The sequence below is a fragment of the Bufo gargarizans genome, chromosome 2 (genome assembly GCF_014858855.1).
Source record: "Bufo gargarizans isolate SCDJY-AF-19 chromosome 2, ASM1485885v1, whole genome shotgun sequence".
In the NCBI taxonomy this organism is placed as follows: domain Eukaryota; kingdom Metazoa; phylum Chordata; class Amphibia; order Anura; family Bufonidae; genus Bufo; species Bufo gargarizans.
The window spans coordinates 558,668,435-558,956,792 of NC_058081.1; the positions used below are offsets into that span (position 1 = coordinate 558,668,435).

The 288,358-nt window shown below is 45.9% G+C and overlaps 4 protein-coding genes, 1 long non-coding RNA gene and 3 other non-coding genes across 9 annotated transcripts in view; 6 read left to right on the forward strand and 2 right to left on the reverse strand.

The window, feature by feature from the left end:
- The first annotated feature begins 26,988 nt into the window (after nucleotides 1-26,988).
- LOC122926144 (protein ANTAGONIST OF LIKE HETEROCHROMATIN PROTEIN 1-like) lies at nucleotides 26,989-29,545 on the forward strand. Its single transcript, XM_044277522.1, has 3 exons — nucleotides 26,989-27,025; nucleotides 28,033-28,362; nucleotides 28,666-29,545. Exons 2-3 carry the CDS (start codon nucleotides 28,247-28,249, stop codon nucleotides 29,543-29,545), a joined length of 996 nt encoding a protein of 331 aa, XP_044133457.1. The 5' UTR covers nucleotides 26,989-27,025; nucleotides 28,033-28,246.
- A 1,073-nt stretch (nucleotides 29,546-30,618) lies between these two features.
- Nucleotides 30,619-32,013, reverse strand: LOC122926145 (formin-like protein 7). Its single transcript, XM_044277523.1, has 3 exons — nucleotides 31,943-32,013; nucleotides 31,589-31,748; nucleotides 30,619-31,498 (listed from the first exon to the last, which is right to left on the reverse strand). The coding sequence occupies exons 1-3, from the start codon at nucleotides 32,007-32,009 to the stop codon at nucleotides 30,619-30,621; spliced, it is 1,107 nt and encodes a 368-aa protein (XP_044133458.1). The 5' UTR covers nucleotides 32,010-32,013.
- A 12,971-nt stretch (nucleotides 32,014-44,984) lies between these two features.
- Nucleotides 44,985-49,336, forward strand: LOC122928615. The gene is made up of 5 exons (XR_006387904.1): nucleotides 44,985-45,166; nucleotides 46,777-46,856; nucleotides 47,246-47,301; nucleotides 48,585-48,624; nucleotides 49,262-49,336. It is a non-coding gene; the product is annotated as an uncharacterized LOC122928615 (long non-coding RNA).
- LOC122929873 lies at nucleotides 46,970-47,058 on the forward strand. Its single transcript, XR_006388087.1, has one exon. It is a non-coding gene; the product is annotated as a small nucleolar RNA SNORD88 (small nucleolar RNA).
- Nucleotides 47,977-48,066, forward strand: LOC122929874. Its single transcript, XR_006388088.1, has one exon. It is a non-coding gene; the product is annotated as a small nucleolar RNA SNORD88 (small nucleolar RNA).
- LOC122929875 lies at nucleotides 48,662-48,751 on the forward strand. The gene has a single exon (XR_006388089.1). It is a non-coding gene; the product is annotated as a small nucleolar RNA SNORD88 (small nucleolar RNA).
- A 138-nt stretch (nucleotides 49,337-49,474) lies between the features above and the next one.
- LOC122928614 (testicular acid phosphatase homolog) lies at nucleotides 49,475-205,678 on the reverse strand. The gene is made up of 11 exons (XM_044281622.1): nucleotides 205,546-205,678; nucleotides 141,706-141,801; nucleotides 135,714-135,800; nucleotides 81,775-81,927; nucleotides 78,962-79,060; nucleotides 77,641-77,727; nucleotides 75,894-76,026; nucleotides 72,341-72,423; nucleotides 69,708-69,814; nucleotides 66,044-66,216; nucleotides 49,475-50,031 (listed from the first exon to the last, which is right to left on the reverse strand). Exons 1-11 carry the CDS (start codon nucleotides 205,648-205,650, stop codon nucleotides 49,937-49,939), a joined length of 1,218 nt encoding a protein of 405 aa, XP_044137557.1. The 5' UTR covers nucleotides 205,651-205,678; the 3' UTR covers nucleotides 49,475-49,936.
- A 36,380-nt stretch (nucleotides 205,679-242,058) lies between these two features.
- Nucleotides 242,059-288,358, forward strand: part of LOC122928616 (oxysterols receptor LXR-beta-like) — an 85,263-nt gene continuing 38,963 nt past the window's right edge. For both annotated transcript variants that reach the window (XR_006387905.1, XM_044281623.1), the window contains exons 1-2: nucleotides 242,059-242,157; nucleotides 286,431-286,523. The gene's annotated coding sequence lies outside the window, so the exon portion shown is untranslated. The remainder of the gene's footprint in view (nucleotides 242,158-286,430; nucleotides 286,524-288,358) is intronic.

The window sequence follows — 288,358 nt, forward strand, 5'->3', positions numbered from 1 at the left end:
TCCAGCAGTATACAGAATATCACCTCTGCAGCAAAAACATTACATCACAGCTGCAGCCCGGATGAGACAACGAAGTGGCAGCGTTAGATCAGAGGGGTCTCCAGAAGGTGAATTAAAGGGGGTGTCTCAACTTAGACATGGGTGACATATCGCTAGAATATATCACCAGTGTCAGAAAGGTGCGGGTCCCACCTATGGGACCCACACCTATTTCTAGAACGGATTCCCGAACTGAGTGAAGAGACGCCATGCATTCATTTCTATGCCGAAAATTGCAGAACGAGCTCACTCGGCTATTATGAGAACTCAAATAGAAATTACTTTTAAGGTCCATTCTGGAGACGTGTGCAGGTCTCGGTAAGTAATATACCATCAAAGTCTGAGAGGGCACAACCCCTTTAATTTTTTTTTATTATTTTAACTGACTCCTTGCAGTTTGTAAAAAAAAAATGCAAATCAGACAACCCCTTTAAACAGGTTGTCCCACAAAAAATATTCTACAGTTTTTCACCCAGCACCTGTATCTGAAGATTTTTGTAATTGCATGTAATTAAAAAAAATGGTATAGCCACTGAGTTATTCAAGTAAATCTATCTGTATAGTGCAACCTGCTGTTTGTTATTTTTCTAATTTCTGTATCCACCTGACTGAGGTGGATGCACATGCTCAGTTCCATCCTTCAACAGCTACAGCAGAACCCCCCCCCCCCCCCCCCCCAAAAAAAACACACACACACACACAGAAAGTGCATGCCCCCTTAAGATGACAGCTTGAAATAAATCTCAGCAATGAATGTGGAGATCTCTGGATCCATTTGAGGTACAGGGCTGGTTCTAGCTGTGTTAGAATGAGGTTGTCATGTATTGTATCATTTTTATTTTTTACATTATCATATGATGTAAGGATCAGCATACCTTTACTAGCTACAACTGGCTATACACTGTACCATTTTCACTTGATTCAACCAGAGTTCTGATATTTTTCACTATTGGGATTAGGGATGAGCTAATGGACCTCAGATTAAATATCCGAAGTCGATTCGCATAACACTTCGGCGCATCCAGCGTCAGTTCTAAATGTAAGACAGCGTCTGAGATGTCTTACATTTAGACCTTTTCCTACACCTAAAACAGGCCACGCTTACAATTTTAGAACTGGCGTGAGGGTTGAAAAGTCGCAAATAGCCATTGCGCAGCTATCTCCGCCTGAAACTCTGTACAGTATTAGAATGTATTGGCTCTGATGAGTTATTGCTTTGTGAAGTCTTGCGAGACTTCGGGAAATTACTTCATAAATTAATTTGTACTGTAAAAAACCCTTTCCCAAACTTGGGTTCGGTTCCAAGTGGTAATGCTCCGTACAGTATTAGAACAAAGTTTATTGCGAATCGACTTCGGACGCTCATCCCTAATTGGGATGTTAAAAAGACACTATTGAAATTGCCCTAAAGAACACAATCCAGCTGGACATCCCCCACTCAAAGCACCTTTCAGGCTAAAAGAGGTGTGTAAGAGGTGGGTAATTATGAGTTCCCCTTTAAAGAAATTATCACAGACCCTAATAATTGAACATAAGTTCTTACTTTATCATGCAACAGTGATGTAACAACTCTTGACAGTTGCAGTATTTTTAATAAGTCACAGCTGGGCACATTTTTATAAGACTGGCGGTTTAGACGCCAGTCTTAATAAATCCCTAAGCTGGCGGTAGTTCCGCAGAAGTTATGAAGAGGCGCTGGCCTCAATATAACTTCGGCGCATCCAGCGTCAGTTCTAAATGTAAGACAGCGTCTGAGATGTCTTACATTTAGACCTTTTCCTACACCTAAAACAGGCCACACTTACAATTTTAGAACTGGCGTGAGGGTTGAAAAGTCGCAAATAGCCATTGCGCAGCTATCTCCGCCTGAAACTCTGTACAGTATTAGAATGTATTGGCTCTGATGATAAGACAGTGTCTGAGATGTCTTACATTTAGACCTTTTCCTACACCTAAAACAGGCCACGCTTACAATTTTAGAACTGGCGTGAGGGTTGAAAAGTCGCAAATAGCCATTGCGCAGCTATCTCCGCCTGAAATACGCCTAATTTAGGCGTATTTCAGCATAGTAAATGACCCCCGATATGTGTATTAGATGCAGTTCACACTAGGTGATGCTATCCAATTGAATGTTACTAGACTATACTAGAACACTAATATACTAAAACTAGTATACTAGAATATTGCTAGTACAGAATAGAACTCTCACTCTTTGCAGATCAGTGTTATCTCCACTGAGATAGTGTTAACTTCACAGCACTCTCCAGAACCCACTCACAACAATCTTTCACTCACTATACCGGCAAGGCCCATGTTCGGCTAGTTTCACACCAGCGTCTCCAGAGATCCGGCAGGCTGGCAGGGAACATCCTGCTGGTGCTCTCTGAATCTGGCATTGCTGGAGGCTGCCTGCATGCCCACCAGCCCCATTAACTATAATAGGGACTGGCGGAGATCCAACTGCACCCTGGAAAATATGCAGAGAATCGGCCGGATGCTTCCACAAAGGTTGTTTTTCATTTACCCAGAGTCAAATCTTGAACTGTTTGACAGAAAAAGCTGCAGAAATATTCTATGTGGAATGAATGGGGAATTATTGAGCCTACTGCATTCAATTTGAACAGGATGAATGGTGATAAAACAGTATGTATACAGAGATGCAGACATTTTCTAGATTCGCCCCCAGAGAGTAGAGTGGTATGGAGATGATATGTTGTGTTCCAGTTGTAGGAGCTTTCTGCACATGATGACTAAGCAGGACACCGGTGGATACTGTGTAACAGCGACATCTAGTGCACATTTGGCATGTATCATGCCACCCTGTATATACTGTACTTGTGTTAAGTACTTTTTAGGTAGATGAGATGGATCCAAGATTTTGGGAAAAAAAGAGGCATTTGGGGCATTGGCTACCTATTTCTTTGTCTATTGAAATACTAAACTGGATCTTTTGCCTAGTGCCCCATCATGACCGCGGAAGCACATTCTACTGTTTTCTCAAAATGGCGTTACACTTGAATATTGAATACTGTGGCAAAGCAAAAGAGCCAACGGCTCCCTGTCCATCCGTTCACTCAAAAATACAGGAGGCCATTGTAGCCTCACTATATGATGTCACAATCACTGTGGCTCGAACAAAAATCAAGGTTTGGAAGAAACTGCTCAGTCCAGGAGATGAAGGTAAGAAGATCCAGGAAGGATCAAGGATACTTCAAAATGAACACTGGAAGCTTCTAATACTTGTTGGGCCACCAGAGCGCTTCATTATTATTATATATTTTTAAGCATCATTAATTCTAAAGACTGTACATATCAAAAGGGGTTTATAATATAAAACTATATCTTATACTATATACTACATCCAATCTACAAAGGAAACGGGAAGGAGACAGTGGGTGAGGGTAGAAGCTACTCATCTTGCTCTGTAGTGGTAGCAGGGTTACTGTAGGTGGTAGGCTTTCCAGAAGAGGTGAGTTTTTAGGTTGCTTTTGAAGGTTTGAATTTTTGAGTCTGATGTCCTGTGATGGTGGGTTCCAGGGTATGGGGGATGCACGGGAGAAATTTTGTAGATGATTGTGTGAGAACTAGGCAGGAAAACAAAGAAGATCTTATGAGGATCACAGATTACATGTAGGAATGTGTCAGGAGAGTAGGGCAGTCATATAAGGAGGGACAGATTGCTGAAAGCCTTGTATGTTATTGTTAGTATTTTAAACTGTATTTTCCTGGGCAATGCGGAGCCAGTGAGAGGACTGGGAGAGGAAAACGGAGGGGAGAGATGGATTAACCAGTAGCAAAGTTAAGGATGGATAAGAGGGGAGTGAGAGTGCTGGAAGGGAGGCCACAAAGGAAGATGTAGTACTCCAGGCAGAAGATGATGATGATGGTATGCACTAGCAATTTAGTTGACTAATTTGAACAAAGAGCGAATATGAGAAATGTTTTTGAGTTAGAGGCAGCAGGAGGTGGTAAGGGCTTAGATGTGTGGCTTGAAGGACAGGGAGGAATCAAATGTTATTTCAATGCAGTGGACTTGCAAGAATAATGTTAGAATAATATATTGTTATTGGAGTAATAATAAGAAAAATAAGAATAATATTAGTAGGTAGGTTTAATCCAGGGTTCTATGACTATTATCCGTAGTCAAGAAGGAATATTTCCCCTGTAGCACAAATTATCCAAAGGTGTCCAGTTTTTTTTTTTTTGCCTTCTTCTGGATAAACAGGTTTAAAGAATAGAGACAGAATATATAATAATAGTAAAATATAATTAGAAATAGTACTAATAAAATAATATTAAAAATAGATACTGATAATATATTCAGAATAGCAATAGTATAATTGGTAATAGTAATCATTTTAATAGTATGATAATTATGTTGGTGTAGGGACCCACTTGAAAGAGGTCGCTGTGAAGAGGCAAGTGGGTTTATACATTTGGATGAAAATGTATACTGAGAACCTGTTGTTTATGTTAGTACGGTAAGTTTAGCTTAGCAGCAGTAAATAAATGTATATTATGTGGATATGTGTTTTTTTTCATCTAGTTCTTCAACTAGATTTGTAGGGTAAAACTGATCCCAATTATAGGCTTTAGAAATAAATGAGAAATGAGAACTACAACTTGTGTTATCTAATTTTTTTGGAAGACATTTTTATTTCAACCAATTTCAACCCCGAAGGGTTTTTTTGCTTTTCATTTTCACTCCCTGCCTTTCTGGGGTGATAACTTTTTTTTATTTCCATTTACATAGCCATATGAAGGCTTGCTTTTTGCAGGACAAGTTGCACTTTCTAATTCCACCATTTAACAATGCATATGATGTAGTGGGGAGCTGGAAAATAAAATCCAAATTGGGTGAAATTGGGAATAAAAAAAATTCCACTACTGTCAGTTCAATAATGGCTCAATCCTACCTACCTTATGTGTCACCCCCAATTCCTCATAGGTTGTAAGCTCTTGCGAGCAGGGCCCTGACTCCTAGGCCCATTTTACACAGGCGAGATTTCCACTCATGTGCGATGCGTGAGTTGAACACATTGCACCCGCACTGAATCCGGACCCATTCATTTCTATGGGGTTGTGCACATGAGCGGTGATTTTCACGCATCACTTGTGCGTTGCGTGAAAATCGCAGCATGCTCCTCTTAGTGCGTTTTTCACGTTACGCAGGCCCCATAGAAATGAATGGGGTTGCGTGAAAATCACAAGCATCCGCAAGCAAGTGCGGATGCGGTGCGATTTTCACGCACGGTTGCTAGGAGACGGGATGGGGACCCGATCTTTATTATTTTCCCTTGTTAGCGGTGAGAGAAATATCTCAGCAAAAGACAACTTTTCCCATTTTTTTATACAAAGTTGGCATTTGACCGAGATATTTATCTCACCCAGCATGGGTATATGTAAAATGACACCCCAAAACACAGTCCCCAACTTCTCCTGAGTACGGCGAAAGCAGATGTGTGACACTTTTTTGCAGCCAAGGTGGGCAAAGGGGCACACATTCCAAAGAGCACCTTTAAGATTTCACAGGGCATTTTTTACACATTTTGATTTCAAACTACTTCTCACGCATTAGGGCCCCTAATAAGTCAGGGCTGTATAACTACCCCACAAGTGACCCCATTTTGGAAAGAAGACACCCCAAGGTATTTCGTGATGGGCATAGTGAGTTCATGGAAGTTTTTATTTTTTGTCACAAGTTAGTGGAATATGAGACTTTATAAGGAAAAAAAGAAAAAGAAAAAAATCATCATTTTCCGCTAACTTGTGACAAAAAAAAAAAGTTATATGAACTCACTATGCCCATCAGCGAATACCTTAGGGTGTCTACTTTCCGAAATTGGGTCATTTGTGGGGTTTTCTACTGTCTGGGCATTGTAGAACCTCAGGAAACATGACAGGTGCTCAGAAAGTCAGAGCTGCTTCAAAAAGCGGAAATTCACATTTTTGTACCATAGTTTGTAAACGCTATAACTTTTACCCATCCATTTTTTTTTTTGCCCAAACATTTTTTTTATCAAAGACATGTAGAACAATAAATTTTGAGAAAAAATTTATATATAGACGTCGTTTTTAAAATAAAAAAATAAAACTGAAAAATGTAATTTTTTTGCAAAGATCTCGTTAAATTTTGATTAATAGCAAAAAAAGTAAAAATTCCAGCAGCAATGAAATACCATCAAATGAAAGCTCTATTAGTGAGAAGAAAAGGAGGTAAAATTCATTTGGGTGGTAAGTTGTATGACCGAGCAATAAACGGTGAAAGTAGTGTAGTGCCGAAGTGTAAAAAGTGGTCTGGTCATTAAGGGTGTTTAAGCTAGGGGGGCTGAGGTGGTTAAAATAAAATAAAAAACAAATAACCCTAGTGATAACATAAAGAAAAGAATGAATGAAAAAAATATTGATTTAAATGAGTCAATCCTTTGCACTTAGGGACACGGATAGGCAAAGTGGTATAATACCTACTATAAATGAGTCAATGGAAGCTCTTACCACTTTTATTTAGAATGATCCCCATTTCTTAGCTCTATTGTTTGTATGTATAATGGTGTGCTGCCATTTTCTTTTTTATAATCATGTTTGCTTCATGGATATGCACCTGTGATTCTGAAGGTTCTAGTCTAAATTTTCTTGTAGTAAAAAAATGTCACTACCACGATTAGTAGCTCAATATACTCTCCCAAAAAAAAAAAATAATAATAATATATATATATATATATATATATATATATATATATATATATATATACACAGTACAGACCAAACGTTTGGACACACCTTCTCATTCAAAGAGTTTTCTTTATTTTCATGACTATGAAAATTGTAGATTCACACTGAAGGCATCAAAACTATGAATTAACACATGTGGAATTATATACATAACAAAAAAGTGTGAAACAACTGAAAATATGTCATATTCTAGGTTCTTCAAAGTAGCCACCTTTTGCTTTGATTACTGCTTTGCACACTCTTGGCATTCTCTTGATGAGCTTCAAGAGGTAGTCACCTGAAAAGGTCTTCCAACAGTCTTGAAGGAGTTGCCAGAGATGCTTAGCACTTGTTGGCCCTTTTGCCTTCACTCTGCGGTCCAGCTCACCCCAAACCATCTCGATTGGGTTCAGGTCCGGTGACTGTGGAGGCCAGGTCATCTGGCGCAGCACCCCATCACTCTCCTTCATGGTCAAATAGCCCTTACACAGCCTGGAGGTGTGTTTGGGGCCATTGTCCTGTTGAAAAATAAATGATGGTCCAACTAAATGCAAACCGGATGGAATAGCATGCCGCTGCAAGATGCTGTGGTAGCCATGCTGGTTCAGTATGCCTTCAATTTTGAATAAATCCCCAACAGTGTCACCAGCAAAGCACCCCCACACCATCACACCTCCTCTTCCATGCTTCACGGTGGGAACCAGGCATGTAGAGTCCATCCATTCACCTTTTCTGCGTCGCACAAAGACACGGTGGTTGGAACCAAAGATCTCAAATTTTGACTCATCAGACCAAAGCACAGATTTCCACTGGTCTAATGTCCATTCCTTGTGTTCTTTAGCCCAAACAAGTCTCTTCTGCTTGTTGCCTGTCCTTAGCAGTGGTTTCCTAGCAGATATTCTACCATGAAGGCCTGATTCACACAGTCTCCTCTTAACAGTTGTTCTAGAGATGTGTCTGCTGCTAGAACTCTGTGTGGCATTGACCTGGTCTCTAATCTGAGCTGCTGTTAACCTGTGATTTCTGAGGCTGGTGACTCGGATGAACTTATCCTCCGCAGCAGAGGTGACTCTTGGTCTTCCTTTCCTGGGGCGGTCCGCATGTGAGGCAGTTTCTTTGTAGCACTTGATGGTTTTTGTGACTGCACTTGGGGACACTTTCAAAGTTTTCCCATTTTTTCGGACTGACTGACCTTCATTTATTAAAGTAATCATGGCCACTCGTTTTTCTTTACTTCGCTGCTTTTTTCTTGCCATAATACAAATTCTAACAGTCTATTCAGTAGGACTATCAGCTGTGTATCCACCTGACTTCTCCACAACACAACTGATGGTCCCAACCCCATTTATAAGGCAAGAAATCCCACTTATTAAACCTGACAGGGCACACCTGTGAAGTGAAAACCATTTCAGGTGACTACCTCTTGAAGCTCATCAAGAGAATGCCAAGAGTGTGCAAAGTAGTAATCAAAGCAAAAGGTGGCTACTTTGAAGAACCTAGAATATGACATATTTTCAGTTGTTTCACACTTTTTTGTTATGTATATAATTTCACATGTGTTAATTCATAGTTTTGATGCCTTCAGTGTGAATCTACAATTCTCATAGTCATGAAAATAAAGAAAACTCTTTGAATGAGAAGGTGTGTCCAAACTTTTGGTCTGTACTGTATATATACGGTACACAGAAAACAATGCATTGATGAAATAAATAAAAGAGTCAAAGTTTGTATATCGCTACCGTAAACTGACCCTGATTATAGATAGCTGTAAAATTTTTATTATAGCAAAAACATGCCGTGTTCGTTTATCACGTCATCACCCGGACGCGTTTCACCCATACATAGTTAGGCTCATCAGGGGACCCGTTGGGTAGTATTAACCTACACAAAGGCTGTTCTGTCAACTAGACAGCTACAATTTCCACTTGTACAACATCCAGAATAGACCAAAACAAACAAGTGGAAATAATGTATCAAAATATCATTTATTAATAAAATACAACATATGGGGAGACAACAGGATGGTATACAGTATACGGAGAAGCACAGGGCCAATGACACCAAAGAACTACCAGAGTGTAACGCACCAAGTTGATTAGTTAGGATCTCAACTGCAGAGTCAATGGACATCAACTGTTTACCACACTGCCTAAGTGCTGGCTGTGTGTTTTGCGGCTGCTCAATTTGAACCCCAGGCGGCTCTCTCAGTCTTAGGCGGAGAGGTTGGGGTTACCAAAATCATGTACCGCAATACACATAAACAGATTAATTAATGGGGAGGAAGATCTCCTCTTAGTTGCAAAGGTCAGGAGGTATTTTTATAGCAATTCCTCAGGAATATATATAACTGCAATATCAACTCTCACCACTGTGTGGCAGCAATTCTTCAGATTAGTATGTAACTGCAATATCAACTCTCACCACTGTGTGGCAGCAATTCTTCAGATTAGTATGTGACTGCAATATCAACTCTCACCACTGTGTGGCAGCAATTCTTCAGATTAGTATGTAACTGCAATATCAACTCTCACCACTGTGTGGCAGCAATTCTTCAGATTAGTATGTAACTTCCACATAACCAGCGGAGCCTGTTAGCAGGCATGTACTTGCGATTTAGGAGTCCTCCAAGAGGAAGGCAGCAGTGTGGAAGTCCGTAGCAGATGGTGGTGAATCCTCCAAGAGGAAGGCAGCAGTGTGGAAGTCCGTAGCAGATGGTGGTGAGTCCTCCCTGAGCTGCAGGGTTCCAGACCCGCATCAACGATTCTGTCCTCTTGTGCAAATGGAGCTGACAGGGTGCGCACTCCATTAGTGGAACACCCTGTACAGCCCCTGACTCCTATTTATTGGCCAGAGCGTGAGTGGGTGGCACCATTAGACAGCCCAGCGGCAGGTGTGTTCCATCACAGTACCCCCCCCCCCTAAGGGGACCCCTCTGGGGTACCCCAATAGGGGAGGGTCGGTCGGGGAACCTCCGGTGGAACAACTTTTGGAGCCTGAACGTCTTGTCTTGCACATCTTCCCAAGAGTCATCCTGGAAGCCATACCCCTTCCATCTAACGAGGTACTGGATCCTCCCCCGTCTTCTCCTGGAATCGAGGAGCTGTTCGACTTCAAATTCCTCTTCACCAGTGGCGTAGCTACAGGGGTCGCAGCGGTCGCAATTGCGACCGGGCCCCTGAGCCAGGGGGGCCCACGGCCCACCCACCGCCTCCTATTCAAAATGTTATCTTATAGTACTGCCGGCCGGGGCCCGGGGCAGTGCGCACGGCGCAGCGCAGGCTCTAGTAGGCAGGCACTAGGGCCGGCAGCTCAGCTCACCACGTGAGTCAGAGGGGGCGGCGCCGGCCGCGGAAGCAGTGTGAAGTCTGAGTGACTGGGAGCTGGAGGCGTGGTTTCCGCGCATCTCCGGCTCCCAGTCAGATACTGTCTGTCAGGTTTCAGGAGAAGCAGCAGGCGGCAGTGGCAGTGACGAGTGACTGTGCGGCGCGACTCGCGAGGTGAGTTTTTTCTTGACTAGCCTCGGCTCGGCTCTACTCTCTCTGACTCGGCTCTACTCTCACTAGTCACAGTGACAGGCGGCGGCAGCGCAGTGAGAAGAGGCGCTAGCTAGCCCAGCTTGATGAGAATGGAATGGTATAAATATCTTATTGTCTGTTATATATTATTGATAGCTTGCATTTTTAAAAATTTCTTTCTAAGGTACATGATAAATACAATTCTAGTTGTCACACGACTATGTGCAGTTGCTCTATTATATGAGCAACCTGAGCAGCTACACAGGGGTCCTGCTGGTTCCTCTTAGATTCCAAGTTTTAAAGGGTTAAGTGCCTTCATATCCATGTCTCACAATTCATGGTGGATTTTTCTGGAGAGTGAGATGATCAGCGGGAAGTACTCCAATTTATAACCTAATTAGTAAATCAAGGAGCCCATCTACTGTTCTTGCACATGGGTCCTCTGCTGTTAATGTTGGCCCTGCTTAAGATATTACAAGATTGTGATATTACATTTCTGTTTCAGTCAGGTAAGGTTCTGTAACATCACACGTAGGTTTCCATGAAGTATATTGCCATTAAAATTGAGGTCCATGTCAAAATTGACATCCTAAGTAATTTTCCATCAGGTAAAGGTAGGTTCACAGTAGCATTATGAAATCTGCCAGGCTGTTCCGCTTTACGACATAAATGGTGGCATTCAACCGCAGCCAGTATGTATGCTTGAACAGACTGCCTGATTTCTTAGCGCTAATGTGAACCTAGTGTAAGCTGCTGTGATATCACATGAGCTTCAGGTTCAGCTAGGTAAGTTACAGTGACATCAGGTAAGCACAGAGTTAGACCTACTATGTATACCATCAAACTATAAGTTGGAAATCAAGGTGGCACATGGACATCACAATACGCGACAAATTTATTAGGAGTTGTGCTCCAGCACCAAAACTCAGTTGTGGACATTAGTAAGAGATTTATCTTGATGATCACTGTGCATTAATAATGGTTATTAATGTGAACATAACAACCCCTTTATGCTTTGTTCTCTGACCGCAGTCAGCCCTATTATGCAAACCTGATAATTATGGTATGACAACAGGCATCAACAGCTCCAATCAACAATGTTGGAGTAGGTGGCTACTTACAAGGGTCAAATTTGCCCTCACCCTAAGGGACCCAAGTGAGGATGTCTTAAAGAGTTTGTGTCACTTCAGCAAGTGGCATTTATCATGTAGAGAAAGTTATGGTAATACAAGGCACTTACTAATGTATTGTTATTATCCATATAGCCTCCTTTCCTGGCTTGATTCATTTTTCCATCACATTATACACTGCTCATTTCCAGGGGTTACAACCACCCTGCAATCCAGCAGCGGTGGCCGTGCTTGCACACTTTAGAAAAAAGTACCACCCTATGTGAGCTCAGAGAGGCTGGCACTTTTTCCTATAGTGTGCAAGCAGGACCACCACTACTGGATCGCAGGGTGGTCATAACCATAGAAACGAGCAGTGTATAATGTGATGGAAAAATGAATCCATGCAGCAAAGGAAGCAATATGAACAATAACAATACATTAATACGTTTCTTGTATAAACTTTCTCTACATGATAAATGCCAGTTGCTGAAGTGACAAAACCCAGGGGCATAGCTATAGGGGGTGCAGAGGTAGCAGTCACTACCGGGCCCAGGAGCCTAAAGGGCCCCAAAGACCCTTGTGCCACATAAGAAAACACCAATATTATAGAAAGTGCATGGTGTTCAAGTTACACCTCTGGCTGGAGGGAAAGGGGTAATTTCAAGAATTTGTACGGGGGGGTGCCGTTTCAATGTTTGTCTTAGGCAGCACGAAGGCAATGTGCTTCCCTGCCCCTGGCCATAAAGCACTGAAGGAAGAGGGGCCCAAGCTGAACTCTTGCACCAGGGCCCATGATCCTTTAGCTACGCCCCTGCTCTTCACCTTGGACGTCTATCGGGGGCGAGGGTCGAGGATCCCGTGATGGGAACGGGCTAGGTCTAAACGGCTTCAACAGTGACACATGGAATGTGGGATGTACCTATAGTCGAGGGGGAAGGGTGAGTCTCACCGTGTTGGGGTTGATAACCCTTTCAATCGGAAAGGGACCCAAGAATTGTTTTCCCAATTTCTTGGAAGGTACCCCCAACCGAAGGTTTCTCGTCGATAGCCATACCGAGTCCCCGACCTGGTAGGAAGGATTTCCTCTTCTGCGGCGGTCGTAGTAGGTCTTTTGTCTTTCCTTTGCCCGTTGGAGGTTGTCTTTCAGCGTCTTGAGGGTAGTTTGCAGAGTAGTTAGATAATCGTCTGTGGCTGGAACATTTGTGGGAAGACTGGTTTGAGGAAAAGACCTGGGGTGGAATCCATAATTAGCAAAAAATGGACTATGTAAAGTGGAGGAATTCATGGAATTGTTATAGGCGAATTCGGCGAGGGGAAGTAGGCCTTCCCAGTCATCTTGGAGAAATGAGCAGTGACATCTGAGGAACTGTTCCAGGCACTGATTCACCCTTTCTGTCTGCCCGTTCGTTTGGGGGGTGATAGGCGCTAGACATCCTGTGGTCAATTTGGAGTCTGGAACAGAGCGCTCTCCAGAATTTGGATATAAATTGCGAACCCCTGTCTGATATGACCTGGCAAGGAACTCCATGTAACTTTATGATATTGGACAGGAAGGCCTCGGCTGTTTCCCTGGAGGAGGGTAACTTTTTGAGGGCCACGAAGTGTGCCATCTTAGTCAGCATATCTACTACCACCATGATGGTGTTGTTTCCTCTGGAAAGGGGGAGTTCTACGATGAAGTCCATCGAAACCCATTCCCAGGGTCTGTTGGCGATGGGAAGACTCATTAGTAGACCATATGGTCGATTCCTGTCACTTTTGCATGAGGCACAGGTCTCGCAGGTGGAAACGTATACCTCAATCTCTTTGGACATTTTTGGCCACCAGAAGTTCCTGCGTATCAAGTTTATGGTTTTGGCTATGCCAGGGTGCCCCGCGAGGGGTGAGTCATGGCAGAGTTTGATCACCTGGGTGGTGAGGGAGGGTGGTATGTACAGTTGGTTATCCTTGTAGAGGAAACCTTGTTGGTTCTGTAGAAGACCTGGGGGTGTGTTGGCATGGTCCATATTCAAAGCATCCTTAAGCTGGGTTTCCAACCCGACAGTGGCGAGGACGAGTTTCTTAGGTGGTATGATCCATGTGGGGGCTGTGTCCGCAGCGCAAAATTCAGCTAGGCGTGATAGGGCGTCGGCCTTTCCATTTTTTGAGCCTGGTCGGTATGTAATTTGAAAATTGAATCTGTCAAAAAAAAAACTCCACCGTACTTGACAGCTTGACAGTGTTTTACTGGTTTTCAGATACTGTAAGTTACGGTGATCCGTGTATATTGTGATGGGGTGTGTTGAACCTTCAAGTAAATGCCTTCAGTTTTCCAGAGAACATTTTATGGCGAGGAGTTCCTTTTCCCCTATGGGGTAGTTAAGTTCGGCGTTATTTAGCGTCCGGGAGTAGAACCCGATAGGATGTAACGGGGATGAGAAGGAGCTTCGCTGGGACAGGACCGCTCCTATGGCTGCCTGGGAAGCGTCTACTTCCAGCACGTAATGATGGTTCGGATTCGGAAGGGTCAGTATCGGTGCCGTAGTAAATCTGTTCTTTAGTAAATCAAACGCTGATTGTGCCTCGATGGACCAAACAAATTTAGTGTTGACACTAGTTAACCGGGTTAGCGGTTTAGTGGTAGCGGAGAAATCCTTGATAAATTTCCTATAGAAGTTTGAGAACCCCAGGAATCGCTGAAGGGCTTTCCTGGAGGTCGGGATCGGCCAGTTTTGAATGCAAGTGATCTTTGAGTGATCCATCTGGATACCCTGAGGAGAGATTATGTATCCGAGGAACGGAAGGGAAGTAGTCTCAAATATGCATTTTTCCGGTTTGACGTATAAGCGATGAGCGCTTAATCGTGCAAGTACCCAACGGACATGTCTCCGGTGGTCGTATAAGGTGTCGGAGTACACTAGTATATCATCTAGATAGATGATTACGCATACGTCCAGTAGGTCCCTAAAGATGTCATTTATAAAGTTTTGGAATGTGGCAGGAGCGTTGCACAATCCGAAGGGCATCACAGTATACTCGAAGAGTCCGTACCGGGTGCGGAAGGCTGTCTTCCATTCGTCGCCCTTCCTGATCCTAATCAAATTGTATGCACCTCTTAGGTCCAACTTGGTGTAGATTGTGGATGTTTGAAGTCTTTCTATGAGTTCGGATATTAGCGGCAGGGGGTACCGATTTTTGATTGTTACTTTGTTCAACGCTCTGTAATCGATGATGGGCCTTAGGCTTGAATCTTTGTTTCTTACGAAGAACATCCCTGCGGCTGCCGGGGAGGTTGAAGGCCGAATGAAACCCTTCCGTAAGTTTTCTTCCAGGTACTGTTTAAGGTGAACAAGTTCTGGTTGTGCCAAGGGGTAGATTCTTCCTGTGGGTATCTCACTGCCCGGCAACAAGTCAATGGGGCAATCGTAAGATCTATGGGGCGGAAGGGATTCCGCCTTCTTTGCACAAAATACCTCTGCAAACTCTGCGTATTGGGTGGGGACCTGATTCACTCCCACATGCATGAGGGTCTTGAGAGGGAAGCAGGTCTCCACGCAATAGGGCGAGGTAAACCCAACTCTCCCCTGTTCCCACAGGATGGCCGGCTGATGTAACCGCAGCCATGGCAACCCTAAAATCACGGGGAACAAAGGAGAGTGTATGATATCAAAGGATAAGAATTCTGTGTGGTTATTTTCGCATGTCACCAGGAGGGGTTGAGTCTGACTGTGGACAAGTCTAGAAGTGGTACCGTCAATGAAACTCACGGATATCGGAACGTTTTTTCTCGTGTGGGGAATTTTATTTCGCTCTATCAGATGCATATCGATAAAATTCCCACAAGCTCCCGTGTCCACCATGGCTTCAACGATAATTCGGTTTTGGTCCCACTGTAAGGTGAGAGACGTGTAGATGTAAGCACCTGTGCTATTATTCCTATTGCCTAAGGTACAAGACGTCAACCTCTTACCTTCGTGTTTCTTTCGTATGAGGGGACATCCATCAACTGTATGGTCGGCAGACGCACAGTATAAACAGAGGTTGAGGTTACGTCTCCTGGCTTTCTCCCTCTCAGTCAGAGGACCCCGAATCGCCCCGATCTCCATCATCTCTGCTGCAGGACCCGGACTGGACTGTCTCGGGGTGGGTATGAACCCTGAGAGTCTCTCGGCCCTGCGTTCCCTCAAACGTCTGTCAATGGTGGTAGCCTTACGCATCAAGGCGTCAAGAGTATGTGGTAACTCTCCTCGGGCTAATTCGTCCTTCAGGGCCTCAGAGAGACCGAGACGAAACTGATTCCTAAGAGTGAGATCATTCCATTCAGTCTCTCGGGCCCAACGAGTGTATTCCGCAATGAAGTCTTCTACGGGTCGTCTTCCTTGCTTTAGACTGCGGATGGCGGTCTCTGCGGTCAGCTGTTTGCTATGGTCCTCGTAGAGGAGGGCCATTGTTTCAAGGAACAGGGGAAAGGAATCCAGGACTGGGTCTTCTTTTTCTAAATATGTATTGGCCCATGCTCTGGGCTCCCCCCTGAGGTACGAGATCATTGTAAGTACTTTTGTTCTGTCTGTTGGATAGGTCCGGGGCCGTAATTCAAACATTAGTTTGCACGCATTTAGGAAATCACGGAACTGCTTCCGGTCTCCCGAGAATATTTCAGGTGGGCTGACCTTGGGTTCTGGTCCATCTCGGGGGTGACCCGTGCCGTGAGTGACGAGTTCCCGTAGAGTCTGATTTTCCAACTGGAGGGTTTGTACGGTCTCATTGAGGGTCCCCACTCTCTCTGTGAGGGCGACCAGGTGTCCAGCGAGCTCTGCTGGATCCATTAGGGTTCCACTAATATGTAACGCACCAAGTTGATTAGTTAGGATCTCAACTGCAGAGTCAATGGACATCAACTGTTTACCACACTGCCTAAGTGCTGGCTGTGTGTTTTGCGGCTGCTCAATTTGAACCCCAGGCGGCTCTCTCAGTCTTAGGCGGAGAGGTTGGGGTTACCAAAATCATGTACCGCAATACACATAAACAGATTAATTAATGGGGAGGAAGATCTCCTCTTAGTTGCAAAGGTCAGGAGGTATTTTTATAGCAATTCCTCAGGAATATATATAACTGCAATATCAACTCTCACCACTGTGTGGCAGCAATTCTTCAGATTAGTATGTAACTGCAATATCAACTCTCACCACTGTGTGGCAGCAATTCTTCAGATTAGTATGTAACTGCAATATCAACTCTCACCACTGTGTGGCAGCAATTCTTCAGATTAGTATGTAACTTCCACATAACCAGCGGAGCCTGTTAGCAGGCATGTACTTGCGATTTAGGAGTCCTCCAAGAGGAAGGCAGCAGTGTGGAAGTCCGTAGCAGATGGTGGTGAATCCTCCAAGAGGAAGGCAGCAGTGTGGAAGTCCGTAGCAGATGGTGGTGAGTCCTCCCTGAGCTGCAGGGTTCCAGACCCGCATCAACGATTCTGTCCTCTTGTGCAAATGGAGCTGACAGGGTGCGCACTCCATTAGTGGAACACCCTGTACAGCCCCTGACTCCTATTTATTGGCCAGAGCGTGAGTGGGCGGCACCATTAGACAGCCCAGCGGCAGGTGTGTTCCATCACACAGAGTATCTGTGCAGTGTAAAGCACAGGTTAGTACAACCAATGAATCAAGGCGTGAAGCTCAAGGATAGCCAGGACAGTATGACACGAGAGGGTCGCCCTGATAGGGCTATGTACACGAGGTACAAAAGACCATGCCTGGTAACCCGTGAGCCATCACCCACATGCCAAAATACATAGGCACCGAGACTGACAAATATAATACTCAATCCAAGGTAGGAATCAATGTCTAAATCACAAAGATAACATGCGCCTAGATCCGAGGGACCCACTATGGATATATACAGGGGTACCCTATAGGGAATGTGGGGCTGTACTAACAACAGGACGTACCTGAAGACATGGTAGTAAAGTGGATGTCAGACCCTGAGCGCGAGACCTCGACGCGCGTTTCACCTCAGCGGCTTCGTCAGGAGGTACTAAATGGTAAGTCAGCAGGGTATATATAGGCTAGAATAGGGGTGGGATGATGGAGAAGTATTACCAGGATACAACTCACCTGCGGTCCACACAATCGGGCGCGGAGAACACCATGATCCACGGCGCCATCTTTCGGCACGTCCACGTCTGCGCACCGCGCATGTGCGGCGCTTACAGACGTCACGGAGCGCGTCGAGGTGGCGTCGTGCAGCGCATGCGCACCCCGCGACCCAGTGGAACGCAGGTGACCCGCACCTCACAGCGATGGATGGGGAACTAAGGATGGACCTGCTCAATACTACGGAAAAACACACTCTCTATCTCCACATTGGGTCCCATGTAGTCCAGGGCGCATAGTATCAGCGGAAAAGATGAAATAAAAAAGTGAAAATGTGAATGTGAAAAGTTATATGTGTATATGAAATTAATCCATTTATATAGCTGTATATAAAATGGGACTAAGGCCCGCCCACATAGTGGGACATCAACTAAAAGGAAAGTGATATATAAAGAAACCATAGTGAATGAAATCAAAATACTAGACATGAATCGTGAAAATATATATATATATAAATGGTGCAAAAAGAAGAATAAATAATAAACATCATATACGGATGGTGTGGATGATAATAAATATATGTACCATCTGTGATATGCATATAATCGATGAAATCCATGATCAAAGGGACATAATTAGAATGTTCATGATTGACGATATAATGTATACTAAAGGACAATTTTAACACATGATTAAAACGCAATCCATATCGATCTATAATGGATAAAATGCTACCATCTGTAATGGATATACAATCGATACAGTGATGTCCGCATAGTCAAACATAATAGATGGATCAATGATTAAACATACGTATAACAATGGGGACAAACATAATAATATAGCTATTCATCCAAACATGGTCTCTATAGTTTCAGAACCAAATCATGTGTTCATGATGGAAGAAAAGCATATCATATGGACATAAAAAGTGATAAATAAACTGACAATTCATAAAATGTAGGAAAATTCTTCCTAATACATAAGTGAAAACAATTTCACTGTGCTCATAAAAGTCGCATGGTAAATGCCCCAAGAAATGATTTAAATGACAACGTCAATAATAATAAGGATATGGGATGGGAGTGACAGGGCGGCAACGGGGCGGCAAAGGCACCCCCAACCTAACAGAGAGAGAACAAAATATTTCAATAACAACATCCATAATGAAGGGAATATGGGGTGGGAGTCGTAGGGGCGGCACCACGGGCGGTAAAGGCTGCCCGCGGGGTCGACCAAGGCACCCCCAACCCAGCAAGGAGAGATAAAATCTGAATGACCCGACCTATAGAACACAAGGTCCATCAATGGATCCCCACAAATGTAAGACATCATGGTATCAGGACGAGAGATCATCCTGACTCCGTTAGGCCAGAGAGATCACTAGCATTTGTGTACCCAACATATCTGAACAGTCAAATGTATTCTCTCAAATGCATGTCCACATGTTGCTAGAAGATACCTGACCAGGATCAGGTCAAGACTTAGATCTGAAAACAAAAAGTAAACCAGTAGGCCATTTCCAGTTTATAGAAAAAAAATTGAATGGTAAATATAGCAGATGTCAATACAGCTCACTAATATGGTATATTCTCCCAATGACAGGGAACTATTCAAAATGAAAATAAACCAATCGGCTACTTACGTGTCCACTAGGTAAAGATCAGATGATACTGTTGTACAGGTGCCATGCCCCATGTCACGAGGTCGACAGAAGTAGACGAAAATCACAGTCACCTATACATGAATTAGGTGCGGTATACAGTGGTATACGGGAGAGCTGGTGGAGTTAACTTGCAAAGCAGCAAAGCACAGATAACGCTTTGCTGCATGAGCCCAGTGTAAAAATCCACAATCATAGATGTGTGACATAGTTCCCTTTAAGTGTATGAGGCACTGCATATAGTGGTCCTGTGTCACAATGGCAGAGGGTCTCTTGGCGTCCCACAGAAAACCTAGTGACTGTGTTCCCATGAGTCCGCCAAACTAAACGCTCTGGGGGGCCCCATACATGGTGACACAAGTCACATAATACTCTAAATAAATAAGAGAACACCGACACTTATATATTGGATAAACAAGGCCATATTGCTTTATTTTGGGGTTACCCATAAAATTGCACCAATAAATATTTAATAAATATGTATTTTATCCGAGTACTCACAATTCAATATTACCCTTGCCGTGGCTTCAGTGTATAGTAACTTGACCCAATCTATAAAGTTGTCTCCAAACCCCATTCTCCTCAGTGTAGCAAATAGAAATAGTCATTCTATAGTATCAAAAGCTTTGGATGCTTCTATAGTAAAATCATGCGTTATCTGCAGTTTGTTGGTCTCAGCTGGGTGCCCATGAAGTATCTCATTATATTATAAGTTTTAGTTTTACCTGACATAAAACCCGACTGATTCTCGTTAATAATCCTGGGAACTACGCTCCTGAGTCTATTTGCTAAGACCCTTGCTAATATTTTATTATCCGCGTTTATTAATGAAATAGGGTGGTATGAATCAGGTAGTACTGAGTCTTTCCCTGGTTTTAGAATGAGTGTTATCAGGGCTTCTCTTACCGAGTCTGGAAGTTTTCCTAATTCCCGCGATGCGGTCCACATTGTCAGGAGTTTCGGAATTAATAGCTCTTTATATTGTGCATAGATTTCAAATGGGATCCCGTCTATTCCTGGGATCTTATTCTTCGTTATCCTTGACAGTATTGCCTCTACTTCCACCAAATCTATAGGTGCCTCTAAGCTTTCTCTTTGGTCAGCAGTTAACATGGTAACAGTAATTTTACCTAAAAACTGTTGTAATTCCACCTCGCTCTTATTTATCTTACCGCTATACATGTCTTCGAAGTATTCCTTAAGGAGAGCTATTTTGTCCGATTGTTCCATAATTTTATGGCCCGCTTTATCTATCAGACAATGAATGTATTTATTATAATTTTTTCCATACGTTGCCACCAAAGTGGCCAACTTTTTACCGGGTATATGTGCTTATATAAAATTATCCCTTACATAGTTCTCTTTCTGTTGTTCCGCCACTAGGAACAAATCCATTTCCAATTTGGCCAGTTTGTCTGTCCACTCTTTATAATTTTGATCTATAGGGTCATCGATATACTTTTTTTCTGATTTTTCCACCTCACTTTCTAAGTCAATCATTTTTTTTCTTGTATTCTTCCTATATATTATAGTGTATTTAGTGATAATCTCTCTTATAAAGGCCTTTGCGGCATCCCATACCATATTATTTTCCATGAACCCCTCGTTTATCTCAAAATATTCCCTAATCTCTTTTATTATCTTATTGTGAATCCCCATTATATTAATTCATCCTATACTTATATTAATCCTTCTATTTTTTTTTGTGTTTTTATATTTATAATAATTGAATTGTGATCCGAAATCCCACGTTTACCATACTTAACCCGTTCAATATCTTGTGCACCTTTATTGTCGGTAAAAACTAAATCAATCCGTGATAGACTCCTATGTGTTTTGGAAAAACAAGAGTATTTTTTTAACTTGGGGTACATTGCCCTCCATATATCGATCCAACCCAGTTCTGTTACAATATCTCTTAGTTTTGACCCGGTATTAATTAATTGAGGATAATTTAATCTACATCTGTCCATTTGACCATCCATTACATTATTAAAGTCTCCCATAACGAGGAGTGGCTTATAACCCACTTTAAGCACAAACTCATTTATTTTTAATATAACATCTGATCTAAAAGGGGGGGTATATATACATTAGCTATTATCCATGGTCTGCCTTCCAATATACAGTCTATAAAAACATATCGACCTTCCTCATCTACAGCTGTATTTACTATTTTAATGTCTATATTTCGATGGATCAATATACTCACTCCTCTCGCATATGATGAAAAAACCAAGTGAAAAGCACATTGTATCCATGGCCTATCTAGCGCCGTTAATGTCTCACTTGTCAAGTGTGTTTCTTGTAAACAAACTATAGCGGGAAGAGTCCTATGTATTCAGTCAAAAACCGCAGATCTCTTGATTCCCCTGCTGAGTCCCCTAATATTCCATGAGATTAGGCTCATCCAATCTCATTTGGCTGTTGTCTATTCCATCTATCAATATGAACCCGTGGGGGGGGGGGGGGGGGGGGACACCAGGGGAAGCAGAGGAGGGAGGAAGTGGAGATGTAAAGAACAACCAAAACACAAAAAAAAAAAAAATCCCTTTCCCTTTCCCATTTTACCTCCTACCCAGGAGTGGATGCCGCAACAGGTTACCAACCCCTCCCTAACCCACCCTCCCTGAATGGCCCAGGATATCATCCGAACCTGGCCCTCTCTCTTGCATTACTCCCTCCCATCTAGGCCCCAGCCCATATCCTCAAGTATGTATTATTAATTATTTATGTACACTGAATTGTTCTCTCTCGTCCTTTACTAAATGCACTAATTGGTTGATTGTACTAGAAGAGGGGGAGGGAAAAAAGGGGAAAGGGAAAGGGAAGGAAAGATAAAAAAGGAAGGGAAAAGAGGGAAAAGGGGAAAAAAAAAGTTGAGATGTCTAGACAGGGGACAGGAAAGAAGTGAGAACCCAACTAGAATTAAATACTTCAATTTCTCCCATGTTCAAGAGAGCAGAAAGAATGAAACAGCAATCACTGATAAATACAAGTGGACAGATCAGCCCACCTAGGAGAAAGAAGGACGACAGACTCCAGATTTCCGTTGGAGCCCACTAGTTTATGAATTCCAGTCTGGAGGGAGTGGTAACACACAGTTAAAAGAGGTGAAGAGAATTAGAAAACTGTACGAAGGTTGGTTTTGGTACGTTTAACTATACTGTAGAAAAGGTAACTCACTGAGGAGAAAAATGCCTTTGAGAAATATCTAAAGCTCAAAACATCTCTTTTAAAAGAGATGAGACACAAAAGTATTGTAAGCTTGTAGAATAATAATTTTATTAGGAGAAGATCGTTATCTTCTCATGAGTTAATTAAATCTAAAATTGTCATGACGTCCCAAGCAGATTGGAATTTAGGTAAAGGGGGTCTCCTATATTTAATACCTTTCATAAGTTTACAAATACAAACTAAAGGATGTTTCCTTAATGGTAAAGCATGAACCAGTGCATGGTAAAAGGATATGGCTGAAGGATACACATTATTGGTACGATAAGCCTTACCTGCGTCAAAGGAATCGGAGAGGAAATTAATGAATTGGGTTATAGATGCATGTACGGGATCCAAATCCCGTTGTATGCACCAATCAGACCAAATTTTCCAGGCTGATCCGTAAGCTGATCTGGTACCTGGAGCCCATGAATCTGAGAGGATATCTCGAGCTGATTGTGAAAGTTTACTATTAGGTTCTGTTGACCTGAGATGAACCAAGCTACTAGAGATAGTATGCCTGATAAGACAAGGGGATGATGATTCCCTGATGGATCCACTAGAATCAAATTATGAGTTGGAAGGATGCGTGGAAAATCTATGGACATCTCTAGAATTTGAGGGAACCAAGACTGAGTCGGCCAGAGTGGGGTTATCAGGACCATTGTCGATTTCTGTGATCTGGTCAAGAGAAGAATTCTTGGAATTGAGGCAAATGGTGGAAATGCATAAAGGGTTTTCATTGGTCAAATTTGAAGTAATGCATCCGTGCCCAGAGATTTCGGATCGTGAGGCCAACTGAAGAACCGAGGAAGTTGATGGTTCAGATGGGATGCGAAAAAGTCCAGATGGAGGGGGCCCCAAAGAGAGTCAATCTCATTGAAAACCAGAGGATCTCATTTCCAATCGCTGTTGTCGATCAGTATTACGGAATTGGACAATCTGGGAGATATTCTACCTTCAATATGATATTTTGATTTAGGTAAAAATGGCAGAAATCTTTTGCGATATTGGCTAACATTTTTGGTACCTCCTAGTCGATTAACATATTGTACTGCTGGGATGTTGTCCATCAGCAATAGAATACAGCAATGAGACTTGTCTTTGGCAAAACTCTTGAGGGCAAAAGAACCCGCCAAAAGTTCCAAGCAATTGATATGAAGAAGCGTTTCTTTTTCTGACCATTTCCCTCCTGTGGAAAGGGGACTGCAGTCTGCTCCGAGCACCATAACAGAGACGACTGGCATCCGATTCTTTGATCAGATCTGGAAAGGAACTGAAACTAGTTTTTCCATTCCATGATTGAATATGATGAAGCCACCATAGAAGTTCTTCTTTGGTGTCCGAGGTAAGGGATATGTAATTCGAGTAACCCAAGCCATCTCTCAAGTATTGGGCTTTGAGGCGTTGAAGTGCCCTGTTGAGGTGTGGGAAATATTGCTTGAATGGAAGCAGAAAGTAATCCCACATCACGAGCGATGGCTCGTAGGGATACTAATTGTTTGTTCAAGAAAGAGCAAATTTCCCTCCAAATTATTTTCAGTTTCCTGGCAGGAAGACTCAATATGGCTGATTGAGTGTTGAATAGGAAACCTAAAAATTATACTTCCTTTGAAGGGGTGAGAATTGACTTCTCGGAGTTGATTAAAAATCCGAGATTGGAGAGTAATGTTAGGGTCGAATGAGGTGAATGAGATCTAACGAATCGGCCATAATGAGGATATCGTCCAGGTAAATTATAAGACAAACTCCTCAAGCCCTCAGAATAGCTATTATTGGTTTCAGTAATTTAGTGAAGCATCAAGGGGCTGAAGATAGACCGAATGGCAAACTGGTAAATTGCCATTTTTGACCTTCCCATAAAAATTGGAGGTATGGTTGAGATATAGGGTGCATAGGCACCGTAAGATTGGCGTCTTTGAGGTCTATCTTGACCAACCAATCGTTCTGTAACAATAGATCTTTCAAGAGATGTATGCCCTCCATTTTGAAATTATGATAAAGTACAAAATTGTTGAGGGTTTTCAAATTTATGACAGGTCTGTGACCTCCGGCTTTCTTTTTTTACTAAAAATAGATAGCTCAGGAAACCTGGTGCATTGATAGGGACTTGAACAATTGTGCCTTCGGAACATAGTTCCTTGATTTCTTGATGAATGAGATTGCAGTCTGAATTGGCAAAGACTAACGGATGAGGTTCCTGTATTTGAACTGGTGGGCATATAAATTCTATTTGATAACCTTGAACTGTGTTTAGGATCCATGCATCTGAGGTTATCATAGACCAGATGTGGAAAAAATATGTTATCCTCCCTTCTAGGGGAATGTGAGAAAAATACGGTAGAAGAACTTTTACCTGTAAAGGGTCTTGAGCGTGGGAAACCTCTATGGCCTCTAGCCCCCCATGGGCGTCCTCTGATAGGAAAGAAGGGTGATGCTTGATATGAGGTTTGTGGCAGTGAAAAATTATCTGGTCTGGGTGGTGGAAGGCCTCTGTATGATTGTCTTTCTTGATGATGTTGTCAAGAAGAGGCCAGTTTCCCAGCCGTTCCAAAAACACGTCTCTGAGAAACTCTATTCAGAGAAGACAGGGCTTTGTCCAGGGATGAGAACAAGCCTACATATTTATTGATTTCTTTGATATATGATTCCCCATAAAGGTAATTCTCAGCTGATGGGGTAAAATCGGTAGATGCCAAGTAAACGAGTTGTGGATCCAATTTCATTAAAATAGACCTTTTTCGTTCTATACATAAGGAGGCACTTGCATTGCCAAATAAACATAGGGTTCGTTGTGCCCATCCTCAGAGTAGGCAAGTCTATGGGATCTCCAGACATGGTTGCCTCCTTCGTTAAATCCAGAATTCTGGTTAAGGGTCCTAGTAGGTCTAGGAATTTGTCTTGGACCGATCTGAATGAACGGTCCATGCCCTTTTTGTGGTTCTTACCAGGCTTGGCCAGATATTTGACCAATGTTGGGTCCAAATCCGGAGAAGTGGCTAACTTATAGGGAAGGGTAGGCCTGGGGCACTCAGATTTTAATTTACTTCTCGCATTTTTGTCTAGGGATTTTTTTCACCCATGGGCTAACAAATTTAGAAATTTGGGGATGAGGAATCCACTTCCCTGATCGCGGATGTTTGATCTGGCCTAGATCAAAGTATGGATTCCCCGCGCTATCCAGAATAATATGTTTAGAGGGTTTATCACATAACATATCATCTCCTTCTTCAGATATATCCTCATATTCGGATTTGTCATCAGGATCTGAAATATCACCCTTAATAGAGGAGGAGTGACTTGGTGATATAGGGAAGGAGTTTGGTTTTCTGTTAGAAGAGGCCTAAGGGTACTTTCACACTAGCGTTTTTCTTTTCCGGCATAGAGTTCCGTCACAGGGGCTCTATACCGGAAAAGAACTGATCAGTTTTATCCCCATGCATTCTGAATGGAGAGTAATCCGTTCAGTTTGCATCAGGATGTCTTCAGTTCAGTCGTTTTGACTGATCAGGCAAAAGAGAAAACCGTAGCATGCTACGGTTTTTTCTCAGGCGAAAAAAACTGAAGACATGCCTGAACGCCGGATCCGGCTTTTTTTCCCATAGGAATGTATTAGCGCCGGATCCGGCATTCAGAATACCGGAATGCCGGATCCGTCGTTCCGGCATGCGCATGTGCAGATCGGTAAAAATGCGAAAAATGTACAAGACGGATCCGTCGGTCCGCATGACAAGCGGAGAGACGGATCCGTCCTTGCAATGCATTTGTGAGACGGATCCGCATCCGGATCCGTCTCACAAATGCTTTCAGGCAGCAGCAGATCGGCGGATCCGGCGGCCAGTTCCGACGACGGAACTGCCCGCCGGATCACACTGCCGCAAGTGTGAAAGTAGCCTTATTCGCACAATTTTAGTATGCTTCCTCAGAGGCCAAGGGTTTCTGAGGTAACAGAGACCTCTTGACTAGTGCTTTTTTATAAAGCTTCCAAATGAACCTGATCATCTGATTGTGACTCCATTCTTTGGTGTTTGGTTACAAGAGGACCAGTAATTAAATGCCGTCTTTTTTGGCTAGCTTTGCCTTGTTTTAAACCTCCCGCCATATGCGAGGTTGAGTCTTCTGCAGACCAAAATAAATATGAGGGTGTGGATGGACCCAAAGTTGATTCAATGGAGGTAGAGCGGTTCATTGCTGATGTAACTGATTTTCCAATTACTTCATGAATGGAAGACATTGCTGAGCGAACCGCAGTCTTCACAGATTTAGAGACAGTTTGGTCTACCATGTATTGCAGTAGATTTTTACCAATAAGTTCAAAATTTAGTTTAGTTTCAGACATTATAGTAACTTCTTTGTTCTCCATTTATGAGAGAAGTATATATAAAAATGTATATATAGGAAAATAAAGATATGTATATGAAAATATTTATTTATTATTAATTTATCTAATAATATGTATCAATTAATTGTTATTACCATAGGGATTAATGAAATTGATATGGAGGCAAGGAGAGAGGATAACCAATGGAAGATTAATAAAGGATACTGTAGCAGGACAGTTAGCATTACTAGCTGAAGGTGGCGCCAGTGCACCACAGATAAATCTGATGCCGGAGAGTTAGCTGAGTCACCGCTGAGGAAAATGTCTGCTGACAGGAGCAGAATGATGCGATGCAGAGACAGGGCTGAGCGTCTGAGGTGAGGTGAAAGTGCGAAACAGCTGAGCACCATCTGGGGGGGGGACAGAGACACAGTGCAAGCTAAAAATTCGAAACAAACGCAAGTATAAGGCTACTTTCACACTTGTGGCAGTGTGATCCGGCGGGCAGTTCCGTCACCGGATCCGGCCGATCTGCCGCTGACTGAAAGCATTTGTGAGACGGATCCGGATGCATTGCAAGGACGGATCCGTCTCTCCGCTTGTCATGCGGACAGACGGATCCATCTTGTAAATTTTTTCAAATTTTTACCGCTCTGCGCATGCGCAGGCTGGAAGGACGGATCCGGCATTCCGGTATTCTGAATGCCGGATCCGGCACTAATACATTCCTATGGGAAAAAATGCCGGATCCGGCATTCAGGCAAGTCTCCAGTTTTATTTGCCGGAGATAAAACCGTAGCATGCTGCGGTTTTCTCTTTTGCCTGATCAGTCAAAACGACTGAACTGAAGACATCCTGATGCAAACTGAACGGATTACTCTCCATTCAGAATGCATGGGGATAAAACTGATCAGTTCTTTTCCCGTATAGAGCCCCTAGGACGGAACTCTAATTTTACAACTAAGGGCTCTTTCACACTTGCGTTGGCCGGATCCGTCGTGTAGTCCATTTGCCGGAATTACACGCCGGATCCGGAAAAACGCGTGAGAACGCATCATTTTTTCATTCCGGATGCGTCTTTCCGGTTTTTTTCCGGAGATACGGATCCGGAAATCCTGAAGGCAACGCTTGCGTTTTTTGTCCGGATCCGCCGTACGGATCCGGTATGTAGACGGATCCGTCGTACGGATCCGTTGAAACAGCGGATCCGTCGTGTATTTTAGAGCGGATCCGGTATGCAAAATAATTTCTAATCAGAAACTAATCCTATCACTAAAAATTTATCAGAAACTAATCTTATCACTGTTGTACAACTAATAAAATATGCAAATATTTTGGTCTATAAAAAGTAAACCTTTAAGGGACTAGCTCAGATTCTGCTTAGGATTGTCGCCAGGATGATGCCTGAACAAGAATTTGCTTTCAAAGCGCTGATCTTGGTTTCAAGATAGAGGAAACAACAGCGAGATAGACGTCGGCGTTGTCTTCGTCGTTATTGGGTTCATCCAATTTCGTCTGCACGGATTACCGAAGGAGCATTTGAAGTCCTGTACCCGGAATTGCGTCATTATCCCGAAAAATTTAATAATTTTTTTCGCATGAACATGGCTAGCTTTGATGAGCTCCTAGACCGAGTATCACCAAGACTGGCCAGGATGGATACGTATTTCCGCAGGAGTGTGTCACCTACAGAACGACTCATGTTGACCATCCGGTAAGATAATGACATATATATATATTAATTTTTATTATTTATATGTGTTGTCTAGTATTTATATTTCATTAACAATTTCTTTAGAAGATTTTCATAGCAGCTATACTAATCTGTATGTATTTAATATAAATATTACAGGCAGTAAATATATATTGATGCTTTCAAGTATAGTAAAATTTTACTCATAACGATATTTATGATAATTATAGTGATTCAGGCCATATCAAATTAGACAAATCCATAATCTAAAATGTTTAAGTTATTCAAATTACTAATCTATTATTTTCTTTATTTTTTGTTCAGCTTTCTGGCTACAGGTGACAGTTTTACGTCGCTACACTACCATTTCCGGCTTGGGATTTCAACGATTTCAACTATTGTAAAAGAAACGTGCCAAGTTTTATGGGAGGAACTGCATGAGGAGTTCATACCTACTCCCAATCAGCAGAGATGGCTTCAAATTGAAAAAAAAATTTATGAGGTCTGTCAATTTCCGCATTGTGTCGGCGCAGTGGACGGAAAACATATCCGTATTATAAAGCCACCAGGTACCGGATCAGAATTTTATAATTATAAAAAGTATTTTTTAATTGTTTTAATGGCCATCGCTGATGCTGAGTACCGGTTTGTGGCAGTTCATATTGGTGCATATGGCCGCACCAATGATTCAATGATTTTCAAAAACTCTTTCATGGGACGGAGCGTGTACAATCGGCGCTTTGACTTTCCACCTCCTGAACCTATGCCTGGAACCGACAGTCCACCACTGCCATACGTCTTGGTGGGGGATGAAGCTTTCCAAATGTCTGGAAACCTGATTAAACCCTACTCCAGCCGTGGATTGGATGCCACAAAACGGATTTTCAATTATCGCTTAACAAGGGCACGAAGAATGGTCGAGTGCACCTTTGGGATCCTTGTCTCTAAATGGAGAGTTTTTGCTAAACCGATTCAATTGAAGATTGAAACAGTAGACGAAGTAGTAAAGTGTGGGGTAGTTCTTCACAATTTCATACGGACTAAAGAACCCGCGATTGAGCGAATAATCGAGGACAGCGAAATGTGTAGTATTGAAACTTTTGGGCCACGTGGTACTGTTGCTGTGTCCGCCATGCGAGATTCATTTGCTGCCTACTTCAGCTCAGATGCTGGACGTTTACAGTGGCAGGACCAGAATGTTTAAAATTCAAATTTTGTACTGTTGCTGTTTTTTTTTCCCAAAAAAATATTCAATAATAAAGTTTAATAACTTTTTCAAATATAGTAGTATGGTGTTTCTTTTTAAATAAAATTTATATTATTTTTACTAAAAATCTTATCACCGCATGAGTAGCCACTATCATTGGCTGGCTCCCCAAGCGGTGTGAGAGCATGTCAGGCCTTTATCCACCACACCCTCTCCCACCGCCTGTAGAGTGACAGTTCCTGTGTCGCTCCACAAGCGGTGTGAGAGCGTGTCAGGCCTTTATCCACCACACCCTCTCCCACCGCCTGTAGAGCGACAGTTCCAGTGTCGCTCCACAAGCGGTGTGAGAGCGTGTCAGGCCTTTATCCACCACACCCTCTCCCACCGCCTGTAGCGCGACAGTTCCAGTGTCGCTCCACAAGCGGTGTGAGAGCGTGTCAGGCCTTTATCCACCACACCCTCTCCCACCGCCTGTAGAGCGACAGTTCCAGTGTCGCTCCACAAGCGGTGTGAGAGCGTGTCAGGCCTTTATCCACCACACCCTCTCCCACCGCCTGTAGAGCGACAGTTCCAGTGTCGCTCCACAAGCGGTGTGAGAGCGTGTCAGGCCTTTATCCACCACACCCTCTCCCACCGCCTGTAGAGCGACAGTTCCTGTGTCGCTCCACAAGCGGTGTGAGAGCGTGTCAGGCCTTTATCCACCACACCCTCTCCCTCCGCCTGTAGAGCGACAGTTCCTGTGTCGCTCCACAAGCGGTGTGAGAGCGTGTCAGGCCTTTATCCACAACACCCTCTCCCACCGCCTGTAGAGCGACAGTTCCTGTGTCGCTCCACAAGCGGTGTGAGAGCGTGTCAGGCCTTTATCCACAACACCCTCTCCCCCCGCCTGTAGAGCGACAGTTCCTGTGTCGCTCCACAAGCGGTGGAAGAGCATGTTGGGCCTTTATTTTTAGATAAGTAAAAAAAACACAAGGACACATAAAAACTTTGAACTGAATTTTACTGAATTTTATAAAATAAAAATACATATAAATAAAACAATATTAATATAAAATTTGAAATAACAAAAATTACAAATCCTGGTATTGAGGAATTGTAGGAGGAGGTTGGGGGGTGGAAGGCAGTGCACGGCTTGATCCCTCTCCACCTTCGTATGTTCTGGTGGAGACTGAAATGTGTGATGTGGGAGGAGAGACAGAGGGAGTATGCAAACGGGATGGGGGATTGGGTGAAGGAGTTGTCCGAGCCAGCGAAGAAGGAGTGGTGAAAGTTGCTTGTTGGAAGTAGTTTTGAGGAGAGAAAGAAGAGTGGTGAAAAGGCTCGGGGGTTGTAGAATGGGGAGGTGGTTGAGGTGGACGGGTTGGAGTTTGCGGAGGTTGGAAGGGGTGAGGAGGTTGGAAGGGGTGAGGAGGTTGTGGTGGGGGATAGGAATGGGAGGGGGGATAGGAATGGGAGGGGGGATAGGTTGGTGGTTGGGGAACAGGAGTTGTGTGGTGTCTCAAATCCCACACCGCATCCTCCACCCTACGTCTGAACTCCAACACCTGGTCGGGCGTGAAGTCTGCCACCAGCTGAATAATTGACGGCCAATAGGTTTGTAGCGGGCCCGGCTGAGAAAACTGCGCCACACACTCCCGCAGACTTCTCAGCTCGGCCTCGATGGCTACAATCCTATTGCTGTAACCACACAAGGTCTCATACAAGAGCCTTGTGAGGTCTTCATAATCAGCTTGGCGGCTTCTACCGGCCCTCTGGCGACGCATCAACGCCTCAAAAAGTGGCGCCATAACGGCCATTGTTGCGTCACCAGAGGGCACCAGTAGAGGACGATTTGGGTCCTGACCAGGTGCTGGACGAGGTGGAGAGGGATCCGCGGGTGGCAGCTCAGCAGGGACCGCCTCTTGTTGACTTTCAGAAGGAGGTTCTGGCGCCCGAGTACTGCTAGTTGTTCTGTAAAAAAAAACAAAAAAAGAAAAATTAGCATTTTTTTAAAATAGTTTTCACCATTTGACCAATTTTTTTAGGGATTTTTGTACTTACCTTCGCAGCTCTAGGGTTCTACGTAGGAACCCTAGGGCAGCCGCATAGCGGTACGGCTGCCGGCGGGTTCCGCCAGACCCACTCGGGCGATTGACCTCCTCATTATAGTCTTTCTTATAGCGGTCCCTTATTGAGCGCCATCGCACCATAACTGCCGTCTCTGAAAAATATGAAAATAAACATTACTCTCAAATTACTGGCATTACCAAACTGCAGCCCTACAGCTGTTGCAAAACTACTACTCCCAACATGCCTGGATAGGGCATGCTGGAAGTTGTAGTTTTGCAACAGCTGGAGGCCGCAGGTTGGACATGACACATCACTAATCAATTAAAAAAAATTAAGGATACTTACTGCAATCTTCCTGTTTGCCTTCACTGAGGTCGTCCCAATCCGTCAGCATTTTGCCGCAAATCTCCATCCACAGACTCCGGGTCAGGTGATGGTCTGCATGGCGGCGGTCGGTATGGTCCCAGAGTGGGACGCGTTCCTCTACCAGATGGATGAGGAGTTCGTTGTCTATATAGAAACCAGATAATTCCTCCTCATCCGTTATGGCAGAGGCCCTTGAACCCTAAAAAAAATGAGAAAATAATTTATTAATTTTAAAAAATAATGTAATAATTTGCACATATGAGATAACAAGAATCAATACTGAGATATACTCACACGTCCCCGACCGCCGCGTGCTCCCCGGCGCCTTGTGGATGGTTGCTGACGACCTCTTGATGCAACAGTAGGATTAGACTAAAATAAAAGAATATCAAACTTAATAACCTTAAATTTTAATAATTTTAGAAAAAACACACTGCATTTTTTATTTTTTATTAAATTACCGATTCATGGTGTCCACCCCCGACTTCCTCCTCTCCCGCTGTAGGAACAGGGCCGGAATACCTCTCCTCCGTTGACGAATGCTGTAAAATAAATATAAAATTAATATTTTGGACATGAATGGGATAATAAAATAAAAAGTTAAAACATGACATACCGTGTCCAAGCGAACTCGTCGCCTTGGAGGAGAGTTGCCGGACTCACTTGAATAGCCTATTGAAAAAATTAAAAATAATTAAACAATTGTTTTTCAATCATTGAAAAAAAAAACCTCAAAAATGATACTTACTGGACATTTTTTTTTCAAAGATGAAGATAAGGTCTGTCTCCCAAAAAATATAACCTAAGAAAAATGAGAACAAAAAGATGAAAATTAACACATTAATATTAAACAACAGTACTACCTTAACCAGGGGACTACTACCCCCAACATCAACCATGCAGTCACCCCAGCCAGCTGCAGTCCCAAAGAAAAAGCACTTTGGACTGAAGCTGGGGTGACTGCACGGTGGGTGCGGGGGGCTGCATTCCCCTCGGGACTACTACCCCCAACATCAACCATGCAGTCACCCCAGCCAGCTGCAGTCCCAAAGAAAAAGCACTTTGGACTGAAGCTGGGGTGACTGCACGGTGGGTGCGGGGGGCTGCATTCCCCACGGGACTACTACCCCCAACATCAACCATGCAGTCACCCCAGCCAGCTGCAGTCCCAAAGAAAAAGCACTTTGGACTGCAGCTGGGGTGACTGCACGGTGGGTGCTGGGGGCAGTATTCCCCAGGGGACTACTACCCCCAACATCAACCATGCAGTCACCCCAGCCAGCTGCAGTCCCAAAGAAAAAGCACTTTGGACTGCAGCTGGGGTGACTGCACGGTGGGTGCTGGGGGCAGTATTCCCCAGGGGACTACTACCCCCAACATCAACCATGCAGTCACCCCAGCCAGCTGCAGTCCCAAAGAAAAAGCACTTTGGACTGAAGCTGGGGTGACTGCACGGTGGGTGCGGGGGGCTGCATTCCCCAGGGGACTACTACCCCCAACATCAACCATGCAGTCACCCCAGCCAGCTGCAGTCCCAAAGAAAAAGCACTTTGGACTGAAGCTGGGGTGACTGCACGGTGGGTGCGGGGGGCTGCATTCCCCAGGGGACTACTACCCCCAACATCAACCATGCAGTCACCCCAGCCAGCTGCAGTCCCAAAGAAAAAGCACTTTGGACTGAAGCTGGGGTGACTGCACGGTGGGTGCGGGGGGCTGCATTCCCCACGGGACTACTACCCCCAACATCAACCATGCAGTCACCCCAGCCAGCTGCAGTCCCAAAGAAAAAGCACTTTGGACTGCAGCTGGGGTGACTGCACGGTGGGTGCTGGGGGCAGTATTCCCCAGGGGACTACTACCCCCAGCATTCATTTGCTGCCTCCTACATGCATCTACTATGTCTAGGACATAGTAGATGCATGTAGTTAATGTATATTTCCAGACAAAACACACACTGAAAACTCACCTCCAGGAGCTGAAGACACGACCTGTCCTCTCCCGCGCGGGTTGTCTGCCGAAGTTGGCGCCAGCCAAGCCCTTCCTACTTCCTGGCGCAGGCGCAGACGCAACTTCCGGATCCGTCGTTGCGTCGTAAGAACTGAAGATGTTAGGACGGATCCGGAATAATACATTCCAATGGGCTATTATTCCGGATCCGTCGTTGCGGCAAGTGTTCCGGATTTTTGGCCGGAGCAAAAAGCGCAGCATGCTGCGCTATTTGCTGCGGCCAAAAAACGTTCCGTTCCGGAACTGAAGACATCCTGATGCATCCTGAACGGATTTCACTCCATTCAGAATGCATGGGGATAAAACTGATCAGTATTCTTCCGGCATAGAGCCCCGACGACGGAACTCTATGCCGGAAGACTATAACGCAAGTGTGAAAGAGCCCTAAGGCTACTTTCACACTTGCGCTTGATTGGATCCGTTCTGAACGGATCCGATCATATTAATGCAGACGGAGGCTCCGTTCAGTACGGATCCGTCTGCATTAATAACTTAGAAAAATTTCTAAGTGCGCAAGATGCCTGAGCGGATCCGTTCAGACTTTCAATGTAAAGTCAATGGGGGACGGATCCGCTTGAAGATTGAGCCATATGGTGTCATCTTCAAGCGGATCCGTTCCCATTGACTTACATTGTAAGTCTGAACGGATCCGCTCGCCTCCGCACGGCCAGGCGGACAGCTGAACGCTGCAAGCAGCGTTCAGCTGTCCGCCTGGCCGTGCGGAGGCGAGCGGAGCGGAGGCTGAACGCCGCCAGACTGATGCAGTCTGAGCGGATCCGCTCCATTCAGACTGCATCAGGGCTGGACGGAGGCGTTCGGGTCCGCTCGTGAGCTCCTTCAAACGGAGCTCACGAGCGGACCGACGAACGCTAGTGTGAAAGTAGCCTAAATCACTTTTTGAAGAGAGGGAGTTGACTGCAAATACCTCTCCCTTATTATCTGACAGTAACAGAATTCTCCTGTTCATAAAGCAAGATCCCCAGATAACCAAAGCAACTAATAACGGAAATAATTCTAATAGCACAATATTTTTTGTGACGCCATTTGCACCCAAGCTACAGGCCACTTGCTGACCATTTATTATTATAAAATGCTCCAAAACCAAAACCACCTGCAGCGTCCGTAAATAATAATAGGCTATCACAAAATACATACTGCCAACACGTATGACCATTTTACATACTCAAAAATTCAAGCCAAACACCTAAATCTTCTTTCAATTCCTTTGTCAAACTGATGTGAGAAAAAAGTTATTTTAAACTACTTGTTGGAAAATAGTCTTTTAGAAATCACCCTACAAGCAAAATTCAACTGCCCAAGCAGTGACTGCATCTTTCTCTAACTTTCGCCAACATAACCGCTAACAATGTACGTAACTTATTCTAATTATCTTCAGGCAGTCTAAACTCCATCTTATCAGAATCAATCATTATACCCAAAAATTCCAAACAATCGCAAGGTAAAACTATCTTTTCTAAAGCTATTAGAATACCAAACAAACTGGAAAACTCTTCAAACTTAACTAACAATTTAAATACACATATCTGACCCTGAACTACCTACAAACAAAAAATCATCCAAATGTAAAATCCCTCCTTCTGACGACTCAAAATCAATAACCCAATGCAAGAAACTAGCAAATGAATCAAAATAACTGCAAGATTTTCAGACACCCACAGGCAAACAGCAGTCAAAATAAAACTTACCTTCAAATTGAAAACCTAAAGAGTTAAAACCATTAGGATTCACTGGCAACCATCTGAAAGCTGATTTAATATCCGCCTTGGCCAATAAAGCACCCTGTCCGAACTGACATAATAAAACCGATGCCTGATCAAACGAAGCGTATTCAACCGAAGCTTCAGATTTGTCCACCTCGTCATTAAGGGAACTCTTATCCGGGTAAGACAGATGATGGATCAACCTGAAATCTCCGGAATCCTTTTTGGGAACAATGCCCAATGAAGATAAACGAAAATTGACAAAAGGAGGGCAATCAAAAGGGCCAGCAATCCTACCAGCATCTAACTCTTTTTAGATTTTTTGCACAACTACATCCTTAGGCCTCATGCACACGACCATTTTTTTTTACGGTCCGCAAAAACATGGTCTGTAGGTCCGTGATCCGTGATCGTTCTTTCGTCCGTGGGTCTTCCTTGATTTTTGGAGGATCCACGGACATGAAAAAAAAGTCGTTTTGGTGTCCGCCTGGCCGTGCGGAGCCAAACGGATCCGTCCTGAATTACAATGCAAGCCAATGGGGATGGATCCGTTTGACGTTGACACAATATGGTGCAATTGTAAACGGATTCGTCCCCATTGACTTTCAATGTAAAGTCTGGAGTCTCTTTTATACCATCGGATCTGAGTTTTCTCCAATCCGATAGTATATTTTAACTTGAAGCGTCCCCATCACCATGGAAACGCCTCTATGTTAGAATATACTGTCGGATATGAGTTACATCATGAAAACTCATATCCAACAGGTCTGCCCCCTGCTGCCTGGCAGCACCCGATCTCTTACAGGGGGCCGTGATTAGCACAATTAACCCCTCAGGTGCTGCACCTGAAGGGGTTAATTGTGCGTATCATAGCCCCCTGTAAGAGATCCGGGGCTGCCAGGCAGCAGGGGGCAGACCCCCCTCCCTCCCCAGTTTAAATTTCATTGGTGGCCAGTGCGGCCCCCCTCCCTCCCTCTATTGTAATAATAACATTGGTGGCACACTGTGCGCCCCCCCTCCCTCCCTCTATTGCATTAATAACATTGGTGGCAGTGTGCGGCCTCCCCCGGCCCCCCCTCCCTGCCTCTATTGCATTGATAACATTGGTGGCAGTGTGTGGCCTCCCTTCTTACCACCAACCCCCCCCCCCCCGATCATTGGTGGCAGCGGAGTTCCGATCGGAGTCCCAGTTTAATCGCTGGGGCTCCGATCGATAACCATGGTAACCAGGATGCTACTGCAGTCCTGGTTACCATGGTTACTTAGCAATAGTAGAAGCATCATACTTACCTGCTGGCTGCTGCGATGTCTGTGTCCGGCCGGGAGCTCCTCCTACTGGTAAGTGACAGCAATGTGCCGCACAGACCTGTCACTTACCAGTAGGAGGAGCTCCCGGCCGGACACAGACATCGCAGCAGCCAGCAGGTAAGTATGATGCTTCTACTATTGCTAAGTAACCATGGCAACCAGGACTGCAGTAGCGTCCTGGTTGCCATGGTTACCAATCGGAGCCCCAGCGATTAAACTGGGACTCCGATCGGAACTCCGCTGCCACCAATGATCGGGGGGGGGGGGAGAAGGGAGGCCACACACTGCCACCAATGTTATTAATGCAATAGAGGGAGGGAGGGGGGGCCGGGGGAGGCTGCACACTACCACCAATGTTATTAATGCAATAGAGGGAGGGAGGGGGGGCTGGGGGAGGCCGCACACTGCCACCAATGTTATTAATGCAATAGAGGGAGGGAGGGGGGGGGCCGGAGGAGGCCGCACACTGCCACCAATGTTATTAATGCAATAGAGGGAGGGCGGGGGGGCCGGGGGAGGCCGCACACTGTGCCACCAATGTTATTATTACAATAGAGGGAGGGAGGGGGGCCGCACTGGCCACCAATGAAATTTAAACTGGGGAGGGAGGGGGGTCTGCCCCCTGCTGCCTGGCAGCCCTGGATCTCTTACAGGGGGCTATGATATGCACAATTAACCCCTTCAGGTGCAGCACCTGAGGGGTTAATTGTACGGATCACAGCCCCCTTGTCGGGTATATAAAGCAAATGCTTTATATAAATATAAAAAAAAAATATCGGGTCAAAAGAAAAATTATGCAAACTATATTGACCCGTTAGATGGACATAAACATCTCAAAGAGTTCAATCAAGAACCTGATTATTTTGTGCAATCAGTAAAACAGGGTACAAGCGTCTATGCAAAAATATAAATGGTTTATTATACAATAGGTTAAAATACAAACGAAAATGAATCAACATAAATTTCAATAATATACAATGATATGCAGTACCCAGAATTCACCACTATATGATACCAACAAAACACTACTCAACCAACACAAGAATATTATGCAATACAGCTTTAAATTTTGTGAGAAATATACAATCAATGGATTATGCGGAAAACTCAATCAAGAAGATGACAGATACGAGCCCTTGCTCCGCCCAAAAATGATGACCAATCTTTCAGATAATGGTAGTATTGCAACAAAACGTATAAATTATTGGCTTGATATCAAACTAGGGAATTCAAAGATTCCCAACAAAGAGTTTCTCCAATATTATCCCCTTGTTTCAGTTATATGCATCGTAACTGAAATCAGAGAAAATACGGAAGTAGCAACTAACGTAACGCGTCTGCAAATGAGCGGGTATCTGGCTAAGTATCAAGCCAATTAATTTAGATCAATACTACATAAGAACAAAATATACATTACCCAAGGGTCAAGTAATGTGCAGAGTCTTGGGGCAGCCAGCTCTCAAGAGTTTTTCCTGATAATCCAAATGATTCTCCAGAGATCTATAATCCAAATGTTTGTTTCTCTTTTTTTTTCTTTTCTCCTTCCTTTTTTTCTCTTTCTGGTAACTGGTTTCTTAACCCAAAACTTATCAGATGAACACGCCCTCCGAGTTTGGAACTTTCCAATCATTGTTGGAGGGGTGTGTGCATTGATAAGGAGCATGACGTCATAATACTACCCAGAATGCAATTTTGCTACTGATGTAGTATTAACCGCTTATATCTAGATGGCACTGTTGTATTAGCAACAAGCATCATACCATTAAGGGTTAACTCATACATGCCTAATATTTTCAACACTTCACACCTCTGACATCTGGGGCCTTGTCTCAGGGCTTAGGGACAAACTTTGATACATGAATATATACTTTGAGGAACATCTAGACCAGTGGTGGCGAACCTATGGCACGGGTGCCAGAGGCGGCACTCAGAGCCCTCTCTGTGGGCACCCGCACCCTGGAAAACGTCTATGTTGTACCAATATGCCTTAGACTTCTGTCACTCATTAGCGCAGGGTGCACCATGAACAGCACAGGCAGCGCACTGAATGTAGGCAGGCTATTGTAGATAAATGATAAAGTACATGGAAGATATTCTATATTAGATTGTAATATTCAAGGTAAATTGCTGTGTTGGAACTTTGCGATAAATAAGTGGTTTTATGTTGCAGTTTGGGCACTCGGTCTGTAAAAGGTTCGCCATCACTGATCTAGACCATTCTCACACTTTGGAATTCATGTTCAGATAGGAAAAACAATAAAGCCTCAGAATCTGCAGGTGCGGTGTATCTTCTAACTTTCTAAATGTATAATATATTGTTACAATAACACTAGTTTTTGAACAGTACAGTAATCTTCTCATGGACTTACTTTGGCCTACATGAAACTGCATACAAAACAGTGAATATAAATCAACATTGCTCTTAAAGGCAATGAATACCCATTATAACTAAAATAAGTAGATATAACTGTTTACACTTATGAAAAAGCACAACACCCTGTAAGAGATCCAGGGCTGCCAGGCAGCAGGGGGCAGTCATGTACACAGTTCGTTGTATATTCTAACTAGAAGCGTCCCCATCACTATGGGAACGCCTCTGTGTTAGAATATACTGTCGGATCTGAGTTTTCACGAAGTGAAAACTCAGCTCTGAAAAAGCTTTTATGCAGACGGATCTTCGGATCCGTCTGTATGAAAGTAACCTACGGCCACGGATCACGGACACGGATGCCAATCTTGTGTGCATCCGTGTTCTTTCACGGACCCATTGACTTGAATGGGTCCGTGAACCGTTGTCCGTCCAAAAAATAGGACAGGTTTACACGGATCACGGTCTCGGCTGCAAAATTTCCGATTTTTCCACTGACCCATTGAAAGTCCATAGGCAGGGTCCTCATAGGAACATAGCTGTGGCAGCCTTGGATTATTCAGGAGGATTGACATTGCTGCACACACAATCCGGTTCCCCTGATCCTTGCTAGGGGAGCACGTGCTCCCAGATGCCATGGTCACATTTGACCACAGCATCTGAGGGGTTAAATGTGTACAATCGATGTTATTGTCATCAGTCTGGGTGCCTGTCGTTTAAAACACCAGGCACAGGCGCCATCTCTAAATACCAAACGGCCGACGTACTGTATATTTACGTTGGGTGGCCGGGAAGGGGTTAAAGCACTGTACAATGCAGGAGGCCCCTTGTAGCAGGCGGTTTAGTGTGGAGGTCTGTGGGGTTATTGTAGAAGTCTGTGCCGATCTGTATCCACAGCTACAAGCTCCGAGCAGACAGAAGAACACCAGTGGATAGTGGAAAAAAGAAAAAAAATTGATAAATCTAATAGTTTTTATTGAAGACAATAACACCGGCAGATTTCTCCTCTACATGTACAGTAGATATCAGACAGGGAGACATGATAGCTAGTATTGTATGGGATTGGCATTGTATTCTGAGGGTGGAGGGCGGCTGCAAGACATTGTATGGAGGGGGGGCTGCTGTGTGAGATTGTATGGAGAGGAGCTGCTGTGTGAGATTGTATGGAGGGGGGGCTGCTGTGTGAGATTGTATGGAGGGGGGGCTGCTGTGTGAGATTGTATGGAGGGGGGGCTGCTGTGTGAGATTGTATGGAGGGGGGCTGCTGTGTGAGATTGTATGGAGGGGGGGCTGTTGTGTAAGATTATATGCTTAGGGGGTGGGAGGGGGCTGCCGTGTGGGATTGTATAGAGGGGGAGCTGCCGTGTGGGATTGTATGGAGGGGGGCCTGCTGCTGTGTGGGATTGTATAGAGGAGGGGCTGCATGGAGGGGGGGGGGGCTGCCGTGTGAGATTGTATGGAGGGGGATGCTGCTGCTGTGTGGGATTGCATGGAGGGGAGGCTGCATGGAGGGGAGGCTGCTGTGTGGGATTGCATGGAGGGGGGGCTGCTGTGTAAGATTGTATGGAGGGGGGCTGCTGTGTGAGATTGTATGGAGGGGGGCTGCTGTGTGAGATTGTATGGAGGGGGGCTGCTGTGTGAGATTGTATGGAGGGGGGGCTGCTGTGTGAGATTGTATGGAGGGGGGCTGCTGTGTGAGATTGTATGGAGAGGAGCTGCTGTGTGAGATTGTATGGAGGGGGTGCTGCTGTGTGAGATTGTATGGAGGGGGGGGCTGCTGTGTGAGATTGTATGGAGGGGGGCTGCTGTGTGAGATTGTATGGAGGGGGGGCTGTTGTGTAAGATTATATGCTTAGGGGGTGGGAGGGGGCTGCCGTGTGGGATTGTATAGAGGGGGAGCTGCCGTGTGGGATTGTATGGAGGGGGGCCTGCTGCTGTGTGGGATTGTATAGAGGAGGGGCTGCATGGAGGGGGGGGGGGGGCTGCCGTGTGAGATTGTATGGAGGGGGATGCTGCTGCTGTGTGGGATTGCATGGAGGGGAGGCTGCATGGAGGGGGGGCTGCTGTGTGGGATTGCATGGAGGGGGGGCTGCTGTGTAAGATTGTATGGAGGGGGGCTGCTGTGTGAGATTGTATGGAGGGGGGCTGCTGTGTGAGATTGTATGGAGAGGGGCTGCTGTGTGAGATTGTATGGAGGGGGGCTGCTGTGTGAGATTGTATGGCGGGGGGGCTGTTGTGTAAGATTATATGCTTAGGGGGTGGGAGGGGGCTGCCGTGTGAGATTGTATGGAGGGGGGCCTGCTGCTGTGTGGGATTGTATAGAGGGGGAGCTGCATGGAGGGGGAGGGGGCTGCCGTGTGAGATTGTATGGAGGGGGAGGCTGCTGCTGTGTGGGATTGCATGGAGGGGAGGCTGCATGGAGGGGGGGCTGCTGTGTGGGATTGCATGGAGGGGAGGCTGCTGCTGTGTGGGATTGCATGGAGGGGAGGCTGCTGCTGTGTGGAATTGTATGGAGGGGGGCCTGCTGCTGTGTGGGATTGTATAGAGGGGGGCTGCATGGAGGGGGGGGGCTGCCGTGTGAGATTGTATGGAGGGGGAGGCTGCTGCTGTGTGGGATTGCATGGAGGGGAGGCTGCATGGAGGGGGGGCTGCCGTGTGAGATTGTATGGAGGGGGAGGCTGCTGCTGTGTGGGATTGCATGGAGGGGAGGCTGCTGCTGTGTGGGATTGTATGGAGGGGGGCTGCTGCTGTGTGGGATTGCATGGAGGGGAGGCTGCTGCTGTGTGGGATAGCATGGAGGGGAGGCTGCTGCTGTGTGGGATAGCATGGAGGGGGGCTGCTGCTGTGTGGGATAGCATGGACGGGAGGCTGCTGCTGTGTGGGATAGCATGGAGGGGAGGCTGCTGCTGTGTGGGATAGCATGGAGGGGGGCTGCTGCTGTGTGGGATTGTATGGAGGGGAGGCTGCCGTGTGGGATTGTATGGAGGGGGGGGGGCTGCTGCTGTGTGGGATTGCATGGAGGGGAGGCTGCTGCTGTGTGGGATTGTATAGAGGGGGGGCTGCATGGAGGGGGGGGGGGGCTGCCGTGTGAGATTGTATAGAGGGGGGGGGGGGCTGCCGTGTGAGATTGTATAGAGGGGGGGGGCTGCCGTGTGAGATTGTATAGAGGGGGGGGGCTGCCGTGTGAGATTGTATGGAGGGGGCTGCTGCTGTGTGAGATTGTATATTATCTCGCACAGTAGCCCCCTCCCCCTTGTATATTATCTCGCACATCAGCCCCCTCCCCAGTATATTATCTCGCACAGCAGCCCCCTCCTAGTATATAATCTTGCACATCAGCCCCCTCCCCCCTGTATATTATCTCGCACATCAGCCCCCTCCCCCTTGTATATTATCTCGCACAGCAGCCCCCTCCCCAGTATATTATCTCGCACAGCAGCCCCCTCCCCCAGTATATTATCTCGCACATCAGCCCCCTCCCCAGTATATTATCTCGCACATCAGCCCCCTCCCCAGTATATTATCTCGCACATCAGCCCCCTCCACCTTGTATATTATCTCGCACATCAGCCCCCTCCCCCTTGTATATTATCTCGCACATCAGCCCCCTCCCCAGTATATTATCTTGCACAGCAGCCCCCTCCCCCTTGTATATTATCTCGCACAGTAGCCCCCTCCCCCTTGTATATTATCTCGCACATCAGCCACCTCCCCAGTATATAATCTCGCACAGCAGCCCCCTCCCCAGTATATTATCTTGCACATCAGTCCCCTCCCCCTTGTATATTATCTCGCACAGCAGCCCCCTCCACCTTGTATATTATCTCGCACAGCAGCCCCCTACCCCCTGTATATTAACTTGCACATCAGTCCCCTCCCCCTTGTATATTATCTCGCACAGCAGCCCCCTCCACCTTGTATATTATCTCGCACAGCAGCCCCCTTTACCTTGTATATTATCTCGCACAGCAGCCCCCTCCCCAGTATATTATCTCGCACAGCAGCCCCCTCCCCCTTGTATATTATCTCGCACAGCAGCCCCCTCCCCCTTGTATATTATCTCGCACATCAGCCCCCTCCCAGTATATTATCTCGCACAGCAGCCCCCTCCCCCTTGTATATTATCTCGCACAGTAGCCCCCTCCCCCTTGTATATTATCTCGCACGTCAGCCCCCTCCCCAGTATATTATCTCGCACAGCAGCCCCCTCCCCAGTATATTATCTCGCACAGCAGCCCCCTCCCCAGTATATTATCTCGCACAGCAGCCCCCTCCCCCCAGTATAAAATCCCACACAGAATCCCCCGCTGCACAGAATTATCAGCCCCTCCTCAGTATTCACATCCACCTCTCTAGTACTGTCAGACTCTCTCCCCTCTCATGCTGGGTTCAGACCTGAGCGTTCGCGATGGAGCGCTCTGCATGCGCGATTGTACGGGCGTTTGCAATCGCGCATACAGAGACAAGCGAACTCCCATTGTCGCGCGTTCCCGGAAGTCTATGTACGGGAACGTGCGACAAGACGCCCCAAAGAAGCTCATGTACTTCTTGGGGCGTCAGGCGTTTTACAGCGCGATCGTACGCGCTGTAAAACGCCCAGGTGAGAACCATTCCCAAAGGGAAGCATTGGTTTCTCCTTGTTGAGCATTTTACAGCGCGTAGGAACGCGCTGTAAAACGCTCAGGTGTGAACCCAGCCTCAGTGCTACAGACGCTGCTGAGCAGCCATCCCTAACCGTCCTACTCTGACTGCAAACAGTAGTTCCTGTTAAAGGGTTTCTACCACCAGATTTGGTCCTATTTAGCTGACTTACACTAGCGATGTGCTAGTGTCAGCAGTCCATAACAGTGTTCTTACTTATCATCTGTCTGCTGCTGTTCACCTTAAAAACGTACTTTTATAGATATGCTAATGAGCCCCTAGGTGCTATGTGGGTGTCGTTAGTACCTAGAGGGCACCGTCCACTAACCATTTCAGCTGCCCATCGCATCCCTCTAGCCCGCCCCGCTCCTGTTGATTGAAGTGAAACTTCTCAGTATCTCGTACCAATTCCCGCGGCTGCGCCGTGCGCTTCTGTATTCTCGGCGCAGGCGCGGGAATTGGTACGAGATACTGAGAAGTTTCACGTCAATCAACAGGAGCGGGGCAGGCTAGAGGGATGCGATGGGCGGCTGAAATGGTTAGTGGACGGAGCCCTCTAGGTACTAACGACACCCACATAGCACCTAGGGGCTCATTAGCATATCTATAAAAGTACGTTTTTAAGGTGAACGGCAGCAGACAGATGATAAGAACACTGTTATGGACTGCTGACACTAGCACATCGCTAGTGTAAGTCAGCTAAATAGGACCAAATCTGGTGGTAGAAACCCTTTTTTAAAGCAGAGCAGCTGCCGACCGACGTGACCTAGGGATGTCACGTGATATTGTGACGTCAGGAGGTCCTTACGAGTATAGTATTTACCCTTTTGCTGCTACTGGCAGCATTGAGGACAGCCTGCGGGGGCCTCACATCGCCATTTATAAAATACTTTTACATACCTTAACTTCGGGCAGCATTGAGGACAGCCTGCGGGGGCCTGATGCCTTCATATATAAAAGCCTGAGAAGCCATGTGAGTTCCTTTTTGTATCAGGTCGGGAACGACGAGGTGCTGTGGAGGCTGCGGGCTGCGGGCTGCAATGGGGGCGCTGGCCTCTCCGTGTTGTATTAATATGGAGCTTGGGTGAAGCCTACCTGTTTGTTAATAGACTTGCTATGTAGAGGACGAGGCGTGCGGGGGCGCTGCAGAGCGCGCAGGTAAAGGCTGTTTCTTATAAGCTGTTGTGCTGCTGAGGAATTAGATTTGCCCCGTTGTAGCTTCCCTGTAAGTAGATGCTGTGCAGGTGTGTGAAGCCATGTCCTTGTGTGGCTGCAGGCTGGGCCGTCTCCAGACCAGCAGGGGCGCTCTGTCTTATGACGTGGTGCTGGTATGGTTTTGATTACTCGTCTGTCCCCTGCTGATCAGAATGGGGGTCTTGTGCCCTCTCTGAATAGATCAGCGGCTGTGGTTCACTGCTACTCTGTCCAACGTCTATAGTACATGCACATAGCTTGGTGCTGTCCTGTAAGTCCCATAGACTTTGGCGTAATCGCATGTGTGATGGCTTGCCATTTCATTTCAAGGGGTTTATAGTCACCTGTATCTGATTAGTGGTGGTCTGACACCTGGATCCCCTGCCGATCAGCTGGTTTGAGGCCACAAGAACAGCACTGCCATTGTATAGAGGACGTGCTTGGTATGGCAGTGCAAACCCATTCACTTGAATAGGAGTGAGCTGCGACTAGGCTGTGAAACATGAAAGTGATGTCAGTGGCCAAGGGTAAACTGGTTGTTGGCTATGGTCCTCAATCAGCTGATCAGTAGGGGTCCTTGAAGTCAGACTCCACTGATCAGATATTGATGACCTTTCATGGATAGGTCAAATGTATCTGGTAGGTGGGGGGGTCTGATGCCTGGACCCTTAGTCATCTATTTGAGAAAGCATCGGTGCTTGTAGTAGTGCCAAAGCTTTCTCCAGCTTTTCCTAGGCCAGTGATGACACGTTCATGGGGCTGTGTGCTATACCAAGCACAGCTGTTATACAATGTACAGCACTGTGCTTGGTTAGTTTAGAAAAGCCCATGGGGTTTGCAGGAGCACTGGCTAGGTCTCAAACAGCTGATCAGCAGTGGGCCTGAGTTGGCCTCCTACCGATCGGATACTGATGACCTATCCAAAAGATGCTGAACAGGTGCAGACCCATTCATTTTCAATGGGGCTGGAATGTGCTGTCCGGATCCGCACTTCCATTCCACAAGAAAAGAACATGTCCTATTGCAGACAAGAAAAGGCATTTTCTGTGAGTGCTGGCGATGTACGGTCTGCAAAATGTGGAACGCACATTGCTGATTGTTTTGCAGATCTGCAAAACACCTATGGACTTGTGAATGGACCCTTAGGCTCCATTCACACATCTGTAATAATGGGCCAGCATACGTTCTGCAAATTGCGGAACAGGTGCAGACCCATTCATTCCCTATGGGGACGGAATGGATGCGGTGAGCAGTGTGCTCTCCGAATCCGCATTTCCGTAGTGCGTGATCTTCTCGTCCGTGGCTCCCCAAAAATAGAACAAGTTCTATTCTTGTCCGCAATTGCGGACAAGAATAAGCATTTCTATGGGGGTGCCGGCCGGGTGTATTGCGCATCCACAATGCACTACGGATGCATGAATGGACCCTTAGACGGGTTACTACCAAACACCACTCTTCCTGGAAGCTAAAAAATGTTAAATCCTGCACCCCATCCCGCTTTTCTCTAGTGCCACTGTTCCAAATGTTGTGTTTAGCTTGTTTAAAAAGGATGTAACTAATCTTGTCTGCTCTAGGACCATTTGGACTACGCCAGGGCAGCCTATGGACCTTTGATCTCCTGTGGAGGTGTAAAGCATCGCCTTTAATGTACAATGTAAGTTTCCGTTTAGCCTGGTGTGCCAGCTTGTCAGAATCTGTGTGCCAGCTTCCCTAATTCAGGTGTAGAACTTGATAAGTGGGAGGAGTTGCCATCTGATACGGTGCAGTCTGTCCCTGTGATGCTAGCACTGGGCTCTGAATCAATGTGAACGATACGGTGCCCCTCTGTCCTGACATGCAGAGGGCCTGAGGGACAGAACTGCCTGAAAACAAAGGCCTCATAGCTGCTGTGCCGTCTCAATTACTCGTCTATGGAATTCGTGGCTTCTAACACAAGCTGTCTGAATGCTAGGAGTTGTTGTTCTGACACTTTGTGCATGTCCATCCATGAAATGTTGGCAGCCAAATATACAGTTTTTGAGTTATAAAACTTTCTCTTCCCAGGTGACCAGTGAATGGGTCAGAAGATGAACATGTACTTGTCGAAGTCTATATTTCAGGTATACAATCATCCAATTCTTATAGAGCCTTTCCAGGAATTAAAAGGTTTCTCACTTCAGCAAATGACATTTATCATGCAGCAGAGGAAGTTAATAGAAGCCACTTACTAATGTATTGTGATTGTCCATATTGCCTCCTTTGCTGGCTGGATTCATTTTTCCAGCACATTTTACATTACTCACAGGGGTTTACGACCACCCTGCTATCTATCAGTGGTGGTGGTTGTCGTGCATGCACACAATAGGAAAAAGTACCCTGCTCTCTGGTTGTGTGACCACCAATAGGTACACATGCGCTGCTGCTGTCCTGGCCACCTTGTATCTGCGCTTCAGCAGTGGCCATAACCCCTGATATGAGCAATGTATAATGTGGTAAAATGAATCAAGCCAACGAAGGAAGCAATATGGACAATCATGACACATTAGTAAGTGGCTTGTATTAACTTTCGCTACATGATAAATTTCATTTGCTGAAGTGAGACAACCCCTTAACTCTTTACTTCTGGCCCCTAGCGTGGATCACCTAATGTACCTGCTTGCCTGGTCCTGTTCCCAAGCTTGTTTACTCCCAGCAGTGACTGCTGCCTGGGGACACGTCACAGATGAACGTGGCAATGTCCATGCACAGCCTGTAGTAAAGAAGCTGGGGAATGTTGGGCTCTTGGCGTATGAATCATGTCCCAATGATGGCAGCACTGGGCTCTGAAACTAATGAAAGAAACTGTGCCCTGCTGTGACTTGACATACAGTGGGTCTGAGGGACATGCAGTGGTATTGGACAGTTGGTATAACGTGGTTACTGTGTAGGGGTATTCTGAAAATGGTGTATACAAAAAGCAGTACTCTCCTCACTGCTCCCATACATGGGCTTCCAGGTCAGACTATTGCTCTGCTTCCTGGTCCAGAAATGGGGGGGGGGGGGGGGGGGGGGCGCGGCGGAGGCATGTGAGCACCTCAGCAGGGGCCTGCTACAGTTGGAGCTGGTCTGGTACATCTATTCCTGCCCCTCTGTCTGCCTCAGAAGCAGGGAGCGATGTTGGTACAGTCAGGGTATTTTTAATTGACATTTTTTTTTTCTGACCAGCACAGCTTGTTACCTAATGGAATACCCCTTTGAGACTGCCTCTAAATGGCAATAACTTTATCACCTAATCGCAAGTTTGCAATGTACCAATGACTTAATTATGTAACTTACATGTACCATAGAAGTCAGGAAAATTGTGACCTAACTGAATATTACAAAATGTTTTAGACCTCATTCTAATGGGATTTTCTCTTTTCAGGTGACTGGCGCGGAGGATCTTGTGAATGTCTCCATATCAGGTATACAAGCCCTCTAACTCTTAGGAATAAGTGTAACCTGTCCCGATGATGGCAGCACTGGGCTCTGAAACTGGTGAAAGAAACTGTGCCCCGCTGTGACTTGACATGCAGTGGGTCTGAGGGACACAGATACTGGTTTGTGGCATAACCTGCAGCATTAAAGGAATGGGGCAGATGGCACATAAATGGGCATCCCAGTCATTCTATCTACAGGATGGGGCATCTGATCTGTGGGTAGTCTGACTTCTGACTCTCCAATCACTAATGGGGGTTTTGCACCCCACTTTCTCAGTGTCGTGGTTAAGCAAGTGTTGCCACTTCTCTCAGAGCTATGGGACTGCTAGAGACAGCGGACTAACGTTCTATCTTTGGCAGTGACATAATGGAAGTAGAGCAACCGAGCATAGTGGACTGCCATGCAGTTCAACAGGGCATGGGACCCACTTTCTACTGATTGGTATGTCCCACTATACAAAGGCCTAAGTTATCTCCTATCCAGTGCATAAAGGAGAACTTGTAGCTGCAAGTAAACTGACCATTTATGATTGCCTCTGCACTAAATTAGACAGACTCTGTAGTAGTAGTACAGTGCTGCCACTTGTCCGCACATCTGATTTTCTTGATTTTTCTGTTGCAGGTTCGTCTTTGAAGTGAGTAACGCTTGGCTACTGTAAATCTGAATGTCTGATTCAATAAAATATTTGAATTGAAAGGCTTGTTTCTTGGTATGAAGTTTGGTTTCACTGCACTGATGTAAAATCTATCACACCAGATCTGTAAGTGGCAAGTATGAGCCTTCACATGAGATTCCTTGGTCAGGTAGACCGCACATGTGGTGCAGTGATTTAACAGCAGCAATAATCTGTAATGGATGCCCTTTAATAAAAAAATGCATAACTATCTTTGTTCTTGGATGAATACAATGCTGCCAGAGGAGTTGGGCAGCAAATTTCTGCAGAGTGCCAAGAAAGCATGTGCATGAGCTGGATGACTATGGCTGATAGGCCAGCTACATCCATTAGACCAGTGTGCCTCCAGCTGTTACAAAACTACAACTCCCAGCATGCCCACACAGCCAAATGTTGTCTGGGCATGCTGGGAGTTGTATCTTTGCAACAGCTGGAGGTACACTGGTTGGGAAACACTGCATTAAACGACAAACTTGTCAGTTGTGTAGGAAAACATCAAAGTTGTGGCTGTATGGTGTGTAGTTGGATAACCACTAAGCAAGAGCCCACCGAAACATACAGAAGGGGGCGGCGATGGTGGTCGTGGGCTGGCGTCGCTCTGATGTAATGAGGGGCCATGAGTATTATTCTGGTCGTGACTTCAAAGCCCAAAACAGGATGAACAGAAGTGAAACAGAGAGGATTCCCACTACAATGGATAACACTAAAATGGTTCTGTCTGTAAAGAAAATAACAAATTTAAGATTAAAATGCCACAGCTATGAGGTGTAATATGGTTATTAAAGATTACACTGCAGGGTGAAGTACAAGGCATGTCTGTGTTCCCAGATAATGGGCCCTCAAGGGATTGTCCAATCATGAAACCCCACTACAGTGACTTTTCAGAGGGACACTTCTGTATTGTGGAGCAGCTTTTCTTAGGACCTATGTTGTACCTCGGTGTTGCTGCAGCAGTGGCCCAGATTTACCAATCCTGTAGATGGAATGTGTAGACTGGTTGTCTAGACCTGCACCAGATTTCAGTGGGTCAGGATGGATGTGGTGCAGTGATGCACTTTTCTTCGACCCTATGCTGGATATTGGTTGGCTTATTTAGAGACAGAATTTTGGTGCACAATGGGTCCAAAAAAAAGCCACACCAGCTAGTGACATTCTGTTTTTGGCTTGTAAAAAAAAAAAAACTGGTAAACCTCATTCACGTCTGTCCATGTTTTAATCCATGAAAAGGTTGTCAGTGTTGGGTCTGTCTGGTTTTTGCTGCCTGTGTTTCACTGACACTGCCCCGCTGAAGAATTTTTATTTTCCCCTGGGGTCTCCACAATGGCACTTATAGAAGGGTGCCCCTGTTCACAGGACAGGAAACAACGCAGGAGCCCATGATTTAAAAGGCCTCCTCCCCTTACCTATCGAGTTGTTTCCTGTTCTGGTGGTGCGTGGGTGCCAGGAATGTGTTCATTTCGCCCAGCCTTGCTTCTTCCCCCGACATTAGGTGGGAGGGCTGGTGCAGGGAACGGGTACCCTGGGGACATACTGCCTTCCCTTAGGGTACTTTCACAGTAGTGTTTTTCCCATATCATCACCATGACGGCCACAAGGAGATTGACCCATGACCTCTGTGGGGGCAGGAAACAGAAGAGGTTAAATTGCCCCCTCCCACCACCGCACCTCAGTGTTCCTGTCCCCACTGTGGCCAGGGTCAGAGAAGAGTCTCCCTGCGGCGGCAGGGAGATGAAGATAGGATTTTGTTTTGTTGTTTTTCGTTGTCTCCAGGGGCCTCCTGGTTACCTGAGGCTCGTCGGAGCTCCCCCAGTCCACCGGCGGCCGCGTGCTCATGCTGGGCTGGGGGTATCGGGAGGACTCGCTCCGGCTGGTCTGGAGCCTGCTCCCGGGCCGCAATCCTCCTCCTCCCCTGTGGGTCGGGCAGGTAGCGGCCGGCGTGTGCGCACGCCGACGTCGGTGACGTCACTTCCGGGTTCGGCCGCAACCCGGAAGTTAAGCGCAGGAGCAGAGCGGTTTGAATAAAAGGCGGGAGCTGCCATAGGACGCTGATCTGAGGTCTGTGAGTACTGCAGCTGCATTTTACCTTACAGAAATGTCAGGTCCTGAGGTTCAAACTGTTATGGAGCTGGATGCTCCCCCTCTGCCTCCTGTAAGTATCCCTATGGGATCCGCTTATTTTATGGCACGATATTCTTTTTTGCCAAAGCCTTATTTTCTGATACCGCTATTTCCATATCTGTTTCAGGCTAAAGAGGTGCAAAAAAAGTTTAAAAAACCTCCTCGCTGCATCTCTTGTGCAAGGAAACTGCCTGACGAATATGGAAAGAAGCTTTGTAAAGCATGTATTTCTGATGTAATCCAGCAGGAACAGTCGTCCCTTATGGAAAATATCAGATCAGTGGTTCAGGAAGAAATTCGGGCCGCTAGAGTTGCTCCGTCTGATCCCCAGGACGAGCCTTCTCGCAAGCGTCCGCGTTCCAGGATTATTTCCTCCGGATCCGAGGATGCAGGCGATAAAGCTTCTACTTCCACGCAGTGGGAGGATGATCCATCTCTCTCTGAGGGGGAGATATACGAAAATAATAGGAAGTTTTATTTTTCCTCGGAGGAGATGAATGACTTGCTAAAGGCAGTCAGAGCAACAATGGGGATTGAAGAGACCCCTAGGTCCGTTTCTATTCAGGACGAAATGTTTGGGGGACTCAAGGTGAAAAAATCCAGGGTCTTCCCCATAAACGAGCACATTAGACAAATGATTCTGGAGGAATGGTCAGAACCTGAGAAACGATTGGGGATTTCCAAAGAGTTTAAAAATCGTTTATTATTCGACCCCTCTCAGTCTAAGCTGTTTGACGGGACCCCTAAAGTTGACGTGCAGGTGGCAAAGGTTAACAAAAAAACTGCCCTGCCGTTTGAGGATGCTGCCCAATTGAAGGACGCCATGGAGCGGAAGGCAGATGCCCTTTTAAGGAAAGCTTGGGAGGCCTCCATGTTTAACATCAAGACCAACATTGCGGCAACGTCGGTAGCCAGGTCTATGTACCTGTGGTTAGGGGAACTTGAGAACCACCTAAGCAGGAAGACCTCCAGGGAAGAAATCCTGCAGTCCATACCGCTACTCAAATCAGCTACAGGGTTCTTGGCAGATGCATCTGCTGAGTCTATCAGATTCTGTGCTAGGGAGGCAGGGCTTTCCAATGCGGCTCGTCGGACTTTGTGGATGAAGTCCTGGTCGGGCGACAATATCTAAGCTAAAGTTGATATCCATCCCCTTTTCAGGAGAGTATGTATTCGGGCCGGTCCTAGACGAGATACTTGAGAAGGCGGCCGACAAGAAAAAGGGATTCCCAGAGGAAAAGTCCTTTAGGAAGAACCAGTCCTTTCGGTCCTACGGCGGACAGAACAAGTCTGTTAGAGGGAAAGGCAAGTCAGGCTGCTGGTCTTATCCCAAAGGGGGTAGAGGAAAGGGCTTCCTTCTCAAGCCCCAATCCAAATCCGAGGACAAACAATGACGCCGTTGTAGGGGGGAGACTGAAGGATTTCCTGGGTCCATGGTCATTAACATCAAGGAATCCCTGGGCCCTGGACATCATTCAGCAAGGTTACAGGATCGAGTTCACCTCTCTCCCCCCTGCAAGATTCGTCATCACGAGGTTGCCTACCAGACTTTCCAACCTAAATATCTTTCAAGGAGTCCAGGACTTGGTGAAGAAGGGTGCTGTAATCCCGGTCCCCGCATCTCAGAGGGGTCAAGGGTACTATTCAACCCTATTCTTAGTAAGGAAAAAGGAAGGAGACTTCCGGACCATCATAAACTTAAAACAACTGAACAAGTTTATTCTTTACAGGAAGTTCAAGATGGAGTCTCTCAAATCCTTAGTACCGTTGATAAAGCTAGGGGCATTTATGTGCTCGATCGACCTGAAAGACGCCTATCTGCACGTCCCCATTCACCCAGATCACCAGAGGTTTCTAAGATTTGCTATCTTAGACCCTTCCAATCGGATTCGTCATTTCCAGTTTATAGCACTGCCCTTCGGGATTTCAGCCGCTCCAAGGCTCTTCACCAAACTTGTGATAGAGATGATAGCCCCTCTCAGACAGGAGGGATTAAATATAGTGCCATATCTGGACGATTTCCTAGTCATAGCGGACTCAAAAGATCTCCTGCTGTCGGACCTGGAAGTATTTCTGTCCCGCCTATCTCAACTAGGTTGGATAGTGAACGAACCCAAGTCAATGTTGGTTCCATCCCAGAAGGTGAGATTTCTGGGAGTTACTCTAGACTCCGTAACCCAGTCAACCTTTCTTTCGCAGAGCAAAATCCAGTCCCTGATAAACAAGGTGAGGCACTTCCAACGCGGGAAAAAATGCTCAGTGAGGGAAGCAATGAGCCTAATCGGCCTCCTAACCTCCTGTATACCCTCTGTCGAGTGGGCACAGGCTCACTGCCGTGTGATTCAGACCTGGCTATTGTCCCTCTGGAACAAGAAGAAGGGTTCTCTGGACTCCAAGCTCCCAATCCCAGGATTAGTAAAGAGGTCCCTCTCATGGTGGACGAAGGAGAGGAATCTGTCCCAGGGAGTCCCATGGATCAGATCACCGTCAATTACCGTCTTCACGGACGCCAGCCAATCCGGTTGGGGAGCAAAAATCGACAGAGCCTATTTCCAAGGAACGTGGAAGCGTCTGATATCTGCTCAGTCTTCAAATTTCAGGGAGCTGTATGCAGTAAGAGAAGCCCTTCTCGCCGCCAAGCAATTGATACGAAGTCAGCACGTGAAAGTCCTATCGGACAACGTGACTGTGGTCTCCTACCTAAAACACCAAGGGGGTACTCGATCAAGGAGACTCCAGAGTATCTCAGAGGAGATCTTCTCCTTTGCAGAAAAGGAACTAAAGTCCATCTCAGCAATGCACCTGAAGGGATCCCTGAATCTAGAAGCGGACTTTTTGAGCAGACAGGTAGTAGATCATACAGAGTGGGCACTGAACCCAGAGGTCTTCAATATGCTAACCCAAAGATGGGGGCTTCCTACAATAGACCTGTTCGCATCAAGGAGAAATACGAAGGTGCAAACATTTTGCTCCCTAAATGCCGGGGACCATCCCTGGAGAGTAGACGCCTTCTCCCTAAAATGGTGCTGGGATCTAGGGTACGCATTCCCTCCATTGCCGCTCATCCCGAGGGTTATTCAGAAGATTCAGGAGGGGAGAACCACGGTAATATTGATCGCTCTGTTCTGGCCCAAGAGGAGTTGGTTCGCCCCTCTATTAAAGCTAGCAATAGATGAACCAGTGAGATCCCCACTCAGGGGGGACATCCTATACCAGGGTCCTTTGCTACATCCTCACCCGGAGTTCCTGAAGCTCACGGCTTGGATCCTGAGGTCTCCCTCTTAAGGTCTCAGGGCCTGTCAGACCAGGTTATAGCCACCCTGAGATGTTCTAGGAAAAAAGTCACTTCCGCGATATACCTGAAGATCTGGAAGAGATTCTGCTCATGGTCGGGCGAAGAGAATCCAAATTCTGTGGGGCCCAGTATCCAGAAAATTCTGGAATTTCTACAAAGGGGCCTGGACATGGGCCTTTCTCCATCCACCTTAAAGGTTCAAATTTCGGCATTGAGCGCCTTCTTTGATTCCGACCTGGCAGACCATAGATGGATCAAACGATTCATTAGAGCTGCACGTAGACTGAGACCCACGCTTAGGTCCCGCAGCCCAACCTGGGACTTAAATTTAGTTCTCAACAATCTTATGTGTTCCCCATTTGAGCCGTTGGAGGATTGTTCAATTAAGTTGCTTTCATTCAAGACTGCCTTTCTTATAGCAATTACCTCTGCCAAGAGACTGGGAGAGATTCAGGCTCTCTCCATTAGGGAACCATACCTTACCATCACTGAGGATAAGATTGTGCTTAAACTAGACCCAGGTTTCCTGCCAAAGGTGGCCTCAGACCGCAACAGGGGCCAGGAGATCCTACTTCCATCCTTCTTCAACAATCCCAAGGATCAGGAAGAAGAGAAATTTCATTTCCTTGACGTTAGGCGTACAGTCATTAGATACTTGGAAGCCACTAGGGACTTCAGGAAGTCTGACAGTCTGCTTGTCAAATTTGCTGGAAGGAATAAGGGATCCAGGGCCTCAAAATCCTCCATTGCAAGATGGATTAAGGACACTATTACCTTATGTTATAAGAACCAGAATCTGGATCCTCCTTCCAATATTAGAGCTCACTCTACCAGAGCTGTATCTACTACCTTTGCTGAAAGAGCAGGGGCCTCCCTGGATGATATATGCAGGGCCGCCTCCTGGTCTAGTATTCACACATTTGTGAAACATTACCGTTTGGACTTGTCTAGAACCTCTGGCCTCTCCTTTGGTCAGAAGGTTCTCCAGGCGGTTGCCCCCACCCATAAAAAATAATTTTATAACTCTCCTTGTGGCCGTCATGGTGATGATATGGGAAAACCGGAATTAGACTTACCGGTAATTCAGTTTCCATGAAATCACCATGACGGCCCATACATTCCCTCCCCTTCTTTTGTTGAAATTTTGTTTCTCACCGGTATTTTTCTGGTATGGTGTAATACTGGGAAATACTAGGACACTTCTGGCACTTGATATCTTTGGAACACTGAGGTGCGGTGGTGGGAGGGGGCAATTTAACCTCTTCTCTGTTTCCTGCCCCCACAGAGGTCATGGGTCAATCTCCTTGTGGCCGTCATGGTGATTTCATGGAAACTGAATTACCGGTAAGTCTAATTCCGTTTTTTTCTTTTCCAGCATAGAGTTCCATCCTAGGGGCTCAATACCAGAAAAGAACTGATCAGTTTTATCCGCATGCATTCTGAATGGAGAGCAATCTGTTCAGGATGTCTTCAGTTCAGTCTTTGTGACTGATCAGGACAGATAAAACTGCAGCATGCTACAGCTTTATCTCTGGCCAAAAAAAAGAACACTTGCCTGAAAGCTGGATCCAGCATTTTTTCCATAGGAATGTAGTAGTGCCAGATCCATCCTTACGTTCCATGCATGCACATACCAAAAATAAATAAATGGCAGTTCCGTTTTTCCTGATGACACCGGAAAGACTGAGCCAGTATTTCAATGCATTTGTAAGGCCTCTTTCACACTTGCGTTGTCCGGATCCGGCGTGTACTCCACTTGCCGGAACTGAAAGCATTTGGAGACGGATCAGTCTTCAAAATGCGTTCAGTGTTACTATGGCAGCCAGGACGCTATTAAAGTCCTGGTTGCCATAGTAGGGGGGAGCAGTATACTTACCATCCGTGCGGCTCCCGGGGCGCTTCAGAGCGTCCCATGCACATGGATGACGTGCCATGCAATCACGTCATCCATGCGCGTGGGGCGCCCTGACGTCACTCTGAAGTGCCCGGGAGCCGCACAGATGGTAAGTATACTGCTCCCCACTACACTTTACCATGGCTGCCAGGACTTTAGGGTCCCGGCAGCCATGGTAACCATTCAGAAAAAGCTAAACGTTGGATCCGGCAATGCGCCGAAACGACATTTAGCTTAAGTCCGGATCAATGCCTTTCAATGGGCATTAATTCCGGATCCGGCCTTGTGGCAAGTGTTCAGGATTTTTGGCCGGGGCAAAAAGTGCAGCATGCTGCGGTATTTTCTCCGGTACATTCTGGTCCTGAACTGAAGACATCCTGAACGGATTTCACTTCATTCAGAATGCATTAGGATAAAACTGATCAGGATTCTTCCGGCATAGAGCCCCGACGACGGAACTCTATGCCGGAAGAAAAGAACTTGGGTGTGAAAGAGCCCCAAGACTGATCAGCATCCTGATCAGTCTTAAATGCCATCAGTTGGCATATGGTTTGCCGGATCTGGCAAGCAGTTCCGCAAGTGTAAAAGTAGCCTTACCCGTTGGAGTAAGCCCTGCGTGCATCATGTCTGTGCTCGCAATATTTCCAGGTAAGGGGAAATCGCACTGGATCCCAACCCATGACAGTCACCAGGCGAGAGTATGCTTGGGCAAGAGAATCTTGCGTTAATGTGGCAGCTTCTGGGGATGTTAAGAACATGACTGCAGAATCATTCAAATGTGGTAAGCCTGTGCTCATGCAGTCATGCTTGCCCCTGTGGATACTGGTGCTGCAAGAAAGCCAGGACATCCCTCAGCCCAGTAAGCCCCCCATTACTCCCCCTACAGGGGACTTATTTCTTCTATCCTTTCTGTCTGTTATTCTGCAGAGCTCCCTGGGTAGTATTGGTGGCAGTGAAATTCCACCCTGGTGAAGGTGGTGGCCTTTTAAATACTCATGGCCCTATACTTTTTTTCTAAAATACATGGCACCTAACCCAGCCAGTGGAGATTCAGGATGCAGGAAGTCCTTTTCCTCTAAGGCAAGCCTTGTCAGAAGTTCACCGAAAAAGTAGTTAGAGGAGTCGCCTTCCTTGATTCTATGCGAGCTATGATTAAGGAGAAGTTAATGTGGCAGTGGACTTAAGAACTGCACCACAATCCCCACGTCTCAGAGATCCCATACTTGAGGTGGCATTTGATCTGGATGAGGGGGAATTATCTGATCCAGACTGCTTCCTCAGATGACGGCTCGGGTAGACCTTTGTTTCTCCTGGAAGAGATGGTCTTCTAAAGACCATTGGAGCAACTATGGATATTGAAGATGTAAAGGAAGCCCACTCCATTCAGGAGCAGATGTTCCAGGGTCTGAGAGAAGGGTTTTCCCCATCCGTAATAACACTAAGGGCCAGATTTATCATTAGCTCAGGTCAGAATAATGTAGTGAAAAAGTCCCAAATGTTAATTTGCGACTTTTTTCTGCTCTGCACTATGCTCGCCAGTTTTCTGAAAGTGGGCGTGTTTTCTTATGTAAATGAACCTCTAGACAGATTTACTATTGGGACTATTTAAAAAGTTGCAATTTCACTCCAGTGAGGACCATGCTTATCTTATGAGACTTTTTAATAGAACATGCGACTTTTTCATAAAAACTTGCAACTTTTTCGTAAAGATGTGCGACTTTTGTAAAGCTGCTTACTGACTGATAAACTGCTACCGTCAAACCACATTTATTACAGTCTTAAAGGGCCGATCATAAATCTGACTTGGCTAAAACTGACTTTAGACATATGTGAAAGTGGAGTGAGCTGTCAGAGTCATGATAAATCTGGCCCTAAGTCTCTGATATCCAAAGAGTGGAGAGATCCTTAAAGGAGGACAGCTGTAACAAACTCCTTCAAAAGAAAATATCCTTTTGCAGAGACTGAGTCTAATCTGTGGAACAAGGTGCCAAAGTTTGATGACCCAGTTGCCTGCATTTCAAAAAAAAAAAAAAAAAACTCTCCCATTTGAAGATATGGGGCTCTTATGAGATCAATCACTGAATAAAGTGGCCTAAATGGGAGAAAATGCTAAACCCCAAACACTGTAGTGTGTTTATAATCGGGGGGAACAATTTCTCCGCAAGTGATCCGTTGCTAACGTCAATCCTCAGCAAAAATGCATAATATGGAGGATGCCGGAAGCGGACAACATTTTCTCCCATTTAGGCCACTTTATTCAGTGATGTTTCCTTACATGTATTGAATGTGCTAATGCTCATAATTGGTAACATTATGGTGCATCTGGTAGCCTGTGTCACATGGCCTGTTATAGGTGGGGCTCGCAGCCTCCTCCCCCCTCCCTCACATTGTATTAGTTATCTTACTATGGAGGTATGTAGGAGCTTGGCTGTGATTTGGTCCTTAGCACCTATCAGACTGTGTTCACACATGATAGGTAGTTTAGCGGTAGAATCCATGCCACACTGAGTTACCTTGACAGGGTGCGCAGGCGATATGTTCCTGACTGGAATATATTGGCTAAAGTCTCAGCTTTTGGGTCCAGCCAGTATGGTAAGTCGCATAATATTGTGGTGCACCTTTTTTCAGTGATTTATGTGCTCTTACAAGATCCAATGGACAAGAAAATCAGACAGTTTATAAAAAAAAAAAGCCTGGGAGACAAATATGGCTATGCTGTGCCCTAGTATTGCTTCTACCTATACAGCCAAAAAAACTGTCGGTCTGGCTTGATCAGTTAAGAGGACCACATAGCTGGGGGTACCCCAAGGGAAGAAACCTTAGCCTCCTTGTCTATGTTAAAAAAAAGCTTAACAGTTTTTAGCCGACGCGTCTGCTGACTTAGTAAAATTTTCCGCCAGGTCAGCCGCTCTGTCTAATGCGGCTCGTAGAGCGATCTGGCTTCGGTCATGGTCAGGTGACGCGAGTTCAAAAAGCCATCTGTGCTCAATCCTCTGTGAGGGAAATAGATTGTTGGCTCAGGGTTAGATGATATCCTAGAGAAGGCCTCTGATGAGAAAAAAGGATTCCCTTTGGAAAGCCGTTATTTTCATCAGAGGCCGTCCTTTCAGAACCAGAAAAGAACAAGACTGGATCAAAAGAAGAATCAAGGAAGTGGCAGCCTACTAGGGGCAGAGGAAGAGGATTCCTATTTAATCCTGAGAGCTCCTCCCGTCCCACCCAATGACGCCACAGGTCAGGTAGGATGCAGGTTAACAGGCTTCACCTCAGCCTGGGAACAAATAGGAGCCTCCCCATGGGTATTAACTACCCTAAAAGAAGGTTTAAGACTGGAGGTTTTTATCCCCTCCAACAGATCGATTTATAATAAACAAAAAACTGTCTAAAAAACGACAGTCATGCTTAGAATCAGAAATATCTACCCTGGTAGAAAAAAAGAGTTCTCCTTACAGTCCCAGAAGATCAGTTCGGCAAGGGTTTCTATTCTCCGATATTTCTGGTACAAAAGCCAAATGGATCCTTCTGTTTAATAATAAATTTAAAATCCCTGAACAAATCCATAGTCTACAAGAAGTTCAAGATAGAGACTATAAAATCAACCATCAACTTGCTCCGTCAAAATTGTTACATGGTAATGATGGATCTCCAGGATGCTTTCTATCATATTCTGATATAGCCACCTCATCAGAAATATTTGAGGATCACTGTTTTCATAGGAGAACATCTAAGCCATTTCCAGACCTCTTCTATTCGGTCTCTCAACCCCAAGGATATTTTCAAAGGTAATGTCAGAGGTCACAAAATATTTACATCTGAAAGAGATTCTAATTGTACCTTATCTGGACCACTTCCTGATCGCGTCGCCCTCAGAAGAGATCCTGCAATCCCACCTCTCTCTGGTTCAGAAATGCTTTACCACGCTGGGGTGGACCATAAACTTCAAGAAGTCAGACCTGTCCTCAGACAGAAGAAAGACCTTCCTGGGAGTACTCTTAGGCCTCTTTCACATGGGCGTCATGTTTTTGGCCCGGATAAGATGCTGGTGCGTCGCGGGAAAATGCGATTTTTCTGCGCGAGTGTAAAACATTTTAATGCGTTTTGCACGCGCGTGAGAAAAATCGGCATGTTTGGTACCCAAACTCGAACCTCTTCACAGAAGTTCGGGTTTGGGTAAGGTGTTGTGTAGATTGTATTGTTTTCCCTTATAACATGGTTATAAGGGAAAATAATAGCATTCTTAATACAGAATGCATAGTACAATAGGGCTGGAGGGGTTAAAAAAAAAAATAATAATAATTTAACTCACCTTAATCCACTTGTTCGCGCAGCCCGGCTTCTCTTCTGCCTTCATCTGTGAGGAAAAGGACCTGTGATGACACTGCGCTCATCACATGGTCCATCACATGATCCAGCACCATGGTGATGGATCATGTGATGAGCACAGGGACGTCACCACAGGTCCTTTTCCTCACAGATGAAGACAGAAGAGAAGCCGGGCAGTGCGAACAAGTGGATTATGGTGAGTTAAATTATTTATTTTTAACCCCTCTAGACCTATTATACTATGCATTCTGTATTAAGAATGCTATTATTTTCCCTTATAACCATGTTATAAGGGAAAAAAATAATGATCGGGTCCCCAGCCCGATCGTCTCCTAGCAACTGTGCGTGAAAAACGCACAAAATAGAGCTTGCTGCGATTTTCACGCAACGCACAAGCGATGCATGAAAATCACCGCTCGTGTGCACATCCCCATAGAAATGAATGGGTCAGGATTCAGTGCGGGTGCAATGCATTCACCTCACGCATTGCACCTGCGTGGAAAACTCGCCCGTGTGAAAGGGGCCTTAGACTCTCGTCTACTAATGTCCTTTTTACCTATAGAGGTAAGAAACAATCTACTTCAAAAAGTCTCTCGCTTCTGCAACCAAAGGACTACCTCCATCAGGAATATCATGACTGTCTTAGGCCTTCTGACGGCTGCAATCCCGTCGGTCAGATGGGCTCAAAGTCATAGAAGGGTTCTTCAGGCCTTCCTCTTATCCTCCTGGGACGGAAAAAATTCTGCTCTAGAAAAGTGTATTTACATTTCCAATGCCGTAAAGAAGTCCCTGATGTGGTGGAGAATGGGGAGAAACTTGCAGTGGGGGTTCATGCCAAGGGAAAGATAGTCCAGGGCAGATGGGGAGCAGACATGTTATAGGCTTCTTCTAATTTAAAAGAACTTACTTCCATCTACAAGGTCATTACTTCCCTTCACACTCTCTCATCTCCAAAACACATAAAGGTGTTATCAGACAACACCACAGCGGTTGCTTATCTGAACAGGCAGGAGGGACAAGAAGGCAATCTCTGGGGTCAATGTCTCGCAACATTTTTCTTTGGGCAGAAAAAAATCTAATATCTTTAACTGCAGTCCATGTTAAGGGAGAAGACAATATAGTAGCCGACTTACTCAGCCACAGAACTTTGAAGGAAGGAGAATGGTCCCTAAATTCAAATATTCCAGATGATCTGCGAAAAATGGGGAATACCAGACCTAGATCTATTCGCCACAAGGGTCAACAGACAGACTAGGAGTGTCACTACCAGAGCTTTGAGACGTTCTCACAGCTCTGTTTCTCCACCCCTGTGATGATGTCACTATTAGAGCTTGGAGGAGTTCCCTCTGCCCTGTTTCTCCGCCCCTGTGATGAGGTCTTTACTTTCGGTTTCCTTCCTCCCAGCTGTCTCTCCTGTGTTTGATTTTGCTGCCTTTAAATCACCCCTCCTCCTTTGTAGAGGTGCGGATTATACTTTTCATTTGAGCTGTATCTCTCGCTTGAGTAACTTCACTTGTGTGATATCTTTTCACTGGATCTGTGTTCTGCTGAAGCAAGTACTTCGGATATTGTCTGCTGACTTCGGATCTGTTTTCACTGCAGCCGCAGATCCTTCAGATAAGTGTTCAGACATTGTGTGTTTCTGTTTCTTTGCTGACTGGATCCGAGGCGACCCCGGTTCCGTCCATATACTGAGCAGGGCACCGGTGGCCATGCCCCTTCCACTATTTTAGGGGTTTCAGTGGTCATCAGCCTGAGGTACGCGGGCATGTCTCGATCCACCATATGGATCTGGACATGTGCATAGCAGCTTAGGGAGAGCTTTAAGGGTCTGACAGGGGTCACCCTTTATCCTCCCTAGTTTGGGTCCGGTCAGTTGCTATTTACTGTGTGTTGCTCACTTACAGCCGTGACAAGGAGATTTTGCTCCCTCTCCCGTCAGGATCAGCCTTTATGGATAGATGCTCTATCCCAGCCATAGCCGAAGATGCTCCTTTATGCATTCCCTCTCTTCAGTTTGATTCCAAGAGCTCTGATGAAGTTAGAGGAGGAAGGGGCTCAAGTAGTTTTCATTGCTTCATTTTGGTCAAGAAGGTCTTGGTTCCCCCTGCTGCTCCGGCTGTCTGCGGGAATATTCTGGACCTTGCCTTCGATCCCGGATCCTCTCCATCAAGGTCTGGTATTTCATCCAAAGATAACCCAGCTCAACCTGACGGCCTGGCGACTGAACGCCTCGCCTTGAAGAAGAAAGGGTTGTCGGATGATGTCATTGCCACTTTAATGTTGAGTCACAAGCCTATTACATCCAAAATATTTTTAAGAACTTGGAACGCTTTTTTATCCTTCTCAAATAGTAGCCTTTATCCAGACATCCCTCAGATTCTTGGTTTCCTACAGGCAGGATTGGATAAAGGTCTTAGGTCCGCTACATTCAAAGTACAGATATCGGCTTTAAGTGCTTTTCTAGATAGAAAGTTGGCAGACTCCTTATTTAATGTTTTTTAAAGGGGGCTACGAGAAGGTTGCCTACTATCCGTTCATTTATTCCACCCTGGGACCTAAACTTGGTCCTCTCAGCCTTGATGGAACCTCCATTTAAACCAGTTCGATCGGATTCCTTTTAAACTACTCGCCTACAAAACAGTTTTTCTAGTAGCAATAACAACTGCAAGAAGGATTGGAGAAATCCAGGCATTTTCCTGCAAGCCTCCATATCTTACGGTCCTGGATGATCGTATAATTCTCAGGCATTGTCCTTCTTTCCCAAGGTTGTCTCCAGGTTTCATTGTGAACAGCAAGTATCATTGCCTTCCTTTTGTCCATTTCCAACTACTGAAAGAGATACAAAATTCCACAACCTGGATGTTAGAAGAAGCGTGTTATTTTACCTGGATGCCACAAACAGTTTCAGACAATCGGATCAACTCTTCCTCCAATACCAAGGTCCTAACAAGGGAAAGGTGGCCAGCAAGTCATCTATAGCAAGATGAATCAGGAATGTTATTTCCTTAGCCTGTGTCCAGAAGAATCTCCATCCCCTGCTGGAATAAGAGCTCACTCAACTAGGACTGTGTCATCCTCCTGGGCAGAGTCTGCTTCAGTTTCTCTAGACCAGATCTGTAGAGCAGCTACGTGGGCAAGCCCTATGACTTTTTTTTCAATCATTACAAACTAGATATTCTTAAGAACCAGGACTTGTCTTTTGGTCGTAGAATCCTTTCTGCTGTTGTCCCTCCCTAGAGTTGATTACTCTGTTAATCTTCCTCTAAGTGCCGTTGTGGAGGCGCCTGGGAAAAGGGTTAATTACTCTTACCGGTAATTGGTTTTTCCAATAGCCTCCACAATGGCACTGGGTTTTTCCCTCCCTTTTTTTCTATTTCCGTTTTTTGTCAAATGATGTAATTTGTTTTTTAATACATTTTTTGTTCTTGCCTCACTTTCGTGTCCTCTCTTACTGACTGAATAGGTAAGGGGGAGGAGGCCTTTTAAATCATGTGCTCCTGCATTGTTTCCTGTCCTGGGCACGGGGACACCCTCCTTTAAGTGCCGTTGTGGAGGCTATTGGAAAAACCAATTGCCCGAAAGAGTAATTAACCCTTTAAAGTGTCTCTCCCTAATGTTCCATGAAACATGGATGGTATCCGTGGTTTTCACAGACCCATAGTCTATAATGGGTGTGATGAATCCATGAACATGGACAAAATAGAGCATACATAGATGCTAAAAAAAACAACATGGACTGTGTGGATCACGGTGTGAATGAGGCTTAATTCTGGTGTTCATTACAAAAATAACAAAATGTTAATTTTTTTAGCTGCACAATTTATTTGTATTTTATCTATAAAGAGGTCAATGTGGCAAAATCAGCAGAAAAAAATATGCTAGCGCATACTGTGATTTCAAAAGAAACTGCATTGACCTAAAAATGCACCTCAAGGTTGAAAAATGCCACTAAAAAAGACTTTTATCCAGGGTTAATTTCCCACAGCCTTCCATGCAGCAACTGGGGCTGGTGTTTTTGCCTAAATGCTTCAGCAAAAGCCAGCCTCCAAGAACGGCACACCCCTAAATATGCCAGAAAAAGTATCACTAGCCTTAGGCTGCTTCTGCATAAACATTTTTGCTGGTGGTTTTCTGTGATTTTGAGGCAAATATGCCAGATGCAGCTGAAGGTCTATGGGAAATATAAGTCTTCTCAAAAACTCAGCATGCTCGTGGTGTTTTTCACATCTCTATAGGGGAAAAACTACAAGAAAATGCTAATGGTTAGTCAGACAAAATTCATCTGTGTGAACACCCTTGAGGTAGAGCTTATATATTTCAGTGAAAACTATGTGGGGTGATAATCCGTCATATTTCTGGAACAGATGGGGCATGCTGTGAAAATCTGTAGGGGATTTTTCTTAAAACCCTGTTCACTTATATTGTACGGTGCTTTGTGAGGTTTCACTGTGGGGTCTGCAACTTATATCTAGAATTAAATACTAACCTTTATTCCTTCTGGAAATTTGTGGATTTGCAGCAGGTGTCACTATTTTCCTGTCACCAAGGCATGTGTGTTGACAATCTTAGGGCTCGTGCACATGACCGTGTGCCGGCACAGGCACTGACCGTGGGGCTGCTGCATGCGGGTCGTGAACCAATACACTTAAAAGGGGTCCGCACTGCAAAAAAGTAATGCATGCACTACTTTTTTGCGGTGCGAAGGCACAGACAGAAACTCATGGAAGCACTCCGCAGTGCTTCCGTGGGCTACTGATCCGTGCCTCCATTCTGCACTGCATCTCCCGGATTGCGGACCCTTTCAAGTGAAGGTCCGCATCCGTGATGCGGAGTGTACACGGCCAGTGCCCGTGTATTGCGGACCTGCTGTTTGCGGGCCACAATGCGGCCAGGCAACGGCCATGTGCATGACCCCTTATGTTGTCTAATCTGTGGTGACAGCGTTGGGGACATCATTACAGATTACTTCATGGGGCCCTATCAGCTATACTAAAACAGATCTAGCAATTCTGAAATAGTTTGAAGGAGATATTTTGTGTCGTCCTCTGTTATTCCTCCTGGAAATTTATAAGTATCTGTTCAGCTTCAGTCAATTACCTGATTTTTGTTCCTTCTGGATTTGGCACTCCTTCCTCCAGTCCTGTGGGATAACTGGTGCCATAAGCTGAGAGAAGTTCTGCAATGGGCAAGGAGATGTACATCCTGGCAACACTAACTCGTATGGATCTGTGTTTGACTCGTTCCGATAGTACATTCCAACACTGTAAGTGCTAGGAGAAAATACAGTAGGTTACTTTTTTTTCTTAATTCACATCACAGTGAATACATTCAACTCATACCCACCCTTTATCAGTAGACCATGCTAAAGCCAGCCATAAGTGTACAGCCTGTAGTGCCTTTGTGATAAAAGGAACCTGACGTTTATGGTTAACCCTTTAGATGTCTAAATGTTGAAAACCTGGAAGCATGCAATCGGGGAAGCTGTTCCTTCGCTCTGATGTGCTGGGTCTCTCTGAAGAGACCCAGCGTATCAGAGCTGTAGTTCCTATGGAGACCTGTGAGGTTCCATAGGATAATGGCAAATGGAGCTTACATTGTTGTTCTATTGAACGATAATGTAAGCTAAAAGCGATCTGACAATAGCATACTCTGGCTCCATAGGAGGGCATCAAGTTTAAAAAATATATAAAAATTTAAACCACTCTCCCTTTCCTCAGAATTAAAATAAATAAAAAACAAATATAGGCATTGCTGTGTACCAAAATGCCTCAACTAGTAAAATAATTACTACATATGGTGAAAAAAAAGAAAAGGAAAGGAAGATTTGCCATTTTTTCATGACCTATCAAAATAATAATAATAATAATTTGAATAAAATGTGATCAAAAAGTCACACGCTCCAAAATCAATAAAAACTACAGATCACCCTGCAAGAAATGTGTCCCCAAACAGCTCTGTAGACATACCTATAAAAAAAAAATTATGAGGGAGGGGGTCAGAATATGTATTTAAAAACACAAGAAAAAACACAAGACAAATAGGAAGGCAGAGAGAAAAAAAAAATGTAAAAATGAAAAATCCTCTGGGACTCAAGGGGTTAAGGGGTCTGTAGCGCAACAACAAAAGCTGACCTGAAGAAAGGTGGGTATGTGTGGGAGGAAGAGTACATTTTGCAATTATTCCCTTGGGCGCCCAAATTAGTTAAATGCCCCCTTTAAACTACTTTGTGTTGTAGACATTAACGCTGGGTTCAGACCTGAGCGTTCCGAAAGGAGCGCTCTGTATGCGCGCTTGTACGGGCGTTTACAAGCGCGCATACAGAGACAGGCGTGCACACATTGTCGCGCGTTCCCGAAAGTCTATTGTACGGGAACGCGCGACAAACGCTCAAAAAAAGGGTCAGGTACTTGTTTGAGCGTCGGGCGTTTTACAGCGCGATCGTACGCGCTGTAAAACGCCCAGGTGAGAACCACGCTGATAGGGAAGCATTGGTTTCTCCTTGTTGTGCGTTTTACAGCGCGTAGGAACGCGCTGTAAAACGCTCAAGTGTGAACCCAGGGTTACAGCGATATCATTATGTCAGTACTGTGACATCACTGTGTGCTCTCTGCTTTTACTATAATATTACTTTCTGCATTATCTTTCTATTGTGACATCACAATGTGTATTATTTCTATGCTGTTACAGAAAGGAGTGTATTGTTTTTAAAATTGGACATTGATGTTACTATATCTTTGTTCTACAGCATCACTGTGTACATTATTCCTATATTGTGACATTGTGATCATTATTCCCGTAGCTCTGAAATGACTGTTATCCCTGTACTGTGACATGACAGTGTACATTATCCCACTACTGTGTCGTCAAGGTGTTCATTAAAGGGGTTGTGTCACTTCAGCAAATGGCATTTATTATGTAGAGGAAGTTAATATAAGCCACTTACTAATGTATTGTGATTCTCCATATTAACTCCTTTGCTGGCTGGATTCATTTTTCCATCACTTTACACACTGCTCGTTTCCATTGTTATGACCACCCTGCAATCCATCAGTGGTGGTCGTGCTTGCACAGTATAGATTAAAGCCTATGTGCGCTCCCACAGCCCCGGCCACCAGAGAGGCCGACTCTTTTTTCTATAGTATGCAAGCATGACCACCGCTGATGGATTTCAGGGTGGTCATAACCATGGAAACGAACAGTGTATAATGTGGTATAAAAATCAATCCAGCCAGCAATATGGATAGTCGCAATGCATTAGTAAGTGCCTTGTATTAACTTTCTCTATATTTGCTGAAGTGAGACAACCCCTTTAAGCTTCTACAGTGATATCACAGTGTGTAATAATCCTGTATAGTGACATCATTGTGAGGATTATCTCTGTACTGTGACATCATTTTGTGAAGTATCTCTTGTTTGAACAAAAGAAGAAAGTACTTCATAGCCAAGATTGTCCAGGTAGCAGTAACACAAGGACTAGACTAGTAAACAAGGGTTTGATGTTTTGATTTTTTGGGGGGGCAGAGAGTGATCCTTTTCCGAAGAAGTTTATGGGAAAGATTTATTAAACTGGAGTAAAGTAGAACTGGCTTAGTTACCCATAGCAACCAATCAGATTCCACCTTTCATTTTCCTAAGGAGCTGTGAAAAATGATAGGTGGAATCTGATTGGTTGCTATGGCAACTAAACCAGTTGTACTTGTAACGGCACCGTTTCAGCAGACAAGGGGTTAAAATCCGTTTAGGCGATATGCCCCTTTCCGAGAGACAGGCACAGCTACTGCAGAACACCAACCTCCCGAACTGGATACAAAATAGCACTCCAAACTGGAACCTCACAAATAGCCGTCAGCAGACGAACAGGAAAAGGATCCAATCAGCTTACACTCCTGGCAATCAGTCTCTAACAGCATACAGGGAATCCCCCCAATAACGAGACAAGGCTCTGTCTTGAGGGTCAGCAGTGATCTGACTGTACTTCAAGTACAGCCTCTTTTATTGATAAAAACCAAACATAGTACTGCCCACAGGGTTTTGAAATCCAACCAATCAGTAATTCACAACACACACAATGTAAATACAGCAACCAATCGTTCCCGCCCCCTAGAGGACCAGAAGGGAGACTGCGACACAGGACAGATACAACATATCCCCACAATGCATCATGGTTTCCTCCTCTCTACCTGGGAGACGACCGAAGACAATCCAATTATCTCTCAGGACAAAGGGGAGATCACCAATACACATGTGGAGACAACAGGACAGATACACCATTTAAACACACAATGGGACAATAGAACCACACCCAGCATATTCCTCCCAAGCTGACAAGTTACACTTATTATAAGTTGTTACAACTTTGTGAGGTTACATTGTCCATACATATAACTTACATCAATTTAAACAGTATAACTTGGGGGACAAACCTATCCAAAATTCCCTGGAATAGGTTCAGGGGTTTAAAAGTTACTATGGGCCATAATCCTGAGGCAAGAGGCTAGCAACCAGCCCCCTCCAAAACACCGTGGCGAGGTTGGTTTCGTCACAGTACTTTACACCAGTTTGATAAATTTCCCCCATGCTTGTACTTCATTTAGTACCAGGGTCACTATGAAAAGCAAATAGTAGGAGACAGCACCTGTATTGTAGATGTTTCTATTGCTGCAGTTGCTTCTTTACCCAGATGACCGTACCCTGCATGTTGGCCGAGTTGAAATGTACTAATTGCCGTTTTCTTCAAAATATGATGCATTTTGCGACTTACCCATCACTTTCCTTGTAGAATTCAAATATGTGACAAGAAGCATATGGTGGATGGATTCCAGTATAAACGCCCAGTGCCACTTGTAGAGCTATGATGGTGGTGTCATGCTTAAAATAAAAGTCCTTGTATTAGTATTCCAGAACTAAGCAGTATCAACAGGTTTTTTCTTTCAGGGCTTTAACACATTGGGAACTTGTGTTAAATGCCTTGCTTGGAAGGGTGTTCGATAAAGCGCCATCCGTGATGCATTAATTGACTACGTTGGCCGAGTGCTATCTTCTAATGGATGAAACATGACCGCAGAAGGCAACAATTAAAAAAGTGACTGTGGTCAAATAAATGACATTTCATCACGCACCCATCCAAACCGAAAACTTGTATTTGTTTAGTACTGGGTCTATACCCAAGCTTATAATACAGAAAACCCCTTTAATATCATATTTTATTTTTGATCAAAAGAAAGTTAGGCTGGGTTCACACCTGAGCGTTTTACAGCGCGTTCAAACGCGCTGTAAAACGCTCAACACATGAAAACCAATGCTTCCCTATGGCCCTGGTTCACACTTGAGCGTTTTACAGCGCGTTTGAACGCGCTGAAAAACGCCCTACGCTCAAAAAAGTTCTTGAGCTTCTTTAGGGCGTTTTGTCACGTGTTCCCGTACATAGACTTTCGGGAACACGCAACAATGGGCGTTCGCCTGTCTCTGTATGCGCGATTGTAAACGCCCGTACAATCGCGCATACAGAGCGCTCCTTTCAGAACGCTCAGGTGTGAACCCAGCCTCAATGTCCCGTCCCCCCTTCATCTGATTAAGGTTGAAAATATTCCTACCGCACCAACGCCTCCCCACTGTAATTAGATTGCGGGCACTTCTTGGATAACATGCTGTACAATCAGCACATGATTCTAGCCTGGTTCCAACCCACGATTTATGCGGGTTGCGCCTGCGCAGTTAGGATTGGGCACTGATTGTTCACAGCACCTGAAGCTGCCAGGCGCAGGTTGTCACCGGCCTAGGATCATGTACGGCACGTGATCCAGCAAGTTCCCACAACGTAATTAGACCAGGTAGCTGAGCATTGGCCTAGTAGGAATATTTTCAATCTTAATCACATGAAGAGGGAGTCATTAAAAAATTGCTGGAACCCCCCTTAAAACCTAAAGAGAAAGACCACATGGCTGCTCTAGGGCCCTTAGTTAACCTCCACCACCAGCTGTGGTGAAACTACGACTCCCAGCATGCTGCATTCATTTCTATGGAGTAATGAGAACTGCCAAGCAAGTGTGCATCTTGGGAGTCATAGTTTTACCGCAGCTGGAGTGTCGGAGGTTAGCCAATACAGCCTTAGAGAGGGGGCCAATACATGGTTGGTTCAATCCCTCCTGCCAAAGGTGGTGGGAACTGGTACAGGACTGCATTGATGGCAAACAAGGGCTAGGGAAATTGGCTCAAGGGTCATTTCACGGACCAAAGTAATGTATTTCACTGTGATTTTATTTTTTTCACCCACCCACGGTCAGTAAAAAAAATACTATGTGAACAGACACATTAAAATCTATGGGTGCACATGTGCTGTCCATACAACAAACGTCAGTGAAAAACAAAAAGGTGAATATGGCCTTAGGAAATTTTTTGCAACAAAATCTGCTGTTTGTGAAGCCCTGTGGGGGGCGGTCCTCCCCGGGTGCCATCTCTCAGGGGGGTGCCAGAAGCAATGAGCGCTTCCATCAATACAGATGGAAGCACTTATTGCTGGAGCGCCCGGAGCTGCAGTCCTGTCACTCACTGCTCAGCTCCCAGCGCTTCTCCCCTCCTTCAGGCCGGCCGTGCTCTGAATGGTGAAGCAGGAAGACTTCTCCCCGCTACACTATTCAGCCTGCAGACACAGATCGCGCTGCTGGCCTGTGTGGGCGGAGCCTGCCGCCAGGTAATCTGCGTAAGCTCTGCCCACACCGTGCTGCAGAGCGATCTGTGTCTGCAGGGAATAGAGGTATGTGGGCTTCAGTAACAGGACAAGGTGAGTAGTTACTGTGGTTTTTTTTGTTAGTTTTTTTTTAATACAGAGGGGACACAGGGGACTTTATTACTATGGAGAGGGCACAGAGGGCATTACTAATGTGAAGGGGCACAGTAGGCATTATTACTGTGAAGGGGGCACAATGGGGATTTCTACTATGGAGGGGGCACAGAGGGCATTACTACTATAAGGGGGCACAATAGGCATTATTACTGTGAAGGGGCACAGAGGGCATTACTACTTTTAAGGGGGCACAATAGGCATTATTACTGTGAAGGGGGCACAATAGGCATTATTACTGTGAAGGGGGCACAATGGGGATTATCATTGTGAAGGGGCACAAAGAGGGCATTACATCTGAAAGGGGCACAGAGAAGGCATAACTACTGTGAGAGGGCACACATCTGTACAAAACTACTGTGAAGGTTGTACAATGAGGGCAATACTACTGTGAGGGGTACAATTTTTTTAAAGTATTGGGAAAGGGGGGAAGCCAAAGAAAGGACCCGCCCCGGGTGCCCTAGGCATGCCACTGGCTGTATGTCCAGTGCAGGGACATTATAAGTATGATGTTATTTAGAGACATCTGTAGTGTACATTCTGCTATGACTTACCGCTGAGTACATCACCATTTTTTGTGGTGGAGATGTCTTAATGGCTTCTGTGAAATTCTGAAGCACAGCATCCACAAGAATCCCTTAAGAAAATGAATAATGACAATTTGTGAAATCAAAGATCAATTTCTGTAATAAGGAATAAAGGGGTTGTCTGTCTGTGTTTATTTTAAAGGATCAGAATGGCATAAAAACCCACCCTACAGCTCCCATTCCAATGCTTCCTGCCTCCCCCCTGGTTTCTACTTCCTGGTCCTCCTGGCACAGGACATCACCACAGCGATCACCCGCCATAACCTAAGGGTCCATTCACACGTCCGTAGAATGTGTCCGCACCCGTTCTGCAATTATCCGTAACGGGTGCAGACCCATTCATTCTCTATGGGGCTGGAACTTCATTCTCCATGACCCCGAACTTCCGGTCCGCGGCTCCAGATAAAAATAGAACATGTCCTATCCCTGTCCGCAATTGCGGACAAGAATAGGCAGTTCTATGGGGGTCCCGGCCAGGTGTATTGTGGATCCGCAATACACTACGGACGTGCGAATGGACCCTAAGATTGGCTGAGCAGTCATTGGGGAAGATTTATCAAACTGGTGTAAAGTAGAACTGGCCTAGTTGCCCATAGCAACCAATCAGATTCCACCTTTCATTTTTTACAGCTCCTTTGGAAAATTAAAGTTGGAATCTGATTGGTTGCTATGGGCAGTTCTACTTTATACCAGTTTGACAAAAAAATCTCCTCCATTGTTCTGTGTGTTGAGAGGGTCTAGGGCAGTGATGGCGAACCTTTTAGAGACTGAGTGCCCAAACTGCAACCCAAAACCCACTTATTTATCACAAGGTGCCAACACGGCAATTTAACCTGAATACTATAGTTCAATATAGTATATATTTCATGTGCTTTATCACTTAGCTATAAAAGCTACATTCAGTGCGCTGCCTGTGCTGTTCATAGTGCGCCCTGCGCTGATGAATGGCAGGAAGAGTCTAAGGCATATTAGACTTTTTCCAGGGCGTGGGTGCCCACAGGGAGGGCTCTGAGTGCCACCTCTGGCACCCGTGCCATAGGTTCACTACCACTGGTCTAGGGAGTTGAATGCGTCAGAGTGGTGAGGAGAGTATGACTTCTATTATTTTATTATGCCATTTTGATCCTTTAAAAAGAATCATAGGCCTTGGCAACCCCTTTAAACCTCCCATCATGCCGGGCCAGATAAATATCCAAATATTTCCTAGCAGGACTTATCATCACTTCAAGCAATAACCAAGCTTAATATAAGCATTACAGTAATCTTCTGTTTATCCCTTGTAATTTAGTTGATTATGTAGCAGCCACTGTGAACAATCAGGCTAGGGCTACATGGCGACATGTGTCGCACACAACTACATTGTGATGTGTTGTACGACATTCATGTTGCAGAAAAGTCGCACAACATTTTTCATAATGATAGTCAATGGTGTCATGTCGCACTGTGATATACTGCGACTCGACAGTTGCACAAAAATCCACCTTGGATGGATTTTGTGTAACTGTCCCGTTGCAGTCGTAGCATGCTGCAGTGTAACACCATTGGTCATCATAAAAAATGTTGCGCGAGTTTTCTGCGATGCATGTCGCCATATAGCCCTAGCCTAGGGTGGCCACTGGCTTCACCCAAGAAAGCCGGACTTCACCGGCCACGCCCCAAGCCACGCCTACCTCGATGAAGCCACACACTCGCATCCGTGAAGCCACGCCCCCATCGCCGCCCGTGGAAAAAAAAAACGGGGGAGGAGAGGTTAGAAGGGAGGTGATCTGGGTGCAGCAGGGTGCTTCTCTCCCCCTCAGTCAGCCACAGGGTGCCATGTCTGCGGCTCTAGTAACTGCCTGGGGGTGAGAGAAGCCTCAGTCAGTTGCTGCAGCTCACGCTCAGACAGCGCAGTGCTGCTGTCTGAGCGTGAGCTACTGAAAGGGTGAACATCCCTGTGTCCGTCCAGGCCCTGCGCCGGATGGAGGACAGGGAGCCAGAAAACCAGACTGTCCAGCCTAAAACCGGAAGTCTGGCCATCCTACAATAGCCTCAGAGCAGCATTGTTAAGTAGGGAGAATGAAAAGGGAGCAGCTATGAAACTGCAGTTACAGACAAGTTCTCTAGTGGACTAAAGCTAAGTAGTAGTTAAACAGCCAGCACTGGAGAGGATAACTGTCAAGAATACAGGGAGTTGTAGTATGATAACTAGGGATTAGCGAAACAAGTTTCGGATCCAACCTGTCTCTGTACAGCATTAGGGTCCATTCACACGTCTGCAAATGGGTCTGCATCCGTTCCGCAATATCGGGAATAGGTGCGGACCGATTAATTCTCAATGGGGCAGGAATCGATGCGGAGAGCACACTATGTGCTCTCCGCATCCCCAATTCCGAAGCGCGGCCCCGAACTTCCGGGCCGCAGCGCCGCAAAAAAAAAATAGAACATGTGCTATTCTTGTCCGCAATTGCGGACAAGAATAGGCAGTTCTATGGGGGGTGCCGGCCGGGTGTATTGCGGATCCGCAATACACCACGGATGTGTGAATGGACCCTTTAAATGTATGTGCTTCTCAAAGGCAAAATTCAGTTTAAAAACGGAATCTGAAGTCTGCTTTGGTACCGGCTGGTACCTCAGTACCGAAGCCGACTTCAGATCCCAATTTTAAAATGTTTTTCAAGCTGTAGAATCGAAGGCCGAAGTTATTCACTGAAGTCTCTCATGACTTCGGATTAAAATTTTCTCTCGAAGAAGAAGAAGAAGAAGAAGCACATACATACAGGTCACCGTACAGCATTAAATCAAAGTTGGGGAATGAATGGATCTTTCTGAAGCTCGAATCGCTCCCCCCTAGTCCTAAGAGCTGTGGGTTGCAGAACACTGCTCTGCCTTCTACTCTGCTGCTTTTTGATCCTTGAGATGAAAAAAACTGAGTAAGGCCTCATGCACACGAACGTTGTTTTGGTTCGCATACGAGCCGCAGTTTTTGCGGCTCGCATGCGAACCCATTCACTTCAATGGGGCCGCAAAAGATGCCGGCATCACTCGGTGTGCTGTCCGGATCTGTTGCTCCGTTCTGTGGTCCGCTAAAAAAAAATATAACCTGTTCTATTCTTGTCCATTTTGCAGACAAGAATAGACGGTTATATTAATGGCTGTCCGTGCTGTTCCGCAAATTGCGTAACGCACACGGACCCCATCCTTATTTTGTGGACCACAAAACACACAACGGTTGTGTGCATGAGGCCTAAGGCTACATTCATATGTCCGTTTAGGAGATCCAGTTCCCTGATCCGGCACAAATGTCAGCCGGACAAAAAAACCTTTGCATGCAATGGGGGTCTGGTGGTGAAGTAGGGGATCCAGCAAAGCCAAATCCTGTGAGATGCCCTAACGGAGATGGGAATGAGGCCTAAAAAGTGTATAATTAAGAGGTCAGCTATAGATTCGCCTGTGTATGAGACATGATTATAGGCACTACTCGTAAGATGAATATACTAGATAACCACTAGGTGTCAGTAAGATACTAAAGGGCACCTACCTCCAGTGAGGCGAGACTTCTCTTTAGATTTGTGGAGTGTTGTGTGTGATTTAATTTCAAAAGCGGTGATCTCTTCCAATGTTTTCAACACATCTGGTGTGGCCCAGGCTGGTAGACTGAAGTTGTGAGACTTCTGCAACCCAGACATTTATATATAACATAGAACTTTATAGCAAGAGACTAAGGGGGTCATCTATTACCCTGGTGTAAAGTAGAACTGGCTTAGTTGCCCATAGAAACCAATCAGATTCCACCTTTCATTTTCGACAGCTCCTTTGGAAAAATGAAATGTGAAATCTGATTGGTTGCCGTGGGCAGCTAAGCCAGTTCTACTTTACACCAGTTTGATAAATGACCCCCTAAGGGTGCATTTACCCCCAACAGATTATCTGACCAAATTTCTGTCCAATCAGACCAATAGTTGTAATCTGTTGGTGTAAATGCACCCTAACTAATGGTCGGGAAGCATTCCTTCCCGACAATCTGCTGATCGCAAACTGAGGAGACTGCAGCATTTAAGACTTTAGAAAGATCTCACGGTAAGATAGTATCATATACACAATGGTGTTACAGGTAGAGTTGGGACCCTTCATTGTGGTGGTCATACATAATCTATATGATTGTACAGCTGAGGGTACTTTCACACTAGCGTTAATATTTTCCGGTATTAAGATCCGTCATAGGTTCTCAATACCAGAAAAAAAATGCTTCAGTTTTGTCCCCATTCATTGTCAATGCGAACAAAACGTAACTGCATAGAACAGAGTGCTCCAAAATGCAGCCTGTTCCGTTCTCATACCGGAGAGCAAACCGCAGCATGCTGCGATTTGCTTTCTGTCCTGGGATGCGGAGCAAGACGGATCCGTCATGACCCCCAATGCAAGTCAATAGGGGAGGAGCCGTTTTCTCTGACACAATAGAACGTATCCGCCCCCCCCCCCATTGACTTTCAATGGAGTTCATGACGGATCCGTCTTGGCTATGTTACAGATAATACAACCGGATTCATTCATACCGTATGCAGATGGTTGTATTATCAGTAACGGAAGCGTTTTTGCGTTTTTGCTGAGCCCTGCCGGATTCAGTAAAAACGCTACTGTGAAAGTAGCATGCAAGCTGTTCTTCCCATACACGTATACACTTGGCCAAGAGGGGTATGAGCCCCACCACTCCCCATACCTACTCTGGGAAGAAAGTCATGTTAGACGCACTCCGTACACATCAAGACTGATTGCACCTTCGCGGAAAGAACTGAACCACTGAACGCAATCGCAGACAAAAATGCCCCTTTCTAGTGAAGTGACCCTCCCCCGTGCCCTTTTCGAGCAAGTAGGAAAAAAGTGTATACATCTTATCTGCGACAAATTCTAGGTGCAGGCAATTTTTTAAATCTGGGCCAGTATTGTCATGAGATTATAAGCGGGCATGGGTTTTGAAGGGCTAATAAGGTTAGGCTCACAGCTGAGAAACTTGCAACTCGGTATATTTGAGGCTCCTGACTCACGGCAAGTCGTTAATGTGGGGAACTAGTTATGGACTAGTCTTGGATTAGTTGTAGTTACTCTTCCTTTCGCTAAGGGCAAAGATAGATATCCTGTCTTGTTGGTACCCCCCCAACAGTCAATACCGGGGGCACATGACAGTGCTGTGTAGAACATGCATAGAAAATCCTCAAAACTTAGTGAACAAGAGTAACTTTTGCTTCTGGCATGCAGTCTGAATCCAACACACGAAATTCAGTTCCTACCTGACAGAAGAGCGTGTCATATACTCGATGAGGGACTGCTTCCTCCACACTATAACCAGTGTAGCTTGCAATGCTTGCAATAAAATCCTAAATAAAGAACATTATGTGATATCACTAGAAAAACAATACAGGTGTCCCACCTCATTGGTAAGTTCCAGGGACATACACAGAAATCATAGGGCCCCATAGCAAAACTTAGAATGGGCCCACCCACCACTGAGAGCTGCGGCAAATGTACTTTTCTCTATGTTAACGCCTGCCGTCATTTTGGTACAAAACATGAGATAGGTTACAGCTCTTAATCCTCTGCTTTCCTTCACACATTAAATGATAAAATCTTGTCTTCCTGCAAACACCACTAGAGGGAGCTCAGTGCATACAGATGTATACAAATACTACTGAGCTGATTTCCTGAGAGTTTATGTTAGGCTTGTGCTTGGAGTTAACTTAAAGGGACACTGACATGCCCAATAACCATAATTAGCTGTACATATCCATGCACAGGTCTTCTAATGTGCATTAAAAACATATAAGTATCCCCCCTGTCCACATTAAGAATCCAGTAAACTCATGTTTTATAACCTGAAGTAATCGCTTTTCTTTCTGCCCAAGGGGCGGGGTTTCAGCTCCACTTGCGCCCAGCCAGCATCAGCCCAACCGCCGTTTTGAAGCGCCGCCCAACTCATCAATAGTCACTTCGCTGGGCGGCTTCTGCTGTCCCCGACCTTCCGAGATCCGGCGCATGCCCAATAGAAAGCTATGGGTGCCGGGCGCATGCGCAGAAGCTGAAAGCGAGTCCGATGCCCATAGCTTTCTATTGGGCATGCGCCGGATCTCGGAAGGTCGGGGACAGCAGAAGCCGCCCAGCGAAGTGACTATTGATGAGTTGGGCGGCGCTTCAAAACGGCGGTTGGGCTGATGCTGGCTGGGCGCAAGTGGAGCTGAAACCCCGCCCCTTGGGCAGAAAGAAAAGCGATTACTTCAGGTTATAAAACATGAGTTTACTGGATTCTTAATGTGGACAGGGGGGATACTTATATGTTTTTAATGCACATTAGAAGACCTGTGCATGGATATGTACAGCTAATTATGGTTATTGGGCCTGTCAGTGTCCCTTTAAAGTATGGAGTGGGAAAAGAACAAGAGGTTGACCTGTGATGAGAGGTGAGGTATGTTTTAGCCCCCGTTAGAAAATACAGCTAAGCCATGGTAACAGGAAGGACTATGATAAGGGAACACATGTACGCCATTCAGTATTTTTGTCACTCTAGTACTGCGCCCACACGACGCACTACTAGCACTAGGTTTTAGTAAATCTTACCTTCCATGCATTCATCCTGTTCTTATAATCCGGCAGCTGAGTGGTCTCCTTCAATAGTTCATAGAATCGGGGACAATCTTTGAAAGGAAATTTTAGTAGCTATGGAGCAAAGGATACAATCATGACTTGTTATGTAGCACAAGATTTTCTACATTACAACTCTACTGACTAGATGTGTCTGGTCTAGGAAATTCTTGCATTCCCCATGTAATAATAGTAATAAGGTATCTTTTCTTTGAACTTTCTGTTGTGTTGTCTGCATACATTTTAAAACTGGGCGCTACCACTCCTCTTGTAAATGAGACATGTTCTTACACCGTCCTATCAGTGCTGACAACATCAGACTGTGTTGGGGCACACCATATTGACGAGGGGAATGGTAATGACCAGTTGTTAATTTATTCATATGTTTCCATGAGGAATAACAGAGGAAAAACATAATGCAAAAGGAATTATTATTTATTAGGGAATATGTGAATTTGACTCAAAATCACTGATCAAACACTGACTCCAATTATTCAGCATGTAATGATCTGCATGTGACACATGTCAGATTAGCAGGAATATACCTGATAGTCTTGTATGTGACATCCTTAGCAGCTCAATGGAGGGTCTGCTCCGCTGTGGGTGCTCATTGTGTAACACCAAGCAAATATCCCTGCATCCCTGCCAGACAGGATATTGGTGGCACCAGACATGCAGGATTAACAGTAGTTTCCACCATTAAAGGGTATCTGTCAGCAGGTTTATGGTGCCCATTCTGAGGACAATACGAACTGATGACAGAGCCTCTGATTCAAATGAAGGGTCATTTATTTTTTTTTGTTAGGCTACTTTCACACTAGCGTTCGGGCGGATCCGTTCTGAACGGATCCGCTCATAATAATGCAGACGGAGGCTCCGTTCAGAACGGATCCGTCTGCATTATATTAGCAAAAAAAAGCTAAGTGTGAAAATAGCCTGGGACGGATCCGTCCAGACTTTCAATGTAAAGTCAATGGGGGACGGATCCGCTTGAAGATTGAGCCACATTGTGGCATCTTCAAACGGATCCGTCCCCATTGACTTACATTGAAAGTCTGGACGGATCCGCAAGCAGCGTTCAGCTGTCCGCCTGTCCGTGCGGAGGCGAGCGGAGCGGAGGCTGAACGCCGCCAGACTGATGCAGTCTGAGCGGATCCGCCTCCATTCAGACTGCATCAGGGCTGGACGGCTGCGTTCGGGTCCGCTCGTGAGCTCCTTCAAACGGAGCTCACGAACGGAAACCCGAACGCTAGTGTGAAAGTAGCCTTAAGTTGTTTCCTAAAAGGGGTTATCAGGGAATTGGATATTGATAGCCTATCCTCAGGATAGGTCATTAAGGTACAGTAACTGATTTGTCATTGAAGTAAGTTCTGCTTGAGGCCTACAGGCACTGAAACAAAAAATGTGCTTATCTGAGGAACGCAAGGTCACCCATGCTTGCAGGGGTTGTTGACAGTACAAGATCATATCTCATAGTATTTTCAGCAATCCATACAGCTAGTAATGTCAAGAGCCACACTTATCAGTTTATCATGGGTGTGTATTTTTTTATGATACATCAATGGAGCAGGTACACTGTCCGGTACTACGTGGCACAAACAGGATTTAAAGAATAGTTTTTTTTTTTTAATACAGTATATTGGATATTTGAACATTTGCGGCAGGAATCAAGGGCCTGGAAACACTAATTACAGTGTGTTGATGGAAAGAAGTAGGGAGCCCTCGTATGACTTGTGAAAGCAGCTGTGTAACTAAGAATAAATAACTAATACAATTGGAGTCATTTATCAAACTGATGTAAAGTAGAACTGGCTTATTTGCCCGTAGCAACCAATCAGATTCCACCTTTCATTTTCCACTGGAGTTGTGAAAAATAAGAGGAGGAACCTGATTGGTTGCTATGGTCAACTAAGACAGTATTCCTTTACACCAGTTTGATAAATGACCCCAAATGTATATATATAAAAAAAAAAAGAGACTCAAAATCTTATAAAGTTTATATATTAATTAAATCAGCATTCAACTACTGATTGGTTGGGGTCTAACCGCTACCGATCCCAAGAATGGAAGTCTTGTCTCCTGTCCTAAGGGTCCACTCACATGACCATATTTTTGATCTGCATCCGATCTGCATTTTTTGAGGATTGGATACAGAGCCATTCATTTCTATTGGGCCCAAAAATATGCAGACAGCACACCTTGTGCTGTCCACAGCCGTATGTCTGTTCCATGGCCCTGCAAAAAAAGGAAAAAAAAAGTTCTATACTTGTCTATTTTGCAGACAATATTATGCATGTGTTACACAGTGCGGGACCTGCGGAAGGAGACAATGCGGGAAACATCCGAAGTCGATTCGCATAAAACTTTGTTCTAATACTGTACGGAGCAGGAGCTCTGTACAGTACTAGAGTGTATTGGCTCCGATGAGCCGAAGTTATTGCTTTGCAAAGTCTCGCAAGACTTTGCACAATAACTTTATAAATTTATTTGTACTGTAAAAAACCATTGCTACCTTGGAACCGAACCAGAGTTTGGGAAATACATTCTAATACTGTACAGAGCCCCTGCTCCGTACAGTATAAGAACAAAGTTTTATGTGAATCGACTTCAGATGTTTCATCCGAAGTCGATTCGCTTATCCCTAGTATTATCATTATCAGCTACCAGGATGTGCCAAGTAATTGCTCAGCATGTCATTCCATAATGGCTTCAGAAGTGAAACAGAAAGTCCTCCAGGTATCAATGATGAAATAAAAACATATATTCATGCACACATGTACTATTCTTACTCTTTCCTGGGATAGCGGCACTGTATGCACTGGTATTGGCTGCCATGGGATATCTGGGTGCCACCGCTGGGTTTTGTCTGGAGGATACAATCCTGCCAGGATGGCCTGAGCACTCATCAAGGTCCTGTCATAGTCTGTACTACGCACGTAGATCTGAATGTGAAAAGCACAGGTTAACCGAATTATTCACAGCATTGATTTCTACTATTCACCCCACAATGAATGTCTTACATTTAGGCCTCATGCACACGACCGTTGTTCTGGTCCGCATCCGAGCCGCAGTTTTTGCGGCTCAGGTGCAGACCCATTCACTTCAATGGGGCCGCAAAAGATGCGGGCAGCACTCCGTGTGCTGTTCGCATCCGTTGCTCCTAGCCCCGCCCCAAAAAAATACCATGTCCTATGCTTGTTGGTTTTTTCGGACAAGAATAGGCATTTCTACAATGGGCTGCCTGTTCCGTTCCGCAAATTGCGGAAGGCACACGAGCAGCTTCTGTGTTTTGAGGATCCACAAAAAACGGAACGGTCATATGCATGAGACCTTATAGTTACACGTCTATTTTTTTTTAATGTTCTCCAGGGGAACTTGTGGTGGTGGGCTTAAAGAGGCAGCCTCACTTCAGCAAATGGCGTTTATCATGTAGACAAAGTTAATACAAGGCACTTACTAATGCATTGTTATTGTCCATATTGCTTCATTGTTGGCTTGATCCATTTTATCATCACATTATGCACTGCCCGCTTCTAGGGAATATAACCACCCTGTAGTCCAGCAGCAGTGGCTGTGCTTGCACATTTTAGGCTGGGTTCACACCTGAGCTTTTTACAGCGCGTTCCTACTCGCTGTAAAACGCTCAACAAGGAGAAACCAATGCTTCCCTATCAGCATGGTTCTCACCATACGATCGCGCTGTAAAACGCCCGACGCCCCAAGAAATACCATGAGCTTCTTTGGGGCGTCTTGTTGCGCGTTCCCCTACATAGACTTTCAGGAACGCGCGACAATGGGCGTTCGCTTGTCTCTGTATGCGCGATTGCAAACGCCGGTACAATCGCGCATACAGAGCGCTCTATCGCGAACGCTCAGGTGTGAATCCAGAGTTAGGGAAAAGCACTGACTTCTCTGGTGGCCAGGACTGTGGGAGCGTTCATAGGCCAGAACTTTTTCCTATAATGTGCAAGCATGGCCACACCTGCGGGATTAGTGTGTTCATAATCCCTGGAAATGTGCAGTGTATAATGTGATGATAAAATTAATGTAGCCAGCAAAGGAGGCAATATAGATAATACAATACATTAGTAGGTGCCTTGTATTAACGTTCTGTACATGATGAATGCCATTTGCTGAAGTGAGACAACCCCTTTAACGTTATACACAGCAGGCAATCTGAACTAGCAGATCTGCAGTGCGAAACATAAGGGGTATGGTACAGCAGCAATTAATAAGGATGACACAAGGATGATACATGGACCAAACACAGATCCTTTATGGACATCTACACAGATGAAACACAGGTGGATTTTCCACAGACATCAAACGGACCTGGAAATGTGAATGAGACATGGAAGTCATGGCACATTTATTAAGACTGGCGATTTAGATGCTGCCACCCTCGTCCATGCCCACGCCACTCCCTCTTTGCTCGGCACTTTAGAAAAGTGGCATGAGCGGCAAAAAGTTGCATATTTTTCCACAAATAACCATTGTGCCCATATCTGCAACATTAGTACTCAAAAAAGTGGCATACAATTCATAATATATGACCCCCTTAGTTTGCATCAGCAAGTTGGGGATCACAGGACCCCTGTTCGCTTCATTGGTGAGGATCCAGGTGTATGGCATGCAACGGTGGGAATACCCCTTTACTTATTGGGAATAGCAGAATACTAAGGCTTCATGCACAAGGGTATCGGCTGTGTGCATTCTACATTTTGCAGAACGGTACATCCTGCCTTCTGTAAGAACTGCTTAGTCTTGTCTGCAAAACGGACAAGAATAGGACATTTTATATTTTTGCAGGGACGCAGAACAAACACACAGAAATGAATGGGGCTACATCCAATCTGTGTGAACTCCGTGCTGCTGTGGACTTGAATGTGTCTGCGATCTGCAACATACGCAAAAGATAGGACATGTCCTATCTTTTGCAGTGCAGAGGCACAGACCCCAAAGCCCATGGAAGGGCTTCCTAGCTGTTTCCATTTGCTTCCAATCCGTGCTTCCGCACCGCAAAAGATAGGACATGTCCCATCTTTTGCCCTATGGGTCAATGGGTCCACACCGCAGCACAGAGCACACGGCAGGTGCCTGTGTATTGCAGGCTCCTTGGCCATTCGGTTGTGTGAATGAGCTCTGAATGAAGTCATGGTAATAGGGGGTCCTACAGATGAAATGTGTCGTACAGTTATAACCCTTTCTGTGGCTATCACACAAGCAGGTTTTTAAGGCCTTGTTTACGTGTCCAAAAAAATGGTCAGTGTTTTGTCCATTGAAAGTTCCATTGTTTGTGTGTCTGTTTTTTGCCCTCCACCTGACAACTGTTCTAGAGCATATCCAACCAATGGTCAGTGAAAACCACTGACACAACAAAGATGTCATCCATGTTCTTTCAGTGTTTTTTAGGGACCCATAGATGAATGGGTCATGGATGTAAGCAGTGCATGTCTCTGTTCTTCTGCTCACCCACGGTCAGTGGAAAAACAAGGATGTGTGGATAAACACATTAGGATCAGTGGATGCGTGTGAAGAACACAGCACACGTCTGTGAGTCACTGACCTGTGAGTAACAATCAAACCGCAGGCAATGGCAGCATCTCCAGAGGATTCCTTTATTCTTCGTACTCACAGAATAGTGTACAAAAAGCAGCAAATGCAACGTTTTGGCTATGAAATAGCCTTTATCAAGCATATCAACAAGTGATAAATCACAAACATATATAGCGCATGTGGCACCTCCCAATACTTCTAGGAGGCCAATCAGACAAATGACACAACGCCCCAACATTAAAAGCCACCAATCCTACAGTGATCCTAATCAAAGACTCATTATTTGCAGTAGTGTTTAATTAAAAGGACGGAAGCCAAGGGAGCGCATCCACCAAATACCTCGATTCACCATCGGCGTGCCTCTGATGCTATTGCGCATGTCTGAGGCTTCATCACAGGGTGCCACATATATCTCCAAGCGCCCAACCACATATATCTCCAAGCGCCCAAATCACGTGACCATCCCCTGACTATCACGTTATCCAAATCACGCCTCTTAAAACACATCAACAAAGAAGCCGGTCTACATCACCATGGAGACTCTGCCCTATCATAGATGTAAAACATAATATATTCATGCCTTCACAGATATTGCTACTCACTATTTAACATGTCAGTATACTATATCTATGAATGGCAATGATCCCCCCAAAAAATTTTAAGAATAAAAGCCACCCCGATGGTATGTCAATGGTGAAAACAGGAATCCGGACCACTTCAACTGTGAAAAATAGAAATACTGTACATAAAAATGATTAAAAACATGATAAAGCAATGCTCAATACTGCTGAGGACAATAAAAATAAAAAGTCTACACCGCTCACATTGAACTCAATATTGAGTCCATATGGTTGTAGTGCCCTCAAGGTAAAGATCCATTTAAGTTCTTTCTTCCTCAGTATTTTCTCTGTCACCACCTCTTCTCAAAATACCAATCACAATGAGTCAATCACACGGAATCTCAAATGTTTCACAGAGTGACCACATTGCACAAAATGTTTAGCCACCGGTTTGTCCAACATTTTCTTCCTGATTGTACTTTTGTGTATGTTTATTCTCTCTCTGATTTCCATAGTTGTCTCACCCATCCGCCCTCCATGAGGTAATATACTTCCTTTTAATTAAACACTACTGCAAATAATGAGTCTTTGATTAGGATCACTGTAGGATTGGTGGTTTGTAATGTTGGGGCGTTGTGTAATTTGTCTGATTGGCCTCCTAGAAGTATTGGGAGGTGCCACATGCGCTATACGGTATATGTTTGTGATTTATCACTTGTTGATATGCTTGATAAAGGCTATTTCATAGCCGAAACGTTGCATTTGCTCCTGTTTTTGTACACTATTCTGTGAGTACGAAGAATAAAGGAATCATCTGGAGATGCTGCCATTGCCTGCTGTTTGATTGTTAATCTGTGGACTGCTGTGGATCTGCGGTCGTGGCCTGGCTGTTGCATTCTGGATAGGTCATTAGGCCCGTGGGTGCTGCTTATTATCATATTTCTTGACCTGTCCTTACGATGCTTTCTAGGTGCTTTCACCAGTCCTAGTTTTTTGGCATCTGCTCCTGCATATTTCCTGTTGCATGTTACCCAGAATAATCATGTGATTCCTCAGATTTCCTATTCAGAAAATGTCTTTTGTGAAATTATACATTATTCATCTGTAGACTGAACCTGACCAAACCAGTTTACTGAGGCTAAATGTAAGTGCGGTTTCAGATTTTCAGAACCATTTCTTCCACTTGTCGATGGTTGTCAGGTGAGTGAGTTCTCTGACGTCTGTTTCTGAGTATTCGACAGGTCAGCGAGTGCACTGTGACACAGTCCCAGATGAGGCTTAGAGACACTAATGAATCATCATCAAATGTCCTCCTTCACTATACATTTATCTGTTGCGCAACTGGCCATCGAATGAAGCCATGCCTCCTAAAAGCAGCATCCCCAAGCATGCAGTCATGCTTATCTTAACCTTTCCCTACTCTGCACCCACTGGCCCCATCTACCCATGGAAACTAATTGGACATCTTGTCTACATCACGTTTGAAACAGTGGTCCCTCAAGTTACAATATTAATTGGTTCTGGGACGACCACTGTAGGTTGAAACAATTGAAACTTCAGTCCATCAATCTATGGAAAACTAGTAATTGGTTCCAAAGCTTAAAAATGCTATCCAAGAATAAGAGAACGTGAGGAAAAAAAGCAGATAACCAAGACATAAAGCAAGTCCTTATGTAAAAAAGACAGGAATAGATCCTGGAAGCTGTGAATCACTTTCTATGGTGAGGGCAGGAGCTTCTTCAGGGTCTTACATAGTACACACATGTACCAGAAAAATAAAATGGAGTCGCCGGAACAGACAGGGGGCAGTACATAACGTTTAGTAGGACGTGCAGAAGAGCTACTAGACAACCAGTAAAGGTGTTTTACCAGTGCAATGGCCATGTTCATTGGTTGGATCTAGAGTCTGTGGCATTGTATGATGAGCAGGGGCAGACTAGGAGCTTAAAGTTGCCCCATTTTGTAGGCAGGTCCAAATTAACAGAAGGTGGGGCAACACAAGTAGGCGTGGTCAACAATACCATAGTGCAAAAATACCTTCCCAACAGAACCAAATAATACAGTGTAACACAATCTACTGCTCCAAAGGCTGTCCCTCTGTGGTGGCCATACATAGCTACCATCTTCTCTCCGCCTCCTCCAGTTGTCTATGGAGCAGGGGGCTTTGGAAGTAAGGTGCAGACCACAGCAGTTGAATTCAGGAGGGCATGTGTGGTTGATGGCTGGCTGATTCTCGCAGCGTTAATTACTGTTGAGAGGTTATTATGTACCTGGTACCTGGACTTGGGTGGTCCCCTGTGGGCATCGGCCCACCAGAAAATTTCCCTGTAGGATCTATGGCCAATCCACGCCTGATGATGAGTCTGGTTTTAACTTACGAAGGCCCAGAAAAGGCCATTGTATGTTTAAAATATTGTACCCCAAGGCCATTGTATCTTGAGGGATGACTGTATGTTATTACTTCAAAGCACCTAATAGAAAATGAAGTAACTTTGAAAATATTCTTGGTCTCTTACTATTTTCTTTATCCAGCTCCTATGCAGATGTATGTGTCTCCAATGTTACAACCTACAACTATGTCTGTAATCTGATTCTGCCTACACATTGCATTAGGTGTACATAGTTGCTATATGAGCCAGGAAAGCTCCCAGTACATGTGCTGAACATAGCCATATTCTACTGTCTGTGGTTTAGAAAGAAGTCCGAAAAGCTGCTCATGTTCTCCTTCAATGGGGATTGTTGGCGACAACATTCTCTGTGAGAACCCCCAGGGTACATTTCTCAGCCCAGTATACTTCTGTCTTTATTTATACCACTAGTAAACATTCCATATCCTCTAAAACCACTTAGCGTATATGTTTATGACCTACCCAAGATCTACCTATGGACCATAAGATGACTATAACATGATTTAACTGCAGGGCCGTATCAAGGTTTGTGGAGACCCCTGGACTTAAGTTGAGGTCAATGACAATTTAATGTGTATGACGACAGCCAGTGTCTGTTTGAGAAGAATGTTGAGGCTGAGTACCAGATGGCCATACAAGCTGCATTGGGCTTAAATGAACTAATTAGGACCACATTGTTTGGTTGGTCTTCAATGGTAATGGCCATTGGTGCTGCACAGTCATCAACAATGTAGACTGACTAAACAATGTGCTCCTAATTAGAGCCCGCTGCAGCTCATATGGGCACACAGTAGTTGGCCTATACTGATTCTGCACAGAGACATTAAGGAGCCTGCAAAACGCCCACAATGTCCGCTAGCCAGGCATTATCATACAGGACCAGGTCACGAGCAAGATGCTCTAGCAAGTCCTAAATAAAAGAAATCGCTGCTCTCGCCTGTGCAGAAGCTGAAGCAACAAAAGTAAGGTCTTCCTTTGCTGCACAAGAGATACAACTAAAGAAAGAGACAGCATGCCTGCAAGCGTCACTGGAAAAACTCACCACAGAGAAAGAAGCGGCAGTCGCATTAGCCAAAGCAGAGTTCCGAGAAGCCATGGAGTTCCCCGGATCCTAGAAACACAGCAAAGTACTTGGGCCAGACCTACATCAACAAGATCCAGCACAGCGCATCTCAGAATATATCCATCAGCATCCCAAGACAGATGACAACTACGAGACAGTATATAAGCCAGCTTATACAGAGTGCCAAAGATCCTACCTTGAATCGCAATACCTCAAGCAGGACAGTATGCGACAAATCGATGCCAGCCACAACTACCGCCCTACAGAACGAAAGCTACAACCTTCGCTTCGATTTAAAGGGACAACCTTCGTGTCAGAATGGTATTATACAGACTTTCCTAAGCCAGAAACCCCTAAAAGGTATGGTGATACACCACACACACGCAGCATAACAATCGCACACCGGCTAGTATACAGCTTATATGATCCTCAGGGATTCGTAGCGCATGTTACCATCATAAAATGATATTAAGAAACTTCACCACAGAAGTCTGATTGGGATGATCCGCTTCCTATGAAGAAAAAGGACCTGTGGACAGGTGGGAGGAAGTCTCTCGAAGCTTTGACCAGCCTTCACGTGGCACGACCCAATGCTTTCGTGCCATCAACTGAAGTCAAGATGCAAAGACTGTATATCTTCTGTGATGCTTCAGTGCTTCAGTCAAGGCAATTGCTGCCATAGCATACCTAAAGACTATGGACGTCAAAGAACGATGCCATATAGGATTTGTCATGAGTCGGACCAAACTGGCGCCACTCCGCGAACACACGATTCCGAGACTGGAGCTCTGCACTGCTGTGCATGCAATGGAGTTGGCTGAACTTATAACAACAGGAATGAACCTGGAAATCAAAGAAGTCGAGTGTTATATGGACAGCAAGGTAGTCCTAGGATATATTTGCAACGAAACCAGACGCTTTTACATCTATGTTAGCAATCGGGTGCTAAAGATCAGGAGATCTACTTGTCCTAAACAGTGGCATTACATGCCCACGCACCATAAACCTGCAGACCACACGACTAAATCCGTCGCACCAAGCCACCTTAAAGACACAACATGGTTTACGGGTCCTGCATTCCTTTACCGTTCAACGCCTTGCAGCATCGGATCCGACACATTCGAATTGGTAGACCCAGATGCAGATGAAGAAATCCGACCTGAAGTATCTGTTCTACGTACGGTGACTTCGGATCACCAACTCAAATCCCATCATTTCGACAGGTTCTCCACCTGGATGTTGCTTGTTTGTGCTATAGCCTGTTTAGTTCATATAGTTCAGTTTTACAAATCAACATTACCTGTGAGCCAGAAGCCCTGCAAAGGTTGGCATTACTGCAAACACACCTTTACCGCTGCTAATCTGAGAAAGTCCAAAAACATAATAATTCACACTTTACAACATGAATGGTATGCTAAGGAAATAGACTACCTCTGCAAAGGTCAAACAGTCTCCAAGGATAGCGCTTTGAAGAAGCTTGATCCCACCATTGACCAAAATGGGTTGCTAAGAATGAAGGATCTAGTAGTGGTATCTGTTGACACCAGACGGGGAGTGTTCTGCCCAGCTGAGTTAGAGAATTATTACAGATAACGTCTGCCTCAGTCTTTCTATTTCTCAAGTGTTTAGTGTGGTTATAGCACCATCTAGCGGTGTTAAGTTGTATTACACTTTGTTTTTCCTGTTACAATACTACTGCATTGTGGGTGGTGCACTGCATTGTGGGAGTGCAAAGCATCCTGGGAGAGAGAAGCCTCCAGTCTCCAGGACACATCAGCAAAGCTGTCTTTTTGCATAACTCCTCCTCAAACTCCACTATCCTTGTAAAAGCATATCTGGTGAGAGATCTACCTTTGTTTCAGGGATATTATGTAATGCAGCGCTGTTTAGCTAGTTGTAATTGTTACTCAGGGAGTTGTTACTACTGTTAGCTAGACATGTAATCTTATGTACAGACAGCTATTTTACCATGTGCTTCAGTGTTATGCAAATGTTACAGTACATGCTATTCAATACATTATACTTATGCATGTAATTTGTATTCTTGTAGTTGTACCGCACACTTGTACAATCTGTCACTCATGCGCATCTTGCAGAAAGCACAACCTGTTGACCAATAAACAAGTTAGACTACAAAGAACAGTCCTCTTATTTGGAAGACAGGAATGGTTTATGCTAAATGTCAGACTGCACACTGTGTTAACGTGTATGAAGACAGAACATCAGGAATGAGCGTTCCTATGGACACTTGTTCCCAGTAATTGGCCAAATATGGTACAGTGTAATAGGGGCGTAAAGGGATTAACAAGTGCCCGCAGCATGGTCCTGAAACAGTAGATAAATACCTACTCCTCGTCGGTCCGGTCCTCCGCACTGCCCCCACTGTCTCCATCTTTTGGTCCCAGCTTTGTCTGTGGGTATAGTCACATGCACTGCTCCAGCCAATGACTGCTTCAGCAGTGATGTAGCCACAAGCAGCTTGCCACCACCGAAGCTAGTCATCAGCTGGAGTGGTGTATGTGACCATGCCCACAGCCAGCCGAGTCCAAACCGGCATCAGAAGATAGAGACAGTGGGGAGGCATGGAGCAGGTAAGTATGAACTTTCTGTTTCAGAGGCCATCATGCAAGAACTTGTTAAAAAAAAGTTTTTTACCTGGAAGCCCCTTTAAAATAGCAACATTTCCTTCCATCCTGCCTCCTATTCATTAATTATTATTTTTTTTGGGGGGAAAACATTTAAAAAAAGTATAGTTCCTTATTCTTTAAATATGCAAATAGACACCAAAATAAATATGAAAAATCCCTAGTTTGTGTTGGTCGTTTTGTTATATGTATGTTATATGTATTGTTTCATGTGAATGGGGTGATAGTGGCAATGGTTTTGGTTGGCGTGGGTGTATATATAAGGTCATAAAAAGACCTTTCAGAGGAGAAACATCCAAACGGCGCAAGGAACCAGCGATTTGGTCCAGAAATATTGTAGAAATATCTTCAATATTTATTAGCAGATAATACAATGTGTTTCGAGGAGAAAAACTCCCCTTCTTCAGGTACAAACTGCTTATACACACATAGTACACATGTACAGACATATAAACACTAAAAGAAACACCAAAAACAGGGGTCAGGGGACAAAGTGGGTGGTGCTAACACATATCCGGGTGTCATCCTGGTGTAGAATAATGTTATTAATTGCTATTAAATGTTAATAATTAAAAATACACATTTATAGAGTATGTTTAAAAATGTAAATTCATTGGTGGTTCTAATGGTAATGTGTTGAAACTTATTAAATATATAAATACTAGGGGGTGTTACTATGGGGAACCAGACGCTGACTGCACGGGCGAACACTAGAGTGTATAGCCCTACCAGAGGGGTAGCAGGCTAGAGAGAAACAATGCGGCAGAACAGCAAAGCAAGCTGCCAGACAGGCAGTGGGGCAGTATTTACAATCATAGCAGTGGGGGATAAGCTCAGATGACCCCCTATAGACCTATTGGTCAAATAAAAGACTTATTTTGCTAAAGGGGATAAAAAATGAGGAAATAATTAAAGAGGATAAAAGACGGCGCCAGTATGTGTAATCTCATAAAAATTCTGCAGAAATATATAAATACAAATAAATATATAAATATAAAGTTGAAATATACATAAATATGATTATATATAGAAAGAAAAAATTAAAATAAAATTAAAATATTGTAAAATGTACATAAACAGAATATCTATGTAAATATTGCGTAAACTGAACATACAGTTAGAGGTTAATTTCAAACGCTTCATTAAGGCCATTTGGATTCAGGCAATTCAATTTATAAATCCAGAACATTTTGCGTCTTCTCAGGGTCTGTATAATATTGGATTTTTCTGTTCAATGGGTATAATAGAAAAGCCAAAAAGGAGCCTTGGTGGTGTACAGTGGCAAGTCTAAAGACACTATGCTGAAGGAATTTATTTTTTACATTAGATCTATGCTTATTGAATCTGTTGCGGAGGGTTTGAATAGTGTGTCATATATACTGAAGGCCGCATGGACACTCCAGGAGATAAATAATATTAGTAGATCTACAGCTAAGGTGTCTCTTGATCGGAAAAGACTCCCCATTGGAACTACAGAAGGAGCCGGTGAAACGTATAGATCTGCAACAGAGACACAGTTGATTGCACTTGAAACTCCCTGGTACAGGGGTGCTGGTTCTGTTGTCAGGTCTGGTCCCTTTCTCTAAATGTGGTCTTAATTTGCTCGGTGCCAGGATGTTTTTCAAAGTTTGAGCTCTCCTAAACGTAAGTGGATTTTATTTAAAAAGGGGTCCCTGTTTAAAATATACCAATGTTTAGAGAGAACATCCCTAATGAGGTCCTCTGAGGTCCTTCAGCCTCCACATACAGTTTTACTTCAGGTTTCCATAACAACCCAGCCAGTTATATTCACTGCTGTAGGAGAGCTTTAAAGGAAATCTGTCACCAGGATAATCGCTATTGAAGTAAGGCCATGGCCTAATAGCACTCAGTACCTTATTTCTAGATGTGCCTTTGTTCCAGCAATAGATGTTTTTATCCTCCGAAAATCCAGTTTGATATGCAAATGAGCCAGTAAGGTGCCCAGAGGGGTGTCACTCTTGCAGGAAGGAGCCCAGACACGCCCCCTGCCACAATGTGTCCACCCTCAAAAGACTTAAAACCCCACCCCCATGTCCCATTAAGTCACGCCCCTGATCCGGTTAGGCCACACCCCCTCCCACTTCTGAGCCGACTGGGATTGAAAAAATGAAGGTAAAAATCAACTTCTATCAGCTGCAGGGGTGGGAGGGAGAGTGACTTTCTCCCTGCAACTCACACTCACTTAGAATCCATTCAGACGTCCGTAGTGCATTGCGGATCCGCAATACACCCAGCCGGCACCCCCATAGAAATGCCTATTCTTGTCCGCAATTGCGAACAATAGGACATGCTCTATTTTTTTCCGGAGCTGCAGACCGGAAGATCAGGGATGCGCTCTGGAAATGCGGATGTGGACAGCACACTGTGTGCTGTCCGCATCTCTTCCGGCCCCAAAGAGAATGAATGGGTCCGCACCTGTTCCGCATAATTGCGGAATGGATGCGAACCCATTCTATGGAACTTGTGAATGGACCCTTAGAGTGAGCTGTTTAAAAGGACACGCCCCCGATCTGGTTAGGCCACGCCCCTCCCACTCCTCAGCCGACTGAGATTGAAAACATTTAGTTAAAAATCAACTTCTACGTCCCGCTAAGCCACGCCCATATATGGTTAGGCCACGCCCCCTCCACACCTTAGCCAACAGGGATTTAAAAAATGAAGGTTAAAATCTACTTCTGTCAGCTGCAGAGGTGGGAGGGATGGTGACTTTCTCCCTGTAGCTCACACTCAGACAGCACAGTGCTGCTGTCTTAGAGTGAGCTGTTCAAAATGACACGGTCCCGATCCAGTAGACACTGTTAAGGGGGCGGGCCCCTGTGGAGGTCACTGTCAAGGCGGTGGTATGATGTGAAAGTCACTGTTAAAGGGGAAGACTGCTGTAAAGGTCAAAGTTAAGGGCGTGGGCTGCTGTGGAGGTCCAATTTTAAGGGACGGGGCACTGTGGGGGGGGTCAGTGTTAAGGGGTGGGGGGTTGTGGAGGTCACTGTTTTGGGGGTGGGGTGCTGTAGATGTCACTGCTATAGTGGATAGTGTTGATATCTTTTAACGACACACACAAACATTAAATGAGATAGATTAAATATACGCGAGCGAAGCAGGGTCCTGGTTTGCCCCCAGCTATGCCAATCTATTTATGGCACAGCGGGAGGCAGTCCATATCACTCCCCAGCTGGGGGCAGACCTTGTCCTCTGGAATCGTTTTATAGATGATATTCTGTTTGTTTGGCAAGGTGGTAGGGGGAAATTTCAGATGTTTCTGGAAGAACTCAATATAAATACATACAATTTAAAATTCAAAGTAAACATCAGTCAATCTCAAGTAGAATTCTTAGGCTTACAAATTACAGTAGATCATGATAGACTCATGTGCAATACATATCAAAAACCAGTGGGCAAAAATGGATATATATTATATTCCAGTTGCCATCTACCAAGGTGTACTTCTAACGAACAGTTTGAGAAAGAGGCCCAGACAATGAAAGGGCAATTTGTAATGAAAGAGTATCCGGAGAATGCAATAGAAAAATCCTCATCTAAGGTGAGCCAACTGGACAGACAAATACCCCCACTGAGGTAGAAAAAAGCAGGGAGGAGGAAACCATTCGCATCATTTTACCATTCAACTCACAGTACAAGATAGTTGAACAAATTATTAAACAACATTGGCACTTTATTTTGAAGGATAAACACATAGGCCCTAGAATAACAGCTTGCCCACAGATAACATATACTAAGACCCCAAACCTCGGACTTAAAATAGCACCATCGGTCAAGTGCAATAAAAAGAACACACAATCCATAAACAAATGGTTGGACATGAAAGGATTGAAAGAAGTGTGAGAAGTGCAATAATTGCAGAATCTCGTCATCCCCAAAGAAAACAAACAACATAAGGTCCACACAAAATGGATTCACACATGAAATCAAAGAATTCCTACCATGCAATTCTACGAATGTGATATACATCGTAGAATGTCCATGTGGGAAACAATACATAGGGCGAACTAAAAGAACACTGAAGAAAAGAATTGCAGAACACATATCAAATATAAGAAAGGGTTATAAGAAACATTCATTATCAGAACACTTTAGACAATATCATAATCAGGACCCCAAGGGACTCACCTTCGCAGCACTTGAAAAGGTATATAAACATTGGATAGGAGGGGATCAAGGATGTCGAGATTAGAATCTAGAAGAATTTTTTAATTTAACACACTCCTGCCAGGAGGTCTTAACTCTGAATTGGAATTGTTCGGTTTCCTATAGAATTGGGCGGTTGCCCCCCGCCGACGGGAGATCGACGTCTCGCTGTTCTATCAGCACTCCAATCCTCCAATCTCTCCTTATATCTTATCTTAATTTGATCTCACATCTTATGTCAAGAAAAAATGCATTTATGCGACATTGTGGAACTATCTATTCTGCATCATTGCAAGTGACAATGGGTGTAAAGAGGACCAACTATGCCATTCTTGGTCATCTATCATCATTATCACTACTATGTTCACTCCCTATGATGCTGTCTTTTCAGAAACGAAGCTTTATAAATATATACGTTTTTTAATAACACAATAGCCCAAATGTTTATACTGTACAGAATATGTCATCAAATGAAGAAGCTATTTATTTATTTATTTTCACAACCAAAGGATAATTTGCAGCCCAAAGGGTCCACCTTAATGTGAAAAATTACCTGGACCATTGAATATGAAATGAGCCAACTTGGATATGAAGCCAGATGCCCAAATATAAGAAAACGCATCAGAAACGCAGTAAAACCGCAAATGCGTTTTTCTGCGCGAGGCTGCAATATACTATGGAGAGTACATTCTATAGAATAGTTTTGACTAATATGACTGATTCGGGCATGATAGACAGTTATGTAGCATGTAAGGAATGGAGTGTGATCCAGTACGGACTTTCGAGTAAGTCCAAGAAGTCCAGATGATCCTTCAGCTGACTATAAAAGTGGGTATGGTATGGTGACACAGGTAACCACTGAAGAAGGGGTGAGTCAACACTCCAAAACGTGTATGGTTGGAAGTTATATACCTATGCACCCCAAGACCATCTTTTGATATCCATGTATATACGTTAAAGGAGCGCAGGAGAATTTTCTCATTTAATCACCATCTGTACCTCCTCCCCTTACTGAGGTCAAGACTGCACCACCAGAGAGTGGTGCATTGAACACGTGGGACGCTGAACCTTAACCACGTGGGACACCAACTACTGCCCTTGGAGAACTACATTTAGCTCAGCTACATTGGTCGGAGTGGTCTTCAGGAAGGTGGTAATAGAAAACCAGATACCGGCTGCTGCGTGGGACGCCACGCAGTAGCGGCATCATATGATAATATCACCCACTTTTATAAAGTGACTTTGCATACAGTGGGATGCGAAAGTTTGGGCAACCTTGTTATTCGTCATGATTTTCCTGTATAAATTGTTGGTTGTTACGATAAAAAATGTCAGTTAAATATATCATATAGGAGACACACACAGTGATATTTGAGAAGTGAAATTAAGTTTATTGGATTTACAGAACGTGTGCTATAATTGTTTAAACAAAATTAGGCAGGTGCATAAATTTGGGCACTGTTGTCATTTTATTGATTCCAAAACCTTTAGAACTAATTATTGGAACTCAAATTGGCTTGGTAAGCTCAGTGACCCCTGACCTACATACACAGGTGAATCCAATTATGAGAAAGAGTATTTAAGGGGGTCAATTGTAAGTTTCCCTCCTCTTCTAATTTTCTCTGAAGAGTAGCAACATGGGGGGGGGGTCTCAAAACAACTCTCAAATGATCTGAAGACAAAGATTGTTCACCATCATGGTTTAGGGGAAGGATACAGAAAGCTGTCTCAGAGATTTCAGCTGTCTGTTTCCACAGTTAGGAACATATTGAGGAAATGGAAGACCACAGGCTCAGTTCAAGTTAAGGCTTGAAGTGGCAGACCAAGAAAAATCTCGGATAGACAGAAGCGACAAATGGTGAGAACAGTCATAGTCAACCCACAGACCAGCACCAAAGACCTTCAACATCATCTTGCTGCAGATGGAGTCACTGTGCATCATTCAACCATTCTGCGCACTTTACACAAGGAGCTGCTGTATGCGAGAGTGATGCAGAGGAAGCCTTTTCTCCGCCCACAGCACAAAAAGTGCCGCTTGAGGTGGGCTAAAGCACATTTGGACAAGCCAGCTTCATTTTGGAATAAGGTGCTGTGGACTGATGAAACTAAAATTGAGTTATTTGACCATAACAAGGGGCGTTATGCATGGAGGAAAAAGAACACAGCATTCCAAGAAAAACACCTGCTACCTACAGTAAAATATGGTGGTGGTTCCATCATGCTGAGGGGCTGTGTGGCCAGTGCAGGGACTGGGAATCTTGTCAAAGTTGAGGGACGCATGGATTCCACTCAGTATCAGCAGATTCTGGAGACGAATGTCCAGGAATCTGTGACAAAGCTGAAGCTGCGCCGGGGCTGGATCTTTCAACAAGACAACGACCCTAAACACTGCTCAAAATCCACTAAGGCCTTTATGCAGAGGAACAAGTACAACGTTCTGGAATGGCCATCTCAGTCCCCAGACCTGAATATAATTGAAAATCTGTGGTGTGACTTAAAGAGAGTTGTCCATGCTCGGAAGCTATCAAACCTGAATGAACTAAAGATGTTTTGTAAAGAAGAATGGTCCAAAATACCTTCAACCAGAATCCAGACTCTCATTGGAACCTACAGGAAACGTTTAGAGGCTGTAATTTCTGCAAAAGGAGGATCTACTAAATATTGATTTCATTTCTTTTTTGTGGTGCCCAAATTTACGCACCTGCCTAATTTTGTTTAAACAATTATAGCACACTTTCTATGAATCCAATAAACTTCATTTCACTTCTCAAATATCACTGTGTGTGTCTCCTATATGATATATATAACTGAAATTTTTTTATCGTAACAACCAACGATTTATACAGGAAAATCATGACGATTAACAAGGTTGCCCAAACTTTCGCATCCCACTGTATGCTTAACGTTCAATGACTCTATGGACACAGTGCTGTAATTAAATGGACACATATGCTGCTAGCGGTTTAAAATAGGGTCATATAGACTGTTCCGTGGATTTTTACAGCCATCACCCTGGATGTACTACTCACCCCGGAGAATGCATTGATACAATCACAACCTCTGTGACATCTTAAAGGGACATCATCATCCCAATAGCAACCACCTATAAAGGGGCAGCCATCTGTATAAACTCTTTGAGACATACGGCTGTATTCTTTTGCTCCCAATTTTTAGGTTGCAGGAATTATTCTCAGGTGGACTGCACCTTATTGGCCTGAACAATTGCTATCACTATATGTACCTAAATTTTAACTCATTGTTTTAACATCGTTTATTTTATAGTTTTTATAGTTTTCACAGTGTCAACAATTTTTATATATTCTCCTTGTGTGGTTTCAGATGTTAAGTGCCTGTCGCTCTGATTCAATTGTTTACATTTACTTGGGTGTGTCAAATACGACAAGAGCACCAATCTCTACCTGTACGTGGGTGAGCCTCTATAACTACTATTTTCAATATTTTTTGACCAATAGCTAGAGTTGTAGATAAAGGTGTTTTTAAATACCCCTATAAAAAGAGTCGCAAAACTGTGTGTGAATCTCGTGCCCATTGTGGTCCCTTCGGTCTGCAAATATAGGGAGTCTGCAAATATAAAAATACCTTTGGGGGACACTGACTTTTTTTATTTTGCAATTTTTACTTTTTCTTTTATATTTTATACATTTTTTATGTAAATTTTATTTTACATTTTTTAATTACTTATTGTTTTTAAATATATGTTTACTACATAACTTTTTTATTTTACACTTATTTCTTTTTTACTTTTACTTTTATTATATTTACATTTTTATTTTTTTGCTACTGACTTTCTTTTTTTTTTTTGCACATTGTCCTTTTTATTATTTGCATTTGATATTTTTATAAAATTATTTATTATAATTTGATATAAATTTTTTGATTATTTGATTATCTTTTTTTTTTTACTTCTTCTTTTTTTCATATATATATTTTTGCCCAAAAAAATTATCCCCCAAAAGGTCACTGAAAGACCTTTGAGGGACTTTTTATTTTAACTTCTACTGTTACTGTGGCAATCCAAAGGAGCCCCAGTTACAGAGGAAACCAGCCTTCTGTGGGGGCTTTGTACAATGCAGAGCTAATTTGGGTCTACTAAGATCCTGCAGCTTTGCTCATTTTTGCCCCTGAGACACCCGTCAGTCACATGATTGCTGGGTCCAATAGAGGAAGCGGCATAGCTGCATCTTCTGTTCACTCATATTTGGGATTTTCTTTACAAAATCCTATTTCCTTTGACTGGGTGAGTCAAATCAGCAGATAAGCACCTCTACCATTCAATTGAACAGTTGAGCTGCCTTACAATATTTATTATCTTCTATTCACTGCATAGCATTTATTGAGCGCTATGCACCTACAGTTGTGTTCAAAATTATTCAACCCCCAATGCTGTAAAGGGTTTTAGGGAATTTAGTGTACATTTGTAATTTCAGGACTGTGACTGTGACGAGGGGACATCCTCTGTGTCTGGAGGAAAGAAGGTTTGTACACAAACACAGAAGAGGATTCTTTACGGTAAGAGCAGTGAGACTATGGAACTCTCTGCCTGAGGAGGTGGTGATGGTGAGTACAATAAAGGAATTCAAGAGGGGCCTGGATGTATTTCTAGAGTGTAATAATATTACAGGATATAGCTACTAGAGAGAGATCGTTGATCCAGGGAGTTATTCTGATTGCCTGATTGGAGTCGGGAAGGAATTTTTTATTCCCCTAAAGTGAGGAAAATTGGCTTCTACCTCACAGTTTTTTTTTGCCTTCCTCTGGATCAACTTGCAGGATGACAGGCCGAACTGGATGGACAAATGTCTTTTTTAAGCCTTATGTACTATGTTACTATGTTACTAATTGTGTTCAGAATGAAATCTTACAATGACTTTTTAAAGAACCAAATGCAACTAAAATGACATCAATTGTTTTTGTAATACAGTATTAAATGTTTTTTTTTTTGTGATTTCTTCATTGACACAATTATTCAACCCCTTAAAGACTACCACTCTTAAGAACAGAGGTTCATTCAAATGTTTTCGATCAGGTATTGAAAACACCTGTGGATGTCAAGGAGCAGCAATTAGGCAGATTTAAAAGGACTGTGATACTCAGCTCCTTCTAGACATTTACTGGTGTGTTTACAAACATGGTGAAGTCAAGAGAATGGTCCAGGAAGACAAGAGAAGAGGTGATTTCTCTTCACAGGAAGGGCAATGGCTATAAAAAGATTGCAAAGATGTTAAACATACCAAGAGACACCATAGGAAGCATCATTCGCAAATTCAAGGCAAAGGGCACTGTTGAAACGCTACCTGGTCGTGGCAGAAAGAAGATGCTGACTTCGACTGCTGTGCGCTACCTGAAGCACAAAGTGGAGAAAAGTCCCTGTGTGACTGCTGAGGAACTGAAAAAAGATTTGTCAGATGTGGGTACTAAAGTTTCACACTACTAAAGGCGCACACTGCGTAATGAAGGCCTCCATGCCAGAACTCCCAGGCACACCCCCTTGCTGTCTCCAAAGAATAAGAAGAGTCGACTGCAGTATGTCAAAAGTCATGTGGACAAACCACAAAAGTTTTGGGATACTGTTCTGTGGACTGATGAAACAAAATTAGAACTGTTTGGGCCCATGGATCAACACTATGTTTGGAGGAGGAAGAACAAGGCCTATGAAGAAAAGAACACCTTGCCTACTGTGAAGCATGGCGGGGGGTCAATCATGCTTTGGGGCTGTTTTGCTTCTACAGGTACAGGGAAGCTTCAGCGTGTGCAAGGTACCATGAATTCTCTTCAGTACCAAGAGATATTAGATGAAAATGTGATGCAGTCCGTCACAAACCTGAGGCTTGGGAGATGTTGGACCTTTCAACAGGACAATGATCCCAAGCAGACCTCCAAGTCCACTAGAGCATGGTTGCAGATTAAAAGGTTGGAACATTTTTAAGTGGCCATCGCAGTCACCAGACTTAAATCCGATTGAGAATCTCTGGTGGGACTTAAAGAAAGCAGTTGCAGCGCGCAAGCTTAAGAATGAAGAATGCCAATGAAGAATGGGCGAAGATACCTGTAGATCGCTGCAAGACACTTGTGTCAAGCTATGCTTCACGTTTAAAAGCTGTTATAACTGGAAAAGGATGTTGTACTAAGTACTAAGATTGAATGTCACTTGGGGGTTGAATAAAACTGATAATGATGTGAGCACAGATAAGACATTTGTGGTTATTTCATTATAAATGTTATGTTATATTTGTCTGACTTACAAGTGCCTCTTTGATTTAATTGTAAACAAGATGACAGAAATGATCAAAATCAATGTCAATCTGGCCAAAACACTCAATTTTAATGGGGGTTGAATAATTTTGAACACAACTGTATCTGAGGGTAAGGCAGAAGCGGTAATGAACTGCTTCTGTCTTCTCTTAGGCTCCCCTGCTGTCACTAAGAGCCGGGGAACCGACCTGCTCCTGCTACAAGAGAAGGAACTGTAATGCCTAAGGGCGGATTTGCATTGGCATTATTGACTTCCATTATAGGTTCTGCTATAACAGAGTTATAACGGAATTCTATGGACGGAATGCAAAACGGAAGCCTATAAGAGGCATTAAATTTTGCTCCATCCTAATACATGTCTATGGGGACAAATAACGGTTCAGTTTGGTTCGGCTATACCTGACAGAAAAAAATAGTCCTGTTGACAGGACAGTATATTCTAACACAGAGGCGTTCCCATAGTGATGGGGATGCTTCTAGTTAGAATATACTACGAACTGTGTACATGACTGCCCCCTGCTTCCTGGCAGCACCCGATCTCTTACAGGGGGCTGTGATCCGTACAATTAACCCCTCAGGTGCCGCACCTGAGGGGTTAATTGTGCATATCATAGCTCCTTATAAGAGATCAGGGGCTGCCAGACAGCAGGAGGCAGACTCCCCCGGCCCCCCCTCCCTCCCTCTATTGTATTCTTTTCATTGGTGGCACAGTGTGCGGCTTCTCCCCCGGCCCCCCCCCCCCTCCCTCTATTGTATTATTTTCATTGGTGGCACAGTGTGTGCGGCCTCCCCTCTCCCCCCATTCATTTGTGGCAGCGGAGAGTTCTGATTGGAGTCCCAGTTTAATCGCTGGGGCTCCGATCGGTAACCATGGCAACCAGGACGCTACTGCAGTCCTGGTTGCCATGGTCACTTAGCAATATTAGAAGCATCATACTTACCTGCTGCGCTGTCTGTGACCGGCCGGGAGCTCCTCCTACTGGTAAGTGACAGATCATTAAGCAATGCGCCACACAGACCTGTCACTTACCAGTAGGAGGAGCTCCCGGCCAGTCACAGACAGCGCAGCAGGTAAGTATGATGCTTCTAATATTGCTAAGTAACCATGGCAACCAGGACTGCAGTAGCGTCCTGGTTGCCATGGTTACCGATCGGAGCCCCAGCGATTAAACTGGGACTCCGATCAGAACTCTCCGCTGCCACCAATGAATGGGGGGGAGAGGGGAGGCCGCACACTGTGCCACCAATGAAAATAATACAATAGAGCGAGGTAGGGGGGCCGCACACTGTGCCACCAATGAAATGAATACAATAGAGGGAGGGAGGGAGGGTCCGCACAGAATGCCACCAATGAAAAGAATACAATAGAGGGAGGGAGGGGGGTCCGGGGGGCCGCACACTGTGCCACCAATGAAATGAATACAATAGAGGGAGGGAGGGGGCCGCACAGAATGCCACCAATGAAAAGAATACAATAGAGGGATGGAGGGGGGCCCGGGGGGGCCACACACTGTGCCACCAATAAAACTAATACAATAGAGGGAGGGGGGGGCGGGGGGGCCGCACACTGTGCCACCAATGAAAATAATACAATAGAGGGAGGGGGGCCGCACTGGCGACCAATGAAATTAAAACTGGGGAAGGAGGGGGTGTGGCCCCTGCTGCCTGGCAGCCCCTGATCTCTTACAGGGGGCTATGATACACACAATTAACCCCTTCAGGTGTGGCACCTGAGGGGTTAATTGTGCTGATCACAGCCCCCTGTAAGAGATCAGGTGCTGCCAGGCAGCAGGGGGCAGTCATGTACACAGTTCTTAGTATATTCTAACTTGAAGCATCCCCATCACCATGAGAACGCCTCTGTGTTAGAATATACTGTCGGATCTGAGTTTCACGATCTAACTCATATCCGACAGTATATTCTAACATAGAGGCGTTTCCATGGTGATGGGGACGCTTCAAGTTAAAATATACCATCGGATTGGAGAAAACTCCGATCCGATGGTATAATAGGGACTCCTGACTTTACACTGAAAGTCAATGGGGGACGGATCCGTTTGCAATTGCACCATATTGTGTCAACGTCAAACAGATCCGTCCCCATAGACTTGCATTGTAAGTCAGGACGGATCCGTTTGGGTCCGCACGGCCAGGCGGACACCAAAATGATTTTTTCTTCATGTCCGTGGATCCTCCAAAAATCAAGGAAGACCCACGGAAGAAAAAACGGACACGGATCACGGACCTACGGAACCCCGTTTTTGCGGACCTTAAAAAAAATGGTCGTGTGCATGAGGCCTTATTCACACGTCAGTGTTTTGGTCAGTGATTATGAGTGAAAACCAGGATTGGAGCCTCCACAGACATAAGGTATAAGGGAAAGATCTGCACCTGTTTTAGAGCCGCACCTGGTTTTGCCTCAAAATCACTGATGGAAATCACTGACTGAACACTGATGTGTGAATGAGGCATAAGGCATAATCCTGTGTCGTGAGGCACTCCTTGCAGAAACACTGCAGAAGCACGAGCTGTGTTTCTGCCCAGCAGAATGGGGGCTGCAAACCTTGGCTCTGCGGGCAGCAGGTTGTGCACCCCTGATATAAAGGTTCTGAGAAAAGAAAAATGAAAGCAAACATCTTGTAATATAAGCACAATAGAACAAGGTAAAGTACAATAGCTTAATATTAACAGGGGACTACAGCGCCCATCTGGACTAGCCTATTAGGACATATAGGCATCATAGACAGGGGTCAAAAAGAGGCATCTGTACTGGTAGACCAGTGGTATCTAAGTATCTTTTCATTTGCAAAAAGGCTTGTAATATTATATTTGCCTTGCCCAAGGCACAGGCTTCAGAGATGACATTCCCACCCTTCTTTGCTGGCTAAATATTCACTTAGGTGATTTGCTACGATGAGGACAAAATCTACAACATACAGCATTTTAAGACATATAGGGAGGGTATGCCGCGAAAAATCTGCAAAATGTTCTAAAATCCATGCACATTTTCTACCCTGTGTGAAGGCCTTGTTCATTTACATTGTACTGTCATTAGACATCTGAAAATAGCCATCAGTGCCAGACAGGAGCAGGTCTCAGAGGTGAGACTCACATCTATCTCCAGGATGGGGCCGCCAAAGTGAAGGAGAGCACACAGCGCATGTGAAGCATGTCCTCCATTCACTTCTATGGTGGTTTCAAAAATATTAGTGCAAGCATGTCCCATAGTGGTGAACAGAGAGCATCTGTAGATGCACGGCCACCTCTCCATTTACCACTATGGGACTGCTGGAGCAGTGGCAGATCCAGAGCCTGGTCTCGGGAGGGGCACTTCCCCGGGCAATAGGAGATTATGGGGCCCCTGTGTCCCCGCCCACCCTCAAGCCACACCCACACACAGCCCCACCCATATATCGGGTCCATACCTATTACATCCAGTCACATCTGCTTTGATGTTCTCTTTCTTCATCTTCTCCAGTCAGACCAGACCACCATGATGATTTCTTTCAGCCATCTCTCATCTCTGCAGAGTTTGACAGACATCTTAGTTTCCTACTTTTCCTCCCACCTTCTTAACATCCCATTATGCACCCCCAATACTGAGACGCTGTGCCCCCCAAAACTATACTGTAGAAACAGATAAACCCCCTGAAAATACTAGTTACACACAGATAGCGCCCCCTTCAATACTTATTGAAACACAATGCCCTAAAAAATAACTGCACCCAGCAAATAATGCCCCTGACACTAATAGTGTAACCATAATGTCCCCCAAAAATTACTGTGCTAAGCTGATACTGTGCCAGGGTGCCCCCACAGTAATAGTGCTCCCCAAAATCCCAACAATAGTAATATTTCTGTGCCAGAGTGAACTTAGTAGTAATAGTGCTCCTACAGTGCCCTTAACAGTAATTGTGTCCCAGAAGTAATAATGTTCCCATAGTCCCCCAGTTGTAATAAAGCCCCCTTATAATGTGCGCCAGTACAAAAAATGCTCAGTTGTGTGGCAGTAAAAAAAAAAAACCTCCTCTTAGTGCCTCCAGTAGAGTCAATGTCCCCAGAGTGCCCTTATGTGATCCAATGACCCGTACTGTGTGCCACTACAAAAAACACTTAGTGCCCCCAGTTGAGCTAAGGTGCCCATGGTGCCCCTATAATTTGTGCCAGTATAAAATACTCCTATATACTGCCCCCAGAAGATGCCCCTATAGTGCTCCTCCCTGTTCTATAGAGGGCCCCCATAGTGCTCCTTCCCCATCCCCATTATGCCCTTCATAATGTGGCAGTATAAAATGCCCCTATAGACTGCCCCACATAGATGCCCCTATAATGCTTCTCTACCCCCTTCCCCATAGTGGCACCAAAATGGATGCCAGTATTAAATGTCCCTATATAATGCCCCCATAGTGCTGTTTTCCCCCTTCTCCATAGTGCCCCCCCCATAATGTGCCAGTATATAGGGCTCCCATTAGATGCCCCCATAGTGCTTCTTCCCCCCCCTCTCCATAGTGCTCCCCACCCATAATGTGCCAGTATATAGGGCCCCACCCCCCTTCTTGCCATACTGTACTAAAAATAATTAAAACAATAAACAGTTATACTTACCTCTATGACACTGCGATGCGATGCAGGCCTCTTCCGGCCTGTTTCCCGCTCTGTACGGCTCAGGTGGCGCAATGATGTAATCGCGCCGCCTGCACCGGCCTCTGATAGGCTACAGGCACTAGGCCTGCAGCCTATCAGAGGAACGAGCAAGGGAGACGCCTCTCCCCTGCTCCTCCGCACCATTCATCTGTATCGCTGTCCTGAGGAAGCGCTCATCTCTCATCTGTCCCTGCCGCTGCCACCGCCCTGGGCCCGGAATGTTTAACTACATTGCCCCCCCCCCCCCTCCAAAATCCTCCAATGTGCTAGAGATAACCATGCCAGCACTCAACTATGTTCAGGACTCCCACAGCAGTGAATGGAGATGGGAGAGGGTTCTAGAGGTGGGACCTGCACCTAACTGACTCTGATGGCATATCCTAACAATATGCACTAATTTCCGAGCCTTCAATACAGGCTGAATAATACAATGTGATTAGAAAGTTTCTCGGCTTCTTAGATTACGTCTGTATATAAACTGTATAGTGATGTTGAGAAATAGCTGTGTGTAGTCCGGGGGTAGGGATGAGCGAACTCGAACTGTATAGTTCGGGTTCGTACCGAATTTTGGGGTGTCCGTGACACGGACCCGAACCCGGACATTTTCGTAAAAGTCCGGGTTCGGGTTCGGTGTTCGTCGCTTTCTTCGCGCTTTTGTGACGCTTTCTTGGCGCTTTTTGAAAGGCTGCAAAGCAGCCAATCAACAAGCGTCATACTACTTGCCCCAAGAGGCCATCACAGCCATGCCTACTATTGGCATGGCTGTGATTGGCCAGAGCACCATGTGACCCAGCCTCTATTTAAGCTGGAGTCACATAGCGCCGCCCGTCACTCTGCTCTGATTAGCGTAGGGAGAGGTTGCGGCTGCGACAGTAGGGCGAGATTAGGCAGATTAACTCCTCCAAAGGACTTGATTAACTGATCGATCTGCAGCTGTGGATCATTGAGCTGCTGATCCTCAATTGCTCACTGTTTTTAGGCTGCACAGACCGTTTGTCAGTCTCATTTTTCTGGGGTGATCGGCGGCCATTTTGTGTCTTGTGGTGCGCCAGCACAAGCTGCGACCAAGTGCATTTAACCCTCAATGGTGTGGTTGTTTTTTGGCTAAAGCCTACATCAGGGTGAAGCTGTCACACCAAGTGCATTTAACCAGCAATAGTCTGTTCATTTTTTGGCCATATACAAAATCAGGGGCAAGCTGCGCCTGTCACCAAGTGCATTTAACCCTCAATGGTGTGGTTGTTTTTTGGCTAAAGCCTACATCAGGGTGAAGCTGTCACACCAAGTGCATTTAACCAGCAATAGTCTGTTCATTTTTTGGCCATATACAAAATCAGGGGCAAGCTGCGCCTGTCACCAAGTGCATTTAACCCTCAATGGTGTGGTTGTTTTTTGGCTAAAGCCTACATCAGGGTGAAGCTGTCACACCAAGTGCATTTAACCAGCAATAGTCTGTTCATTTTTTGGCCATATACAAAATCAGGGGCAAGCTGCGCCTGTCACCAAGTGCATTTAACCCTCAATGGTGTGGTTGTTTTTTGGCTAAAGCCTACATCAGGGTGAAGCTGTCACACCAAGTGCATTTAACCAGCAATAGTCTGTTCATTTTTTGGCCATATCCCAGTCTAATTCTGTCACTAAATCCATACCGGTCACCCAGCGCCTAAATACTAGGCCTCAAATTTATATCCAGCTAAATCTGTCCCTAGTGCTGTAGCTGGGCGAGTTATTTAGTGTCCGTTCAAGCACATTTCTTGTTCTGGGTTGAAATACAATTCCCAATTTAGCAATTTCATAATTTAGTGGTTCCTGCTATATCAGAGCTCTTTGAAATCTATCCCAAAAAGGGTATATAATATTGAAGGTGCACATAGGGTCATTCAGAGTAACTTCACACACACCCGCTACTGTGTATTTCCAAGTCTAATTCTGTCACTAAATCCATACCGGTGACCCAGCGCCTAAATACTAGGCCTCAAATTTAATTCCCTCTAAATCTCTCGTTACCCACCGCTGTACTGTTGTTGCTGGGCAAGATATTTAGTGTCCGTCAAAGCACATTTTTTGTTCTGGGTTGAAGTACAATTCCCAATTTAGCAATTTCATAATTTAGTGGTTTCTGCTATATCAGAGCTATTTGAAATCTATCCCAAAAAGGGTATATAATATTGAAGGTGCACATAGGGTCATTCAGAATAACTTCACACACACCCGCTACTGTGTATTTCCAAGTCTAATTCTGTCACTAAACCCATACCTGTCACCCAGCGCCTAAATACTAGGCCTCAAATTTAAATCCCTCTAAATCTCTCGTTACCGTTGTCCTGTTGTAGCTGGGAAAGTTATTTAGTGCCCGTCAAAGCACATTTTTTGTTCTGGGTTGAAGTACAATTCCCAATTTAGCAATTTCATAATTTAGTGGTTCCTGCTATATCAGAGCTATTTGAAATCTATCCCAAAAAGGGTATATAATATTGAAGGTGCACATAGGGTCATTCAGAATAACTTCACACACACCCGCTACTGTGTATTTCCAAGTCTAATTCTGTCACTAAATCCATACCGGTGACCCAGCGCCTAAATACTAGGCCTCAAATTTAATTCCCTCTAAATCTCTCGTTACCCACCGCTGTACTGTTGTTGCTGGGCAAGATATTTAGTGTCCGTCAAAGCACATTTTTTGTTCTGGGTTGAAGTACAATTCCCAATTTAGCAATTTCATAATTTAGTGGTTTCTGCTATATCAGAGCTATTTGAAATCTATCCCTAAAAGGGTATATAATATTGAAGGTGCACATAGGGTCATTCAGAATAACTTCACACACACCCGCTACTGTGTATTTCCAAGTCTAATTCTGTCACTAAACCCATACCTGTCACCCAGCGCCTAAATACTAGGCCTCAAATTTATATCCAGCTAAATCTGTCCCTAGTGCTGTAGCTGGGCGAGTTATTTAGTGTCCGTTCAAGCACATTTCTTGTTCTGGGTTGAAATACAATTCCCAATTTAGCAATTTCATAATTTAGTGGTTCCTGCTATATCAGAGCTCTTTGAAATCTATCCCAAAAAGGGTATATAATATTGAAGGTGCACATAGGGTCATTCAGAGTAACTTCACACACACCCGCTACTGTGTATTTCCAAGTCTAATTCTGTCACTAAATCCATACCGGTGACCCAGCGCCTAAATACTAGGCCTCAAATTTAATTCCCTCTAAATCTCTCGTTACCCACCGCTGTACTGTTGTTGCTGGGCAAGATATTTAGTGTCCGTCAAAGCACATTTTTTGTTCTGGGTTGAAGTACAATTCCCAATTTAGCAATTTCATAATTTAGTGGTTTCTGCTATATCAGAGCTATTTGAAATCTATCCCAAAAAGGGTATATAATATTGAAGGTGCACATAGGGTCATTCAGAATAACTTCACACACACCCGCTACTGTGTATTTCCAAGTCTAATTCTGTCACTAAACCCATACCTGTCACCCAGCGCCTAAATACTAGGCCTCAAATTTAAATCCCTCTAAATCTCTCGTTACCGTTGTCCTGTTGTAGCTGGGAAAGTTATTTAGTGCCCGTCAAAGCACATTTTTTGTTCTGGGTTGAAGTACAATTCCCAATTTAGCAATTTCATAATTTAGTGGTTCCTGCTATATCAGAGCTATTTGAAATCTATCCCAAAAAGGGTATATAATATTGAAGGTGCACATAGGGTCATTCAGAATAACTTCACACACACCCGCTACTGTGTATTTCCAAGTCTAATTCTGTCACTAAATCCATACCGGTGACCCAGCGCCTAAATACTAGGCCTCAAATTTAATTCCCTCTAAATCTCTCGTTACCCACCGCTGTACTGTTGTTGCTGGGCAAGATATTTAGTGTCCGTCAAAGCACATTTTTTGTTCTGGGTTGAAGTACAATTCCCAATTTAGCAATTTCATAATTTAGTGGTTTCTGCTATATCAGAGCTATTTGAAATCTATCCCTAAAAGGGTATATAATATTCAAGGTGCACATTGGGTCATTCAGAATAACTTCACACACACACGCTTCTGTGCATTTCCAAGTCTAATTCTGTCACTAAATCCATACCGGTCACCCAGCGCCTAAATACTAGGCCTCAAATTTATATCCCGCTGAATTTGAATACAATACATTGGGCCAAATAATATATTTGTTGTTGTGGTGAACCATAACAATGAGAAAAACATCTAGTAAGGGACGCGGACGTGGACATGGTCGTGGTGGTGTTAGTGGACCCTCTGGTGCTGGGAGAGGACGTGGCCGTTCTGCCACATCCACACGTCCTAGTGTACCAACTACCTCAGGTCCCAGTAGCCGCCAGAATTTACAGCGATATATGGTGGGGCCCAATGCCGTTCTAAGGATGGTAAGGCCTGAGCAGGTACAGGCATTAGTCAATTGGGTGGCCGACAGTGGATCCAGCACGTTCACATTATCTCCCACCCAGTCTTCTGCAGAAAGCGCACAGATGGCGCCTGAAAACCAACCCCATCAGTCTGTCACATCACCCCCATGCATACCAGGGAAACTGTCTCAGCCTCAAGTTATGCAGCAGTCTCTTATGCTGTTTGAAGACTCCGCTGGCAGGGTTTCCCAAGGGCATCCACCTAGCCCTTCCCCAGCGGTGAAAGACATAGAATGCACTGACGCACAACCACTTATGTTTCCTGATGATGAGGACATGGGAATACCACCTCAGCATGTCTCTGATGATGACGAAACACAGGTGCCAACTGCTGCGTCTTTCTGCAGTGTGCAGACTGAACAGGAGGTCAGGGATCAAGACTGGGTGGAAGACGATGCAGGGGACGATGAGGTCCTAGACCCCACATGGAATGAAGGTCGTGCCACTGACTTTCACAGTTCGGAGGAAGAGGCAGTGGTGAGACCGAGCCAACAGCGTAGCAAAAGAGGGAGCAGTGGGCAAAAGCAGAACACCCGCCGCCAAGAGACTCCGCCTGCTACTGACCGCCGCCATCTGGGACCGAGCACCCCAAAGGCAGCTTCAAGGAGTTCCCTGGCATGGCACTTCTTCAAACAATGTGCTGACGACAAGACCCGAGTGGTTTGCACGCTGTGCCATCAGAGCCTGAAGCGAGGCATTAACGTTCTGAACCTGAGCACAACCTGCATGACCAGGCACCTGCATGCAAAGCATGAACTGCAGTGGAGTAAACACCTTAAAACCAAGGAAGTCACTCAGGCTCCCCCTGCTACCTCTTCTGCTGCTGCCGCCTCGGCCTATTCTGCTGCTGCCGCCTCGGCCTCTTCCTCCGCCTCTGGAGGAACGTTGGCACCTGCCGCCCAGCAAACAGGGGATGTACCACCAACACCACCACCACCACCACCTCCGTCACCAAGCGTCTCAACCATGTCACACGCCAGCGTTCAGCTCTCCATCTCACAAACATTTGATAGAAAGCGTAAATTCCCACCTAGCCACCCTCGATCCCTGGCCCTGAATGCCAGCATTTCTAAACTACTGGCCTATGAAATGCTGTCATTTAGGCTGGTGGACACAGACAGCTTCAAACAGCTCATGTCGCTTGCTGTCCCACAGTATGTTGTTCCCAGCCGGCACTACTTCTCCAAGAGAGCCGTGCCTTCCCTGCACAACCAAGTATCCCATAAAATCAAGTGTGCACTGCGCAACGCCATCTGTAGCAAGGTCCACCTAACCACAGATACGTGGACCAGTAAGCACGGCCAGGGACGCTATATCTCCCTAACTGCACACTGGGTAAATGTAGTGGCAGCTGGGCCCCAGGCGGAGAGCTGTTTGGCGCACGTCCTTCCGCCGCCAAGGATCGCAGGGCAACATTCTTTGCCTCCTGTTGCCACCTCCTCCTTCTCGGCTTCCTCCTCCTCTTCTTCCACCTGCTCATCCAGTCAGCCACACACCTTCACCACCAACTTCAGCACAGCCCGGGGTAAACGTCAGCAGGCCATTCTGAAACTCATATGTTTGGGGGACAGGCCCCACACCGCACAGGAGTTGTGGCGGGGTATAGAACAACAGACCGACGAGTGGTTGCTGCCGGTGAGCCTCAAGCCCGGCCTGGTGGTGTGTGATAATGGGCGAAATCTCGTTGCAGCTCTGGGACTAGCCAATTTGACGCACATCCCTTGCTTGGCGCATGTGCTGAATTTGGTGGTGCAGAAGTTCATTCACAACTACCCCGACATGTCAGAGCTGCTGCATAAAGTGCGGGCCGTCTGTTCGCGCTTCCGGCGTTCACATCCTGCTGCTGCTCGCCTGTCTGCGCTACAGCGTAACTTCGGCCTTCCCGCTCACCGCCTCATATGCGACGTGCCCACCAGGTGGAACTCCACCTTGCACATGCTGGACAGACTGTGCGAGCAGCAGCAGGCCATAGTGGAGTTTCAGCTGCAGCACGCACGGGTCAGTCGCACTACAGAACAGCACCACTTCACCACCAATGACTGGGCCTCCATGCGAGACCTGTGTGCCCTGTTGCGCTGTTTCGAGTACTCCACCAACATGGCCAGTGGCGATGACACCGTTATCAGCGTTACAATACCACTTCTATGTCTCCTTGAGAAAACACTTAGGGCGATGATGGAAGAGGAGGTGGCCCAGGAGGAGGAGGAGGAGGAGGAGGAAGAGGGGTCATTTTTAGCACTTTCAGGCCAGTCTCTTCGAAGTGACTCAGAGGGAGGTTTTTGGCAACAGCAGAGGCCAGGTACAAATGTGGCCAGCCAGGGCCCACTACTGGAGGACGAGGAGGACGAGGATGAGGAGGAGGTGGAGGAGGATGAGGATGAAGCATGGTCACAGCGGGGTGGCACCCAACGCAGCTCGGGTCCATCACTGGTGCGTGGCTGGGGGGAAAGGCAGGACGATGACGATACGCCTCCCACAGAGGACAGCTTGTCCTTATCCCTGGGCAGCCTGGCACACATGAGCGACTACATGCTGCAGTGCCTGCGCAACGACAGCAGAGTTGCCCACATTTTAACCTGTGCGGACTACTGGGTTGCCACCCTGCTGGATCCACGCTACAAAGACAATGTGCCCACCTTACTTCCTGCACTGGAGCGTGATAGGAAGATGCGCGAGTACAAGCGCACGTTGGTAGACACGCTACTGAGAGCATTCCCAAATGTCACAGGGGAACAAGTGGAAGCCCAAGGCCAAGGCAGAGGAGGAGCAAGAGGTCGCCAAGGCAGCTGTGTCACGGCCAGCTCCTCTGAGGGCAGGGTTAGCATGGCAGAGATGTGGAAAACTTTTGTCAACACGCCACAGCTAACTGCACCACCACCTGATACGCAACGTGTTAGCAGGAGGCAACATTTCACTAACATGGTGGAACAGTACGTGTGCACACCCCTCCACGTACTGACTGATGGTTCGGCCCCATTCAACTTCTGGGTCTCTAAATTGTCCACGTGGCCAGAGCTAGCCTTTTATGCCTTGGAGGTGCTGGCCTGCCCGGCGGCCAGCGTTTTGTCTGAACGTGTATTCAGCACGGCAGGGGGCGTCATTACAGACAAACGCAGCCGCCTGTCTACAGCCAATGTGGACAAGCTGACGTTCATAAAAATGAACCAGGCATGGATCCCACAGGACCTGTCCGTCCCTTGTCCAGATTAGACATTAACTACCTCCCCATAACCATATATTATTGGACTCCAGGGCACTTCCTCATTCAATCCTATTTTTATTTTCATTTTACCATTATATTGCGAGGCTACCCAAAGTTGAATGAACCTCTCCTCTGCCTGTGTGCTAGGCCTAAATATATGCCAATGGACTGTTGCAGTGGTGGGTGACGTGAAGCCTCATTCTCTGCTATGACATGCAGACTGATTCTCTGCTGACATGAAGCCAGATCCTCTGTTACGGGAGCTCTCTCCTCTGCCTGGGTGCTGGGCCTAAATTTATGACAATTGACTGTTGCAGTGGTGGGTGACGTGAAGCCTGATTCTCTGCTATGATATGAAGACTGATTCTCTGCTGACATGAAGCCAGATTGTCTGTTACGGGACCTTTCTCCTCTGCCTGGGTTCTGGGCCTAAATTTATGAAAATTGACTGTTGCAGTGGTGGGTGACGTGAAGCCTGATTCTCTGCTATGATATGAAGACTGATTCTCTGCTGACATGAAGCCAGATTGTCTGTTACGGGACCTTTCTCCTCTGCCTGGGTTCTGGGCCTAAATTTATGAAAATTGACTCTTACAGTGGTGGGTGACGTGAAGCCTGATTCTCTGCTATGATATGAAGACTGATTCTCTGCTGACATGAAGCCAGATTGTCTGTTACGGGACCTCTCTCCTCTGCCTGGGTGCTGGGCCTAAATTTATGACAATGGACTGTTGCAGTGGTGGCTGACGTGAAGCCTGATTCTCTGCTATGACATGCAGACTGATTCTCTGCTGTCATGAAGCCAGATTGTCTGTTACGGGACCTCTCTGCTCTGCCTGTGTGCTAGGCCTAAATATATGCCAATGGACTGTTGCAGTGGTGGCTGACGTGAAGCCTCATTCTCTGCTATGACATGCAGACTAATTCTCTGCTGACATGAAGCCAGATTGTCTGTTACGGGACCTCTCTCCTCTGCCTGGGTGCTGGGCCTAAATTTATGACAATGGACTGTTGCAGTGGTGGCTGACGTGAAGCCTGATTCTCTGCTATGACATGCAGACTAATTCTCTGCTGACATGAAGACAGATTCTCTGTTACGGGACCTCTCTCCTCTGCCTGGGTGCTGGGCCTAAATATATGCCAATGGACTGTTGCAGTGGTGGCTGACGTGAAGCCTCATTCTCTGCTATGACATGCAGACTAATTCTCTGCTGTCATGAAGCCAGATTGTCTGTTACGGGACCTCTCTGCTCTGCCTGTGTGCTAGGCCTAAATATATGCCAATGGACTGTTGCAGTGGTGGGTGACGTGAAGCCTCATTCTCTGCTATGACATGCAGACTGATTCTCTGCTGACATGAAGCCAGATTGTCTGTTACGGGACCTCTCTGCTCTGCCTGTGTGCTAGGCCTAAATATATGCCAATGGACTGTTGCAGTGGTGGGTGACGTGAAGCCTCATTCTCTGCTATGACATGCAGACTGATTCTCTGCTGACATGAAGCCAGATCCTCTGTTACGGGAGCTCTCTCCTCTGCCTGGGTGCTGGGCCTAAATTTATGACAATTGACTGTTGCAGTGGTGGGTGACGTGAAGCCTGATTCTCTGCTATGATATGAAGACTGATTCTCTGCTGACATGAAGCCAGATTGTCTGTTACGGGACCTTTCTCCTCTGCCTGGGTTCTGGGCCTAAATTTATGAAAATTGACTCTTACAGTGGTGGGTGACGTGAAGCCTGATTCTCTGCTATGATATGAAGACTGATTCTCTGCTGACATGAAGCCAGATTCTCTGTTACGGGACCTCTCTCCTCTGCCTGGGTGCTGGGTAGTGTTGAGCGCGAATATTCGAAAAGCAAATTTTTTTCGCGAATATCGCAACTTCGCGATTTCGCGAATATTTCGAATATAGTGCTATATATTCGTAAAAACGAATATTCGTTTTTTGTTTCCCCCCCCCCCCCCACAAAATTACAGTACACATATAATTGATTGTTTCCCAAAGGTCCAACAGCTCAGATCTTACTCACATTGCCTAGAAAGTGATTGAGGCGCGAATCTTCGTAAGGCGATTTTATTAGCGCACATGCGAATATCGGCACGTCCCAGAACAGAGGCAAAGGGCTTTGCATTCATACATTAGTGAATTGAGTTGCGAATCTTCGTAAGGCGATTTTATTAGCGCACATGCGAATATCTACACTTGTCCCAGAACAGAGGCAAAGGGCTTTGCATTCATACATTAGTGATTGAATTGAGCTGCGAATCTTCGTAAGGCGATTTTATTAACGCAAATGCAAATATCTACACTTGTCCCCAGAACAGAGAGGCAAAGGCCTGTGCATTCATATAGTATAGCACCATATTCGCGAATACGTAGAACTTCGTAAAATTCGATTTACGAATATTCGTATTTTTTATTTTACTTTCCACCTTACAGATTACATTGATCTGTACTCTGTCAACTACTGTCATCACCCCCCACTGTATCTCGATTGATTCCCAAAAGTCTCACATTCCCTAGAAAGTGATTGAGGTGCGAATCTTCGTAAGGCGATTTTATTAGCGCACATGCGAATATCTACACTTGTCCCAGAACAGAGGCAAAGGGCATTGCATTCATACATTAGTGATTGAATTGAGTTGCGAATCTTCGTAAGGCGATTTCATTAGCGCACATGTGAATTTTGCATAGCATATGTATTATGCGATAATTCGAATTATCGCATATGCGAAATAATAACGAATTTGAATAATCGCGAATATTTTACGAATATTCTTTCGAATATTCACAAAATTTCGCGAATTCGAATATGGGACATGCCGCTCAACACTAGTGCTGGGCCTAAATTTATGACAATGGACTGTTGCAGTGGTGGGTGACGTGAAGCCTGATTCTCTGCTATGACATGCAGACTGATTCTCTGCTGACATGAAGCCAGATTGTCTGTTACGGGACCTCTCTCCTCTGCCTGGGTGCTGGGCCTAAATATATGCCAATGGACTGTTGCAGTGGTGGCTGACGTGAAGCCTCATTCTCTGCTATGACATGCAGACTAATTCTCTGCTGACATGAAGACAGATTCTCTGTTACGGGACCTCTCTCCTCTGCCTGGGTGCCGGGGCCTAAATATCTGAGAATGGACTGTTCCAGTGGTGGCTGACGTGAAGCCTCATTCTCTGCTATGACATGCAGACTAATTCTCTGCTGACATGAAGACAGATTCTCTGTTACGGGACCTCCCTCCTCTGCCTGGGTGCTGGGCCTAAATATATGCCAATGGACTGTTGCAGTGGTGGCTGACGTGAAGCCTCATTCTCTGCTATGACATGCAGACTAATTCTCTGCTGACATGAAGACAGATTCTCTGTTACGGGACCTCCCTCCTCTGCCTGGGTGCTGGGCCTAAATATATGCCAATGGACTGTTGCAGTGGTGGCTGACGTGAAGCCTCATTCTCTGCTATGACATGCAGACTGATTCTCTGCTGACATGAAGCCAGATTCTCTGTTACGGGACCTCTCTCCTCTGCCTGTGTGTGTGCTGGGCCTAAATATATGCCAATGGACTGTTGCAGTGGTGGCTGACGTGAAGCCTCATTCTCTGCTATGACATGCAGACTGATTCTCTGCTGACATGAAGCCAGATTCTCTGTTACGGGACCTCTCTCCTCTGCCTGTGTGTGTGCTGGGCCTAAATATATGCCAATGGACTGTTGCAGTGGTGGCTGACGTGAAGCCTCATTCTCTGCTATGACATGCAGACTAATTCTCTGCTGACATGAAGACAGATTCTCTGTTACGGGACCTCCCTCCTCTGCCTGGGTGCTGGGCCTAAATATATGCCAATGGACTGTTGCAGTGGTGGCTGACGTGAAGCCTCATTCTCTGCTATGACATGCAGACTGATTCTCTGCTGACATGAAGCCAGATTCTCTGTTACGGGACCTCTCTCCTCTGCCTGTGTGTGTGCTGGGCCTAAATATATGCCAATGGACTGTTGCAGTGGTGGCTGACGTGAAGCCTCATTCTCTGCTATGACATGCAGACTGATTCTCTGCTGACATGAAGCCAGATTCTCTGTTACGGGACCTCTCTCCTCTGCCTGTGTGTGTGCTGGGCCTAAATATATGCCAATGGACTGTTGCAGTGGTGGCTGACGTGAAGCCTGATTCTCTGCTATGACATGCAGACTAATTCTCTGCTGACATGAAGACAGATTCTCTGTTACGGGACCTCCCTCCTCTGCCTGGGTGCTGGGCCTAAATATATGCCAATGGACTGTTGCAGTGGTGGCTGACGTGAAGCCTCATTCTCTGCTATGACATGCAGACTAATTCTCTGCTGACATGAAGACAGATTCTCTGTTACGGGACCTCTCTCCTCTGCCTGGGTGCCGGGGCCTAAATATCTGAGAATGGACTGTTCCAGTGGTGGGTGACGGGAAGCCAGATTCTCTGCTATGGAACCTCTCTCCAATTGATTTTGGTTAATTTTTATTTATTTAATTTTTATTTTAATTCATTTCCCTATCCACATTTGTTTGCAGGGGATTTACCTACATGTTGCTGCCTTTTGCAGCCCTCTAGCTCTTTCCTGGGCTGTTTTACAGCCTTTTTAGTGCCGAAAAGTTCGGGTCCCCATTGACTTCAATGGGGTTCGGGTTCGGGACGAAGTTCGGATCGGGTTCGGATCCCGAACCCGAACATTTCCGGGATGTTCGGCCGAACTTCTCGAACCCGAACATCCAGGTGTTCGCTCAACTCTATCCGGGGGCAGACACACATGTATTGTGTAATATATTGCATGTAAGTAATGGCTCACGATTACTGGGGTATTGTGATTTACCGGAGAACTGCCACACTAATGACAGAAACGTTGGGGAGCAGCTCCATGACACCATGGGCCTACTTCTGTCTATGTCTGGTGCCAGAGTATGTTCATGGCCCAGAACCACAGCATTAAAACAAAGAAGTGTAACCTAAAGTAAAATTATTTTTGTAAATGCTATATGCAGGGGCACCCGAACTCAGAAGGCCCCCCCCAGGAGAAGGACTAAAAGATCTCATTGTCATAGCCCTTTCAGCAGTATTATACAATGACATGATATACAGTGACACTGTAGGAAACGGACGGATGGCTGCCGAGACTCATTTGAGAGAGCGATCTTGACTAGCCTCAGGAGTGGGAGTTGCACGTGAATTGGGGGCCGCGAAGAAGTCGAAGGGGTGGGGAGCCCAAAAATCTGCTGTGGGGCCCAGTCAGTTCTAGCTACACAACTGGCTATACGGCCTCGTGAGTAAAAGGGATACTGGTGCATGCAACAAGTGTAGCATTTGTCCCTGCCAACCAGGATTTAGCTGTTGTTTTTCTTATTTAGGTTTAAAAATGTTATAGCAATGTGGACAAGTTTTCTACCTCTTATGCACACTTTTTATTTTGAAGGGATTGTGTCACAAAACATATTTTACATTTTTCAAACCAGCACCTGGATCTGAATACTTTTGTAAATGCACGTAATTAAAAATTTTGTATAGCCAGTGAGCTATTCAAGAAAAAAAAAAATTTTTTACTTATTTTTGTTCGTCTCACTGAGCGGGTCAAAATGCTCAGTTTAAAGGGGTTGTGTCACTTCAGCATATGACATTTATTATGTAGATAAAGTTAATACAAGGCACTTACTAATGTATTGTGATTGTCCATATTGCTTCCGATGCTGTCTGGATTCGTTTTTCCATCATATTATACACTGCTCATTTCCATGGTTACAACCACCCTGTAATTCATCCGTGGTGGTCATGCTTGCACACTGTAGGAAAAAATGCCGGCCTCTCTGGTAGCTGGGACCCTGGGACCTCACATAGGCTGGTGTTTTTTTCTATAGCGTGTAAGCTGGATTGCAGAGTGGTTGTAACCATGGAAACCAGCAGTGTATAATGTAATGGAAAAATGAATCCAGCCAGCAAAGGAAGCAATATGGATAATAACAATACATTAGTAAGTGTCTGGTATTAACCTTCTCTACATGATGAATGTCATTTGCTGAAGTGAAATCCCTTTAATGGGAACTGCTTACATGAACAAACGTGTAAAAAAGGTTGTTACGTTTCGGCTAACACATAGCCTTTATCAAACACCAAGTGCTATCTAAACAGAGGGGGGCCAGTTCCTCAGTCAGGTGGACCATGAGGCAGTGTTCACTAAATAAAACACAGTGAACATAAGTGCATATAAAATTAGTGACAAAAACAGTTATCAATTAAAAAACACTCTACAGGTTACAGATTCATATTAACGTCACTAGGGTCACCTATATGTTCCCCACACAGAACTCCAGATTCATCCCAAAAGGTTGGAGTGCCCTCAATTCGAAGATCCACTTCAGCTCCTTTTTACGTAGGATACGATCCCTATCACCCTCACGTCTCATTTTACCAACTGAATCGATGATTCGGAACCGAAGCTGGTTGACCGAATATCCAAAATGTTTTGCCACAGGCTTATCCAGTTGGGCCCTTCTAATATTGCTCTTATGGGAATTGATCCGTTCTCGGGCTTCCATCGTGGTCTCACCTATGTAGATGAGACCACATGGGCACATGATCATATACACTAGATCACAGGATCTACATGTGAAAAATTCCTTGATTTTGTAAGTTTTACCACTATAGGTATGGGCAAAGGTATCTCCCTTTACCATGTTGCCACAATTGCAACAACCAAGGCAGGGATAGCATCCAAGCTTCTTTGGCGCCAGAGACCAACTAAAAGTCTTGGGACGTGGGTTTTCCTTCTGTCCTGGACAGGAGAGAAACTGGTTTGAGTTAGAACTTGATCTACATCGTTTCTACCGATTACTAAGACTTAAAGGAAACCTGTCACCATGATTTTGCGCATAGAGCTGGGGACATGGGCTGCTAGATGGCAGCTAGCACATCTGCAGTACCCAGGTCCCATAGCTCTCTGCACTTTTATTGTGTTAAAAAACTGTTTTGATTGATATGCAAATTACCTGATATGAGTCCTGTATCCGGAGATGAGTCAAGCAGAAAGGAGCCCAGCACCGGCCCGCGTCCTCCGAATTTCCTCCTTGCTGGGTGACGTCACAGAGCTGGAGCGCCGAAATCTCGCGATGCGCGAGCTAGCGCATGCGCAGTGTCGGCATCATGTTCATTCCCTGTGCTGGCATCACACAGGGAACGAACTACGCATGTGCTAGCTCGCGCATCGCGAGATTTCGGCGCTCCAGCTCTGTGACGTCATGGTGACAGGTTTCCTTTAAAGCCTTTTTTTCCAATAAGGAGGAGAAGGCGGTGACACCGGTATCTGATATGGGAGGTGGTGCTGATTTTGTATTAAAAGCATTGCAATTAAACATCAAGACACCGCCCCGCAATAATCATGTCATGGAGGCGTATATAGATATAGTGTCACAACAAATTGACCGACTTAGAGAGAGTGGGGAGATGGGGGCCTCTGTGAACCTGACGAGGGGAGAAAGGTAGGCACTTAAACAATTTGCACAGAATAAGACCTTGACCATCAAACCGGCTGATAAGGGAGGGGCAGTGGTGGTGATGGACACGATTGGTTATGATTGGGAGGTGCATAGGCAGTTGAGTGACCGAGAGGTGTATATTGAGCTACAGAATGATCCCAAGTGGGATATCAAGCGTATCTTTGAAAACATCATCGGGGATACCCTAGTGGAGGGTAATCATCGATAAGGATTGTGTCGGGCAGGGGATCGATTTTCAGCAACACAGCTGTAATTCTCGACAGGGTGTTGCGTGTCCATGCCACCAGCGCCCCTTCCTACATTAGAGATACCAGCCATTTTCTGTTGAAGCTAAAGGACTTGAGTTTACCCTCCCACCCTCTTCTCGTCAGCTTCGATGTGGTCTCACTCTACACCTCCATTGAGCATGCATTTGGACTAGATGTAGTCGATGTGGCCCTGGACGGCACCGGGCTCTCCTCTGGTGGCCGTGGGTTTGTCCTCCAGCTCCTTGAGGTGGTCTTGAGGCGGAATTACTTCCGCTTTGGGAGCACCTTTTACCAACAACAACGTGGTGTGGCCATGGGGTCTAACGTGGCACCCACGTATGCCAACATGTTCATGGCAGAGGTGGAGGACAAACTCATTTATAGGTCCATGTTTGGGGGGGCTCGGTGTTGGTGGCGCTACATCGACGATATGTTTGTGATCTGGGGTGGCTCTCGAGATGAGCTGCAATTATTCTTTCAGCACCTCAATAATATGGTACCAGGTTTAGAATTCACCATGACAGTCTCTCCAGTTGAATTACAATTCCTGGATGTGATGGTACACCTCAGGGATGGGGTAATTACGACAGACATTTTCCATAAACCCACAGACAGGAATAATTTATTGAAATTTGACAGTAACCACCCACGACGGATGGTGGAGTCACTTCCCTGGAGCCAACTACTGAGGGTGAGACGGGTGGTGTCTGGAGAGGAGAGATTTGATATAAGAGTCGAAGAGATGGGGAGGAAATTCCTAGACAGGGGTTATCCACGTAAACTAGTGGAGAGGATGACACATAAGGTGGGGCTGTTGACCGTGAGTCCACGTTCCAAGGGAAGAAGAGAGACAGGGAGCAGAAATGGATCCCCTTTGTATCCACTTATGGGGCCCTCAGTGGATACATAGCACGCATCATACGCAAGGAGTGGCATATTCTACAGAAAGGGTTACTTGCGATTGTTGAGTTTAGGCGTTTCCCCATGATGGCGTACAAAAGAGGTGCCAACCTACGTGATAAGTTAGTAAAGACAGAAGTTGGGGATGCCCTGGGTGATGGACAAAGGTATCTGGCGCCAAAGAAGCTTGGATGCTATCCCTGCCTTGGTTTTTGCAACTGTGGCAACATGCCCATCCCTATAGTGGTGAAAATTACAAAATCAAGGAATTTTTCACACGTAGATCCCGTGATCTAGTGTATATGATCACGTGCCCATGTGGTCTCATCTACATAGGTGAGACCACGATGGAAGCCAGAGAACGGATCAATTCCCATAAGAGCAATATTAGAAGGGTCCAACTGGATAAGCCTGTGGCAAAACATTTTTTGGAAAGTGGATATTCGGTCAACCAGCTTCGGTTCCGAATCACCAATTCAGTTGGTAAAATGAGAGGTGGGGGTGACAGGGATCGTATCCTACGTAAAAAGGAGCTGAAGTGGATCTTCGAATTGAGGGCACTCCAAACTTTTGGGATGAATCTGGAGTTCTATGTGGGGAACATATAGGTGACCCTAGTGATGTTAATATGAATCTGTAACCTGTAGAGTGTTTTTTAATTGATAACTGTTTTTGTCACAAATTTTATATGCACTTTTGTCACAAATTTTATATGCACTTATGTTCACTGTGTTTTATTTAGTGAACACTGCCTCATGGTCCACCTGACTGAGGAACTGGCCCCCCTCTGTTATGACTGCTGGCGCTTTTGAATAGGACATCGGTACAGGCGGCAGGGACGAGGGCGGGCGGCTCCCTGCGCGTCCTTGGCAATGATGCGCTGACTGGGTGGGGATTGGGAGGAGACCCGGTGTTACTGGTGATCACTTGGGCATGTCAGCCGGCGATCATGTGACGGACACGTGAGTGAATGGCCCCTCCTCCCCGGACATGCGCTCTGGCTGCCAAGGGTCGCGCTGGAAGCGTGCACCATAGAGGTATGTGCTTGACTAGATCTTATGCTCTGTATGGGTGAACACTATTGTACAGACAATGCGTATGTATATGCACACCTTTGAGACACTATAAGTAATTAAGTTAATTCATAATTGGCCACATCGGTATATGTGGGTGTGTCTTATACTTTTTAAACAGGATCTTTTAGATAGCACTTGGTGTTTGATAAAGGCTATGTGTTAGCCGAAACGTAACAACCCTTTTTACACGTTTGTTCATGTAAGCAGTTCCCATTAAAGGGATTTTTTTCACCAGACATGCTACCTCCATTATCATTGATTGGACTATATATACAGGAGCCTTTATGGATCTAGGGCTCCAGGCAGGCTGCTGCATTCCAGATGACCGCAAGATCTGGTGAGTGCGACTCTACATCACTATTTTTATATTTGCTGAAGTGAGAAAACACCTTTAATGATGACATGGTTTTGCGGGTTACAACACGGCCATTAACAATGAAGAGTGAAAAAACACAGTTAGTTGAACATTACCAGGGCACGTCTCGACAGTTGCATAAAACCCCTTTAAAAACAGGAATCTTACCGGCAAGGAATTGTGATAAAAATCCAAAAGAAGGTCTAGAGTTAAACTAGTGTCCTAAAGAAACAGGGCAGAATGCAGACATTTTGGAGTTGAGCCTAGAAATACCCAACTCCGCACCATAGATTCCAGTTCACTTCAGGTCATATAAAGATAACGTGTAAGGCTACTTTCACACTGGCTTTTCTGGGTCCGCTTCTGAGATCCTTTTTTAGGGCTCTCAAAAGCGGCCCAAAACGAATCAGTTTAGCCCCAATGCATTCTGAATGGATAAGGATCCGTTCAGAATGCATCAGTTTGCCTCCGTTCAGCCTCCATTCCGCTCTGGAGGCAGACACCAAAACGCTGCTTGCAGCATTTTGATGTCCGCCTGACGATGCGGAGCCAAACGGATCCGTCCTGACTTGCAATGTAAGTCAATGGGGATGGATCCGTCTTCACGGACACAATATGGTGCAATTGAAAACGGATCCGCCCCCCATTGACTTGTCCACACCCTTCCACTACATGTTTGTCTTTTGCCAGAGGTGATCGCAGATGAGGCCTGCTGCTGGAATCAAGGAGGGATAAAGCAACCCTCTGTGTATGACTTGGGGTGAGAAAGGCTGAGGAAGCCTGAGAGGCTCTGTGTGATCTCAGCAAGGAGGGCTGAGGGGCCACGAGGCTTTGTAAAGCCTGAAGTTTGGGGGGCCCAGTGACGCCTACGGAAAGAGGGTTGCCCGGTCAGTCGGGAGGACTTCTGGACCATCTCCCTCCAAGGGTGCTGGTGTGGTCAGAGCCTGGAGGCTGCTGGGCCGTATATGGCTGAGGAAGCGCAACTCTTGTCTACTGGCTGTGTCTGGTATTGCAGCCTATTCAAGTGAATGTCACCAAACAGCCCATAGGAAAGTGCTGCTGTAGAAAAAGCAACGCAAGAAAGAAAGCAATCCATATGTTCAGTCAAAAAGTAATAATTTAATAGGATTATCCCAGCAAAATATTGTTTTTTAGCACGGATGCTATTAGAATAATAAAAAAAAAAAAAAGCATGCTCTCTAAACCAGGGGTGCACAACGTTTCCTGGTTGGGGGCCACATTGCCAGACTGAAGCAATGACGAGGGCCGCAATTAAAATTTAAAGGTGTATTAACAACTGAAATATTGTACTTATGGCATATTGAACACACATTATATACCATTAATGTCTAATTATACCTCCAGGACTCCCATCTAATGGGAGAAATACATGAAAAATGCATGTGAGCAGCCATAAGACATAGGCATACATGTCTGTTACCAGATGGTTGGGGGCCGCACAGAATGGTATCAAGGGCCGCATGTGGCCCCCGGGCCGCAGGTTGTGCACCCCTGCTCTAAACCAACGTTGCCACTGCATGTAACTGCTCCAGCCATTGACTGGCCTCAGCGGTATATGGTACGATATAGTAATTGGTAAATATGTGTGTGTGTGCAGTGGCGCACTTACGGGGGGGGGGGGGGGTCCAGCGGGTCTGGACCCCCCTCGAACAACCAACGAATACATATATATATATATATATATATATATATATTTTTTTTTTTATCCCTCAGTGCCGCACTGCCGATTACCAAATACAAATGACTGTGCTGCGGCTGGGCAGGGGAGGGAGCGGCGTCTCCCTTCCCTGTTCTTCTGATAGGCCGCAGGCACTAATGCCTGCAGCCTATCAGAGGCCGGCTCAGGCGGCACGATGTCGTCATTATTATCGTGCTGCCTGAGCCGGGCAGCACACAGCAGGGACACAGGCCGGAAGAGGCCTGCATCACATGGCTGCTGATGAAGGTAAGTATTAGTTTATTTGTTTTTTTGAGGGGGAGCTGGCACTATGGGGGCATCTGGCATTTCTTACACTGTAGGGGAGAGGAGCACTACGAGGGCATTTACTGGGGCACTATATAGGGGTATTTTATACTGGCATACATTATGGGACATTAGCTCAACTGCAGGCACTAAGCGGGGGTATTACATGTACTGTCATATTATAAGGAGAATTATTACTACTAGGGGGTATTATAGGGAGCTTTGCTACTACTGGGGGGTTATGAGGAACATGATCACTAGTATGGGCACTATAGGGGCATTATTACTACTAAGTGTGCTCTGGCAGAGAATTATTTCTATTTTGGGGAGCACTGTTACTTTGGCGAGGTACCCTTGCACAGTATCAGCTTAGCACAATTATTTTGGGGGGACATTATCTTTATACTATTAGTGTCTGGGCACAGTTATTTTTTAGAGCACTGTGTGCCAATAATCGTTGAAGGGGGCTGTCACAACCAGACAGCTGAGAAGCTCTGACAGAGGCCTTTCAGAACCTCCTCCTTGAGTTCTCTTTGTTGTGCTGTTCAGTTCCTCATCTCGTTAGCCTCTCTCAGCTGTCATGGAGTTGGACTGATTGCTTCCCTTTAAATCCCTCCCAATGGTGCATTGCTGGGCGGCTTATACTTCCTCCTGGAGTGTGTGTGCATGCTGATCTTGTTTTCCTGTCTGCTACAAAGTTAAGTGCTGAACATTTATCTGTTATTTTCTGTTTGCTGGATCCCAGGTGACCCTGACTCCCTCCGTGTCTGGAGTAGGGAGCCGGTGGTCGTGTCCCCTCACTATTGTAGGGTGTTCAGGGGTTATATAGTCGAGGTACGTGGATATGCAAACCTCCACCTTTCGGATCTTTGCATAGGCTGAGCAGCCAGGGATAGTCTCAGGACTTGTGCAGGGGTCTCCCTTTTGGTTCCTTAGCTTTGGATCCACTCAGTCATATATGCATGTTGCTTTATCTTGTTTCCTGTACACCGTCCGTGACATTATAAGCCGCCAAAACCGTCTCAAGCATGGATCCGGTTTCACTTTTGGCTGAACGCTTCCAGGGTCTTTTTATTGGAGGTAGCTGATCTCCGTAAGACTTTTTCTCAGCTTCAAGTGACCGGTTCAGCTTGCGTTCATGGAGTTTGTTCTGAGCCTAAGATCTCGCTCCCGGATACGTTCTCCGGGGGTAGTGAGAATTTTGTGCGTTTTAGAGAGGCTTGCAAACTCCATTTTTGCCTTCTTCCCCATTCCTCTGGTGATGAGGAACGGAGGGTGGGGATCATTATATCGCTGCTCAGAGGTAACTCTCAGTCCTGGGCCTTTTCGCTGCCAGAGGGGGCACGGCCTCTCCGTTCAGTGGATGAATTCTTTTTAGCCCTGAGTCAGATATATGATGATCCGGATCGTATTGCTCTGGCTGAGTCTAGACTACGTCTATTATGCCAGGGTAAACAATCCGCAGAAATATACTGCTCAGAATTTCGGAGATGGGCAGTTGATACTGGTTGGAATGATGCTGCACTCCGAAGTCAATTTTGCCATGGTCTTTCAGAGGGATTGAAAGATGCATTTGCCTTTCATGAGAGGCCTATTTCTTTGGACTCTGCTATGTCTCAGGCCGTTCGTATTGACAGGCGTCTTAGAGAGAGAGGAGAGATCTCTCCTTCCTGTCATACTCATTCCCAGGACAGTGCAGCGGTCCCATTCTGTGCGCAGGGGTCTCAGTCGCTGTCAGCCCCTTCTGAGCAGGAGCCCATGCAGCTGGGGTTGATTGCTTCTGACAATAGAAGATTCAGCTCGCATGGGAGGGTTTGTTTTTGTTGTGGAGGTATAAATCATTTGGCAAATATTTGTCCCTCTAGAAGATTCAGGCAGTTTTCTGGGAGTAATAAAGAAACAAACAGGAAAAAATCTTTTAAAAATGTTCCGTCTGTTACTATTGGCAGGGTTGAGGCGGAAATTGAAGGTTTTCCGTTTGTTTGTAGTTCCCGTTTTGTCCTGCCGGCTAGGGTGGCGCTAGAGAGCAAGAACATTTTTTGTGAGATTTTTGTGGATAGTGGAGCAGCTGTCAATCTCATTGATAATCAATTTGCGATAACTCATGGTTTCCAGGTGCGCACTTTGGGAAACGATATTCCTGTTTTTGCTATTGATTCCGCTCCACTTTCTCAGAAATCATTAAAGGGCATAGTTCACAATATCCGTTTAATTGTGAGTGATGCTCATGTTGAGGATGTGTCATGTTTCGTCCTTAGCGGATTACCTACCCCTCTAGTGTTGGGGCTACCCTGGATCACTAAACATAACCCCACCATTGATTGGCAAGCGAGGCAAATAAATGGTTGGAGTGACTTTTGCAGAGAGAATTGCCTCACGACATCTGTTTCTGAGGTTGCTACTAAGACTGTACCATCTTTTCTCTCTGAATTTTCGGATTTCTTCTCTGAGAGTGGAGTTCAGGATTTGCCCCCGCACAGGGAGTACGATTGCCCTATTAATCTCATCCCAGGCGCCAAACTGCCTAAATCTCGTTTATACAATCTTTCCCAACCTGAGAGGATCGCTATGCGTGCTTATATCTCTGAGAGTCTGAGAAAAGGACACATATGACCCTCGAAGTCACCTGTTGCCGCTGGTTTTTTCTTTGTTAAGAAAAAAGATGGTTCTTTAAGACCTTGTCTGGATTTCAGGGAGCTGAACAGTATCACTATTCGTGGCCCTTATCCGCTTCCTCTGATCCCGGACCTGTTTAACCAGGTTGTTGGGGCTAAAGTCTTTTCCAAATTAGATCTAAGAGGGGCATACAACCTGGTCAGGGTCAGAGAAGGAGACGAATGGAAGACGGCCTTCAATACTCCTGAGGGCCATTTTGAGAATTTGGTTATGCCTTTTGGTTTGATGAATGCCCCAGCCGTTTTTCAGCATTTCGTGAACAGCATTTTTTATCATTTGATGGGAAAATTTGTATTAGTGTATTTGGATGACATTTTGATTTTTTCTCCTGATTTCAAAACTCATAAGGAACATTTACGTCAGGTCTTGCTCATCCTGCGGGAGAATAAATTATATGCGAAACTGGAAAAATGTGTGTTTGCGGTTCCAGAAATTCAATTTCTGGGGTTTCTTCTCTCCGCTTCTGGTTTTCGCATGGACCCCGAGAAGGTCCGCGCTGTGCTTGAGTGGGAGCTTCCTGAGAATCAGAAGGCGCTGATGCGTTTTTTGGGCTTTGCCAATTATTACAGGAAGTTTATTTTGAATTATTCCTCTATTGTTAAACCCCTCACTGATATGACCAGAAAGGGGGTAGATTTTTATTTTTGGTCAGTAGAGGCGCGTAAGGCTTTTTCTAATATCAAGGAGAGTTTTGCTTCTGCTCCCATCTTGGTGCAACCTGATATTTCTTTACCCTTCATAGTTGAGGTTGATGCTTCTGAGGTGGGTGTGGGGGCGGTCTTGTCTCAGGGTTCCTCTCCTGCCAAATGGCGACCGTGTGCCTTTTTCTCGAAAAAACTCTCCTCCGCAGAGAGAAATTACGATGTGGGAGATAGGGAATTGTTGGCCATCAAGTTGGCTTTTGAGGAATGGCGCCATTGGCTAGAGGGAGCCAGACACCCTATTACCGTATTTACTGACCATAAAAATCTGGCCTACTTGGAGTCAGCCAAGCGTCTGAACCCGAGACAGGCCAGATGGTCTTTGTTCTTTTCTAGGTTTAATTTTGTGGTCACGTTCCGCCCTGGAGTTAAGAATGTGAAGGCAGATGCCCTGTCACGTTGTTTTCCGGGAGGCGGAAATTTTTGAAGACCCGGGTCCCATTTTGGCTGAAGGTGTGGTGGTCTCTGCTCTTTTTTCTGAATTGGAGGCAGAGGTGCAGGCAGCCCAGTCAAAGGCTCCTGATCTTTGTCCTCCTGGGAGGTTGTTTGTGCCTCTCACTTTAAGACACAAGATTTTTAAGGAACACCACGATACGGTCCTTGCTGGGCACCCGGGGGCAAGAGCCACACTGGATCTCATCGCTCGGAGATTCTGGTGGCCTGCGCTTCGTAAGTCGGTTGAGGGTTTTGTGGCAGCCTGCGAGACTTGCACTCGTGCCAAAGTCCCTCATTCACGGCCATCAGGTCCTCTCCTTCCCTTACCCATTCCTTCCCGTCCTTGGACACATCTGTCCATGGACTTTATCACGGACCTGCCTCGTTCCTCGGGGAAGACTGTGATTCTGGTGGTGGTGGACCGTTTTAGCAAAATGGTGCATTTCATCCCTTTTCCTGGTTTGCCCAACGCTAAGACGCTGGCGCAGGCATTTATTGATCACATTGTCAAATTGCACGGTATTCCTTCAGACATAGTCTCTGATAGGGGCACGCAGTTTGTTTCCAGATTCTGGAAGGCTTTCTGTTCTCGCTTGGGGGTTCGGTTGTCATTCTCTTTTGCTTTCCACCCGCAGTCGAATGGCCAGACAGAGCGCGTCAATCAGAATCTGGAGACATATCTGCGCTGTTTTGTGGCGGAGAATCAAGAGGATTGGTGTTCTTTTTTGTCCCTTGCTGAGTTTGCTTTAAATAACCGTCGTCAGGAGTCCTCTGATAAGTCACCATTTTTTGGTGCATATGGGTTTCATCCGCAGTTTGGGACTTTCTCGGGAGAGGGGTCTTCTGGTTTACCTGATAAGGACAGATTCTCCTCGTCTTTGTCATCTATTTGGCAAAAGATTCAGGATAATCTAAAGAGCATGAGTGAGAGATATAAGCGTGTGGCAGATAAGAGACGTGTGCTTGGTCCGGACCTGAATGTTGGTGATCTGGTGTGGTTGTCTACCAAGAATATCAAATTGAAGGTTCCCTCCTGGAAGTTGGGTCCTAGGTTTATTGGGCCTTACAAAATCCTGTCTGTCATCAATCCTGTTGCCTACCGTCTTGATCTTCCTCAGACTTGGAAGATCCATAATGTTTTTCATAAGTCCTTATTGAAACCTTATGTTCAACCCATTGTACCCTCGCCTTTGCCTCCTCCTCCGATTATGGTTGATGGGAATCTTGAATTTCAGGTCTCTAGGATTGTGGATTCTCGTCTTGTTCGCGGTTCTCTTCAGTACCTTGTTCATTGGGAGGGTTATGGTCCTGAGGAGAGGATGTGGGTCCCAGTGACGGACATTAAGGCCTCTCGTCTCATCAGGGCTTTCCATAGGTCCCATCCTGAGAAGGTGGGCTCTGAGTGTCCGGAGTCCACTCGTAGAGGGAGGGGTACTGTCACAACCAGACAGCTGAGAAGCTCTGATAGAGGCCTTTCAGAACCTCCTCCTTGAGTTCTCTTTGTTGTGCTGTTCAGTTCCTCATCTCGTTAGCCTCTCTCAGCTGTCATGGAGTTGGACTGATTGCTTCCCTTTAAATCCCTCCCCATGGTGCATTGCTGGACGGCTTATACTTCCTCCTGGAGTGTGTGCGCATGCTGATCTTGTTTTCCTGTCTGCTACAAAGTTAAGTGCTGAACATTTATCTGTTATTTTCTGTTTGCTGGATCCCAGGTGACCCTGACTCCCTCCGTGTCTGGAGTAGGGAGCCGGTGGTCATGTCCCCTCACTATTGTAGGGTGTTCAGGGGTTATATAGTCGAGGTACGTGGATATGCAAACCTCCACCTTTCGGATCTTTGCATAGGCTGAGCAGCCAGGGATAGTCTCAGGTCTTGTGCAGGGGTCTCCCTTTTGGTTCCTTAGCTTTGGATCCACTCAGTCATATATGCATGTTGCTTTGTCTTGTTTCCTGTACACCGTCCGTGACAGGGGCACTATCTGTGTGGTAGTAGTATGTCCAGGGGGACTGTTTCTGCAGTATAGTATTGGGGGCACAGCGGGCACAGTATTGGGGGCACTATCTGTGTGGTAGTAGTATTTCCAGGGGGACTGTTTCTGCAGTATAGTATTGGGGGTGGCAGGAAAGTGTGTTCAGAAGATGTGAAGATGATGGAAATGTGGGAAACTAATGTCTGTTTGTCAATCTCTGCAGAGACTGGAGATGGCTGAAAAATCATCATGCCGGTCTGGTCTGAATGAAGAAGATGAGGAAAGAGAACGTCTACAACAAAGGTGACATCACTGAATGTAAGAGGTATGTGGCACTATGTAGGAGAGGAGATGCTCCGGCTCTTCCCCCTGCCATTTGCAGAAGGAGGATTCAGAGCTGGGTGAGGACGGCCAAAGGGGGCAGCATGCCACGGGCGGATGGCAGATGGTGGGGGGAACCACAGGCCTTGAGCAGGATCGGGGGAGGGAGGAGAGTGGAGCAGCTTCCTGGCTGTGGCCTGCTGTTTATTGTATAATGTGAAGCAGGCAGTGCAGCCAGGACAGACCCTCCCCCTCTCTCCATATGGTGTGTAGAGACAGGCCGCAACTATAGAATGTCAGCGGTACAGTGTTTGTTGGGAGTGGCCTATTATATGTAGGAGGGGCTTTTAATAATGGGTGTGGCTAAACATTTCAAAATTTTTCCACTTTTCTACTTTTAGAAATGGCCAGGCAAAAGAATCAGCGCAACACGCTATGCGCCCCCGCATTTTTAAATATGAGGGGGGCTTTTAAAAATGGGTGGGCAAAAGAATTGCTACAGCGCGCTACACGTGCCACATCTTTCAGACCCCCCCCCCCCCCTAGACAAAATTCCTGGGTGCTCCCCTGTGTGTGTGTGTGTAATATATATATATATATATATATATATATAAAATTTATTTATTTTTTTATGCAGAAATTTGACCTACAACTGCATCAGCCAGATGTAGTGTCCGGCAGCCCCTGTACTCAGGAGTGGTACAGGGCTGTCACACATTAGCTCTTGTGGAGAGCCTGCCTGTGGCAATCATATACGGCAAACGTTGAAACGGGAAAAAAAAGTCTGAATAGGCGATTTGCTGTTTGGTTGCTTCACATCCCACAAAAAAATTTATAACAAATTATCAAAAAGTCATACACACCCCAACATTGTATCAATGAACAGTACAGATAGCCCCACAAAAAATAAGCCCTCACACTGCTCTATAAACATAAAAATATAAATGTTATGGGTGTAATAATTTGGTGAAAACATTTTTTACACAAGTAAAACTATGCATATGTAGTATTGTTGTAATCGTAGTGACCTGGAGAATGAAAGTAACACATAATTTTACTGCACAGGAAACGCTGTACAAACAAAACCCATAAAACTGTGGTGGAATTGTGTTATTTTTATAATTCCACCCCATTTTAAATGTTTTCCCCGCTTTCCACTACATTGTATGCAACTGTATATATTGTGCCACTAGTACAACTTGTCCTGTAAAAAAAAAAAAAAAGCCCTCATATGTCTATCTAAGTGGAAAAATATAAAAGTTATGGCTTTGGGAAGGTGGGGAGTAAAAAACTAAAAAAATAAATAAATGGAAAATTGGTAATTAAAGGGTTAAATGAGAAGCGTTATGTCTAAAAGGAAAACACTGCATTCCAGCATAAAAAACTCATATCTTATGAAACATTGTGGTGGCAGTATCATGGTTTGGGCCTATTTTGCTGCATCGGGGCCAGGACAGTTTGGAACAATGAATTGTGTAATAAATGAAGTGTTAGGACATCTATGAGCTGAATCTCAACAGAACGTGGGTCATGGAGCAAGACAGCGATCCTAAGCACACAAGTCATTCGACCAAAGAATGTCTAAAGAAGAATAAAGGTAAAGTCTTAGAAAGGCCAAGTCAAAGTCCTGACCTTAATCCAATAGATTAATAGAATAGAGCAGTTCATGGGAGCAAAAATAAGTTAAAAATGTTCCCTATCATTTTGCACTCAATACCCCATAATGAGAAAGTGAAAACAGAATGTTTGAAATCTTTGCTAATTTATTGAAAAGGGAAAACTAACATCTTGCATTTATATAAGTATTCAGACCTTTTACTCATGACTTAGTTCAAGCACCTTTGGCAGAAATTACAGCCTCCAGACTTCTTGGGTATGCTGTCACAAGGTTTGCAAACCTGGATTTGGGCATTCTCTCCCATTCTTCTCAGCAGATGCTCTCAAGCTCTGTCGGGCTCGATGGGAATCATCAGTGGATAGCCATTTTCAGGTCTCTCCAGAGATGTTCGATTCAAATCAGAGCTCTGGCTGTGCCACTGAAGGACATTCACAGAGTTGTCCGTAAGCCACTCCTGTGTTGTCTTGCCTGTGTGCTTAGGGTCATTGTTTTGTTGGAAGGTGAACCTTCAGCCCAGTCAGTGGTCCAGAGCACACTGGATCAGGTTTTCATCGAGAAAATCTCTGCTCCATTCAGCTTTCCCTCAACTCTGACCAGTCTCCCTTTCCCAGCTACTGAAAAACACTCCCACAGCATGATCCTGCCACCACCATGCTTCACTGTAGGGATGGTATTGGGTAGGTAATGAGCAGTATCTGGTTTCCTCCAGACATGACTCTTAGAAATGAGACCAAAAAGGTCAATCTTGGTTTCATCAGAGAATATTGTTTCTCAGTCTGAAAGTCCTTTCTTTTTTTTTTTTTTTTTGCAAGCTTTTATGGAGTTTTTTTTTCTAAGGAGAGGCTTCTTTCTGGCCACTTTGCCATAATGCCCAGATTGGTAGAGTGCTGTAATGATGGTACACCTTCTGGAAGTTTCTCTCATCTCCACACAAGATCTTTGGAGCTCAGCCAGGTTGACCATTGGGTTTCTGGTCACCGCTCTTACCAAGGACCTTTTCCCCCATTATAGTTTGGTGGGGTGGTCAGCTCTAGGAAGAGTCCTGCTTGTTCCAAGCTTTTTCCATTTAAGAATTATGGGGGCCACTGTGCCCTTGGGAACTTTCAGTGCAACAGAATTTTTTGTACCCTTCTTCAGATCTGTGCCTCCAAACAATCCTGTCTCTGGGCTCTACATGCAGTTCTTTCACCATGATGGCTTGGTGTTTGCTCTAATACTGCCTTGTGTGTTAGATACTATGCTATGCTGCTATTATTACCGCTGCACCGCCTCACATCTCCTGCCTTGTCCATAAGTTTCCACATCTGCACTGTACTGCTGCTGCTCCCATAAAAGGGAGAATTTTTAGATGCTTGTTCAGAAAAAGCTACTGCTTCTTCCGATATTACTGTGTGTTTTTAAATGCAGGCAGGCATTTACCCCTGTTAAGGCATCATTTTTTGACCAAGTCACTGTTTGTTTCGATACTTCTGTTTGTGTGTATAAACATGGCAAGCATGTAGACCACTTTTTGGACCACTTGTTCAGGACAAGCTATTGTTTTTTCTGTTACCATCATGTGTTTTTGCACACCGGCAGGCATCTGCTCCCATTAAGTGACAATTTTTGGAACCTTGTTTTAATTTTAAAAAGCATAAATCCAACCGCAATGTGTGTGTGTTAAACAGACATTTACCCATAGTTATATGTGTCAGTGTTACTCTGACATTATTTATGTCTTTACATTAAAAAGCTTGAAAGCAGAGCGACAAAAAGAGAAAAATTATAATAAAAAAGACAAGAGAGTAAAAATAACAGTCCTAGGAGACCTCAGAGTGTCATACACTAATTTTCAGATTGATTTGTTAGAATCGGCCCCTTAAACGAATTTTGAGAAATTCACAAACTTTCAAACATCACTGTATACATACAGCAGATAAAACTGACAACCCCTTTAAAAATAACATATCATTTAAAACAGATAAAAAGTGTCACTTACCTCCTCTTTTCTATATGATGGGCTGAGAAAATGTTTATATCTCATCCTCAGATATTGCCCCAGCTCATACTGCTGTTTGATGCCTACCTGCAGTAGAAAATATTATTCCCTTACGTCCTACCAGCAGCACAGATGGGGTTAACTGCCCCTGTGGACTGGTAGGACCGGCGGAATTTTAATGAGCCCAAGAACCAATAAACGATCTTCAGCTCCCTGAAAGGGAGGAGATCACCCCCCAGCCCACCGTGTTTTTTTCTGTCCTTTGGACAGGTTGGACTGGCGTATCGCTCCTTCTGGGAGCTGAGAGTTAGGGGCTCCTTTTCTTTCTTGTAAAGGATCGCCCCGTTTTTTTATATGGCTCTCTTTTTGCCTTTATTTCAGGCGGATTGCGGCGATTTTTTTATACCTGGGGACCGCGGGGAGCGGGGTGTCCCCCTCCCCTCTCCTTTCAGTTTATCCTGGTCTCCCGTTCCTCCCATCGCCACATGCGTGTGGCGCTATGGGCGCCGCCATCTTCCGGAAGTGACGCGCACTAGCTGCGCTACGTCACTTCCGTTTTTTTCGCAGCGCGGCTGAGGTTCTATCCTCACCCTCTTGATAAGAGTTACTTCCCTATAGACATCCTGTGATCCAGGATGACCCGGGGCAGCTATCCAAAGCATGTTTAGCTAGTTTGTTTAGCTCTCTTATATCTTAGGATACTTACGGTTTGGGACCCGCCCAGGGGGCGGGGCTTCTTCCTTTTAAGCGCCCAGAGCCTGTCATTCAGTGCTCTGGTTGCATTGCTTTGACAAGCTAGCTCCAGAGTTCCCTGTGCCTTGTGATATCCTTATATTATTGCTTGACGTGGGTTGTGTGTTCCTCTTCTGCAGCTCTATATTTCTCTAGTGCTGGTGGGCCCCTTTAAGGTCTCGTTTCTCCACCTCCAATTTTCTTTTGTAGGTGTTATGACCTGTCTTTTTTGTTTCCAATTACAGACTATGGCTTCCCCCAAGGATCTGGATCAGCGAAAAGCTGGGGCCAAGAGGAAGCATTTGGCGTGCTTTGATTGTAACATGCCCTTAGACGACGGCTGTCCCTACTCTAGGTGTGAGAGTTGTCGCACGGCGTCCACGGAACCCACGATGCAGGAGATGTTTCAGTGGACGAAGACATACGTGGATGATTCCATTAAGGGAGTGGTGCGCTTATTGAATGAGAGGTTACCAGGACCCTCTCAGACTCCCATGGATGTGGCCGCTCCAGTCGCACCAGCCGAAAGACCCACCCCCTGTTCGGTGGGGTCTTCTTCTGAGGAAGAAGAGATCACTTCTTGCTTTTTCCCTCCAGAAAAGACGCAGAAGCTACTTAAGTCCATCAGGTCGAGGGACCATGATGTTGACATTGGGGAGTCCTCCGATCCCGCCGTACGGACACAGCGTGTCTTCAGAGCGGATGAGACCCTTCTCTCTGTGATGCGCACAGAATGGCGAAAGCCTGAGAAAGGCCCAGTTCTCACTAGAAAGTTTAAACTTATGTACCCGATGGCTAAACCCTTGGTGGAATCGTGGGGTTCCATTCCCAAGGTGGACATGGCGATAGCCAAGTTGTCCCGGCGCACTCTAGTCCCTGCAGATGATGGGTCTAGTCTGCAGGACCCTCTAGATCGGAGGGCAGAGTGCACCCTCAGAAGGAGTTATGCGGCGGCCGCTGCCTCCGCATCAACTTCGATTGCGGCCACTGAAGTAGCCACCTATTTACGCTCTAGGCTCAATCAGATCCAGACAGATGTGGACCAGAGCGTATCCAGGGATGATATCTTAGCAGCTTTCAAGTCAGCCAACCTGGCTATGGATTTCTTAGTCGACTCCACCCAGATGCAGTTGAAGCTGGCCGCCAAAACTATGGCCTTAGTTTTGGCTGCCCGCAGACCACTCTGGCTGAAACCTTGGGTCACGGACAACGCGTCCAAGTTTAATCTTTGTGGGCTCCCCTTCGAACCAGACAGGCTGTTTGGGTCCGAATTGGATAAAATAATGGAGGGGCTCTCCGACAAAAAGGGGAAGAGCCTCCCCCAGCAGCCCTTTTGGGGACACCCCAGGCAGGGAAAGAAGCGCGAAGGACGTCCGGGGCAGCAATCTAGGCGCAGAGATTGGGGGGGACCGTCTCGTAAATATTCGAGGCGCTCCCGTAAACCCGCTAAGGAGGCAAAACCCTCCTGACTATGGGCCTCTTCGAGGCTCTTGGATAAGCCCTGCTGTCCCTGCAGTGTCTCCTCTAGACTTTCCCGTACCACTCCCCCAGACGCCCGTGGGGGGCCGTCTCTCCCATTTCAAAGACTCTTGGAGTCAGTTGATCGCAGACCCTTGGGTTCTGAACTTAGTCTCCGTCGGGTACCGGGTAGACTTTCTCTCTCTCCCCCCAGAGAGATTCGTCGCTACACGAAACTTCGGGCCGGCCAAACAAGTGGTCCTGGAATCTTACATCCAGGACTATATCTAGAGGAGGTGCCCTAGAGGAGGTGCCGGCAGGGGAGAGAGGCCTAGGCATTTACTCACCAGTGTTCCTGGTTCCCAAAAAGACGGGAGACCTCCGGATTATCATCGATTTGAGATTTCTCAATCGATTTATAAGGAAAACAAGGTTTCGCATGGAAACCATAAGGTCAGTCGCCCATATCCTCAACCTCGGGGATGTCATGGCTACTCTGGACCTCAAAGATGCTTATCTTCACATTCCGATCCATTCCGCCTTCCGGAAATTTCTCAGGATCGCGGTCCAGATTTCAGGGGTTCGCAGGCACTTTCAGTTCACCGCGCTCCCCTTCGGAATCTCTTCTGCCCCCCTTATCTTCACCAAGGTGGTGGTATCGGTGGTGGCAGCACTGAGACTTCAAGGGCTGACTATTATTCCTTATCTGGACGATTGGCTTTTCATAGCCTCTTCAGTTCCGATCCTTACTCACCATCTTCAGGTCGCAATCTCCTTTCTTCTCCGCCTAGGCTGGATTATCAACTGGCAGAAGTCGAATGTGAGCCCATCATCTTCAATCCATTATTTAGGATTCGTGGTCGACTCTGTGGAGATGTCCCTCCGGTTGACTCAAGAAAGGAAAGCGCGGATTCAGGACCTGGCAAAGGTCCTTCATGTCCCTCGTCGAGTCTCTATTCGGACTCTCATGAAGATGGTGGGGCTCATGTCAGCGGCTGCGGACGCAGTCCCTTGGGCGCTATGGCACCTCCGTCCTCTTCAGTCAGAGGTCTTACACTTATGGAACGGCAGCCCTTCGGGGCTAGATTCCCTGTGCTCCCTGTCCGGTCAAACCCGGAATTCCCTCAGATGGTGGTTTCGGCTGCCAGCAGGGAAGTCTATGACCCAACCAGTTTGGGTCATATTGACTACAGACGCGTCCCTTGTAGGCTGGGGCGCTCACCTGGACGGATCCCAAGTGCAGGGATCTTGGTCCCCCCTGGAGCGGCATCTTTCCTCCAATCTTCGCGAGATGCGAGCTATCCGGCTAGCCCTCCTTCACTTCGCCCCTCAGATTCGGGGCAAAGCGGTGAAAGTCCAGTCAGACAATATGACTGCGGTTCTTTATTTAAACAAGCAGGGAGGCACAAGGTCATTACCCCTTCTATCAGAGATCGGGGTGATCCTTCGGTGGGCAGAGCTGAACCTTTCCCATCTATCTGCCGTTCATATCCGAGGTTCCCTCAATATGATAGCAGACCGCTTAAGTCGAGGATTACCGACCATGGAGTGGTCTCTGCATCCGGAGGTCTTCAGGCAGCTAGTTCACAGTTGGGGTATGCCAGAGGTGGACCTCATGGCAACCAGGTTCAACGCCAAGGTGCTGAGGTTCTGTTCCCTGTACCGGGAAGACAACCCCCTGGCGATAGATGCTCTGTCGATACCGTGGAGGTTCAGGCTGGCTTATATCTTCCCTCCTTTTTCCATGATACCGAGGGTATTGATGAAAATCCGTCAGGATCAGGCCTCGGTAATAGCCATCATACCGTTTTGGCCCAAAAGATCCTGGTTTACCCAGCTCATTCAGATGAGTCGGGGACAATACTGGAGACTCCCCCCGGAGCAGACCCTGGTGTCGTGGGACACTCACCTCTGCCCAGATCTGCACAGGTTCAACCTGACAGCCTGGAGGTTGATCAGTCCCTTCCCAACATAGAAGGGCTTTCCGAGTCGGTCCTGAGAACTTTGTCGCATTCCCGAGCAGAGTCTACAAACAAGGCCTACTCCAGGATCATGAGAATCTTCGTGGCATGGTGTGATTCCAAACAGGTGGCGTCTGCAGATCCGCCCCTTCCTGCGATATTACATTTCCTTCAGGACGGATTAGATAGAGGCCTATCTCCAGCTACCTTGAAGGTACAAATTTGTGCCATCTCGGCCTGTCTCAACAGGCCATACTCTCGGGACCCACTCATCAAACGCTTCTTGAAGGGAGCGGAAAGACTAAAGCCTACTATACTGAAACCCATTCCCCAATGGGATCTTTCAGTAGTGCTCAGGGGTCTAGCATCTCCCCCCTTGGAGCCTTTGGAGGAGGTTGATTTCAAATATTTAACTCTAAAGATGGTCTTTCTTCTGGCTATAGCCTCAGCCAAAAGAGTCTCTGAATTGCAGGCTTTCTCTGCAATTCATCCATATATTATTTTCTTACAGGACAGAGTACTCCTGAAGTTTCTACCATACTTCAGACCTAAGGTGCCTACTTTTCAAAACATCAACCAGGTAATCTCCTTACCAGTTTTGTTTACAGCCTCCTCCTCTGATACTCCAGCTAGAGATCCGCTGGATATTTCTAGATGCCTCCAGATCTATGTGGATAGATCCAGAGAGTTCAGGATAGATGAGAATCTCCTTATCCTGTTTGCCGGTAAGTCTAAAGGCCGTAAAGCGTCTAAAGCCACCATTAGTCGCTGGATCAAGGAGGCCATTAAGGAAGCTTTTGTCTCCCAAACCTTAGATCCTCCCGAGTTTGTGAGAGCCCATTCTACTAGGGCGGTCTCCACCTCGGTTGCGGAAAGAAGCCTTCTCCCCTTAGAGTTGATCTGTAAGGCGGCCTCCTGGAGCTCTGAGTCATCCTTCATCTCCCATTATAGGATAGATGCTAGGATGGCAGAGTTTTCGGCTTTTGGGCAGACAGTTCTTACTTCTGCCAGGCATGAGGACCCTCCCTAGGGGTTTTATCTTGCTATCTCCCCATCTGTGCTGCTGGTAGGACGTAAGGGAATCGTTAATTTCTAACGATAATTTGTTTTCCCTTAGTCCTAACAGCAGCACACAAATATCCCTCCCTAAATACATCATACTTGTTAAAAACACGGTGGGCTGGGGGGTGATCTCCTCCCTTTCAGGGAGCTGAAGATCGTTTATTGGTTCTTGGGCTCATTAAAATTCCGCCGGTCCTACCAGTCCACAGGGGCAGTTAACCCCATCTGTGCTGCTGTTAGGACTAAGGGAAAACAAATTATCGTTAGAAATTAACGATTCTATTAATGAATCACAGTAATATATGCACTATTCTGAGGTCATATCAGGTAACTGCAAAAAGTACAATTTTACAACATTTTCTCATTTTTTTCAGAAAGAAAGAGGAAGAAAAAGTATAATGTGGAGTTAGTAAACCAAAGAACCTTTATCCAGCTTGCCCAGTCAACAGTTGGATGGATCTAAAAACTGCAACTGCTTAGTTATACAAAGTACGCTGAGTGGAAGTGAAGACACAAAGGAGTTCTCCCAAATAAACCCACCACAGCAATCAGTGGATTTCTGTGGAACACGGAGAATATATATTATTGTATAGCACACATTCAAATGCATAGGTGATCACATAATACATGGCTATTGTGGATAATAATGGGGACCTAAAGTGGAATCTCCTTCTATGATGTTTATATGGCCTTAACTGGCATAGGGAAATTGGTTGTCCTGATGGTATAACCCATTTAAATTGCAAATTAATTGCTGTAGTTACTGGAATGTACAGTACCTGCGTCAGCTGTTGCAGTCCATTTTCCCAGACTGTAACTTTGTAGGGGTCAGTGGGGTATGTATAAATTGGGGAACGGTCCCCATGTCGATAGACCTAGAATGGAAAAAAAAAAAAACATTAACTAGAACCCAGGAAAATATGCACACGCCCCATGTAAAAAAATAATGCAGTGTACTGGTCCCAGACAAAGCTGCTGGCAGAAACAGTAAGTAATTGACCAATCATGGACACCAAAGCAGCTGGTCCGGGTGGAGCAGAGAGTACGAGAGTAAGGAACTAGAGGTACAGATATAGTCAATAGGCCAACTTGTAACCAGGGGTGACAGTGCAGGACCAAGGATGAGGCAGTGGGGGAGTTGTACAAGCAATGGGTCAGGGCAGGCGGCCCAGTTACAGGTCAGGCAATCTGGGTCAGCAGCAGGAGAATCAAAATGTAGCAGGCAAGGACCGGACGTAAGCAGAATCCAGAAGACAAGAACGGGTCTGGAATGCAGGAACTCAAGCACAGACAAATGCAAACTTTGCAGGACACAAGGACCTTTGATGCTCAGGCACCTGGGAAGGGGGCTGGACCACTTATATAGGTGCAGGATGGCTGGAATTGGTCACACAGGTTACATGAATCACATGACATGACAGGTACTGGCCCTTAACGAGGTGCTACAGGGAACAGGCTGAAAGGCATGCTGTGTCCAGGGCTAGAAGGAAACCGTGGAGCATATTCTAGGAAGGACGGTGTCTGTAAGGACAGAGCCCAGGACCACAGCAGTGAATGGGAAGATACCAGCAGCTGATCACTGCAGCTACCTGCCCCGCAATGCTGCCACACGGACAATGATGGAAGCGACCAAGGAGGACAATACTCACCCTACCACGGATCCGGAGATTGAGGTGGTGAGTAAGGGAACATCGGCAGTCAGCAACCTCCGTTACAGGTTATCTTTGTACGGATGAGTGGTAATGTGATTATTAGTCTTCATACAATTTTTCATGTGTCGCCAGCACATCTCTGTTCACATGAGGCGATGTGCTTCCGACAAACATGAGTTTTAGGGATGCATGAAAGTTGCAATTACCTGTCAGATGTTTTCCCATTTGTCGTGTGATGGATGGCATATTTACACTGAGCAATGGTGGCCATCCTGAACAGGCCGACATTGTCGGTCCAGCACAGGTGACATGATTATTTCACTGCAATGTGCCACCCATGTGTGTGGGATGCCAACTATTCTCTCTGCCATTTTGTAGCTTATGAGAGGGCAATGGAATACTTAGCATCCAGCACACATGGGCACATCTCTCTGCTTCAGAAAAGGATTATGTAAGTGTGATTATTTTTCAATCACAAGTTACTGGAGAAGCATAAAAGCTGTATTCTTTCTAAGGTCTTTAAGTAGTCGTTCACTTTCGGGAGTCTTTTGGGCAGACCTCCACATGGACAGAACTATGGATGGAAGCATGCTTATCTGCTCCCTGCAACTGGGTTCTATCTCTTTCACTTCCCAGCTGCCGCTGCCCCACCCTGATCCCTGGGCATCAACATCCTGTTTGATGCAGGGACATGGCCACTGCAGCCAATGACTTGCTACTCCAGTTACGAGTCCCTCATGTGTCACGTCACTGATCCATGTGACATATGGGGTGACATGTCAGTGCTGCAGTGGCCATGGGACCTAGATCAAACAGTGGGGAGCAGGTAAATATGCTTCCCTCTGCAGGTCTGGCAATGCGGGGGTAATCTGCCTGATAGACTCCCAAAGGTGTGTAGTGGCCTGGAGCAGGGGTACTTTGAAATCTGGATGTTTGTGGACATTCTCCCCTGTTTCCATCAACTCCTTACTTTATTTCACTTTAAAGGGTTAACTTGCACTGACATATTGTTTAATACTGTGTAACTGCAATTTATATGTTTCTGTGATATATATCCTGTTCATTTGCACTGTGTTTGCATGACACGGTGGAAAGGGTTAATGAATACTGAGAGACATTTGGGACTTTCTAGCTAATAATGAGAAGCTAATGATTTTACACAGATACCACATGGGCTAAAGAGGAGTATGTTTTGGAGGGAAAGGGCCAGATTTGTTTACCACCAAATACAGACAGACTGCCCTTTTGAAAGTCTGTTTTAGCTATGTTGTAATGTCTGAAGACTTGCTTTTGTCTGTTTTGTTTTGTCATTCCCATTGAGTATTATTGAAGTTCTACTTCAAATCTATGACAGATGAAAAATGTAACAATGTATCTGTTTGGTTTGTGTTTCTCCACTCCACAGACCCAGGGTCACCAGTCCTGTGACCACGGAGCCATCCAGACTACTGAGCCACAAACCTTGGGCTACCAGCCTTTGGCCTGGGTACCCGCAAATGGCAGATTACAATAGGGGCATTCGGGTCAGCAGCCTCGAGCCCAGCATTGCTGGGGGAGCTAACACTGACCCGAATGCCCACATACTGTGGCAGGGAACGGAAGAGCATAGTTCCCTGCCCCGCCGCCAATCACCGCCATAGGCTTCAGGCCTATGCAGTAGTGAAATCCCGGCGCAGGTGGGCGTGATGATGTAATGATGTAATTGCGCGCCTGTGCCGGGACGCAGCACAGTGACGCGTGTACACCTGCCATCGCGCACCTGGACATAGGTGAGTATTTAGCTTTTATTATTATTTTTTTTTGTGCCAACTTTGGGGGACATGGGGGAGACACACAGGAGGACATATTACTGAAGATACAGTACATCAGGGGGAAATTACTATATTGTGGCTGGCTGTATGTGGGCAAATTACTAGGTGGGGGTTAATTATTATGGGGGGGTTACTGTGTGGGGGTAAATTATTATGGGAGCAATTACTATGTGGGGCAAATTACTATATGGGGCAGTGTGGTGGAAATTACTATGTGGGGACAGTGTGGAGGAAATTACTGTGTAGGGGCAGTGTGGGGGAAATCACTTTGTGGGGGCAGTGTGGTGGAAATTACTATGTGGGGGCAATGTGGGGGAAATTACTGTGTAGGGGCAGAATGGGGGAAATTGCTATGTGAGGGCAAATTACTATATGGGTGGAAATTACTGTGTGGGGGAAATTGCTATATGGGTGAGTGTGGGGGAAACTACAGTGTGGGGGCAGTGTGGTGGAAACTATTGTGGGGGGGGGCAGTGTGGTGGAAATTACTATATGGGGCAGTGTGGGGGAAATAACTGTGTGGGGGGAAACTACTGTGTGGGGGCAGTGTGGGGGAAATTACCATGTAGGGGCAGTGTGGGGGAAACTACAGTGTGGGGGAAATTACTATATGGGGGCAGTGTGGTGGATATTACTATATAGGCAGTGTAGGGGAAATTACTGTTTGGGGCAGTGTGGGGGAAACTGCTATGTGAGCGCAAATTACTATATGGGGCAGTGTGGTGGAAATTACTTTGTGGGGGCAATGTAGGGGAAATTACTGTGTGGGAAATTATTATTTGGGGGAAAATACTATATGGGGGCAATGTGGGGGAAATTACTGTGTGGGGGCAAATTACTATGGGGGATCACTATGTGGGGGCAGTGTGTGGGAAATTACTATATGGAGCAGCGTGGGGGGCGTTGCTATTGTGGAGGCACTGTAGGGGCAATTCTATTATTTTTGGGGACACTATAAGAGATTATTACCTGAAGCACAATATAGGGTGTTATTATTACTGGGGGCCCTCAAGGGGACATTATAACTGCTGTAGACACTATAGGGACATTTGGGGTAATTTATCAAACTGGTGTAAAGTAGAACTGGCTTAGTTGCCCATAGCAGCCAATCCGATTCCACCTTTTCATTTTTGACAGCTCTTTTGGAAATCCAGTTCTACTTTACACCAGTTTGATAAATTACCCCAATTATGTCTATTAGGGTCACAATTTTTTCAGCAGTATAGTACCTGGGGCATTGGGGAGGACAACAAGCACAGTATTGGGAGAGGCAGCATGATGACACTGTGAGGACACCAGGATGGGGAGGTTGATGGAAATAGTGAGAAATCTAACGTGTCTGTGTTACAAACTCTGTAGAGATGAGATGCAGCTGAAAGAATTTGTCATGGCGGTCTGGGTCAAACAGAGGAGAAGAGATGGGACATGACAGGAGATGTCCCTGGATGTCCTCCAAGTTTTTTTTAATTATAATTATTATAATATGTATTTTAAATTTGGCCACATTTTTCAGTTTAGGAGCCAAATTAGGGTAATTTGGAGTATTTTTTTTTTAGTCTAGAGATGTAAAATGGCCTAGGAACAGACTGTGGCGCTCCCGAAACACTGCAGCCTCTTCATACAAAAAAAACTAAACTAAAATGGAGGGGAGGGGTCCAAGTTGGGTAGACAGCCCCAGGCCTATCATGCACTTAATCCGCCCCTGGTGCCTTCTGAGAGAGAGGGGGATAGCTAGCTCAGGTCTTTCCTCAGCATGAACCCTTCTTCTGCCAGGGAGGAGACTGGAGAAGCCAGCCCAGTGCCATTACTGTGCGGGGCACAATCTGGCTCTGCTGTTTTCAGGAGCACAATTGAGTCATGGGTGGACAAGCATGATTGAGTCATGAGTGGAAGAAGTCACCATGGCAGATTTTTTGCCAATGCTCTGCTAGAGCAGAATTGAAGCTAAATGACAGTTTTTCCACAATTTAGCAAAAGTAATTTCTGTAATAAACCATGACAAGACAGTCTGAATATTCCTTTGACATTAAATTGAATGTGCAGATATCACAACATGGATAAGTTTTCATATGATCCCTAATAACCCCTCTTACTAATGTCACAAATAGAAAATATTCCAGTTCAGAAACCGAAACTTGAGGCAGAGGTTTATGTACAATGGGTCATATCTGTATGTCCTCTCCAAATAGAGGTCATTGAGAAACGCTCTTTATAAGATTGCACCATGACAATGACACTGCGAGATTTTTTATTTTTTTTAACTGTTTAAAGGGAATCTGTCACCTCCAAAAGTGATATAAAACTGCCAGCATTACCTTATAGCAGCCCCCAGTCTGTAACTGATCATGGGTGTGAGCCAGAAATTCATTAATCCATACTTCAGAAAAACGATTTTTTAATCTCCCTGAGCGCTCTGTTTGAAGTCAGGCGCGTGCCAGCAATAATCGGCTTCCGCGCTCACGCCGGTGAGTTATATTCACAGCGCAAACGTGATCACTGGCTTGCCTGTGAATATAACTCGCCGGCGCGCCGAATCAAGCCGGCCACCGCATGCGCAGTTACAACATTATGCCCGGCTGACTGCGGGAGCCCGAGATGGGATCGTGCAGTCACAAGCGGCGCACCGTGCAGGCGCCAGACTGGCACGATCCTAAGGAATGGTTAATATGTACATCATAGTCAGGAGGGGGCGGGGAAAAGGCGGACATTGCTTGACGTGAAGCAAGGAGGCCGCTGCCCCATTGACTTCAAGCATGACTGCAAACAGAGCGCTCAGTGAGATTAAAAAAGCATTTTTCTGAAGTATGGATTAGCGAATTTCTGGCTCACACACATGATCAGTTACAGACTAGGGGCTGCTATAAGGTAATGCTGGCAGTTTTATATCACTTTTGGAGGTGACAGGTTCCCTTTAAGTTGAACCACTGTCAAGTATTTTCCTTTTTCAAATCAAATCAGGCCAATTTTCATTAAACAAAAGTTATTTTTGGAATGTGATGGACACAAAGACATGGCCTGATTGCCTATTATCTGTGATCAGAAGATCCTATTGTGAAGTTCCCTAGTGGAACTACAAAAATTACCGATATGTTTATTTATTTTTAAAGTATTTACAATAAAGAAAAATATTTTATATGATAATATCATAAAAAGTGGTTTTATTTAGCAAAATATTTTAAAAAATACACATACACTGTATGTTATTGCCCGATATAACAAAGTTGGGGTACTTTCACACTAGAGTTTTTCTTTTCCGGCACTGAGTTCCGTCCGAGGGGCTCAATACCGGAAAAGAACTGATCAGTTTTATCCCCATGCATTTTGAATGGAGAGAAATCCGTTCAGGATGCATCAGGATGTCTTCAGTTCAGTCACTGAACGGCATTTTGGACGGAGGAAATCCGCAGCATGCTGCTGTATTATCCCTGTCCAAAATTCCGGATCAGTTGCCAGAATGCCGGATCTGGCATTAATTTATTAAAATACCGCATGCGCAGACCTTTAAAAATGTGGGAAAAAAATATAAACTGATCCGTTTGTCCATATGACAAATGGAGAGACAGATCTGTTCTTGCAATGCATTTGTGAGACGGATCCGGATCCGTCTACAAATGCTGTCCGTTTGCATGCAGATTGACGGATCTGGCAGGCAGTTCCGGCGACGGAACTGCTTGCCGGCTCACTTTGCCGCAAGTGTGAAAGTAGCCTTACATTATAGAAAAGGCTTCTTTCACACTGCCAGTAGGAGTTCTCTGGATCCATACTGCCTGCCGTCCCTATTGACTATATTGGGGTCTGGCCGAAATCCAGCCACTACCCAGAAAATATGCTGGGAATCAAATACTGCTGCAGTATGCCAGCCAAGACATTGGGTAGCGGCTGAATCTCTGCCAGACCCCATTATAGTAAATGTGGGCTGTTGGGCATTCCGGTAACATTTGGCAATGCCAGATCCGGAGAGCACTGGCAAGCTGTTCTGCCAGAATTCCAGCCAGCAGTGTGAAACAGGCCTATGAAGCTTGAATTGCTGTGTTTTTTTCCATTCGCCCTCTTTTCTAAAATCATCATAAAAGTTAATCAATAATTTAGAGACACCCTAAACTTGTAATATTAAACAAATTAAGCCCACATATGGCTACATCGATAGAAGAAAAAGTGCCAAAATAGGCTTGATCTTTAAAGAGTTAAAGTCCTTACATGCATGAATTTTGTCTAGCAGTTTTTAACTACTGTATTTTCCAGACTATAAGAGCAGACTATAACATGCACCTAGGATTTAGAAAAATATTTTTGATAGACCCCCAAATCAGACCCTCAAGCGCTATCAGCCTCAGATCAGACCCCCTCAGGATGGCGCTGCCACTCACTCACTGCTCCTTGGTCTTCTTCCGGCTCGCACTGCACTGTGACCTGATATCGCACAGCATCAGGTCATAGTGCGCACCTACGTGCGCAACATCCTGTCGCTGTATGGCGTTAGGACCTAGTGCATGGCAGAGCCCGGAAGAAGACCAGGGAGGATGAGTGCAGCCAACGCAGCGCTTCCCTCACGATCCCCATGGCTCCCGCCTGCTGATGACCGCTTCCATAATTTAAACGGTAATAAGCATTTGGACTATAAGATGCACTGCTACTTTTTCCTCACTTTTGTGGGTAAAAATATTGGATTACACTTACCATTAATCATTTTTCTTTGAGCCTAGGGTAGCTGTAGCCTATAATGCCTAAAAAAAATAATGAGGAGAACTCCAGGTAGCTTCCCTGCAAATCTGCTCAATTGAAGCTGAAGCTCTCTCTTCCCATAATGTGGAGGCAGATCTTGTAGAGTGAGCCCCAAACCCAGAGGGCGGAACTAGTCCCTTAGAAGAGTAAGCTAAGGCAATGGCCTGTCTGATCCACCTAGCAATGGTCTGAAAGGAGGCAGCAGAACCCTTCTTAGCTCCCTGAAACAAAAGCAGCAGACGAGAGGAGGCTCTCCAAGGCTGAGTAACCTTCAGATATTGTAAAATACACCTCCTAACATCTAGGCAATGGAACTCTGATTCTTTCTTAGGGGAGTCACAGAAGGAAGGTAGCACTATCTCCTGAGAGTGGTGAAAATGAGAAGAGACTTTTGGTAAAAAAGAAGGATCAGGAGAAATCGCTACCCGATCCTCCAAGATAACCAAATAGGGGGGATCAGCAGAGAGTGCACTGATCTCACTAACCCTTTTAGCCGAGGTAATGGCAAGCAGGAAAGCAAGCTTTAGGGAGAGCATCTTAGGGGAGATACTATGAATCGTCTCAAAGGGGTCAGAAGAGAGCGCAGAGAAGACCAAGTTTAAATCCCAAGGAGGGGTTTTGAGATAACCAAATAGGGGGGATCAGCAGAGAGTGCACTGATCTCACTAACCCTTTTAGCCGAGGTAATGGCAAGCAGGAAAGCAAGCTTTAGGGAGAGCATCTTAGGGGAGATACTATGAATCGTCTCAAAGGGGTCAGAAGAGAGCGCAGAGAAGACCAAGTTTAAATCCCAAGGAGGGGTTTTGACCTTAGAGACTGGTGATAACTTGGAGAGAGCTGTAACAGACCTCTTGATCCAGGGATGAACTGCTAGTCTAAACTATAACCAGGCACTTAATGCCGATATCTAGACTTTTAAAGTACTAGGCCTCTGGGCCTGAGTTTTTTCTTTCAACCTTCCTGCAAGAATTCTAGCACTAGCGAAATGTCAGGAACCTCTAGCACATCCACTGGTCTATTGGCGAATCTAAAAAACACCCTCCAAACTCTAAGGTAGATCTCAGAAGTAACCCTCTTCCGACTGGCCAACAGAGTGTTAACTACCTCTTCAGAAAGACCTCTTCCTTTTAAAATCTCCCTCTCAAGAGCCAAGCAGTCAGATAAAGATTTTTTTACTTCTGGGTGAAAGACTGGACCTTGAGACAGAAGCTCCTGAGGCTCCGGAAGCACCCACCGGGTTGCTATTGACATCCTGCTGTCATGGAACCATGAACCAGACGTACAACAAGAGATAAGTGGAAAATAAGAAGGTTTTATTGAAGAGCAAGCCGTAAGCAAAGTCCGAACGGATGGCTAAACCGAAGCAGGGTCTTGCGGAGACAGAGGTCAGGAACCAGAAGGGTAGTCAGACGAAGCCAGGAACAGGAACCAACGGGGTAGTCAGACGAAGCCGGAATCAGGAACCAACGGGGTAGTCAGACGAAGCCGGAATCAGGAACCAACGGGGTAGTCAGACGAGGCCAGGATCAGGAACCAGAAGCAGCAGCAGTCTTGGAAGCATGTGAACACAGGAGGACCAAGCAAGGAACTGAAGCCACAGACCTCCTATATATATGAGCTGGGCATCCAGCTCCTCCCAGTGGGAAGGAGGAGCCGCAGGGTGGGAGGCTACAAGAAAACCCAGAAACCAAGATGGCCGCCAGCACATGTCAAACGAAGGGAACAGCAAGGAGGTAAGACCATGACAGTACCTCCCCCTCAAGGGCCCCTCCTCCGCGGAGTAAGGAACGGTTTCTGAGGGAAGCGTGCGTGGAAGGCTCGGAGCAAAGCAGGAGCATGGACATCTGCGGAGGGAACCCAGGAACGCTCCTCTGGACCATAACCACGCCAATGGACCAAAAACTGCACCCGGCCGCGGACCAGGCGTGAGTCCAGGATATTGCTCACCTCATACTCCTCACGATTGCCCACTTGGACCGGACGAGGCCGAGGAATCGAGGAAGTGAAACGATTACACACCAGTGGCTTCAACAGGGAGACATGAAACACGTTGGAGATCCGCATGCCAGGAGGAAGCGCAAGGGCATAGGCTACCGGGTTTACCCTGCGAAGCACTCGGAAGGGACCAACAAAGCGAGGCGCCAGCTTGGGAGTGGGCACTCGAAGGTTGAGGTTGCGGGTGGACAACCATACGCGGTCTCCGACCTGGTAGGAAGGAGCGGGCGCTCGTCTGCGATCAGCCTGGAGTTTCTGGCGCTGCGCAGAGACCTCAAGGGACCTCTGGATCTGTACCCAAGAAGCACGTAGGACGGAAAGGTGATCCTCCACAGCCGGAATATCCTGGGGAGAGAATACCTCCGGTAACACGGCAGGTTGGAACCCATAATTGGCCATGAAGGGAGACGTCCCAGAGGAAGAGTTCACCGCCGTGTTTCCTGGCAAACTCAGCCCAAGGCAGGAGGTCAACCCAATTGTCTTGGTGATCGGAGACATAGCAACGAAGGAATTGCTCCAAGGCCTGATTGGATCGTTCTGCGGCCCCATTGGACTGAGGGTGGTAGGCCGAGGAGAAAGAGAGATGAATCCCCAACTGGGAGCAAAAGGCGCGCCAGAACCTGGACACAAACTGACTCCCCCGATCCGACACAATCTCCTTGGGCAAACCGTGCAACCGGAAGACCTCCCTGGCAAAAATCGAGGCCAACTCTTGTGCAGAGGGTAACTTCTTGAGAGGAACACAGTGGCACATTTTGGAAAACCGATCCACAATCATGAGAATGACCGTATGGCCTCGGGATGCAGGGAGGTCCACAATGAAATCCATCCCCAGGTGTGACCATGGACGCTCCCCGGTGGCTATGGGTTGCAAAAGGCCCAACGGAAGGTGCCGAGGGGACTTACTCTGGGCACAAACGGAGCATGCCGCTACATATGCGGCGATGTCGGAACGTAGAGAAGGCCACCAGAACAGACGTGAAACCGCCCAGGACAGCTGATTCTTTCCAGGGTGCCCCGCGGCCTTGGAGTTATGGTAGGTTCGCAACAACCGAGTGCGCAACTCCTCAGGCACAAAACATCTGCCGTTGGGTCTCCCAGAGGGAGCACCAGATTGAGCCGCCAAAATCTGCTCACCCAGAGGAGAAGTCAGGCTGGTGCGAATAGCGGCCAGGATCTGATTCGGGGGTATGACCGTAGTCGGAATCGACTCCTCCCCGGACAGCTCGGAGTACTGCCGTGATAAGGCATCCGCTCTGATGTTCTTGGAGCCGGGTAGGTAGGAGACCACGTAATTAAAACGTGACAAGAACAGAGCCCATCTGGCCTGACGTGGTGTCAATCTCTTGGCCTCAGAGAGGTAGGTCAGATTCTTGTGGTCCGTCAGGATGAGAACCGGAACCACCGAGCCCTCGAGCAAGTGCCTCCATTCTTTAAGGGCCTGCACGATGGCCAATAACTCCCTGTCACCAATCTGATAGTTGCACTCCGCGGAAGACAGTTTCCGGGAGTAAAACCCACAAGGAAGCAGAGGACCCTCTGGTGTTCTACGCTGAGACAGGAGGGCGCCTACTCCCGTCTCAGACGCGTCCACCTCGAGGACAAAAGGCAACCCAGGGTTGGGATGCGACAGAATCGGAGCCGACACAAAGGCGGACTTTAGAGCCTCAAAAGCTCGGATGGCCTCGAGCGGCCAGACCTGAGGATTACTGCCCTTCCTGGTCAGATCCGTGAGAGGCTTGGCTAGCATGGAAAAGTCCCTGATGAACTTCCGATAATAATTGGCGAAGCCCAAAAAGCGCTGCAGGGCACGAAGCCCACTGGGCTGGGGCCACTGTAAGACAGCCGTAACCTTCTCAGGATCCATGGAGAACCCCTCAGCGGAAATGATGTAACCTAAGAAGGTTACCTGGGATCGGTGAAATTCGCATTTCTCAAGCTTACCGAACAGCTTGTTCTCTCGTAAGCGTTGCAACACTCGTCTGACATCCAGAATGTGGGCCTCCATGGATGCAGAATATACCAAGATGTCATCCAAATAGACCACCACACACTGCTGCAACAGGTCACGGAAAACATCGTTGATGAATTCCTGGAAGACTGCGGGCGCATTGCACAACCCAAAGGGCATAACCAAGGATTCATAATGACCGGTCCTGGTGTTAAACGCGGTCTTCCACTCATCGCCCGCCTTGATCCTTACCAGGTTATATGCCGCCCTCAGGTCGAGTTTGGTAAAGACCGTGGCCCCTTTGAGGCGATCGAACAGCTCGGAAATCAAGGGTATCGGGTAAGCGTTCTTGATCGTGATGCGATTGAGACCCCTGTAATCGATGCAAGGCCTCAACTCGCCGCCCTTCTTTTTCACAAAGAAAAATCCAGCCCCTGCCGGGGACGAGGATTTGCGAATGTGTCCGCGTGAAAGCGCCTCCCTCACGTACTCCTCCATGGCCTCATTCTCCGCTACCGACAGTGGATAGACTTTGCCACGAGGAGGAACGGCACCGGATTGTAACTCTATGGCACAATCGTATGGGCGGTGCGGAGGTAGGGCAACCGCGCGCACCTTATCGAATACATCCCGGTACTCTTCGTATTCAGGAGGCAACAGAGAGTCCGAGGAAGTACACAGCAACTTGACAGGCCCATGGATGCAACTAGCCCCACACTGCGGTGACCACGAGAGGATCTCGACCGATCTCCAATCGAAAGTCGGATTATGCTTCTGGAGCCAGGGGTACCCCAAGACCACCGAGTAGTGTGGAGACGAAATAACCTGGAGACAGACCGACTCTCTGTGAACGGCACCAATGGCTATCCCCACTGGAAGGGTCTCATGAGTCACGTGTGGCGGCAGAAGGGGTCTGCCGTCTATCGCCTCAAGAGCCAGTGGGGAACCTCGAGGCTGCAGAGGAATGGAATTGGCGGCAACGAACACTCTATCAATGAACAAACCACCAGCACCAGAGTCCACCAACGCCTGGGTCGTCACCGAGCCCCCGACCCAGGAGAGGACAACCGTGATCAGTGGTTTGTCAACACGGGAAACCGGGGACGAGGAGACTCCACCCAAGATCTGCCCCCGACAGGACCTCAGGTGCGAGCGTTCTCCCGGACGGTTCGGACATGCCAACCGAAAATGCCCACCGAGACCACAGTACATGCATCGGCCCTCGCGTCTCCGGAGTACCCTCTCCCCCTCAGACAGGCGAGCAAACCCCCGCTGCATGGGTTCACCCCCAGACAAGTCATCCCCAGGAGGCGTGGGAGGAGAGGGAGGCACGGGTGGGACAGCAAACGTAGGCGCCAATCTGTTAGGAGACCTCCGCAGGCTCTCCTTAAAGGAAGGTCTCTCCCTGAGTCTGGTGTCAATCAAAATCAGGAAAGAAATAAGAGACTCGAGCTCCACTGGTAGGTCCTTAGCTGCAACCTCATCCTTCAAGGCATCCGAGAGACCATGAGAGAAAGCAGCGACCAGAGCCTCATTATTCCAGCCCACCTCTGCTGCCAGGGTACGAAACTCAATGGCGTATTCAGCTACGGATCGTGAACCCTGTCTGATGGACATAAGGAGCTTCGCAGCAGAGGCAGCACGAGCCGGCACATCGAATACCTTCCGAAGAGAAGCAACAAAACCGGAAAACTCGGCAACCACCGGATTGTTGTTCTCCCATAAAGGGCTGGCCCAGGCCAAGGCCTTGTCCGAGAGCAGCGAGATCAAGAAGCCCACCCTTGATCTCTCAGTAGGAAAGGCATGTGGCAGCAACTCGAAGTAAATGCCCACCTGGTTAAGGAAACCTCGGCACTGAGTTGGCTCTCCCCCAAAGCGCTGTGGAAGGGGGGCAGAAACGGTCATACCCTGAAACACCACAGGCGCAGCAACAGGTGTCAGGGTAGACTCTGGCGCAACAACCGGAGCGGCAGTAGGAGCGGGCCCAGGAGCGACAACCGACCCATCGGCAACGGAAGCTAAATGAGCCGTGCGTTCAAGCAGGGTTTGCAACGCCACAGCGAACCGACCCAACAGGTGATCCTGCTGATCAAGTCTGGCAACCAGCGTAGGTAGCGAGGGTGGCCCTGTACCGTCAGAATTCATGGCTTGGTCCTAATGTCATGGAACCATGAACCAGACGTACAACAAGAGATAAGTGGAAAATAAGAAGGTTTTATTGAAGAGCAAGCCGTAAGCAAAGTCCGAACGGATGGCTAAACCGAAGCAGGGTCTTGCGGAGACAGAGGTCAGGAACCAGAAGGGTAGTCAGACGAAGCCAGGAACAGGAACCAACGGGGTAGTCAGACGAAGCCGGAATCAGGAACCAACGGGGTAGTCAGACGAAGCCGGAATCAGGAACCAACGGGGTAGTCAGACGAGGCCAGGATCAGGAACCAGAAGCAGCAGCAGTCTTGGAAGCATGTGAACACAGGAGGACCAAGCAAGGAACTGAAGCCACAGACCTCCTATATATATGAGCTGGGCATCCAGCTCCTCCCAGTGGGAAGGAGGAGCCGCAGGGTGGGAGGCTACAAGAAAACCCAGAAACCAAGATGGCCGCCAGCACATGTCAAACGAAGGGAACAGCAAGGAGGTAAGACCATGACACCTGCGGAGCCAGGAGAACCAAACTCTTCTCGGCCAGAAGGGGACTATAACTATTACAGTGGCCTCCTCCTCTCTGATCTTTTTAAGAACCCTCTGTAAAATTTTTAGGGGGGGAATGCCATAGCGAAATCCCTGTCTCCAAGATTGAAACAATGCGTCCACAGCTTTCGGATGTTCCCCCGGAGATAGGGAATAGAAAAACTTCTAACTTTCTGTTTGATCTGGTGGCATAAAGATCTATCTCCGGAATCCCCCATAATGCTGTGACCTGGTTGAAAACCCTCTGATCTAAGGACCACTCCCCCTGGTTTAGTTGGTGACGACTGAGGGAGTTCGCTTTCACATTGTCCAAGCCATTGAGATGCAGAGCAGAAAGAGAAGATCGAGAAGCTTCTGCAATTATCTGATGGGTAAGGGACATGAGGCCCAAAGCTCTTGTACCTCCCTGCCGATTGATATAGGCTATGGCTGTTGTGTTGTCCGAGTAAATATTTACATTTCTGCCCCTGATAACTGGAAGACTCTGTTCCAGGGCTAACTTGATCGCATTTAATTCCCTGAAATTGTGAGACTGGGATAAGGCTCTGCTGTCCCAGCTCCCCTGCAACAGAAGGGATTCCACATGGGATCCCCAACCGGATGGACTTTCATCTGTAGTCAAAAGAAGAACCGCTTCTCTGATCCATGGAACCCCTTTTTGAAGATTCTCTAAATTCATCCACCACTCCACCACCTCAAGGAGCTCAGAATCCGAGGAGATAGAGATACCTCTTAGTCCGGCGAGAGTATACATCTGTCCTATTGCTGTAAAATCTGAAGTTGTAGAATTCTTGAATGATATTGGGCCCATCAGGGGCATTGCTAGAGTCTGAAGAGATCCGGGGCACGAGGCCACGTGAAGCCCCCACCCCATGAAGCCACGCCCTCATCACCAAAGGGGGGGCCCTTCACAGTAGTTATTAACCCCTTTCAGCAGTCCCCCCTTCAGTGAATGGGGGACTGCTGAATGGGGTTAATAACTACAGTGAAGGGCCTAGCGGTCTGGGCAACCCCACAGATCCCCCATAAGTGTCATCCCCAGATCCCCTCCACGCCCAGCGCCGCCTCCTAGCTAATTTATTCATGTCACTTGCCTCCGTGTAATCTCGCACAGGTGCACTGGCAGAGGCATCGTCAAACAAGGTGCGCTGGAAGACGGCGCATCGCTTGACGATGCCTCTGCCAGTGCGCCTGTGCGAGATTACACAGAGGCAAGTGAATAAATTAGCTAGAGCGGCGCCGCGGGCCCCCGCCAGCCTTGCATTTGGGGCACTGGACAAAACATCCAGGACTCCAGCCCCGAATGTTCTGACCTAATGACGCCCCTGGGGCCCATTCTTCTCCTGGAATTGCAGCCGTCATGAGGCCCAACACAGACATGGCCTCTCTTAGGGTGACAGACGGGTGCGAGCGAATGTGTTAGACCCTGGACTTGATTTGTAAGGCCTTCTGAAGGGGCAACAGACACTTCTGGGCTCTGGAGTCTAGAATCATCCCCAGGAAGTTGCACCTCTGGCTTGGACATAAACTGGACTTTTCTAGATTTATCTCCCATCCTAGCTTTTCTAGAACTTCCTTCAACCAGGCAATCTGCCTCTGAAGGGCCCCATACGTTTCGGACAAGAGAAGAAAGTCGTCCAGGTAAGGTATGATGGCTATCTCTTTCTCCCTCACATTGGCCATCATTTTTTAAACAATTTTCGTGAACACCCTCGTAGCCTGCGAAAGCCCAAAGGGTAAGGCCTGAAATTGAAGAACTTCCTGCTCCGATTGGACTGCTACCCTCAGAAACTTTTGATGGCTGAGATGGATAGTTTTACGACCAGAGGATGTGGATCCTCTGGGTCAGCGTATAGAGGACTGATTTTAGCCCTATATTGCTGACTCTGAGTCAGGATACTGGTGCTTGCACCAGCCACCCAGAAGGCTGCTAACCACAGCAGTGGGAACAGAGTCTAATACAGGCAGATTAACGGAACAGAAGAGCTTTACTGATAAACGGAAACCAACTTGCAATAAAGGTAAACACAGTTCAGATAAATGCAGAGTGTAGAATCAGGTGGTCTCGTTGTCAGGCAGTGCAGGGTCAGGAATCCAGGAAGACTTACAGGAGGCAATGGGCAGATGCGTAGTCAGGTGGTGCAGACGTCGATAATCCAGATGATCCAACAGGCAGACGGCAGGCAGATTTGTAGTCAAAACAGTGCAGAGGTCATTAGTCCAGGTAATCCAACAAGCAGGCGATAAAAAGATTCGAGGTCAAACAAAGCAGAGGTCAAAATCCAACAAACAGTCCAGAACACAGAAGGATGCTTCAGCAGGAGTAAACAGGTAATACAACCATGCTTGGGCGCTTCCTGCCAAGTGAAGCTGCCTTAAATATACAAGGCACTGCCTTTGGGTGGGAACGGCAATCAGGACCCAGCTGCCTACTCCCATAAGACAGGGAGAGGTGCGCGCGCTATAGCGCATCAGATGGCACCTGGCAGTGAGGACAGATGTGGCAGTATGCTGATGGGCGCCTGCATCTCCGGCCAGGTAAGCCAGTACCGGGATCCATGGCGCTGTGATATGCGGACGTGGGGCTGCCAACCTGCGGTGGGTACACTGACCCAATACTGACAGATAGGAACATGGTAATATGCATCCCTCAGGTCCACAGTGGCCATAAAGCAGTTCAGGAAAAGATTGCTTACTGCTGACCTGATGGACGAAACCTCTAGTACACCAGATACTGATTTAAGCACTTTAGTTTTATTATGGTCCGAAATTAACCATTTGGTTTCTTGACAAGAAACGGGGAGAGTAAAACCCTTTTGTCACTTCCTGCTCTGGGATCTTTCTCAATACTTTTTTCTCTATTAGAGAAAGAACCTCTGTAATGATAGCTGACTGTAATCTGTGACCACAAACCTCCCCTCTGGAATGCTCTGAAAATGTAATGTTAGGCCTTCCCTTACCACCGAGTTTATCCAAGCACTGTCGTAAATCTCCTGCCACCGATGTGCAAACAGAGACAGACGACCTCTGACAGGGGGCCTGGCGTCATTGGGACTTTTTCTTAGAGGCATCAGAGCCGGAAAAAAGAAATACTTTATTCTTTCTAGTGACACCAGAAAACTGCTTTTCTCTTTTCTTTCCCTTCGAAACCTTCTTTATTAAATCTAGGACGGAAAGATCTCCTAGGGGGTTGACTAGCGGAGGGAAAACCTTTTTTCTTGTCGGAAGCCTTTTCAAAAAGGTTGTCATGGACTGGGCTAAACAAAAACTCACCCTGACATGGGATAGCACAAAGCTTAGCCTTAGAGGAAGCGTCCCCATTCCAGCCCTTTAGCCAAATAACCCTACGGGCAGAGTTGGATAAGGCCGAAGCCCTGGCAGAGAATCTTAAGGAATCTAAAGAGGCATCAGCCAAGAAATCTAGGGCATTGTTTATGGGGAAGGAGATAAGCAACTGCTCCCTAGGGTTACCCCCATTAATGTGGGCCTTTAACTCTCCCATCCACATCTTTAGGGACCTAGCAACAGAGGTAGCAGCAATAGCAGGTTTAAAGGCTGCTGCAGAGGCCTTCCAATTTTTCTTTAAGTATACCTCTGCCCTTCTGTCCATTGGGTCCTTAAGGGAACCCATATCTTCAAAGGGTAGAGAATTTTTCCTGGACATCTGTCCCTGCCAGTTCTGTGAGAACATCTGACGGACGTTCTTCTCTAACTCTTCTATGACGTTCTTTGTTTTGGTTTCACTTTGTCATCTACTTTCCTTCTGCCAGGTGTCACTTATTTAGACGAATCATCTTTCTTTATATTCCCTCCCATACTGCCTCACTTTGCTGTTTATACTACTACCTGGATAAAGTGTTCACTGCTGGAGGCTGTTGCTGCTGTTTGCTCAGATAAGTCTTTTCCTTTATTGTGTTTCCTTGCTGGCTTTATTCTAGGTGACCCTGACTCCGTCCGTATTAAGTGCAGGGAGCCGGTGGTCGTGTCCCCCCACTATTATAGGGTTTTCAGGTATCACACAGTCTTAGGTACGTGGGCATGCAATTGTCTACCATTCAGACCCTTGCATGTGCATAGCAGTCAGGGAGAGCTCTTAGGGTGTTGAAGGGCTCACCCATATGCTCCTTAGTTTGGGATCAAGCCAGTCGGTCGTTTATTTATAAGTTCCAGCTATCTGCAACTTCACCCGTGACAACATCTTAGCCACGGGAGCATCCAGCTTTGGGGGCCTTTCCCAGGGGGCAGAGACCGCTTCATCAAATGGATATATCTGTTTAACAGAGGAAGGAACGAAAAACTTCCTATCTAGTCTCTTTCATTCCCTGGCAATTACCACCTTAATGTTCTTATGTACATCAAACACCTTCCTCTTTCTAGGACGTAGGCCCTCAAACATAGAGTCTTGCACTGATTGCTGAGGTCTTTGATCATCCAATCCCATAGTAGCTCTAACTGCCTTGACTAGGGAGTTGGTGTTCTCAGTATGAAACAGCGGTTTTTCTGTGGCCTCGTCCTCAGAAGAATCGTCCGATGACAAACACTCTCCTTCTTCCTCCAACCCAGATAAAATATCGCTGTCACTGGAGGGGGAATCTTTAGCTTCAGCAGCAAAAGTACCGGGGCGACATTTAATCAATCCGCTAACCAACTCTCTGGCCTCATACCTGATCATCTGCTTAATACTGCTCATCAAGAATGAAGCTTCCTCTTCCATTTACTTGCTGACACATCCTTGACAAGGGGGTTAAGCCATGCAGAGGGTAGCTTCTTTTTACAAACTGCACACCCACACCCTCTCTTTAGCTCTGGAGGTCTTTCTGGAAGACTCCTTAGACACCTAGGCACAAACAAACATAACCCCATAAGCAATACTAAATTAAAATCTGCTGGGGAATGACCCCTCTTACCCCACCGTGGTACCGATGTATCATTGGTGGTCTCAGCGTGGCTGAACCTGCTCCATTCCTTACACAGGAAACTCAGCCCAAATGTGAAACTGCCAGCTCTTCAGTCCGCATGGCAGTGTGCTGGCTGGGCATTTAGTACTCGGCGCGCGCTGCTGGCTCCCTCCCCTTCTGGTCCGCAGCGTCGGCTTCCTCCCACCACCGCACCCGGAAGTGCAGACATATGCGGGCCGATGGCCGAACATTCGAACACGGCCGCAGAGGTTCGCAGAAGGCCCAGAAGGTACAAACCCCCCCCCACCCCCCCACCCCCAGGTCTAGGGAAGGGGACGGAAGGTGAGGGACAGACTCTGGAGCCCAGACTTAGCAGCGGCTCCCCATGGAGACTTATGGCGCTCGGGGTAACCCTCCTCACTTGCATAAATTGCCAGGGCCCCCGCAGCTCTAGTAGTGTGCCGGCAATCCAATTCCTTCCTGCCTCTTAGGACAGGAAATAGAACTGGAGGTGGAGGGGAGGACCCCTCTTTTAATAAGGCGTTCGGGTTCCTGTTTCCTGTCCAGAGGAGGAGGCCATCTCCCCAGGGGTGCTGTCCTAGGCGAAAGAGAAAAGAGCGTCTTATAATACGATAAAATACAGTTGTTATAAACAATCACAAGGATAACTGAAGGTGTTTTTTTGCCACTTGCTGTTTTTTTGGCATTTTTTTTTGCACACAGTGGGTCTGATCAGTGGGTCTGATTTATCAAGACAAGGTGAAGGCCTCATATTAAATTAAAGGGAATCTGTCACCTGTGTTATGCTGCTAGGTTCTAACAGCTCCACCACATGCTAATGAGTCCTGATATTCAGAAGCTCATGGCTCTCCCCACCCACTTACCTCTGACAGTTTCTTCTATATCACTTAGCAGAATGCTATTCAATAAAATGTATCTGTATAGCACCACCTGCGGTTTGTTCTTTTCCTTATTTCTTGTCCACCTCACTCAGTTGGTCGCACATGCTCATTTTACATCTTCAAGGTTGTGTGCGGTATTGCAGCTTAGTACATGTGTAAAAGGTGTAGATAGGCTTACTTCTTTGCCACAAGGTTATAAGCTTGATACTTCTGACTTCTCTGACCTGTGCACCTAATCAATATCCTAATCATTGAATAATAGTTCTTAGGACTATGGATTTATACCATGTCTATATGATAAAGCCAGTACTGAGCTGTGGAGTCATAGCAACCTACAGTATTTCCCATATTACACATTTTCAGTAGATATAAAAAGTCTACACACCCCTGTTAAAATGTCAGGTTTCTGTGATGTAAAGAAATGAGACAAAGATAAATCATTTCAGAACCTTTTCCACCTTTAATGTGACCTATAAACTGTACAACTCAATTGAAAAACAAACTGAAATCTTTGAGGTAGAGGGAAGAAAAAATATAAAAATAAAATAATATGGTTGCATAAGTGTGCACACCCTTAAACTAACACTTTGTTGAAGCAGCATTTGATTTTATTACAGCACTATTTTTGGGTATGAGTCTATCAGCATAGCACATTTTGACTTGGCAAGATTTGCCCACTCTTCTTTGCAAAAACATTCCAAATCTGTCAGATTGCGATGGCATCTCCTGGGCACAGCCCTCTTCAGAGTACCCCACAGACTTTCAATCGGATTCAGGTCTGGGCTCTGGCTGGGCCATTCCAAAACTTTAATCTTCTTCTGGTGAAGCTATTCCTTTGTTGATTTGGATGTATGCTTTGGGTCGTTGTCATGTTGAAAGATGAAGTTCCTTTTCATGTTCAGCTTTCTAGCAGAAACCTGAAGGCTTTGTGCCAATATTGACTGGTATTTGGAACTGTTCATAACTCCCTCTAGCTTAACTAAGGCCCCAGTTCCAGCTGAAGAAAAACAGCCCCAAAGCATGATGCTGCCACCACCATGCTTCACTGTGGGTATGGTGATCTTTTGGTGATGTGCAGTGTTGTGTTTGTGCCAAACATATCTTTTGGAATTATGGCCAAAAAGTTCAACTTTGGTTTCATCAGACCATAACACCTTTTCCCACATGCTTTTGGGAGACTCCAGATGTGTTTTTGCAAAATGTAGCCTGGCTTGGATGTTTTTCTTTGTAAGAAAATGCTTTCTTTCGTCTTGCCACTCTACCCCATAGCCCAGACATATAAAGAATAAGGGAGATTGTTGTCACATGTACCACACAGCCAGTACTTGCCAGATATTCCTGCAGCTCCTTTAATGTTGCTGTAAGCCTCTTGGTAGCCTCCCAGACCAGTTTTCTTCTCACCTTTAATCAATTTTGGTAATGTCACTGTTGTGCCATATTTTCTCCACTTGATGATGACTGTCTTCACTGTGTTCCATATCTAATGCCTTGGAAATTCTTTTGTACCCTTCTCCTGACTAATACCTTTTAACAATAAGATGCCTCTGATGCTTTGGAAGCTCTCTGTGGACCATGGCTTTTGCTGTGGGATGCGACTAAGAAAATTTCAGGAAAGACCAACTAGAGCATCTGAACTTTATTTGGGGTTAATCAGAGGCACTTTAAATCAGTAGTGCCCAACCATTTTTCGTCTGAGGGCCGCACTAGACTTGGTATAAATTTCGCGGGCCGGAACCAGGTAGCTTTGCCAGAAAGAAATGCAAACGCTGTGAGGGGGCACGTGTGAGCATTACTACTGTGAAGAGGGCACATATCTGGCATAACTACTGTGAGGGGGCACATATCAGGGCATAACTACTGTGAGGGGGCACATAGGGCATAACTACTGTGAGGGGGCACATATCTGGGCATAACTACTGTGAGGAGGGCACATATCAGGGCATAACTACTGTGAAGAGGGCACATATCTTGGCATTATTACTGTGAGGGGGCACATATCTGGGCATAACTACTGTGAGGGGGCACATATCAGGGTATAACTACTGTGAGCAGGGCACATATCAGGGCATAACTACTGAGGGGGCACGAGTGAGATTTACTACTGTGAAGAGGACACATATCTGGCATAACTACTGTGAGGGGGCACATAGGGCATAACTACTGTGAGGAGGGCACATATCAGGGCATAACTACTGTGAAAAGGGCACATATCTGGCATAACTACTGTGAGGGGCACATATCTGGGCATAACTACTGTGAGGGGCACATATCAGGGCATAACTACTGTGAGGAGGGCACATATCAGGGCATAACTAATATGAAGAGGGCACATATCTGGGCATAACTACTGTGAGGGGACACATATCTGGGCATAACTATTGTGAGGGGGCATGTGCGAGTATTACTACTGTGAAGAGGGCACATATCTGGCATAACTACTGTGAGGGGGCACATATCAGGGCATAACTACTGAGGGGGCACATATCAGGGCATAACTACTGTGAGGGGGCACATATCTGGGCATAACTACTGTGAGGGGGCACATCAGGGCATAACTACTGTGAGGGGGCACATATCAGGGCATAACTACTGTGAGCGGGCACATATCAGGGCATAACTATTGTGAGGGGGCATGTGCGAGTATTACTACTGTGAAGAGGGCACATATCTGGCATAACTACTGTGAGGGGGCACATATCAGGGTATAACTACTGTGAGGGGGCACATATCAGGACATAACTACTGTGAGGGGGCACATATCAGGGCATAACTACTGTGAGGGGGCACATATCTGGTCAGAACCAGCTAAATTTCGCGGGCCGGAACCAGGTAGCTTTGCCAGAAAGAAATGCAAACGCTGTGAGGGGGCACGTGTGAACATTACTACTGTGAAGAGGGCACATATCTGGCATAACTACTGTGAGGGGGCACATATCAGGGCATAACTACTGTGAGGGGGCACATATCAGGGCATAACTACTGTGAGGGGGCACATATCAGGGCATAACTACTGTGAGAGGGCACATATCTGGGCATAACTACTGTGAGGAGGGCACATATCAGGGCATAACTACTGTGAAGAGGGCACATATCTTGGCATTATTACTGTGAGGGGGCACATATCTGGGCATAACTACTGTGAGGGGGCACATATCAGGGTATAACTACTGTGAGGAGGGCACATATCAGGGCATAACTACTGTGAGGGGGCACATATCAGGGCATAACTACTGTGAGGAGGGCACATATCAGGGCATAACTACTGTGAAGAGGGCACATATCTGGCATAACTACTGTGAGGGGCATATATCTGGGCATAACTACTGTGAGGGGCACATATCAGGGCATAACTACTGTGAGGAGGGCACATATCAGGGCATAACTAATATGAAGAGGGCACATATCTGGGCATAACTACTGTGAGGGGGCACATATCTGGGCATAACTATTGTGAGGGGGCATGTGCGAGTATTACTACTGTGAAGAGGGCACATATCTGGCATAACTACTGTGAGAGGGCACATATCAGGTATTAACTACTGTGAGGGGGCACATATCAGGACATAACTACTGTGAGGGGCACATATCAGGGCATAACTACTGTGAGGGGGCACATATCTGGGCATAACTACTGTGAGGGGGCACATATCAGGGCATAACTACTGTGAGCGGGCACATATCAGGGCATAACTATTGTGAGAGGGCATGTGCGAGTATTACTACTGTGAAGAGGGCACATATCTGGCATAACTACTGTGAGGGGGCACATATCAGGGCATTACTACTGTGAGGGGGCACATATCAGGACATAACTACTGTGAGGGGGCACATATCAGGGCATAACTACTGTGAGGGGGCACATATCAAGGCATAACTACTGTGAGGGGGCACATATCTGGGCATAACTACTGTGAGGAGGGCACATATCAGGGCATAACTACTGTGAAGAGGGCACGAGTGAGCATTACTACTGTGAAGAGGGCACATATCTGGCATAACTACTGTGAGGGGGCACATATCTGGGCATAACTACTGTGAGGGGGCACATATCAGGGCATAACTACTGTGAAGAGGGCACATATCTGGGCATAACTACTCTGAGGGGGCACATATCTGGGCATAACTACTGTGAGGGGGCCTGTGCAAGCATTACATCTGTAAAGAGGGCACATATCTGGGCATAACCACTGTGAGGGGCACATATCAGGGTATAACTACTGTGAGGAGGGCACATATCAGGGCATAACTACTGTGAAGAGGGCACATATCAGGGCATAACTACTGTGAGGGGGCACGAGTGAGCATTACTACTGTGAAGAGGGCACATATCTGGCATAACTACTGTGAGGGGGCACATATCTGGGCATAACTACTGTGAGGGGGCACATATCAGGGCATAACTACTGTGAAGAGGGCACATATCTGGGTATAACTACTGTGAAGAGGGCACATATCTGGGCATAACTACTGTGAGGGGGCATGTGCGACTATTACATCTGTGAAGAGGGCACATATCTTGGCATTATTACTGTGAGGGGGCACATATCTGGGCATAACTACTGTGAGGGGGCATGTGTGAGCATTACTACTGTGAAGAGGGCACATATCTTGGCAGTATTACTGTAAGGGGGCATGTGATGTATAAATGTGTGTAATGTATGTAGTGCAGTATGTGATGATCACACACTGCACTACATACATTACACACATGTATACATAACATACTACGCTGTCACCTTCTTCTGCAGGTCTACCTTGATGTCTGCTCTTTAGGCTTCAGTCAGATCCTCCACCACCATGCTTGCGCCGTGTGCCTGACACCACTAGGAGCTGGCCCCTCCTCTTTTCATCTCCCGCCGGCTTCTTCTACAGCAGGGCGCGCTATCGCTCCAGTGCCCGCCCAATCAGGGGCGTAGCTAGAAATGACTGGGCCCCATAGCAAAAAAATGTTTGCCCCCCCCCCCCTCCCGGATCTCCCACCCCCACATACCTATTGGACCTCCCACCCCTTCCAGAGCTCCCACCCAAACACCCCTCCAGGACCTCCCACCCCAACATCCCCACACCCCTCCCTAGATCCCCCTAAGTGTCATCCACAGATCCCCCTCAGTGTCATCCACAGATCCCCCCTCAGTGTCATCCACAGATCTCCCCTCAGTGTCATCCACAGATCCCCCCCTCAGTGTCATCCACAGATCCCCCCCTCAGTGTCATCCACAGATCCCCCCTCAGTGTCATCCACAGATCCGCCCCCTCAGTGTCATCCACAGATCCGCCCCCTCGGTGTCATCCACAGATCCGCCCCCTCGGTGTCATCCACAGATCCGCCCCCTCGGTGTCATCCACAGATCCGCCCCCTCAGCGTCATCCACAGATCCCCCCCAGCGTCATCCAGAGATATCCCCCCCTCAGCGTCATCCAGAGATATCCCCCCCTCAGCGTCATCCAGAGATATCCCCCCCTCAGTGTCATCCAGAGATATCCCCCCCTCAGCGTCATCCACAGATATCCCCCCCTCAGCGTCATCCACAGATATCCCCCCTCAGCGTCATCCACAGATATCCCCCCCTCAGCGTCATCCACAGATATCCCCACCTCAGCGTCATCCACAGATCCCCCCCCTCAGCATCATCCACAGATCCGCCCCCTCAGCGTCATCCACAGATATCCCTCCCTCAGCGTCATCCACAGATATCCCCCCCTCAGAGTCATCCACAGATTTCCCCCCCCCTCAGCGTCATTCACAGATATCCCCCCCCTCAGCGTCATCCACAGATATCCCCCCCCTCAGCGTCATCCACAGATATCCCCCCCTCAGTGTCATCCAGAGATATCCCCCCCTCAGTGTCATCCACAGATATCCCCCCTTCAGCGTCATCCACAGATATCCCCCCCTCAGCGTCATCCACAGATATCCCCCCTCAGCATCATCCACAGATATCCCCCCCTCAGCGTCATCCACAGATATCCCCACCTCAGCGTCATCCACAGATCCCCCCCCCTCAGCATCATCCACAGATCCGCCCCCTCAGCGTCATCCACAGATATCCCTCCCTCAGCGTCATCCACAGATATCCCCCCCTCAGAGTCATCCACAGATTTCCCCCCCCCCTCAGCGTCATTCACAGATATCCCCCCCCTCAGCGTCATTCACAGATATCCCCCCCCTCAGCGTCATCCACAGATATCCCCCCTCAGCGTCATCCACAGATATCCCCCCCTCAGCGTCATCCACAGATATCCCCCCCTCAGCGTCATCCACAGATCCCCCCCCTCAGCATCATCTACAGATCCCCCCCCCCTCAGCGTCATCCACAGATATCCCCCCCTCAGCATCATCCACAGATCCCCCCCCTCAGCGTCATCCACAGATCCCCCCCCAGCGTCATCCACAGATATCCCCCCCTCAGCGTCATCCACAGATCCCCTCCTCAGCGTCATCCACAGATATCCCCCCTCAGCATCATCCACAGATCTCCTCCCCACCCAGAGCCGCTTCCTAGCTAATTTTTTCACTGCACTTGCCTCTGTGAAATTGAGAAGAAGCGCCGTAATCTCGCACAGGCGCACTGGCAGAGGCCAGGAAGACGGTGCACTTCGATGCCTCTGCCTGTGCGAGATTACGGCGCTTCTCTTCAATTTCACAGAGGCAAGTGCAGTGAATAAATTAGCTACACGGGGAGATTGCAGGCACAGGCAGCATTACTTTGCTGCCTGTGCCGTTCGCAGCGCGCCCTGCGCTAGTCCTGTTACTGCGCGGGCCGCATGACATGGCTTTCGCGGGCCGCAGGTTGGGCATCACTGCTTTAAATGATGGCAGGTGTATGCTGACTCCTATTTAACATGATTTTGAATGTGATTGCTTAATTCTGAACACATCTACATCCCCAGTTATAAGAGGGTGTGCACACTTATGCAACCACATTATTTTAGTTTTTTTTTTGTTTTCTTCCCTCCACCTAAAAGATTTCAGTTTGTTTTTCAATTGAGTGGTACAGTTTATAGGTTACATTAAAGGTAGAAAAAGTTCTGAAATGATTTATATCCACTGTATGTACAATAGTCATATTATTTCCACGTCTCTAAATGTTACATGAGTTAACAGCATGTAGCAGGGTGTACATTTTCAAGGACCATGGAATATTTGAAGAAGGCCGAATACAGGATGTGAATTATTCAAGGACTAAATGCCTGACATAAGTGATCTGATCTAGCAAATGACATGTCACTAAAGAGAATACTTTATTAAAGGGAACCTGCCACCAGAACGGCCCTATTGAGCTAATTACGCGCTCACGCTGCCTTGTTTCCTAAGCTGGTTTTCTTAATGTTCATAATCATTGTATTATTGTGGAAATACAACTAATAAAATGTACCTGACGTCATCAATATGGTCTTGGAACCACTGGGGTTTGTCCTTGGCTGAGTCGAGTGACTGAATCCTGCCAGCAATCCAGCCCGCCCCTTCCATCCTGCACGTGAAGGACAATAAAATCATGCCAAATGTATACCTACACAACCCAACAAGCAGCTGTGTCTCACCTCTGGCACTTTAGCAATCTGCCCCAGGGGTAGGGGTGCCATAGAGGTGGAGAACAAGACATGATGCCGAATTCACAAAACATGACGCATGTGTTTAACGGAGCATCAGTCCTGAGACTTTACCATGATTGAAACGTGGTGATGATAATGATGATGATTAGTCCACATTGTGAAATGGTCCTATACTTTTAGGCTCCATTCACATGTCCGTAGTTCTGGGTCCACATCTTTTCCGCAATTTTGCAGAACGGGTGCGGACGCATTTATTTAAAAGGGGCCGCAAAAGATGCGGACAGCACACCGCCTGCTGTCCACATCCGTAGTCTCGCTCCACAAACAAGAATAGGCATTTCTATCATAGGGTCGGCCATATGCGGTCCACAAAATGCGGAACGCACATGGCAGGTATCTGTGTTTTGCGGATCCTCAATTTGCGGACCGCAAAACACTTACAGATGTGTGAATGGACTCTTACACAGATCACACTGGATTTGTATCATTACTCTTAGGCCCCTTTCACACGGGCGAGTTTTCCGTGCGGGTGCGATCCGTGCGGCGAACGTATGGCACCCGCACAAAATCCTGACCCATTCATTTCTATGGGGCTGTGCACATGAGCGATGTTTTTAACGCATCACTTGTGCGTTCAGTTGAAATCGCAGCATGCTCTATATTGTCCGATTTCAACGTGAAGCAGGCCCCATAGAAATGAATGGGGTGTGTGAAAATCGGATGGCATCCGCAAGCAAGTACGGATGCCGTGCGATTTGCACGCATGGTTGCTAGGAGACCATCGGGATGGAGACCCGATCATTATTATTTTCCCTTATAACATGGTTATAAGGGAAAATAATAGCATTCTGAATACAGAATGCATAGTAAACCAGCGCTAGAGGGGTTAAAAAAAAATAAAAAAATTTTTTAACTCACCTTAGTCCACTTGCTCGCGAAGCCGGCATCTCCTTGTGTCTCCGCTGCTGATGAACAGGACCTGGGGTGAGCTACTCCATTAAATAGAGCTTAAGGACCTTCGATGACGTCACTCCGGTCATCACATGATCTTTTACCATGGTGAATCACCATGGTAAAAGATCATGTGACGTACCATGTGATGACCGGAGTGACGTCATCGAAGGTCCTTAACCTGTATTTAATGGAGCAGCTCACCCCAGGTCCTGTTCATCAGCAGCGGAGACAGAAGGAGATGCCGGGCTTCGCGAGCAAGTGGACTAAGGTGAGTTAAATAATTTTTTTATTTTTTTTAACCCCTCTAGCGCTGGTTTACTATGCATTCTGTATTCAGAATGCTATTATTTTCGCTTGTAACCATGTTATAAGGGAAAATAATACAATCTTCAGAACATCAATCCCAAGCCCGAACTTCTATGAAGAAGTTCGGGTTTGGGTACCAAACATGCGCGATTTTTCTCACGCGAGTGCAACGCATGACAATGTTTTGCACTTGCGCAGAAAAAATCGCGCATTTTCCCGCAACGCACCCGGCTCTTATCCGGGCAAAAAAAATGACGCCCGTGTGAAAGAGGCCTAAGGGCTCATGCACACAACAGTATTTTGCGTTCAGTATAATGGCTGTTTTTTTAGTTCAGCATGCGGTACATATACTGAACCATTCATTTCAATGGTTCAGCAAAAAATACTCCGTGTGCATTCCGTTTCACTATTTCCGTACCGTGAAAAGATAGAACATGTCCTATTCTTGTCTGCAAATCACGGTGCTTGTCTCCATTCAAGTCAATGGGTCAGCAAAAAAAAAACGGAACACATATGGAAATGCATCCGTATCCGTTCCGTTTTTGCGGAACTATCTATTAAAAAATGTTATGCCCAGCCCAATTTTCTCTATGTAATTACTGTATACTGTATATCGCATACGGAAAAACAGAACGGAAAAACGGAAAGGAAACGGAAACACAATGGAACAACGGATCCATAAAAAACGGACCGCAAAACACTGAAAAAGCCATACGGTTGTGTGCATGAGCCCTAAGACTGTAGGGAATACTGTCATTATGGGTAAATGAAAATGGTGTTTTGGGGATGTCTACCCCTTAGGCCTCATGCACACGACAGTTGTTTTTTGCATCCGCAAATTGTGCGTCCGACAAAAAAAAAAGGGAGGCAGCATCCGTTTTTGGGAGGATCTGTTTTTTTCCACAGATCCCTTGTAATAAATGCCTATCCTTGTCTGCAAATGTGAAAAAAGTAGGACATGCACACAATTTTTTTTCTGAAGGGAAACACGGTCAACGGACGCGGAACACAAATGGATGAGCTATCAGCATTTTTTTGCTGACCCGTGGAAATAAATGGGTCCCCAACCTATCCGCCAAAAAAAACGAACGGAGGCCGAGGCCTCATGCACACGACCTTTGTTTGCTTCCGCGTCCGTTCCGCCGATTTTAGTGTTTCCGGTTATGGACCCATTCATTTCTATGGAGCCGTTGAAAATACGGATAGTGCACCGTTTGCCATCCGCGTCCGTGATCTGTGTTTCCAGTCCGTCAAAAAAATATAACCTGTCCTATTATTTCCGCGGAAAATGGTTCGCGAACCCATTCAAGTCAATAGGACCGCTAAAAAACGCGGAGGCACACAAGATTGTCAGCCACGTCCGTTTTATTCATTTGCACGGCAAACCTGTCTTAGACTTTTTTTTACATTCCTTTAAGTCTGGTGGTCCTCCAAAAATAAAGGGAGACACACGGAAACAAAAACGAAAACGGATCACGGAACAACGTAACCCCATTTTGCGGAACGGAACACAACAACGGTCGTGTGCATGAGGCCTTAGAATGATGCTCCTTACATGAAGGAATGAGCAGTATAGTACTGTATGCAGAACACAAACCAAACTACAATACAAACTACACAGAAACCCTATACTTGGGGTGCATTCACATCACCGTTTAGTTTTCCGTTCTTCTGATCCATCAGGAGAAGAGAGAGAGAGAAAAAAAAACAGGATCCTGTAAAGAAAACGGTTCCTGTTGCATCAGTTATACATACAGGATTGCATCAGATCAATTTTACAGGATCCATTAAAAAAACAGATCCTGTTGTATTACTTGTCACCAATTTGAGCCATTTCCGTCTGAGAACCATTTTTTTTGACGATCTCAGACGGAAATGGCTGAAATGGATGACAACTGATGCAACAGGATCCGTTTTTTTTACAGGATCCTTTTTGTTCTCTCTCTCTCTCTTCGGCTACATGCACACGACCGTGCTGTTTTTTGCAGTCTGCAAACCGCAGATTCACAAAAAACGGAAGCCGCCCGTGTGCCTAATGGTCGGCCCATTGTAGACATGCCTATTCTTGTCCGCAAAACGAACAAGAATAGGACATGCTATATTTTTTTTGCGGGACCACGGAACGGTGCAACGGATGCAGACAGCACACGGAGTGCTGTCCGCATCTTTTGCGGCCCCATTGAAGTGAATGGGTCCGCATCTGAGCCGCAAAAACGGAGGTTCGGATACGGACATAAACACCGGTTGTGTGCATGAGGCCTTCTTCTGATGGCGAATGCACCCTTTGGTCACATGCACACAAATGTATTTTCTTTCAGTGTCTGTTCCATTTTTTCTGCGGACCGTACACGGAACAATTAATTTCAAAGGGTTTGCAGAAATAACGGAAGTTACTCCGCGTGCATGAGCTGTGCGCTGCGATTGGCCAGCAGTGCAGCAAGGGACACGCCTCCTACAAAAAATCAGTCAGAGGGAGCGCAGACACCGGAGCCTATACCGGGCGAACGGAGCGGCGCCCAGGCATACTAGTAAGTGCAGGGGGACCCCTGGGCGCCGCTCTGCCCACTGATCTAGTTAGTTTTTAGTTTGTACCGTAGTGAAAGGTCCTCTTTAAATTTACATTTTTCAGTACATCAGACTTTGAAAGTACATCTATTTTTGGGCTTTTTTTTGGGGGTGACTCATGGGCATTATTTTTACGTAATTTCTTATTTTTGCATTTTAAAAAATTATACTCAGAAAAATGTCAAGAAAGGGGGAAATTTTGTATTTTTCTTATTCAAATGTTTTATTAATTTTCAGTTATATAACAAAATGGTCAAAATTGAAACAAGATAGGAAGAAACGTAATAGTCGGAATTAGAGATGAGCGAATTTCATATTTTGAAATTCGTTCACGCTCTGTTTACTGGTAAAAGGTGAATTGTGTTATGGATTCAGTAACCACGCACCATAACGCAATTCTATGACGGAATGCATAACGGAATGCTCAGCAACCAGAACAAAAGATGAAAAAAGGAGAGGAGGAGGAGAGTGGTGAATGGGGCTGAGAATGAAAGGTATAGAAGAAGAATAGGGAAGAATAACAAAAGAGAACGGATAGAGCAGTTTGTCTTTATTTAATTTTGTACACTTTGTGCCCCCATAAGGTCATACAAGAAAGTGGTCCCTCAAGTTACAATATTAATTGGTTCTGGGGTGACCATAGTATGTTGAAACCACTGTAACCTGTGTCCATAAGTGTATGGTAAACTAGTAATTGGTTCCAAATCCCCAAAATATCATCCCAAAATAAGAGAAATTGAAGAAAATGTAAGAAATATAAGCATGGAATAGATGATGAAAGCTGTAAATCACTTTCTACGATGAGGAAAGGAGCTTCAGCGCTGTACAACTTCTCTACAGCGCTGATTAGGGTATGATAAGACCCACAAAATATAAATAAAAATAACCCCCAAAAAACTCAAAAAACAGGGGAAAATCTCATATAAACACTTACAAACACAGACAATAATCTGCAACAAAAGTTACAGTCCCCAGATCAGTATTGTCCTTTTGCGCTGCAGTTTTTCTTGTGAGGTGGGTACCCTTCACAAATAATCAATGTATATAATATAGAAAACCGCGCTCCTTCAACTTGAGTGCAGTTCACACTGAAGGAGACAAAAGGTATCTATCGATGTGATTCCTCAGTTTTGGTTTCCACTAAGGTCGATGCTCAAATCTCCTAAAAGTCAAAGAAGAGACGGCCCAACATAGTGAAATACCGCCAACTGAGTTTAAATAACGTGATTTATTGTACTCACAAGATCCATAAAACAACACGCATATAAAAAGTGCACGTCCTCTCATGAAACTCCCAGGGCAGTAACAGGAAGTACATACAGGATATAAACCAGCGTGATCGGTTTACATTCTGGAATCAGGACAGGAGAGTCCAAATAGAAAAATAAACACATGGAAGATGTACATGCGGTAAGCAACTGCATGAACAGATCTGTTAAAAACCATAGTAATTCTGGAAAACTCTGTTAAGCATTTCTAGTAACATTTCCTGAGGGAAATAGGCCACTGACTTCAGCCTCTCTGAGCACCACTACACAGTGTTTGAACCTGGCTGAGAGCCATCATTTTGGAGCTTCATTATCACTGGTTGGCTCACCAGGATATGTTTGTATAGCTCCTGCACTGCACCACATGACTGCATCCTAGCACTGACGCTGGGTATACAGTTTGAGACCTGTTCTTGACAGGCTGGACCGTGATGAATATTAGGTGTGGTAACCATCTACCAAAAAAATTGCGGATACACCTTTTTTTTTTACCATTCCCCCATTATTAAAATAAATATACTGTACGCCAAACACTAAGAAACACTAATGAGCAAAATAGCTCCTAAAAATACAGCTCATACCGCAAAAATCAAGATATCGCACCTGCATACAAAATCATTGGCAGGAGAAGTGGCCAGCAAGTCCGAGTGCCCTTGAAATCTATTACACAGGTGACCCAGGTTGTCCAGTCTCCCGAGAAGGGGACCTTTTCTATTACATCCATATGCACTAATAGGGTATATGGCTATGGTTGTCTTGATTAGACAGCTGCTTTAAGAGCAATACAGGACCTCAAGGGGTTAAACTGGTATTTATCACCTAGGAGATAAGTCTGATGATCAATGGGGTCCCACAGCTGGGACCCACACCGATCATGAGAATGGAGCAGCAGTCAAGCATGCTCCCTACCGCTTCACTCAAACTCTATGAGACTGGGAGAGATTGCTGATTGCTGTTTTTGGTTAAGGGCTCATGCACACGGTCTGCAAATTGTGGATCCACAAAACACGGACCCCTGCTGTGAGCATGCCATCTTTTTTTCCCTCCCGTATAAAGTAAAAATCCTATTCTTGTCCATACAACTGACAAGAATAGGACATTTTCTATTTTTTTGCAGGACCGCAGAACTGACTTTCGGATGAGAACAGGATGGGTGTGCTGTCCACATCTTTTGCGGACACATTGACATGAATGGCTCTGCATCCGATCCGCAAAACCCGCAGATGGGAACCAAAATTATGGTCGTACGCATGAGACATTAGTCTCCTTAGTTCCCTAGACTTTGAGTCGAGCGGCTGCACTCATGCTGAAGATGCATTTCAAAGATGGATGCGGTTCCTGTTGTCGAGATCAGAGAGACCCTCAGCGATCAATTATGCCCTAAATATGGATAGTCGATAAGTTTAGATTCTTGGAAAACCTCTTGTAAATGTTATAAATAATGACTTTTTAAGGCTCCTTTCACACTTGAGTTTTTGCTTGATCCGGCAGGGGTGCATCCATTATGAACGGATACAATTGTATTATTTTTAAAATAGCAATGACGGAACTGGCATTAAAACCATTGTAAGTCAATGGGTGCCGGATCCGTTTTCTATTGTGTCTGGGAAAACTAATCCGGCACCATTGAGTTACATTGTGGGTCATGACGGATCTGTTTTACTCCGCACCCCTCAACGAAAAGAAACCGCAGCTTGCTTTGTTTTTCTATCCGGTATGGGAACGCAACCAAACGGAACGGAATGCATTTTGGAGCACTCCGTTCTGTTCAGTTACGTTTTGTCCCCATTGACAATGAATGGGGAGAAAACGGAAGCTTATTTCTCCGGTATTGAGATCCCCTGCCAGATCTCAATACCGGAGAAGTTAAACGCAGATGTGAAAGTAGCCTAATACTGAGTATCTGGAGTGTTCAAAATAGATGAGAGCCATGGCAGTAATTAAAATGTGACCACCCGCCCCCAGTGTATATTGCCACCATGACACAAAAACATCTAGAGAACATGCTTTTCATCCTCCCCTTTGAGCCTCTTACCCCATTGTTGTGCCCATGTATTATCCATGATCATGTACGTACAGTATATACAGAACATTTGCTGGAATCGGTTGCACATGGCCGTCCCATGTATTATCCATGATCATGTACGTACAGTATATACAGAACATGTGCTGGAATCGGTTGCACATGGCCGTCCCATGTATTTTCCATGATCATGTACGTACAGTATATACAGAACATGTGCTGGAATCGGTTGCACATGGCCGTCCCATGTATTATCCATGATCATGTACGTACAGTATATACAGAACATGTGCTGGAATCGGTTGCACATGGCCGTCCCATGTATTATCCATGATCATGTACGTACAGTATATACAGAACATGTGCTGGAATTGGTTGCACATAGCCGTCCTATGTATTATCCATGATCATGTACGTACAGTATATACAGAACATTTGCTGGAATCGGTTGCCCATGGCCGTCCCATGTATTATCCATGATCATGTACGTACAGTATATACAGAACATTTGCTGGAATCGGTTGCCCATGGCCGTCCCATGTATTATCCATGATCATGTACGTACAGTATATACAGAACATGTGCTGGAATCGGTTGCACATGGCCGTCCTATGTATTATCCATGATCATGTACGTACAGTATATACAGAACATGTGCTGGAATCGGTTGCACATGGCCGTCCTATGTATTATCCATGATCATGTACGTACAGTATATACAGAACATTTGCTGGAATCGGTTGCCCATGGCCGTCCCATGTATTATCCATGATCATGTACGTACAGTATATACAGAACATGTGCTGGAATCGGTTGCACATGGCCGTCCTATGTATTATCCATGATCATGTACGTACAGTATATACAGAACATGTGCTGGAATCGGTTGCACATGGCCGTCCTATGTATTATCCATGATCATGTACGTACAGTATATACAGAACATTTGCTGGAATCGGTTGCCCATGGCCGTCCCATGTATTATCCATGATCATGTACGTACAGTATATACAGAACATTTGCTGGAATCGGTTGCCCATGGCCGTCCCATGTATTATCCATGATCATGTACGTACAGTATATACAGAACATGTGCTGGAATCGGTTGCACATGGCCGTCCTATGTATTATCCATGATCATGTACGTACAGTATATACAGAACATGTGCTGGAATCGGTTGCACATGGCCGTCCTATGTATTATCCATGATCATGTACGTACAGTATATACAGAACATTTGCTGGAATCGGTTGCCCATGGCCGTCCCATGTATTATCCATGATCATGTACGTACAGTATATACAGAACATGTGCTGGAATCGGTTGCACATGGCCGTCCTATGTATTATCCATGATCATGTACGTACAGTATATACAGAACATGTGCTGGAATCGGTTGCACATGGCCGTCCTATGTATTATCCATGATCATGTACGTACAGTATATACAGAACATTTGCTGGAATCGGTTGCACATGGCCGTCCCATGTATTATCCATGATCATGTACGTACAGTATATACAGAACATTTGCTGGAATCGGTTGCACATGGCCGTCCTATGTATTATCCATGATCATGTACGTACAGTATATACAGAACATTTGCTGGAATCGGTTGCCCATGGCCGTCCTATGTATTATCCATGATCATGTACGTACAGTATATACAGAACATTTGCTGGAATCGGTTGCACATGGCCGTCCCATGTGCAGGTTACGAGCACTGACCTGCGGCTGACATTACATAATGGGCATCAGTGAATGGGTGAAAGTACAATAGGAGGATTTACAGCATGGAGACTGTAGGGGAGATAGGCAAGGTGCACAGAGCCTGCAAGGAACACTGATCCAGGGTCACAGCGGACATTGTTACTGCAGCAAACAGGAAATTCCTGAGCATACACAGAATATAACTAGTGTAATATCTCACGAGGAAGCCGAGCAGATACACACAGCATGACTGCTTGCACAACACACCATGACTCAATCTCTTCCAGTCTGCTCTGTATTATCACTTCTCCTCATATATTGTATAAATCCAGGAATTGTGTCATCAGTCTGGATATAGACCTTCTGCATGTGGACCATTTTGCTATTTAAAATGGTTGACCCAAGAAAAATATTCTACAGTTTTCAAACCAGCACCTGAATACTTCTGTAAATGCATGTAATTAAAGATTCAGTATACCTACTTATTCAATAAAATGTATCTGTATAGCGCCACCTGCTGGTTTTTCTTTTTCTTCTTTCTCTACCCATCTCACTAAAGTGGACACAGATGCTCAATTTAATCCTGCAGCAGAAAGAACACCACCCTAAGCTGCCAGCTTGATATAAATCAAGAAGAGCAATCAAAGCAATGAATGGGGAGATCTCTGGATCCATGTGAGGTACAGGGCTGGTTCTAGCTTTGTTGGAAAGATATTGGCATGCACTATATGATGTCAGATTTTCATTTTTACATGGCACATGGGCGCCATCTGTGTTTTGTGCACCGCAAAAAACGGCACGGTCGTGTGAACGAGCCCTAAGATGTGAACATCCAAAACATCTGATACTCTAGAGTAGGGATGAATGGTGTAAATAGGATAGAGGAAGATCATGCAGCTGCTATGGAGGCAGTCATAAATTTATCCCTCCCCTGTGCAGGACTCCTCTCAAGAGGAACTGGATTATTAGCAAGCAAGGTGATTGGGAACTGGCAAGACGATCAGGGAAAAGGGTGATGATGGAGAAGACAAATACCAGGACATCTGTCTAGATGGGTGATGTCTGGCATAATAGGTTTGCTGCAGGGCCAGGCTTGGACTGGCCCACAGGGGTACAGATGAATCCCCCAGTGGGCCCCTTACCAAGGTGGGCCCCTAGTCTCCCACCCCCTGCACAAGTGGCACATAACACAGTAGACTCACTGCCAGGGGCGTCGTTAGGTCAAAACATTTGGAGCTTGAGCCGCGGATGTTTTGTCCAATGCCACGAATGTTATGCTGGACCCACCCCCCTTCAGGGCCGGCGCCACCCATAAGCAAGGTACGCCACTGCATAGAGCGCACTCTTGCTGGAGGCGCCGGCCCGCGGCGCCGCCTCCTAGCTAATTTATTCACTTCACTTGCCTCTGTGTAATCTCGCACAGGCGCACTGGCATCATCAAGCGAAGTGCGCATGCACCGTCTTCCAGTGCACCTCGTTTGACGATGCCTCTGCCAGTGCGCCTGTGTGAGATTAAGGGGCTTCTCTGCAATTACACAGAGGCAAGTGAAGTGAATAAATTAGCTAGGAGGTGGCGCTGGGCGGGGAGGGGATCTGTGGGTGACACTTATGGGATCTGTGGATGACACTTATGGGGGATCTGTGGATGACACTTATGGGGGATTTGTGGATGACACTTGTGGGGATCTGTGGATGACACTTGTGGGGATCTGTGGATGACACTTATGGGATCTGTGGATGACACTTATGGGGGATCTGTGGATGACACTTATGGGGGATTTGTGGATGACACTTGTGGGGATCTGTGGATGACACTTGTGGGGATCTGTGGATGACACTTGTGGGGATCTGTGGATGACACTTATGGGATCTGTGGATGACACTTATGGGGAATCTGTGGATGACATTTATGGGGGATCTGTGCGTGACACTTATGGGGGATCTGTGGATGACACTGATGGAGATCTGTTGATGACATGGTATGTAGCTGGAGGGAGAAAACGTGGCCTTACCACAATGAAGGATACAGTCTGTATAAATAGGTGGTCGACAAAAAAGGGGCGGGTCAAAGGGTGTGGTCAATAGGCGGAGTCAAGGGGGCGGCAAAATTAGCTTTTGCTTAGGGTGGCAAAAATCCTTGTACCAGTCATGCCCCCCTTGTACTTGTTCCGCTACTTGCGTGCTTCGGGGGCATGAGTTCAGTCACTTTGGTGCGCAATCTCGTCCTGCAGCACGTGATCCTGCTAGACCCGCCGCTGTAGGTCACTGATCATGCGCCGCAGGACGGGATTGCACACCGAAGTGACTGAAGTTGAACCCATGCCCAAGCAGCCAGCGGAACAAGTAAAAGAGGGATGATAGGATGATCTGTGGGGTTGCCCAGACGGCTAGGCCCTTCACAGTAGTTATTAACCCCTTTCAGCAGTCCCCCATTCACTGAAGGTGGGGACTGCTGAAAGGGGTTAATAACTACTGTGAAGGGAGGACTGCTGAAAGGGGTTAATAACTACTGTGAAGCCCCCCACCAGCGATGGGGGCATGGATTCATTGGGTGGGGGAGTGATACAGTGGGCTTGTGCCCCGGATGTTTTCAGACCATAGCAACGCCCCTGCTCACTGCACTACATACATATATACAATGTACAGCACCTAAACCAGCCTATGTTCATATAAAAAAAAACTTGGTAGATTATTTAAGAAACTCCCCAGTTTATTATTATAGACACGATCAGAGCTGAGATGACTTGTAGGTACAGAGGAAGGCCGGCAAGTATCCTCTTTTCCCAGGAATCTTCCTTCCCAAAGTCACCGCAGGGACCCCAAGAATCAATCATCTTATATCCTCTTGCTGCTGTGTAAGGGTCCATACAGACGTCAGTAGAATGTGTCCGGATCCGTTCCGCAATTTTGCGGAACGGGTGTGGACCCATTCATTTTCAATGGGTCCGGAACGGATGCAGACAGCACACTATGTGCTGTCCTCATCCACATTTCCGGATCAGCACTTCCGGATCCACAATTCTGTTCCCGAAAAAAATAGAACATGTCCTATTCTTGTCTGCAACTGCCGGCGATGTGCGGTCTGAGAAATGTGGAATGCACATTGCCGGTGTCCGTGTTTTGCGAATCCGCAAAACACCTACTGACGTGTGAATGGACCCTAAGGAGGTAATAACTGAATGTATCCGTACGGTGGGCCCCCACAATATATTTTACTGGTGGGCCCTAGGCACCTCAGTTCGACTTTGTGCAGGGCTCCTCCTGTATGCCAGTGGATGGTGCACATCATTTATGATAGGGAAAAGTGGACCAAGACAGCGGTATAAATTACAGGAATCATTTAGTACATATAAATACATGTTTTACATCCCTTATGTAGACCTATAGATATCCCCACCTAATTAAAAATGACTCAACATTGATTTGGTATTTTAAAAAAAATACAAAACTATAGAAAAATGCATGGACATATTTTTATATTAACTCTTTTTTATTGAATATAAAATCTTCCCCTGAACAATAATATAGAAAAGCTACAATTTCTGGGGAAATTATGTGAAGTGTTCTTGCCTCCACAGTAGTCTACAACTAGAGTGGGCGGAGTAACTGGGTGGAATGGCTTGAGTAACTGTGGAAAGGTTGGACTGGGCAGAGTAACTTTATGGAGTGGGCAGAGTAACTGTGTGGAGTGTTTGGAGTGAGTAAAGATAGTAAACATTACACTAACCAATTGATTGATCAAATTTAAAAAGTGCACATAGCAAGCTTGATAGAGTGAGAAATGCATTTCAACTTTTATTTATTTATATAGCACATTTAATTGCTTCACAGTTACATTAAAACATACATTTATAAAAACATTAGCACCCGATTTGTGTAGGTAGGCTTGAAAATGAGGAAGTGGTGGCAGTTTAGAAATCGTGTCCTGATTTTTCAGCTCACACTCTAGCTTTTGTCACTCTGCTGGCTGCTCACACATCTGGGTTCATATGGCAACTCACTCTACAGCAAGGGCAGAGAAGAGCGGTTAAAACAAACTGCTCCAACTTGCTCACTTCACTGGCGGTTGCCATCTTCAAACGGTTGTAGTTTAAAAATTATAAATCCTACAGCAAAGATTATTGTTAGAATCACAAGACCCAGACCTAAATTTTGATGCATAGTATGTCTTTGAAATATTAAAAATGAAGGCACAGTCGCAGTTTAGAAATTGCCTTTTAAATTTGAAGGCTAGAGTGGAGTTTCAATGAATGTCAATGGGCAGTGTGAGTTGCAAACAAATGGTCATATTGTGAAAACTATCAGGTCTATGGCTTAGCCATGGACATTTTTAGTGGCAGCAGGGATAGCTGAATGTTTTGATATGTAAGTGGGCTTGAAAATGAGGGAGTGGTGGCAGTTTAAATCATGTCCTGATTTTTCAGCTCACACTCTAGCTTTTGTCAGCTCCCACTCTAGTTATGAACATTCCGCCATTCTTTCCTATGGCACTAATTTCACCACAAAAAGCCAATATTTTGTGAACCATTCGGTGAAATGTTCCACAAAGTAATAGCACACCAATCAGGAACAATCGACACGTTTCGGTATATTACTGTCTATGTAGTGTAAAAACTGTGGGAAGAGTTAGGGTGGTAAATTTGGCTATAATAATAAGAATATATATGTGAGATAACAGTAAGTGGTCTTGGCCATGTAAGAACACTTAATTAATAGTCACATGTCTAAGACAGGGCTATTTTAACACATTGGTGGGCCCAGTGTAAAGGGTTCATGAAAAGCCCCTAACCATGGCACTTGGCTGCAGCTGTGAAGGGGCAGTAGTGCTACCTTGGTTGATTGGCCTCCACGCCTACTTCTGAGAATCGCAGCATGTTCTATATTCTGCATTTTTCATTCAGCCGTGACCCTATAGAAGTGAATGGGGCTTCAATGAAAAAAGTTTTTCACTGATGGTTGCTAGGAGATGCTGTTTGTAAATTTTCAGTTTTTTCAGTTAATAGATATAGGGACAGGCTATGAAACTAATCCCTGACAGGATAAGGGCTCATTCACACAACTGTATCCATTTTTGAGGACCAAAAATTGCAGATCCGCAAAACATGGATACCAGCCGCATGCATTCCGCATTTTGCGGATCGGAACATCCTTCTCCATGATTGAAATGCCTATTCTTGTCCGCTAATATGGACAAGAATAGGATATGTTGTGTACTTTTGTGGGGCTACACTCAGCCTGCAGTCCACGTTCTCTGCGCTCCAGACTCATTACACTGCTCCTCTGCCTATTTTGCTGTGAGGTACAGTAGTAGGCAGTAGTGGAAAGCCAGAAGAAGCGCACACACACGCGAAACGGCTGTTGCTCATTGCTGTGTTTGCACTGTATGCACCCCCTCCTGCCATGGAATAAAGTGTACCTTTCTACAATCGGTGAGTGCCACTTGTTTTGAATATTGTCCTATGTTTGAAGACAGTGGTAGGCAGTGCCTATTGGAACTATATACCTCTATATGCCCTGAGAACTTAATGTGGTCCAGGAAAAAAAAAAAAAAATGGCCCAATGTTGTAAGCAGGTCCAAATTGAAAGAAAGAAACAGGGCAAACACATAATACCACCCCGGTAGAGCCAAATACGACAGTGCAGTACAATATACAGCCCCAGCAGAACCAAATACTACCATGCAGCACAAAATGCAGCCCCAGCAGAACCAAATACCAAAGTACATCTCAAAATAATGCCCCAGCAGCACAAAATACTTCCCCAATAACTGCCTCTCTGTAGTGGCCAGCTGCCATGTTCTGTCCTCCTACTCCAGTTGCCTCAAGATGGCTATACAGTTGGATTCAAGAGTCAGGAGGGTAGCGTCAGATAATTACTTACCTCGCTGGCTGTCTTCAGAAGGATACAAGTGGGCACCAGGAAGTTTCCCTGTAGATTCACCCTTGCCTCCATGACCTGGCTGAACTCAAAGCCTACAACCTCCTGCCAATCAGAGTTTTGCTCTTGTCTGGCATGTCCCCTGCCTGGCAGCAGCCAGTGTTTGCCAGTGTGTTTGGTGGGAGAGAAAATGGTTTAATACAATTCTGGGTCCTCTATTATGTAAATTATTTATTAATATCGAGGATGGAATTAATAGCACTGTTTCTAGATTTGCAGATGACACCAAGCTATGTAGTACTGTGCAGTCTATGGAGATATCTAACTACAAGCTGACTTGCACATGTATCATGTTATGTATCTGGGTAGTAATAATCTACATGCATCATATGTCCTAGGGGACCTAACACTGGTAGAGTCAATTGTACAGAAGGATCTAGGTGTCCTTGTAGATGGTAGGGTAGATTAAATAACAGCATACAATGTCAATCAGCTGCTTCTAAGGCCATCAGGATATTGTCAGGCATTAAACGAGGCATGGACTCGCGAGGCAGGGATGTAATATTACCACTTTACAAAGCTTTGGTGCGGCCTCATCTGGAATATGCAGTTCAGTTCTGGGCACCAGTTTATTGAAAGGATGCCCAGGAGTTGGAAAAAGTACAAAGAAGAGCAACTAAACTGAAAAGGGGCATGGAGGGTTTTGGATATGAAGAAAGATTAAAATAATTAAATGTATTTTAGTCTTCAGACTAAGAGACATCTAAGAGGGGACATGATTAACCTATACAAATATATAAATGGGCCGTACAAAAAATATGGTGAAAAACTGTTCTATGTAAAATGCCCTCAATAGACAAGGGGGCACTGCCTCCGACTGGAGAAGAAAAAGCTCAGTCTCCAGAAGCGTCAAAGCTTCTTCACTGTAAGAACTGTGAATCTGTGGAATAGACTGACTCCTGACGTGGTCACAGCATGAACAGTGGACAGTTTTAAAAAGAACTTAGGCTTCTTTAACATTCGCATTAGGCTTGTCCTGCAGGGGAACAGCCTGCTGGATCCATAATAACATTTGCACACGTGTGCTGCCGGAAGTCCTCTCCTGTCCCATTCACTATAATGGGCACGGGCCGGAGATACGGCTGCAGCACAGCAAACATGCCGAGAGGAGGACGGACAAAAACCGCAGCACGCTTATGTTTTTTTAGCTATGTAACCATGACCCAGCTTTCAGCTTCCAGACCCTGCGCTGTTTACATTTGCCTTGCTATGGGCATGGTCAGATGCACCGCTCCAGAGAATGATTGGTTTCAGCAGTGACGTGCCGCTTGTGGCTGCATTGTTGCTTAAGCCAGTCATTGGCTGGAGTGGAGTATGTGACCATGTCCATAGACTGGTGTATATAAATAGTGCTGGGACCAGAAGATAGAGAGATACAGCGCAGACCACCGAACTAGAGTGGAGCAGGAATCTTCTGTTTCAAGGGCCATGCTGCAGGAACTTGTTAAAAATCATTTTTACCCCCTTTAAATCTGCAGAAGCGGTGGTTAGAAGAACCTTGTGGATAAAAGCTTGTCCAGGTGATACTTTATCAATAATCAATCTATGGAAATTACTCTTTGCATCAGATAAACTGTCTGCCACTCCATAAAATCTTGGAGGAAGCTAATACAAGGAAGATTTGATGCCAAATCAAGAATTGTTCCAGTAGGTGGCAGACTGCTGGATTTTTTTCCACCTGGGAAAATTAGGTTACAAATGCTGAGAGCTATATCTTCCAAAGCTAGTCTGCAGCTGTTTTTGCATGATTCAAGATTTCATCTTTTCAAACTTTTTGGAGAAAGTTCCTGCCTATCAGTAATGAGTTGCAGTTTACTGTAGCATATTTCTGGTTCCAAAGCCATAGAAACAAATCAGATTGATCTTAGATACCTTAACCATCTTCTCCAGAAACATTTATTTCACATGTATACCATAAAATCTGGTAAGGTTACTTTCTGATTTGCTGCAAAGCTCTCCGGTGGGCTGTTCCGGCATAAAATGCCGGGAACTGGCCGGATAAAAACCATTGTGCTGCCCAGAAACAATAATTTATGTGCCTGCACGAATGACAGGATCACCCGATGAACCAATATTTCGTAGGAATGTTTGTTCCCGATAAGCTGCCCAAATATCGGGACGTGTAAATCCACCTTTAGAGATCACATCAACAAGGCTCTTGTCTGTTCAACATCACACTTTCCTAGACAAGAGGAAGAGATCCTAGACTTTATTCTATTTTCAACCCTGACTCTCTGGACTTATTTCCCATTGGGGTGCACCACACTTTACCATCCCTTCCAGAGAGCAGCAACACATGGTGACACCTAGACAGTGTCTGAGAAACCCAACATAGAGTTGGGGCCACCTCAAACCCAGCCACTGCAGGTGATTTCTTCCCCAAGATGAAGTGACCATAATTTGTTCACTGGTAAAAAACGATTATCAGGATTCCAGTGTAGACATTACGTTTTTCATGGAGTCCTAGGACTTGTTTCCTTGGTCATCATAGAGATGGTAGCTATATCAAGACTTCATCTAGAAAAAAACTTAAATGGAAGCTTCTCAAGAAAATGGATTGCTCAGTTAAAACAATGACGGTATCAGCAACATTGAGTATGAGCTTGAGGTGGTAGACTCCAAGGTAAGTCTACAGCACAACATGATAATTATTACAGATATATCTGGAACAGGTTGTTGTTCTGTGTGCTAGTCACAGGATCCAGAGGAAGATGGTCTTGTTGACAGTTTGGCAATTTTGGTATGTTTTCTAACCTTCTTTTTAGCCATATCTGATCAGTCTGAAAAAACACCACAGTGATGTATGTAAACCGTGATGTTGGGATGAGCTCCCTTCTGTGATTCAATGGTTGTTGGAGGATATTTCAGTAGCCAATATTTAAAGAAAATCTATACAGGAATTGAGAACTAAATTATGTAGTTTTTATTGAAGTAACGTAATATTAAAAATATTAGACCATCTAGATCAGGGGTGCACAACCTGCGGCCCTTGATACCATTCTGTGCGGCCCCCAACCATCTGGTAACAGACATGTATGCCTATGTCTTGTGGCTGCTCACATGTATTTCTCATGTATTTCTCCCATTAAATGGGAGTCCTGGAAGTGTAACTAGACATTAATGGTATATACTGTGTGTTCAATATGCCATAAGTACAATATTTCAGTTGTTAATACACCTTTAAATTTTAATTTCGGCCCTCGTCATTGGTTCAGTCTGGCAATGTGGCCCCCAACCAGGAAACGTTGTGCACCCCTGATCTAGATCATTTGGATGCTATGGGGATCATTTATTAAGATGGATGCTCCAAAGTTTTTAGATCTTCAAATCGGAATTAAATTCTGAGCCTCCAGTTTTAGTTCCTACTGCTTTTTTTTTATCTCTTGGTGAATTGCCATAGGACCAAAACAAATAGTAACATAGTAACATAGTACATAAGGCCGAAAAAAGACATTTGTCCATCCAGTTCGGCCTGTTATCCTGCAAGTTGATCCAGAGGAAAGCAAAAAAAAAAAAAACTGTGAGGTAGAAGCCAATTTTCCCCACTTTAGGGAAATTAAAAATTCCTTCCCGACTCCAATCAGGCAATCAGAATAACTCCCTGGATCAACGACCCCTCTCTAGTAGCTATAGCCAGTAATATTATTACACTCCATAAATACATCCAGGCCCCTCTTGAATTCCTTTATTGTACTCACCATCACCACCTCCTCAGGCAGAGAGTTCCATAGTCTCACTGCTCTTACCGTAAAGAATCCTTTTCTATGTTTGTGTACAAACCTTCTTTCCTCCAGACGCAGAGGATGTCCCCTCGTCACAGTCCTGGGGATAAATAGCTGATGGGATAGATCTCTGTACTGACCCCTGATATATTTATACATATTAATTAGATCTCCCCTCAGTCGTCTTTTTTCTAAAGTGAATAACCCTAATTTTGATAATCTTTCAGGGTACTGTAGTTGCCCCATTCCAGTTATTACTTTAGATGCCCTCCTCTGGACCTTCTCCAGCTCTGCTATGTCTGCCTTGTTTACAGGAGCCCAGAACTGTACATAGTACTCCATGTGTGGTCTGACTAGCGATTTGTAAAGTGGTAGGACTATGTTCTTATCACGGGAATCTATGCCCCTTCTGATGCAACCCATTATCTTGTTGGCCTTGGCAGCAGCTGCCTGACACTGGTTTTTGCAGCTTAGTTTGCTGTTTATTAAAATTCCTAGGTCCTTTTCCGTGTCAGTGTTACCGAGTGTTTTACCATTTAGTATGTACGGGTGACTTGCATTTTTCCTTCCCATGTGCATAACTTTACATTTATCAGTGTTAAACCTCATCTGCCACTTATCTGCCCAAGCCTCCAATCTATCCAGATCCCTCTGTAGTAGTATACTGTCCTCATCAGTGTAAATTACTTTACACAGTTTAGTGTCATCTGCGAAAATTGATACTTTACTATGCAAGCCTTCTAGAAGATCATTAATAAATATATTGAAGAGAATAGGGCCCAATACTGACCCCTGAGGTACCCCACTAGTGACAGTGACCCAATCTGAGTGTGTACCGTTAATAACCACCCTCTGTTTTCTATCACTGAGCCAGTTACTTACCCACATACAGATGTTTTCTCCCAGTCCGAGCATTCTCATTTTATATACTAACCTTTTATGTGGTACAGTGTCAAATGCTTTGGAGAAGTCCAGATATATGACATCCATTGATTTGCCGCTGTCAAGTCTAGAACTTACCTCCTCATAGAAACTGATTAAATTAGTCTGACATGACCGATCCCTCACGAAGCCATGCTGATATGGCGTTATTTGCTTATTTCTGTTGAGATGCTCTAATATAGCATCTCTCAGAAAACCTTCAAACAGTTTACCCACAACAGATGTTAAACTTACCGGCCTATAGTTTCCAGGCTCTGTTTTTGGCCCCTTTTTGAATATTGGCACCACATATGCCATGCGCCAATCCTGTGGGACATTCCCTGTCAGTATAGAGTCTGCAAATATCAGAAATAAGGGTCTGGCTATGACATTACTTAATTCCTTTAGGATACGGGGGTGTATGTCATCCGGTCCTGGCGATTTGTCTATTTTAATCTTTTTAAGTCGCTGATGTACTTCTTCCTGGGTCAGACAGGACACTTTTAATGGGGAATTTATTTTTGCATTCGGCATGTCATCTGACAATTTCTTTTCCTCAGTGAATACATTGGAGAAAAAAATATTTAACAGCTTTGCTTTCTCCTCATCGCTCTCTGCGACTTCCCCCTCATTACTCTTTAAAGGGCCGACACCTTCAGATTTATACTTTTTAACATTTATATAATTGAAGAACATTTTAGGGTTAGTTTTAGTTAGTTTTTACTTTTATTTGTTTTTTACATGTTCTATTTTTTTCCTTATAGTTTTTCAGTGCTTCTGTGCTCCCCGCCTGTTTCAGTGAATGATATGCTTTCTTTTTGTCATTTATTGCTTTCTTTACAGTTCTATTTATCCACATTGGTTTCTTTTTGTTCCTTAACCTTTTATTACCATACGGTATGTACCTCTCACAATGAGATTTTAGGATGTTTTTAAAGATATCCCATTTTGTGGCTGTATTTTTATTTTTGAGGACTTTGTCCCAGTTAGTTTGGCCTATGGCCTCTCTTAGTTGGCTAAATTTAGCTTTTTTGAAGTTTGGTATTTTTGTTCCTCCCTGTAGAAACGCTCTTTTGAATGATAATTGGAAGGTTATTACTTTATGGTCACTATTTCCCAGGTGTCCCCCAACCTGCACGTCTGTTGTTCTGTCGGGCCTATTGGTTAATACTAAGCCCAGTATGACCATCCCTCTAGTCGGGTCCTGAACCAGTTGGGAGAGGTAATTGTCTTTGGTTATTGCCAAGAACCTGTTTCCCTTATGAGATATACAAGTTTCAGTTTCCCAGTCTATATCTGGGTAGTTGAAGTCCCCCATAATAACCACCTCATTATGATTTGCCGCCTCGTCTATCTCGTTTAGTAGTAGATTTTCTGTGGACTCTGGTATATTAGGTGGTTTATAGTAAACTCCTATTAGTAATTTATTGTTGTTTTTAGCTCCATGTATCTCTACCCACACTGACTCCACATGTTCATGTCCCTCACTTATATCTTCGCGGAGTGTGGGCTTTAGACCGGACTTTACATAAGGCAGACCCCTCCCCCTCTCCGGTTTTGACGATCCTTTCTAAACAGACTGTAACCTTGTACATTAACCGCCCAGTCATAGCTATCATCCAGCCATGTCTCAGTTATTCCCACTATGTCATAGTTCTCCTCACACATCACTAATTCCAGTTCACCAGTTTTATTAGTCAGACTTCTGGCATTAGTATACATACATTTGAGAGGTTTATGTATATTTTTTACCCTACACCTTTCCTTCTGAACTGTTCTAGTCCCTCCTTCCATTCCTCCCCCAGTCCCATTACCTTGCCCCCGGTCTCTATCTGCGCTATCTTCCCATCCTATAACGTAATTACCCTCCCCCCCAGTCCCTAGTTTAAACACTCCTCCAACCTTCTAGCCATCTTTCTCCCCAGCACAGCTGCCCCTTCCCCATTGAGGTGCAGCCCGTCCTTACGATAGAGCCTGTAGCCGATAGAAAAATCGGTAGAAAAATCAGCCCAGTTCTCCAGGAACCCAAACCCCTCCTTCCTACTCCAGTTCTTGAGCCACTTGTTAATATCCCTAATTTCCCGTTGCCTTTCTTGTGTGGCTCGTGGTACAGGCAGTATATATATAAATATAAAATGTTATTTTCTAGAGTGCGTAGGCAGCATATACCCTCCCAATAAAGTGCAAACATCTTTTATCACATGCCATACTTCTGGATTCTGTTATAGTTATGTACAGCGATGAGTCACCATTGGTCAATTATAGTTGTTTCATTACTTTGGGGTAGTTTTTGTAATAAACTTGCCTGTGCGGGCTCCAGCGACGCGTGCTGGGGGAGACAGGCAGTGGACTGATTGATAGTCCATCTGCTCAGTCATGTTTAGTTTTGTGTGTGACCCTAATCGTCCAGGGCACTGGACTAATCAGGTTCTGGTGCAGGGACTTAAATTCTCTCCTTTCTATACATCATTGCCAGTGATAGTCTTTTGTGGCACTGTTGTGTGTACACATTTTTCCCTGTTCCTGAGTTCTTGATTGGTTCCCAGTGTTTCTGACCTTGGCTTGTCTTTTGACCATTCTCTGCCTCATGTTTGTGTCACAACCATGTTTATGGCCGTGACTCCTTGGGAGCCGCATACAGTTGCGCGCGGTTTGGGTTGTAGTGTCAACCGCAGCGGGAGGCATTTTGTTGTTGGCCTCAAGTGCGGTTGCCGCGGACAACAGCTATGTGTGCGGTTCCCTTGGAGTTGTGTGCGCGTTTTGTATGCAATTTGGTATGTCTGTGTGCACTCTGTGTTATGTGTGGTGTGCACTCACATCTTCCCCTCACTGTGGTTGCCTGTGGCAACATTTGGTCGTTGTGTACATGTGGTGGCAGTGTCCCGGCCTTCGGGCTGACTCCCAGGACATGAGTGCCACCCATGTCGTTGCCGGCGGCCACAGCCACAGTGTGTGCTGGTTTTGGACACTTCCCCTTTAAGTTGTGTTTTCCCTTCTGTGGTATTGGAAGGGTTAACTCCCTTTCTGTGTGTGTGAGTCACAGGGTGTGTCTGATTGTTGGGTGTGGCCTCTTGGCCCTATATAGCCTCAGTTGTGGGCAGTAGCCAGAGAGGGTGCTTCAGCCAAGCTGGCTGGAGACATCCTCCTGGTTACTTACCAACTGCCAGTGGGGGCCACACTTCTGGTCATAGCAAATATAATGTTGTTTGGTGTCTAGAAGATGTGTTTGGTTTTAGGCTTCTTTATTGCACCTATGGTCCTGGGTTCCCGTGTGTTGTGTGCCGAGTCCTCTTGTCTGTGGGCTGTACTTCCACATGGGTTCCAGGCTTTGTGTCTGTGGCAGGTGAGAGTTATGTTTGTGGCAAGTACCTGCCATTGCCATAGGTTGTATTTGTTCTCCCTTCCTTGCAGCTTGGCAAGTGAGACTCCTGTTCCTCCGTATCCAGAAGTAACAGGGTGTCTTACCCTGACTCCTAGTCCAGGGACCGGTCGGAGGGTGAGTTAGGGCTCCGAGGTTCCTGAGCATGGGTCCTCCTACCTTAAAGGTCGGCCCATGCAGCTAGGAGTTAGGGTCAGGTTAGGGACGCTTTATGAGGTGACCTGCTCCCTAATCCTGTTGTCCTGGTCAAGCAGCGACCATCTTCCACCATCGCACGGCTGAGGGTTTCCCCCATCCTCAGCCATGACAGTTTGGTACAACCTGTCTGGTTTTGACCTGTTTTCTGTTGACTCTGCTTATTGTGTTTGTCTGTCTGCATGTTTGTTTGTCCAGATCAGCACCTTAGTAGCATAGGGACCATCGACCAGTTGTAGTCTACCCATTTAGGGCTTAATATGCAAGTAGGTAGGGACAGTGGGGTAGTTTCAGATCAGGGCCACACTATCCTTGTCCTTAGTCATGCAACCATTTTACTGTCTTCTATCTGATGGTGTGAATGACATCATGATCTCTTGGAGTGCTGTCTACAGACTCAAAGAAGAGAACATTTCAAACATAAATTTTCCATTTGTCGGTTACCCAAAAGTGACACTTGCAATATGGCTGCACTCCCTGCTGTCAGCATTGACAAAATGGCTGCCTCAACCAAATAGTATCTGTATAAGATGATATATACGACTATCTTGGTTGTACTTCCTCTGGTTCGGTGTGATCTTCTGTATTGTAGTAATGACAGCCAGGGGCTTATATACATTTCCAGTGCACACATCACATACAGTATTTTGCAGTTGTTAAAGGGGTTGTCTGACCATTAAAAAATGGCATGTGTCATTTATACAGCAGGTCAGCGCCTCTGTTCTGGCGGAGACAGGAGCCGTGAGGCTGGAAGCAGGACACTGGGTAAAGATGAGTGCTTTGGGTTTTCTTTGCTCTTTGGTATTCCAGTTGTAGCAAGTTAAATATAAGTATTTAGGCCTCATGCACATGACTGTATTTTTGTTCTGTTTCCTATCCGCATTTTTTGCGGATATCACGCGGACCCATTCATTTCTATAGGTCCGCAAAAAGAAAACTGTGCTGCTCGCATCCATGTGGCTGGGCTGCAAATTATAGCACCTGTCCTATTCTTGTCTCTTTTGCAGACAAGAATATACTTTTTTACAGTGGTTCTCACGGAAATTGCAGGGTGCACACTTACCTCATCCGTATTTTACAGATCCGTGATTTGTGGAGCGCAAAATGGATACAGTTGTGTGCCGGAGGCCTTAGGCTATATTCACCAATAGAGTTGAGCGAACACCTGGATGTTCGGGTTCGAGAAGTTCGGCCGAACATCCCGGAAATGTTCGGGTTCGGGATCCGAACCCGATCCGAACTTCGTCCCGAACCCGAACCCCATTGAAGTCAATGGGGACCCGAACTTTTCGGCACTAAAAAGGCTGTAAAACAGCCCAGGAAAGAGCTAGAGGGCTGCAAAAGGCAGCAACATGTAGGTAAATCCCCTGCAAACAAATGTGGATAGGGAAATGAATTAAAATAAAAATTAAATAAATAAAAATTAACCAAAATCAATTGGAGAGAGGTTCCATAGCAGAGAATCTGGCTTCCCGTCACCCACCACTGGAACAGTCCATTCTCAGATATTTAGGCCCCGGCACCCAGGCAGAGGAGAGAGGTCCCGTAACAGAGAATCTGTCTTCATGTCAGCAGAGAATTAGTCTGCATGTCATAGCAGAGAATGAGGCTTCACGTCAGCCACCACTGCAACAGTCCATTGGCATATATTTAGGCCCAGCACCCAGGCAGAGGAGGGAGGTCCCGTAACAGAGAATCTGTCTTCATGTCAGCAGAGAATTAGTCTGCATGTCATAGCAGAGAATGAGGCTTCACGTCAGCCACCACTGCAACAGTCCATTGGCATATATTTAGGCCCAGCACACACACAGGCAGAGGAGAGAGGTCCCGTAACAGAGAATCTGGCTTCATGTCAGCAGAGAATCAGTCTGCATGTCATAGCAGAGAATGAGGCTTCACGTCAGCCACCACTGCAACAGTCCATTGGCATATATTTAGGCCCAGCACCCAGGCAGAGGAGGGAGGTCCCGTAACAGAGAATCTGTCTTCATGTCAGCAGAGAATCAGTCTGCATGTCATAGCAGAGAATGAGGCTTCACGTCAGCCACCACTGCAACAGTCCATTGGCATATATTTAGGCCCAGCACACACACAGGCAGAGGAGGGAGGTCCCGTAACAGAGAATCTGGCTTCATGTCAGCAGAGAATCAGTCTGCATGTCATAGCAGAGAATGAGGCTTCACGTCAGCCACCACTGCAACAGTCCATTGGCATATATTTAGGCCCAGCACCCAGGCAGAGGAGGGAGGTCCCGTAACAGAGAATCTGTCTTCATGTCAGCAGAGAATTAGTCTGCATGTCATAGCAGAGAATGAGGCTTCACGTCAGCCACCACTGCAACAGTCCATTGGCATATATTTAGGCCCAGCACACACACAGGCAGAGGAGAGAGGTCCCGTAACAGAGAATCTGGCTTCATGTCAGCAGAGAATCAGTCTGCATGTCATAGCAGAGAATGAGGCTTCACGTCAGCCACCACTGCAACAGTCCATTGGCATATATTTAGGCCCAGCACACACACAGGCAGAGGAGAGAGGTCCCGTAACAGAGAATCTGGCTTCATGTCAGCAGAGAATCAGTCTGCATGTCATAGCAGAGAATGAGGCTTCACGTCAGCCACCACTGCAACAGTCCATTGGCATATATTTAGGCCCAGCACCCAGGCAGAGGAGGGAGGTCCCGTAACAGAGAATCTGTCTTCATGTCAGCAGAGAATTAGTCTGCATGTCATAGCAGAGAATGAGGCTTCACGTCAGCCACCACTGCAACAGTCCATTGGCATATATTTAGGCCCAGCACACACACAGGCAGAGGAGAGAGGTCCCGTAACAGAGAATCTGGCTTCATGTCAGCAGAGAATCAGTCTGCATGTCATAGCAGAGAATGAGGCTTCACGTCAGCCACCACTGCAACAGTCCATTGGCATATATTTAGGCCCAGCACACACACAGGCAGAGGAGAGAGGTCCCGTAACAGAGAATCTGGCTTCATGTCAGCAGAGAATCAGTCTGCATGTCATAGCAGAGAATGAGGCTTCACGTCAGCCACCACTGCAACAGTCCATTGGCATATATTTAGGCCCAGCACCCAGGCAGAGGAGGGAGGTCCCGTAACAGAGAATCTGTCTTCATGTCAGCAGAGAATTAGTCTGCATGTCATAGCAGAGAATGAGGCTTCACGTCAGCCACCACTGCAACAGTCCATTGGCATATATTTAGGCCCAGCACCCAGGCAGAGGAGGGAGGTCCCGTAACAGAGAATCTGTCTTCATGTCAGCAGAGAATTAGTCTGCATGTCATAGCAGAGAATGAGGCTTCACGTCAGCCACCACTGCAACAGTCCATTGGCATATATTTAGGCCCAGCACACACACAGGCAGAGGAGAGAGGTCCCGTAACAGAGAATCTGGCTTCATGTCAGCAGAGAATCAGTCTGCATGTCATAGCAGAGAATGAGGCTTCACGTCAGCCACCACTGCAACAGTCCATTGGCATATATTTAGGCCCAGCACACACACAGGCAGAGGAGAGAGGTCCCGTAACAGAGGATCTGGCTTCATGTCAGCAGAGAATCAGTCTGCATGTCATAGCAGAGAATCAGGCTTCACGTCAGCCACCACTGCAACAGTCCATTGTCATAAATTTAGGCCCAGCACCCAGGCAGAGGAGAGAGGTCCCGTAACAGACAATCTGGCTTCATGTCAGCAGAGAATTAGTCTGCATGTCATAGCAGAGAATGAGGCTTCACGTCAGCCACCACTGCAACAGTCCATTGGCATATATTTAGGCCTAGCACACAGGCAGAGGAGAGAGGTCCCGTAACAGACAATCTGGCTTCATGTCAGCAGAGAATCAGTCTGCATGTCATAGCAGAGAATGAGGCTTCACGTCACCCACCACTGCAACAGTCCATTGGCATATATTTAGGCCTAGCACACAGGCAGAGCAGAGAGGTCCCGTAACAGACAATCTGGCTTCATGACAGCAGAGAATCAGTCTGCATGTCATAGCAGAGAATGAGGCTTCACGTCACCCACCACTGCAACAGTCCATTGGCATATATTTAGGCCTAGCACACAGGCAGAGCAGAGAGGTCCCGTAACAGACGATCTGGCTTCATGTCAGCAGAGAATCAGTCTGCATGTCATAGCAGAGAATGAGGCTTCACGTCACCCACCACTGCAACAGTCCATTGGCATATATTTAGGCCTAGCACACAGGCAGAGCAGAGAGGTCCCGTAACAGACAATCTGGCTTCATGTCAGCAGAGAATCAGTCTGCATGTCATAGCAGAGAATCAGGCTTCACGTCAGCCACCACTGCAACAGTCCATTGTCATAAATTTAGGCCCAGCACCCAGGCAGAGGAGAGAGGTCCCGTAACAGACAATCTGGCTTCATGTCAGCAGAGAATTAGTCTGCATGTCATAGCAGAGAATCAGGCTTCATGTCAGCCACCACTGCAACAGTCCATTGGCATATATTTAGGCCTAGCACACAGGCAGAGGAGAGGTTCATTCAACTTTGGGTAGCCTCGCAATATAATGGTAAAATGAAAATAAAAATAGGATTGAATGAGGAAGTGCCCTGGAGTCCAATAATATATGGTTATGGGGAGGTAGTTAATGTCTAATCTGGACAAGGGACGGACAGGTCCTGTGGGATCCATGCCTGGTTCATTTTTATGAACGTCAGCTTGTCCACATTGGCTGTAGACAGGCGGCTGCGTTTGTCTGTAATGACGCCCCCTGCCGTGCTGAATACACGTTCAGACAAAACGCTGGCTGCCGGGCAGGCCAGCACCTCCAAGGCATAAAAGGCTAGCTCTGGCCACGTGGACAATTTAGAGACCCAGAAGTTGAATGGGGCCGAACCATCAGTCAGTACGTGGATTGGTGTGCACACGTACTGTTCCACCATGTTAGTGAAATGTTGCCTCCTGCTAACACGTTGCGTATCAGGTGGTGGTGCAGTTAGCTGTGGCGTGTTGACAAAAGTTTTCCACATCTCTGCCATGCTAACCCTGCCCTCAGAGGAGCTGGCCGTGACACAGCTGCCTTGGCGACCTCTTGCTCCTCCTCTGCCTTGGCCTTGGGCTTCCACTTGTTCCCCTGTGACATTTGGGAATGCTCTCAGTAGCGCGTCCACCAACGTGCGCTTGTACTCGCGCATCTTCCTATCACGCTCCAGTGCAGGAAGTAAGGTGGGCACATTGTCTTTGTAGCGTGGATCCAGCAGGGTGGCAACCCAGTAGTCCGCACAGGTTAAAATGTGGGCAACTCTGCTGTCGTTGCGCAGGCACTGCAGCATGTAGTCGCTCATGTGTGCCAGGCTGCCCAGGGGTAAGGACAAGCTGTCCTCTGTGGGAGGCGTATCGTCATCGTCCTGCCTTTCCCCCCAGCCACGCACCAGTGATGGACCCGAGCTGCGTTGGGTGCCACCCCGCTGTGACCATGCTTCATCCTCATCCTCCTCCACCTCCTCCTCATCCTCGTCCTCCTCGTCCTCCAGTAGTGGGCCCTGGCTGGCCACATTTGTACCTGGCCTCTGCTGTTGCCAAAAACCTCCCTCTGAGTCACTTCGAAGAGACTGGCCTGAAAGTGCTAAAAATGACCCCTCTTCCTCCTCCTCCTCCTCCTCCTGGGCCACCTCCTCTTCCATCATCGCCCTAAGTGTTTTCTCAAGGAGACATAGAAGTGGTATTGTAACGCTGATAACGGTGTCATCGCCACTGGCCATGTTGGTGGAGTACTCGAAACAGCGCAACAGGGCACACAGGTCTCGCATGGAGGCCCAGTCATTGGTGGTGAAGTGGTGCTGTTCTGTAGTGCGACTGACCCGTGCGTGCTGCAGCTGAAACTCCACTATGGCCTGCTGCTGCTCGCACAGTCTGTCCAGCATGTGCAAGGTGGAGTTCCACCTGGTGGGCACGTCGCATATGAGGCGGTGAGCGGGAAGGCCGAAGTTACGCTGTAGCGCAGACAGGCGAGCAGCAGCAGGATGTGAACGCCGGAAGCGCGAACAGACGGCCCGCACTTTATGCAGCAGCTCTGACATGTCGGGGTAGTTGTGAATGAACTTCTGCACCACCAAATTCAGCACATGCGCCAAGCAAGGGATGTGCGTCAAATTGGCTAGTCCCAGAGCTGCAACGAGATTTCGCCCATTATCACACACCACCAGGCCGGGCTTGAGGCTCACCGGCAGCAACCACTCGTCGGTCTGTTGTTCTATACCCCGCCACAACTCCTGTGCGGTGTGGGGCCTGTCCCCCAAACATATGAGTTTCAGAATGGCCTGCTGACGTTTACCCCGGGCTGTGCTGAAGTTGGTGGTGAAGGTGTGTGGCTGACTGGATGAGCAGGTGGAAGAAGAGGAGGAGGAAGCCGAGAAGGAGGAGGTGGCAACAGGAGGCAAAGAATGTTGCCCTGCGATCCTTGGCGGCGGAAGGACGTGCGCCAAACAGCTCTCCGCCTGGGGCCCAGCTGCCACTACATTTACCCAGTGTGCAGTTAGGGAGATATAGCGTCCCTGGCCGTGCTTACTGGTCCACCTATCTGTGGTTAGGTGGACCTTGCTACAGATGGCGTTGCGCAGTGCACACTTGATTTTATCGGATACTTGGTTGTGCAGGGAAGGCACGGCTCTCTTGGAGAAGTAGTGCCGGCTGGGAACAACATACTGTGGGACAGCAAGCGACATGAGCTGTTTGAAGCTGTCTGTGTCCACCAGCCTAAATGACAGCATTTCATAGGCCAGTAGTTTAGAAATGCTGGCATTCAGGGCCAGGGATCGAGGGTGGCTAGGTGGGAATTTACGCTTTCTATCAAATGTTTGTGAGATGGAGAGCTGAACGCTGGCGTGTGACATGGTTGAGACGCTTGGTGACGGAGGTGGTGGTGGTGGTGTTGGTGGTACATCCCCTGTTTGCTGGGCGGCAGGTGCCAACGTTCCTCCAGAGGCGGAGGAAGAGGCCGAGGCGGCAGCAGCAGAATAGGCCGAGGCGGCAGCAGCAGAAGAGGTAGCAGGGGGAGCCTGAGTGACTTCCTTGGTTTTAAGGTGTTTACTCCACTGCAGTTCATGCTTTGCATGCAGGTGCCTGGTCATGCAGGTTGTGCTCAGGTTCAGAACGTTAATGCCTCGCTTCAGGCTCTGATGGCACAGCGTGCAAACCACTCGGGTCTTGTCGTCAGCACATTGTTTGAAGAAGTGCCATGCCAGGGAACTCCTTGAAGCTGCCTTTGGGGTGCTCGGTCCCAGATGGCGGCGGTCAGTAGCAGGCGGAGTCTCTTGGCGGCGGGTGTTCTGCTTTTGCCCACTGCTCCCTCTTTTGCTACGCTGTTGGCTCGGTCTCACCACTGCCTCTTCCTCCGAACTGTGAAAGTCAGTGGCACGACCTTCATTCCATGTGGGGTCTAGGACCTCATCGTCCCCTGCATCGTCTTCCACCCAGTCTTGATCCCTGACCTCCTGTTCAGTCTGCACACTGCAGAAAGACGCAGCAGTTGGCACCTGTGTTTCGTCATCATCAGAGACATGCTGAGGTGGTATTCCCATGTCCTCATCATCAGGAAACATAAGTGGTTGTGCGTCAGTGCATTCTATGTCTTTCACCGCTGGGGAAGGGCTAGGTGGATGCCCTTGGGAAACCCTGCCAGCGGAGTCTTCAAACAGCATAAGAGACTGCTGCATAACTTGAGGCTGAGACAGTTTCCCTGGTATGCATGGGGGTGATGTGACAGACTGATGGGGTTGGTTTTCAGGCGCCATCTGTGCGCTTTCTGCAGAAGACTGGGTGGGAGATAATGTGAACGTGCTGGATCCACTGTCGGCCACCCAATTGACTAATGCCTGTACCTGCTCAGGCCTTACCATCCTTAGAACGGCATTGGGCCCCACCATATATCGCTGTAAATTCTGGCGGCTACTGGGACCTGAGGTAGTTGGTACACTAGGACGTGTGGATGTGGCAGAACGGCCACGTCCTCTCCCAGCACCAGAGGGTCCACTAACACCACCACGACCATGTCCACGTCCGCGTCCCTTACTAGATGTTTTTCTCATTGTTATGGTTCACCACAACAACAAATATATTATTTGGCCCAATGTATTGTATTCAAATTCAGCGGGATATAAATTTGAGGCCTAGTATTTAGGCGCTGGGTGACCGGTATGGATTTAGTGACAGAATTAGACTTGGAAATGCACAGAAGCGTGTGTGTGTGAAGTTATTCTGAATGACCCAATGTGCACCTTGAATATTATATACCCTTTTAGGGATAGATTTCAAATAGCTCTGATATAGCAGAAACCACTAAATTATGAAATTGCTAAATTGGGAATTGTATTTCAACCCAGAACAAAAAATGTGCTTTGACGGACACTAAATAACTTTCCCAGCCACAACAGGACAGCGTTAACGAGAGATTTAGCAGGATATAAATTTGAGGCCTAGTATTTAGGCGCTGGGTGACAGGTATGGGTTTAGTGACAGAATTAGACTTAGAAATACACAGTAGCGGGTGTGTGTGAAGTTATTCTGAATGACCCAATGTGCACCTTGAATATTATATACCCTTTTAGGGATAGATTTCAAATAGCTCTGATATAGCAGAAACCACTAAATTATGAAATTGCTAAATTGGGAATTGTATTTCAACCCAGAACAAAAAATGTGCTTTGACGGACACTAAATAACTTTCCCAGCCACAACAGGACAGCGTTAACAAGAGATTTAGCAGGATATAAATTTGAGGCCTAGTATTTAGGCGCTGGGTGACAGGTATGGGTTTAGTGACAGAATTAGACTTAGAAATACACAGTAGCGGGTGTGTGTGAAGTTATTCTGAATGACCCAATGTGCACCTTGAATATTATATACCCTTTTAGGGATAGATTTCAAATAGCTCTGATATAGCAGAAACCACTAAATTATGAAATTGCTAAATTGGGAATTGTATTTCAACCCAGAACAAAAAATGTGCTTTGACGGACACTAAATAACTTTCCCAGCCACAACAGGACAGCGTTAACGAGAGATTTAGCAGGATATAAATTTGAGGCCTAGTATTTAGGCGCTGGGTGACAGGTATGGGTTTAGTGACAGAATTAGACTTGGAAATACACAGTAGCGGGTGTGTGTGAAGTTATTCTGAATGACCCAATGTGCACCTTGAATATTATATACCCTTTTAGGGATAGATTTCAAATAGCTCTGATATAGCAGAAACCACTAAATTATGAAATTGCTAAATTGGGAATTGTATTTCAACCCAGAACAAGAAATGTGCTTGAACGGACACTAAATAACTCGCCCAGCTACAGCACTAAGGACAGATTTAGCTGGATATAAATTTGAGGCCTAGTATTTAGGCGCTGGGTGACAGGTATGGGTTTAGTGACAGAATTAGACTTGGAAATGCACAGTAGCGGGTGTGTGAAGTTATTCTGAATGTCCCTATGTGCACCTTCAATATGATCTACCCTTTTAGGGATAGATTTCAAATAGCTCTGATATAGCAGAAACCACTAAATTATGAAATTGCTAAATTGGGAATTGTATTTCAACCCAGAACAAGAAATGTGCTTGAACGGACACTAAATAACTCGCCCAGCTACAGCACTAACGACAGATTTAGCTGGATATGAATTTGAGGCCTAGTATTTAGGCGCTGGGTGACAGGTATGGGTTTAGTGACAGAATTAGACTTGGAAATACACAGTAGCGGGTGTGTGTGAAGTTATTCTGAATGACCCAATGTGCACCTTGAATATTATATACCCTTTTAGGGATAGATTTCAAATAGCTCTGATATAGCAGAAACCACTAAATTATGAAATTGCTAAATTGGGAATTGTATTTCAACCCAGAACAAGAAATGTGCTTGAACGGACACTAAATAACTCGCCCAGCTACAGCACTAACGACAGATTTAGCTGGATATGAATTTGAGGCCTAGTATTTAGGCGCTGGGTGACAGGTATGGGTTTAGTGACAGAATTAGACTTGGAAATGCACAGTAGCGGGTGTGTGAAGTTATTCTGAATGACCCTATGTGCACCTTGAATATTATATACCCTTTTAGGGATAGATTTCAAATAGCTCTGATACAGCAGAAACCACTAAATTTTTAAATTGCTAAATTGGGAATTGTATTTCAACTCAGAACAAAAAATGTGCTTTGACGGACACTAAATAACTTTCCCAGCCACAACAGGACAGCGGTAACGAGAGATTTAGCGGGATATAAATTTGAGGCCTAGTATTTAGGCGCTGGGTGACCGGTATGGATTTAGTGACAGAATTAGACTGGGATATGGCCAAAAAATAACCACACTATTGCTGGTTAAATGCACTTGGTGATGGGCGCAGCTTGCCCCTGATGTAGTATATGGCCAAAAAATGAACAGACTATTGCTGGTTAAATGCACTTGGTGTCACAGCTTGACCAACCACACTACTGAGGGTTAAATGCACTTGGTGACGGGCGCAGCTTGCCCCTGATGTAGTATATGGCCAAAAAATGAACAGACTATTGCTGGTTAAATGCACTTGGTGACGGGCGCAGCTTGCCCCTGATTTAGTATATGGCCAAAAAATGAACAGACTATTGCTGGTTAAATGCACTTGGTGTGATAGCTTGACCAACCACACTACTGAGGGTTAAATGCACTTGGTGACGGGCGCAGCTTGCCCCTGATGTAGTATATGGCCAAAAAATAAACAGACTATTGCTGGTTAAATGCACTTGGTGTGACAGCTTCACCCTGATGTAGGCTTTAGCCAAAAAACAAACGCACCATTGAGGGTTAAATGCACTTGGTGACAGGCGCAGCTTGCCCCTGATGTAGTATATGGCCAAAAAATAAACAGACTATTGCTGGTTAAATGCACTTGGTGTGACAGCTTCACCCTGATGTAGGCTTTAGCCAAAAAACAACCACACCATTGAGGGTTAAATGCACTTGGTCGCAGCTTGTGCTGGCGCACCACAAGACACAAAATGGCCGCCGATCACCCCAGAAAAATGTGACTGACAAACGGTCTGGGCAGCCTAAAAACAGTGAGCAATTGAGGATCAGCAGCTCAATGATCCACAACCTCTCCCTACGCTAATCAGAGCAGAGTGACGGGCGGCGCTATGTGACTCCAGCTTAAATAGAGGCTGGGTCACATGGTGCTCTGGCCAATCACAGCCATGCCAATAGTAGGCATGGCTGTGATGGCCTCTTGGGGCAAGTAGTATGACGCTTGTTGATTGGCTGCTTTGCAGCCTTTCAAAAAGCGCCAAGAAAGCGTCACAAAAGCGCGAAGAAAGCGACGAACACCGAACCCGAACCCGGACTTTTACGAAAATGTCCGGGTTCGGGTCCGTGTCACGGACACCCCAAAATTCGGTACGAACCCGAACTATACAGTTCGAGTTCGCTCATCCCTATTCACCAACCATATGTATCTTGTTGTCTGCAAAAGGTGGATCAGCAAAATTCACATAACGATTGTGTTGCATCAGTTTTTTTTTTTTGCGGACCTATTAACTTCAGTCAGTCTGTGGTCTGCATTTGTGGCCAAGAATAGGACATGTTGTATCATTTCCAGAACGGACAGATTGAAGCAGAAAGTACACGGAAGGCATCCATTTGCTTTCCGCATCCATATGTCCGTTCCACAAAAGATAGAACATGTCTTGTTCTTGGCTGCAGATAAAGAGCACATATGGATTGAAGTCACTGGGTCCTCAAAAAAAAAACGGATGCAACACATATTATCCGTATTTTGTGGATCCAAAATTGAATGCCGGATCCAATGAACTCTGGCAGCTATTCTCTGCCGGATTGCTAGGAGATGCCACAAATGTTAAGATAAGTGCGGGTCCTACCTCTCAGACCCCAGAAGTGAAAGGTGAGTACTGTCCATTCACCGCTATGGATGTTCCAGAACGAGCTGCAGACTGGCTCAGCTATTTCCAAGAGCCCCAAAGTGGTGAATAGAGAGGCAGCTGTGCTTCAAATCATGCTCTCCATTCACTGATATGGGATCTCTTAATATACAAAACGCACCACGTGGAGTTCCAAAGGCTGTGCGTTCCGTGCATGTAGTATCCATTAATCCCAATCTCAATCAAAAATGCAACGGGCAAGATTTTCATATAAATATCGCTGTATTGTTGTATTAAAAAACAGACAGAGGATTACCACGGAGGTGGATATAACGTGGATCACACCACCTACAACGTTTCAAGGCACTCCGCCCCCTTTCTCATGTTACATTCACCTCCGTGGTAAACCTCTGCCCAGACTGCGGCATTAAGAATGAAAGAAAGGACTGAGACCTCCAACTTGGTATGATGCCTTCTTGATGTTGTTCATACTAATGGTTTTTAATACGATATTTATATGGAAATCTTGTCTGTTGCATTTCTTGATTGAGACCTCTAAAAATAGTTGCACATGCTTGCTTGGCTATTTTGGGAAGTCTCATAGCAGTAAATGTAGGGCACAATGCGTATATGCAGTGTGCTCTCCTTCACTTCAGGGGTCCCGTTAAGGGAGATAAGAGTGAGTCTTAAAGTTAGGACCCACACCTATCTGACATTTCAGGCATATCCTAAATGTGACACACTCTAATTTTCTGGGTGTACATTTTTTTTCTATATCTTGAAAATGATAATGGGGGGAGGTCATCTTGCCCGTGCAGTTAACAGCATTTAGACATATGCTTTACAGCAGCCACCATGGGTTGTAGACACAGTTTTCTAGAAATTCTCTGTGACTTGTACAGAGGTCAGAAGGGAGCAGATAAGCTGTGATATCACCTATTGTGAAGAGTGGCTGCTGTCTTATCTATACATAGATGATAAGTCATTGTAATCCTGCTTGTGATGATAATGAGATGACTGCTGAAAAGTGATCTGTTTAGACCAGAAATCATTGTCTTAAGTCATCTGTCTGTACAGACCAGCAATTATTGTCTTAGTGGCCTGTGTGAAAACTCACGGATTTTTGTTAAATATAGATAGTGACATGGAAAACATAAAATATGTTTTAACAACATGAAAACTTGATTTATAAATTAGTCCATTTTCTGACGACACATTCCATTTAAAACACAGTGTTGTGGCTGGAAGCTATACCCAGATGGGTTCCTGTAGAGCAGCAGAGGAGATTGGAGGCACTTTGGCATGAATGCTAGAATGCGGGGACTATACGCCACATGTACTGGTGAGGCACTGACAACTACAAAGCTAATAAGAAATTGCTCCATGTCCACTATGTATACATTACTTCTTAGCTTTTTACACAATTTTCACTCAGCCAGTTGACAAGGGTTGTGACTTCCCCCATTAAGTAACTACCTAACGTTCCTAAAAAAGTATTTGACAATGGGTTTCCTAAACCAGAAAACCCCTTGAAATGAATCTTCCTAAGATTCCTACAATGAGATGTAAAGATTTACTATTTACTCACCACCACCACAAATGTCAGATTATCTAATCTCAAGGAAGAGTCTCCTGAAATCAGAGTGCCGGAAAAGACCAGAAGGAGCCAAAATGATAGTAGTTCTGCCGCCATAACGTGAGGAGTGTAATATAGATGCAGCTGTTTATTAGGAAGCGTGCACCAATCCCTCCCTAGCTCTACAGAGCCACATCCTGTAGTAGGATGTGATGCCTTTGTTTTCATTTTCAAAGGACTGAAAAAACTGGCCCGGCCCAGCTAAACCACAAGAAGCAGCGGAAACTCAAACTTTTTCGGGTAGGGGTCACCCACAACTTTTATTTGGTATCATCATACAGTAAACATGACTGGCATTCTCCTCCAGATATCTACAAACTCCAAATTGCTGGGCACTGTAAGGTTGCTACCGTGTTTCTCCGAAAATAAGACAGGGTCTTATATTATTTTTTCTCAGAAAAAAGGGTTAGGGCTTATTATTGGGGTAGGGCTTATTTTTGGCTCCATGAACATATTTTATATAGACACATGCCAATTACAGAACAGTTGCTGGACAGTGTTTATATTAATTATGACTACAACACCCCTCATCCATAGGAATGCACCCATATACTGCAGTACATGGGTGCATTCCTATGGATGAGGGGGGTTATAGTCATATTTGCAACACATTTTTTTATTCTGATACCGTATATTGCCCCTGAGCTGTCCTTACCCAAGGGACCTAGGCAGCAATCTACGGTACCAGGGAGAGAAGATACAACGCGGGAGAGAAGTAGGGAGATCCTCCAGGCAGCAGAGAGGAGAAAGAGATCCTCCTGCTGCCTCCTTCATGTAAGTAAGAACGTGCGGGCTGGTGGCAGTACAGGGCATACAGAGAAGCCGCCAGCCCGCCCAACGTTAAAGTGAAGGGAAGCCCGGGCTGCTGGCATAATTTAGCATTTAGTGAAGCCGCCAGGTGCTGCTTAGTGCCGCGATGTAGGCGCGGGCTGGCGGCTTCACTGAAGGCTAATTCACTGAAGCCTGCACTGCCCGCCCGCCCACAGTTTCACGACAGCTCAGGAGCCATTAGTGAGCACTCCTGAGCTACTGCAGCCCGCACATTTCTCCCACCTCCCCTTTACATAAAATAAATACGGCTGTAAATACGGCTGTATCTAGGGCTTATTTTTGGAGTAGGGTTACTCCAAAAACCCTGCAAAATAGCGCTAGGGCTTATTATTGGGGTAGGGCTTATTTTTGGGGAAACACATTACACATTCGCGGGCTGAGCCCATGTACCGCCCTGTGGTTATCTCTAATTGCTGGGCTACACCTGCAAAGCTGCCAACAGTCCTACATTTCCCAGGATTGTACCAATTTTTCAGACATGGGACTTATTCTGACCTCCAAAATGGATGGGGCCTACAGTTACAAGAAACAGTATATGAACCTTTGGATATAATAACTGGTTGAACCTCCTTTGGCAGCAATAACTTCAACCAAACGTTTCCTGTAGTTGCAGATCAGACGTGCACAATGGTCAGGAGTAATTCTTGACCATTCCTCTTTACAGAACTGTTTCAGTTCAGCAATATTCTTGGGATGTCTGGTGTGAATCACTTTCTTGAGGTCATGCGACAGCATCTCAATTGGGTTGAGGTCAGGACTCTGACTGGGCCAATCCAGAAGGCGTATTTTCTTCTGTTTAATCCATTCTGTTGTTGATTTACTTCTATGCTTTGGGTCGTTGTCCTGTTGAAACACCCATCTTATGTTGAGCTTCAGCTGGTGGACAGATGGCCTTAAGTTCTCCTGCAAAATGTCTTGATAAACTTGGGAATTCATTTTTTCTTCGATGATAGCAATCCGCCCAGGCCCTGACGCAGAAAAGCAGCCCCAAACCATGATGCCCCCACCACCATACTTCACAGTTGGGATGAGGTTTTGATGTTGGTGTGCTGTGCCTCTTTGTTTCCACGCATAGTGTTGTGTGTTTCTTCCAAACAACTCAACTTTGGTATAAACTGTCCACAGAATATTTTGCCAGTACTGCTGTGGAACATCCAGGTGCTCCTGTGCAAACTGTAAATGTGCAGCAATGTTTTTTTTGGACAGCAGTGGCTTCCTATGTGGTATCCTCCCATGAAATCCATTCTTGTTTAGTGTTTTACGTATCGTAGATTCGCTAACAGGGATGTTAGCATATGCCAGAGACTTTTGTAAGTCTTTAGCTGACACTCTAGGAATCTTCTTCACCTCATTGAGCAGTGCTGTGCTCTTGCAGTCATCTTTACAGAACGGCCACTCCTAGGGAGAGTAGAAGCAGTGCGGAATTTTCTCCATTTATAGACAATTTGTCTTACTGTGGACAGATGAACAGAAAGGCTTTTGGAGAAAGAGCACAAAAGAGCTCTCAGAAGTCGACAATTCTTAATCGTAGGTCTTCTGAGAGCTCTTTTGTGCGAGGCATCAGTCACATCAGGCAATGCTTCTTGTGAAAAGCAAACCCAGAACTGGTATCACGATCGGCGTAACTGTCACATACGTGACACAGAGGGAGGCCCTGCCCTAGTGAGAGGGAAGGTGGTGACCCCTGACTCACCTTGCGGCTGGCACCTGGCTGCCCTGTCGTCCCTAGACGGGTTCCTCACCCGTACGCCGATCACGTGCCTAAAACCCTGGCTTTCCCTAGGATGAGCCCTAGATAGTGAACAGGGCGGTGGGAACACTAGTCCGCACCACTAGCTCTAAAGGAAAACACCAAGGGGAGGACAGACAATACAAACTAAACATATAATCCCAGGTAGGAGACAACAAAAGCCCAACAGGGATCCGGAGGGTAGCACTCTGGAACAACAACCAGATTCTCAGCTCCAGTGGGTCAGCATAGATGTCCAGGCAGGAAGCTCTATAACTGGCAACAAGAGAAGTGTGAGAGGAGAATATAAGGAGTTTGGGAGTTGCAGACAAGAAACAGCTGAGGAGGAGAAGCTACGGATCCCTGAGTGAGACAAAAAGGATAGCAAGGCAAACACAGAAAACAAACACTAAGAAACACTGTGATCTTTAGACATAGAGCGCGCAGCCACCCGCTGCGACTTCCTGACCCCGGGTATAACGGAGTCAGACGTGGCTCTTGACACCCTCGTGACAGTACCCCCCCTTTCACGAGGGGCCTCCGGACACTCAGGACCAGGTCTCTCCGGATGAGAGACATGGAAAGCCTGAATCAACCTGTTGGCGTTTACCTCTGACGCTGGAACCCACATTCTTTCCTCGGGACCGTAACCCCTCCAATGCACCAGATACTGAAGAGAGCGGCGGACCCGACGAGAATCAACAATTCTGGATATTTGAAACTCCAGATTACCATCCACAACAACAGGAGGAGGTGGCAGCGGTGATGGTTCTAGAGGTGGAACATACTTCTTGAGCAACGACTTATGGAAGACGTTATGGATCTTAAAAGTCTGAGGTAGCTCCAGGCGAAAAGCCACAGGGTTAATGACGGCTACAATTTTATAAGGACCAATGAACCTAGGACCCAGTTTCCAAGAGGGAACTTTCAACTTAATATTCCTAGTAGACAACCACACATAGTCATTCACTCCTAGGTCCGGACCTGGCGACCGTTTCTTATCGGCCATGCATTTGTATTTACCACTCATATTTTTCAAGTTAGCTTGCACCTTCTGCCATACCGATGAAAGAGATGAAGAAAACCGTTCCTCTTCGGGAACCCCAGAAGACCCCCCCTCTTTGAAAGTACAAAATTGGGGATGAAAACCGTATGCACCAAGAAATGGTGACTTGCCAGTGGATTCCTGACGGCGATTATTTATGGCAAACTCGGCTAACGGTAAATATGATGACCCCACCTCTTGGTTTTCAGACACAAAACACCTTAAATATGTTTCTAGGTTTTGGTTGGTACGCTCAGTCTGTCCATTCGACTGAGGATGGAAAGCTGAGGAAAAGGATAAGTGTACCCCTAAACGGGTACAAAAAGCTTTCCAAAACTTAGAAATAAACTGGGTTCCCCGATCTGAAACCACATCGGAAGGGACCCCGTGAAGCTTCACGATTTCACTGATAAACACCTGAGCAAGAGTCTTAGCATTAGGAAGTGCGGGTAGCGCAATAAAGTGTACCATTTTGCTAAACCTGTCTACTACTACCAAGATAACTGTTTTACCCGCAGACAAAGGTAAGTCAGTGATGAAATCCATTGATAGATGTGTCCATGGTCTATTGGGGATGAAAAGTGGCAATAAAGACCCTGCTGGACGTGTATGAGAGACTTTCGCGCGTGCACAAGTAGAACAAGTAGACACGAAATCTATTACATCCTGACGCAACCTTGGCCACCAAAAACGACGAGACAATAGCTCCAAGGTTGCTTTACTACCCGGGTGCCCAGCAAGTGCCGAATTATGATGTTCCTTCAATAACTCAAGACGCAGGTTTAACGGTACAAACAATTTCTCTGAGGGGCAAGAGGCCGGGGCGTCCCCCTGGGCCTCTAACACCTTTCCCTCTAGAACAGAGTGTACAGCAGAGACAACCACTCCTCTTTGTAAAATAGGTACCGGATCACTAACATTACCCCCTCCAGGGAAACTACGAGACAATGCGTCTGCCTTGGTATTTTTTGCCCCAGGACGATAGGTGATTACAAAGTTAAATCTGGTAAAGAATAGCGACCACCTAGCTTGTCTAGGGGTGAGACGCTTAGCCGATTCTAGGTACAGAAGGTTTTTGTGATCCGTAATTACCGTGACGGGGTGGATTGCTCCCTCTAAGAAGTGACGCCACTCTTCAAACGCCAGTTTAATCGCCAACAGTTCCCTATTTCCAATATCATAGTTCTTTTCTGCTGCAGATAATTTTTTGGAAAAGAAAGCGCAAGGACGCCATTTGCCAGGAGACGGACCCTGAGACAATACAGCCCCCACTCCCACCTCCGACGCATCAACTTCAACAATAAAAGGCTGGGAGACATCAGGTTGAATTAGAACAGGTGCCGAGGTAAGTCTCTCTTTTAGAGAGGAAAATGCAATTTTAGCGGCGTCAGACCATTTAGAAAAATCAGTCCCCTTCCTAGTCATGTCAGTAAGGGGTTTAACGATCACTGAATAATTTTTAATAAACTTTCTGTAGAAATTTGCGAAACCCAAAAACCGTTGTAGAGCTTTAAGGTTCTCAGGAAGATCCCAATCTAAAATTGCCTGGACCTTCCCAGGATCCATACGGAAACCTGAAGCAGATAATAGATATCCCAGGAATTGTATTTCCTGAACGGCGAAGACACATTTTTCAATTTTCGCATATAATTTATTCGTCCGTAGGACCTGCAGTACTTGCCTGACATGTACTTCATGTGTTTTCAGATCAGCCGAATAAATTAAGATATCATCTAGGTATATGACTACAAACCTGCCGATGAGATGACTAAAAATATCGTTAACGAAATGTTGGAAGACAGCAGGGGCATTGGTCAGACCGAAAGGCATGACTACATTTTCGTAATGCCCCTCAGGGGTGTTAAAAGCTGTCTTCCACTCATCCCCTTCCTTGATACGAATCAGATTGTAGGCCCCCCTAAGATCAAGTTTGGAGAACCACCTAGCAACCGCAATCTGATTAAAAAGGTCAGGAATGAGAGGAAGAGGGTATGGGTCTCGGACGGTTATCCGGTTTAGCTCACGGAAATCTAGGCAAGGACGCAGGCCCCCATCTTTCTTTTTAACAAAGAAAAACCCTGCAGCCACGGGTGAAGAAGAGGGTCTGATGTGTCCCTTGGCCAGACTCTCGGAGATATAATCTTTCATGGCTTGTCTCTCGGGACCCGAAAGATTATACAACCTGGACTTGGGTAATTTTGCACCGGGAATCAGGTTAACCGGGCAATCATAAGGACGATGAGGTGGTAGCTTCTGACAACCCTTTTCAGAAAAAACGTCCTCAAAGTCCGAAATAAATGTAGGTAGGGAAGCTATGGAGGCGATTAAGCAATTGTTATTTAAGCAATTCTCTCTGCAATGCTCACTCCACTCCAATATCTCCCTGGCCTGCCAATCCACCACTGGATTGTGCGCTACCAACCAGGGAAGACCCAATACCACAGGAGAGGGAAGGCCCTCCAGAACGTAACATGAAAGACGCTCCTTATGGTGGTCCCCTACCCGAAGATGTAAGTTATGGACAACGTGAGTGAGGTTTCTCTGAGACAGAGGAGCAGAGTCAATAGCGAATATGGGAATGGGTCTCTGCAGCGTACAGAGAGACAAACCCATAGTGCGGGCAAAATGGGCATCTATCAAATTTACCCCTGCACCACTGTCTAGAAAAAAAGAAATAGACTCCGTCTTAACACCAAAAACAATAACCGCTGGCAACACAAATTGAGATGTTCGTATGGAGGAAACGTATACCCCCCGGCTGACATCCTCCGCACAGCCTGGGGTTAGTAGTTTTCCGACGGTCTTTTGTTTTTGGGAAAGGAGGGACAGACATTAATGAAATGACCCTTCCCCCCACAGAAAAAACAAGCCCCCCACCTACGGCGAACCTCAGGAGGACGGACCTGACGAGAAGTTCCTCCTAGCTGCATAGGCTCATCCAAGTCAGTACAGACTAACTGCTGATTGGGAGAGGTTACCGATTGCTCAGGAATTTTCGATCTCTCCCTAAGACGTCTATCTATCCTGATAGAGAGGGACATAACAGCATCAAGGGAAAGGGGGGTCTCATACAGCGCCAGCGCATCCTTAACCCTTTCAGATAACCCAGAGCAGAACTGACTCCTGAGAGCCGGGTCGTTCCACTGAGTATCCGTAGCCCACCTGCGGAACTCTGAGCAATATTCCTCTGCTGGCCGATCTCCCTGTAGGAGTCTCCGTAACTTCGACTCAGCCAGGGCGACACGGTCAGGGTCATCATATATGAGACCCAAAGCCCCAAAAAATCCCTCCACTGACCGGAGAGCCTGGGAACCAGGGGGTAACGAGAACGCCCAGGATTGCGGGTCCCCCTGAAGCAGGGAAATAACAATCCCCACCCGCTGTTCTTCATTACCTGAGGAGTAAGGGCGCAGCTTAAAATATAATTTGCAGGCCTCACGGAACAACACAAATTTGTCCCTTCCCCCAGAAAATCTGTCAGGAAGAACAACCTTGGGTTCTGTAACAACCTGGTTACCCATAGCAACCGCTGGGCTTACGGTCTGCTGCATTTGCTGCTGCTGTTGGAGGACAGACGCCTTCAATCCTGCCACCTCCAAAGACAGGCCTTGAAGCTGTTTTGCCAAAGCAGCAATAGGATCCATATTGGATTCTAAGTAGAGAAAAAAAAAAAATGTTTTTTTTTTTTTTCTCAAAAAAAAATAAGGGCCAGTTATAATATCACGATCGGCGTAACTGTCACATACGTGACACGGAGGGAGGAAAAGAGGGAGGCCCTGCCCTAGTGAGAGGGAAGGTGGTGACCCCTGACTCACCTTGCGGCTGGCACCTGGCTGCCCTGTCGTCCCTAGACGGGTTCCTCACCCGTACGCCGATCACGTGCCTAAAACCCTGGCTTTCCCTAGGATGAGCCCTAGATAGTGAACAGGGCGGTGGGAACACTAGTCCGCACCACTAGCTCTAAAGGAAAACACCAAGGGGAGGACAGACAATACAAACTAAACATATAATCCCAGGTGGGCAACAACAGGAGACAACAAAAGCCCAACAGGGATCCGGAGGGTAGCACTCTGGAACAACAACCAGATTCTCAGCTCCAGTGGGTCAGCATAGATGTCCAGGCAGGAAGCTCTATAACTGGCAACAAGAGAAGTGTGAGAGGAGAATATAAGGAGGTTGGGAGTGGCAGACAAGAAACAGCTGAGGAGGAGAAGCTACGGATCCCTGAGTGAGACAAAAAGGATAGCAAGGCAAACACAGAAAACAAACACTAAGAAACACCGTGATCTTTAGACATAGAGCGCGCAGCCACCCGCTGCGACTTCCTGACCCCGGGTATAACGGAGTCAGACGTGGCTCTTGACACCCTCATGACAACTGGTGTGTGTTTTTTATCGGCAGGGCAGCTGTAACCAACACTTCCAATCTCATCTCGATGATTGGACTCACTCCAATTAGCTCTTGGAGATGTCATTAGTCTAGGGGTTCACATACTTTTTCCACCTGCACTGAGAATGTTTACATGGTCTGTTCAATAAAAAAATGGTAACATTTAATTCTTTGTGTGTTATCAGTTTAACCACTTCAGCCCCGCTAGGTGAAACCCCCTTCATGACCAGGCCACTTTTTACACTTCGGCACTACACTACTTTCACCGTTTATCGCTCGGTCATGCAACTTACCACCCAAATGAATTTTACCTCCTTTTCTTCTCACTAATGGAGCTTTCATTTGGTGGTATTTTATTGCTGCTGACATTTTTACTTTTTTTGTTATTAATCAAAATGTAACGATTTTTTTGCAAAAAAATGACATTTTTCACTTTCAGCTGTGAAATTTTGCAAAAAAAACGACATCCATATATAAATTTTTCGCTAAATTTATAGTTCTACATGTCTTTGATAAAAAAAAAATGTTTGGGCAAAAAAAAAATGGTTTGGGTAAAAGTTATAGCATTTACAAACTATGGTACAAAAATGTGAATTTCCGCTTTTTGAAACGGCTCTGATTTTCTGAGCACCTGTCATGTTTCCTGAGGTTCTACAATGCCCAAACAGTAGAAAAACCCCACAAATGACCCCATTTCGGAAAGTAGACACCCTAAGGTATTCGCTGATGGGCATAGTGAGTTCATAGAACTTTTTATTTTTTGTCACAAGTTAGCGGAAAATGATGATGATTTTTTTTTTTTTTTTTTTTTCTTACAAAGTCTCATATTCCACTAACTTGCGACAAAAAATAAAAAATTCTAGGAACTCACCATGCCCCTCACAGAATACCTTGGGGTGTCTTCTTTCCAAAATGGGGTCACTTGTGGCGTAGTTATACTGCCCTGGCAATTTAGGGGCCCAAATGTGTGAGAAGAACTTTGCAATCAAAATGTGTAAAAAATGCCCTGCAAAATCCGAAAGGTGCACTTTGGAATATGTGCCCCTTTGCCCACCTTGGCAGCAAAAAAGTGTGACACATCTGGTATCGCCGTACTCAGGAGAAGTTGGGCAATGTGTTTTGGGGTGTCATTTTACATATACCCATGCTGGGTGAGAAAAATATCTTGGTCAAATGCCAACTTTGTATAAAAAAATTGGAAAAGTTGTCTTTTGCCAAGATATTTCTCTCACCCAGCATGGGTATATGTAAAATGACAGCCCAAAACACATTCCCCAACTTCTCCTGAGTACGGCGATACCAGATGTGTGACACTTTTTTGATGCCAAGGTGGGCAAAGGGGCACATATTCCAAAGTGCACCTTTCGGATTTTGCAGGGCATTTTTTACACATTTTGATTGCAAAGTTCTTCTCACATATTTGGGCCCCTAAATTGCCAGGGCAGTATAACTACGCCACAAGTGACCCCATTTTGGAAAGAAGACACCCCAAGGTATTCCGTGAGGGGCACTGCGAGTTCCTAGAATTTTTTATTTTTTGTCACAAGTTAGCGGAAAATGATGATTTTTTTTTTTTTCTCTTTTTTCCTTACAAAGTCTCATATTCCACTAACTTGCGACAAAAAATAAAAAATTCTAGGAACTCGCCATGCCCCTCACGGAATACCATGGGGTGTCTTCTTTCCAAAATGGGGTCACTTGTGGCGTAGTTATACTGCCCTGGCAATTTAGGGGCCCAAATGTGTGAGAAGTACTTTGCAATCAAAATCTGTAAAAAATGACCGGTGAAATCCGAAAGGTGCACTTTGGAATATGTGCCCCTTTGCCCACCTTGGCATCAAAAAAGTGTCACACATCTGGTATCGCCGTACTCAGGAGAAGTTGGGGAATGTGTTTTGGGCTGTCATTTTACATATACCCATGCTGGGTGAGAGAAATATCTTGGCAAAAGACAACTTTTCCAATTTTTTTATACAAAGTTGGCATTTGACCAAGATATTTTTCTCACCCAGCATGGGTATATGTAAAATGACACCCCAAAACACATTGCCCAACTTCTCCTGAGTACGGCGATACCAGATGTGTCACACTTTTTTGCTGCCAAGGTGGGCAAAGGGGCACATATTCCAAAGTGCACCTTTCGGATTTTGCAGGGCATTTTTTACACATTTTGATTGCAAAGTTCTTCTCACATATTTGGGCCCCTAAATTGCCAGGGCAGTATAACTACGCCACAAGTGACCCCATTTTGGAAAGAAGACACCCCAAGGTATTCCGTGAGGGGCACTGCGAGTTCCTAGAATTTTTTATTTTTTGTCGCAAGTTAGTGGAATATGAGACTTTGTAAGGAAAAAAGAAAAAAAAAAGAAAAATCATCATTTTCCGCTAAATTGTGACAAAAAATAAAAAATTCTAGGAACTCGCCGTGCCCCCCACGGAATACCTTGGGGTGTCTTCTTTCCAAAATGGGGTCACTTGTGGCGTAGTTATACTGCCCTGGCAATTTAGGGGCCCAAATGTGTAAGAAGTACCTTGAAATCAAAATGTGTAAAAAATGGCCTGCGAAATCTGAAAGGTGCCCCTTTGCCCACCTTGGCTGCAAAAAAGTGTCACACATCTGGTATCGCCGTACTCAGGAGAAGTTGGGGAATGTGTTTTGGGGGGTCATTTTACATATACCCATGCTGGGTGAGAGAAATATCTTGGCAAAAGACAACTTTTCCCATTTTTTTTATACAAAGTTGGCATTTGACCAAGATACTTTTCTCACCCAGCATGGGTATATGTAAAATGACACCCCAAAACACATTCCCCAACTTCTCCTGAGTACGGCGATACCAGATGTGTGACACTTTTTTGCAGCCTAGATGCGCAAAGGGGCCAAAATTCCTTTTAGGAGGGCATTTTTAGACATTTGGATCCCAGACTTCTTCTCACACTTTCGGGCCCCTAAAAAGCCAGGGCAGTATAAATACCCCACATGTGACCCCACTTTGGAAAGAAGACACCCCGAGGTATTCAATGAGGGGCCTGGCGAGTTCCTAGAATTTTTTTTTTTTTTGCATAAGTTAGCGGATATTGATTTTTTTTGTTTTTTTTCTCACAAAGTCTCACTTTCCGCTAACTTAGGACAAAAATTTCAATCTTTCATGGACTCAATATGCCCCTCACGGAATACCTTGGGGTGTCTTCTTTCCGAAATGGGGTCACATGTGGGGTATTTATACTGCCCTGGCTTTTTAGGGGCCCTAAAGCGTGAGAAGTCTGGAATATAAATGTCTAAAAATGTTTACGCATTTGGATTCCGTGAGGGGTATGGTGCGTCCATGTGAGATTTTATTTTTTGACACAAGTTAGTGGAATATGAGACTTAGTAAGAAAAAACGAAAACAAAAACAAACAAAAAATTTCCGCTAACTTGTGCCAAAAAAAATGGCTGAATGGAGCCTTACCAGGGGGGGAGTGATCAATGACAGGGGGGTGATCAATGACAGGGGGGTGATCACCCATATAGACTCCCTGATCACCCCCTGTCATTGATCACCCCCCCCTGTAAGGCTCCATTCAGACATCCGCATGATTTTTTTACGGATCCATGGATACATGGATCGGATCCACAAAACGCATGCGGACGTCTGAATGGAGCCTTACAGGGGGGTTATCAATGACAGGGGGTGATCAGGGTAATCACCCCCCTGTCACTGATCACCCCCCCTGTAAGGCTCCATTCAGACGTCCGCATGATTTTTACGGATCCATGGATACATGGATCGGATCCACAGAACGCATGCGGACGTCTGAATGGAGCCTTACAGGGGGGTTATCAATGACAGGGGGTGATCAGGGTAATCAGGGTGATCACCCCCCTGTCACTGATCACCCCCCCTGTAAGGCTCCATTCAGACATCCGCATGATTTTTTACGGATCCATGGATACATGGATCGGATCCACAAAACGCATGCGGACGTCTGAATGGAGCCTTACAGGGGGGTTATCAATGACAGGGGGTGATCAGGGTAATCAGGGTGATCACCCCCCTGTCACTGATCACCCCCCTGTAAGGCTCCATTCAGACATCCGCATGATTTTTTACGGATCCATGGATACATGGATCGGATCCACAGAACGCATGCGGACGTCTGAATGGAGCCTTACAGGGGGGTTATCAATGACAGGGGGTGATCAGGGTAATCAGGGTGATCACCCCCCTGTCACTGATCACCCCCCCTGTAAGGCTCCATTCAGACATCCGCATGATTTTTTACGGATCCATGGATACATGGATCGGATCCACAGAACGCATGCAGACGTCTGAATGGAGCCTTACAGGGGGGTTATCAATGACAGGGGGTGATCAGGGTAATCAGGGTGATCACCCCCCTGTCACTGATCACCCCCCCTGTAAGGCTCCATTCAGACATCCGCATGATTTTTTACGGATCCATGGATACATGGATCGGATCCACAAAACGCATGCGGACGTCTGAATGGAGCCTTACAGGGGGGTTATCAATGACAGGGGGTGATCAGGGTAATCAGGGTGATCACCCCCCTGTCACTGATCACCCCCCTGTAAGGCTCCATTCAGACATCCGCATGATTTTTTACGGATCCATGGATACATGGATCGGATCCACAGAACGCATGCGGACGTCTGAATGGAGCCTTACAGGGCGGTTATCAATGACAGGGGGTGATCAGGGTCATCACCCCCCTGTCAATGATCACCCCCCCTGTAAGGTTCCATTCAGACATCCGCATGATTTTTTACGGATCCATGGATACATGGATCGGATCCACAGAACGCATGCGGACGTCTGAATGGAGCCTTACAGGGGGGTTATCAATGACAGGGGGTGATCAGGGTAATCAGGGTGATCACCCCCCTGTCACTGATCACCCCCCCTGTAAGGCTCCATTCAGACATCCGCATGATTTTTTACGGATCCATGGATACATGGATCGGATCCACAGAACGCATGCGGACGTCTGAATGGAGCCTTACAGGGGGGTTATCAATGACAGGGGGTGATCAGGGTAATCAGGGTGATCACCCCCCTGTCACTGATCACCCCCCCTGTAAGGCTCCATTCAGACGTCCGCATGATTTTTACGGATCCATGGATCCATGGATCGGATCCGTAAAAATCATGCGGACGTCTGAATGGAGCCTGACAGGGGGGTGATCAATGACAGGGGGTGATCAGGGAGTGTATATGGGTGATCACCCCCCTGTAAGGCTCCATTCAGACGTCCGCATGATTTTTACGGATCCATGGATACATGGATCGGATCCGTAAAAATCATGCGGACGTCTGAATGGAGCCTGACAGGGCGGTGATCAATGACAGGGGGTGATCAGGGAGTGTATATGGGTGATCACCCGCCTGTCATTGATCACCCCCCTGTAAGGCTCCATTCAGACGTCCGCATGATTTTTACGGATCCATGGATACATGGATCGGATCCGTAAAAATCATGCGGACGTCTGAACGGAGCCTGACAGGGGGGTGATCAATGACAGGGCGGTGATCAATGACAGGGGGGTGATCAGGGAGTTTATATGGGGTGATCAGGGGTTTATAAGGGGTTAATAAGTGACCGGGGGGGGGGGGGGGGGTGTAGTGTAGTGTAGTGTGGTGTTTGGTGGGACTGTACTGACCTACCTGAGTCCTCTGGTGGTCGATCCTAACAAAAGGGACCACCAGAGGACCAGGTAGGAGGTATATTAGACGCTGTTATGAAAACAGCGTCTAATATACCTGTTAGGGGTTAAAAAATTCGGATCTCCAGCCTGCCAGCGAGCGATCGCCGCTGGCAGGCTGGAGATCCACTCGCTTACCTTCCGTTCCTGTGAGCGCGCGCGCCTGTGTGCGCGCGTTCACAGGAAATCTCGCGTCTCGCGAGATGACGCGCCGATGCGTCCAGGAGGAGAAAAGCAACCACCTTCCGGACGCATCGGCGCGTTAGGCGGTCCGGAGGTGGTTAAGCAGACTGTGATTGTCTATTGTTGTGACTTAGATGAAGATCAGATCACATTTTATGACCAAATTGTGCAGAAATCCATATCATTCCAAAGGGTTCACGTACTTTTTCTTGCAACTGTATGTAAACCCTTCTTTTAATGACAACTTCTTTTAATGCCTTGAATTTACTAAAATAAATGTAGGTAAGTATGCATCTGTATTTGCCGTGGTTTTCCAAGTACAGGTCCAGCTTGGCAATTATTGGTAATCCTGGTGCATTATCCATGGCTCAGCCACACGTTATAGCCTGTTATGACAATTCACATTAGATCTATGATCACCAAACCTGCTATCTAAATATGTGTTATGTCCATCTGATGTCAGAGGACATAAGGATCAGGCACGTTGGATTTCAACTACCTGATCGTTTTGTTCTCAGGGAGATAGGCAGCTACTAAAAGTGTCTGACAGTGGCATTCTGTCCTTTTCTTATTCACTAAATGCATATGTTGGGAGATAGCTGCCAATTACAGTATGTACTGGAGCTCCACTGGACTGTGAAAGTCAAGTAAGCGTGTGTACACAAGGCGCAAGGTCACAACCAGGTGTTGAATATATAGATAAGGTTTATTGGGATAAGGTTTATGCTTATGGCCAGCTCCAGGAGCTCACTTCACAGATGGACTGTATAATGGTGGGATAAAGCCATCTGCCCCCACCCCAGCCAAACCTGTCAACCACTTACAGCTCCTGTGCAGCAGCCGTACATGCGTCTGGGGTTGTTTTTAAGTAAATTTGTTGTGACGCCAGTTGCATTGAAGCAACAAGGTACAGAGTCCCAGTGCTCCAGACAAAAAAAAAATACCTAGTAGCCATTGGCTCCTGAACTGAAAAATTTAGGAGCCAAATCAAATTTTTAGTCGCCAAATCGAAACCGAATCAAAATTTTGCTATCGTGACAACGCTACACCGATCAGATCGGCGTAGGGTTGTTTTGATACCAAAATTTTGATTCGCTTTCGTCACCATAAAAAAGTATTGCGATACTCAATACCGCGCAAAAAAAATAATAAAACACCAAAAAAAGCCGCATGCATTTCGCATTTTATGAAACATTCGGCCCGTCCTATTTTTTGGGGTGACAAGGTGACAAAAAAATGGCGAATGCTCACCGCATAGGAGATATTTTTTAATAATTTTATAGTTTGGACAGCGCTATGTAATATGTTTATTTATTTATTGTTTATATATTTTATATGTAAAATTGGGAAAGGGGGGATTTAAACTTAATATTTTAGGGTACTATCACACTAGCGTTTTTCTTTTCCAGCATAGAGTTCCGTCACAGGGGATCTATACCGGAAAAGAACTGATCAGGCATATCCCCATGCATTCTGAATGGAGAGTAATCCGTTCAGGATGCATCAGGATGTCTTCAGTTCAGTCATTTTGACTGATCAGGCAAAAGAGAAAACCGCAGCATGCTACGGTTTTATCTCCGGCGAAAAAACCTGAAGATTTGCCTGAATGCCGGATCCAGCATTTTTTCCCCACAGGAATGTATTAGTGCATTCAAAATACCGGAATGCACCCGCACTAAATCCGGACCCATTCACTTCTATGGGGCTGTGCACATGAGCGGTGATTTTCACACATCACTTGTGCGTTTCGTGAAAATCGCAGCATGTTCTATGTTGTGCGTTTTTACGCAACGCAGGCCCCATAGAAGCTAATGGGGCTGCGTGAAAATCGCAAGCAAGTGCGGATGTGGTGCGATTTTCACGCATGGTTGCTAGGATGAAAGTCTATTCACTGTATTATTTTCCCTTATAACATGGTTATAAGGGAAAATAATAGCATTCTTTAATACAGAATGCATAGTAGAAGGTCAATATAATAAACATTGGTGGCGCAGTGCGCGCCCCCCAACACCCCAGTATGATAAACATTGGTGGCGCAGTGCTCCCCCCAATATAATAAACATTGGTGGCGCAGTGCGCCCCCCCAACACCCCAGTATAATAAACATTGGTGGCGCAGTGTGCCCCCCAATATAATAAACATTGGTGGCGCAGTGCACCCCCCAACACCCCAGTATAATAAACATTGGTGGCGCAGTGCGCCCCCCCAATATAATGAACATTGATGGCGCAGTGCGCCCCCCCAATATAATAAACATTGGTGGCGCAGTGCGCCCCCCCAATATAATAAACATTGGTGGTGCAGTGCGCACCCCCAACATCCCAGTATAATAAACATTGGTGGCGCAGTGTGCCCCCCTCAATATAATGAACATTGGTGGCGCAGTGGGCAGTGCCAATGAGGGTTAAATTTTTTTTTTTTTAATTAACTCATCTCCTCCAATTGATCGTCTTCTGTTCTTTCTTCAGGACCTGTCAAAGGACCTGTGGTGACATCACTGTGCTCATCACATGATACATCACATGATCCATCACCATGGTAATGGACCATGTGATAAGCTCAGTGACGTCACCACAGGTCCTGAAGAAAGAACAGGAGACCGGCAGCTACGTGATCAACTGGAGGAGGTGAGTTAATTTTTTTATTATTTTTTAACCCTCATTGGCACTTCCCACTGAGCCACCAATGTTTCTTATACTGGGGGGGGGGGGGGGGGCGCACTGTGCCACCAATGTTTCTTATACAAATACAGGAGGCGGGTGCCGGAATCAAATAGCCGGCACCCGACCTTTGTGACAGGGAGCTGCGATCAGCAGCAGTTAACCCCTCAGGTACCGCATCTGAAGCGTTAACTCAACTGCAGCTGATCGCAGCTCCCTGTCACAAAGGTCGGGTGTCGGCTATTTGATTCCTACACCCGCCTCCTGTATTTGTATTACAGGTCAGTTTTCTTCATTGGTGGCGCAGTGGCCACAGCCCCTCCCCTCCTCCTCCCGTCTCTTCTTATTGGCGGCGGTGGCAGCAGCACAGGGGGGAGGGAGAGACTTCTCCACTGCGCTGCTGAGAAGAACATCGGCGGCGGGGCAGAGAACTATCATCTCCTGTGCCCGCCGCTGCATTCAACTGCAGAGCTGCGGCGGCGGGTCTAGTCGCGACAAGACTAAAAAGTCTTGTCGCCATTTGTAAATTCTAAGTGTCATTGGCGACCATTTTGGTCGCCATCTGGAGCCCTGAGTCCCCTTAAGTAGGTAGCCTATAATGTCCCTTAAGATGTTGCTGTGCACATGTCATGGTGCTCCTTGATATCATGTAACCCTAGGCGTGGTCGTTCGCAGCAGAGCAAATCGGGTTAATAGTTTGGAGATTTGTAGAGTAAATTGAGTCCAGACCTTGTATATAGTTTATAACAACTTTTCCTTTGATGTATGCTGCAACTTCTCTCTCTATTGTCTGTCTCTAGATTATGTACCAGGGCACTTTCCCTTTGTTATATGAGGCTACAAGCTGTGTCCTCTATATCCAGCAGAGCTGAAGGTGTTCTGCTGGCTTACTTTGCTTAGCTGGGGTAAGCTGAACTGCCCTCTAACCAACTAGTCTGCTCCCTTCCTTAGAGAGGGTCAGAAAGGAAAAACAACAGGTTCCACTCTCTTCCAACAGTAGCACTGCCAAGTCTGCTGCCACCTCTAGTGAACCAGGTACATTACATGAACATTAACAATTTCAAACATAGGAAATGCACAATATGGAGGACCTGGACAAAATACATATAATGACATGGTATCAGCATACACCGATAGGAGCAGGGTGTAGGAGTGGTAATGCCACTCAGGGGCGTTACATTTCCCCTTACTGAAAGGCATGCCATCCTCGGCTTGTGCCCAGGAGGTGCTCCAAGGGTACCCAAGGAAGACTAGAGTGCTGCATGAGACTATTTTTCTATTACTAACGGATATAGCAACAGCTACCATTAGGTCTCTGCCCGTATAAGTAGGTAGTCCATTCCCAATTTTCCCTCTTGGTATAAACTAGAGAACCAAAATGTCTGCACCAAGCGATCATTTCTGACTTCCTTTTGAGTATTCTGGCCATGAATACCAAAGAAAGCATGAAGGTGTTTTTACTCTGTAATCCCACCACAATGCAATGAAAGTCCGCAACTAGAAGGGTGGCTTCATACTATATTCCCTTCCTAGCACCAAGGTCGTATAATGCTTTACGCTTTGTCACCTTGATGACTGAACTGGTAGCTAAACATTTATATCCACAAGGCGGGGCCTGTTGCCTTAAGACACGCTAAACTAGGAGTCTGGCTCTCTCTCAAAACTCCCACGAGGGTTAAGTACTCCCAAACACACATTAGCAGCGGGGTTATCCTTGACGTTATTAGACCTGCTTGTGACATATGTTAACGTCCTCAGAGGCAGTCCATGTGAGCTAGAAAGTAAGGCGCTAGCTATCTGGCTAGCTATATTGAGTCCATAGTCCATATAAAGTGCATAGTATCACATTGTTGTACCTGTAAAAGAGTACATACAAAGGGTTAAGATGCATAAACGTTGCATAACATTTTAAAACATTAATGCAAAAACAGTGCAAGGATGTAACAGTAGGATCACAAAGAGCTCAGGTATACATTTCAGTTTATTCTTTGGGGGCTTGGATTGTAACGTTGCAAAACTGGAACATATAATGCAAAAGTCATTTGTAATCCACATGAGGTAGTGAAACTGGTATTTGTAATCCATATGAGGTATGGTGCCAATGTGCACAGCCTGGAGTTAGTTTTTGGCTGATGGTTGGAGTCTATGAAGTCCAGGCACAAAAGGGGTAGATGAAAAAAAATACCAAAATATAAACACAAAACAGAGGTCAAAATGTGTCCATGGCTTTGCTCCTACTGTCTCTGTAGCTAAATGTTCATTCTAAAGAATTCCCGATAACGGGCAGGTGGATTACCCATGTTGGTCCGTTGGGATCTCCGCAAGGACAGTTCCGAGTCTCTGGGAGTGGAAGTAGAGTCCAGGACCTGTGCAGGAGGATCAGCTGTCTGACTTAGTTCTGTAGACATAGTAATCTCAGAAACTGACATCAGAACCCGAATTTGAGACTGGAGAAACCACTAAAGGGGGTCAAGCATGGAAGGCAACTCTGTTGGAGTCTCGGTTTCTGGAGACAATGGTAGCTTAGGTGACTTATCCACTTCTCTTGGCTGCTTTTGGACAGGTTCCTGCAGGCATTTCTTGAGCCTGTTGCGGTGTACTCGCTGAGTACCTTTATCTCCTCTCTGGATCTCACAGACTTCCGATGAGGGGACAGCCACTACTGTATATGGCTCGCGTTCCCAGCGACTATCCAGCTTGCTTACTGGGTGATTGTTTTTGAGCCAGACCTGGTCTCCTGGTTGTAAGGGCTCTGTAGGAGCATGCAGATCAAAGTCCTGTTTTTGTTTTTGCTGGACCTTTTCTATTTTAGAGTCCACTATTTCTCTGGCATCCTCTAGGCACTTCTGATGCTCTTTGACCCACTCAGATTGGGGAAGCAGTGGTTCAGAGTCCGGCACGGGGATATCGGGGGCAAGGTCTGCAGGTAAAAGGCCCTATCTACCAAACATGAGGTAGCATGGGGTGTACCGGGTGGAGCAATGAATGGTGTTATTGTACAGGTACACTCATTCAGGTAGAAGTAAAGGCCACTCGGCTCTCTTGTGAGGTGGCACAGCCTTGAGCATATTGATCAGTGTCTGGTTCATCTTTTCGCACAGTCCATTTTCCTGTGGGTGATATGTGGTGGTCCTCAGTTTTTTGCAGTTGTCCCGTGCACAAAGTTCATAGAACAACTGAGACTCGAATGCGGATCCTTGATCAGTGAGTATCTTGTCAGGACACCCATCCGGCAAAATGAAGCTCTTCCACATGGCAGCTGCTGTAGTTTCAGCAGTTAAGTACTTTACAGGTACAGCCACAATGAACTTGGTGTAGTGGTCCATAATTGTCATAGCATAGGTGTATCCGGATCGGCTGGGTTCCAGTTTCACGTGGTCGATAGCTACGTTTTCTAGAGGACTCCTACTAACTATTGGATGAAGGGGGGCTCACTGATCATATTTTTCTCCTCTGGCCACAGCACAGGTGGGACACCCGCGGCACCAGGTTTCAATATCACTTCTCATGCCAGTCCAGTAGAAATGCCGCCTAATGGTGGCTTCCATTTTTTTGGGTTCCAAAATAACCAGACCTGTTATGGTACATGTCCATTACCATCTTAGCATCTCTTCGGGGCACCACTATCTGATGGAGGCGCTCACAGGTGACTGGATCAAGCATTCTCCTGAGTAGATTTCTTTGTAGGAAGAGTTGTTTCCGTTGTCGCGGGAAATCGGGAGAAGAACATTGGCATTTCCACGTCTTTTCAATGATCATCTTTAGAAATTATTTCCTTCTGGGCAGGTAGCCTGGACAAGATGTCAGCATTGTCATTAGTTTTTTGAGTTCGGTTAATGAAGTCGAAGTTCGCCAGTCTAGTGGCCCATCTTTGCTCTAGAGCTCCTAGGCGCACAGTGGATTATTATCGATGTAGACAGTGAAAGGTGTGGCCGCCAAATAATTCTTAAACTTCTCGGTTACAGCCCATACCAAGGCTAGGAACTCCAATTTGAAAGAGCTATAATTCTGGTCATTCCGCTCTGGTTCTCATAAAGACCTGCTAGCATAGGTGATGATCCTTTCAGTTCCGGCTTGTGTCTGAGATAGTAGGGCTCCTAAACCTTTCTTAATTGCGTCAGTATAGAGGCAGAATGGCATGCTATAGTCAGGGTAGCCCAGGACTGGTGGCTCTGTAAGTTTCTCTTTTAACAGTTGGAAAGCAGTCTCTTGCTCTACTTTCCACTCTACCGGTATCTTAGCATTCTGACAGCTTTTGGGATGACTCTTCAAAAGCTCCTGGATAGGCTCCGCAATTTGAGCGAAGTGTGGGATAAATCTTCGGTAGTAACTTGCAAATCCAAGAAATCTCTTGACCTCTTTGACAGTCTTAGGAGCTGGCCAGCTTTGTACTGCAGCTATTTTGTCAGGGTCTGGTTTCACGCCCTACGCACTCAACATGTCCGAGGTATTTCACTTGGGGCTTCAGTAAATGGCACTTTGAAGGCTTTACTTTCAATTCATATTGGGTCAGAGTCTGGAATACCTCTGCCAAGTGCTGCAAATGCTCTTCATAGGTCTTTGAGTAAACAATCACATCATCCAAGTATAGCAGTACAGTCTCAAAGTTCTTGTGTCCAAGACATCTCTCCATGAGTCTCTGAAATGTCCCAGGGGCGTTGCACAGCCCGAATAGCATGTAGTTGAACTCAAACAAACCCATTGGGGTAGTGAAAGCTGTTTTCTCTTTATCTTATGGTGCCATGGGAACTTACCAATAGCCACTGGTTAGATCCAGGGTTGAGAAATAAGCATCGGATCCCAGGGCTGCTAGAGACTCCTCAATTCGTGGCAGGGGGTACGCATCCTTGTGCGTTATGTGGTTGATCTTGCGGTAATCCACACAGAAATGGATGGTTCCATCCTTCTTTTACACCAGGACCAGAGGGGCAGCCCAGGGGCTGTGACTATCCTGGATGACATTAGCTGTCTTTATATCGTGAACCATCTTCTTCACCTGCTGGTATAGGGCTGTAGGCACTGACCTATATCTCTCTTTGATTGGAGGATGAGTGCCGGTTGGAATAGTGTGCTGTATTAGGCTAGTTTGACAATAGTCCAGAGCGTGTTTGCTGAAGACTTGGTGGTGTTCCTTGTCTAAGTCCAGAACACCTTTGATCTGTTCTGCAGAGGTGGTGGCATCTCCAATATGTAGTTCGGCCCACCAGGGCTGCTCAGGCAGGTCTTTGGTTGCGTCCGCTGTTTGTAGAGATAGTTGTGAAGCAGCAGTAGGGTGATCCAGGACATCTTGCAGATGGACATGATGTAGACTCGCCACTGGATAGTACTTTTTTAATTCTACAGCTTCATCACTTGGATTGACCAATCGTATGGGTACATTTCCACGTGACACAGTGATCAAGCTCCTAGCGGCTAGGACAACAGGATGATCCTGTAGGTGCAGGGGTTCCACGAGGGCCGGGTAATCCTGACACCAGGCTGGAGTCGAATAGGCTGAGCATCCTTGATGTGAACACGGCAGATTTCTCCTTGTCGATTGCTGAATTTTTGTTGGGCAGCTAGCACCTGGATGGTCTGGTTTTTGACACGTTTAATCATACAGGATGGAGTCAGTAGGGTTTTCTTCAAGGCTTCAAGCACTTCCGTGTAACAGTTGTCGAGTATATTCATCCCCAGGACCACAGGGCAATTGTCATGTTCCGGGACCTTTACTAAGACTACCCCTTGGTGTGGCAGTTTGGTATCTTCAATCTGTAAGGTAGGTTCCCAATAGCCTAATATAGGCACTGGTTGACCATTGGTAGCTATGATGTGGAGCCAGGATTCCGGGGGTTGCGTCAGCTGGGCTCTGTTCTGGCATCTTTCGAATGCGGACCTACACACGGTAGTCACTTGAGATCCCGTATCTATCAAAGCAGAAAACATTACTCCATTGATGCTAACTTCAACGATGGGGTGGGCGCCCACACATCTAGGCATGAAGGCTAGATCTTTGGGACCTAATATTCTTCCTCCCGAGGGGCGGTCCTTGGTCTCAGGGGATACCTGTTTAACTTCCAGCAGTCCCTTACGGTGTGTCCAGGCTTCTGACAATGCCAACATACATGCTTTCTGGTGTTTCGATCATGGACCGGGTGTAGGACGGTCTCTTGATAAAGTAGTCTCTTTCTCAGCCATGGGCTGCTGTTCCAGTCACTCTAGCTGCTGCCTCATCCTCTCCATATTCTCAGCTAGGAGGGAGACTTGAGTTGTCAGGGTTGCGACAGCATCTGGGACAGGCGCCTGAGCCCCATACTGAGCTATCTGGCTGTGGGTAGCAGGTCGTAGGACGGGCCATGCTTTCTTGTCTTTAGGAGGTTCAGACTGGTGACCTTCCCCTAGGATGCCAAAAGCAAGTTCCTTAAAATCCAAGAAAGGGGTATCTGGGTGCTGAGCTGACAGCATCTTCAGCTGATAATTGTTATGACAGAACCTTCCCTAACAATTTAACATCCGACGTTAGGAGGGATATCGGCCTGTAAGAATCAGGGAATCTCTGATCTTTCCCAGGTTTTGGAATCAATACTATAAGGGCTTCCTGCATAGAAGCTGGAAGACATCCCACCTCCAATGAATAGTTAAATACCTTCAATAATCGTGGCAACAATATACCCTGAAATTTCTTATATGTTTCTACAGGAATACCATCCAACCCTGGGGCCTTATTATTAGCCATGTCTTTTAGAGCTTCCTCCAGTTCATCCATAGTAATAGGCGCTTCTAGTTGTTCTCTCTCCTCCGCTGATAACGTAGGTAAATCTGCCTCCCTAAGAAATAATAATAACTCCACCTCCAAGCCAGTAGTCTTAGAGATATAAAGAGAGGAGTAAAACCCCTGGAGTACCCCTAGGATATTCTTTGTACTTGTACAAGACCTTCCCTGAGGATCCATTAATTCCACAATACATGCTGACCCCTGCTGTGCCTTAGAGATAATAGATAGTGTATGCCCCACCCTTTCTCCTTCCGCAAACGTGCGCTGTCTATAAAATATACGTATCCTATCTGCGACCTGCAATAAATGACATTTCAGTTGTTTCTGCCCTTCTGTCAGTGTCCTACTATAACTCTGGGAAGGTGCTACTCCAAATGTCCTCTCCGCCTCTTCGGTGTAGCAAGAAAATCCCAGCTTGATCTTTAATTCATGTATCCTTTATTTCATCTCTGTAACAATGCAACAATGACGCGTTTTGGACCGTACAGCCTTCGTCAGCTCACGAAGCTGATGAAGGCTGTACAAGCGGAAACGCGTCATTGTCACATTTCTACAGAGATGAAATAAAGGATGCATGAATTAAAGATCAAGCGCTCGCTGGGATTTTGTTGCTACATTGTGGATTTCTTCCTTTCCGTGTGGGCGTCCCACGAGGTTGAAAGTGCTGACCACTCTTGACTACGACTCTCCGCCTCCTCAGCTGCCTTATGAACCCTGACATCCTCTTCCTTAGACCGAGTTTTATATGCACTGATGGACTTAATCAGAAGCCCCCTCAGATATGCTTTCATAGTGTCCCAGAAAGCATGAGGAGACAACGTACCTGTATTAATTGTAAAGTATTTTTTAATGGGCTCAGTCATACCTGACAGGTCGCCAAGAACATCTCTTGCCATCGTCTTAGCCGCCATCTTAAGGGGTCTGGCACCATCTTCCAACTCTGACACTCTTTTTTCCAATTCTGAGGTTCTTTCCGTGATTTTGTGCATATTATGTCTAATCAGGGATATATCTTCTCTTAAGCTGCCCACTTGGAGGTTAAGGGCTTTAAGTGTGTTGTTGCAGCTGGCACCTGCTTTCATAATATCCTTAAGGGTAGGTTCCCTTTCACTCGGATTATGAGGGTCTTCTTTTCTCCCCTGAGCTTTTACTTGTGACATAGGGACCTGACGACCATTACAAGTCTCCCCATCTTCATCTGAGGAGTGATCCTCCTGATCCGAGGAGGAGATGTTTCCTGCCACCACATTTTGTGACCCTTCTTTCCCTCCTTCTGTCACCCTGGCATACTTGCTGAGGCACTCTGCTGCACTCCAAATCATGTTGCCCGTCCTCCTCCTCCTCCATTCCAGCGCCATTTTGGTTTGCTTCTGCTCTTCCCCCGCTTCGGCATTGTTTCTGCCACCACTACTTGTTGCAGAGGGATCCGCTACCTCCCTGGACTCCTTCAGAGTGTTTTTCTTCCACCGGCCGGGTACAAGCAGCGCAATGGAGCAGGATTCTGGAAGGAGCGATCTAAAGTGTGTCCTACTCCATGTTGCGGTAGGCCACGCCCCTTGAATTTAAAATTTAAATGTATTTGGGATTTTATGTGATGGACCAGCACAAAGTAGCAAGTATGTGTGAAGTGAAAGGAAAATGATACATGGTTTTCCAAATTTTTAATAAATAAAAATCTGGAAAGTGTGGCGTGCATTTGTATTCAGCCCCTCTGAGACTGAGCTCTTCCATGGGGGTCCTCTTATAGTGTCATACCCATGGTTACACTCCAGTGAGCAGGGGCGGATTGGCCATAGATCCCACAGGGAAATCTCCTTGTGGGCCTATGCCCCAGGGGGCCACCCAAGCTCTCCTCTCTGTCGCTGACCGCATACATAATGAGCTCTCAACAGTAATCAATGCTGTGAGAATCAAGTACTCATGTACCCAGCCAGCGATCGCACATGCCCTCCTGAATTCAGCTGCTGTGGTCTGCACCTCACCTCCTAAGCCCCCTGCTCCATAGACAACTGGAGGAGGAGGACAGAAGATGGCAGCTATTGATGGCCATCACAGAGGGCCAGCTTTTGGGACAGTATATTGTGCTACACTGTGTTATTTAGCTCTGATGATTTTGCACCATGGTATTGTTGACCCCGCCTACTTGTACCACCCTACCTTCCGTTAATTTGGACCTACGTACAAAATGGGGCCACATTTAGTCTTTTTTTCCAGGGCTACTTTGAGTTCCCAGTCTGCCCCTGCCGGTGAGATCACATCTGGTTGTTTTAGGTACGCTACTATGACATCACATATTAGCTACACCTGGAGGTTGTCACACTACAAAAAATAGCCAAAAATCATGGTCCATAGGAAGTGCTTTGGAGTGTCATTTATTCAGGGACATAAAAATAGTTGTAGTGTCTTTTTTCAACCGGGAGCACTACAATATTTAGCTGCACAGCCGGTTTGGCAGTTGGGCGGGACAAGGGCAGAGCAGGGACCTGAGTGGCCGCGCCGCTGGCCCTGGCAAATTTACTAACACTCCTGGAATCAGGCATAAATGTTGGTGAGAAACCTATTTTGCCAATAAAATAGCGATTAGCAGAGTCTCAGCTGCAGAGATTTGGAAGTTATTTTCAGGCTACTCAATGCATTTCCTAAAGACAAGGGGGTTCATTTATTATACTGAAGTATGCCTATATTAGGCGTATTTCAGGCGCAGATGGCGTTGCAATGTTTAGTTGCACCGCTATCTGCGACTTCGCCCTACTTACGCCAGGTCTAAAATTGTGGGCGTGGCCAGGGGCGTTGCTAGGGTCTCAAAAGATCCGGGGCCCAAGCGCCAATGCATATTGACCAATTCTCTAAGTCGACCAACCGACCCCAACCCCCCCCACCACCACCGCAAACACTAGCACTGAAGACATTTTACTGTACTTGCTATACAGCTATACTTCTCACATCCAGTGCCTCACAAGTGACATCTCCTCTCATGTAGATCTTCTCAGTCATCATCTTCTCCACTTGGTCTGGACAACTTCTCTCAGCCGCCTCGTCTCTGCAGAGTGTGACACACGGACATCTTAGGTTCTTCACTTTTCTGTACCCTAAAATACTATTCTAATCTTCCCCATAGTAATAGTCCTTACCTGTGCCTGTGCGCAGGCCAGTCTGAAAACAAATGCGGTCAGCGGGAGCAGGCAGTTCCGAGAACAGCCACTGGGAACCTTCATCGGGTCATCACTGCCCCCCAATAAAAATAAGGCCCCCTATTAGTCCCCCAGCGGTAATAAAGCTCTCTACAGAACCCTCAGTAGTAATAAGGCCCCCATAGTGCTCTTAGTAGAAATAAGGCAGATCTATAAGTCTCTTCTATAGAGCCCCCAGTAGTAATAAGAACGCTTAATGTCCCCTGTATTTAAAATGCCCCCTACTGTTATAATGCTCACCCTGAAGTGCCCCAGTATTTATATCGCCCCCTACTGTTATAATGCCCCTACAGTGCCCCCAGTATTCATATCACCCCCTACTGTTATAATGCTCACCCTGACGTGCCTCAATATTTATATCGCCCCCTACTGTTATAATGCTCACCCTGAAGTGCCCCCTGTAGTTATATTATACTATATATACAGTCCTATGTAAATAACATTATTTCCCTCCCTCCATCATAGAGTCCCATGTAAATACCATCACACCACCTCTCCAGCCCTCTCCAAAATACAGTTTCATGTAAATAACATCACACCATCTCTCCTGCCCCCTCCAATATACAGTCCCACGTAAATAGTGTCACCCCCTTCCGAGCCGCCTTGAACATACAGTCCCATGTTAACATCACCCCCTCCCCAGCTGCCTTCAACATACAGCCCCATGTAAATAACATTACCCCTCAACATTCAGTCCTGTGTAAATAATATCACTCCCTTCCACAGCCACCTCCAACACGCATTCCCATGTAAATAACATCACACCCTCAATTTTCAGTCCCATGTAAATAACTTCCCTCTCTTCAGCCCTAACATGCAGTCCCAGTTAAATAACTACAACTCCCAACATTGCTCTGCCTCTCACACTAAGTAATCTTCACTTACCTCTCCTCATGTAGCAGACCTCACCACAGCTTCTTCCCAGGAATTCTCTTCACTGCTGAGCCGTCCTCTCCTGCACTGGTCACATGATGGTGACATCATCGCATGTCCTTTTCAGCTACTGCATTTAGAACTGATCACATGACCTGTGATGTCACCACAGGTCCTTCAGCTCTTGCAGTGCATTATATTCAATTGTATTGCTATCCTGAGGGCGGCAGTACAGTTGTATCTATCTGGCAGGCGGGACATTCGGGGCCTGGGACAAAACATCAGGGGCCCAGGCCCCGAATGTTTTAACCTAGCAATGCCCCTGGGCGTGGCGTAGGCGGGGAAGGGGATGGGCCGGCAGGTCTGCCTCATGCATCATTTTGTCGTGTACTAAGTTGCATGTGAGATCACAAGTGTTTTTCCATCAGGTAACAACTGTGGCATCACAAGTTAGTTCCAGTCAGGTAAGCTGTTGTGACATCACAAGATGGTTTCAGTCAGGGGATCTGCTGTGAGATCACAAGTCTGTTTCCATGAGGTACACTGCTCTGAGATCAGTGTACCTCATGGAACACTGATCACAAGTGTATTTGCCTAAAGTAAACAACTGTGACATCACAAGTTCCAGTCAGGTAAGCTGCTGTGAGATCAGAAGCTACTATGACATCACAACTTTTTCATTCATGTCAAGTATCGTGAGATCACAATTGTGTTTCCCTCAGGGAAGCTACTGTGACACTGCAAGATGGTTTCAGGTGACCTGCTGTGAGATCACAAGTGTGTTTCTGTCAAGTACACAACTGTGACATCACAAGTAAGTTCCAGACAGGTAAGCTACTATGACATCACAACTTTTTCAGTCGTGTCGGCTATTGTGACATTACAAGTGTGTTTCCATCAGGCAAGCTACTGTGACATCACAAGATGGTTTCAGTCAGGTGATCTGCTGTGAGATCACAAGTGTGTTTCCATCAGGTAACAACTGTGACATCACAAGTAGGTTCCAGGCAGATAAGCTGTTGTGACATCACAAGATGGTTTCAGTCAGTTGATATGCTGTGACATCACAAGTTTGTTTCCATAAAGTACATGCTACAGATGACATCACATTTTCACTCATGTAAGTTGCTGTGACATCACAAGTAGTGTTCAGTAAGATAATGGCAGACACTCCACTTTGCTTGGGGCTCATTAGCCACGTGTGATGGGACCTCTGGAATAAATAACTAGATTTCACGGGCAGGGCCCTCTCTCCTTCTGTACCAGTTTGTAACTCATTTTGTTTATGATTAGTGCAATTGTCTGTATTATGTATGTGCACCCCTTATCATATGTACAGCGCTATGGAATGAATGGCGCTTAAATAATAATAATAATAATAATAATTTATGCACATTTGATTTACACGTATGTCACTTTGAAGGATTACTACATGATTTCTGACTATTGCTTCTCTTGTCCTGTATATACTGCATATAGGGATAACTTCCTAACCTGTTCAGGTGCTTATAGGTGTCAAACACGCCCTTTCTTGAACCTGCAGCCTACAGAGAAAAAGTATAAGGCCTCCTGCACACGGCCATTTTTTTTTTCTGTTTACGGGCCATTTTTTGCGATCCATATACGGTACCATTCATTTCAATGGTTCTGCATTCCGTTTCCGTATTTCCGCTCCATTGAAAGATATAACATGTCCTATTATTACCCGCAAATCATGTTCCGTGGCTCCATTCAAGTAAAAAAAAAAAAAAAGGAACACATATGAAAATGCATCCGTATCCATTCCGTTTTTGCAGAACCATCTATTGAAACTATTATGCCCAGACCAATTTTTTCTATGTAATTACTGTATACTGTATATGCCATACGGAAAAACGGAACAGAAACAAAAAAACAGAACAACGGATCCGTGAAAAACGGACCGCGAAACACTGAAAAAGCCATACGGTCGTGTGAAAGAGGCCTAATGGAAAGATTTGTGCCTCCTCCAGGTTTAGGACCTATTCCTGGTTTTGGCTTCCAAATACTGATGAAAAATACTGCCCGTGTGAAAGTGGCCATAGTCTGGGCAGACATCTTGAGAATCATGGCCAGGATCTCTGCTGCTTCCTCTAATCCCAGGAAGATCTGTGTCCTATTGGTTTATGTACAAGACACTAGCTTTTCCACAGCTAGGTTTCATTCACATTGCACATTCAGCTTTCGTTTTTTTCATCATAGGAATAGAAAACAGAATGGAAGCCGGAGCCTGATGGACCCAAATGTCTATAATGGGGTCATTGGGTTTCCACCATGGTGTCCATCATTTTCCTGGAAAAATTGGTCAGCATGCCAACAGCTTGTCAGTCGTGGGGCATTTCTAGTGTAATATGCAGTGTCTGGACAGACTGCGAGATAATCTGCAGAAAAGGGATCAAGTAGTCAAATGCAGCCCATGCTGTGATAGGGCCACATTAGGTTAAAGGGGTTATCCAAGACCTATAATGTCCCCCCATATGCTTGGGCCCCTCACGGAGGTTGTATTTACCTCGCTCCCCGGCACCCATGTTGCTTCAGATGCCGGCACAGGTGATGCTATGGAGGCTCGCCCCTATCGCAGCCTGCTATTGGCGGTCCACCCCTGAACCCCCCCCCCCGAATGTTTTCATCTGCGTAACAGGGAGATGCAGTGGCGGCCGTGCAGGCATCAGAAGCGACGCGGGTGTCGGGGAGCAAGGTAAGTACAATCTGTGTGAGGGGCCCGGGCAGGGGGGGGCATTATAGGTCTTGGATAACCCCTTTAATAATTTTCTGCACCTTAAAGAGGACTTGTAACTTCTCTTGACATATCTTAGTAACTACTTCCCCATGTGATAACAATTCTGGAGCATCTATTCTTACGACTCTATGTTGCGCCATTCCTCTATTATTCCTTTTAGAATTTATAATTGACTGAATTGCTAGAAGTTTGCAATGAAGGTCCATCTGGCTGTTAAGCTTCATTCACACGTCAGTGATTTCCATCAGTGATTGTGAGCCAAAACCAGGATTGGAGCCTCCACAGACATCAGGTATAAGGGAAAGATCTGCACCTGTTCTGGGTTTAGAGCCGCACCTGGTTTTGCTTCAAAATCACTGACCAAAAGACGACTTCTGAATAAGGCTTTACCAGTTGGGGGTGTGTCCCTGCACATCCTCCAATCAGTGCTGCTAGTGTCAGATCGTGCAGGGACACACCCCCAACTGGTAACTACTAGCAATGCATTCATAACTTCTAGCAGGAATAATAAAGGAATGGACCATCATAGTGTAATAAGAATAGATGGTATCACATGGGGAATGCAAGTAGTCACTAAACAGACATGTCAGGAGAGTTTAGAGGTCCTCTTTAAAGCATTTGAATGAATGGTGACTTGGGGGAATTGAAAATGGTCCAGGAACCCCTAGCATCAAAATTAAAGGGGTTTGGTAAGAAAGGTCAGCGATCGGCTGTGTGTAAGGCCTCATGCACATGACCGTTTTTTTTTACGGTCCGCAAAAACGGGGTCCGTAGGTCCGTGATCTGTGACCGTTTTTTCGTCCGTGGGTCTTCCTTTATTTTTGGAGGATCCACGGACATGAAAAATGAAAAAAAAAATCTAAGTCAAGTTTGCTTTTGAAATGATAGGAAAAAACGGACACGGATCACGGACACAGATCACGGACACGGATGACAATCTTGTGTGCATCCGTGATTTTTCACGGACCCATTGACTTGAATGGGTCCGTGAACCGTTGGCCGTGAAAAAAATAGGACAGGTCATATTTTTTTCACGGCCAGGAAACACGGATCACGGATGCGGCTGCCAAACGGTGCATTTTCCGATTTTTCCACGGACCCATTGAAAGTCAATGGGTCCGTGAAAAAAAATGGAAAACGGCACAACGGCCACGGATGCACACAACGGTCGTGTGCATGAGGCCTTAGGGTCCATTCACACGTCCGCAAAATGAGTCCGCATCCGTTCCGCAATTTTGCGGAACGGGTGCAGACCCATTCATTTTCATTTCATCGATGCTTCCGTTTCCGCAAAAAAATAAAACATGTCCTATTCTTGTCCGCAATAGCGGACAAGATTAGGCTTTTTCTATTATAGTGCCTGTGATGTGCGGTCCGCAAATTGCCAAATACACATTGCCAGTGTCCGTGTTTTGTGGATCCACAGAACACTTACGGACTTGTGAATGGACCCTAAGGCCTCTTTCACACTACTGTTTTTTTTTCCGTTTTGCGGGCCATTTTTTGCGTTCTGTATATGGTCCGTATACGGAACCATTCATTTCAATGGGTCCACAAAAAAAACTGAATATACTCCGTATGCATTCTGTTTCCGTATCGCCGTTCCGTGCAAAGATAGAACATGTCCTATATTTAGCCGCAAATCACATTCCGTGGCTCCATTAAAGTCAATAGGTCCGCAAAAAAAACGGAATGCATACGGAAATGCATCCGTATGTCTTCTGTATCCGTTCTGTTTTTTGCGGAACCATCTATTAACCCCTTAAGGTCACAGCCTTATTACACCTTAGGACCAGGCCATTTTTTGCAAATCTGACCAGTGTCACTTTAAGTGCTGATAACTTTAAAACGCTTTGACTTATCCAGGCCATTCTGAGATTGTTTTTTCGTCACATATTGTACTTCATGACACTGGTAAAATGAGGTAAAAAAAAATATTTTAAAGTTTCAGTTTCTCTACTTCTGTAATTCATAGTAATACCCCTAAAAATTGTGATGACTTTACATTCCCCATATGTCTACCTTATGTTTGAATTATTTTGGGAATGGTATTTTATTTTTTGGGGATGTTACAAGGCTTAGAAGTTTAGAAGCAAATCTTGAAATTTTTCAGAAATTTACAAAAAAACTATTTTTAGGGACCACTACAGCTCTGGAGTCACTTTGCGAGGCTTACATAATAGAAACCACCCCAAAATGACCCCATTCTATAAACTACACCCCTCAAGGTATTCAAAACTGATTTTACAAACTTCGTTAACCCTTTAGGTGTTGCACAAGAGTTATTGGCAAATGGGGATGAAATTTGAGAATTTCATTTTTTTGCCTAATTTTCCATTTTAACCAATTTTTTCCACTAACAAAGCAAGGGTTAACAGCCAAACAAGACTGTATCTTTATTGCCCTGACTCTGCCGTTTACAGAAACACCCCATATGTGGCCGTAAACTACTGTACGGCCACACAGCGGGGCGTAGAGTGAAAGGTGCACCGTATGGTTTTTGGAAGGCAGGTTTTGCGGGACTGGTTTTTTGACACCATGTCCCATTTGAAGCCCCCTGATGCAACCCTAAAGTAGAAACTCCATAAAAGTGACCCTATCTAAGAAACAACACCCCTCAAGGTATTCAAAACTGATTTTACAAACTTCGTTAATCCTTTAGGTGTTGCACAAGAGTTATTGGCAAATGGGGATGAAATTAGAAAATTTCATTTTTTTGCCTAATTTTCCATTTTAACCAAGCAAGGGTTAACAGCCAAACAATACTGTATCTTTATTGGCCTGACTCTGCCATTTACAGAAACACCCCATATGTGGCCGTAAACTACTGTACGGCCACACAGCGGGGCGTAGAGTGAAAGGTGCGCCATATGGTTTTTGGAAGGCAGGTTTTTTGGCAGATTTTCCATTTTAATATTTTTTTTCCAGTTACAAAGCAAGGGTTAACAGCCAAACAAAACTCATTATTTATGGCCCTGATTCTGTAGTTTACAGAAACACCCCATATGTGGTTGTAAACTGCTGTACGGGCACACAGCAGGGCGCAGAAGGAAAGGAATGCCATACGGTTTTTGGAAGGCAGATTTTGCTGGACTGTTTTTTTGACACCATGTCCCATTTGAAGCCCCCCTGATGCACCCCTAGAGTAGAAACTCCATAAAAGTGACCCCATTTTAGAAACTACGGGATACGGTGGCAGTTTTGTTGGTACTAGTTTAGGGTACATATGATTTTTGGTTGCTCTATATTACACTTTTTGTGTGGCAAGGTAACAAGAAATAGCTTTTTTGGCACAGTTTTTTTTTGTTATTTACAACATTTATCTGACAGGTTAGATCATGTGGTAATTTTATAGAGCAGGTTGTCACGGACGCGGCGATACCCAATATGTATAGATTTTTTTTTATTTATGTAAGTTTTACACAATGAATTAATTTTTAAAACAAAAAAAAGTTTTAGTGTCTCCATAGTCTAAGAGCCATAGTTTTTTCAGTTTTTGGGCGATTATCTTAAGTAGGGTCTCATTTTTTGCAGGATGAGATTACGGTTTTATTGGCACTATTTTGGGGTGCATATGACTTTTTGATCGCTTGCTATTACACTTTTTGTGACGTAAGATGACAAAAAATTGCTTTTTTTACACCTTTTATATTTTTTTTACGGTGGTCATCTGAGGGGTTAGGTCATGTGATATTTTTATAGAGCCGGTCGATACGGACGCGGCGATAAGTAATATGTATACTTCTTTTTTTATTTATGTAAGTTTTACACAATGATTTCATTTTTGAAACAAAAAAAATCATGTTTTAGTGTTTCCATAGTCTAAGAGCCATAGATTTTGGGTAGGGTATGATTTTTGCGGGATGAGATGACGGTTTGATTGTTACAATTTTGGCGTACATACAACTTTTTTGATCACTTTTATTACCTTTTTTGGGAAGTAAGGTGGGCAAAATTTCAATTTCATCATAGTTTTTTATTTTTATGGCGTTCACCGTTTGGGTAAAGTAACATGACCGTTTTATAGAGCAGGTCGTTACGGACGCGGCGATACCAAACATGTGTAGGGAATTTTATTTTTTCATTTTTAATCAGTGATAAATGTGTTTTTTGATTTTTACTTTTTTTCACTTTCTTTTTGACCCAGACCCACTTGGTTCTTGAAGATCCAGTGGGTCTGATGTCTGTATAATACAGTACAGAACAATATATATTGTACTGTACTGTATTTTACACTTTGTCTGAACAGATCTATGCCTTTTAGCACGGATCTGTTCAGCACCATGGACAGCAGGACGCCTGAGAAGGCGTCCTGTTGCCATGGGAACCTTCCCCGTCTGCTCAGTAGTGGTCAGAACTGCGCAGACAGGGAAGGGTAAGGACGGGGCTTCGGAGGGGCTGCCTGGGAGCTCTCTCCCTCTCCATTCGGGGGGCTGCAAAGGCACATTAGCCCCCCGATGGGAGAGGGAGGGAGCTCCCTGCGCTGTTAACCTTTTCCATACAGCGGTCCGTACGGACCGCGGTATGGAAAGGGTTAAACGGCTGACATCGTAGCACAGATGTCAGCCATTTATACCCACTAGACGCCAACGATTATTCAAGGGGAGGCGGGCGGGGGATCGCGATCCCGCCTCCCGCAACCCTCCCCCTGCACCTCCCACCAGGCAAAAATCACTCAGGGGTGCAGGGGGGGGGATACAGATATGTTTTAGGAATACTGAAGTTTCTGATCCCCGCGGTCCAAACTGCAGGAATCACAGCAAACCGCAGGTCTGAATTGACTGAATTGTTTGCCGCGATCGCCGACATGGGGGGGGGGGTCACGGGACCCCCTCGCGCATTTACCCTAGGTGCCTGCTCAATGATTTGAGCAGGCACCGGGTTCCTATCACTGCCAGCCGCACGGCAGTGATCGGAAATACACAGGGCGTACATGTACGCCCTGTGTCCTTAAGTACCAGGGCACAAGGGGCGTACCTGTACGCCCTATGTCCTTAAGGGGTTAAAAATGTTATGCCCAGCCCAATTTGTTCTATGTAATTACTGTATATGCCATACAGAAAAACGGAACCGAAACGGAAACACAACAGAAACAAAAAAACTGAACAACGGATCTGTGAAAAACGGACCGCAAAACACTGAAATAGCCATACGGTAGTGTGAAAGAGGCCTAAATGTGACACTATCACTTCAGCAAGATAGATAAAGACTGGGGGGGGGGGGGGGCGGGGGGAGGCGACACCAGATCAGAGGCGATTTAACAATAATGTTACTATTTTAGACTACTTTCACAATCACGTCATGGATCTACAGAGACGGATCTGTTCAGATAATACAAACATCTGCATCCGTTCAGAACGGATCTGTTTGTATTTCTAACATAGCCAAGACGTAGCCGCCTTGAACACCATTTAAAGTCAACAGAGGACGGATCTGTTTTCTATTGTGTCATAGAAAACGTTTGGCTCAGTTTCGTCAGATGGACACCAATAAGCTGCAGGCAGTGTTTTAGTGTCCGCCTCCAGAGCGGAATGGTGACTGAACGGAGGAAAACGGATGCATTCTGAGCGGATCCTTTTCCATTCAGAATGCATTAGGGCAAAACGGAAAGCCAAGACGCCAGTGTGAAAGTAGCCTAAAGCAATTCCCCCTCAAGCTGTTTTTGTTGTCCCCCCTCACCTGTTACGCTGGAGACACTATGTCATCCGTGTAATACACTGTGGTGTCTTTATAGTAGGTTTTCTAAAAAACAAAAGGGCATCTTGAGGGTGACGACCCCCGCCCATATTACCTCCATGCCCAGAACTGAGAAACAAACTGCGGCTCTCCAGCTGTTGCAGAACTACAACTCCCAGCATGCAAAGACTGCCTACAGCAGGGTATGGTGGGAGTTGTAGTTTGCAACAGCTGGAGAGCGCAGTTTGCCTATCACTAGTCTAAAGGGAACATGTAGCTGCACACCATCCAGACGCAAAAAAAAAGAAAGCCAAAATATATTATTTTCTGAGGTGAAGACTGGAAAACATGTCAAAATGGAGCTTCCATGAATAGAGATTGACAGGCAGCGTGTAGGGAGGAGGAGAGCGCCCCCCTGTCTCCAGGACAGCGCGGACCCTGACTACTGCCCAAGCGCTCGGCAAATAACGGTGACGCACTTCATTACACATCGTACTGCATGACTTCTTCTCCGGCCGCTTGATTGGCTGAGGCTTCTGTCCATCTTCCCGGTGTCCACGCCCACTTTCTCCGCCCTCGCTTCGCCGGCGAGGTCAATGCCCTGGTATTACCTGATTGGCTATCAGAGCCTGGGAAACCCTGAGTGCCGTGCCTGTGGGCGGGGCTAGTGGCGGAAGTGTCGCACTGGTTCGCGGAAGAGAGGTCGAAGTTGTTGTAGAAGAGTTTTGGAGCAGATGATGGGAGGACGAGGCGTCGGGAGAGAAGGGCAGGTAACACCGGGGAAAGGCGGGGCCGGGAGGGGACGGCTCGGTGCTGGTGACACCTGAGGACAGGTAATGTCCTCCTCACAGCTGCAGGGCATGGAATCCTGGATCGGAGGAGTTACAGCAGTAATCATGGAAAGGATGGCATACGTGGCTGGCCACCAGGCACAGGTGTAGGCATGGCTGGTAACCTTGAGGGGTTACACCTGGTGCAGCAGTGTCATGTCTGCCCCATTTCTGGGCTGCAGCCATGATGTGGCCATTGGCACCCATCGTGCAACTTTTGTTTCCTGCAGTGTTATTTGAGTCGCACGATGCGGCTTTCAGGTAAGATGGTGACATGTCATCGCAGAACTAAATTGCAGCCTCTACCTGATGAGGATCGTCACGTTATTCCGCTTTAGTTAGTGCGGAATGGCTGTTTGTTGTGATCGCAGCGGTGTCGCTTGTTTGGAGTCACGTGACATGGCTGTCACTTAGTGACAGGTGGCTTAAAGAGGACCTTTCATGGGTCCAGACTTTATAAGATAAGTAGCACGTTAGGTAGGGCATGAAGCAGGGATCCTATAGTGCTTACTAATATTCCTGGGCGCCGCTCTGTTCGCCTGCTGTGCCCTCCAGTATTTTACCCGCTCAGTATGCTAATACTGAGCATCAGAACAAGGAGGAGGAGACACCAGGGTTTCTCAATGGGCGTCTCCTTCTCCCTGGCTGTGATGCTCTGCGATTGGACGGCGCTACAGCCAGGGAGGAGATGCCCATTGAGAGAAACTTGGTCTCCTCCTCATTGTTCCGATACTCCTCATTATAATACAAGGTGCCAAAATCAACGTCGTGGCCACAGCCATGGCATCAGTGGGGGCCACCCTATAAGGTAACACCCTAATTAGACTTTTGCAAAACTGATGAAAGGTTCTCTTCAATATTAATGGCCTATCCTCATGGTAGGTCATGAGTAGAGATGAGCGAACTTCTGTTTTAAGTTCGGCGTCTAAAGTTCGGGTTTGGATTAGCGGAGAATCCCGATCTGGAACCGGATATGGATTCCGACTTCCGTTGTGGTCCGTGGTAGCGGAATCAATAATCGGCCATTATTGATTCCGCTACCACGGACCACAACGGAAGTCGGAATCCATATCCGGTTCCAGATCGGGATTCTCCGCTAATCCAAACCCGAACTTTAGACGCCGAACTTAAAACAGAAGTTCGCTCATCTCTAGTCATGAGTATCAGCTCGTCGGAGCTCTGAAACTGCTGCCAATGGGCTGTTGGATGGGGTAGTGGCACTCGGCCTGCTTTCTCTTCAGAATTACCTGAGCGTTGTCTCCGTGTAGCGGCGGCGCAGGGTAGTTACAGCTTTCTCTTCAGTTTCACTTGACTACAGTGCTCCAGACAAAAAAAAAAATACCTACTAGCCATTGGCTCCTGAACTGAAAAATTTAGGAGCCAAATGAAATTTTGTCGCCAAATCGAAACCAAAAAAAAATGTTGGTATTGTGACAACGCTACGCCGATCAGATTGGCGTAAGGTTGTTTCGATACCAAAATTTTGATTCGCTTTCGTCACCATAAAAAAGTATTGCGATACTCAATACCACGCAAAAAAAAAAAGAAATAAAAAAAAAAAAAAAGCCGCGTACATTTCGCATTTTATGAAATGTTCGGCCCATAAAAAGAATAGCCCGATACTTTTTTTTTGGGGTGACAAGATGACTAAAAAATGGCGAATCGCATGGTTTTTATTTATTTCTGTTACTGCGCTCACCGCATAGGAGATTTTTTTTTATAACTTAATAGTTTGGACTTTTTGGACGCAGCGCTATGTAATATGTTTATTTATTGTTTATATATTTTATATGTAAAATTGGGAAAGGGGGGATTTAAACTTAATATTTTAGGGTACTTTCACACTAGCGTTTTTCATTTCCGGCATAGAGTTCCGTCACAGGGGCTCAATACCGGAAAAGTCACCAATGAAGATAACTGACCTGTTAATATCAAATAGCCGGCACCCGACCTCTATGACAGGGAGCTGCGATGCGCTGCAGTTAACCCCTCAGGTACCGCACCTGATCGCAGCTCCCTGTCATAGAGGTCGGGTGACGGCTATTTGATTCTGGCACCCGCCTCCTGTATTTGTATTAACAGGTCAGTTCTCTTTTAATTGGCGGCGGCAGCAGCACAGGGGGAGGGAGAGACTCCTTCTCTGCGCTGCTGAGAAGAACATCGGCGGCGGGGCAGAGAACTATCATCTCCTGTGCCCCACCGCTGTAGTCAACTGCAGAGCTGCGGCGGCGGCGGGTCTAGTCGCAAATGGCGACAAGACTAAAGTCTTGTCGCCATTTGTAAATTCTAAGTCGCATTGGCGACCATTTTGGTCGCCATCTGGAGCCCTGGACTGCACAGCTGATGCAAAGGAGACAACGCAAAGGTCATTTTGAAGAGGTAACAGCACGAGCAGCACAACAGCTCCAAAGACATAAATATAAAAGAGGGGCATCAGAATATGGCGATGCAAAGAAAAAATGAATTTTTCCAAAGCTTTTATTTTTATTTTTTTTAAGTATTAAAATACAAAAAAAAAGATAACTGTGATATTGCTGTAATAGTACTGACCTGGAGAATGAAGGTAACAGGTCATCACATCATACAGTCATACATCTATGACGAATGTCAGGTTTTTAAAGCTGGTCCCTGCTCTGTTGCTGAGCAGGCGCTATAGCTGGTATGCAACTGCTGTGTTATACAGCAGACATCCACCAGCAGTGGCCAAATAAATTTACCACTTTTCGAAAATCAAAATGGACAAATTTCATTTTTTTTTTTTTTTTGGGGGGGGGGGGGGGGATTGTGATTACCTCCCCAAAAATGTTATAAAGTAATACATGCCCCAATGGTAGCAATAAAAAGATAAAAAGAGCCCTCACATAGCCCTGGCGACCTGAATATGCTTAAAACATAACCAAAACATCATTCATTTGATAATGTGTTATTTTTACTGAACAGTGAATAATTTAAAAAAAGAAGCCTCCTACCACCTCCCACAAGTGTTCTTCCCGTTCCTACAAAGGACCGATGCAGAGAGGACTCTTTCTGTGGTTAAATGGGCTCTGGTTGTCTCCTCCCTCACATCGAGGTTCTGATGCTGCCGGGAAGACATCTACAGGGTTCCAGATGGCGGACGATGAGAGGAGTGATGCTCTGTTAGGTGTCTAATATTACTTCTAGTTCCATCGCTGGGGACCGTAAGCATCTGTGAGAACAGAACAACACGAGAATGCTGGAGTCCTGATGTTTGCGACTGGCTTTCTGCCTGTGAAACTGTTCAGGAGGATCGCGTTCCTGGGTGTAGAGTGAAAGGAGCTTTCTAGGTATAAGAAGGGGCAATTAAGAGAAGGGGGGTGTGTGTGTGTGCCGTGTTTCCCCGAAAATAAGACACTGTCTGTTTATTTGAGGAAAAATAAATATAAAATCTCAGGCTTGTTTTCAGGGAATGGCTTATTTATCAGGGATCCAGTGAGAACTGGGTCCAATCTGAAGGCTGATGCTGAGGAGACTTTTACTTTCACTTTCTCCCTCAGCTTGCTGTGCACAGAACGACCGGGACCTGACAGGGGGAGCCGACCGTGTTGATGGGGGCTGCCCGCAACTCTCCTGTCGGCTACAGATGTGGGGTAGATGAGACAGCACCTACAGCAGCTGTCACGATGCGGCAGATGAGAGGGGCTGCCCGCATCTTCTTCACCGCTCTGTGCCGGTACATAGCCACGCCCATCACTATGGCTTATTTTCAGGGTATGTCTTATATTGACCATATAAGCCGCAACCCTGCTACGATTTATTTTATGGATATGTCCTTAAATAACAGGGACTGATCTTTTGTGAGCCATGGATCCCCAAAACAGGGACTGATCTTTTGTGAGCCATGGATCCCCAAAACTCGGGACATATTGAGATTACTACCTTAGAGCCTCCTGTGCACAGCCATGTAAGTGGGGTCACTGTATGTAATATAAGGGTCCCTATTTGTTACCGTCTCTATATTTGGGGCTTATCTTCATTTGTATCTTAGTCTGATAAAGAACCTGGTCACATAGTTCATTCTGAGACTAAAAATAAGGGGAGAAAATGCGCCACCTTCTCCAGTTGTCTTCAGGACCTAATCAATTTTTTTCGCCCTTTAAGACTCACCTGCCCATAAGACGCAGCTAGGTTTTAGAGGAGAAAATAAGAAATATGTTCTCATCAGACCTCAGCTCACAGCCTCAATCAGACCCCTAATGTTAATCACGCATCAGAACAGACCACCAATGTTAATAAGACCCCCAATCGGGCCTCAGATCAGACATCCATATTAATAAGTCCCCCAATGAGACCTCAGATTAGACCTCCATGACCCCCAATCAGATATCCATGTGAATGACCCCCATGCTCAGAACAGATTAAAAAACAAAAACAAAACTTACCTCTCCTGTTTTGGCCGCTGCTCCTCTTATCCACTGCTCTTGCCTCATGCTGTGCTGTGACCCGACACACAACGCGAGGTCACAGAGCGCCGACTTCCTCAGCGAGTGGCCGAGGAAGACCAGGAAGCGGTGAGTACAGATCCTGAGGAGTGCTGCATTCACTGCTTCCTGGTCTTCCTGTACTAATAAGCACATCCATAATGGTAGTGCTCATTAGTATTCTCCCCATAAGATATATAATATAAGCTCTGTCTGGACTTATGAACAACCTCCCTTATCAGACCTGAGGCTCTGTTGAAAAGAAGATGTGAGTCTAATGTGGCGGCAGCATCAGTGGCCAGATCGATGTTCCTATGGCTAAATCTGCTAGAAGGACCCCTAAAAATGAAGACTTCAATAGAAGAAATTTTTGATTCCTTACCACTTCTGAAATGTGGCTTATGGCAGATGACTTAACAGAATCTGTGCGTTTTGGAGCCAGAAATGGGGCTTTATCTGATGCCCCCAAGAAGAGCCCTTTGGTTAAAATTTGGCATGGAGATACCCCATCAAAGAACAAGTTGTGCTCTATGTCTTTGTCTGGATCTTATTATTTTGGCCCGGTCCTAGACAACGTTTTGGAAAAGGCAAGAAAACGTGCTTTCCAGAAGAAAAAATGAAAGACTCTGGAACATTTATTATCAATTATACTCCGCTTTTTGCCGTATTAATGTCGCAGATTTATTAGTCGCCATAGTATTTTTGCAGCAAAATCTGGGGCTTTTTGCCACTCATGCCACTTTTCCTGAGTGCTGTGAAATTAGAGCGGAGAAGAGGGCGGGCCAGTAGGTCTGTCTCATTTATCATTTTCCACACCAGTTTTTGAGGTGGAAAATGACTTAAATCGATGCCAGCAAGGGAGCTGGTGTAGCATTTAGTATGTCGCACGGCCTATTGGAGGTGGCGTTAAAGTTATGGGGCCTGCACCTCTAGATAACGTTGTCGCATCGCCGGTCTTAATAAATGTCCTTCAGTTTTTTCACAAGCCCAGATATTGGCTCCAGAATCGGACCTCAAAATACAGATGCGGTCCGTGTGCATCCTGCAATTTATGTGGGACCCACTGTAAAAAAAGACTATTCTTGTCTGCAAAATGGACAAGAGTAAGTCGGGTTCTATAACTTGCGGCCCGGCAAAACTGATGCGGACAGCACACAGATGACATCCTTGTGCTGTCCATAAATTTTTTATTTTTTTTTTATTATTATTTTTGGCGGATCCATAAAAATGCGGACTGGACATGGACCAAGAGTACGGCTGTGTGCATGAGGCCTAAAGGAGGCAAGGGTAGGGGTTTCCTGCTTAACCCCAGTAATTAAAAAAAAAGTTTTATTTTTTATTCTACAGCATAGAATTTCGGTCTCCTCCTCCAGAGGAATTGCTTTAATTGGAGACAGTCTGTTGTGCTACAAGATGTAACAAAAGTTCTACAGTGCGGAGCCATGATTCCAGTACCTCACTCTTAGAAGTTTAAGTGGCATTATTCGAGGCTGGTTTTTGGTTAATAAAAAAAAAAATGAAAAAAAAACTAAGGATCTTAAAGAATCACCATAATTAATAAATCTGAAGTTTCTGATCAAATGTATAGAGTATCAACAGTTCAAAATGAAGTCAATTAAATCCATAATACATCTCATTCCTGGGGCAGTCATGTGAAAAATAGACCTCAAAGACACATACCACATTCCCATTCATCTGACATTTCAACGGTGTCTCCTGTTTGTGGTCCAGGAAGGGAAGAGAATTGATCATTTCTCAGACAAAAAGAGGTAATTATTGTACCATACTTGGGCGATTTCCTTCTCCTAGCAGAATTCTCCTTAAGCCTTCAGGCTCACCTACAGTTGGTCCTGAATCTCCTCTTAGACCTGGACTAGATTATAAATGTGGAAAAGAATTCAGGATTTTCCTAAGTTATGACGTAAAGTCATGATTTTATGAAAGACACGGAGGCGAGTATTTGCTTAACTCTTTCTTTACTGAATGTATAGCAGCAAAGACAACTGAAGAAAAAAAAAAGACATCAGTGTAACCATGGAAACAACTCCACCCCCATAGCCCCTATATAAGGCGCATCCCCACTTGGACACTTCCTCTTTCTTTGTGAACTTCAACCGATGAAAACCTGGAACCTGGAACGGTCAACAAACAGCCTGAACTCCGGCTGTGAACAACGCTGGATTGCAGCAATGTAGACCTGGAACAGCTGATGGAGGATGATCAACCTGAAGAGAAAATAAGACATCATGGTAATATGGATACAAACAATCCGAGTGTGGAACCACACCTGGACTTATTCCCTGCAAAAGCAATTAGGTATTAAATGAATACAAACAAGTAACATTCCATGCAAGGTCACAGGACATTACAGACCAGACGGGAGGGTTCAAATAATGGGAGGGAAATACTCGCCTCCGTGTCTTTCATAAAATCATGACTTTACGTCATAACTTAGGAAAATCCTGAATTTTATATCAAGACACGGAGGCTCATATTTGCTAGTTTAAAGCTGAGCAATCACGGAGGAAAAGGCGTGAGGAACAGGTCTAAAATAGAACTCCCGAAATGTAGCAACGCGGGACCAGTCTGCCAAGCGCAACACGTCCTCCAAACGAGCACCAGCCACAGACATAGAGGTAGCTGCTGCCCCACGCACAGAATGCGCGGTAAATATGGACGTGTCAATACCGGATAGGGATAGAATCCATTTGACCCAACGGGACAGCGTGACACTTGAAACCGGCGCAAAAGGGCGGCGGAACGAAATGAAAAGCTGGGGATCATTCCCAGAACGAGAAGCCAGAGTGCGAGCCTCATACTCCCGAAGACAGGCCACCGGACACAACTGCAGAGAGGAAGGGAAAGACGGATAAGCAACGGACTTAATGCCCGTCTTAGTGCGTCGAGAAATATTGAACAAAACTCCCTCAGGCGTAAAATAGCGAGCATCAACATCTAAAGCCCGGACGTCAGAAACCCGTTTACATGAAATCAAACACAAAAGGGTCACTAACTTGGCCGATAGCTGACGGAGAGACAACATATCGTTGGAGGGCCAACTCTCTAAAAACCGGAGAACCGTCGCCACGTCCCAAGTAGAAGAGAAGCGAGGACGTGGAGGCCGTGCTAAACGACAACCGCGCAACAATCTGCACACTAGAGCATGTTGGCCGGCCGGAACACCGTCAAAACCAGAATGCCTGGAAGAAATGGCAGACCGGTACACATTGAGAGTACGGAAAGCCTTTCCCGCTTCAAACAGAGATGTGAGGAACTGAAGAATGTCCGTCACAGGGGCAAGTACGGGATCCAAGTCCCGAGAACTGCACCAACGACACCAGACGTCCCAAGCAGCGTGGTAGGCTCGTCTAGTGCCTGGGGCCCAAGCAGACTCCAACAGACGTCTAGTCGCCGCCGAAAAGCTGGAGGGATCCCAGGAACCCCTGAAACTCGACAGGCGAGAAGATGAAGCGATTCGTCTAGGAGTAGAGGGTGTGGATGACCGTAAGGGTCGAGCAGGAGGCGAGGGAAAGATGGCAAGAGTCGAGGTTCTTCCGACAGAAGACAAAGTAGCTGGGGAAACCACGACTGCGTTCTCCAATAAGGAACTATCAGGACTAACTGGGCCTGCTGGCGGCACACCTGAGCGAGCACCCGCGGGATGAGTGCGAACGGAGGGAAAGCGTAAAGCAGAGGACCACCCCAGGGTTGCAGGAAAGCATCCACCGCTTCGGCCTCTGGGTCCGGACGCCAGCTGAAGAACCTGGGGAGTTGTGCGTTCAAACGCGACGCGAATAAATCGATGGATAACGGGCCCCAGAGAGATACAATATCCCGGAACACCTCCGAATCCAACTTCCAGTCGCTGGAATCTGAAAGACAACGAGAACTCCAGTCGGCCAACGTGTTGTGTAACCCAGGAAGGTACTCGGCCACGACTGAAAGACCCCTGGACAGGCAAAACTCCCAAAAATCTTTGGCCAGAGACGATAGGACCTTGGAACGCGTCCCCCCCAGGCAGTTCACATAACGGACAGCCGAAACATTGTCCATCCGTAGACGAACACACGCCCGAGCCGACCCGTGAGCAAAGCTGCGGATCGCAAAAGATCCCGCTAAGAGCTCGAGAGCGTTGATATGCAGGTGTGATTCGTCCGGGGACCACGCCCCTCCCGTGGACACCCCTTGACAATGGGCCCCCCAACCTAAAAGACTGGCATCCGACTCTATGACAAGGTCGGGGCTGGGACCGAAAATGGCTCTGCCATTCCACACAGATAAATTGTGGATCCACCACACGAGCTCGTGTCTGGTCTCTGTGTCCAAAACCAGAGTGTCCGAGAATGAAGCCCCCGCCCTGAGGTGCGCAATCTTGAGCCTCTGAAGGGCTCGATAGTGAAGGGGGGCTGGGAAAATCGCCTGAATGGAAGAGGTTAGAAGCCCAATCAGGCGGGCCAGCTGACGAAGAGATACCTGCGGGAGGGAGAGAGAATGGCGGATCTCTTTGCGAATCGCCTTGACCTTGGATGCCGGCAGACTGAGCGTCTGACTCCCCGAATCTATGGTGAAACCTAGGAACTCTATGGAAGTGGCCGGCAAAAGGCACGACTTCTCCAGGTTGAGAATGAACCCTAAGCCCTGAAGAAGGTCTTGAGTCAATTTCAGATGACCAAGTAAAAGGGGCGGATCCTGGGCCATAATCAGGATGTCGTCCAAATAAATGATCAGACGTATCCCTCTGCCCCTGAGCCAGGCCACCGCCGGCTTCATGAGTTTCGTAAAACACCATGGGGCAGACGACAGTCCAAACGGGAGGCAGGTAAAACGCCAGATGCGGCCTTTCCAAAGGAACTGCAGAAGGCTGCGGGAAGCAGGCGCCACTGGGACCGTGAGATATGCGTCCTTTAGATCCAATTTGACGAACCAGTCTCCTGGTTGAAGCATATCCCTTAACAGATGGATGCCTTCCATCTTGAAATGTCTGTAGCGAACGAAGACATTCAAATTTTTGAGGTTTATGACTGGACGGAATTGGCCTCCTTTTTTCTGCACCAGGAAAATACTGCTCAGTATTCCCGTGTGCGGATCGGGTGATAATTCTATCGCCTCCTTCCGGAAGAGGGAGGAAAGCTCCGTATCTAAGAGCGTCTGCATCTGGATCGAACAAGAAACCCTCGGAATAGGAGGAAGATTTCTTGGGGCGGACACTAACTCGATGGTGAACCCCTGGACTGTGGAGAGGACCCACTGGTCTGAGGTGATCCTTGACCACGCACGGGAAAAGAAACGGAGTCTTCCCCCAACCTGTAGCGAATTCGGATAAGACACACAGAGATGACTTACCATACGGGCGTCTGGATCCTGGAGCGCCACGGAATCCTCTGGAGCGGAACGAACCTCCTCGAGACGGGAAGAAGGTCGGCTGGTACTTGGGGTCCTGCAGGGACTGACGATAACTGAAGGAGCCTCTGCCCGTGCCTCTGGGCTGAAAATTGGAGCGGCCGGACAGTCGGCCCCTGAGACTGCCGGCCCTAGAGGAGAAACGAGGCTGGAACACACGGCGCATAGAACTCTGCGCCTTATCCAGGGCCGTGAAGGCCCCAACATACTTTCCCCAATTCTTTAATAAAGGGGTCTCCAAAAGGAGGCCCTGCGCCTCCTTGCCCGACTCAGAAAGGGACAGATTAGCTAATTTCGGCTCTATCTTCATTAAGATGGCCTTGCGTCTCTCGATGGCAATGGAAGTGTTCACATTGCCCACTAAACATATGGCTCTCTGGGCCCAGCCGCTAAGATCCTCTGGATCGACCTGCGTGCCCGCTACTCTAGCGGCCTCGGCTAAATCGAGGATTTTTGCCAGAGGGCCGGTTACATCCAGCAGTTTATCCTGGCAAGCCTTGAGCGCAGAATCAAGCCCCTTGCGGGGGTTGAAACCGGTTTTTGCCAGGAATTGGACCACTTTAGGATCCACGGAAGGGGTTTCGCATATCTTGTTAGGGATTAAGGGACGGGGACATTCCGCGCGCAGTTTGCTGCGAGCCTCCTTGGAAAGAGGCGTGCGGATCCTGGCCTCTAGATATTGGGTCACATGGGTGGCGGGAAGCCACTCAGAGGACCGTGGATGGTGCAGCTGGTCGGGATTGAACAGAGGATCTCCCAAGGGGTCTATAATTGCGTCCTTGACGTCATCAAGCGGCTCAGTAATGACACCCGTTGTCAGAGACGGGTCATCTAAGGCAGTGTCAACTGCAATATCAGCCAATTCATCCCCCGAGTGAGCGGACCAATTCTCACCTGCCTCCTCAACAGACTCTGCGTCTGAATCAGAAACCGGTTCCGGTTGTGCCCGGGCGGTTTTCCAGGATCGCACCCTTTCTGCCGGGCGTGGATTAGCTCTTTTGCGTGACTTATTCACGCAGTCAGTGGATGGACCAGAGCCATCAGTCAGAAGTGTTCTGGAGGCAGGGGGGGGCATATCAGAAACTGGGTGAGCCCAAAGGGCCTGTGATATCGACTGTGTCAGAGAGGCTGACATGGTCCCCATTGCAGCAACAATTGCATCGGAGATAGATTGCTGTAGCTGCGAGGCCTGCGCAACAGGAGCAGAAACCTCATTAACCCTGTGAGGGGTGGTGGGAGTCACCTGAATAGTATGCCTGTCCTGAGAAGAAACGGCAGGGGACGCTGGCACAGAGGACATGATTAAATCTGTAGGAGTAAGTCACCCCAACAGACTAATAGAGGACACTGGGAGGAGGAATAAAACTAAAAGTGCGGCGCAGGGAGGCACAGTAGCTGCTGAGCAGGATAATAGCGACAGGAGAAGCGAGATATAACAGTACCGGTAGCCGGGACGCACAGCCAGAAACCCGGGAACTGGAGGGGGAGTGGAAACACAAGACTCCACCTCTCAGGAGTGAGGGCCAATGAGCGGATGCCAACGGAATGACGTCCGCAATGTCGCGAGATCTCGGCGCCCAGAACCAATGGAATTGAAGATGGCGCCCGAGAATCTCGCACCTCGCGAGACTACGATCGCGCGCAGCCCGGGAAGAAGCGGCGAGGAGGTAAGGACCTGAGATGTGAGGAGGGGGGGCAAAATGGCCGAAAGCAGCGCAGTAAAGGGGAGAGACCCCAGCGCAGAAACCCGCACCAGGGACAAGGCGGTATTAAATAAACAGAGACTGTAAAAGAAGACAATAACGACTAAGGAGGTTATAATGAAGGAGGGGAGAAATAATCTCACAGAAAACGTGAGACAGAAAAAACGGGCAGACCAAGGAGCCCTATCTAGCGGACGCTAGGCATGGCGACCGCAACAAAGAATACTACCTGTATAACCCTACTAGTATAAAGGGGGAAAAAAACCTAACTAGTAGGGAATGAAAATCATACCGAAAAAACAACCTAGCACAGATCAAATATAAACATGTACTTATCTGAAGCAGCAAAGAAAGAGGAAGTGTCCAAGTGGGGATGCGCCTTATATAGGGGCTATGGGGGTGGAGTTGTTTCCATGGTTACACTGATGTCTTTTTTTTTTCTTCAGTTGTCTTTGCTGCTATACATTCAGTAAAGAAAGAGTTAAGCAAATATGAGCCTCCGTGTCTTGATATAAAATCAGACTTTCTCCTAGGTACCAAGAGTGTTTTACAAGGGACTTTTCCAGATTCCTTGGTTCAGCATTCTTTTATGTCAAAACAAGTGTTGATCTTGTCCTCCTGGAATCTAAACCAACAATCTCTAAATTGGAAGCTGCTTCTTCCAGCTGCAGGAAAGCAGACACTAGCATCAGAGATGAGCGAATTTCATATTTTGAAGTTTGTTTACTGGTAAAAGGTGAATTGCGTTATGGATTCTGTTACTAAGGACCATAACGCAACTCTATGACGGAATGTATAATGGACGCCTTTAGAGGTTATTCATTCCGTCATAATAGAAGTCTATGGGCTGCAAAACAGATCTGTCCCGTTTCCGTTATGCGGGGGATAGCCAATCATTAAGAAACGCCAGAGGGTATCAGCCAGTGTCATTCTAATCACCTTATACTGGCCAAAGCGCAGATGGTTTCTGGTCCTGAAGTCTCTATCCCAGGTACACTTGATGCCACTTCCTTCAAAGCAGGATCTTCTACTGCAGGGAAAAATGTATGATGATCTGGCGGTGTAAATGTAGCACAGATTAGCTGGCGAACAAGCAAAATGCTCTTTAATTGGATCATTTGTGCAGCACAAGAAATTCTTGTTCCCCGGCAGCAGATGGTGCTGTGTAAACACGATCTGCCAGGAAACTACGCGTCTGTATGGGGAAGAGCGATCACTTCTCCCCATACTCTGCAGGAGCTGGAGAAGATCGCTACATGTAGATGCATCGGTCTCCTCCGCTAGCAATCAGCAGATTGTCAGCAAGGAACGTTTCCTTCCCGACAATCTACTTGTACATCGTCCCGTGTAAAGGAACCTTAAAGGGGTTGTCCCGGTTCAGAGCTGAACCCGGACATACCCTTATTTTCACCCCGGCAGCATCCCTGAGCCTAGCTTCGGAGCATCTTATGCTCCGATGCGCTCCCTTGCCCTGTGCTAAATCGCGCAGGGCACAGGCTCTTTTGCTTTCAATAACGCACTGCCGGGCGGTAACTTCCGCCCGGCAGTGTGTTCGGTGATGTCACCGGCTCAGAGGGGCGGGCTTTAGCTCTGCCCTAGCCGTTTTCCTGTCAGCCCCATGGAGAGCCCCGGTACGTCACCGGAACTCCTACAAATGCCTTTGCCCTGTGCAACTTAGCGCAGGGAAAAGGAGAGCATCGGAGCATGAACTGCTCCGATGGTCATGTCAGGGGGGCTGCCGGGGTGAAAATGGAGGGATGTCGGGACAACCCCTTTAAGACTAGCAGCCTAGATCCTGTGAGGGAAATCTTGAGAGCTCAGGGACTTTCCAACAATGTTATCTCTACATTACAACACAGTCGTAAAAGTGTTACTTCAACAATTAATGGAAAAATCTGGAAGAAGTTTTGCTCATGGTATCACTCTAAAAACTAAAAAAGGTTTTCTCCTAAGGCTTCTGATATTTTCCTGATATTTTCCTGATATATAGAGATTTGATTAGGGCCTTAAACCAAGTACATTAAAAGTTCAGATGTGGGCTCTTTTTAAGACCCACCTCTGGCAGAGTAAAAAATGGATTAAGGCCTCTTCCAGACAGGCATCCCTGGTGCATTGCAGGAAACCTGCGCAAGTGCGCACACAATTTCAGTCTGTTTTGACTGCGATTGTGTTGTTCAGGTTTTATCGCGCAGGAGCAATGCGTCTGGCGCGTGCGTGGTTAAAAACTGAATGTGGTACCCAGACCAGAACTTCTTCACTGAAGTTTGGGTTAGGTGTTGTGTAGATGTTATTATTTTCCCTTATAACATGGTTATTAGGGAAAATAATAGCATTCTTAATACAGAATACATAGTAAAATAGGGCTGGAGGGGTTAAAAAAATAAAATAAAAATTAACTCGCCTCATCCACTTGATTGCGCAGCCAGAATCGTCTTCTTTCTTCTTTGAGAACCTGCAAAAGGACCTTTGACATCGCGCTCGCCACATGGTGAGCGCGATTACGTCCTGAAAGAAGACTATGCCGGCTGCGCGTTCAAGTGGATGAGGTGAGTTAATTTATTTTTTAACCCCTCATGCCACATTTTACTTAGCATTCTGTATTAAGAATGCTATTATTTTCCTTTATAACCATGTTATAACGGAAAATAATACAGTAAATTGACTTTTATCATCTCCTAGCAACCATGCGTGAAAATCACACCGCATCCGTACTTGCTTGCAGATGCTATGCAATTTTCACGCATCCCCATTAATTTCTATGGGGCCTGCGTTGTGTGAAAAACACAGAATATAGATTGCGTAAAAATCACCGCTCATCTGAACAGCCCCATTGAAGGGAATGGCTCCGGATTTAGTGCGAGTGCAATGCGTTCACCTCACACATTGCACCCGCGCGGAATTCTCGCCCGTGTGAAACGGGCCTAAGAGGCTAAGAAGGGAAAAATATGTGGGTCATCTCCACATGACTATTATGATATCATAAAACAATATGGTAGCAATGTAATGCATTTTACTCACATTCTGCTATAAATCTGGCACTGCATACATTTCAGCGCAGGCCCAATGAATTTCTATGAAGTCTAGTGGACTTGATGGCTGCTGTAACCTAGTTCTGCTGTCTAGTACGTTTGTCAGGAAGGAGCAGGCCATGGCTCCAGCCACCTTGCTGTTGGTAAATGGGCCCAAAACAATTTTGACTAAAAATGTGCACAAATAGCTTAATTAAAAAATAAATAAATAGTAAGTATAGGAGTAATGCGCTTCACAGTAATCCATGTTTCCGGTTTGCATGTGTCTTTGCACTTAGAGTAGGGTACTGCTAATGTATACTGTTTGCCTTGGCACCAAACCTGCACTGTTGGCCCGGCAGTGTTACCTGCAGGAGATGGTAGATGGTGCCTGTTCAGGCATGTGGGCAGCAAATATAACCTAAATCAATAGTAAATTGGCCATTCCTTTGTATTATAATCCCTAGCGTAATATGTTTCTCTTTTGGAAGAGATCCATAGTGCACTTTGTTCTGCTGTGGAAGTTCTGGTTGCCTAGCATCCGCCTGACTTCATGTCTGGGGGACCATCATTTGACTACATGTAGATAGATACCGCACAGATGTGCTCAAGAGGTTCTTTTTGCTGTACAGTACCCATGGGTGACAAGGGATCATTAAGGGGCAAATACAGGAATAAAAGGAGCTTGAGAGTTGTGCATTTGGATCTGCTGCAGCTTCCATTTCGATTGGACACCACCACACTTGCAGATCTGTTAAAGAGGACCTTTCATCGGTCCAAACATTATTAACTAAGTGTCATGATCTGTACAGCGGCTCCCAGGGATCTCACTGCACTTACTATTATCCCTGGGCGCCGCTCTGTTCTCCTGCTATGTCCTCCGGTATGTTTAGTCACTTGGTTATAGTAGGAGGAGACTGCCCTTGTTCTTCTGGGCGTCTCCTTCTCCCAGGCTGTAGTGCTGGCCAATCGCAGCACAGAGCTAACAGGCTGTGAGAAAAAAACCTCCCAGGCTGTGAGCTCTGCGCTGCGATTGGCCAGCAGCACTACAGCCTAGGAGAAGAAGACTCCCAGGAGAACAAGGGCAGACTCCTCCTACTATAACCAAGTCCCCTAAGTCTCCGCCTACTATAACCAGGTGACCGAACATACCGGAGGACATAGAAGGAGAACGGAGCGGTGCCCAGGGATAATAGTAAGTGCAGTGAGATCCCTGGGCGCCGCTGTACAGATCATGACACTTAGTTCACAATGTTTGGACCGACGAAAGGTCCTCTTTAAGTGGCATACCAATGGACCCTGTGGACTTATGAGGTCCCTTGATGGAAGGAACAGTAGTGCTCTGTGCAGTGCTATTTTTCTTTTATTATTGTTGTGCTTGTTTTAAACATGAAATGCATCTCTTTTTGTCCTGACATTTATGCTTTATTGGTTAATGGGCTTTCAATATAGTCACCTATATATATGAGGGGTTGCGCATATCTTGTAATGGTGGAGTCGAATGAATGGGCATGTCGGTCAGCCACTCCTTTCACGTCTAAAGATATGACGTAGACAGTGCTCCATCAGTACCATAGTAGTAAATGGAGTGGTGGAATGACATGCTCACTGCCGCTTCATTCAGAGAGGACCTCTCGTTCACGATATCTGTGGAGGTCTCAGCCGTTGGGTTCCCTGCAATTGAATATTTATCACCTATCCTGTGGATAGGTGATAAATCACTTTTGGTAGAATAAATTCATTAAAAAGCTTGTCTATAGAATAAACAATTTTTTTTTAAACAAAATAACAAAGCAATAACCATTCTACACAATGCTAAGTAGGCCGCTAGTAAAAAGTTGAAGTTCCCTAGCAGTGTTGAGCGAACTTGTGTTTTTAGTTCGGCGTCTAAAGTTCGGGTTATCGAAGAATCGCATTATGGATTCTAAATTCCGTTATGGTCCGTGGTAGCGGAATCCATAACGCAATTCTTCGATGAACTTTAGACGCCAAACTTAAAACACAAGTTCACTCAACACTATTCCCTAATACAAATGGCCAAACATTTCAAGGAACAGCACAAAATTCTAGAATTTATCAAAAGAGAATTCTGAGGAATTGTAGAGAGGCAAACGTGTGGGGGAGAGGGGATGGATGAGGAGACAAAAATAAGACTATCTCAACTTCCACTTGGGAAGAAGTGTTGATACTCTAGAGTTCTCAAAGACCATCCAATGGTGCCAAGATTTCAAGAACATGTCATATCTGTAATCTGCCCCTTCTAATCTCCCATATTTTGTTGAGAAGTCGTCTATCTCCAAAGAGTCAGGATGCAAGCCTGTGCAGCGTTTACCAGGTGGCAAGCCACAGAGCGTTGATAAGTAGAAAAAGGGATATCACAAAGATACAGAAAAAACAGTGCTGAGGTAGAGTTGTGTCACACCTCGGACCAGGAGAACGTGAGCCTAGGGCAGTGATGGGGACCCTTTTAGAGACTAAGTGCCCAAACTGCAACCCAAAACCCACTTATTTATCTCAAAGTAGAAGAGAATAAAGGGCTAGCCGACTGCCTTAATGAATACTTCTGTTCAGTTTTTACAAAAGAAAAAGAAGGACCTCCACTAGAAAGGATGACTATTAAATCGTTTGATGCATGTGTCTTTACAGAGGAAGATGTTCTAAGTTTGCTGTCTAAAGTGAAGACAAATAAGTCACAGGGGCCTGATGAGATACACCCAAAATTATTAAAAGAGCTTAGTGGTGAGCTGGCAAAACCGTTAACAGATTTATTTAACCAATCATTAGTAACAGGAGTCGTCCCGGAGGATTGGAAATTGGCAAATGTCGTGCCCATTCACAAGAAAGGTAGTAGGGAGGAATCGAGCAACTATAGACCAGTGAGTCTGACATCAATAGTAGGCAAATTAATGGAAACCCTATTAAAGGATAGGATTGTGGAACATCTAAAATCCCATGGATTGCAAGATGAAAAACAGCATGGGTTTACTTCAGGGAGATCATGTCAAACAAATCTTATAGATTTTTTTGACTGGGTGACTAAAATAATAGACGGTGGAGGTGCAGTAGACATCGCATATCTAGATTTTAGTAAGGCTTTTGACACTGTCCCACATAGAAGACTTATCAATAAACTGCAGTCATTGAGCATGGACTCCCATATTGTTGAGTGGATTAGGCAGTGGCTGAGTGACAGACAACAGAGGGTTGTAGTCAATGGAGAACATTCAAAACAAGGTCATGTTACCAGTGGGATTCCACAGGGATCTGTACTGGGACCAATTTTGTTTAATATCTTCATAAGTGACATTGCAAAAGGCCTCGATGGTAAGGTTTGTCTTTTTGCTGATGACCCAAAGATATGTAACAGGGTTGATGTTCCTGGAGGGAAACGCCAAATGGAAAAGGACTTAGGAAAACTAGAAGAATGGTCAGAACTCTGGCAACTGAAATTTAATGTGGATAAGTGCAAGATAATGCACCTGGGGCGTAAAAACCCAAGGGCAGAATATAGAATATTCGACACAGTCCTGACCTCAGTATCTGAGGAAAGGGATTTAGGAGTAATTATTTCAGAAGACTTAAAGGTGGGAAGACAATGTAATAAAGCAGCACGAAATGCCAGCAGAATGCTTGGATGTATAGGGAGAGGTATAAGCAGTAGAAAGAGTGAAGTGCTTATGCCGCTGTACAGATCACTAGTGAGACCTCACTTGGAGTATTGTGCGCAGTACTGGAGGCCATATCTCCAGAAGGATATAGATACTCTAGAGAGAGTTCAGAGAAGAGCTACTAAACTAGTACATGGATTGCAGGATAAAACTTACCAGGAAAGGTTAAAAGACCTTAATATGTATAGCTTGGAAGAAAGAAGAGACCGAGGGGATATGATAGAAACTTTTAAATACATAAAGGGAATCAACTCGGTAAAGGAGGAGAGCATATTTAAAAGAAGAAAAACTACCACAAGAGGACACAGTTTTAAATTAGAGGGGCAAAGGTTTAAAAGTAATATAAGGAAGTATTACTTTACTGAGAGGGTAGTGGATGCATGGAATAGCCTTCCTGCAGAAGTGGTAGCTGCAAATACAGTGAAGGAGTTTAAGCATGCATGGGATAGGCATAAGGCTATCCTTCATATAAGATAGGGCCGGGGCTATTCATAGGATTCAGATATATTGGGCAGACTAGATGGGCCAAATGGTTCTTATCTGCCGACACATTCTATGTTTCTATGTTTCTAAAGTGCTAACACTGCAATTTACCCTGAACACTACAGTCCCCTATAGTATATCTTCCATGTACTATAATAGCCTGCCTACATTCAGTGCGCTGCCTGTGCTGTTCACAGTGCGCCCTGCGCTGATAATTGGCAGGAAGAGTCTAAGACATATTGGTACATCATAGACTTTATCCAGGGAGGGCTTTGAGTGCCGCCTCTGGCACCCGTGCCTTAGGTTCACCACCACTGGCCTGGGGCAGTCCCACAAGATATGTAAAATAGTACGTTGTGCAGACAGCCTTGGGCAAAGACGTCAAACAATTCAGAAATTGCATAATTTTCCAACAGAGCAAAAGGTCGGGCAAACTTTTTTTTTTTAACAAAAGTTTAATGTTGAATAAAATAAAAAGTAATAATCACCTCACTGATCCACCACCACTCATGTTCTGCTGTCTCCCTTAGGGCTCTTTCACACTTGCGTTATTGTCTTCCGGCATAGAGTTCCGTCGTCGGGGCTCTATGCCGGAAGAATCCTGATCAGTTTTATCCTAATGCATTCTGAATGGAGTGAAATCCGTTCAGGATGCATCAGGATGTCTTTAGTTCTGGAACGGAACGTTTTTTGGCCGGAGAAAATACCGCAACATGCTGCGCTTTTTGCTCCGGCCAAAAATCCTGAAGACTTGCCGCAAGGCCGGATCCGGAATGAATGCCCATTGAAAGGCATTGATCCGGATCCGGCCTTAAGCTAAACGTCGTTTCGGCGCATTGCCGGATCCGACGTTTAGCTTTTTCTGAATGGTTACCATGGCTGCCGGGACGCTAAAGTCCTGGCAGCCATGGTAAAGTGTAGCGGGGAGCGGGGGAGCAGTATACTTACAGTCCCCGTGGCTCCCGGGGCGCTCCAGAGTGACGTCAGGGCACCCCAGGCGCATGGATGACGTGATCGCATGGCACGTCATCCATGCGCATGGGGCGCTCTGACGTCATTCTGGAGCGCCCCGGGAGCCGCGGGGACTGTAAGTATACTGCTCCCCCACTACTTCTATGGCAACCAGGACTTTAATAGCATCCTGGCTGCCATAGTAACACTGAAAGAATTTTGAAGACCGATCCGTCTTCAAATGCTTTCAGTACACTTGCGTTTTTCCGGATCCGGCGTGTAATTCCGGCAAGTGGAGTACACGCCGGATCCGGACAACGCAAGTGTGAAAGAGGCCTTAGTGACACACAGGAAATGACTGGTCATCCAATCGGTGTCCTCTCAGCCAGTGATTGGATGAGCAGTTATTTCCTGTGTGTCAACAGGGACAAGAAAGAAAGGTATCAGCGACCCTTTTTTTTATTGGCTTAAAGGAAATGTCTAATTTTACCTGTCAGACAACCACTTTTAGGGTATGTCCACACGTGCCTGAAAATTCAGCAGAAAGGTCTGCAGCAGTTTTTGTTCTGTATGTATTAAATACCGGTAGATGTTTTGCTGTGGATTTCATCCACTCCATCGCAAACCGTTAAATCAGCGGGAGAGAACTGCAGCATAAACGGACGTGCTGTAGATTTCAGTTCCTTGAAATGTTATCCTCTTTGGTGATGCAATATAATCCTATGGATTTGCTGCACAAAAGTTCACAGCAGCAGATCTGCAGCATTAGGGCTCATTCAGACGGCCGTATGCTGTCCGCAAAAATGCAGATCTGGTTTTTTTGCAGACAGTTCAGCATGTCCTCCAAAAAACGGATTGCATTCAGTTTTTTTTTTTTTTTTTTTTTTTTTTTTTTGCTGATCCATAGACTTCAATAGGGCCATGTACTGATTTTTACTGACAAGTATAGGACATGTTTCATTTTTTTTGCTGAGCCATGCAATAGAAGAAAAGGGCCCCATAGAAGTAAATGGGACAGCATCTAATCCGCAAAAAAACTGATCCGCATTTTTGCGGACAGTATACGGCCGTCTGAATGAGCCCTTACAGTCACGTGTAGACATGACCTTGGCAGCTTGTAAATGGAATGAAAGATCCTTTTACACTTGAGTCACGTGTGACTGATTAGCTGTTGCATTTCATTCAGTGCCAGCGAAGTGAATGACTTTTTTTTTTTTTTTTTTTACACTAATTCTTATTCAAATGTGTGAGAAAGCACAAACTGACCCATGGTGCCAATTTTAAATCTGCAACATGTCAATTAACGCTACTTTCACACTAGCGTTATTTGCGGATCCGTCATGGATCTGCAAAAACGCTTCAGTTACGATAATACAACCGCTTGCATCTGTCATGAACAGATCCGGTTGTATTATGTCTAATATAGCCATGATGGATCCGTCATGAACTCCATTGAAAGTCCCTATTGACTTACATTGTGTGTCAGGACGGATCCGTCTTGCTTGCCGCGTTTTTCTGTCCGTGATCGGAATGCAACCAAACGGAAAGGAATGCATTTTGGAGCATTCAGTTTAGTTCAGTTCAGTTTTGTCCCCATTGACAATGAATGGGGACAAAACGGATCTATGACTGATCTCAATAGCGGATTTGAAAGCGCTAGTGTGAAAGTAGCCTTTATACTGCAGATTTTACTGTGGATTTGAATGTTCCCAGTGCAAAGAATGAAATCTGTGTCTAATCTGCAGTTTTTCAGGAACATTTGGTATGTGTGTTTTTTTTTTTTTTTTCCTGCTGCAGATTACAATAAGAAATGCTGCAGAAAATCCACAGCTGATAAGTCATGTGCGGTCCCAGCCTAAGGTCTCATGCACACGACCGATGCCTGTTTTGTGGTCCACAAATTGCAGATCCGCAAAACACGGATACCGGCCATGTGCATTCTGCATTTTGTTAATGGGAAGTCCTGCCCATAATAGAACTCTCCTATCCTTGTCTGTAATACGAACAATCAATTTTTTTGCAGAACAGCCATGCGGACATACAGAAACGGAATGCACACGGAATAAATTAAATTTTTTAAGCTGGCTCATTAAAGTGAATGGATTGCATTCACTTGGAGCCCCAAACAAACGTCATGGAAACGGGGGAAAAAAAAAGACTATTCCCTAAGGCTGGGTTCACACCTGAGCGTTTTACAGTGCGTTCAAACGCGCTGTAAAACACTCAACACATGAAAACCAATGCTTCCCTATGGGAATGGTTCTCACCTGGGCGTTTTACAGCGCGTACGATCGCGCTGTAAAACGCCTGACGCATAATCAAGTACTTGAGCTTCTTTTGGGCGTTTTGACGTGCGTTTGTGGCCATAGGACACTGCAGTCAATCACACAAACGCGCGTCAAACGCGCGTTTACTATTACAAAAAACGCGCGTAAAACGCGCGTTTGAGAAACGCTCAGGTGTGAACCCAGCCTAAGGGATTGTGGGTATGAGGCTGTGTGCAGATCCTATCACTTCAATGGGTCTGCATAAAAAAAAAAAAAGGAATTTACTCTGTGTGCATTCCGTTTACATATGTCCGCATGGGCGTGCTGCATAAAAATATCACAGAAAAGGATAGGACTGTTCTATTAGGGGCCAGACGTTCCATTTCACAAGCTGCGGAATGCGCACAGCTGATATCCATGTTTTGCAGCTCCGCCATTTGTGGACTGCAAAACAGGCAGCGACACATGTCCGCATCCGATCCGCATTTTTTGCAGGTTTGGTGTTTACCGATTCATTTCAATGGGGCAGACAGAAAACCATGCTGTCCACATCCGTATGTCCATTCTGCGGCCCCACAACAAGTAAAACATGTCCTATTCGTGTCGATATTACGGACAAGGCTGATAGGACTGTTCTATTATGGGCTGGACGTTCCATTCCACATTTGTGTTCATGAGCCGGGTACGCTGGGTACGCAAGTGACTGAAAATCCAGGGAAAAATCTGCAGTGGTTTTTGCTGTGTTTTCCATAGCACAAAAAACGCAACAAACCCACTTGTAATACTTGCGTTTTTTTGTTGCCATGGAAAAACCAGCTGATTTCAGCCTGTCCATTAAAAAGAGTGAAATCCGCTGTATAAATTGACATTCTGTGGATTTCAGATTTCAGCCTTTCTGCTCCGTTTCTTGTGTGGATTCTGAAATTCTCATCCACTTTGCTGGTACTGTGCAAAATCCATGATGGTAAATCCGCAGCTAGTAAAGGGTGTATTAGACATCCCGATCACGCAGACGATTGCCGGGAGGGAAGCGTTCCCTCTTGGCAATCACCTGCTCACTAGCAAAGGAGTCATCTCCTCATCAACACGGGGAGGAGCGATCCCTATACCATCACTCGTCCCCATGCTCTACAGTGGTTTGCTGGCGGCGGATTGTAATTAGACACCACAATCTGCTGCCAGCAAATCCTTTCAGCATGCTGTAAGATCTGGATTGCCCGATGTATGAGCATTTGCTTGTTCATCGGGCAGTCGGCGGAAGTATTACACTGCCAGATCATCGCCAACAAACGTAACTATGAACGCTCGTTAACGATCATCGGGCAGAAAATCTGTTCGTCTAATATCCCCTTAAGTCACTTGTGACCCTGGCCTAAATCTTCTGCAGGACAGAGATGGTCATTGCTCATGTCTGTCCATGTCTCCCATAGAGCTCACAATCTAATTTGCCTATCTCATCTCTTCGGTCAGCAGCTTTTTGGAAGCCTTGACTAGATGTTGTACATCAGTGCTGCCCATAGGTTGCATTGCTCACTGTCAGGGTACTTTCACACTAGCGTTATTCTTTTCCGGCATTGAGTTCCGTCCTAGGGGCTCTATCGGTTTTATCCTAATGCATTCTGAATGGAGAGCAGTCCATTCAGGATGTCTTCAGTTCAGTCTTTTTGACTTTTCAGGACTGAGATAATACCGCAGCATGCTGCGGTATTCTCTCCGTCTGAAATTCCAGATCAGTTTTGAATTTAAATGTATTACAAATACCGCAATGCCAGATCCGTCTTGAAAAATATATATAACGGATCTGTTTCTCCGGATAACATCCGGAGAGATTGATCCGTTCTTGCAATGCATTTGTTAGACGGATCCGGATCCGTCTAAAAATGCTGTCCGTTGGCATGCAGATTGCCGGCAACTGAAATGCTTGCCGGATCACTCTGCCGCAAGTGTGAAAGTAGCCTTAGACTCCTGCTGGCAGAGGTTACGGTTTTCCTTGTTTTGTGGGATCTGGCGAATGTATTCTGCGTTACAATCTGGCAGCACTTGAGAAATGTTTCTATCCTGTAAACCCGTACTGCTACATCTACTTAACAGAATTTAGAGATGCGTTCTGGTGGTGATTCGGGCTTCCAGGAATTGGTGAACGGTATTGTGCGTGGTGGAGCACAAATCCCGGTGGGAATTCCCAGAATTGAAAATGACATTTGCAGCACAATTGGCAGCATTGTGGAAATATGCAGATTACACATTGAAACCTTCATTATTAATCAAACTGTATATCTAGGCGATACAGACAGAGGCTCAGTGTCTCCCTGATGCAGCAATGAGTCAGTCATCGCCCCCCATACACAGGCTGTATCTCATATTTTCCACTGCTTAAGGGCTCATGCACACGGCCGTTGTGTGCCCGTGGACATATATGGGTCCGCAATCGCGGAGATGCGGAATGGAATCACGGATTGGAACCCCATGGAAGCACTACAGAGTGCTTCCGTGGTGTTTTCTATTTTTTTGCGGTGCGGACAGATCACGGATCCATTCAAGTTGAATTGGTCTGTACGGTCCCAATGCACGGAATCGCCGCACAACGGCCGTGTGCATGAGCCCTAATGCTCATCCTTGTGAAGGATCTGCTCCAGAACTCTTATTACCTTGTCGTTTTTACAGCCATGAATTTTGCAGACTTCATGCATAAAGTCCACTTGTTCTACAAGTATTTATGTATTTTAGGCACTTATATAGCGCTACTATATTCCGCAGCGCTTTACAGAAATTAGCATCACGCTGTCTCCAATGGGGCTCACAATCTAAGGTCCCTATCAAGTACGTCTTTGTGGTGTAGGAGACCGGAGTACCTGGAGGAAACCCAGGCAAACACGGGGAGAACAAACAAATGCTTTTATTGCCACACTTTATATGGAGGAAACATATTGGGGTTAAAGGGGTTCTCCAAGTTTAAAAAATAAGTTAAATGGCCATAGAAGGTGGTAAAATAATAAAACAGGTTAGCCTGTCCAGTTCAAACCCACTCCACCTCAGCATTGCCGTTGCTATCCTCCCGGCTGGCCTTTGTATATGTGACTGCAGCGGGTGACCTGCCTGTACTCCGCACATGACCGATGTGTCACTGGTCACAGCAGTCTTGTGCCTTATTCACACATCTGTGTCCGTGATGACGTCTGTGACATGATGGCCAGTGGTTCGTCCTTGAAGGATCTGTGTTTTGGTCTGTGTCCGGTTTTTGCCTTCTGTCTCTCATCCTTATTCCAAGAACCAGGGTGGATAAAAAAAAAAAATAATCAAAGAAATTTGATTTTTCTTTTATATAAAATGCTTTTTCAGGAAAATATATTACCATTAGGGCTGCAGCTAACGATTATTTGGATAATCGATTAGTTGCCGATTAATTTCTACGATTAATCGGGAAAAACGACAAAATTACAAAACAGAGAGGTTTATATGATCTTACTTGAAAAATTATGTTCAAAGGCCATATTAAAACAAATTGTGGACGACACTATTATGGGGGATCTGTGGGTGGCGCTGTTATGGAGAGGGGGATCTGTGGACGGCGCTGTTATGGAGAGGGGGATCTGTGGGTGGCGCTGTTATGGAGAGGGGGATCTGTGGACGGCGCTGTTATGGAGAGGGGGATCTGTGGACGGCGCTGTTATGGAGAGGGGGATCTGTGGACGGCGCTGTTATGGAGAGGGGGATCTGTGGACGGCGCTGTTATGGAGAGGGGGATCTGTGGACGGCGCTGTTATGGAGAGGGGGATCTGTGGGCGGCGCTGTTATGGAGAGGGGGATCTGTGGGCGGCGCTGTTATGGAGAGGGGGATCTGTGGGCGGCGCTGTTATGGAGAGGGGGATCTGTGGGCGGCGCTGTTATGGAGAGGGGGATCTGTGGGCGGCGCTGTTATGGAGAGGGGGATCTGTGGGCGGCGCTGTTATGGAGAGGGGGATCTGTGGGCGGCGCTGTTATGGAGAGGGGGATCTGTGGGCGGCGCTGTTATGGAGAGGGGGATCTGTGGGCGGCGCTGTTATGGAGAGGGGGATCTGTGGGCGGCGCTGTTATGGAGAGGGGGATCTGTGGGCGGCGCTGTTATGGAGAGGGGGATCTGTGGGCGGCGCTGTTATGGAGAGGGGGATCTGTGGGCGGCGCTGTTATGGAGAGGGGGATCTGTGGGCGGCGCTGTTATGGAGAGGGGGATCTGTGGGCGGCGCTGTTATGGAGAGGGGGATCTGTGGACGGCGCTGTTATGGAGAGGGGGATCTGTGGGCGGCGCTGTTATGGAGAGGGGGATCTGTGGGCGGCGCTGTTATGGAGAGGGGGATCTGTGGGCGGCGCTGTTATGGAGAGGGGGATCTGTGGGCGGCGCTGTTATGGAGAGGGGGATCTGTGGGCGGCGCTGTTATGGAGAGGGGGATCTGTGGGCGGCGCTGTTATGGAGAGGGGGATCTGTGGGCGGCGCTGTTATGGAGAGGGGGATCTGTGGGCGGCGCTGTTATGGAGAGGGGGATCTGTGGGCGGCGCTGTTATGGAGAGGGGGATCTGTGGGCGGCGCTGTTATGGAGAGGGGGATCTGTGGGCGGCGCTGTTATGGAGAGGGGGATCTGTGGGCGGCGCTGTTATGGAGAGGGGGATCTGTGGGCGGCGCTGTTATGGAGAGGGGGATCTGTGGGCGGCGCTGTTATGGAGAGGGGGATCTGTGGGCGGCGCTGTTATGGAGAGGGGGATCTGTGCACTGTTATGGGCATAACAGTGCACAGATCTCTTTCCCCATAACAGTGCACAGATCCCCCTCCCCATAACAGTGCACAGATCCCCCTCCCCATAGCAGTGCCATACACAGACCCCCCCCCTCATCATAGCAGTGCCATACACAGACCCCCCCCCCCTCATCATAGCAGTGCCATACACAGACCCCCCCCCTCATCATAGCAGTGCCATACACAGACCCCCCCCCTCATCATAGCAGTGCCATACACAGACCCCCCCCCCTCATCATAGCAGTGCCATACACAGACCCCCCCCCTCCCCATAGCAGTGCCATACACAGACCCCCCCCCTCCCCATAGCAGTGCCATACACAGACCCCCCCCCCCCTCCCCATAGCAGTGCCATACACAGACCCCCCCCTCCCCATAGCAGTGCCATATACAGACCCCCCCCCTCCCCATAGCAGTGCCATATACAGACCCCCCCCCTCCCCATAGCAGTGCCATATACAGACCCCCCCCCTCCCCATAGCAGTGCCATATACAGACCCCCCCCCTCCCCATAGCAGTGCCATATACAGACCCCCCCCCCTCCCCATAGCAGTGCCATACACAGACCTCCCCCCCTCCCCATAGCAGTGCCATACACAGACCCCCCCCCCTCCCCATAGCAGTGCCATATACAGACCCCCCCCCTCCCCATAGCAGTGCCATATACAGACCCCCCCCCTCCCCATAGCAGTGCCATATACAGACCCCCCCCCCTCCCCATAGCAGTGCCATATACAGACCCCCCCCCTCCCCATAGCAGTGCCATATACAGACCCCCCCCCCTCCCCATAGCAGTGCCATATACAGACCCCCCCCCCCCTCCCCATAGCAGTGCCATACACAGACCCCCCCCCCCCTCCCCATAGCAGTGCCATACACAGACCCCCCCCCTTCCCCATAGCAGCCCCGGCCCCGATGCTTAGTCGGACTAATCACTGCATCTTTTTTTTTTTTTTAATTTTTTTTATTGGGAAAACTACAAAACATTTACAATAAAAAAAAGAATTTTTTTACAATCTCTCAATTCTTAGTGACCCAAATAGTTATATATAAATATATTCCGCTCATCTTTTCATAGTATTTATAGAAAAGAAAAAAAAAAAACCCTCCCCTCCCTCCCTCCCAATTTGTGGTGCGTCAAAGTAGGACCCCTATATATGAAACAACCTGATCTCAGCTAACCAAACCTCCAACCACCCCATATCCTACTCCATTGGTATTCGTTTTCCCTCCGTCTATATAGAATTTTTTCATAGTTCTTTACTTTATCAATTAAATTTATCCATGTGTTTATGTCTGGAGTGGATCGGGCAAACCAGGTCCGGCTGATCAAAACTCTAGCCAGCATCAATATTCTGCTCAAAAAAATCTTTTGATGGTTATGATTTTTTAGTTTGGAGAGATCATTAAGAACAAATACTTGTGGTTCAAAAGGAATTCGAATTTTTAGTTTACACATAATACAGTTATTGATACCATTCCAGTAGTTTATAAGTTCTGGACAGGTCCATATCATATGGAGGAAATCTGCTCCAACAGTATCACATTTGGGACAGTTGGACGTGTCTCTTAACCCACATTTGTTCATCCACAATGGAGTAATATATAATCTGTGGCAGATATAAAATTGTATTAGAACATGGTTAAAGTTCTGGGATAGTGAAGTTAAATTCCCAAAAATATTCTCCCACCCTTCTATTTGTAAATTCGGACAATCCACCTCCCACAATTTTTGTCCTGGTGAGTGTATATCACTAAACCGTACCTTAAGTAATAACTTATATATGTTTGAAATTTTTATTCTAGAAAGTGTACCCCCTACCCAATCATTCAAAAAGGATAAATTATCTATATCCAACATCCGCTTATCATCCAAACTTGATAATACAGAACGCAATTGGAAATACCTAAACCATGAAAAAAAATTTATATTTTGTGTCATTTCTGTATAGGGTTTAATTTCTCTATCTTTAACTACCTGTGAAATATATAAAATTTTATTTTTCTGCCAAAATGTGTCGGCTGCAATTTCATCCAGCCTTTGTAAATACAAATTATGCCAAAGAGGCGTAAATGTGAGTGAACCCTTAACCTTCAACCATGTCCTAGTTGTAGCCCACACCTTAAGGAGTAGTTTTATAGTCTCTCTATAGCCTTGCTCATAACTCTTCAATAGCCCAGATTCCAACAAGGAAAAAATATTATTATGAGCGTGGCTAGTTACCAACTTCCCCAGAAGTGCGCTATGCTCTGATTCGTAGCATCTCAGTAGCTGGGCTGCAATAAAGTACCCCTTAAAATAGGGGAGATTTAAACCCCCGCACTCCACTGATCTATACAGGTACTCCAGCTTAATTCGAACTCGCTTTCTTCCCCATATTAGATCATTAATTAGTCTCTCCATAAGTTTAAAATGTTTATCTTGTATCCAAATAGGTGTATTCCTGAGCACATAAAGAAATTGTGGTAGTATCACCATTTTAACTAGTGAAACTCGATCAGCTCTAGATAAGGGAAGTTTCAACCAGATTCCTATTTTAGCTCTGATCTTTACCATTATGGGGATCAGATTGAGTTCTACAAAATTTTCGACCCGAGGCGATATAGTCAAACCCAAATATTGAAAAGTATCAACAATATCCAACCGTGTAGCAGGAACCTCTTTCTGTGGCAGGGGGTCTATTGGGAGCAAGCTGGTCTTAGCCCAGTTTATAAGAAGACCAGACACCTCACCAAATAATTTAACCATTTGAATAATCCTAGGGAGAGTGGTTTCCGTATGATCTATAAAAAACAGAATATCATCTGCATATAATGAGATACGGTCTTGTGTTCCTAACGTACCAAATCCTTTGACCTTATCGTCCTGCCTGATGGCCATCGCAAGGGGTTCGATATATATATCAAATAATAAGGGAGATAATGGGCAACCCTGACGGGTGCCTCTGTTTAGCTCGATACTACCACTCAAGATTCCATTAAGACTCCGTTTAGCCCTTGGAGATCCATACAACAACCTAAGAGTGCGTATAAACCTCTCTCCAAAGCCCATCCTAACAAGAACCTTCCAGAGAAAACGCCACTCCACCCTGTCAAAGGCCTTAGAGGCATCCAATGACAGGATGGAGCGGGCGGTCCCCCCAGGGGCCTGGATATTAGAAAATAGCCGATGTAAATTATGATGTGTACCCTTGTTTTTAATAAAACCGCTCTGATCCGGATGGACTATGGAGGAGATAACCCCAGAAAGCCTTGTAGCAAGGACCCTCGCCAAAAGCTTTACATCTGCATTAAGCAGTGAGATTGGTCTATAAGATTCTAAATCTAGAGGGTCCTTGCCTTTTTTTGGAATTAGTATCACTGTAGCCTCCATCATTGAATCTGGCAACATCCCATCCTCCATTGATTCAGTAAAAACCTCCAGTAATCTAGGAAAAATACAGTCCCCATATTTACTATAAAGTTCATATGGAAGGCCGTCTGAACCAGGAGTAGAATTGGCTGAACATAATTTAATAGCTCCCTCAAGTTCCTGAATTGAGACCTCCAATTCTAATGCTTTCTTTTGCGTCTCAGTGATAGTTGAGAAGTTGATCCTATCTAGATATAAATCTATCTTATCGTCTGTAATATTAGAATCAGCCTTATACAGATCAAGAAAATAATCAAAAAAGGCCTTCTCCACCGGACCCTGTCCAGTAACTATCCTACCATCCCTCACTCGAACCTTGTCTATATGTTTTTTGGGTTGTTGATTGGAGATTACTCTAGAGAGGAGCTTACCGGGTCGCCCAGACTCTGTAAAGTATTTTTGCCCTTTAAAGAAGAGATTCTGTTGAGCATAGCAGCCCCGGCCCCGATGCTTAGTCGGACTAATCACTGCATCTTTATTTTACCTTTTACAATGACGCTCCAGTAGCAGACAGAGCGGACGTCGGCGTAACGTCACTCACTCACGTGATGCACCTGCTCCGCCCACTTTATGAATGAAGGAGGCGGAGCAGGCGTGTCACATGAGTAAGTGACGTTACGCCGCCGTCCGCTCTGCTTGGCTGTTACAGGAGCGTCATTGTAAAAGGTAAAATAAAGATGCAGTGACCGCCCGCCCGCATAGCAACGAATCGGCGATTATTCGATAACTGGATTCGTTGTCGACGAATCCAGTTATCGATTATAATCGATTGCATCGATTAATCGTTGCAGCCTTAATTACCATCCAAAGGTTATTCCATCATGAAATAAAGATTCGTTTTTTAATTATGTAGAGTAAGGCCTCATGCACACGACCGTTGTTTTATTCTGTGTCCGTTGCGCCGTTTTTTCGTGATTTTCTGCGAACCCATTGATTTTCAATGGGCCCGTTGAAAACTCGGCTAATGCACCATTTGCCATCCGCGTCCGTGATCCGTGGTTCCAGTCCGTCAAAAAATATAACCTGTCCTATTATTTTCGTGGAAAATGGCTCGTGGACCCATTCAAGTCAATGGGACCATTAAAAAAAAAAACGTGGAGGCACACAAGATTCTCATCCGTGTCCTTTTATTTATTTATTTATTTATTTATTTATTTCTATCATTTGCATGGAAAACCTGTTTTAGACTTTTTTTTTTTTACTTTCCTTTATGTCTGGTGGTCCTCCAAAAATGGAAGACACACGGAAACGGAACCCCATTTTGCGGAACGGAACCCAACAACGGTTGTGTGCATGAGGCCTAAGCCTGTACGTGGACTCCTATATTGTTGAATGGATTAGGCAGTGGCTTAGGGACAGACAACAGGGTTGTAGTCAATGGAGTATATTCAGACCATGGTCTTGTTACCAGTGGGGTACCTCAGGGATTTGTTCTGGGACCCATATTGTTTAATATCTTTATCAGTGAAATTGCAGAAGGCCTCGATGGTAAGGTGTGTCTTTTTGCTGATGACACAAAGATTTGTAACAGGGTTGATGTTCCTGGAGGGATACACCAAATGGAAAAGGATTTAGGAAAACTAGAGGAATGGTAAAAAATCTGGCAACTAAAATTTAATGTCGATAAGTGCAAGATAATGCACCTGGGGCGTAAAAACCCAAGAGCAGAATATAAAATCAGTGATACAGTCCTAACCTCAGTATCTGAGAAAGTGATTTAGGGGTCATTATTTCAGAAGACTTAAAGGTAGGCAGACAATGTCATAGAGCAGCAGGAAATGCTAGCAGAATGCTTGGGTGTATAGGGAGAGGAATTACCAGTAGAAAGAGGGAGGTGCTCATGCCGCTCTACAGAGCACTAGTGAGACCTCATTTGGAGTATTGTGCTCAGTACTGGAGACCATATCTCCCGAAGGATATTGATACTTTGGAGAGAGTTCAGAGAAGAGCTACTAAACTGGTACATGGATTGCAGGATAAAACTTACCAGGAAAGATTAAAGGACCTTAACATGTATAGCTTGGAAGAAAGACCAGACAGAGGGCATATGATAGAAACTTTTAAAGGGAATCTGTCACCTATTTCGACCATATAAAACCGTTAACATAGCAATATGCAATAAAGTACCTTCATTCCTGCATGTGTCTACTTTCTTTTATTCAACTTTTCATTCTTATTAAAAAGCTTTTTTTTTTTTTTTTTTTCTGATATGCAAATGAAGTCTCAAGGTGCCCAGAGGGGCGTTATTACTCTGCTCTAGTGCCCAGTAACGCCCCCCTGCAGTGCCCAGCCGGCCTTTCTTCCAAGCCCAGCACGCCTCCTAAGAAATAAATGTCCTCCCACATACTTGCCGAACGGCACCGCCCCCTCCCCACTACGTCATTTAATTTATTCACTGCACCTTCCTGGCTTCCTCCTCTCTTGTCCTCCGAAATCCCGCGCAGGCGCAGTATCGCCGTGTGCCTGTGCGATACTCCTGCTCCAGAGGGCAACAGCGCTCTGATTACGTCACTGGGCTCGGCGCATGCCCAGTGACACTATTGAGGCTGTTGCCCTCTGTAGCAGTAGTATCCTACTGGCGCAGGCACTCAGCGATACTGTGCCTGCACTGGATTTCGGAGGACAAGAGCGGAGGAAGCCAGGAAGGTGCAGTGAATAAATTAAATGACGTTGTGGAGGGGGCGGCGCCGTTTGGCAAGTATGTGGGAGGACATTTATTTCTGAGGAGGCGTGCTGGGCTTGGAAAAAAGGCCGGCTGGGCACTGCAGGGGGGCGTTACTGGGCACTAGAGCAGAGTAATAACGCCCCTCTGAGACTTCATTTGCATATCTGAAAAATCGCTTTTTAATAAGAATGAAAAGTTGAATAAAAGAAAGAAGACACATGTAGGAATGAAGGTACTTTATTGCACATTGCTATGTTAACAGTATTATAGGCTCAAAGTAGATAAAGGGAATCAACAAGGTAAAAGAGGAGAGAATATTTAAAAGAAGATAAACTACCACAAGCGGACATAGTTTTAAATTAGAGGGGCAAAGGTTTAAAAGTAATATCAGGAAGTATTACTTTACTGAGAGAGTAGTGGATGCATGGAACAGCCTTCCTGCAGAAGTGGTAGCTGCAAATACAGTGAAGGAGTTTAAGCATGCATGGGATAGGCATAAAGCCATCCGTCATATAAGATAGGGCTAGGGGCTATTCATAGTATTCAGTATATTGGGCAGACTAGATGGGCCAAATGGTTCTTATCTGCCGACACATTCTGTGTTTCTATACGTGTAATTTTTTTTGGTAAATAAATTCCATTAATCCATTCACAATGTCATGCTCTTCCAGAGGTTTTTGTAAGATTATTGGGCAGTTTCTCTGCCTACAAGATATTATCACAGATGCTTGGTTTCCTTTTGCAGTTCTCAAAACTGAATTTGACTCAGCAGAGATCACATGCCTCTTCTTCACAGCAAAAATGTTATAACATGAACAGAGTTAAGAAAAAGACCTTAATCCTAACTTCTACAAACCTATGAATGCAGAATCAAACTAATATGAAAAGTTGTTATTCTAAAAATCTTAATCTTCTTGCATATTATAAGTTATACCAGCAAGAATTAGTCTTTATGTAGAAAACTATGATTTAAAGCAAATCCAGCCTGCCAAGAACATTGCTCAGTTGAAAATTAATTTCCAGAGCATCTTCTACCAGTGGTCCGTGAAAATCACTGGGTCAGTGGTTTTCACTGACCCATAAACGTCATTGGAAGTGTTTGATCGGCATCGTGGACCAAAGTAATACATGGAAAGTCAATGGGTACATGTGGTAGAACATGGACAGCACATGTCCGTGATTCACTGACTTGTGTATAAAGCATTAGGGTAGCTTCACGTAGACTTTTTGGCGAAGGTTTTGGGGGAGATTTTTCTGCAGGTTTTTAAGCTAAAGCCAGAAATGGTTTCAAAAGGAATCAAAAATATAAAGAATTTTGTCTTTGGCTGAGAAACCTGAAGGGAAATCTGCCTCCAAACCTCCCTATAAAAAAAAACAACTAAAAACCCTGTGTGAACCTACCCTTACACCGCTGAGACCAGTCATGTGCCATATACAGACAGGTCACACTGAACCATCATGGCTGCAGCGGGCAGTACTGGGGCTGACTGAGTTTGCGCCAGTAAGTATAACTTGTGTCCAGCACTCAATACAGCATGAATAAAATCCAAACATGGAGCCCTCTGCCTGGTCTATGCATTTCGGGTAGTATGCCTTATTCATGTTTGTTTTCACTCTTCATTCCTGAGGCTCCTGGAGGATCCCTGCACAGTTGCAGTGGATTGCATGGGTGAGCCATGTTTGTTTCCAGTAAGTGTAATATATATATATTTTTTTTTTTTTGGGATTTTAACACCTTCCTTGCCATTTAGCATTTTTTTTCAAATTCTTTTTAACTTTGAAAACCCCTTTAATTGGTTTCACCTGTAAAATCTGGATGGGCAAAAAGCGGTTTTAAATTGGTGTAAAACCATGACGACTACAGGCATCCTTACTTGATAACACCTCTGAGGCATGTTCCATTAACATGGTATCCTGTCTGTACCTCCTTGTTAGGCCTCATGCACACAACCGTTGTGTGTATCCGTGGCCGCTGTGCCGTTTTCCTTTTTTTTTTTTTTTTTCGTGGACCCATTGACTTTCAGTGGGTCCGTAGAAAAATCGGAAAATGCACCGTTTTGCAGCAGAGACCGTGATCCGTGTATCCTGTCCGTCAAAAAAATAGGACCTGTCCTATTTTTTTGACGGACAACGGTTCACGGACCCATTCAACTCAATGGGTCCGTGAAAGAACACGGATGCACGCAAGATTGGCATCCGTGTCCGTATGTTACTTTCATTCAGACTGATCCGAAGATCCGTCTGCATAAAAGCTTTTTCAGAGGTGAGTTTTCACTTCGTGAAAACTCATATCCGACAGTATATTCTAACACAGAGGCGTTCCCATAGTGATGGGGACGCTTCAGGTTAGAATATACTAAAAGAACTGTGTACATGACTGCCCCCTGCTGCAGACCTCCCCCCCCCCATAGTTAACACATTGGTGGCCAGTGCGGCCGCCCCCCCCCCTCCCTCCCCTGTAGTTAATTCATTGGTAGCCAGTGGGCCTCCCTCCCCTGTAGTTAACTTGTTGGTAGCCAGCCCCCCCCCCACCCTCCCTCTCCTGTAGTTAACTCGTTGGTGGCCAGTGGGCCCTCTCCCCTCCCTCCCCCTCCTAATTAAAATCTCCCCCCTATCATTGGTGGCAGTGGAGAGTACCGATCGGAGTCCCAGTTTAATCGCTGGGGCTCCGATCGGTAACCATGGCAACCGGGACGCTACTGCAGTTCCGGTTGCCATGGTTACTTAGCAATTTGTAGAAGCATCATACTTACCTGCGAGCTGCGATGTCTGTGTCCGGCCGGGAGCTCCTCCTACTGGTAAGTGACAGGTCTGTGCGGTGCATTGCCTAATGATCTGTCACTTACCAGTAGGAGGAGCTCCCGGCCGGACACAGACATCGCAGCTCGCAGGTAAGTATGATGCTTCTACAAATTGCTAAGTAACCATGGCAACCGGGACTGCAGTAGCGTCCCGGTTGCCATGGTTACCGATCAGAGCACCAGCGATTAAACTGGGACTCTGATCGGTACTCTCAACTGCCACCAATGATAGGGGGGGAGATTTTAATTAGGAGGGGGAGGGAGGGGATAGGGCCCACTGGCCACCAAAGAGTTAACTACAGGGGAGGGAGGGGGGGCCCACTGGCCACCAATGAGTTAAAAACGGGGGGGGGGGGCAGGCAGCAGGGGGCAGTCATGTACTCAGTTTTGTAGTATATTCTAACCTGAAGCGTCCCCATCACCATGGGAACGCCTCTGTGTTAGTAGAATATACTGTCAGATCTGAGTTTCACGATGTAACTCATATCCGACAGTATATTCTAACATAGAGGCGTTCCCATGGTGATGGGGACGCTTCAAGTTAAAATATACCATCGGATTGGAGAAAACTCCGATCCGATGGTATAAAAGGACTCCAGACTTTACATTGAAAGTCAATGGGGATGGATCCGTTTGCAATTGCACCATATTGTGTCAATGTCAAATGGATCCATCCCCATTGACTTGCATTGTAATTCAGGACGGATCCGTTTGGCTCCGCACGGCCAGGCGGACACCAAAACTACATTTTTTTTTTCATGTCCGTGGATCCTCCAAAAATCAAGGAATACCCACAGACTAAAAAACAGTAACGGATCACGGACCCCGTTTTTGCGGACCGTGAAAAAATTGTGTCGTGTGCATGAGGCCTTACTCTAGAAGGTGGTCAGACTGGAAATCACAGGACCCAGGTGCCCAACATAAAAGGGTTGGGATGAAGTTGGCAGTATTGTCTGCAGCAGAAGTCCAAGGCTAACCTTCAGATTTGCCGTAGTCTGTGCCCGACAGCCTTCCTGCTGCATGCATACAGCTATAGCTGTCAATCACGGAGTAGGACTACCCATGTGACTCCTAAATTTAAAACAGGCATAGGTTTAATTTAATAAATTATGGTAAATTATGCTCATTTTACCCTTGCCCTATAGCCTGCATTGCCTATTGCACGATTGGCATTTTCCACACAATTCCAGTTCTACGTGCTGGCTCCCTCTCCTCCATATTCTGGTCCCCAACTTGTTTTCTTCTGGTCGGTATGAACATGGTCACCAATGACTGCTCCAGAAAACCCCTTTAAGCAGAGCTAGTATCTCCCCCCCAAGATGTCCATTACCACATACAGATTGTTTCTCAAAGCATGGTGTCGTCCATAAACTGCACTGTGCATCCTGCTGAAGGATTTGCAAAGAAATGATGAATTGGTTCACCCCTGTGTGGAGAGTTGTAGACCGAGACATACAGTATGTTGCAGGCATACAACTAGAGAGAGTTTTGCTTCACTTGGCTTCTTCCAGGAGCATCTCAATCACCTTTTTACAGACCTATATGATGATGAACAAAGACCCTACATACAGGAAGGAGTAGATTGAAGGAATAAAACCTGAAGTAAGCAGTCGGGACTCAGATCTTTGCCCCCATCCTATGCTGAGGGCCAGGTTATGCTTGGTTTCATAGGGAGCTGTGCTCTTGAGGTGGCTGTGTCTTTGGCTGGCTTTAGAACCAGGAGGCCACCAACCTGCAGACGAATAATGAAAATAGTCCTGGTGGTTTGTGAAGACGTCAGTGGATGCAGGTCAGAGTTCACGTGTTTTGCAATCAGAAACTGTGTAAGAGTTCATTTTGGAGACTCTGAGAGGCATAGACAGTAAAGTCCTCGTTTCCTATGTTTTCTTGAGAAGAAGTTGATTTTGTGAGGTATTTAATAATTCCAAGTGCTGATCCTAATGCCCTATGCCCCCCCCCCCCCCCCCCTCTTAGATTTCTTTTGAAGATCCACAATGGCTGTGGAATTGGATTTCACTTTCTCCATTACAAAGGGTGAAAGCCGGGGTGCAGCTCTACAGTGTAAATTGACATGCCACAAATTTGAAATCCGCACCACAGTTTGGTTTGCACTGAAAATCTTTTAGGCAGCATTTGGATGCGGTTTCTTTGGATTTGCCGAGTGGAAATCTGTAGCGTTTCAATCGCATACAGTATGTGGTATGTGAACGTACCCTGAAGGTATGTTCATACCCAGCAGTTGAGATGCGTTCTGTGAACGACAACACCCAGCATGCTCCGTTTGCTTCTGTGGGAGTTCCTTTAACCCCTTTTAATTGTGTGTGTCCTATTGGGAAAATCAGTCATATTTGTGACTTATTTTTGATGGCTCAAATTCTCTATGTGGTGTAGTGGAGAACCGCACTCAATTCGATGGACTCTGCTTCCAGTCAATGGCTGAAATCAGCCAATGTACATGCAGTGAAATTGAGGCACACAGATTATTTTTTAGTGTTGCAATTAAATTATTTATGTAGTTTCATCCAATTGCCCAATATTTATCTTCAAGGTACAAACAGAATATCTAGACCGGACGTTTCGGTCACATCAGACCTTCATCAGCGGTCACATCCAAGCCCAGAGGACCCATTCTTCCCTCCCAGAACAGATAAAAAAAATGTGACCGCTGATGAACGTCTGATGTGACCGAAACGTCTGGTCTAGATATTCTGTTTGTACCTTGAAGATAAATATTGGGCAATTGGATGAAACTACTGCAAAACTAAATAAATAATTTAATTGCAACACTAAAAAATAATCTGTGTGTCTCAATTTCACTGCAGGCTCAAATTCTCTAGACCTCAGGAGCTTAGTCCAGGAGCTAATTTCTCTTTCTGATTGGACCATTGATGAGAACCTTCATAAACTACAAGGAGAGAGAGCTCCCCAGCAATGACGTATTCTGTGTGTGGTTGTCCAGGGTACAGAGTTTCACACTCTTCTCACCTTTATAGACCACGCGGTGACTACAGTTCATATACGTGTTATGCAACAAAACAGAGCCGCTGCAAAAGAATACCTCAGCCGTTGTGTCTTGTGGACTTTGCTCATTGTCTGTCTAACAGATACTGTGAATCATTGGATGGTGCTCAGCCCAGCTGGTGGATATGCTCATGAAGTGGTTCATTTCAGGAAGTCTTCAAAGGTTACTACCGGTCATTTCTGTCTATTGGGGTGTTTATCAGCAGATATTCTCTATGCTGAAGTGTTTCTGAGACTTCTGGAAACTGCTGTGGTAGTCATACGGCAGCAGTCAGGGTGGAGGTCTGCAAGAATGGTGGAGAGTGTTTTTGGTGTGCAAGTCCACAGCAAACCTTGGAATGTTGTACTGTAAATGGTGACCGTATGCAGTAAGTAACGGTTATCTGGCGGCCGCTATAGCTTTCTACTCCTCTATGAACATGCTCTAGGCTCTGCAAGGGTGCCTATATATTTCTAGAAGGAGAGGGGAATAAGTAGAAGCAAAGGAACAAATGATTGGGCACCTTCAGAAGAGGTCATTTAAAGGGGGTTGTATTTCCCACAGTAGAGGCCCATTAGAGAAGAGCTGATGGTGATCTGCCGTTATCACTGGAGAATAGCGTTGTTGCGATATCAAATTTTTTATTCGATTTCGATACCATAAAAAAGTATTCGATATAAGATACCACGTGAAAAAAAATACGGCGCTAATACATTCCTATGGGAAAAAAATGCCGGATCCGGCGTTCAGGAAAGTCTTCAGTTTTTGTTCGCCGGACAGAAAACTGTAGCATGCTGCGGTTTTCTCTTTTGCCTGATCAGTCAAAACGACTGAACTGAAGACATCCTGATGCAAACTGAACGGATTAGGGCTCTTTCACACTTGCGTTCTTTTCTTCCGGCATAGAGTTCCGTCGTCGGGGCTCTATGCCGGAAGAATCCTGATCAGTTTTATCCTAATGCATTCTGAATGGAGTGAAATCCGTTCAGGATGCATCAGGATGTCTTCAGTTCCGAAACGGAAGGTTTTTTTTCCGGAGAAAATACTGCAGCATGCTGCGCTTTTTGCTCCAGTCAAAAATCCTGAAGACTTGCCGCAAGGCCGGATCTGGCATTAATGCCCATTGAAAGGCATTGACCCGGATCCGGCCTTAAGCTAAACGCCGTTTCGGCGCATTGCCGGATCCGACGTTTAGCTTTTTCTCAATGGTTACCATGGCTGCCGGGATGCTAAAGTCTAGTGGGGAGCGGGGGAGCAGCATACTTACCATCCGTGCGGCTCCCGGGGCGCTCCAGAGTGACGTCAGGGCGCCCCAAGCGCATGGATCACGTGATCGCATGGCACGTCATCCATGCGCATGGGGCGCTCTGACATCATTCTGGAGCGCCCCAGGGGCCATGCGGACTGTAAGTATACCGCTCCCCCGCTCCTACTATGGCAACCAGGACTTTAATAGCGTCCTGGGTGCCATAGTAACACTGAAAGCATTTTGAAGACGGATCCGTCTTCAAATGCTTTCAGTACACTTGCGTTTTTCCGGATCCGGCGTGTAATTCCGGCAAGTGGAGTACACGCCGGATCCGGACAACGCAAGTGTGAAAGAGACTTACTCTCCATTCAGAATGCATGATGAAACTGATCAGTTCTTTTCCCGTATAGAGCCCCTGTGACGGAGCTCTATGCCAGAAAAGAAAAACGCAAGTGTGAAAGTACCTTGGTGTGGTGTGTGTTTTTTTTTTTTTTTTTAAACTTGTTTTTAAACTTCTTTTTTTTTTTTTTTTTTTAAAGAACTATTTCCCCCCTTAGGGGATTGAACCTGGGATCTTTAAATCCCTTGTCCTATTTACCCTGATAGATCTCTATCAGGGTGAATAGGATCCCACACTCTCCCTGCTGCTCTGTGCACACAGCATCAGGGATGTTACCATGGCAGCCAGGGCTTTGGTAGCGTCCTGGCTGCCATGGTAACCGATTGGAGCCCCAGGATTACACTGTTGAGGCTCCGATCAGAGGCTGCCACTGCCACCAATGCTAAGGGGAGGGGACCCTGTGGCCACTGCCACCAATGATTTTAATACTGGGGGGGGGGGGGTTGAGGGGGGTGGGTGCACTGCGCCACCAATGATAATTGACCTTTAATACAGGAGGCGGGTGCCGGCAGCAGATCAGCGGCAGTTAACTGCCGCTGATCGCAGCTCCCTGTCAGAGGCAGGGTGCCGGCTATGTGATTCTGCTGCCGGCACCTGCCTCCTGTATTCAAAGTTAAAGAAGACCTTTCATGGGTTCGGACTTTAAGTTAGCAGGCTACATAGAGCGGCGCCCAGGGATCTCCATGCACTTAATATTATTCCTGGGCGCTGCTCCGGTCGCCCGATGTGCCTCAGTTACTGTCTTCTGCTCCGTATGCTAATTACTACTGTCGGAGCAATGGGGAGGAGACCTCAGCTTCTCTCCTGGGCATGCCTTCTCCCTGGCTGTAGCGCTGTCCAATCGCAGCGCAGAACGTCACAGCCAGGGAGAAGGAACGCGCAGGAGAGAAGCTGATGTCTCCTCCCCATTGCTCCGATAATGCTAATTAGCATACGGAGCAGAAGACGGTAACTGGGCCACAGCGGACGACCGGAGCAGCGCCCAGGAATAATAGTAAGAGCAGTGCCCAGGGATCTCCATGCACTATGTACCCTGCTACTTAAAGTCCGGACCCATGAAAGGTCCTCCTATCATTTGTGGCGCAATGCGCCCGCCCCTATCTCTTTATTGGCAGCGCGGCACAGGGGGAGGGAGAGACTGCTTCCTGCTCCCTTGTGCTGACAGCAGCGTGCTCATGTTCTGTGATGCTAGACTGCGCAGCCCAATATCGAAAAAATGGAAACCCCGCTATCGTATCGATACCAGGACAAAAGTATTGATTGGGTATCGGAATTTCGATACCTGCAACAACCCTACTGGAGAAAGTAGCTTCAAGTCTTTGTTTCGCCTGCAGTCCAACAATCCGCATTTATCATTTGTTCACCAGATAGGTGATAAATGTCTTGATCATTTGGTCCTTCACCGAAACTCCTCAATGGTCCATTCACACGTCCGTATGTGTTTTGCAGACCACACATCACTGGCAGTCTCGTAGAAAATTCCTCCTCTTGTCTGCGGACAAGAATAGGACTTGTTCTATTTTTTTGCAGATCCGGAAGTGTGGATCTGCGGATGCAGACAGCACATTCAGGCCCCATTGAAAATGAATGGGTCCGCAAAATTGCGGAACGGACGCGGACCCATTTTGCGGACGTGTGAATGGACCCTAACTACCTTGTGTACTGAAGACGATCAGGAGGGCTTGGGAGCCCAGTTCTTATGATCAATGGTGAAGGACCCAGCAAACCCTATTCTGTGGGTATGTCTATTGTGGGAAGATAAGGTGGGAAAGTCTGAAGTAGAAGTAATTTAGATACTGTGTAGAGTGGGAATACATTGTATGTATTCTGTATTCTATTCTACATTCACAATTCTGCAGGTTTCAGAACTGAAATCTCCCATCATTCCTTGCTGATTGTTTATAGTTATCTCAAGTCTAAAGTATACTATGCTCTGTAGAGTAAACTAAAATTGGAAAAACTCACTACCCTTGTGTTGTTGTTGTTGTTGTTGTTGTTGTTGTTGTTGTTGTTTTGTTTTTTGCACAAAATAAACCCTTTTTCCTACATCTTTGGATTCCATTCAAGCACATAACCTCCCAGTACTGGGAGACATCCCTAATAAATACTTCTGACTTCATGGCTGTTCTCTCCCAAGTCTTTGTGTGAGCAGTTGTCTCTGAACATGAAAGATCTGTTAGGAGACTTCATGACCTAGGAAAATGGCGCCGTGTTGCATGACCTCATGTAGCTGTGTATTGTACATATTATTTTCAGTGTTCATTTTCAGGCAGGGAAATTGTGACCTGTCACAGAATATGTATAGAATAGAACACTAGGAAAAAACTGTGTAAGGTTACTTTCATACTTTCGTTGTTGTTCTCCGGTATTGAGATCCGGCAGAGGATCTCAATACCGGGGGGAAAAAAAAACGTTTCCATTTAGTCCTTATGGATTCTGAATGGAAAGAGATCCGTTCAGGATGCATCAGGTTGTCTTCCATTCCGACAGCATTCCGTTTTTTGACCAGACACACAATCACTGCAAGCTGCTGTTTTGTGTCCAGCTATAAAAATGGGAGAACAACGAATCGGGCACTGAAAACAATGTAAATCAATGGTGACTGATCCATTTTTTTATAGAGCCTAAAAAAAGCATTCAATTTAAACTTTAAATGTATTTAATGACGTTTAATTCCGGTATTGAGACCCTCTGCTGGATCTCAACACCGGAATTAACAGCGCAAGTTTGAAAGTAGCCTAAGTACAAATCTGGGCTCTCCCCCCCCCCCCCCCCCCCCCCCTCCCTTGTCAGTTTTTGTTTTTATTATTTTACCAAAGTGATGGGGGGGGTTGGTAAAATAATAATGATAAAAAAAAAAAAAAATTCCTTCCTGCACCTGTTCCAATCCAGCACCACTGGTTTGTCATCTTCCGGGGCTGCATTCAGTGACGTATTATGGTATTTGGCTGCAGAGGTGGTTTTCTGTGGTCTTGTGCCATATACTGTTGAGGCCAGTGACTGCCTACAGTGGTATATGGTACCCAGGAAGGGACATTTTTCTTTTACCAGGCCCCCGCCATCACATGTGGATAAAAAACTAACAAACCTTTTATAACTGACAACTTCATGAACTCAAGTGGAAACCCAGACTTGTACTTATAAGATGGATTCATTTTTATTTATTTTTTTAGGCTGCAAATTTTTTACATGTTTTTTATTGTAGTGCATTTTTGTATGCCTCATGCCCACGAAGGTGTTCCGGCCGGGCCCGTGCTGCGGACCACAAATTGTGGTCTGCAATGCACAGGCACCGACCGTGCGGCCGCCACATGCGGGTCCGCACCGCAAAAAAGTAGTGAATGCACTACTTTCTTGCAGTGCGGAGGCATGGACAGAAAACCCACGGAAGCAAGTGAATGGGTCCGCATTCATTTTATTTATTTATTTTTTGCCTTGTCAATGTATAGACCCACCAAAAACATCACATTAAAACACTATGTATATAAAAAGACACAAAAATGCTGCAAAAACACATCAAGAAATGGCATACAATGTGCATGTATGGTTTGTGAAAACTAAATGTGTGTGTGTGAAGGAAGCTTAATGGTCCTTTTACATGGACTGATGTTGCAGGCAATTATTTGGAGCAAAGGGTTTGTTCCTGATAATTGCCAGGTCGTCAGCGGAGATGAGGGCTGCATTTACATGAAGTAATCGCCTCTGTTGTATGGGGACATGCAATTGCTACTGCAGTAGCTTCTCCCAGTAGAAAATTGTTTGCGAGTAGGGTGATCTGCTACGATTTTTAGTGCCAGCTGAAAAACAGAACATTTGTAAAATTTGGAGGTTTTTGGTTTTACATCCAGCAGTCTTTAGTTTGAGGAACCTGTTTGGGAAACGCTCTGTTTTCGGCTGCCAGACAAGACGCTCGTGCTTGGGTTATTTCTTTTTCTTATATGTGTTTTACACTGGTTACCTACACACATGTGCTGTAAGCGTGATGTCTTATTTGCAGATTCAAGAGTTGAAGACGAGAGCGTGTATCTGACTGCCTGGGTGGAATAAGACTTCAGTTTCCATTTAAAGGTCCCCTGCTGAACATTGAATGGTATGTACGAGATATGGACAATTTTTTTAGATTTCTTTTGCTCTAGAGAAACTGTCACCACCCATTCAATGCAATCGGCAGTAGGGCTGGACGATGAAACAAATTATATCAAGTAATTAGCCCTTTTAGTACCCTTTCCAAAAACAATTGCAGTGCAGCTTAAGCTACTTTCACACTAGCGTTCGGGGCTCCGCTTGTGAGCTCCGTTTGAAGGGGCTCACAAGCGGCCCCGAACGCTTCCGTCCAGCCCTAATGCATTCTGAGTGGATGCGGATCCGCTCAGAATGCATCAGTCTGGCACCGTTTGGCCTCCGCTCAGCAGGTGGACGTTCAGGTGTCCGCCTGGCCGTGCGGAGGCGTGCGGATCCATCCAGACTTACTATGTAAGTCAATGGGGACGGATCCGTTTGAATATGACACACTATGGCTCAATTTTCAAACTGATCCGTCCCCCATTGACTTTCAATGTAAAGTCTGGACGGATCCGTCTGAGGCTACTTTGACACTTAGAATTTTTTTTACAATATAATGCAGACGGATCCGTTCTGAACGGAGCCACTGTCTGCATTATATGAGCGGATCCGTCTCAGACGGATCCGCTCTGAACGCAAGTGTGAAAGTTAGCCTTAATAGACAACCAACGTGTGACAGTGATGCAAGGTATACCAGTGCATTATAAAAGCTATGTCCCTAAGGGCCCATTCACACAACCGTATATATTTCTGTCCACATCCTTTCTGCAATTTTGCAGTTCGGATGCAGACCTTTTGATTTCAATGGGGCCTCAAAAGATGCGGACAACACACCGTGTGCTGTTCGCATCCGTATGTCCATTCCGTGGCCCCGCAAAAAAAAGATAGAACATGTCCTATCCTTGCCCGTATTTGCAGACCAGAATAGGAATTTCTATCACGGAGGAGGATATTTATTTAACATGGTAACATAAGGCCGAAAAAAAAGACATCTGTCCATCCAGTTCAGCCTGATTTCTGCAAAAAAAATAAAATAAATGATACGGTTGTGTGAATGAGCCCTTACAGTAAAAAATATAAAATAAAGCATAATAAAGTTTATTTCCATAAATCTAAATCATTTATTTTTTTTCATAAAGTTTTTTTTTTTTGTAAAAGTGGTAAAAACCCTGCAAGCATCTATGGAATGTGTTCGCCTCAACCCATATAATAAAGATGACATCTTATTTACAAAGCCCTGTGAACAATGTAAAAAGATGAACAACTCAAAGATAACAGAATTGTTCTTATCCCCCTTAAAAAAATGCTAATCAGTAAGTCCCATGTACCCCAAAATCAGAGCCGCTGCAAGGATTTTTGTCAACACAAGCAAATCTACATTTTGGCCATTTCTTGCCCCCCCCCCATCATTTCACATTTCTGCCCTTCATGATTCATATCCATTTCTTGCCGCCCCCCCCCCCCATCATTTCACAATTCTGCCCCTCATGATTCATGTGCCAATATCCTAGTGCCGTCCTCTCCCCCTGCCCCCTAATGTGCCAGTATCAAGTGCCTCTCTCCTCCCCCCTCCATGTGCCAGTATCATAGTGCCATCCTCTCCCCCTGCCCCCTAATGTGCCAGTATCAAGTGACTCTCTCCTCCCCCCTCCCTCCCCTGTAGTTAACTCGTTGGTGGCCAGCCCCCCCCCCCTCCCTCCCCTGTAGTTAACTCATTGGTGGCCAGTGGGCCCCCCCCTCCCTCCGCTGTAGTTAACTCGTTGGTGGCCAGTGGGCCCTCTCCCCTCCCTCCCCCTCCTAATTAAAATCCCCCCCCTATCATTGGTGGCAGTGGAGAGTACCGATCGGAGTCCCAGTTTAATC

What these genes read in the sequence shown, in the direction of transcription:
- LOC122926144 (XM_044277522.1), top strand. Translation starts at nt 28,247, where the DNA reads ATGAACATGGCTAGCTTTGATGAGCTCCTAGACCGAGTATCACCAAGA. An exon ending in CGACTCATGTTGACCATCCG is followed by an intron (nt 28,363 to 28,665) that starts GTAAGATAATGA and finishes TTTTTTGTTCAG; the next exon opens with CTTTCTGGCTACAGGTGACA.
- LOC122926145 (XM_044277523.1), bottom strand. Translation starts at nt 32,009, where the DNA reads ATGGAGATTTGCGGCAAAATGCTGACGGATTGGGACGACCTCAGTGAA. An exon ending in AGGCAAACAGGAAGATTGCA is followed by an intron (nt 31,749 to 31,942) that starts GTAAGTATCCTT and finishes CATATTTTTCAG; the next exon opens with AGACGGCAGTTATGGTGCGA. An exon ending in AGAACCCTAGAGCTGCGAAG is followed by an intron (nt 31,499 to 31,588) that starts GTAAGTACAAAA and finishes TTTTTTTTACAG; the next exon opens with AACAACTAGCAGTACTCGGG.
- LOC122928614 (XM_044281622.1), bottom strand. Translation starts at nt 205,650, where the DNA reads ATGGCGGCAGAACTACTATCATTTTGGCTCCTTCTGGTCTTTTCCGGC. An exon ending in GACTGCAACAGCTGACGCAG is followed by an intron (nt 135,801 to 141,705) that starts GTACTGTACATT and finishes TTTCTACTGCAG; the next exon opens with GTAGGCATCAAACAGCAGTA. An exon ending in TGCCGCTATCCCAGGAAAGA is followed by an intron (nt 79,061 to 81,774) that starts GTAAGAATAGTA and finishes TTTGCTCCATAG; the next exon opens with CTACTAAAATTTCCTTTCAA.